The sequence below is a fragment of the Podarcis melisellensis genome, assembly GCF_964234715.1.
Source record: "Podarcis melisellensis genome assembly, chromosome: Z".
Taxonomy (NCBI): domain Eukaryota; kingdom Metazoa; phylum Chordata; class Lepidosauria; order Squamata; family Lacertidae; genus Podarcis; species Podarcis melisellensis.
In genome coordinates, this window is record NC_138547.1 from 10,137,017 (window position 1) to 10,342,740 (window position 205,724).

Genomic DNA, 205,724 nt, shown 5'->3' on the forward strand with positions numbered 1-205,724 from the left:
TCAGCAAGGCTGAGAGGGAGTCTTGTCATCTGGGCAGCCCCCATACACACTGCCCGTGCTTGTGCCCTATAGAGGTCACTTTGGTGCTGCTAATGCAGCAGCTTGGCTTCTCCCCAGAAGTGTAAACCATGATCTCTCAAGACCGCTGGATGCCAACAGTCTTTCCTTTAAGACACATGAACTTAGGAAGCTGCCTTAATCAGAGCACGGGTCCACTAGCTGAGTATTGTCTGCATGACTGGTAGTGGCTCTCCAGGATTTCAGATGAGGGGTACCCCCAGCCCTTCCGAGACATGCCAGACACTGAGCCTGGGAACTTTCACTAGCTACCACTGCCCTTTCCCTTGCTCCTGCTCCTCACTACTAGGTTTTGAAGCCTTTACTGCCCAGAGTCAGTAGTACTGATTTACTTTGCCTGTGCCCATTGAATGCCAGCCTACCTTACAGGGCTGTTGTAAGGGCTGTGCCAGCCTACCTTACAGGGCTGTTGTAAGTATTGCCAAGCTAATGTATGCAAAGCACATTGAACAGTTGAGATATGTTCTGTGAATGCTAAGTGTTGCTGTTGCTCTTAGTTAGGTACCTTGAGAATCACACCCAGAACCACTTCCATGTGTCTTGGGAAAATGTCAGTTGTAAATGCTCAGTCTACACAATTGGTGCTTCTTATTGTCTCCACCCCCATTCGCTCAGGAGGCTTTGCGGGGCTACCGCTGAAGCCAGGAGAGCAAGCGGGATCGGTGCGCACCGATCCCGCTTGCCCTCCTGGCTTCAGCGAAAGCAAGCCTATTGGCTTTCCTCCCGCAAGAGCCGCACGCTTCAAAGTGTTGGTGCTCACCTTTAAAGCCCTAAACAGCCTTGGTCCTGTATACCTAAAGGAGCGTCTCTATCCCCATTGTCCGGCCCAGACACTGAGATCCAGCGCCGAGGGCCTTCTGGCGGTTCCCGCATTGCGAGAAGTGAGGTTACAGAGAACCAGACAAAGGGCCTTCTCGGTAGTGGCACCCAGTCTGTGGAATGCACTCCCTTCAGATGTGAAGGAAATAAGCAGCTATCCTATCTTTAAAAGAAATCTGAAGGCAGCCCTGTTTAGGGAAGTTTTTAATATTTAATGCTGTACTGTTTTTAACACTTGATTGGAAGCCGCTCAGAGTGGCTGAGGAAACTCAGCCAGATGGGCGGGGTATAAATAATAAATTATTATTATTAGGGTAAAGCCAACTGCCCATCATGAGTTTATGGAGGATCAGAAGGGCCATTAATGAGCAAACGTAATCTGGAAATCTTTTTATTTCACCACCCACCAACTTTGATATTATTTTGGTCTTTTGAAGACTAGAAATTATGTATGAGAAGTTAGCAATGATACCCCGCAAGGGGGAGATGGTTATGTGACTTCTTCAATAGTTACATTTTTTTAAAAAAAGGGTCGTGTCTGTATCACACTTGTGCAAGGAGTCTCTTCAAGCATTTCCAGTTGGGTTGGTGGAGGGGAAGGAAGTACCGTATCTGCCTTGGGTGCTTAATTGTATTGTTTTAAAACCAACCATTAGTTGTGTGATTATAGATCACCTTGGGATTTATGTGAAAGGCAATTATTTATTTATTTATTAAACCCGTGCAAAAATGCAGCAACTTGTGGAGGGTGACTAGCAGGCAGAAAACCTCAAGCGATCAAACATGCAGTTCTTACTGCAGGCAGACCCATGCAATCAGTCATGCAGATCTGCAGCAGGAAGTGGATGCTTTGGTCATTCTTTATTTATTGCAGCACACTGAAAGTTCTCTTGCAAGACACTAGTATGCAGGGGTGCCAACTTGAATAAAATATTTGGGAGCTAGGTAAGCCCCGCCCTGCATAATCTGTCTGAAGATGCAGTGCATGCACACCATTTGAATGGCAATACCCATCAACTTGAGAGGGGCTGCCACCCTCAAATATTTTATTGGGGGGGCTGAAGGGACCTCAGCCCCTAGGAGTTGGTTCCTATGCTAGTGTGGGCCACCAGCTCAATTTGTGAATAGGGACTGTGGAGCCTCACACACAGAGCTGTGCTGCCTCATTCATCTCACATTAGTCACACAGCAAGCAGATTAGCCACTACAAATTAAGACACACAACAGTATGATCTGCCAGGAGGGAAGTTTCCTGGTAAAAACCTGAAGTGCATACAGTTTTCTACTTCACAGTGCCCAAATGGAATGCGGTCAACCATTTAATAGTCCACTGGGGTTTTTTTCTGGTTCCACAAAGCTAGATAGGAAACCAACCAATTCATTTCCAGAAGGGTAATCTTGGTTTAATAGCCAATTAAAAAAAAAAAAAACACTCAGAGAGAAATAAGTGGCTTGCCACACTTTAGCCTTCAAAGACTAGTATTAGGCGTTTTGGGAGGGCAATCTTTTCAAATTTACTTGTTTCCATATAAACAAATCTGACCAAAGAAGCTTGGAGCACTTGCTGGGTTATTGGCCCTGATCTAGAAACCATAGTTTGTAGACCATGCAGCAAGGATGGGAAAACTTTGGTTCTCCCATGTAATTGATGGAATCCATCTCCCATAAGTCCCTGATCATTACCTATGCTGGGTGGGGTGCTGGGAATTGGGATCTGGAGAACCAAATCTTCTCCATCCCTGTCTTACAGGATTAGATCTCAACCAGGAGCTCAGTCCAAAAGCAAGATCCACTGGGATAAGTGAGTTTGGATTGTTGGCGGTTCTTGGGCTTTCCTGACTGAGCCCCAACTCAGCCAGGGCTACACTGGTGCAAATCACTTACCTCAGCTGAACTGAAGATAGGCTGGTGCAAGCCACTCACCCTGGCTTATCCAGCTGAACTTAAACCAGTGTAAGTCCCCCTGAAAGAGGCATTCTGGGGGTATAGCAGGGGCAGGACAGGGCAAGAGACCTACACCAATTGCCATTAAGCTCACTCATATAATCTAGCACCTTGGTGGAACTTAGCCAACAAAAAGGTACCTTAAGTAGGGCATAAATGACACCAGCTTTCTATAATTAGGGTTGCTCTGCTGCTTAGCTGAGGTTAGATCCATTGAAATCAAGGAGACAAGATCGTTACGATTTAAGTCCCATTTATTTTCTACACACTAACAATGACTTAGAATGTCTCCATACAGCTGCTGCAATGCATATTCCTAGCAACAACAACAAAAGAGCAAAATACAAAATATGAATGGTGATAACTTTTGAATGCAGAAGGAAAACATGTGGAATAGAGATGGACTCTTGGTGAATTATTAGGATAATTATTAGGATTGTTAGGCTCACCCACATTTTCTCTTGTCCCACTGCTTTCCCCTGAGAAACTGCTCTTTAGCACTCAGTCGGAACAAATGGCAAACCTTGTTTTCTCCAGATTGTCGTTTGCTCTGATTTAGTGGTAAAAAGCAGCTTTTCCCTATGTAAGGAGCAGGGCAAGGGGAGAACCACTCAGACCTATGCTGTCCAAGCATGAGACAAGCAGATGTGTGGACAAGTCCCATGTTGGGCAATGCATTATGTATTGGATATTATACATTGTCCACAGCACTGAAGCATGCAACACCTTCCCCCCCACCCACTTATATTAAGCTCATTGTATTATAAACACACAAAAACTGGATTCTCAGATACTTCCTAGAAAAATAAGTGCTATTTTATAGGTAGACAGATACAGCTCTCCTTGTTCAAAAGGCTGGGAAGAACCATAGGAAAAAACATGTCCCAGGAAGCTTTGATCAGTCTGAAGACTGTTCACAAAAGTTTTTTAGTAGTTTAACAACCATTGAGAAAGAGATCTTCCACAAAATCCTCCATTGATTCTACAAAGTCGTGGCACAAAGCACAAGATGAGTCAGTAGGCCACCATTCAATCCAGGTCATGGCATCTAATGGATACTGGTATCTACAAAAAAGGGAGAAGGAAAGGGGCATTTTAAAGTATGTGAAATAGTGGAAGGAATGCAAACTGCTAAAGTAAATTTAATGGATCTGGCCAATGATGTGTGTCTTACAGTTTACACTACTGCAAGATGCACTACATGGGACTGTCTTTGAAGAGTGTTCAGATACTCAGCAGGTGCAAAAAAATCATTCTGTTTTAATGCTTAATTTGTTCTAGCAATTTCATTAGTTTCCAAGGGTGGTCATACACCATGTAGGGGGCCTTCTTTGCATCAAAAGGCAGTCTAAAAATATTATCATAACTAACTAAATAAATACCTGCCTGTCTATTTTCTACTGTAGGTAGTGCTCAGGGCACAGTGCTAAAACTGTACTATACATTATTGAAGGAGAGATGTCCATTGAACATTTAACTTTATACATTTTAAAGGCTGTCACCAATTAAGTTCTACTCAGAGAAGACCCATTGAAATGAATGGTTGCTCTCTCCACCTCCTCTCTTCACCCCAGTCTACCAAAAAAACAACAACCCAACTTTCAACTGCTCCCTGAAATACTTTGGGCTGTGGCCAACTGAACTGTACTGTACTGAACTGTAGACCTTTTGAAAATAATAGAAATAGTCTGACATTGGGTTCAACTCTTTCTCTTGCAATGCAGAGGTGAAGAATGCATTTGGGTAATATCCAAAATAACACTATTACCACCTCACCTCTTCCCCATCATCCCAAATATTGCTGCTACAATCCTAATGTGTAGAATGGAGTATCCTGTTCAGGTTTCTAAGCAGCTAACCCTGTTCTCTTCCTGAATACTCCATTCCCCACCCCCTCTTCATTGGGCTATTTATTGGGATCCCTACTTAGGTTTCTCCCCACCCCCACCTACATAAGATACCCTCAACTTTTCTCTAAATTAAAAAAGCCCCGAACGTACTCTTTATATATCATGCACTGTAAATCCAAGCTTACTTACTTGGCATTGGCACCATCTCCTATCTTCAAGGCCTCTTTCCCCATGATCAGGTAATTCTCTCCTGGATTAAGCTGAACATCAACACATGAATTCTTTTTAATAAAGATGACTTCTGAGTTCTTCTGAGCAAAAGCCTCCCCTGGAGTAAAAATAGGAGGTTAGAAGGAGCCCAAAGGCCAGCTAGTAGTTCTGTCATTTCTGCAAGACAGAATCACAAAGATAAAATTTATATTTGTTGTTCTGCCCATGTTTGCCTCTGACCCTGCCCAACACTGGCATGCAGCCCTCAGAAGGCTGCCCAGATGGGAAGGTGGTGCTTGGGCTGAAAAATGTTTCCCATGTGGCTTCATGCTCTCCTCATGGAACACTTTGGGGGGGTGTCTTCCTGAGATTAGTAAAGGTAAAAGGACCCCTGACCATTAAGTCCAGTCGCGGATGACTCTGGAGTTGCGGTGCTCATCTCGCTTTACTGGCCGAGGGAGTACAGCTTCCAGGTCAGCATGAATGACTAAGCCGCTTCTGGCGAACCAGAGCAGCGCACAGAAATGTCGGTTACCTTCCCGCTGGAGCGGTACCTATTTATCTGCTTGCACTTTGATGTGCTTTCGAACTGCTAGGTTGGCAGGAGAAGGGACCCAGTAACGGGAGGTCACCCCGGCGAGGGGATTTGAACTGCCGACCTTCTGATAGGCAAGCCCTAGGCTCTATGGTTTAGTCCACAGTGCCACCCATGTTCCTGAGATTACTGGATGACAACTCCCACAATTCCTTTGGCTAGTTAAACAATCTATGGCCTTTTAAACGGTGGTAGGGTGTTGTTACTATGCCATGTGGTTTTGTGTTTTTATATTGTAAACCACTCTGTGGTCCTTGGATGAAGGGCGGTATAGAAATTTAATCAATCAAATAAAAAAACAAATCTGGCCATTGGCTTGATGCGGGTTGGGACTCCCAACAGTAACTGGAAAGCCACAGGGTTCGCTGCTCCCGTTGTATCTTAATGGAATCATTTCAGCTCATGATAACAAATGCTCTCACCTCTTTTATAGAGATCTAGGACAGTTGCAGTGTATTTAACAAAGCTTCCTTCTGGCTTGGAGGACAGGATATTCACTTTATAGACTACAGAGGAGAAATAATAATAATAAAAAACGAGTAACAACAACAATGCTGGACAAAGGTTCATTCTTGAGTTTGTTCATTAAAAGTGACGGTAAGAGTCTCTGCATTTTCTCTGAGCAGAGGTGGAAGGCTGCTATCACCAATTCCCACCATCAATAGCAGACAGCATGTTTTCATCTGTGACATCCTGGTGATGGAAGTCCAGTTAAGTCATTTTTGTTCCCCTGGGAATTTTAATTTTAAATAATTGTTTGTATTTTAAAATGTTGTATTTAAAGTTTTGTATTTAAAGTCACAAGAGGACTACCTCCAATGTGGGCTGAGGAGGATTCAGTTGTTCAGCTCCACTCCACTGCCACAGGACCAGGCTCTGATGCATAGTAGGAAAAGGTCAAAGGGCAACACCAGGACTCCCCCATGGACATCTTGAGGGCTTCCCTTTGGGGCATCTGGTTGCCACTGTGAGAACGAACTAGATGGGATCTTTAAACTGACCCAGTAGGGCCCTTTTTATAGTCTGAAGACCAGCCTTAGGGCAGGAAATGCCCCCTAAATAATCCTGGCACCTTGTTGCTTATATTCCTGAACCAGATTTGAGCACAACGTTTGCTGTGGGGGTCTTTTGTAAGTTGTCTGAGAGCCTCCTGGGGATATAAAGCAGGATATAAGTATTCTAAATAAAAATTTAAAAGGGCTGGAAGGTTGCTGAATTTTAAACACTAGACATTAAATTTTCACTATTGGTTTAGTTGGTATTTGGGCAATTTGCTTACAGGATTTAATTTGCTTTATTGCATATCTTATTGGGATTTTTTTAAAAAAATTAATTAAGATTTCCCCATATTACAGTAAAATAACAACTACAAAAATCAAATAAATAGAATATGGAGTCCTCTCTTAAAAGTAATTATTGGTTAACTCCCAGGTCACCCTTAACTACAGAGTGATTTAGTAGTCAGACTATCTGTCTCACTGTTATCAATCACTAAATAATTATCTTCTGTCAGCAGGAGCTAACAGAGAGACAGCCGAATCACTATTCCTCTCTCCTGGAAGTCCAGGCATCTTATTGTTTTAATTGGAATTACAAACTGTTCTGAGTTTAATATTACACCGGGTGACATATATAAATATAAAATTAAAGATCATCTCCAGAGGGTGGAAAGTTTGGGCATTTGCTAGAATACCAAGAACGACAGAGGAGCCTGAAGCCCTAAGAGTGCAACCATTTCTATATTTTTCAGCGTATCCAAGATAATCAAATGCAATACAAGAAAATGTGTACTTTTAATACCCTGCCTTTTTCACATGGGAGAGAGGCTGCACCTGAGGGTCCCAAAATCACTCGCCAGTAAGATTATACAATATCTGAACCTGATTTCCATGTTGCATGCTTGCCAGAACACAGTAAAATGGAGGCAGCCAATATGTTGCCCTCAAGATACTAGACTACAGCTGGCAACAGCCCTGGAGAACTGAACATGCTCATAATTTGCTCTTAAACATTCTCAGCCACAATCTGAGGCCACTGTATCATACTATAGTACCCATCTCCAAACCGCAGTGTTGCTCCTTTACATTCCCCCCCCCCATCTTTGATGGGGGGGGTGCTCTGAGCATCATTAGGCCCTAACTGAGAGATAAAATAATTCAGTTGATAATTATTCTTATCTTGCTAGACCAGGCTGGAAGGTCTCCTAGATCAAGCTGACCCAGACACTACCACCTAGAATCTTACACCAGCTCTGGAGTGCAAGATATACTTTTCCATGGGTCTTGAAGCTTGGAAAGGATGCTGAACCTCTTCTGAGCATGCTAAGACTGGTCAGGTCTCTTCAAACAGAGGTTGGATCAGTCAGGACCATGGACAGTTCCCAGTGGGCCCTACTAGCTCAAGGATTCACTCCTGTTGGGGATGTTGTCTGGCAGAGAGCTGGAGCTACATGGAGCCTTCAGCCTTTGAGTAAAGTAAGAAGGCCCACATCCTCAGACTGGGAGATCACAAGGGGAAGTGCTGAAGGGTACTGTGTCTCTTTGTGACACAGCCTGTACCTCTTCTGCTTCATGGCACCATGATTACACAAACATAAGAAGATCAGGTTGTAGGCCCATCTAGACCACAATCCTATTCTCCCCTAGTCCACAACCCTGTTCTCACAGTGGATGACATGATGGCAAGCACACAAGTCTCAACGGGAAACACACAATCAGGACTTGATTGCAACAGAATTCTCCCTACTTGTACTTCCCAGCAACCCATATTGCCTCCGACTCTTGAGGGAGAATATATCCATCATGGCTTGGAGACATTGATGGCCTTCTCCTCCATGAATTTGTCTAATCCTGTATTCCAGCTTCCTGGACAGCTTTTAAAACACTGCCCTGCTGGTCAGATTCTAACTGTCATCAAGTCAGCTGTCTGAGGGACGATCTGCCCTGTGCTCCTGGCTTGGTCATTAGCACCAGTTCTGTTCCTGGATCTGATGGAGGAAGGGTGCTTTCAGGGAAGAGACTGCTCTTTATCAAGGCCAAGATCACAATAACCACCACTGACACTGGCTGTAACTTTAATAACTATAACTTGGAAGAACTTGTGCTTGTGCTTGCTTTCCCCTCCTCCCTCCCACTCCTTTCTCCTTGTGTGTCGTGTCTTTTTAGACTGTGAGCCTGACAGGAGGGGCTACCTTCATACTATTTTTAAAGGGCACAGCCTGACTCCCTCCTTTGGCAATCTTCACAGAACTCTAGCCCAATGGTTGCCATCAATTTGATTTGAATTAATTTTATAATGAAATGATTTTAGAATGTTGTATTATTTTATTGTTGTTAGCCGCCCTGAGCCAGGCTTTGGCTGGGGAGGGCGGGATATAAATAAATTATTATTATTATTATTATTATTATTATTATTATTATTATTATTATTAAGCCTTTCTGAAACCTTTCTGAGTTAAAAGGCAGAGGAAAAATGCTGAAAGTAAATATGGGGGGTGGGGACGAATAGCATGCACCAACCCTCAAAATCTTACCATATGCAATGTCCTTCTGGCATGCCACTTCATTCCGAGAATTGAAACTTATAGACCCATCCAGTCTTTTCTGCATGCGACCACATTCCGCTATATTTGAGCAAAACAGAGAAACAGCACAAGCAGAAACTTTTTGCCTTGTTCCAACTTCCTTCCCCCCGCCCTAATATCTGCTTAAGTTGTTCCAGTTCAGCGAACCAAAGAATCCTTTAATTCTTCCTACAAAGCAAAGGGCAGGGGACTCAAAAAACAGCCCAATAAGGCTGAGCGACCTCAGCAGCCATGGAATTCTGAATTACTGTTGTGGGAGGGGAACAGAATGGAATGGCTTGACGGTTGGTGTGGCTGGCTGGAACATTTTGTTGTAGCTCACACTTATAAATTCCTATTAACAGCAGGAAACACTTTCACACTAAGGCCTTCAATGCAATGGGTCACACTACACGATCCTGTAATATATTAGCAATTTAAACGCTGGCAGCAATGTCACTTGGGAAGTGAGTTCCACTGAAGTCAGTAGGAATTTACTTGCATGTAGAGTGAGGGGGAGATTTGATTCCATTCTTATTTAAAGCCAAATTTATCAAATTTGCACTTTCCAAAACAATATGAGAACCAAAACACGACCACTCTCAAAATGTGCACTTATCTGAAATTTGCTATGCTGTTCTACATCCAAACAATATTTTTATGTATTAGAGGAACATGTGCACAAATATGAATATATTAGTGAAAACAACATACAAAAGGCATTCTGCAAGCCAGTTCTCCTAATATATTAGTCAAAACTGATTACAAAAAGAATTGTTTATTGGAAGAAATGTTGAAGAAATTTTATTAGGGTTTTTTTTAAAGGAAAATTTGCAAATTGCTATAGAAATGTGGAGAACTGAATTGAAGATTGGATAAATCAAGCAAAGAGAAATAAAGCTGGCAAATTATTCCATCCCCATTTGCAGGAAAACATTTTTACCTTCCATACATTTGCACTCTGCCCCTTCACAGAGTCTTACGAGTGAGTCTTCTCCATAAGGATCGTAAAATACAGAGCACTGTTTATCTGTGGGAAATCAAAGTTTCAGAAAGACAGAGAGTGGTGGGTGTCAAAGTCCCACGAGCCAAGATGTAAACAAGAATACAGAGCAATTCTACTGAGAAACTCAGAAAGAATTCGGAGCCCTAATGAGGACCAAGTAAGATGTTAAATTATGGACCTGACTGCAATTAGCACACGTGTCTTTTGTTATGTAAACAGCAGCAGATGAAAAGCCTGAGCAGCTTTGGAATAGTGTGGTGTGGCTAGGGGGAGTTTTTCTCTCACCTCTTCAAAGCTACTGTTTGCATTTCAGGGGAAACTCCTCTTGACACCAAAGGGAGTTGCTTCCCACGAAAAGCAAACAACTACAGAGAGGAGATTTTTGTTGCGATCATGACAAAGAGGGAAAGAATTCAACTCCCCCACCCCACAGCTCCTTGGCCACTCCGACTTCTTCATAGCAACTCTTTCCATAACCAAGAACCCTGTGTAATTAATTGCATTCATGCAATTAATGTAATGTCACATTTGGTCCTGGAAATCACACCACTCTGACTGGTGCATGACTGGCTTCAGACATGACAGAGGTGTGGCTCACGTGCCCTTGGGCTGGTCCTCTGATGGTCTTACCCAGTGGAGGCAGCACTGGTGTAAGCAGCACCAGGTGGCTAGGGGCAACCCCCATTCCCGGTAATATCCTCTATATAGTGCTGCTCCAGGGTATTGTGGGAAATTAAAATGGCAGCTAAGCCCAGTCACCTGGTGCTGCTTGGAGGGCTGGGCCAGGCAAATTTATTTCCGGGAGGGCTCAGGGCAGGGATCAATGATGGACCCTCCTGAGATGCCAGAGTCCTGGCAGCTGCTCAAGGATGCAAGCACTAGCGCAAGTCCAACTGTGAAGATCAAGTGGGGAAAGGGAACAGAGGGAAGCTGCCTTATCCCCTGTCAAACCACTGCTCCATCTAGCCCAGCACTGTCAACACTCAATGGCAGTGGTTTTCCAGATCTTCAGAAAGAGGTCCTTCTAAGACCTGCATGGATTGAAATTTGGACCTCTTGCACCCAAAGCATGCTATATACTGCCATTGCTTAGGGCAGAGTTCTCAAAACTTTTCATGCTGGTGACACACTTTTTAGGCATGCATCATTTCGCGACACAGTAATTCAGTTTTACTAGCAAACCAAACTGTTATGTACTGAGTTGAATAGGATCCAAAATGCAGCAGTCTGATTGGTCCACAGGAGCCACCCAATCCAGCTCCAGGTGAAAGTGAATCCGCAACCTGATTGGCCTACAGAAGAATCCTGGAATTAGCCAATCATGTGGGGCCCATTGTGTAAATAATGTATATAAAGCAGGCATTTTGGGGGAACTTCCATTCCTCGCTACTATAAGCTGAATAAAGAGCATGAAATCCACACTCGACTCCAAGTATATTTCACAAACTAATCCCTTTCCAGCCCCGGGAGAAGAGCAGGGAGCATTCGCACGACACACCTACACACTGCAGCCAACACACTAATGTGTCGTGACACACAGTTTGGAAAGCTCTGGCTTAGAGGAACTGTCTCCTTACCAGGGGTGTGATATTCATACACTGTGAAGCTTCCTGGGCTTGCCATTCCAACACGGAATACTTCTGTTACTCGGAACCCAATGCACAGAAATTCATTTGCTGGAATCTTATTGGAAACAGAATGCAAGTTAGGATGGATTGACTTGAGGAATTTCCCCACAACCATGGGGCCTATTTTCCCCCAATCTCCTTGCATTGTAAGTCCAGAGAGCCCGAGTTCATTCATGTCATGGGGAAGAAATATAAATTTAGCCCCAGGAAAAAAAATTCAATGAAATCTACTTGTGGTGTATGGCAAAAAGGTGGCACCATGCAGGGCAATGTACCCGCCCCCCACTAATTCCACACGAACATCCTCCCTGCAAGCACAGGGCAGTATCCAAATCACTCTTTCCATTAGTATAAGGATTTCCATTCTTACAATGAAACCCCATTACAGCGCCCTCCCCAAATCTGCTCTGAATGGTTAGTGCTGAGGTAAGCAATGGCTTGGTATGTTGTCCAAACCCAGGTTCATGGTTCAGCCAAGGTTTGTCTTATGATTTATGGCATGTGGTTTGTATGGGACAGCTAAACTGCAACCTCAGGAAACTGCCTTATATAGAGTCAGATAGCTGGTCCATCTAGTCTAATACTGCCCACACTGCCTGAGAGTGGAACCCCTGGAAATCAGGCACACGTGTTTCTGAGCCCTATCTGGAGACACCAGTGATAGAACCTGGACCTTCTGCATCATCATCATCATCTTACTGACCCAGAGACTGACCCAGAAACTCCAGCGGGTGCAGAATACCACGGCGAGACTCCTTACGGGGTCCTCGCTGCAAGATCACATTCACCTGGTGCTATACCAGCTGCACTGGCTCCCGGTGGGGTACAGGATCAGGTTTAAGGTGCTGGTTTTAACCTTTAAAGCCCTATACGGCCTAGGACCCTCGTACCTACGGGACCGCCTCTCCTGGTATGCCCCACAGAGGAACTTACAGTCTTCAAACAAAAACATCCTGAAGGTCCCAGGCCACAGAGAGGTTAGGCTGGCCTTAAGTAGAGCCAGGGCTTTCTCGGCTGTGGCTCCAATCTGGTGGAACGCTCTGCCACAAGAGACTAGGGCCCTGTGGGACTTGACATCTTTCTGCAGGGCCTGCAAGACAGAGCTGTTCCACCAGGTCTTTGACTCCCTCCTTTGGCAATCTTCACAGAACTTTAGCCTAATGGTTGCCATCAATTTGAATTGAATTAATTTTATAATGAAATGATTTTAGAATGTTGTACTATTTTATTGTTGTTAGCCGCCCTGAGCCCGGCTTCGGCTGGGGAGAGCGGGATATAAATAAAAATAATTATAATTATTAACATATTATTATTATTATTATTATTACTTTTATTTGTACCCCACCCACCTGACTGGATTGCCCCCACCACTCTGGGTGGTTCTGCCACTGAGCTATGGACCTTCCCATGGCTCAGCATAATAGTGCAAGCAGCAAAATGACCAGGGAGAAGCAAAGTGGCCAGGATCTTCTCTTCTAGAGCCTACACATTTTGCACTAAGCCATGGTCTGACTTATGTGCAAATCAGGCAGAGCTAAGCACCTCTCCCACTGCCACTGCAATTTGGAACACAAACTGCAACTGTATTTGAGTAAAAGGTGGAAAATATTGGGATATCTGGTCATAGCCAGCTTGCATCACATTGTAGTCTGGCCTCAAGTATCTCAGTCCTTGGCACATTTTTAATTTATTTTTAAAGTTTCTAGCCATTGGTTTTCACTGGTTAGGAAAGATGCCTCAGTACCCTGAAAAACTCATTCCTCTATTCCCCTTTTTTGATATCAGAAAGAATGCTCTATGCAGATTTGGAAACCTGGCATAACAGATCATAATTAATTATTAATAATACACTGCATGATGGTTATGATTATGATGATGATTTTTATTTATACCCCGCCCTCCCCAGCCAAGGCCGGGCTCAGAGCGGCTTACAAGCAATAATAAAAACAAATTGAATGATTACAACTTAAAAACAAAATTAAAATACAACATTAAAATATGGAAACATTAAAATATTAAAATGTAGCCTCATCACAGGAGGAGAAGGAAAGGAAAAAAGAAAGAAAGGGAGGGAGGGAATCAAATTGGCTCCAAGCCAAAGGCCAGGCGGAACAACTCTGTCTTACAGGCCCTGCAGAAAGAAATCAGATCCTGCAGGGCCCTGGTCTCATGAGGCAGAGCGTTCCACCAGGCCGGAGCCAGAGTTGAAAAGGCCCTGGCTCTGGTTGAAGCCAATCTAACTTCCTTAGGGCCCGGGACCACTAGAGTGTTGCTATTTATGGACCTTGAGGCTCTCCGTGGGGCATACCGGGAGAGGCCGTCCCGTAGTTCCGAGGGTCCTAGGCCGTGAAGGGCTTTAAAGGTCAAAAGCAGCACCTTAAACCTGACCATGTACTCCACCGGGAGCCAGTGCAGTTTGAAAAGCATTGGGTGAATATGCTCCCATGGCAGACACCCCGTGAGGCGCCTCGCTGCAGCATTCTGCACCCTCTGGAGTTTCTGGGACAGCTTCAAGGGCAGCACCGTGTAGAGCAAATTACAGTAGTCAAGCCTGGAGATGACTGTCGCATGGATCACTGTGGCCAGGTCGGGGCGGGAAAGGTAACATAACAATGATAAATAATAATAATAATAATAAAGTTACATAACAATGATGTACGTCAATCCTACCCTTCCTCCCAAGCAACAAACACCAGACTGGTAAAACAATGTTGCGTGTCAAGACCCCAAGGCCTTCCCCTTATGTTGAATAATAACATGTGGACACTGTATATTGGGTTAATGGGCAAAATTTAGGCCACAACTTTATTGGTTGCAGAATGTGAGTGGTATTGGCTTAGGCACTGGAATTGAACCGACTATATCTGACTCCTGCACGTCATGCAGGAAGTCTCACAAGGGTTAACCACCAGTAGGGGGAGCCCTGTTGATGTACATCAGGGACGTCCAACAGGTCGATCATGATCTACTGTTAGATCCCCGGGAGGTCTTGGTAGATCGTGGTCCCTTTCCTTAGCATTGGTAAAATAGAATCTGGCCCTGCCCTCCATTGTTGCATGAGCTGCAGAACGGAAGATGGAGTTTACTCAGCGAGTAAGCTCTTTCTCCGTCCTTGAGCTTAGGCTTGAATTCACAAAAATCTGTGTCTTCCTCCTACCTAAAAAAGCTCAACAACTTTGACCTGAACCCCAAAAAAGGGGGTAGATCACTGCCAGTTTTTAATTCTGTGAGTAGATCGCAGTCTCTTGGTAGTTGTCCAACCCTGATGTACATCAACTGGGAGCTCCCCCCATGGTCACTGGAAGGTTGTGCCATGGCCCTAGCCTCCACTGGGGCTTCGGACAGGAACCACAACCCCCGGCTTCCTTTGACGGAATACCCTTGAAAATGAAGGGGCAGGTGATGGCCATACCTCCCCTCCCCCAAACCAGGTTTTTACCAATGCTTAACCACCAAACCTTACAAAGGTTGTGATGATTGCTACGAGGTGGGCGAAAACCAAATTGCCAGTTCCAATTTGCCAAGTGGAAAAATTCCTACCAGGCCCCTCAACAGTGACCAACTGAGGTCCATAGCAAGGCCAATATGATGAAAAGAGGGTGGGAGATCCGCGGAAGCCAGAACCAGAAGGGGGGATCCCCTGGCAGTGCGGCTGCTTAAAAGGGGTAAGCCATGCCTCCCAGCCAACCGGATTGGCTGACCGGGAGCCGTGACGCAGCCGGGGCTCCCTAATGACGAGGGGGCTTAGCCCAGCCCCCGCTGAGTGCGGAGGTCGCGTGGCCTGCCTGCAATACCACCCACTGGGAAGTGGACTGGCCTTATCCAAAAAAACCTTATGTTTTTGCCCAAATCAGTGTCCCCCTACACCAGTTGCACAACTTGGTGGATAATTCTGAGATACTGGTTGATTATTAGAATTAGGAGAAGATCCAGCCCTGGCACAGAAGAACTGGAAAATGACTATAACCGATGAAACATTTTATTTTAATGAAAAGGACAGAGAAGCCATAGAGAACCTACCGAGTCTATTTGCACCAGAACATGTCCATTGGTTATCTCATAGCTTGCAATCAACTGGTCCATGTTATTCGCAAGCTGAGCAGGGAGAGGGAGAGAGAGAGAATTCAGCAACTAGTCTTGGTTGTGACCACAATAACAACTATATTAACATATGCAGTGCCTTCTTTCTAGGGAAAAACGGTTCCAGTACTCACTGGCAGCGCCTGCACCCGCCCCGCCACAACCATCATGAGCTCTGCTAGAGAGGCAACCAAGGCACATGCGGCCAGCAGCCAGGGCAGGGCAGTCTGTCACATGCTGTGTCTCCCACCCTCACACTCCTCGAGGAGTGGGACATTTGTACTCCAGCCAGCCCTGGGGCGCAGGGGCAGCAACTGGACCCTGGCAGGAAAAGGTGTCGGTAGTGCATACTGGAGCATACTACCAGGGAAAAAAGCACAGAATCTATAGCAGAAAACCGTAAAAATAGGATATGATGGTGCGAGTGGAATTGGGTTGCATGTTTTCATGAAATGGCTGTCATGTTAAACTGGTAATCTAACCTGAACTGGGCTGGTTTCAGCTTGAGGGAGGCCTTGTCAAGAGGTTGCCTGATGGACCGCCTCTTACACTGGAGGATCCCCAGACTTGGGGTTACCTGGTGGCAATGGAAAGTGACAACATGCCGCCATTTTAAATTTTTCACAATGCCCTAGGACAACATGGTGCATAGGACTGCAGAGCTACCAGCCACGATGGCCATGTTCTCCCTCCAGAGTCAGAGTTGCCAGGAATCACAAGTGGGGGGAGAGCTCAGGTCCTGCTTGGGGACTTTCCACTGGGACATCTGGTTGGCTGTTGTGAGGACAGAGTGCTGGACCAGATGGGCCTTGGGCCTGATCCAGCAGAGCTGTTCTGACATTGTTATTTATTTAACAGGGGTGACCACCTTACTTACAATAGATAAGTCTTCTGTGTTTGCTTCCAATCCACTGATAAGAGATATATCCATCACAGCATGGGAGGAGGCAGACTGAGGTTCTCCTCTGAGAGGCTTGTACCTACACAGGGTGAAAGCAGAACAAGACCCTGATTCCATAAAGAGAACAACCTTCTCCCACTCTGGTTCCAACATGCATCCTCTACCTATTCATTACTAATATGCCTCTGAATACCAGCTATCCCTTCCATTGAATACACCCACTTAAACACGCCCAGCTTTCATGCCAGAATCAGATACTTACCCCTCTTCTTTCATTCTGAATAGAGAAGCACATAGATGACAGGTGTATGTGCAGGGGCAAAGGGAGTATACCCGCGCTATGTTGTGGTCCTGTCTTTTTCTCTGCTCTTTTAGTTGTGGCAGGTATTATGTCATCCTCCCCATGGCAGCCATTTTGTGACTGCTGCCATAACACTCTCTAAAATTCCAAATGCGCCCACTCACTCAAAAAAGTTTGTGGCCCCCTGACTTAGATGATTTGGGATGTATCCAACTAAGTTTCTACTTAGAGAAGGCCTATTGAAATGGACCCAAATCAGTCATGACCATTAATTTCAACAAGTTCACTCCATGTAGGACTAACAGTGGATGTAACCCTTGGGATGTAATGATCTCTGCTACATCCTCTCTGGTTTAATGGTTACGCTGACTTAAAAAATATGCTGCATTTGGGAGACACACATACTTATCCTGCTGAGCTGGTTCTTGACAGGTGTGCCAAGGTCCAACACTGGGCACATTAATGGATGTATCTCCAACTCATGGAGGGTGGCAGAAAGCCCTAAAGGTTCCCCAGACTAGAACAAATCTATGAATTCAAAAATCAGTGGTGTTGTATCCAAACAAGTTCTAGACTAGAGGCCATGAAATGAATGGAACGAAGTTAGTCATGCCAATTGATTTCAATCTGTGTAGACTTATATGGATGTAGCATAGTAAAAATATATCTAAATGGAAAATGAAAACCAGAATAAGCAATCATATAAGATCAGAAGGTCGGCGGTTCGAATCCCTGCGATGGGGTGGGCTCCAGTTGCTGGGTGCCTGCTCCTGCCGACCTAGCAGTTCAAAAGCACATCAAAGTGCAAGTAGATAAATAGGTACTGCTCCAGCAGGAAAGTAAACAGTGTTTCCGTGTGCTGCTCTGGTTCGCCAGAAGTGGCTTAGTCATGCTGGCGACATGACCCGGAAGTTGTACGCCGGCTCCCTCGGCCAATAAAGTGAGATGGGCACCGCAACCCCAGAGTCGGCCATGACTGGACCTAATGGTCAAGGGTCCCTTTACCTTTGCTGAAAAAGAATGGATCGATCTAATATCCCTAACCCTTCTGTAATAGCTATTCTGACCACCAACATTATAATTAATCCATCTTTTCATCTCTTCAACTCCTGTTTAACTGCCTGTCTTTTTCAACAGACCCCCACCCCACCCACTGCAAAAGTCATGCATTCTGGGCTCCACTCACTATTTCATCACACACCACAGCTGCCAATCATTCTTCCATGTGTTCTCCTTTGACATGGAGACTAGTAGTAGGACCAGTCCTCAGCCACCCCCCAACTTCATGCCTTCTTATATACAAACATACATACATGCACACATACATTTTATTTGTATGCCACCTTTCCATAGTTCAAACCATGCTCAAGGCAGCTTACAACATGGGGGGGGGGCGGAATTATGTAATTACAAATGTAACAAAAGTAGCCATAAGCAATAAATAAAACAGCAAAAAGTACACAGCCACATCAAACATTTTCACATAAACCATAACCTCTAAAATAAAGATACAAAAATGTAATATCAATAACAGCAACAGCCCCCTTCCACAAGAAAACCCCCAGCCCAAGAGTCTGTTCGGCAGCCTCAGCCTTTGTAGCTGGAGTCAGGCAGGGCCCCTCCCTCCCAGGCAAGGTGGGAAAAGGCCTGCAAGGAAAGGATCAGATCTTCCAGGACTCACAGCCAAGATGTATAACCAGTTCAGAGGGTCGCACTGCCTGTTAGCCTCTTCCTTTCTAGCCTCAGTGTTGCCCTTGCAAAACTCAGAGGTACATAAGCAAATCCAAAATGAGACACTTGTTTCCCAACCACCCTACCCTGGCATTTCTGACAACTGGCACACTGAGTGACAGGCTCTCTCTTGCCTCATCTGGACTTACTTTGCACAGGCCGTCAAGTGCTTTGCTTCATCCAAGTAGCTGGAGGAAGAGCTCCTCCCATCGATATTCATTTCTGCAAATGCAACAGCAGGATGTGTTTACGCAGGCTTGTCAAAACCATTGTCCAGTACACAGATTCCTAAATGGTTACAACAACCCTGAGTCCTGGTTCTGTACACTCAACTGGAGGAAACTAATTACTTCCAAAGTCTGAGCTTTTTAAAAACAACAACAACAACAACACATTGGCTCCCAGTACGTTTCTGAGCACAGTTCAAAGTGTTGGTTCCACCCCCATCATTCTGCCAAGACACTGAGGTCCAGCGCTGAGGGCCAAGTTACAGGGAACCAGGCAGAAGGCCTTCTCGGTAGTGGCACCCGCCCTGTGGAACGCCCTCCCACCAAACTTTTAGAAGACATCTGAAGGCAACCCTGTTTAGGGAAGCTTTTAATGTTTAACAGACTATTGTATTTTAATAATTTGTTGGAAGCCGCCCAGAGTGGCTGGAGAAACCCAGCTAGATGGGCGGGGTAATAATAATAATAATAATAATAATAATAATAATAATAATAATAATAACAACAACAACAACAACAACAACAACATACAGCCCTGCAGTTCAAACCAGGATTTCAGAATGTGCTCATCACTCAGGCAGGTGTGGGGAAACCCCTTACATCCTGAGAGCCACATTCCTATCTGGACAACATTTTGGGGGCCACATGGCAGCGCTAGGTGGCAGGCCAAGGAAAAAGTGAGTGGAACAACAAATATAAAATTTTACTTTTGCACATTAGGGTATGTTCTACACATATTCACACACCTTCATTCAGGCAAGCAGAAAGTGTTATCAGAATTCAAGGACACCTTCAAACCTGGCATAAACACTCACAGAATATAATCATAGAATTGTAGTGTTGGGAGGGACCCCGAGGGTTATGGAGTCCAACCCCCTCAATAAAGGTGTGACGTGGAGAGAATCTCAAGGGCCAGGCTGAGAGGCCTGCTGGGCTGCATTTGGCCCTGGGACCTTAGGTTTCCTAGTCTTGATTTATGGCATTTGAACACAAATACACTCCTCCAATGCAGAGTTGAGGACACCAAATCCCATTTTAAAAAGGAAGTGCTATAGGAATGTTATTTCCCACACATACACTGTGATGGGACGATGAGCTGCTTGTGCGTAAAATGCAAGTCCCTCAGAGTTTGATCAGGTTTTCAAACCTCTGCCTGTGACGGAGCCCCTCCAGCATGGCTGCGTCAATCACTAGTAGAATCCGAAAGTGGCTGCTTTCGGAATCGTTTCCAACATAAAAGCTCTTTAACGGAAACACGTCGTCTGGCCTCTCGGCGTGACAGTTTCCGGCGAGGTGTGGGTGTCCCTATAGGAGGTCCTGAGACCTCCCCACTGTTTTCGCTGGAAGCGTCTCTGAGCCATCCCTCCGACTCACTTTCCCTTGGAGTTCTTGCTCGCCCTCTACTGGTTCCCTCTTCCGCTGCTACTCCTCTCTCAACCTCAGTGAGCCTTTGCGCCCCCGGCGCTTTAGATGGCAGTTCCCTGACATCCACCTCCCCTCCAGGGCCCCCTTCACCCCCTCCCGTCTCCTCCCCTACTGGCGGTGAGGAGGTAAAACCCCTGAAAGAACCTCCTTCGTCTTCCGACGTCGCGAACACTTCCCTCCACTTGTTGCTGTTCCTACTCTCTCGGTAATCTTCGTCATCGGAGTCCACTCCCTCTTCCAACTCCGACTCCGCGAACCCTTCCATTTCCTCTTCCTCATCGGTGGTGCCGAAATACTCCCTCCTAAACCTTGCTATCGGCTGAGGTTTCCTCGGGAACCTTTGGTGGAACGTTTCTGTTAAAACCTCGTCATTGACTTCCTCTGCATTCACCCAGGTGTTTTCTGACTCCGGTTCCCCTTCCCACGCCACCAAATACTCCACCTGATTTCCCTTCCACCTGGAATCGAGGATTTCCGCTACATGGTTGTGGCGTTCCCTCTCTTCCAAGGCTGGTCCCCTGACGTACTCCCCTTCACGTCCCCCCCTGTATGGTGACAGTAACGACCTGTGGAACACTGGGTGCAATTTCATGTGGTTGGGTAATCGGAGTTTGAAAGCTACCGGGTTGACCTGCTGAATGACCTCAAAGGGTCCCAATCTTCTGGGCCTCAATTTCTTACAACCCCCTTTGAACGGCAACCCTTGGGTTGACAACCACACTTGATCCCCCACCCTTATGGTTTCACCTTCCCTTCTGTTCTTGTCTGCCTGCTTCTTATATTGTGCCTTAGCCCTTTCTAAGTTGAGCTGGAGCTGATGATGGATCGCTTCCATCTCTTCTACAAAATGTTCAGCCGCTGGGACGCTCCATCTCTCCCCTCCTTCCCCTGGAAATGCCCTGGGGTGACACCCGTAATTAGCCAAAAAGGGACTCATCCCTGTGGACACATTCTCCGCATTATTGTAGGCAAATTCTGCCAACGCCAACTTTTCGACCCAATCGTTCTCTCTGTCATTGACATAACACCTCAGATATTGTTGAAGAATGCCATTTGCTCTTTCCGCCGGCCCGTTGGTTTCAGGGTGCCGGGCAGTTGAAAAATTGACTTCCACGTGCAGCAAGCTCATGAGCTTCCTCCAGAACCTGGAAGTAAATTGTTTGCCGCGATCTGAGATCACCCTCAAGGGAGCCCCGTGCAACCTAAAGATGTGTTCTACAAACAACTTCGCGGTTTCTTCCGCTGTGACTGCATGTGAGCATGCTACAAAGTGGCACATCTTAGTTAACAGGTCTACTACTACCATGATGGCTGTTTTCCCCTTGGACTTTGGCAGATCCGTCATAAAATCTATTGATATCGCTTCCCAAGGCCGTTCTGGTGTGGGTAATGGTTCTAATAACCCTGCCGGCGCCCTTCTTTCCCCTTTGGCTCGCTGACATTGGTCACACCCTCTTACATACTCCCTTACATCTTCCCTCACCTTAGGCCACCAAAATTCCCTGGTAACCAACCACATGGTCTTGTGTTGTCCAAAATGTCCCGCCGTGGGGCTATCATGCAACTGCTTGAGTACTCTCCCCCTCAATTCACCTTCGGGTATATACAGTGCCCCTTTGTAATACAATGCCCCATTTCTTTCCTCAAAACCTCCGGGGCTCTCGCCCTCCCCCCTGAGACCTCTGAGCTTATCCTGGGCATATTCATCATTTTCCGTTTCCTCTACCAGTTCTCGTTGCCCCACCAGCGCCGCCCCACACACCCAGCGGTCCTCAGGGATGACATGTCTCTCTCCGATCACCCCCTCCCCTTCCCAATACTCTGGTTTGCGTGAGAGCGCGTCCGCCCTGACGTTTTCTGGGCCTGGCACATAACAAATTTCAAAGTTGAATTTGGAGAATTCCTGTGCCCATCTCACTTGTCGTTGGTTGAGCACTCGAGCTGTTCTCCAATACTCTAAATTCTTGTGGTCGGTGCACACTTGCACCTTGTGTTGTGCCCCAATTAATAAATGTCTCCACCTCCGGAATGCTTCGTGAATGGCAAGTAGTTCCCTGTCATACACCGTGTAATTCCTCTCGGATTTATTCAGCTTCCGCGAGAAGAAGGCACACGGTCTCCACTCCGACGCACTCCTCCCCGGTTGAAGAAGGACCGCCCCTACCGCCCGGTCGGATGCATCGGTTTCCACTCTCATGGGTTTTCGTAAATCCACATGCAGAAGTTGTTCTTCCGAGGCGAAAGCCCTTTTCAGTTCTTCAAAGGCTCGATCCGCCTCTACCGTCCAAACAAATTTCTTCTTGCTGCTGAGGCAGTCGGTGATGGGCGCCGTCAAGTGGGCAAAGTTCTTGATGAACTTCCGATAAAAGTTCCCAAACCCCAAGAATCTTTGCACGTCCTTCTTGGTCTTCGGTGTCTTCCATTCCAGTACCGCTTGGACCTTGCCTGGATCCATGGCCAATCCCTTGTCTGACAAGCGGTACCCCAGGAATTCCACCTCCTTGGTATGAAACTGGCACTTCTCCAGTTTCACCCACAGCTGGTTGGCTTGCAGCCTGCCCAACACTTCTCGAACGTCCCTCACATGCTGTTCCTCATCTTCCGAATACACCAACACGTCGTCTAAAAAGGCCACACAATTCTTGTAGAGCAAAGGTCCCAGAACGTGGTTTATAAAAGCTTGAAAACACGCGGAGCCCCCTTGTAGACCGAAGGGCATAATGAGGTATTCAAAGGCTCCCAAAGGGGTAAACATGGTGGTCTTCCATTCATCTCCCTTCCTTATGCGTATCAGATTGTACGCCCCCCGCAGGTCCAGCTTTGTAAAAATCTTTCCCTTCCTTACTCTGGTCAAAATGTCATCAATTCGGGGCATAGGGAAAGCCAGGGGCTCCGACACTGCATTGAGGGCCCTAAAGTCACACACCAGTCTCGGTTTGTCTGTGTTCTTTTTGTCCACAAAAAACACTGGGCTGCCCCCCACCGCTCGGGACTCTCTGATGAAACCTCGCTTCAGGTTTTTGTCAATGAACTCCCTCAGCTCCTGCATCTCCCTGTCTGACATGGCGTACAGTTTGCCTACTGGGAGTTGGGCCCCAGGGAGTAGGTTGATTTGACAGTCAAAGGGTCTATGCGGTGGCAGTTTGTCTGCTTCCCTTTCGCTGAATACGTTGCTCAGATCTGCGTATTGCGGGGGCACCTTCCCTTTGTCCATTACTTCCATCCCGGCTAGGGTGACTCTGTCCCCTCCCGAAACCTTCCCCTCCTTGCAGTGTTCTAGGCAATGCGCTGACCCAAAGGAGACCACCCTCTGATGCCAGCCCACTAGCGGATCGTGTAGCGCCAGCCAGCTCATCCCCAAAATGATGGGCGCTCCTCCCAGGATGGCCACATTAAACGCTATCTGTTCGGTGTGCCTTGCCACCCTCATTATCATCGGGACAGTCTGTTGGCTAACTTCTCCCCCCAACAGCTCTCTGCCGTCAATCGTAGTCACCTGCAAGGGGTTACTTAAAGGGATGGTTTGTATCTGGTGCTCAGCTGCAAACTCCTTACTCATGAAATTACAGGAGCTGCCTGAATCCAAAAGCGCCTTGATCTTTAGTGGGTGTCCGTTTGGCAGTTCTAGTAACACCTCTATCACTAAAGCGGGTCTGGGAGGTTCCGGCATGGGCACTTTCACTGCTCTTTGGCCTGGCTGCTGTGCCCCGACGGTGGCAGCCAGGCGTTGGCTTTTACTTGCTCCTTGCCTTCCTCTTCCTTTCCCCCAACAGCTCCTGCCATCCCTTGCCATTCCTTTCTTTGTGGGCAGACTCTGGCAACGTGCCCTGGCTGTTGGCAGAGATAACATCTCTTGGCGCTCCTTCCCTCCTTCTTCCGCCCTTCACTGGGATTTGAAACTGCGCGCGCCCGCGCTGTTCCAACTTCCATCGGCTCTGCCGGCGGGAAAGGTGGCTCTGGAATGTCTGGAATGCGGAACTCCCTCCAACGGTCTCCTTTCCCTTCCCGCTTTTCCAAAGCCCTCGCCTCCTGGCGCGCTCCTATGCTCAACGCAGATTTGGTTAACTGATCCATAGACTCCGCCCTGGGCCCCCGGGAAAGCTCATCTTTGACGGTTGAAGAAAGCCCCTCTTCGAAAAGCATTTGGATGGGCTCCGCCGATAGGTCCCACCCCAATTTATGAATCAGCATAGTAAATTCAGTCCAGTACTCACGGACAGATCTGCTTCCTTGCTGGCAAGCCATTAACTGCCTTCGCACCACCCCCTGCTCAATATCGCTGGAAAACATCAGGTCCATGGCACGAAAAAACTTCCTCGTGTCCTTTAGGATCTCATTATTCGCTGCCATCAGGGGTCTAACCCAATCTTTCGCCCCGGATTCGAGATGGCCAATCACAAAAGCCACTCGCGATTCCTCGTCGGGGAAGTCATCAAACTGCAAGTTTAGAGCGTATTGCATCTCTGTTCTAAAGGCATGATAGTTCCTGGGATCCCCCCCGAATTTCTGCACCAATCCTGGCACCTTTCTGGCGAGCGGGGTGGTTTTCTCCTTTCCCTTTTCTGCATCCTGAGCCCTCCTCTCCTCAAGCCTCGCCGTTTGCAGCGCCAACTGGATCTCCAACGCCCTGTACCTTTCTTCCAGGCTTGGACCCCCTCCAGCTGCTCCTGCTCCTCCGGTTCCGGCTGGGTTGCTCATGATGCTTTTCCCTGCGAAAGCTGGCTTTCGGTGACTTTCGGATTGCTGTGATGGGACGATGAGCTGCTTGTGCGTAAAATGCAAGTCCCTCAGAGTTTGATCAGGTTTTCAAACCTCTGCCTGTGACGGAGCCCCTCCAGCATGGCTGCGTCAATCACTAGTAGAATCCGAAAGTGGCTGCTTTCGGAATCGTTTCCAACATAAAAGCTCTTTAACGGAAACACGTCGTCTGGCCTCTCGGCGTGACAGTTTCCGGCGAGGTGTGGGTGTCCCTATAGGAGGTCCTGAGACCTCCCCACTGTTTTCGCTGGAAGCGTCTCTGAGCCATCCCTCCGACTCACTTTCCCTTGGAGTTCTTGCTCGCCCTCTACTGGTTCCCTCTTCCGCTGCTACTCCTCTCTCAACCTCAGTGAGCCTTTGCGCCCCCGGCGCTTTAGATGGCAGTTCCCTGACATACACACACACCCTAAATTTCAAATTAGGGTCAGGAGACCACTGGCAAATTAGGAATAGGCTTCTATGCCGTCAACAGATTGGTAGAAGTTGAGATAGGTACAGCTCCTGGAACAGGAGAGGTGTGCAGAGATCAGAGAAAGGTGAGCAGATGGGTGTCAGAATTACCATATTTTGGACTCCTTGAGAAATTCACCCAGCTGAATGGGACACAGCTGTGGGCAGCCTGAGGAAGCACCTTCCGTCTTGGTGCCTGCCCATAAAAGCAAACCTAGAGGGAGAGACTAGGGTAATGTCTCCCGTCTCTTCATTAATTATTTTATTTCCCCCATACCTTCATTTATTTATGATGCTTATAGACAAAAGTTGTCCGGGTGGCTTATGATAAAAGCATAATCCAAAACACTTTAAAACAGAAATTATTACTTTCTCACCAGATGGTGACTTGATAGCAATCTTCAGCTCAAAGTTACAAATATCTTCAGAGGTGCTGATCTTATAATATACGCTCCTCACCTGTACAAGTCCAGATTAAAAACAAAACAGAACTCAAGTTACATTTTAAGAGAGTTTGAACTCACCAGCCAAGAATCTATCCATACATAATTTGTGTGAAAATCTCAGACCCAATGAAGAGTGAACTTCTAAGGCAATCTATTCATGGAAGCGAGTCTTACCTAAATAAATTCAGTTCATTTACAGTATTTAGGTCCAATAGTTTGCTCTCTGGAGCCCACTTTCTATAGGTGTTTCCAGACTCTCATTGTTTTTAGATGGGGTTCAAATAAATTAACAGCAAATTCACGTTTTACAATTATAGTTGAGTGAGAGGCCTTCCATCACAAACCTACTTCCTCCAAAATATCAGACTTTTTTCAACAAGACATTGGGAAATGCACTGGGAAAGTTGGGATTATACATGATTTGGCACATGGTAATCTAACCTCCCCCACCCAAAACAAATCAGAGCACATGTTCATTAAATAGCCAATTCTCCCTGCAAACTAATCAGGATGAGTCCTCAGCAAACAGGTCATCTGGAAGTGACCCAAAATGTTAATTCACGTACATTCACTGTTGCTAAGCCGGTGTTGCTGCCTGTGCGAACCTCTAAGTCATCATTCAAAGGAGCCTGGATACGTAAAAAAAATTGCAGAAAGTGATGTTAGTGTAAATTAGATCCTCATTAAGTGTGTGGGCTTAAAAAAAAAGTCCTTGTGATAATTCATCAGGAAATTTTAATGCAAATTACTTCTAACAGACACATATTTGTATGTGGTCCTGCCTAATATCCACACATTTTTGCAAAGCGGTTTTCCTAAATAAAATAACATACAAAAATGCATTGAACTAATATATGACATTTTTATGCATACTTGACCCCAGTACATGCATTTGGCAAATTAGGTAGGCTTGCCTTTAAATGCAAACCAAACCAAATTTCTCCCCCAGTCCTAGTGCTTCTGTTTTAGCCACAGCAGCAGCAATGCACTATTTTAACATTGGAAATAGAAGGGTTGGTGATTCAAAAGGCATTTCAAAGCCATTTTTAAAAAGATTAAAATCCAGCCAAACATCTACAGTGGTACCTTGGGTTACATACGCTTCAGGTTACATACGCTTCAGGTTACATTCGCTTCAGGTTACAGACTCTGCTAACCCAGAAATAGTACCTCGGGTTAAGAACTTTGCTTCAGGATGAGAACAGAAATCCTGCAGTGGCAGGGGGTCCATTAGCTAAAGTGGTGCTTCAGGTTAAGAACAGTTTCAGGTTAAAAACGGACCTCCGGAACGAATTAAGTACTTAACCCGAGGTACCACTATATTACAGTCAGCCAACCATTAAAGAAAGTACAAATTGCAGTACTGTGTCCAACTAAATTCTACTCAGAGCAGACCAACTGAAATCATTGTAGCCGAATTAGTAATGCCCATCAGTTTCAATGGGTGCTTTGAGCAGGATTAACATTTTTATTTATTTCATAAAATTTATATGCTACTTGGTTGTAAAAAAAACCCAAGAACAGCAAACAAACTCAAAGAGGTTTACAAAAAGATTAAAAAAAACCTTGAGAGAAATTTACAACCCTACTTAAAAACATACAAAAGTTAAAATACTAAAACAGATTTAAATTACCTCAACTATCTAAGCCTCTGGGTAGGCTTGTCTAAAGAAGTATGTTGCAGGGAATTCTAAAGTGCAGGTGGTGCCATTCAAAACAATCAAGGTCTTATAAATGTAGAACGGGTATAATGTGGCACATGTAGAAGTGTCAATTCTGACTTCCAGTTTGGCTTGCCATGGTGGAGGGTGTTGATTACATCTGAGCCATTTCGGATATTTTGAGGATGAGATGGGAGTAATCATCCTTCCAACCACCCCCCCCCCCCGGGACGTGCGGGCAGCTTCACCTGCAGATTGCCCAACACCTGCCTCCAATATGAGGGGGCAGGTGGCACTGGGTGGAAAACGTGTCTCTTTGGCAACTCTCCAAAGTCGCCACATGAGCGAATGAACACCTGTTTTTAAGATGATAATTCGAACTTAATTAAAGGCCATGCTCTTAGCAAGGGGAGATAAACTGCTCTGCTAACTGATCAGCCACTGAGGAGTTAAAGGATTCTTAATCTTAATTATGGACTGGTATGTCGGAACAGAAAGGGGGTGTCAAGAGTAGAAGATGGGAACTGAGGTTTCTAACCAAAGTACAGGCTTATCTTTTCTGGTATGAGATGAAACGGAGAGGTTTAGACATATGCCTGAAATAATTGGCAGAAAACCAGATTTCCACCATTTTGGGACGTGTTGCAGGGATAATTACAGGTACGATAAAGAATCAAAAGCGAAAGACACAGATGAAAATAATCACCCACACAGAAACATGTCGTTTTGATATAACTCGCTTGCTGGATGAACTCAGAGGCTGTGAAAACGAACGAAGGATTGACATTGGATTGATTTATGGGAACCACGTGGACTAATTAAGAAAGCAGTGCAAATGAGAGATGATTGCAATCCTCCGACCTAATAGCCTGGGAATTAATTAATTTGGAAAACTTAATAAATATTATTTTTTTAAAAAAGAAGAAGTGGTGAAATGGGCACATGAGGGATGATATGATCTTGTAAGTATACTGATTCCAAGTTGTTAAGGACTGTATATGCTAATAGTAACACCTTGAACATAGCCTGGTAGCAAATTGGCAGCCTGTGCAGATCTCTGAGCACAGGTGTTATACACTGACAAGGCCTCACTCCTGTCAACAATCACGTGCAACATTCTGCACTAACTCCAGATCAAGCGCGAGGGAAGCTCCGCGCAGAGCACATTGCAGCAGTCCAGTTTTGAAGTAGCCAACACATAAACTACAATAGTACCTCGGGTTACATACACTTCAGGTTACATTCGCTTCAGGTTACAGACTCCGCTAACCCAGAAATTGTACCTCGGGTTAAGAACTTTGCTTCAGGATGAGAACAGAAATCGTGCTCTGGCGGTGCAGCAGCAGTGGGAGGCCCCATTAGCTAAAGTGGTGCTTCAGGTTAAGAACAGTTTCAGATTAAGAACGGACCTCCGGAACGAATTAAGTTCTTAACCTGAGGTACCACTGTACTGTGGCAAGCGTTTTCCCAGTCCAGGAATGCCTGTAGCTTATGAACTAGTTGCAGTAGGTTAAAGGCACTTCTAGCCACTGAGGCTACCAAGTCTCCAGTGACAGAGCTGGATCCAGAAGCACAGCAAACAGCAAACCTGCTCCATCAAGGGGAGTGCAACCCCATCCAGGTAGGCAATGGATCAATTTCTCAGACATGGGAGCCACTCACTTGCAGCAAAGATCACATCAAGAGTGTGCCCTGCCTGGTGAACTGGCCCAACAGCAGCCTCCGCATGGATATTGAATACAACCCATTAAAAATACTAAATCATAGCCTCAGAAGAACAAAGGGAACAAAGTTAAGAGTTAACAGTTATAGCAGGCAGCAGGTCTAAGAAATATTACAACATTCAGATATGCTTCCGCCTGTTCAGTAATGGATCTATTAGACCCTTTCAAGGAAGGCACTCAAAAGGGTCCCTAAGGATCAATGATTCCATCATAATGCTGTAAGAAATCCATCGTTTAGTGTGGCAGCACTCATCCTTTGGAACTCCCTGCCAATTGACACCAGGCAAGCACCTTCCCTATACTCTTTTGCTAAAACCTGCTAAAAACATTTTTGTTTAGACAAGCCTAACCAGATATGAAGAATGTTTACAAGTATTTTAATCTGTTGTGATTTTTTAGCATCACTGATTTTAATTGTTATTTGAAAGTTTTAAATAGCTGTTTTTAAACAGCCATTTATTATTATGATCTAATAACAATAGGCAATGTTATTGTTTTATTTGTAAATTGCTCTAGGTTTTTCTTTACAATTAAGTGGTTTATAAATTTTATAAATTTTATGAAATAAATAAATATTCCATAGTCAGGACTTAAGATGACTGCTCATTGGAATTGCAGGTTACTATAGAAAATAACATCTAACTATTAACCAGTGGAGAACACATGTTATGGCGTTTTCTAAAAGGAAGGCTAGCTATTCCTGGACCACAGATTACCACAGGTTGGTTCTTGCAAGTACCTTGGGTCCTGGTTTCTTGTTATTTATAATTCATACACTTACTTCCACAGACCTGCCAACATAATTGTTTTTTGTAAGCCTGTACTGATGAAAATCCCCATGGTTCTTGTAGGCCACTTTGATGTTCATGAACAGTGTCATCCGCTTAACGAGGATGGAATATTCGGTCAGGGCCTCAAGAGCAGTGATTGTGTCCTGTCAAATACAGCAAGGGGTTAGGAATTAGGAGCTGAACCATAGCCAGGTTTTATTTAACTAAGACATTTATGTCCTGCCTTTCCAAATATTCTCGCGGCGACATACAATTAAAAACAGCACAGTGCTACCATACTAACAAGGAGGAAACAGCAACACAATGTGAAAAATCAGCAAAACTATAAAGGCAATAAAAACACTTATTGTTCATTAAAAGCTTGGGAGCACAAGGCATTTTTAGCCAGACAATTGCATGGGCTAAAAGGAAAGCTTTGGGCCAGTCCAGGCAGGTGGTGGAGTTTCACGGGAGCAGTCTGCAATATGTCACTGATGTAAGTATTGTGCACTAGCCATGGATTTATACTGGACTGTCCATACATTCTTCCCCTTTTTTAGTAGTTCTGTGATGCTGTCCCAACATTGCTACATTATTACTGCTTATAGAATAATTCTGGCACTAAAGTGTAACAAAAGCAGAACATAATAAACTGCAACAGGAAGGAGGATTTTACTAGGAAGCTGAGGGATAGTAAGTAACTAACTAAATTTTTATTTATACCCTTCCCTCCCTGGCCAAGACCGGGCTCAGGGCGGCTAGCATCAAATATCAAATATATTAAAACACAATCAAACAATTGATTAAAATACAGCTTAAAAATTAGAATCAGGATAAAATTAAATGATTGCCCACGAATTACAACCATAGGGGTCGGGAACCTCAAGTATTAATCAGGGCCAGCTATCCATGTTGGTCCCACATGAGCCAATAAAAGAACCAAAGAGGTAACTTACAGGGTCCCATTTAGGGGGGTCAAACTGGGCCTGGACCAAAGGCCAGGTGGAACAACTCCATCTTGCAGGCCCTGTGGAAGGATGTCAAGTCCCACAGGGCCCTGGTCTCCTGTGATAGAGCGTTCCACCAGGCTGGGGCCAAAGCCACAAAGGCCTTGGCCTGGGTTGAGGTCAGTTTAACCTCCTTGAGGCCTGGGACCTCCAAGATATTATTATTTGTGGACCGTAAGGTCCTCCGCGGGGCATACGAGGAGAGGCGGTCCTGATGATGGGGGGTGATAGGGAGCAAAACAGGTACAAAACACTATGTCCGCTTCAAAAAGTAGGATATTTTATAATCCATCAGGCTAATTGTACATCTGGCTCAGGTGTAGGAGCAGATCAACAGGGTCACAGGGGGAGAAGGGTCTTTCCCACACCTCACATCTTTTCTTTTCTTTTTAAGAACAAGTTGTAGATACCATACACAACATGCATACGCAACGAAACCAACCATAAGGGTGTTTGGCAAGGGACATTTGGAATGCTACTCATATATTATCTCAGCAGTGCTTACAACAATCCTGAAAGTAGGTCACCATGACTGAATTTGGGGCTGAATTTGGGAGATCGCTTTGGCTTGCCCAAACTTGCAAGGTGATCTTTGCGGGCTCCCCACATTCAAGTCCAGTACTAGTGTCTAAGGTAGGGGTAGGGAATGTGTAGCCTTCCAGATGTTGCTGGGCTTGGATGCGGGCAGCCTGGGATCAACCCTGGGCAGAAGAAGAGTTTTCATCCCTATCTAGCATGGCCAAAGCTTAGGGAAGATGGGAGTTGGAGCAATGTCTGGAGAACCATAAGTTTCCCCATCTCTGGCTGAAAAGATTCAGGTAGGTAGCCATGTTGGTCTTTCACAGTATGAAAAAATTGTCCAGTAGCACCTTAGAGACCAACTAAGTTTGTTCTGGGTATAAGCTTTCATGTGCATGCACACTTCTTCTGATACTTTTCGTGTGCATGCACACAAAAGCTTATACTAAGAACAAACTTAGTTGGTCTCTAAGGTGCTAAGGAACTCTGTGGTCTAAACCACAGAGCCTAGGGCTTGCCGATCAGAAGGTTGGCGGTTCGAATCCCCACAATGGGGTGAGCTCCTGTTGTTCGGTCCCAGCTCCTGCCCACCCAGCAGTTCGAAAGCATGTCAAAGTGCAAGTAGATAAATAGGTACCACTCTGGCGGGAAGGTAAATGGCATTTCCGTGCGCTGCTCTGGTTCACCAGAAGCAGCTTAGTCATGCTGGCCACATGACCCGGAGGCTGTCTGCGGACAAACACTGTCTCCCTCGGCCTATAGAGCTAGATGAGCACTGCAACCCCAGAATCATCCACAACCCCAGAATCGTCCGCAACTGGACGTAACAGGGGTATCTTTACCTTTACCTAAGGTGCTACTGGACAATTTTTTCATTTTTTATATATATTCTGGCTGAAAAGTAATGGAGCGCACCACAGCCTTGGCACTGCTACTGAAAATACATATGAACATAAGATGAGTCTGCTGGGTCATCTGGTCCAGCCTCTGATTTTCACAGTGGCCAACCAAATGCCTGTGGGAAACCTGCAAGCAGGACTTGAGCACAACAGCGCTCTCCTTTTACTGTGGTTTCCAGCAACTGATATTCAGGAACATTATTGCATCTAACCATGGAAGCAGAGCACAATCATCATGTTTAGTAGCCACTGATAGCTTTCTCCTTCAAGAATTTGTCTAATCTTCTTTTAAAGCCATCTACACTGGTGGCCATCACTGCCTCCAGTGGGAGTGGGTTCCATAGTTTAACTATGCTCTGTGCAAAGATGGACTTTCTTCACCAACCAATTGTGCTTCTGAAGGCAAAAAGGCTTGTTGCAAGGCCTCCAACGACATTCATAAATGGTTTGCAGACTCATGGAAGAAGACAGTTCTTTGAATAATGACCACCCTGTGTTGGGGGATATATTTATTATTTATTGCAGAGAAGTACCTGTGTGGAGTAAAATCCACCGCCATATCTCTGTTGTTCCGACAACCACCTGATGATTGGAGTAGCGTAGTTTTGGTCTCCTTGCATTACAGCGGCAAGCAAGGCATAAGCTGTAGTTTCAACCATCCTGGCAGTGTCCTCTGACGGAGCGTTTGGATCTAATTTGTTGAGGGTTTCTTTCCAATAGCGATACATAGGTGGGCCTGCTATTAAAGGAAGGCTAATGAAGATAAGTCACAGCGGGGAGGGGCAGAGTAAGGGACGGTGCCAGAAAAAAAATCACCTGGATGTATGTACATATGTATTACAGTAAACCAGTAACTTATCCAGGGGTAACATTCTAGGGATTATTCCTAAAGCCAAATTATGTATAGCTAAAACCCATTGGGTTCAATGACAGGGGGGGATGGATTACCAAAGTCATTTTTCCTGGAATCCCACTCCCTTGCCACCCCTTTTTAATGTTTACTGCCCATCCACCCCAAGCTGAATGTGCAGAAGTTAAATGTGTGCAAGTTGCTGGCTTACTGTATTTACATTTATAGACTGCATTCCATACAGAGCAAGGATTACACACCTCCGTCATTGGTGCTGTGCAATGCCAGGTCCATAGGCAACAAAACCGCCACCATGCGTGACTTTTTTGTCTCGCAAGGGATTGACCTGGCTTGCGTGACGGAGACCTGGGTACGGGAAGGCGAAGTAGTCTCCCTACATGAGATAACACCCCCAGGTTTCTCTGTCCTCCATCAATCACGGACTGTGGGTCGGGGGGGAGGAGTAGCGTTGTTATTCCGGGAGGATTGCTCTTTCAGAGCTCTGCCATCACCAGCGATTTCCAGCATTGAATGTGTTGGTCTCGTGTGGGGCACCAAGGAGAGCTTGGCTGTCTGGCTGGTGTACCGACCACCCAGCGCACCTGCAGCCACCCTGTCAGACCTGCTGGAGGTGGTGGCAGGCTGGGCCTTGGAGTTCCCAAACCTACTGGTTTTGGGAGACTTCAACGTCCATGCCGATGCCGCTCCCTCCTCACAGGCTCTGGATCTAGTGACTTCCGTGGCCACACGCTGGATCTGATCTTTGGGGCTGGCATAGATGTGATCATGCTCCCTGCTGTGGAAGTGCCATGGTCTGATCACTACGCTCTGAAAGCCAAGATAGACTTCCCGCTCCTCCCCGGCTCGGGTGGAGAACCGATTTGGGCTCGTCCACGAAAACTGATGGATCCTGATAGATTCCGACAAGCCTTGCGGAACCCTGCTCCTCCTGGAGACTCATTAGATGACCTTGTTGAGGACTGGAATAACCGGCTCTTGGCAGCCATTGATGAGATCGCGCCTAAGCGCCCTCTGCGACCCCATCGAAACTGGGCCCCTTGGTTTACTGAGGAGCTCCGGAAAATGAAGCGGGATCTCAGACGGCTAGAGCGAGTATGGCGACGGACTCGTGACGGAGCCTCAAGAACATCTTATAGGACACTTATGAAAGCCTATGAGATGGCTATGAAAGCTGCTAAGAAATCTTACTTTGCAGCTTCCATTGCATCCGCTAGCTCTAGCCCGACACAACTTTTTAAAATAATTAGGTCAATAACGTCCTTAGGAGGACAACCAAATTTAAGCACAAATTCGACCCACAGCTGTGAGGCATTCACGAGTTTTTTTGCGGAGAAAGTCCTGTTGCTCCGCCGTGACCTCCCTGCCAATTTAGATACAGTGACTGAACTGGAGGCCCCTCAACTCACTTCAGGTCCAGTGTTGGACCATTTCGATCGGATACTCCCTACTGATGTGGATAGATTCCTCCAAGTTGGTAGGCCCACCACCTGCCTCCTTGATCCGTGCCCGTCTTGGCTGATTAGGGAGTGTCCAGATGTTGCGCAGACCCCCCTGGTTGAAATTATCAATTTGTCCCTTGACACGGGGACATTCCCAGGGGAACTGAAGGAAGCAGTGGTGTGTCCACTCTTAAAAAAAACTTAATTAGATCCCTTAGACCTATCCAATTACCGCCCAGTTTCAAATCTTCCATACCTGGGTAAGGTAATTGAGAGAGCGGTTGCTGAACAGCTTGGTAGGTTTCTGGAGGAAACATCGGCATTAGATCCATTTCAGTCCGGTTTCCGCCCTGGTTTTGGGACGGAGACGGCTCTGGTTGCCCTAACAGATGATCTCCGTAGACAACTGGATCGAGGCGGGTCAGGACTGCTGATCCTTTTAGATTTGTCAGCAGCCTTTGACATGGTCGATCATGATCTTCTGGACCACCGCCTCGCAGACGTGGGGATACAGGGCATAGCCCGTAACTGGTTGTGCTCTTTTATCTCTGGTCGGTGACAGAGGGTGGCACTAGGGAGGGAAATGTCGTCGCGCCACTCCTTGGTGTGTGGAGTGCCACAGGGCGCAATTCTCTCCCCAATGCTTTTTAACATCTTTATGCGCCCCCTTGCCCAGATCATCCGGAGCTTTGGGCTGGGCTGTCACCAATATGCTGATGACACTCAGCTCTATCTGCTGATGGATGGCCACACTGACTCGGCCCCGAACACACTGACCAGATGTTTGGAAGCTGTGGCTGGATGGTTTCGTGGGAGCCGATTGAAACTAAATCCTTCGAAGACAGAGGTCCTATGGCTAGGTCAGGATGGCATGGGGATGAGGGACCAACTCCCTTCTCTTGCGGGGGCCCAATTAGTGCCATTGCCTTCCGTTAAGAGTTTGGGTGTAATCCTTGACGCCTCCCTTTCCATGGAGGCGCAAGTTAAGCAACAGCCAAGGCGACATTTTTCCACCTTCGCCGCATCAAGCAGTTGGTCCCTTACCTTTCCCGCCCCGACCTGGCCACAGTGATCCATGCGACGGTCATCTCCAGGCTTGACTACTGTAATTCGCTCTATGCGGGGCTGCCCTTGAAGCTGTCCCAGAAACTCCAGCGGGTACAGAATGCTGCAGCGAGGCGCCTCACGGGGTCTCTGCCATGGGAGCATATTCACCCAGTGCTTTTCAAGCTGCACTGGCTCCCGGTGGAGTACAGGGTCAGATTTAAGGTGCTGATTTTGACCTTTAAAGCCCTTCACGGCCTAGGACCCTCGTACCTACGGGACCGCCTCTCCTGGTATGCCCCACGGAGAGCCTCAAGGTCCATAAATAACAACACCCTAGTGGTCCCAGGCCCTAAGGAAGTTAGATTGGCTTCAACCAGAGCCAGGGCCTTTTCAACTCTGGCTCCGGCCTGGTGGAACGCTCTGCCTCATGAGACCAGGGCCCTGCAGGATCTGATTTCTTTCCGCAGGGCCTGTAAGACAGAGTTGTTCCACCTGGCCTTTGGCTTGGAGCCAATTTGATTCCCTCCCTCTCTTTTTTCCCCTTTCTTTTCCTTCTCCTCCTGCGATGAGGCTACATTTTAATATTTTAATGTTCCATTATTTTAATGTTGTATTTTATTTTTGTTTTTAAGTTGTAATCATTCATCTTGTTTTTATTATTGCTTGTAAGCCGCTCTGAGCCCGGCCTTGGCTGGGGAGGGCGGGGTATAAATAAAAAATTATTATTATTATTATTATTATTATTATTATTATTATTATTATTATACAGACATAGGAAGCTGCTTTATACCATTTGATCCATTTTAATCCAGTATTGTTTGCACTGACTAGCAAGGGTTCTCTGGGGTTTCAGGGAGGGCATATTCCCAGCCCTTGCTAGAGATGGCGGGGACTGAACCTGGGACCTTCTGCATGTAAAGCAACATTGAAAACCATGTACCGTGGTACCTCTGGATGCGAACGGAGCCTTGTTTGCATCTAGAGCAGAATGCAACAGGCATCTGCGCATGCGCGGGACGGCATTTTGAGTGTCTGCGCATGCGCGAGCGAAACCCGGAAGTAACATGTTCCGTTACTTCCGGGTTGCCGCGGAGCGCAACCCGAAAATGCTCAACCTGAAGCAACTTCAACCCGAGGTATGACTGTAAAACAAATTACAATCACAAGAATACGCATCTCGAGTGTCAAAGGACAGAGTGAAAAGAGGTACACCTTCAGCATTAGATGAAAACTGTATAGTGAGGGTGCCAGACACACCCCTGTGGTGTGTTCAATAACTTAGGGGCTGCCACAGAAAAAGTCTCCTCTCCTTGGTAATCATTTTCCATACTTCTGAAGGTGCTGGAACCACCAAGAGGGCACCCTCTGCTGCTCTCAACACCCAAGGAGTCTGTAGAGAAGGAAGCTGCCTTTCAGATATTTGATTGAGATCAGAATCATTTAAGGGCTTTAAAGACTAATGTGAGCACCGTGAATTAGGCTCGGAAACCAGCTGACAACCAACATAGCTGTTTTAAAATGGGTTATATGAGATTTAAATGAAACCCCAGCAAGTAACTCTAGGCTGCTGCATTTTTCACCAGCTGAAGTCTAGTGCCACCATCACTACGGGAAATCGCTATAAGTTGGGGAAATGGACATTCCTTGAGTTTTTACCTTTCACAAGGGCTTCCCTCTTCAGTGCAAGGTAGGCTGCACGTGTGCCAGGCTGTCTGGATCTTGTCAGAGTGAGTGCATAAGTAACTATTGCCAAGGAAAATGTGCTTTGTACAGAATGAAAATTTTGTAGCAAGTAATCTTTAGCTTTGTTTTTTGCATCTTCAATTCTCTGTGAAGACAAGAACCAAATGTTCTTATTTTATTTTATTTTTTCCTTGCTTCGGGTTACATTTGTACCACGCGCTTCCTCCACGAAGGAGGCAGCAGCATACATGATTCTCCACCACCCTCATCTTATCATCACAACCACTCTGTGGGGCAGGTAAGGCTAAGCAATAGTGACTGGCCCAGTGAGCGTTGTGAATAATACTCTAACCATGACATAACAAGACATTTTACTGGGAATGTGCCTAGTGCTTTTCTGTTCTGCTACGAAACCTCAGCACCAAACTAACCAGGACATGAACTAGCCAAAGCTGAGCACTTTAAGGAACACAAGAAGCTGCTTTAGACTAAGTCAGACCATTGGTCCAACAAGCTCAGTATGATCTGTACACTGATTGGCTGTGGCTCTCCAGAGTTCCAGGCAGGGGGCATTACCAGTCTTACCTGGAGATGCCAAGGATTGAACATAGAGCCTTATGAATGCAAAAACAGACCACTGAGTTACGACCCTTCCTCAATGGCCTTTGGTCTATGTAGCTCAGTATCTACAATATATAGCAGTAGTTCTCTGGGGTTTCTCAGCCCTGTCTACCGACATCAAGAAATGAACCTTGGGCCTTTTGCATGTAAAATTGATGCTCTACCAAGCTATGGCCCTTCCCCAGTCCTTCCTTTAAAAATCCTGCTGATCTCTACAAGGGCGAACGAAGGTGCCGCGACACCCAGGGCGGGGCGTTGCTATGTAGGGTGCATGTGCGGCATAGCTATGTACGACGCATGTGCCATATGTAGCGACACCGCACATGTGCTGTACATAGGGGTCTGCTGGCGATGCTGCTCCAGCACCATACAGATGGTGCTGGCATCCTCTGCTCGCAGCTGAGATCCCACCGCCATCCGTACGACGCTCGAGCGGCGCCGGCAGCAAACCGCTATATGTAGCGCATGTGCAGCACCGTTATGTACAGCGCATGCATGCAACGCCACACATGCGCTGTGCATAGCGGTTTGCCACTGGCGCCGGGATCCTCTGGTCACAGCTGCAGCTGCAAACAGAGGATCCTCCACATGCGGCTGATGCGGCGCAGTGGCTGCTCACACCGCCGCGAGCCTCCGTGGGGTCCCTTCTTGTCACCCCCTCAGACATGGCATCCAGGGTGCACACACACCCCCCACCCCCGTTGCGACGCCCCTGGATCTCTAGCATTCTTGGAATCTGACTGTTGGCTTGGAGTACAAAAATGCAGTCTGTGGGAAGAAGGAAGTAATCACATTACACGCACCTGCAATGGGCAGATATGAATAGATTTTTCAAATCCAATCAGAGAGAAAGCAGTGAGATACAAAGTCTTTTCTTTCTGTTCCTTAGGTAGTGCACCCTTTTAAAAAGCAACATATACAAACATGCAGTCAGACAGATGATGCTGCTGATAGTAATAATAACAATAATGATTACCCACCCTTTATCAGCAGGTCCCAAGGCAGATTGCAACTATTTAACATTCAGAAGTTAAAACAGATTACCAACGGGGGAGTAGGCCAGGCCTTGAAAACACAGACCTCTGGTGTCAAAGGTATTGTGTGTAGTCAATGGTCTTTATGATATATCTCACAAAAGCAACACACAAGACAAATCTGAGCGTAAATTAAAACAAAGCCATTTTCAGAACTGCAAATAATTAAAACTTAAAATTGCAATTGTTTTGTTGAAAGAAATCCCCATGGCAGGTGACAGTGTTCTGGGTCAAAAAAGTAGTACAAAACTTAATTGCTGCTCCTCCATATATTGCTGCCCTATAGGTAGAGATGAGATGGAAATTCAATTTATTTCACAATTAAAGATGAATCCATCCAATTTGCACTTTCTGAGACAATATGAGAACTGAAACACAGCCATCATCCAAAATTCAGACTTATCTGAATTTGTAATGCAGTTCTCTAACCAATATGTACAAAAATGTATATATTACGAGAAAGTGTTCATAAAAATGCATATATTGGTGAAAATAATTTAAAAATGCAAAGATACAAAAATTCATTGCATTAGCCAAAACTGCATACAAAAATCTGCTTGGAGTGAGATTTGCACCAAAATGCTGAGAAATTTTCAAGAGTCTTTTGTAAAACAATAAATAAATAGCAAATCGCTGCAAAAATATGAAAAACCAAGTTTACAGTTAGAAAAATGAGAAACTGAAGAAACAAATTGACAAGTTTGTTTATCTCTATTCCCTCTCTCTGTCTAATGGTGGGGTCAGCCCTACAGTGGATGAGTTGTGCTAACAAGAAAGGCCTCACCTAAATCATAACTTTCTGTCAGTTGTTAGTTAGAAAATGAATTCCTAAAAAAAAAAAAAAAAAGGTTCCTTACCTGTAGTTTTACAGGTTGGTAGCTTGAAATCTCCCTGAAAGATCCATCTGCCATTTGACAGTTGTCAATCATCCACGTCAGAGAATTGCACACAGAGTTCTTATCAACAGCCACATATTGGCTCACTTGTCCCAAAATCCTTAAGGCAAAAGCTGTCAGCCTGCCCCATCAACAAAATAACACAAATATATTTCCTGAGGAAAATCTGAGCTGGCTGCTAATTTTGAAATTAACTCCTACCCACAGCCTGCACACACACATTTGGGTTCTGCAATTCTGAGCAAACAAATAAAGTATTCCATGGCAAGTACCGTATTTAAGGTTAATTTTCTGACTAAGCATCAAACTTTATGACTGCTGTATTTATACTGTGCTGCTCTATGGCTTTAAACGTTTCACTCATTCACTAAGGCAGCAATCCGATATGCAGTTACCAGGGAGCAAGTCCAGAGAACCCAGCAGATCTTACTTCTTGGTAGAAGATTGTCTAGGATTGCACTGTAAATGTGTGACCTTTCCAGCCCATGGACTTATAACCACAGCTGCTGTGAATCACTCTTTTGCTTATACCAGGAGCTCCAGAGGTAGGAAGTGTGTGATTTTGCCTCAACTTTTGGTGAGATCTTAAGGTAGAAAGATGGCAGCAGATGGCAAAGTGCTGCTGCTACCTGTGAACAAACTAGCAAGAAGTGCTTGATGTTGCTTGGGAATTCTAAGAAGCCAACAGCAACCCTGAGTGACAATTGATGCAGCTCTGGAAGATTGTGTCTGCCACCTTGAAGCAAAATGGTGCCCAATAGTATCCAAACATAGATGGAAGCCTGCTCATTGATCTCAGGAACCCTCTTGCAAAATGTTTTACAATATCTTGAGAGATGTCTAACTCAGTGCAGATTTGAAAAGTTGAGTCTGCCATCTTGATTCAAAATGGGATCGTACGGTATCCCAACACAAACAGAAACCTGCTCCTCAACCTTAGAACCCATTGTGTCAAATTGTGTTACTATATAATAAGAACTATATTTGTTAATATATATGGAGAACTCACCAGGCACTGGGCTCTCCGTTCTGCCACATACTGTATGAGAAATCTTTCTTCTGGAATGACAGGATGCTGACAAGTCCTATAAAGTACATAAAGCAGCATATTCAACGTTTATTCCACTCATGCCACTACTTCAAACATTAGGAGATCATTCACATTGACTATTATCTCCAGAAAGAGCAAACAACATCTCGATAATGCCAAAGTTCCCTGCAATTATGCCAATCATAAGCCTCTAGCTAAATTATCATCACAAGGTACGTTGTTTTGGTGATCATGCAAGGACTTCAGGTCTACCTTACCTTGAAAGAGCACAAGGGAATACTAATTTACCTTCTTTCATCTTCCTCCTCAGGTTAACTTTTGGAGTGATAGTCTCTGGGCCAAGTATGTCCCAGCTGTCTGTCCTTTCCAGGTAGTCATATGCATAAAAGACCGGCACAACATTCATAAGCTCAGTTTCTGCACTCCCCTTTGGGAGGTTGACAAGAAGATTTAGCCCTTCTGGGCTGACAGCTACATTAATCACTTCACCTAGAAGAATTCCTGCAAAAGAAAAATGGTACCATGAAATCCTCTCCTTTTTGTTGGTGGGCAGATGGAGGTTGTGCATGCTGCTGAGTTGGTATAAAATACGGGGCCTTTATGGAGGTGAGACCCAGATACTGGAACACCCTCCTAGGAGAGCTCTACTGTTAGCTACTTCTCACAAGGCAGTTAACACTCACTTTGTTCCTATTCTCTGAGTAACAGGTTAGGTTACACCAAGGGTGGGGAACCTCAGGCCCAGGGGCCAAATGTGGCCCTCCAGATCTCTATCTTGCCCTTGGAACTCTTGCCAGACCATACTCTCCTCTTCCCAAGCCACATGCCTCACTGGCCCTGGTTTGAACCCATAATGTTTTTGCCTGGCTGGAACATGTCCTTAAACTCTCGCTTCCTAGGGTAGAGGAAAGAGAGGCATATGTGAATGTGTGTGGAGACTAACCTGCTGTACAATGTTAAAATTTACATTTGTTGCTCCACTCACTTTTGTCTCTAGGCCCGCTCAACACTAGCCAGGGGCCCTCAGAAGGTTGCCCACATGGAAATGTGGCACTCAGGCGGCAAAGGGTACCCTGTCCCCTAGGTTAGATACCAGATACAGAGCCTTCATAGTGGTGGCCCAGTTTCTGTGGACTTTCTTTCCCCAGGAAATGTATATGACCCTATCATGTATGTGTGTGTGTGTGTGTGTGTTTGTTTGTTCGTTTGTTCATTGTATTTATACACTGCTTTTTCTGCCAAGGCACCAAACTGAAACACACAAACAAAGTTGAATGGGCAGGGAGGGAGCAGGTTCTGTTGTTGTTGTTGTTTATGCCTTCCTCACTTGTGCTCTTCTTCCTCAAGACTGTCAACCTTTTAAAAGCAGTTTTTGTTTCAATCCACGTTTAATTCATGTCCCCGCTGAGATGTGCTTTTTAACTGCTCTTTTTGAAATATTATAGTATTAACTCTGTCGTCTGCTGCATCGTGACAGGTAAAAGATTGTTTTAAAATCCTTTAATTAATAAATGCAAATAAATATTTCAACAAGCATTGCTGTTGAGCAGATTATTATTTGTCTGGTGTTCCTTGTGCATTTTACTTCTTACTCTCAGGGTTGCCCTTGTAAAACTCAGCAGGGAGGAGGAAGGGGAGGAAACTAGAATTAGTTGGCTCTGCTTGTCATTGGCTCTGGCACCACCTACTGTTGGGGCCCTTGCCTTACTCCCTACTTGTCTAAATGCCACCACAGTTACAACTTATAAGCGGCTTCAATCATCACAATAGAGAAGCAGGATTTGTAAACAGAGGGCTTCAGAAAAGATAGGAACATAAGACAAGGCTTGCCAGATCATGCCACCAATCCAGTATTCTGATGGGACTAGTGGCCAGCCAGATGCTTATGAAAAGTCCACAACCAGGGCATGGTGATGTATGTATGGATTAGTGATATATGGAAGTGATAGTGATTTATGGAAGTGATAGTGATGTATGGAAGTAAGAGCTGGACCATAAAGAAGGCTGATCACCGAAGAATTGATGCTTTTGAATTCTGGTGCTGGAGGAGACTCTTGAGAGTCCCATGGACTGCAAGAAGATCAAACCTATCCATTCTGAAGGAAATCAGCCCTGAGTGCTCACTGGAAGGCCAGATCCTGAAGCTGAGGCTCCAATACTTTGGCCACCTCATGAGAAGAAAAGACTCCCTGGAAAAGACCCTGATGTTGGGAAAGATGGAGGGCACAAGGAGAAGGGGACAACAGAGGACGAGATGGTTGGACAGTGTTCTCGAAGCTACCAGCATGAGTTTGACCAAACTGCGGGAGGTAGTGGAAGACAGGAGTGCCTGGCGTGCTCTGGTCCATGGGGTCACGAAGAGTCAGACACGACTAAACGACTAAAGAACAGGGCATGAGGGCAAGAGACATCTCTCAATCATATACCCCAGCAACTGGAATTGTCAGAGGCATCCTGCCACTGATCCCAATATGAGTAGAACGCCACCATTATCAGCAGCCACCAATAAGCTTATCCTCCATTACAAATAAATGACTTGAATGACAAGGCTAAAAATGCTTGTAATATTTAGAGGCATAAAAGCAGCAAGAAAACGTGATTAAAATAACTGCGCTCCACCCACTCCATTTTACCTTTTATATTCAGAGTCCTCTCAACTTTTGTCTTAGGGACCATGTTTGAAGGTATCCTGTAACGAAATACTTGCTCTCTTTCCACTGTCCCTGTTGTTGAAAATATATGTGGAGAAACCATGGAAATTTATTGTGTTACATATGCCATTACTAGAGCTAAAAAATAACAATTGTGTACTACGTTAGCCTTATTTATTTCACTTTTCCATCCTGCCTTTCAAAGGTATACAAAGGTATACAAAGGATCAGACCTAGATCTTCAACAACGTCGTGTGCCTGCAGACTAGGGTTGGGGGAGTAATTTTGTTTGATTCACATTTAAAGCCAAATCTACATAAATCAGACTTCCTGAAACAATTACATCAGGGATGTCCAACAGGTACATATATTGTGATCTACTAGCTCAACAACTTTTGTAGATCACTGCCAGTTTTTTTTTATAGTGGGAGTAGATCTCAGTCTCTTGAAAGTTGGACATGCCTGAATTCACATTCATGTGAACTTTTCAATGCAGTTTGCCAACCAAGCAATGTGTACGGAAAATGCATATACTGTACTAAGTAAAGTGCACCTAGTCATGAAAACAAATTGCTCCACAAAAATGTATGTGTTAGGGTAAGACTGCATACAAAACGTGTACATTAGGAGAAACACACACTAAAATTCTGATGAATTTTCATAAGGACTTCTATAAAATTGCAAAATGACATGGAAATGTGGAGAAGTGAACTTTAGATTACAAAACTGGCAAATTCACCCACCCTTACTTCAGACTGTGCTCATATCTGATGTCAATGCTATAATGATGTTAACTTACATGGGAATGAGCTCCATTTAATTCAATGGGTCTCACTTCTGCACAGACATAGTTAGGATTGGGACTGGTTTATAAGGAAAGGATCACAGCAGAGTTTGGGAGGCAGGAGGCGCGCTATGCAATGACTTAAAAATAATAATAACCCACATGCTAGTTCCCTTTGTAAAATACCAGCAGGGTCCTGCCTGGCATTGCTCATGAAGTCTAAGAAACCAAATAAAATATAAATCACTGCAGTTTTGAAATCAATGCATTTTTTAAAGTTTCATCCTGCTGCCTTGATTTAAAATGGCATCCAATTGTATCTGAATATAGACAAAAACCCACTCCTTAATCTAAGGAACATTCATGTAAAATTTTGTTATATATGAAGAGGTGCCCAAATGCCGAGTGAACCTTCCAAAATAAATAGTGTAATCCATACAGTGCAATCCTTTACATGTCTACTCCTTAGGAGACTCTTCTGAGATCAAAGGTACTTATTCCCAGGTATGTGTTTATAGAACACATGCCCAAGTGACTGTCCTAACAGCAAATCACATGAGCATGATAATGCTTATCTGAAGGAGAAAGAATGGATCAGGAAAACTGAATGGAAGGGAGGGGGGAAAGGGTAATTTGCCATACCATAAACACCCTGTGGGTCCAGCGTGTGACCTTCGTGAATTTCCTTTCTTATCCCTTCAGGCTAAAACCAAAGAATAGGGAGATAACATTATGCAGGCCTGTCAAGCAACATTTGCTTATTCATTCCCCCACCCCAAGAATCTCTAGCAAAAACTAGTTTTTAAAAATATATCACAGTTGTACATGCAACACACGCGAAACACCCCAACAACTTTATTTGGGGACTGAAGTCCCTGCTAGTGCTGGTTACAGTTCATTTAAAACTGAATCAACAGAGTGAAATATTAAATTACAACTAGCGACAGAAGTTACAAATGTTCCCTGCAAAAGGGGACTGAGAAGCCACCAGGAGGAAAGGATATGGCAATCAGGCACCCTCCATCATTCCAGGTACAGGTATAGGTAAAGGGTAAAGGGTAGAGGGACCCCTGACCATTAGGTCCAGTCATGACTGACTCTGGGGTTTTGGCGCTCATCTTGCTTTATTGGCCGAGCGAGCCAGCATACAGCTTCCAGATCATGTGGCCAGCATGACTAAGCCGCTTCTGGCGAACCATGGAAATGCTGTTTACCTTCCTGCCAGAGCAGTACCTATTGACATGCTTTCGAACTGCTAGGTTGGCAGGAGGAGGGACCAAGCAACAGGAGCTCACCCCGTCGCGGGGATTCGAACCGGTGACCTTCTGATCGGCAAGTCCTAGACTCTGTGGTTTAACCCACAGCGCCATCCGTGTCCCACAGGTACAGCTCAGTTTTTTCCTCCACCTACCAATGCCCTCCCACTAAGGTTACCAGAAGGAGAGGAAGCAACAGCCTTTCCACTGTCCTCAGACCCAGCTATGTGACTTGCATTCTGTTGAATTTTGCAACTAATAACTTGTCGTCCTGGATTTGCTTTCCCCTCCTCATCCCTCGTCCCTTTAATATGTTGTGAGAGGGATTAAAATCACGAGTGCTTTATAAACAATCATTCACTTCTGATTTGCAGGGGTGGGAAGGCTTTTCAAGAAAAATAGCTTGATCTTACCACAACTCTCAATGTTCTCACAAGGACTTCATTGACAGAATCACCCTTCAGTGTAAAGTTGATGGTGTGGAGGCCTGTCTCCAGAGGGAGAATCTTGAATGTTGCTAAGGCAACTGATGATCCCTGGAGATCCCGACGCCTGCAAATGGTTTCTTGGATACCGTGCTGTCCAGTGCTCGTGCCTCCGAAAAGGCAAATGCCTTCACCCACAGATACCTTAGTGCAGTACTAAAGCATGTGTCAAAAAGGGTTAGAAGAGGTTTCCATCAGCTGACTCAGTAACATGTAGCTTATAAGCATGTGCAAAGAGGTATTTTCTTTCGTTTGCCCTGAATCTTCCAACATTAAGCTCCATTGGATGTTGCCTAGTTCTAGAGTTATGACAGTTCTAGTGTCCGCACCTCCTTTCTGATTCAGAATGGAAAAGGAAGGTGGGTGCCCAGTAACATGAGGTATGACTGTATTAAATTCAGTTCTCCACATTTCTGCAGAAAACTTTTTTTAAAAAAAACCTAATGCAAATTACTCAGCATTTTAGTGCAAATTTCTCCTTCATAAGCACTTTTTTGTAAGCAGTTTTGACTAATAAGAGAAATTGCTTGCAAAAAATGCATTTTTACGTGTTATTTTCATTAATATATTCATTTTAATGCACACTTTAAATTTTTATGTGCAGTTTTTAACAAAACATTGGTTGGAGAACCGTATCATAAAATTGATATAAGTGTGAATTTCAAAGGATGGCTATGCTTGGGTTCTGATATTGTTTTGGAAAGTGTGAATCTGATAGATGATAGATAGATAGATAGATATAGATAGATAGATATAGATTTTAAAGTGAACTGAATCCAACATTTTCCCCCATCCCTAACTGTTAGCAACATTTTCTGTCAGAGCCTTACCCTGGTTCTGGAACCTTTGTAATTGTAAACAGATCCTCTCAATTCTATCTGTTCTCCACGGACAACAGAGTAGGGAACATGCACATCTATGAAGACGTTTTTCATTACCTGCACCTGAAGTGCATCAGCAACACAGATACCTGTGTGAAAATCAAACAGGCAAACAAACAACACCATTTGTAAGTAGTATTTAGTATTTAGTAATTAATTAACCAGTCAGTATTTAATAGCATTTACTAATGCTTTTTTAAAACTACTGATGCACTTTATACATATGGGTGAGCAATATGGTTAGTGCTAACAGAATTAATAGCTTAACATGTTTATTGAAATACCATTAAAATGCTTTTGGGGAAGGAAGGGCTTTTTGTTTTAAATCTGCAGACTGATGTAGGAAATGGAACAGAATGGAATTATGAGTCAAACACATGGAAGTTTATCCATTTCTTATGATGATGGTTAACATCGTGGATGTTTTTAATGCTTTGATGCTTTGTTTTGTTTTTTTAATTATGTATGGGTTTTATCATTGATGTTACAAACAACTTAGAAGGCCATATTGGCATGTAAGCAGTATATAAAACCCATTTTCTGATCTTAATGCCCTTACCAGGCAGTGCAGGGGAAGACGGGTTTAAAGTTGTTCAAGTTGGCAGCCATCTTGTGCCAAAATAGTCCTTGCTTTAACTATGCACAATACAAAGAAAGACTTCCCTTTTTCATCCTGAATCTCCCGCCATATTCTCTCTCTCTCTCTCTCTCTCTCTCTCTCTCTCTCTCTCACACACACACACACACACACACACACACACACCTCTCCTAGGAGACATCCCAATTCTCCTCTGTGTATTGGACAAGTTGGTTAAGCAAAGCTGGAATCCCAGAGGTCCCCAATTGTCTCATTTTTCATATAAAATTTCACTCGCTCACTAAGAAGGGCTACAACAAAATGAGACATTTTATACATACCTTTGTCTGAAATGCTAACTCCTTGTATTTCCCAGGTGGTGATAGAATCTGGCAATGTCACAGGAAGAGCCTTTGAACTGCATTTATTAGGAGGGTGGAAGGCAAACACATCAAAAAAATGTAGCTAACAAGCATCAGCCAAATTTTTTTAAAAAATATACTATAAAAATGGATTCTCTTATAGCAAAAATGTGTATATTAGAAATTTGCACTAAAATGCTGGTGACTTTTCAGCAGGTTTTTTTAAAAAAAATAAAAAAATAAAATCACAGATTATGGTAGAAATCCAAAGAACTGAAAAATGAGGAACTAAGAGAATCACAGATCTGTCCATCCTTACTTGAATAGCTGGGGACTGTGAGACCTCCAGGTATAGGGCGGTATATAAATTCAATAAATAATAAAAATTGAACCTGGGACCTTCTGCATGTAAGTCGTATGCACTGAGACAGTGCTCAATCCACTATAAAGAAGCTACCAGACAACTATCAGACCCAGACTGATCCATCTAGTTCAGTCCTGTCTATACTGGCTGGCAGCAGTTCTCCTGGATTTAGCTGTGAAAATGTTCTCAGTAGATACTTCAGCTCATTCAAGAAAGCAGTTTCATTCTAGGCCACTGCTAAAGTCAAAATGACCGAGTCTCTCCCAGAGTACTGTACCTGTGAACTGGGTGAACCTCCCAAAGCCAGCTTTCAGGAAAATAGCTTCGGATCTCTGGATCCAAATTCAACATGGCATCAAGGGCTGGAAAATATTTTTAAAGGAATTTCAGAAAACTAGAAAAGTCAGCCAGTAGTCAGGAACTGCTAGGACCAGCACAGGGATGTGGAACCTATAGTCCTTATAGACGCTGTTGGACTCCAGCTTGCATCAGCCCTAGTCACCATGGCCAATGATCAAGGGTGACATGCTCATTTGTATGGATCAGTTTCCATATAGTGTGTACAGTGGTACCTTGGGTAAGAACTTAATTCGTTCTGGAGGTCCGTTCTTAACTTGAAACTGTTCTTAACCTGAAGCACCACTTTAGCTAATGGGGCCTCCTGCTGCTGCCGCACAGCTGGAGCACAATTTCTGTTCTCATCCTGAAGCAAAGTTCTTAACCCAAGGTACTATTTCTGGGTTAACGGAGTCTGTAACCTGAAGCGGACGTAAACTGAAGCGTATGTAACCTGAGGTACCACTGTATTGCATTTTCTCTCCTGCCCCCCCTACCCCGCCCCTTTTTGGCAGTAGAGGCTAGTTTTTAATAGGTGCACCTTGGCTATAGGTTGTGGAAGACCTTTCAGGCCTTTTCTACCTATCTAGGAGAACAGCGCCCTGGCTAACTCCAGCTACAAAAGCTGAGGCTGCTGAGCAGACTCTTGAGCTGAGGGAAGGTTTAGTCCAGTGTTTCCCAACCTTGTGCCTCCAGCTGTTTTTGAACTACAATTCCCATCATCCCTGACCACTGGTCTTGCTAGCTAGGGATGATGGGAGTTGTAGGCCAAAAACATCTGGAGGCACAAGGTTGGGAAACACTGGTTTAGTCAGTGGGTGTTGGGTTTTTTTTGGGGGGGGTTGCTAATGTTGTTGATGTTAAATGTGGAAATTGTTCAATTTGATTGTGTTCTTTTTGACGTTTTGTTGTGTATGACTACTTCTGTTATGTTCGTTATGTAATTTTTTATATTTTGTGAGCCACCTTGAGCATTGAGTTTTAACTTTGGAAAGGCAGAATAGAAATAAAACGATTGACTGGTTGATTGCCATTACAGCAAATACTATTTACGTACTAAACATTTATAACTATAGTAGGAAATTTGCACGTTTAGGAGAATCTAATGGGAAATCTTGAGGAAATTTTGTAGTTCCATCAGCATCTCCACACTGTCAACATTTTGCAATAAGGATTAGATCAAAACTTTAGGGGTTGTATCCAACTAAGGTTTACCCTAAGTGGACACATTGAAATGAATGGACCTAAGTTCATCATGCTTGTTAAATTCAGTAGTACTACTTGGAGGACTAGCTCCGGCTAGAACCCTGTGTTTATATAGTTAAAGTAACAATTTGCTTAATAATGAAGAATTGCAATTGGGGAAGTGCATTAAAAAGTGTGATATGAATGAATGTCTCACTGGAAGATGTGTAAACACCCCAAAAGCAAATCAGGATGAAGGCAGTATGAATGCTCATTGCCATACAATCTTCCCATGAACAAATCGGTAAAGACAGGATATAATCTGTTATGAGTTTGGGGAAGGTTGGGGAACCAGTCAAGAATGTTCATCTGTGGATGAAGACTAGATGGTCACTTTAGTACTCCACTTTAAAGGAATGAGCTGGGCTGCAATTAGCTGCCTCTAAGTGAGAAATAATCAAAGGTGTAACAAGTGGGACCAGGCTAAGGAGTTGCATGTGAGTGAGCTGGAAGAGATTGATGCTGCAGGAACTGGGGATAGAGACATGACTTGCTCTGTGTGGGATCTAGAGCTGTGACGAATGGAAAAGCAATATATATCGGATTGTTGATACAGTGAGCCCCTCCATCCTATGCCCAAGGTGTGTGTGTGTGTGTGAATCAAACTGTATATCCTAAAGACTCCACAGTCTCTGTTGACCTTCTTAACAGAGGAACCGAGCCCTGGATAAGCGTACAACCCCATATCCACTGCTTAGGGTGGCATGCAACATCTAACATCCACACAAGTTTTCTGCAAGCAGATCAGGATGACTGCTTGAGCATCAGACCCCAATTTGGTTGGCTGACCAAAACATCTGTTCGTTCTATTCATCTCCTTTGTTTAAAATCCCCTGTGAAACAGCAGCATGCCTCCAAATGGCGTCATGTGGTAATGTTACCTTTTCTCGCCAGTATTAAAACCTTGTGAGTTTCATTCCGCCGCAGGTTTTCTGCAGTTTCGCAGCAGCGCTTAAAAGCTGCTATGCAAAGGCGACTACCAGACTTAATGCGGTTGGCTCTCTCTGCACAAGTTTGCATGATGGGATACAGTTCTGCTCCAGTTCTACAGCAGTTCTGAAGGTCTTGTCTTTTAAAGTAGGTTACTGAAATGACAATACATAATGCTAGTCTCTTTCTCATGGCATAGTAAAATCAGTACCAGTTTCAGGTTTGGGGCATCTCCCTGTTAGGGATGTGGATAAAATTTATTATGGGAGTCCCCTTTCCCCATTTTCATTTCTTTTTGAATCTGTGTACTGCCTTCCTACATTGCTGTTAGGGATGGAGGGAATCTGTATGCATTTAAAGCTAAATCTTATCAAATTCAGACTTTCTGAAACAAGATGTGCAAAGAAACACAAGCTGGCCTTTGAAATCATCTGAGTTTTGCAATGCAATACCCCAATGAAAAAATGCTTACAAGAATGCATATATTAGATAGAAGTGTGCATAAAAATGAAAATATAAGTGAAAAATAACATACAGAAATGCATTATATTAGGGGATATTGCTTCCAAGAATGATGGATTTAAAAGAGGATTTTTTAATATTCCCAAATCCCCTATAGAATGTGAAGAACTGAATTTAAGATTGAAAAGCCAAAACTGATGGATCCTTCCATCCCTAATTTACAAGGCAGTTTACAAGTCATTGTGAAAAACATGACTATAAAAATAAATACAACAGTTCCTCAACAGGGAGAAATTTAATTTTGTTTGCATTTTTATGAGAAACTTCCTAATTTATGCTTCTCAAATCAATTATGAGCTGAAAAGCAGCTTTCCTTTGCAATTCATACTTCATCAAAGTTTGTGATGCAGTTCTCCAACCAAATAATGTATATAAAAATGCATATAATAGAGAAATTGTGTGCAGTAAACACATATATAAGTGGAAACAACATTAAAAGTCATTAGCAGGGAAAATGGATTTCAAAAGTGTGCATATTAGTTAAAGCTTTACACAAAATTTTGTATAATGGGAGAAATGTTCACTAATATTTCCATGAGGATTTTTTTAAATTGCAGATTGATGCAGAAATGTAGAGAACTGAATATAAGTTTGGAAAAATGAGAAACCAAGAGAAAATGAAATAGACAGATCTATCTGTCCCTGTCCTCTGGGCAAAGTGTTAAGCTTGGCTCCCATCTGTGGCAGCCACTCTCTATCTTAAGTTACCCATAATGCAATGCCCTAGCCCTTAGATCTATTAAATTATAGATATGATTAACAAAACCAAATATATTTCCCACAAATCGCTTGGATCCCCTCTTCAACACAAAAAATATGCTATTGAGTAAAACATCTGGCATATGCTGTACCCATTTTGTCAATTTCCTCTTCAATGGTGGACCGTGAGGATCTTACAACAGATTGACAAGCTTCATCTGTGGAAACAAATTGAAGATAAAACCAGTGGCAATGGAGAGAAACGTGATTTTATAAAGCTGGCAGAGAAATGAAAAAGCTTTGACACCCCAGATATTTAGGGAGGACTTGCGAAAAGGTGTCACTTTGTGGTTAAAAGGGATGAGTGGCACCTGTTTCTGTTGAATCATCAGCATTTGCATTGGTCAGGAAGGTGAGTCCAGCCCTTCGAAACACGTCCACATTGCTTTGTCCGCCACCAGCACCACAACCAAGGTCACTTGTTTCCAACTGCAAAAGTGCCTATGGGGGGAGGAAAAGGACAAGAGGGGAGGACTATTTTCAGCTTATATTATCAGGGGTAAGAAACCTGTGAGCCTCCAAATGCCACTCCCACCTTCCCTGACCATTGGTCATGCTGGCTAGGGATAATGGGAGTGAGAGGGCCTAGGAAACACCATATACAGTGGTACCTCTGGTTACATACTTAATTCGTTCCGGAGGTCCGTTCTTAACCTGTTCTTAACTTGAAGCACCACTTTAGCTAATGGGGCCTCCCGCTGTGGCTGCGCTGCCGAAGCCTGATTTCTGTTCTCATCCTGAAGCAAAGTTCTTAATACAAGCTACTATTTCTGGGTTAGCCTGTAACCTGAACCGTATGTAACCTGTAATTTAAAACCACTGTACCACTGTAATTTAAAACAAGGATGAGGAACCTGTGACCTTCCACATGTCACTGGACTACAACTCACATCATCTACTACCATTGGACTTCAACTTACACCTGCCCCAGCCAGCATGGCCAATGGTCAGAGATAATGAGAGTTGGAGTCAAACAATATTACATTCTGTATATTTAAATGAACCTATTCAAATATTATATATTCGTTGTCAATATTTGCATGCTGTAAATATGAAACATAGATGTAGGGAAATTCATGCCAAGGAGCCAAATGTGACCCTCTCCCGAAGTCAGATTACTCACTGGCCCTGCTTTGCACCCTCCTCGAGTGTTTTTGCCTGGCCAGAATGTGTCCTTGAGCTCTGGGAATACTCCTTATTTGTCTAGCTAGAGAGAGGTATGTGAATGTGTGTAGTAACTACACTACTGCATGAAATTAACATTTATATTCACAGTTCTGCCCACCATGGGCATGTGTGCCCCCGGAGGGTGGCCCGTGAGGGATTGAGGCCCTTGGGCTGAGAAAGGTTCCCTGCCCCTGGTGTAACACAATGCAAACAGTTTTTTGTTTTGTTTTGTTTGGAGCACAAGTACGCAACTCTTTCCATGGGCCTTGTCTTCGATCTTGTGATGCCGTAGATTGCCACATCCATAGATGACAAAGCAACCAAAGAGTCAAACTGGGTTTTCAAAGAAAGCAAAATGGAATCTCCTGGGCTGTGTGACCTTTCACTTGTTGACAATTTAACCTATATAGGAGAAGAGAGGGAAAAAGAGGATTCACTAAAGGAAATCCATTATTTCAATGGTACCTAACTGGGTCCCAGTTTTCTCTAAAGTATGTGCATATTTTTTTTAAAAAATACACACACACACAATGGAGAAATTCACACTCCTCTAAGGTTTGAAATTCAGTTTTTCCCCCAGGTAGCAAACCTTGAGTCCTAGTTCTGGGAGAAAGGCAATACATACATACATACATACATACATACATACATACATACATACATAACTGGGGTTCAGCATACATATAAATCCATATATTAGATGGAGGTGGGGAATTAAAAATGCATTATTATTTTTTGCAAGATTACTTTGAAAAAATGTGCTTTTAGGCAATGTTGCTTTAGAAAAAGGTGTTCGCATAAAATTTTTCATGAGGACAATTTTAATCTTTTTTAAAGATGCAATGAAATAAATTGCAAAGTGATGTGGGGAAGTGTTGGGAGGAACCAAACTGATCAGTGTCACCAACCCCTTTCGTGTTACTCACCTCAAGGCTGTTTCCACATTTCTGTTCTACATTTAACCAGACTGAATCAGCTACCAACTCTGCAGCTCCCTCTCCTGTAACTATGTAGTAGACAAGTAGGCGGGCTGAAGGGACCATTTCCTTCGTTAGCTGAAATCTTAGACTTTGATAAGTGGAGTCTTTAACTCTCTCCTGAGTCCCGTGGGCTTTTATTTTCCCTTTGGATAAGATCTAAAGGAAAGGAGGAAAGGAACTAAGTTAAAAACAATGGGCTTTGGATGAGAGAGAGAGAGAGAGAGAGAGAGAGAGAGAGAGAGAGAGAGCTCCAGGGAAGGCTGGGAGAGAACCCTGCTTGAAACATGGAGAGCTGCTTCCAATCAGTGCAGACGATACTGGGCTTGGCCCTGACTCAGCCACTGGCAGAGGAAGAGGAATGTGGGGGGAGCACACCACCCCCAGCAGCATGATCCCGGTGGGGTGACATCGCGGCTGCCCCCCCACCTGCACTGGGCACCACACCCCCGCAGGTGATGTGCCATGCTCCCAGGACATGCGCCACACCTCTGTAGGTGGCATGTCACGCCCCCGGGACGTGTGCCAGCCCCGCCCCCGCTTGCTCCCCCTGCCCCGGTGATGGAGCATGAAGCTCTGCCACTGGATTCAGCATAAGGCAGCTTCCTACAAAACTGACATTGAGAATCAACAACGTGCTTTGCTTGATGAAACCCTAAAAATGCCAGAGTAATTGGCAGTGAAATTGAAGAGGGCAATTTCAAAGAGTTAGCAGATTGTAATATGCTCTAGAGCTACAATGATTAAGGTGTCGTATCTTTCTGGGACATATCATTGCAGGAGGTGATTTACAGGACAACATGTTGTGTGGCAAGTCTATTGGGTTGTATCCTGTGTTAGTCCTACTCAGAGTAGACCCATGGAAATTATTTGGCCTAAGTTAATCATGGTCCTTAACTTCAACAAATCCACTCTCAGTAAGACTGGTACTGGATACAACCCCCTATCCACTGCTTAGAAGAAGCTCTTTGCACTTCTCTTCTCGTTCAGAATGGAAGGGTAGGCGGGTGTCCAATCCTAGCAGCAAATGAGATGTTGGCATGTTTAAGTGGGGATGGGGGAGAGGTTTCAACATAGGAGAAAATGAGCCAGTGCAGACCTGAGCAGGAACAGTGAAAGGTCTCATGCACATTATGAGTGACTGAGACCCTTTGTGGGCGCCATAGGAGGTATATGTAAGCAACACTGGCACCTCTGCTTTAGTATACATAACACTGAAGAAAGCATAGTGAGAGACAGACTTAAATACTTGTGAATTTGCTGGTCTTTTGTGTCGCCCAAAATCTCCTGGCTGAGGTGGCCGCTTCATGGCATGCAATGGCAGGATGAGACCTGGAAGTTTGAGGGACAATTCAATGCAATTAAAGACAATACATTAAGAGGCAAGTGGGTTGTTGTTTTCTATGCGTACCACATAGCTATAGTGATGTATTTTATCAAGATAGTGGCTTGATGGGTGTATGTTGATGTGAAGGGTATCACCCACACGTAGCAATTGGTGGTTTGAAGCCCAGTCGATGTACAGGTAACTTCCACTGAGGGAAGCATATGATTTTGCCTCGTAGCTTTCACTGGCCTGATTTTCTTCTGGTAAACTGGTATCTGCGGTTTTTATCTGAAAATGATGGGAAACAAAATGAATTTAAGACCACAGGGGCAATAAGAGTCTAAAAAAGTACAAGTCAGCAAGCAGGAAGGTCTAGAAAATATCAGTCGCTCAGAATATGAGCATTGCATGCAGCAGGTCCCTGGTTCAAACCCCAGCAACTCCTTGTAGGGCTTAGAGTTCCGGCTACATGAAACCCTGATGAGTCCCTGCCAGTCCGTGTAGGCAATGTTGAGCTAGATGAACCAATGGTCTGACTCAGCATAGTGCAGCTTCCTTTGTTCCGATAACCTCCTATCAGCTGAGAGTCCACTTATTTTGTCATGACTGCCATTCCTTCCCCCACGCTCTGGGAACCTCAGGGTGCCTTGAGAGCCACTGACAAGTCAGTACTGACAATATCGAACAAGGTAGATCAATGATCAATATAACAGATGAATCAATTAAATGTTGTAGTTCAAGTCTTAACATTAAACACATCTCATTTTCCCAACACCTCTTGCTGTCAAGTTTCTAAATATGGTTTAAGACAGGCACTCCCCCTCCATTGGGGGGGCACACACAGCATACTTTTTAATAGTATTTTTTGTTGTAATGCACTGTGTTTAAATATAAAATCCAGTTTTCAAGGTCACCCATCTGAACTAGAAAGCGGGGCGGGGAATGTTCCAAATGCGCTGCACACAGGCCAAAATATACATTCTCAAAGTACAGCCTGTACAAGAACGGAAACCCGAAAAGAATTTAACTCACTCGAAACTCCAGCACTTTGCAGTCAGAAGGAATATTAACCACAAATAAAGCTGTCCCGTCGTTCTGGCTTGTTTGCCTTCTCCCAGATTCTGCACCTTCTTGAACTAACACGTTCTCTTCCATTTGCTCATTGAAAGCAGTAGCCGTGAAGACAATGGGTATGTTTCTAGCAGGGGCATCTGCCGTATCCTTCACCTGCACCTATTAGCACAGAAACAAAATCATTTCACTATAATACAATCTTCTTTTAAAGCAGGGAGGGGAAACCTCTTTTCAACCTGAGGGCCACCTTCCATGGGCCATGGGCCAGCTAGGGGCAAAAGTGAACAGAGCAACAGGTGTAATTTTTACCTTTGCACTGTTGAGTAGTTTACAACACATGCTATCCTAAAATTCTCCAAAAAAAACTCACAAGTTAGCTGTTCTACATACACTTGCTAGAAAACTTGATACTGATTAGGATCCAGTCAATGTCTAAATCTCAGATAAAGATTTTTGTGTGAGAGAGAAAGCTTCTATCCACAGAATCATAGCACTGTAGGGTTGGAAAGGGATCCTAAGGATCATCTAGCCCAACCCCTGCAATGCAGGAATATGCAGCTGTCCCATATGGGGAACAAACCTGCAACCTTGGAGTCATCAGCACCACGCTCTAACCAACTGAGCTATCCTTGAGATTTTCTAGGTTGTGCCCATGTATTAAGACAAGCCACCCGAAAGCTATCTGGAATTAATTACTTTCGCTTCAGGCAAAAGGAGTCTTACAAAATTAAGACTTGGTGTTATGCCCTCAGTGTTTCCGAATGGCGTTTATAAGGAATTGCCTTTGGGGCACCATTTCTTTGTGTGTCGTTCTGCTCGCTACATCACTCAGTGTCCTCTACATAAATATCTGTCTGAGTGAGCTGCTCTGGTTCGCCAGAAGCGGCTTAGTCATGCTGGCCACATGACCCGGAAGCTGTATACCGGCTCCCTTGGCCAGTATAGCGAGATGAGCGCCGCAACCCCGGAGTTGTCCGCAACTGGACCTAATGGTCAGGGGTCCCTTTACCTTTACAATAGCCGCAGCCAGGAGTGGGGATCATAACATCAAGTGATTTTGTGTGCACTCTGCTATTGGACAAGGAAAATTATGTTACCTTGCATGCATCTCTATTTGATTTAGCTGCCAGTAAAGTAAGAGCCAAATTTGTGGCTTTGCTGTGAATGTTATGGCTTACAGCTAAACAAATAAAATTGTTAATACTCTTACTACTGCTGAACTCTACCGTCTGTACAGGTAAACAACAAGGAATGAAGCACAGCCAGATAAGGTGTGACCTGGGGAGAATCTGAGGGCCAGTTAGTGAGGCTTAGAGGCCTACATTCTCTTCCCTCTCTCTCTCTCTCTCTCTCTCTCTCTCTCACACACACACACACACACACACACACACAGGCCTGAGGCACATCACCCACGTTTTAAACCATTTTCTTGTACAAAATATCAGTATTCTTTTATTATTAGAAATCAGAGACAGGTAACTGTTACCACATATACAAGAGCAATCAAGGGATTCCAAGTTCAGTTGTAAATCTGAGCTGAAACCCTCTACAGTTTTTCACAGGCAATGACAGCAGTGTCTAAAATAACATCCATTTTCAATTATTTTTTGGCATATTTATTGTTGTGAACCACCATGAGACCTATGGATATAGGGTGGTATACAAATTTAGTAAATAATAATAAAATAATAATGGTTGAGTAAATGTTTGCTTATTTATGTATATTGCCTTCACTTTCGGTTGCCATCACTTGCCCTCAGTCCTGCTATCACATAGCCAAATATGATTGGCTATGTGGTGCTGTGATGCCATCCTGTTCACTGTCGTGGGATTCCTGACTGAATGGGACCAACCCATGTGACCAGGAAGCACGAAGAAACAGCATCAAGGGAAAATCTGCCAAAGGAGCAGCAGCCAGATGAAACACTGGCACCAAACAGAACCGGGTGGGGAGAGAGATGACAAATATTTGCACAAACTAAGTGGATTTATTTGGGAACATTTCTTCCTCACTATCACACCAAGTAATAACGTTCTACCATATAACGTTCTCCAATTTGGAAAAGAGGGATAAATTTTATTTAGTTCACTTTTAAAGGAAAATGTGCCAAACCTGCACTTTATAAAATAACACTATGCCAGCCTGCATTCGTTCCTCATTTAATCTGGCTTTACCCATTCTCATTCATTTGTTCATTCATTCAAAGCATTTATACTGTTCACTTCGGCTGGAAAACTTCCCAGAGTGGCTTACAAATTGATTAAAAAAACAAACAGTCCCTGCCCTCTTACTTAAAATCTAAAAAGACATGGCAGGTGGTGGGGAGGGAAGAGGAAAACAAGGAAATTAATTTTTCTGGGGGAAATCTAATTAAGTTGTGTTTGTTTGATCCTGTTACCGGTGATCAGCTGGCAATCTCTGAACAATCAATTTACATCTTTAAGCCCCCTTATCTGGACACAGACTAATATTCTTTCTTTTGAAGGAGTAGATGCTGCATGGGAGCAGGGATCTCATGATGTTGTTATTAGCGTAGTATGGTAATTCCGCTTACTGTGCATTTCCTTTAGTCATGTTAACCAACCTTAATATAGAAGGGGAGTCCAGGCTTCACAAAAAGAGGAGTAGCAACCAAATTGAGTTTGTAAGGTGACAGAACATAATGGACACTGAAAAGTTCACTGTCTTCGCTATGGCCACCTGGCAAAAAAAATAGATGTTTCTTGTGAGAAAAGGACTGAATAATAAAAAAAACACCAGTGTCATGTTAGCCATCCTGAGTTTCTTTCAGAAATAAGCTTTGTTTAGAACAAAATAAATAACTATTCTAGTATGAATTTTGGCAAATAAATGAACGTTCATGGTTGGTTTGTTGGTTTGTTTAAGAAATATTGCTTTTATTGATAATTTAAATATTTCTTGTAAACAACTTAGAGGTTTTACTACAAGTAAAGTTGTATATATCAAGTGGTCTATATTAACAAATGCAATAAATAGATAGTAAATTTATATCATGGTTCCCCCTTACTCTTCTTTAAACAAAAATGCTCCAAATATTGCAGCCTTTCTTCAGAGGCAAGTTGCTCCACCCCCTTGCTAATTTTGGTTGCCTTTTTTCTGAAACTTTTCCAACTCTACACTATCCTTTTTGACATGAGGAGACCAGAACTGAACATGGTATTCCAAGTGTGGTCACACCCAGTGCTCCCCCCCAAAAAAAATGTTTAGGGATACTCTCATTTTCCTGCTCATATTGAAATACTGCCCCTCAATGAGGCCAAACTTAGATTCACAAAATGTTTAGGGGTATGCGTACCCCTGCGTCTCCCTAGAAAAAAAGCATTGGTCACACAATATGACATAAGTGGGGCCAGAGATTGTGTGTGTGTGTGTGTGTGTGAATGTGAGATAATTACCTGTGGATTCCAGCACTGAAGCGGCAATATAAAGTATTGCGCCATCAAGCTCTTGGAGACTGCCGTAACCTAGTTCACCAACAGCTACTTTGCTGTTAAAATTGCACTCTGCTAATCCATTCTCCATCTGATGATCAAGATACATAACAGTATCAGAAACTATCGAGGCACAGAGACAGTTTTATTCATTTTATTTACAAAAAAATTCTATACCACCTTTCATCCAATGATTTCAAAGAGGTTTTAAAAAAATACAGTTATGTTTCATCTGCACTATACATTTAAAGTAGTATCATACCACTCTAAACAATCATGGCTTCCCCCCACAGAATCCTGGGAATTGTAGTTTGCTAAAAAAAATGCTGAGAGTTGCTGAGAGAACTCCTTTCCCCCTCATCTATATACAATTCTCAGGGTGCTTTTACTGTACAACCCTCTTTCCAGGGAACTCTGGGAACTGTAGCCTTGTAAGGTGAATAGATCCACTAATTTCAGGGAGTCCAATCTGAATATAACTTAGTTGAATGCAGCATATACTGCCAATCCTGGCCCAATGACATTGGCTGCCAATCACTTTCTGGGCACAATTCCAAGTGCTGGTTTTGACCTACAAAGCCTTAAAAGACTCAGGACCACAATACCTCCAGGCCTGCCTCTCCCCTTACAAACTGACCTGGACCTCGCAATCACCACCTGAGGCCCTTCTTCATGTGCCTTCGCTGTGAGAGACCTGAGGGGTGGCAACACAAGAAAGCGCCTCTTCTGCAGTGGCTCCTTGCCTGTGAAATGCTCTCAACAGGGAGGCTTGCCTGGCCCCTTCATTATATATTGTTAGACACTAGGCAAAAACATTCCTATTCTCCCAGGCTTTTAGCTAATTAAACAATCTATGGCCTTTTAAACGGGGTGAGGGTATTGTTTTTGTTTGCTGTTGTTATTATTATTATTTTTCCTATATTGTAAACCGCCCTGTGATCCTCGGATGAAGGGCGGTATAGAAATTTTATCCATGGCATAAAGCAATACAGCCAACCAATTAGACTTGGATAGCAACCTGCAACACAGTGTCAACATAAGCCATTTCACACTATTGCGATGATACCCATTTCTAGCACCAAAGTGTTCATCAGTGGGATGGCTGCCTGATTCACTTTTGAAATCAGGACACTAAAAAGAACAAAAATAACTTCATTCGTTGACCTAGTTTTTGGGACAAATGCTTCTGAATCCTGAAAGGAGCACCAAAATATTTGGCAGTTGTTTGCCGAATTACAAATCCTGGCAACTCTGAAGTACGTTTCTCATTTTTAGCTGATCTGAAGAATGAAAAATTCTAAAGAACACCAACGTTTTCTTGCCTGGAAAATATATTGGCATCTGCCCAAGTAATAGCAAATATTTCAAACTGAGTTCCCAGAAGCAGCTGGAAATGGAAGCAGTTCAAAGACATGCACTCTCACCCACTCAGGGGAGGACCTGGCTGGAAGCCGGGTCTGCATCATCTTAAATCCAAGTAACTGATGTTTAAGTGGCTTGTGGACTGGGCTGTTAGTTAAAATGTGGAAACGGTTGGCTTCCAAGTCAAACCATTTATATATTTTTAAAGAGTGAAGATTTGGGATGGGGGGAGATATTCAGTTGGGTTTACATTTTAATTAACACTGAAACAATGCACAAACCAAAATGGTTTTGTTTTGTTTCTTAATTCTCTAATTCAAAAGTGTCCAGATTGCATATATGTACATAAATGTGTATTGTTAGTAAAAAATATCCACATTAAAAATGCATGTATTGTATATTATATATATATATATATATATATATATATATATATATATATATATATGTGAAAATAACACACACACAAATGCACATATTACTGAAAAGAACATTGGGAGAGACTTTGCAGTTGGTTCCAAGTTGTCTGTTCCTGATATGAGACAATCTTCCTCATAAACATTTCTAGATGCCAATGGTGGCTGGTGCCTTCTAGGGACTGGTAGAGCATAAGGCAGGGAGCCCAGCAGCAGCTGGCACCAGAGCTAGTAACAGGCAGATACAACAAATTATGTTTCCCCTCCATCTACGTTCCTGCTGAGTCCTGCAAGGGCAACTTTGAACCTAAAGAGGACGAAGCTGAGAGGCAATGCCACCTCCTGGACTGCTTGTCAGTAAGAAGCCAGACTGAGACTGGTGGAGAAGTGCCCCCCTCGCCCTGATGGATGAGGTACCACTTGTCTGTTTCAAGAGAGTGCACCTCTGGGGATGAAGTCAAACTGCACAGGAATTCCCCAGGAATCGAGTTGGCAGTGTATAGTCATACCTTGGGTTACAGACGCTTCAGGTTCCGTTTTTTCAGGTTATGGACATGACAAAACCCGGACATACTGGAACGGGTTACTTCCGGGTTTTGACAGCCGTGCATGCACAGAAGCGCTAAATTGTGCTTTGTGCATGCGCAGAAGAGCTAAATGGCGGTTTGCGCGTGCACAGAAGAGCCAAATCGCAATCCGCGCATGCACAGACGCAGCTCTGCGGGTTGCGAACGCTGCTGGTTGCGAAAGTGCATCCTGCATGGATCATGTTCGCAACCCGAATGTCCATTGTATATAGAACTCCTAGGCTGCTCAGATAACAAGACTCCCCTCTCAGCCTCATCCTACATCAAGAGTGATGTACTTTTGAAGCATGGATGTAGGAAAAGCTCAAGTTCAAGCAGGCAAAATATACTGGTGAGCTGTCTACTGTGAACCTCTTATATGTGTTAGAATTGGTAGCTTTTCCATGCACACATGCAGAAGTGGCAACCAGAAAATGACAACAACAACAAAAATCCCCTCACACAGTTTCATGTTCACTATAGGAAAATTCAAGTGCACTTCCATCATTCACAGCTGACAGCAAACCAGAACTATGTTTGCTCAAACAAAGTGCATTTCTGTAACCACCCTGTGATCTCTGATTGAGGGTAGTACTGAAATTTACATGATGATGATGAAGATGCACCTCTGGAACAACAAATCCAGAGTTTTTGCTGGGAAATGCACTAAAAAGCATAGGATGAATGAATAATTAGCAGGAAGATGTTTAAATGCTACACAAGCAAATCAGGACAAAAGCGCAATAAAGTCCAGATATCATCGAACCACCACATAAATTTTGTGCAAGCAAATCAGGATGGATGCTCAATAAATAGGTCCTCTGGGAGAGCCCTTAAATGTGCTCTTTCAGGTATAAAAATGAAAAGCATTAACTGTGAATACAAATATTAATTATTATAGATTTGGGGACACACACCCCAAATCCTAGAAATTAATAAATGGTAGGATTTTGATTATTTGGAGTGTTGAAGGGAAACTTGCAGGCCAGTGGGAAAATACAGGCTAAGCTTTCTTTCCAAGCCAGGGCCTCACCTGGGATTGAGGCATTAAAATGACGAAATGTCATGTTAGCCCATCTGAGAGCCTGACCGTGGGAAGACAGGGGTTGCCGTGGTGACAGGATGTGGGTTCACAGTGACAGGAAGAGTCTTTTAGAACAAGGTGTGCTAGGAAGAAGATGGGGAAGAAGAAAGACTGGAAGAGATGCCTTTGACTCCACGTCTGCACTGCCGTAGGAGACAAGCCTTGCTTGAAAGGACCATGCTGTAAGATCTGGACTTTTTAATAAATTGCTGGTCCGAATGTGTTTTGTTTTGTTTTAAAATGTTACATGGTCCTGCTAGAGTACGGCTTACTTTCATGGAAAATCAACAAGGCATCAACTGATGTGGCCTGGCTTCTCAAGCCAAGATAAAACCGTTCTGTGATGAGGTACTGTCTGCTCAATTTCAGTCCAAAGTAGCCTGTGGTTTGTTCATGTTTTCCTTATACCCTTGATAGTACTAGTTTAAAATTGGAATGCTGACACTCAGTAACTGTCAGGGTAAACCTGGAGACAGATCTAAACCTCAGAAGCTACACTGGGAACTGTGACAGGAGGCCTGATGTAATTATTTTTGATCCAACCTTACCTCAATGCGTTGCAATGCTCTGGGAAGCATCTTTTTTTCAGCTCCTTGAATTATTCCAAAACGGACATAAACTTGAGCATTAGCCAATCTCTTGTTGTAAAAATATCTTGAAAATAACAGCAAAGTAGAAATATTATTATTATCACAACTATTACTATTGCTGCTGCTACTACTACTATTATTATTTCAATTTAGTACCCACCCTTTATCATAACACCACAGGGTGAGATACTACAATTTAAAAGACATTATTAAAAACAGTTCAAAACAAAACCACTCCAACAGTTATTGACACTGTTTCACAGAAAACTATGAGCTAAACTTATAGTAGTAACTGATTTATTTCAGACAAGAAGGGTTTTGTTTCTTTGTTTAAAAATGTATCACAATGAGGTAAAGAATGAAATTTCAGAAGCACTGGGTTCTGTCACATTAGTCCTACTTGGAGTAGGCTCACTGAAATTAACTGACAATAGTAATTTAGGTTGATTAATTTCAGTGGGTCTACTCTGAGTAGAACTTAGTTAGATTAACATGTATTTTGAGCTATAATTTTAGCTTCAATATATGTTTTAACGATTCATTATAGTTCTATTTTGGGGCTTTTAAGCTCTTTAACTTTGATTTTTATTGACAATTTTAATGTATATTTTATATTGTATGTAAACAACTAAGAGGTTTTATATTGTATCCATTGCTAGTCCTAATCAAAAAGGACCCACTGAAATTAATGCTCGTTACTAACTTAGATCTAGAAATTTCAATGTGTCCACTCAAAGTAGAAGTTAGATGAACATAACCTTTTCTTTACAATTACGTGGTATATACCGGTACATTTTGTTAGATAAACAACTTCAACCAATTATAGCAGAAAACAAGAGTACAAACAATTAAGAGGAAGAAAACCATGTTTTACATTCCAGAATCCACTACAGCTTTGCAGAGGATACAAGACAAGACTCTCACATTGCAAATCCCCCCCCCCATTAAAAATAATTGCTTTTAAAAAGCAAACCCAAAGACAAACAAGAAGGATGCGATATGCACAAGCCCGCCTTACCTCGCTTTAATAATGATCCTGAATTGTTCAAATTGCTGAGAGCTTATAAAATTCTTTTCTGGTTCTATCATGACAGAGAAGCTTGGCAATGCTTGAAATGTGAAGTGGAAGAAAGCTCAGTTAAACCCTTTTACTTTTAAGTACTGTATAAAAGAGATCAAATCTATTTCTGCAGAACATTCCCTGCTAGGGCTAGCACCTGTTTTCACCAGACCTCCGTCCAGAGTTTGGAGGCATGTGCTTAGACCAGCTCCTTGCTTAAGAACAGGAAAGGGGGAGAAATTTGATTCAGTTCAAATTTAGAAGCAAACTTGCCTGATTCTCACTTTTTGAAACAATATGTGAATCGAAGAACAATCACCCATCAAAAACTGGCACTACTCTGAATTTTGCAACACAGTTCTCAAATTAAGTAATGCATACAAAGATGCATATATTAAGGTAAAGTATGCATATTATTAATGCAGTCATTAGTGAACATAACATACAAAAATATGGGGAGCTGCTTTTCAAATATCTGGATATCAGGCAAATCTGCTTATAAAAATGTGCATATTAGGAGAGATAGCACCCAGTGGGTGCTATCATGTCCTAATGGGTGCTATCATGTCCTCTCTCAGTTCTCTCCATGCTGATAACCAGCTGGAAGTTTTCCTTGCATAATTGTAGAACATGCTTCCAATGAGCTTATTATTAATTAGATTTCTTACTCACCCAGGGCTGGTTACAGCAATTAAAAAATACATAATGAAAACAGTTTGAAACACATTATAGTCAAGGGGATAAGGTGGGTGCTAATCTATATATTTGTATATCTATATGGTGTTAAAGGCCAGGGTGAAGATGTCTGACTTCAGCATAAAACAGAAACTACATAACAAGGGTGCCAAATACACCTCTGTGGGGAGGGAATTCTATGCCTTAGGGGCTGTCACAGAGAAGGCCCTATTTTGGGCCATCAACCTCCATACTTCTGAGGGCAGCAGAACTACCAAGATGGCTCCCTCTGCTGATCTTAACACCTGAGAGGGATTGTAAGGTAGGACGTTATCTCTCAGATATTTGGGGCACAAGTCATTTAGTACTTTAAACAGATAATTAGGTATGGTAGCCCTCAACTGCCTAACCATTCATGAAATTAATCCACTGATGAAATTCATTAAATTTATATCCCACTCTTCCCGCCCCCACCCCCCGCCAAAGGAGCCTAGGGCAGCAAACCACGAGCAACAAAACAATACAATTAAAAACAAAACAAAACATTTACAAACATCTAAGGACATCTAAAAACAGTTAACAAATAAATATGTCCATCTTACTCATTACCATTCAAAGAATATTATAATATACCTCCCCCAAAAAGAGAATTAGTGAATTGGCTTTATAGTATCTATATAAATATCCACATTACCATATTCTTTAACTTGAAACCCTGTTTTGGCAGAGGTTGTGAAATCCTTTTGATACTTGGCTTTTATTGTCCAATAACCAAATCTATGGGGAGAAAGAGAAATTTAAAAAAATAAAAATGGGGAAAGGGAGCCTTAAAGCCACACACTGAACTTCTTGGCTGAGCAGGAATTTGGACCCAGTTTCCCTGGTCAAGCCTCTAACCACTAAAGTTGTGCCCATGAGCTAGGCTAGGGCATCTTTCTTTTTCTTTATCTTTTTCTTTTCCTTTTCCTTTTTGCAGAAAAGTGTCCTCTGTGCTGTTTTAGACTTCAACACCTTTTTCTCTGTATCTTAGTTCCTCCTGCTCTGCAAAACTGCACAGACAGAGGGTGACCTACAGAAACGAAGATGTTAATTTCGCTTTATTTCCTTTCAGTAACGTTTTACAAATGTTTGTGGTTTCAGATCGGTTCCAAGAAATTGGGGGAATTGTTACTGTGGAGTTCCTTCCAGTCTTGCCTCTAAGCAAATAGCTTTACAAAGTTTTACCAAGCAGAGCTCTGCTGCGCGTGCAGTAGCCAGGGTGTTTCTCCTGCCATGCCCCTATGTGCCAAAACTCCAACAAACTATATGTTTCCCTGTCTTGTGGCAAAATCCCAACTCCATTCCCTATTATATTTGAAGGCAAACCACTGCTTAATGCAGCAAGAAGTGACAGAAAGTAGACAAGGAAGGTGAAATAGAGAGAGAGAGAGAGAGAGAGAGAGAGAGAGAGAGAGAGAGAGAGAGAGAGAGAGAGAGAGAGAGAGACTATAGTCTCAAAACAGAATGACTTGCTGACTGGCAAAATGTTAATTTTGCTTAATTCCCTTCCAGTATTGTTTGAGGTTACAAATAGCTCGCAATTGATTGGGCTGAACACTATGCAACTGTGATGTTTCATGCTGGTTTGTATCAAACCAATTAGCATTACAAAGCTCAACTATGGCATGTAATACGCAATATTTTTCTTATAGTTGTAAATTATAGTGCTTTTGTTTTTTGCTTTTTCTATTGAATAAACCGCTGTTAACTGTGCGTGCCATTGTAATGGATTGCTTTGAAGTCGTTTCTGCACCAAGTAATTTTTAGCCTCCAATTCCCCCCCCCCCGAACCCATCCCGTATTTTGCCTGACCTGTCCTTTATTTTGCCCAACCAAAAGTGGCAACCCTACCATGGGCCCTACGGCGCCCTTGTCATACCCTTCAACATTTCTCTGATGAAAATAGGGAAGTCCTACCATACCCTTCAACATTTCTCTGATTAAAATTAGGACATCCTAAGGAAAAGCAGGGCATTCTGGGATCAAATCAGAAACTGGGATGATGGCTTCTGTAAATCCATGACTGTCCCTGAAAAATAGGAACATTTGGAGGGTCTGCCTTGAGGTCTTCACCTTGCACTCACAAAACCTGATTCACCACACACAGAGAGACACAGCTCCTTTGAGATGGTGAAAGTTATTTTTTTTAATCCTTTGAAATTTACACAGAGCTTAAGAAGGAAATTAGAAGGGTGACTCTCTTGCCCACTTCCTCTTTCAACTCTGTGTGCTTTTCAGCACTGGGATTAATTCTACAGGACCTGGCTTGTGCATTGATTGCTTGGAAAACGTAGTCTGTGTGCATGTATTTCATTTCTTTTTGTTTTGGGGAAGGGCAATGGCAGGCAGAATGGGGGAGCAAAAAGTTTGCCAGGGGGGTGGCACCCACACCACTCGCCCCAAAATCTAAATGTGCTGTGGGACCTAAAAACCTCAGCAACCCTGATCTAGTCACTGAACCACATTGGTGTTGTTAAGTGTGAGAGAGTTCTTTGGAGACCTCAATCCCCTCTCAAAGCTGGGAACAGATTGATAGTTAAATCACTCTGAGTATTGTAGCTGTTTGATGGGGATAGTGGTCTCAGCACCCTGAATAAACTACAGTTCCCAGGATTTTGTGGGGGGAGGCAATGACTGTGTCATGTGCTTTGAAACTGCTTTAAATGTATAGATGAATGTATAGATGAGGTCTGTGTGTGTTAGTATCTCTCCTTTGGAAATCGTTCCCATTCATACCCTCCAACATTTCTCCAATGAAAATAGGGACATCCCATTCCAGAATAATAATTTTACTATTTATACCCCACACATTTTACTGGGTTGCCCCAGCCACTCTGGGCAGCTTCCAACATATATAAAAGAATAACAAAACATTAAACTTTTTTTAAAAAAAACACAAAACCTCCCTATACAGAATTGCCTTCAGACGGCTCAGGGGTCAGATAACTCCATACCCTCCAACATTTCTCCAATGAAAATAGGGACATCCTAAGGAAAAGCGGGACATTCCGGGATCAAGTCAGAAATCAGGACAGCTTCTCTAAATCAGAGACGCCCCTGGAAAATAGGGACACTTGGGAAGGTCTGCACAATGAAGCTTACAACAATTCTATGATTCTATGACTGCAGTCAGTCAAGTCTGAGCCACCACACTGAAACAGTGCAATGTAGCATGCGATTAGAGAGGGCTGGCGGACAGCATTAAAAAAACAGAGCTGTCATCTTTTCCTTAAGGAAGAAACCAGTTTATTTGCTCCTTGCTTTCAAACACCAAATGAATTTCCAGCACCCCCTAGAGGGCTAAAGGGAAACATGTTTTGCACCCTTTCAAATACAGTGGTACCTCAGGTTACATACGCTTCAGGTTTCATATGCTTCAGGTTACAGACTCCTCTAACCCAGAAATAGTACCTCGAGTTAAGAACTTTGCTTCAGAATGAGAACAGAAATCGTGCTCTGGTGGCGCGGCGGCAGCAGGAGGCCCCATTAGCTAAATTGGGGCTTCAGGTTAAGAACAGACCTCTGGGACAAATTAAGTACTTAACCCGAGGTACCACTGCACATCGAGAGTGCTGCACATCCCCTTTATTGTATCTTTAAGGGATTTTGTAAGGGCCAAACGAGATGTGATGTGATGTTAACTGCACAGGTGACATTAAAATGCATGGTTTTTAAAAAAATCTAAACAGCAATCAAGGTGGAGCTGGAGTTCCAGGAAGACCACAGTGGTCAGGGAAGAAGAATCAAAGTACAGTGGTACCTCAGGTTAAGTACTTAATTTGTTCCAGAGGTCCGCACTTAACCTGAAACTGTTTTTAACCTGAAGCACCACTTTAGCTAATGGGGCTTCCTGCTGCCACTGCGCCACTGCTGCACGATTTCTGTTCTCATCCTAAAGCAAAGTTCTTAACCTGAAGCACTATTTCTGGGTTAGCAGAGTCTGTAACCTGAAGCGTATGTAACCTGAAGCATATGTAACCTGAGGTACCACTGTATTTTCCTCACAGCTGTAGTTCCAACCAAAGTCCCTCCCCTTAAAACTGTTCTGTGGGACTGGTAGGGTGGAAAGCAGGTAGAAAGGGGGGGGGGCAAAAGTAGGTATTGCTAGAGCCAATGTGTCAACTAATTCTAGTTTTGTCTCCATCCTCCTCCATGTGGAATTCCTCAAGGGATATCACTAAGGAGGAGGGAGCTGACAGACAATGCTGTTCTCTGGATTGCTTGACAGTAAAGCGAGATGAGCGCCACAACCCCAGAGCTGTCCGTGACTGGACCTAACGGTCAGGGGTCCCTTTACCTTTACTTTTAAGGTAAACAGGTAAGGCAGGGTAAGGGCAGGTAGACTGATGTTCCCATTCCCCTAATGGAACAATCTCCACTGAAGCTGCTATTTATGCATTGTTAAACTATGGAAGGGCCACCAAACAAGATGGCTTCTAAAAAGAGTTAAACGAATTCATAAGAGGAGAGGCCTATCAGTGGCGACTAGCCATGATATCTATGCTCTCAGTGGTTTTCAACTAGTGTGTCGTAGCACCCTGGGGCACCTTGAATGATGGTCAGGTGTGCTGCGAGCAACACGGATCTCCATCCCTCTTTCCTTCCCTCCCTCCTCTGATGCCCTCTTGCTTCTCTGTCTCCCAGATGCTTACAGTGGCTCTAGCAACAAGCTCCCCAGGCAAATGGTGCCTCTGGGGCTGGCCAGGGGGTGCTGGTTGCCAGGAGCTGAGGTGGCCTCAGAATAAAGTGGGTCAGTGTGAGGAGGCACCTCTCTTTGGGGCAGGGGGCATGGCTCAGAGACCAGGAGCAGCTGCGGGAGCTGCCCAGAAGACTGGCAAGAAGAAGGGAGGAGGCTGAGGGAACACTCCCCAAGGGAGGGTGTTCAGAAAGGAATGAGGGGGTGCCAGCTCTGCAGGCAAGGGGTGACATAACAGGGCATCTGAGGCTCAGGCATGTTTCCCCATATGGTGCGTCACAGAAAGAATGTAGCTGGTCAAGGGAGCCATGGACTCAAAAAGGTTGGAAACCTCTGCTCTGTAAACACCACAGCTGAAGGCAGCTTCTGAATATCATTTCTTGAAACCAGAGGAGGGGAAAGTGTTCTTGTGCTTGGGTCCTGCTTCCTGGTTTCCCCATAGGTACCTGGTTTACCACTGAGAGAACAGGACACTGGACAGAAACCCCTCGCAGTGCAAAGAATGGCTCAGGGGAGATTTTGCTGGGACTTTGTTGGGAGAAATGGCCCAATTCCCCTGCCCCACAATTGCATTTCCACTGTTGCTCATCATCACACCACAAGCGGATTTTTATAGCCAGGAAACTAAATTTATTCAGCCTATACCACAGAGAAGCCTAGCAGCAGACATCATGGTGGGGCTGAAATCCTTATCTAACACAGAGGCAGATTTAGGGAAGAGCTCCCGTTGCTCGGTCCCTGCTCCTGCCAACCTAGCAGTTCGAAAGCATGTCAAAGTGCAAGTAGATAAATAGGTACCACTCTGGCGGGAAGCTAAACGGCGTTTCCGTGCGCTGCTCTGGTTCGCCAGAAGCGGCTTAGTCGCGCTGGCCACATGACCCAGAAGCTGTACACCGGCTCCCTCGGCCAATAAAGCGAGATGAGCGCCGCAACCCCAGAGTTGGCCACGACGGGTCCTAATGGTCAGGGGGTAGTTACCTTTAACCAGTTCTGCCTCGCTGGGTACAGAGCCTGGGGGTGGGTGGGTACTACAACTATGATGTAGTGAATTGAGCAGAATGCAAGAGGCAATGGAACATCGGATTCTGGACTCGCAGAGGGTGCTGCTGAGATTTGAAAGAACAAAGTCCACCCCTGCCTGACAGTCCAGCAGGTGGATCACTGTCTCTTACTGGGAGCCCTTGAAGGCAGCCCTGTATCAGGATGTTGTTAATGTTTGATGTTTTACTATGATTTATATATGCTGTAAGCTGCCCCGAGTGGCTGGGGAAACCCAGCCAGATGGGCGGAGTATAAATAATAAAATTATTAATCATAATAATTTTGGGATGGGATGGAGTAAGGCAGTCAGGAGGGTTTTAGGGTGCAGAAGTATCAACTGGAGTGCTGGATGGGCTCAGCCATCGTGTTTGCACCATGCTGAGCTTGTCACCACCTCACCCCTCACCCTCCCAGAAATGAGCAGCAACTCACCTGTCAGGTGGTCAGATAAGTGCCTCTGCCCCATCATATCAACCACTAGTGGAGTCAAGCCTTCTTCCTTTCCCTTCCACTCAATATTTGGTCTCCAGTTTTGAGAGGTTTTATCTAATGAATGGATTTGTAAAATGATACTGAAACCCCCACCCCACCCTCCACCCTGTCAAGGCTCCAAAATTATTTGACAGTAGTGACAAATATTCGCTGCACCATGGGATAAGTCCTGATCAATCCACTATATTCAGGCTATATAAAAAAGATTTTAAAGCTGACTGAGCACACATCCCTCATACTAAATGAAGGAAAGGTTTCATTCAACCCATAACATTTAAAATATGAACAGATCTACTTAGGATATGGTGGGATTTTGAAGTCAGGGAAAGATAAAATCCCAGTGACGTCCTCTTCTTCGATAATATCCACTTCTACTCCATCAGGATCCTTTAAAGAAAATAAAAACAGCTTTTACAGCTATGGCACAATGTTAATTATCCAAATGAGTAAGATAGTATATATGTCTTAGGATAATCAAGTATAGAAATCCACAAAGGATGTATGCTCTTTTGAATCTTTTTATATATCTTTTAAATGAATTATCTCCAACTTAGGATATTTTTGAACTGGACAAGGCTATCACACCCACACCATATGTTTAAACTACCTGTAATGAACTTGAAAGCACATGGCTTCCCACAAAGGAATCTGGGAACTGTAACTTACCTATTACAAGAGCTGCAGCTCCCAGCACCCTTAACAAACTACAGTTCCCAAGATGCTTTGGGGTGAGCCTTGTGCTTTCAATGCAAGGTGTGACTGTAATGAAGCAACGAAAGAGCACAATTATATTCCATGAAGAGCTTGAGCATTCCCCTAGCTGCTCAGTGAATGCTGCTATTTCAAGTTCTTGGCGGAAATGATTATTCCAGGCCACATAAGGACACCTGGTGTTCCTTACTATTCCTGGTGCTCTTTGACTGCTTTGAAAGGCAAAGTGTGGCAGTGCCTGTACTTTGGAAACTCACTGCCTATTGAAATCAAGCAGGCACCTTCCCCATACACTTGTTGGTGCCTGCTAAAATCACTCCCATACTCCACATGGCATAATGATGAAGCTGAGCCCCGCCTCAATTCGAAACAGAATAATTTTTCACATGCACACAGGATAATGTGAGGAAATATTTTTTCACATGCACTATGGCATAACTGCTTGTTTTCTAATTGCTTGTAACAATCATACACCTACATATATGCTTTAGAGTTCAATATGAGTCAATAAACTCCTTTGATTAGTCAAGTAATTAGTTCCATAATCTTAATTAGTTCCATAATATAAATATTAATAAAAGCTTACAAATACTTCAAGAGAACCGGTTTCACCATCTTCTTCGTTTTCATCTTTTCTCATCTGCCCCTTTTAAAAATAAGCTGCCTAGCTCCTTAATAAATCTCATAAGCACAAGTGCACAAAAGCTAATTTCACACTGCAAAAATTAATATTTTTTGACACGGCACAAAAATGTGTCTAGCTGCATGTTAGACTCACCACAAATGTTAAGGTGGCAGATCTTCGTGCTGGCTTCAGTTCTTCATTCAAAGAATAGACCCTGACCTTCACTGTAATGTAAAAATGCTTATTTAACTTACTTTATTTATAAGGAAATCTTTCCCTCACTTTCAGTCCCATTAGGGCTTCCCAAGGCAGCTACCAATGAATAGAATCACAAGCACATGAAAATCATCAACCAATAGCAAAAGAAACACACACAGCAACAGCAGCAGTGCAATGGCAATCAACAACAACCAATGTTAACTATAATTAATCACCAGACAGATTACACTCATGGGGAGTGGGAAGTCAGGATGCACACTTAGGCATCACCTAAGTAGCAGGATGTCACCATGCATAAACTTTGCATTTCTGTGTGTGGATTCTACTTTTTATTTATATCTTGCCTTTTTCCCAAGATGAGATTCAAGGCAACTTCCAAAATTTAAAAACATCAATTAAAAAAAGAAAGAAAGAAAGAAAGTTAAAAGCAATAGTTAAAATACATCAAAACATATTTAGAACCAGCAACTATCTCAATAGGAAGGTTTCCCCCTGCTGGTGGAAGGATAATAAGGAGGAAATGCCCACAATAGGGGACTGTTAGCAGACCTTGTAGCTTGGATGAATTATATTGGAATAATCACTTGCAGTTTCTGGAGTTCAAAGGATATATTCATGTTGGAACGACTTACAGGATGAGAGGAGATGCAAGAGAGAAAGTAGCTGACATCTTGTCTCAATAAGTTGGAAGAAACAACAAAATAGCTAAGCTTGTAGGAGTGGAGTTAACTTCGACAGAGATCATTGGCTAGATCACTGGACAAACAGTGTCTTGTGTGGTTTAAAGTAACACATGCAGTAACTACAAACTCGAGAAGGAAATTTACAATATTTGCTTTTCTGCAACAGAGACCTACTACTACTGCACTATTATTGTGCTATTGTGTCAATGACACATAGCAGAACACACACAAGAAGTTTGGAAGACCACGAGTTGAATTATTAATTGATTCAGTGCTATAGGTTAAAAATGATTGGGACTTTTAAATAAAACAAGATCAGGATAATGTGAATTGCCACCAAAAGGAAAGCTGCAGGGGCGCCGACTTATAAAAAATATTGGGGGGGCGGGGGCCCATACCGACTTATAAAAAATATTGGGGGGCCTAAGACCTCCAAACCGCTGCTGCTGGGGAACGAAAGGGGCGAGCCCCGGGCTGCCCCGACCTTAAGTGAACCTGTGAGGGCCCGCCCTTTGCGGCAGCCGATTAGCTGCCGCCGTGGGCGGTGAATATTAATGAGCTAGGGGGAATCCCCGCTTCTCGCGGGGCTGACGCCAGCCCCGCGAGATTGTTGATGGGTCGAGAGCCCGCAACCCCACCCCCTCTCTAGATCGGGAGTGGCTTTGTTTTAACTCATTCCTGAATGTATTTTAAAAGGTAACTATCGTCAAACAAGGAAAATAAAAAATACCAACATAATTTTGTGATTTTACAAAGCATAATATAACTAATAATTTTCTTAAATTATTGGGGGCAGAGCCCCCCCAAACGAATTTTTGAGGGGGCTCGGGCCCCCTCAGGCCCCATGGAGTCGGCGCCTATGGAAAGCTGACTTTACCTGACTGATCCGGGGTGTAAACAGGTTTGTCAGTCTGAATAAAGAGAAAACCATTCTCATATGTAATAGGCATTTTCTTCTCTCTTGTAAAGTGTGGAGAAATGGCTTCCAAATACACATGCCCAATTGAATTCTTTGGGTCTCTGCTTGACAAATCTTTTGGCTGAATCTAGAAATGTGATAGAGAATAGTTTTAAAAACATACATGCCAGAGTAACCCATGAGAGGAAAACAGTGGCAGATAGCATTTTGTGGTTGCAAGGGTATTGCCCTGCATATGTTAAGTCATGATTTATGTATTTAAACATTTTTAAATGTTTTTGGGCAAAGCCTTCACACGAACATAAGGAAACTATATTATATACACATGCAAGCACATGTAATCAAAAATACAAACAAAAATAATTAAAAGAGTACAAGAGAGCTAGTATGGACTTATGATTAGGTTGATGTACTAGGTGTTAAATAGTGGGTAGACATAGCAAACGACAGTGATTTCTCCAGAGCAGCTCTTTATTTGTAAGCTGGAACAGAACTGAACAGCAAACAGCTCAGCCGGCCTGCTTTTATATGCAGCTGGCTGTCAACATTGTAGCAACAACAACCCAGGGTTTCCCGCCTAAAATAAGTGGCGTGGACCTGAGTGAAAACTATATACACGATACTCCTGGTGGCCAGGGTGAGAACTTCAATACATAACACCAGGACCTAGGAGACCAGGGTTCAAATTCCCACTCAGCTATGAATCTATGGGATGGGCCACCTCTGCAATGGTGGGCATGACCAGAGGCAAAAGTGGATGGAGCAATGGATGTATTTTTGTACAGTAGGTGGCTTTCTATGCACAAATAACCCTTCTTTGTCCTCCAACCAGGCAAGCAAGTGGCATTATTAGAGTTCAAAGGCACATTCAAGCCAGACAAAAACGCTTTAAAGTACAAAGCAGGGCCAGTGGTGGGTAAGGTCTGTGGTGAGTTCTGAAGGCCACATAGAGAGGCCTGGAGGGCCTGAAGTTCCCCAACATTGTTATAAACCAAGCACATACATGTATCAGAAATGCTGTACCACATACCGTTAAGGTTACAGCTCCTTGAAACTTATTGGCAGGTGTTAACTGAACACGACCAGAGGCAAAAATAGTTTGCTTATCTGGGAAGCTTTTCACAGATATTGTGACTGGAAACTCTTGTTCATATCCAAAGGCTTGAATCACCACCATCTCAGAGGCCCCAACGCGGAACATTTTGGGTGAAGAAACGACGTAACTGTAAGAGAAAGGGGCATCATTTTTTATTTTATTTTTATGGATTCCAAGGAAAGCTAATAAAGTACTGTCTGAAAAAATGGGGGTGGGGTAGGTTTATTAAGCACTTAAATGACAGTCAACAGCAGGGGGCCCATGTACTCCGTTTATATAAGGATAAACTCTGCTCAGTTTCCATATGTAAAACAAACTGACCAAACCCTATAAAAACACCTTCTTTTTTCTCAGAACCTCCTCTTCCTGTTCTTTTCCAGGCAGGTAATACTTCACCACATCCTTGTGAATACCCCTCAAGTACTTTTTTCTTCTTCTGCATCTATTCGTTACTGAATTGGGGTAGATAAGAAATTCTGGCTCCCCTAGAGAAACCCGAACTGACAGAGTGGTGACTTTAGAGCAAGCAGGGCACAGGCCTTCCATCCCAAAGGCTGCCAGCCACCATTGCTAATAGAGGCGCAGTTATGCAGGCAAGTTGAAAAGGTGGCAATCCTAGTTATACGTATTCACTTCTGCACTGAGTTTATTCACATCTCACTTTATAGCAGCTGAGAAAATACTCTCAAAATAAAAACCACGCTCACAACTGCTACAGGAAATCTGCTCCACAACTGAGCTATTTAAGGTGGCTCAGGTTGCGCCTTCCCAACCGCTATTCTGATCCTAAACAACAAAGGGCATTAGGCTGGATCCATAGCAAGGAGATCACCGTAAAGGTTCTTCGGGGATGGCACGCCAACCCTAAGCTGTAGCTCAGAAGAGAGGGCGGACTGCCACTTAGGGCTGATCCAGACTGCCTTTTGTGCTGGACTTTAAAGCTCTGTATCCAAGCTTCCCCGCTTTCCCCAGGCAAAACTGTTTTACTGCTGAATGGTGAAGTGAGTTTTCCCGGGGAAAGTTGCAGGACAAAAGAAAAACCACTGAGACACAGACCTGTGCCTGGGAAATGTGGTGGGAAAAGTCGGGTGAAACCCAAACCATCAGTGGTGCTGAGTTGCCCCCTAGAGTTGGCATGCCTGCACAACATGATAGTGAACCACCTCCCTTTATCTTTAATGTTTCTTATCGCTCTGTTCTCTCCCCCTTCCTTCCTTTCTTTTTTCCTTTTGTTTTCTTTTCCCCTTTCTCTCTCTCCTCTCATGTCTTTTCAATTCTATTTGTTCTAGATATTATTTTATTGTATTGTGAAAACTTTAATAAAAATAATTATGAAAAAAGAAAGGAATGCACATTTTTAAACTTACCAAACATGTAGTCTTTTTTTTTCTCTATGCTAGGGGAATAGGGAACCTTTGGAACTCAATTTGAAGTGCATATTTTAAAGGTCTTACAGCCTATATTTCCATACTTTGCTTTGCTGCATATTTTGTGATTTCAGATCTCTGCTGGGGTTCTCTCACCAAAATGTACTTGCACCAAACTTGAATATCCACAACCAGAAAGAAATATTGGAAATAAGGTGCCTCATATCCTTTGCAGGGCTGAATTCCTGCCCAAAATCACATGGCCATTGTTTCCATGAGGGTTGTCAGATAAGTCAGCATATTGCAATCAGCATATCGTCTTCCTGATCTTACCCTGGCTGGCTGGCTGCCACTGTGTATCTGACCTTATCCTCTTTATTATTCTTTCTTACCTGGCTTTTGGCATGAAAGGAGCCCTCAAGGTGAATTACACAAATCACGTAAACAACACCGTCAGCCCGTAATCATTTAAATAAATAAGACAAACAGAACCAGTCTGACAGCAATATTAAAATGTCACAGGGGGGTCGAAAGAGTATCTGAAAACACAGCTGAAAATACAAGCGCATAGAGTCCTGTGCAGGTTTCCCCTGCCTGAGGTTTGTTAAAAGGAAGAGGAGCATAACTGTGAAGGCTGACTGAAGCAACTCCCCCCACCCCACCCAAAGAAAGGAGAACATATTGTGCAGATGGGTTCTTAACTATTTTCCCTCCAGCTACTGTTTTTCCCAGCCCTAGATGTGGTAGAGATGGGGAACTTCAGGCCTTAGAGATGGGTGTGGCCCCTCCAGACCACTCTATCTGGCCCTTGCGACACTATCCAGGCCATGTCTTCTCCCTAGGCCATCACTGGCATTGCTCCATGCATTTAATTGACTTCAGCTGCAACAATGCCTTTGTGGTTCAGTATGCACCATACCTTTAAAAGCACATACACCCCACCCCCCCCAAAAAAAGAATCCTGTGAACCATTGTTTGTTATGGGTGCAGGAAACTGTAGCTTTGAATGGGGTAAAGTACACTTCCCATGGGGGTTTTCGGGGGGGCGGTGCTTTAAAGATATGGCGTTGGCACAGCCTAGTTTGCTTGCCTGCGTGAAGATCTGAGTTTCATCTTGCTGGAATGTAGCCTGGAATGTAGGGAGGGATTGAATCACCCCTGGAGGATCAGGGTTGTAGTCTGAGGCTGCTCCTGGATTCCACCTGCCACTCAATTCTCAAATTGGTTCTGTGGTTAAGAGTGCTTATGCCCAGGGTCAGTTGTCCATACTCCTGTGAACTCCCACTTGGACTATGTAGTGCTGCCCTTAAAGATGGTCCAGAGACTGCAGCTACTGCAGAATGCAGATGCTATATTGATAGGTGGAGCAGCCTTATGGGACCACGTGACACTGTCCTGAATGCACTGCACTGGCTGCACATGAGCTACCAGGCACAATGCAAGGTGTTAGTTAAAGGTAAAGGTACCCTGACCATTACATCCAGTCGTGGACGACTCTGGGGTTGTGCGCTCATCTTACTCTATAGGCTGAGGGAGCTGGCATTTGTCCGCAGACAGCTTCCGGGTCATGTGGCCAGCATGACTAAGCCGCTTCTGGCGAACCAGAGCAGCATATGGAAATGCCATTTACCTTACCGCCGGAGCAGTACCTATTTATCTACTTGCACTTTGACGTGCTTTCGAAGTGCTAGGTGGGCAGGAGCTGGGACCAAGCAATGGGAGCTCTAAAACCCTAATTGGCTTGGGACCCAAATACTTAAAAGGGTGACTTCCCCTCTACCAACTATCTCAAATCCTACAATTTGTAGGTGTGGCCTTATTGATGGAGCTGCCTGGTGGTCCTGATCCCTGACAGGGCCTTTTCTGTGGTGCCCCCTAGTTTGTAGACTGCTCTCTCTGATGAAGTGCATATGTCTCCATCATTAATAACTTTCAGGAGGAGTTTGAAAACATTGCTATTTACCCAGGCAATTGCAGACCAAATAATCCTGGTCCTGGAAACACTATGTCGGAGAATGTTTGTTACTGTAAACTGCTTTTAGATGTTTTAAATTATAATTGTTTTTAAAATGTTTTAACTGTTTTTAAATATTGTTCCCTTTGTTTTAAGTTGTGTATGTGTTTGCCAGCCTAGCTTCTTTTGGGAGGAAGGGTAGAATACAAATTAATTAATTAATAATTAAATAAAACAAACAAACAATAGTATAAACATAAGCATTGCATATATTACTCCATCCACTTTTCTGCCTCTGACACCCAGAAGGTTGCTCATGAGGATATGTGGCCCTGTGTGGGGAAAAGGATTCTCCTGTGTGGGGAATCTCCTGATATGTGGCCCTGTGTGGGGAAAAAACAAGACGCTATAGTTGTTCCCCTGCTGGGAGGGGAAGCATCTTGAGAGGGAGAGGGAGGTCTGATGGGAAAGCAGCTGAAGAGAAAACAAGCAAGGAGTAAACTATACAGGACTCAGAACTGCATATAATTTGAGCGTCACATCTCCAAATGCCTTTTTGTACCATGACAGGCTAGTTGGTGGGCATATTTGGCCAAGGAGCTCAGGAATGAGGGTGCTACCACTCAAAAGGTGCTGCTTACCTGAGGCAGGGTCTCAGGTGATGCCAGCAGGAGCAGCGGAGACTAGTCCATAAGGACAAATGGGGTACTGCCGCACTACCTTCAGCCTGTTCTCAGCCAGCCCCCATCTGCCTGCCTTGTTGCTTTCAACCATTGGCTCTGACCACCTAAAGGTAAAGGGACCCCTGACCATTAGGTCCAGTCGTGACCGACTCTGGGGTTGCAGTGCTCATCTCGCTTTATTGGCCGAGGAAGCCGGCGTACAGCTTCCAAGTCATGTGGCCAGCATGACTAAGCCGCTTCTGGTGAACCAGAGCAGCGCACGGAAACGCCGTTTACCTTCCCGCTAGAGTGGTACCTATTTAGCTACTTGCACTTTGATGTGCTTTCGAACTGCTAGGTGGGCAGGAGCAGGGACCGAGCAACTGGAGCTCACCCCGTCGTGGAGATTCGAACCGCCGACTTTCTGATCAGCAAGTCCTAGGCTCTGTGGTTTAACCCACAGCGCCACCCGCGTCTGGCCACCTACTGTTGACCTTATACTATCAGTACAAAGCTATGGAAGAAGAGGCTTTTTGAAGTGCAAAGGGTCCATATTACCTAAGGCTTCCAAAATCAAAAGCACCACTTTTGCATCAGCAATAGTAAATGGAATTCAGCAATACTCTTGGAGAATTCTTTGCAATCTTGTCATAGTTAGCAACCCTACAGCCCCATTCTGCATCTGCCCCATTTTAACACAACAACAGACACAAGCAACCCTTACTTACGTTTGCTCCTGAGTCAAACCTCTTCCACAAAAGGCCAGAAATAAGAAAATACCAAGAAGATTCATGTTTGCCCTGAGCAGCTGAGGTTGATGGGGGGAGACAAGCCTTTTGGTCTTCTGGTTGCCTGCAAGTCTGTAAATGGAATTTGCTAGCAAAATTTCTCTAAGTTAATCATTCATCAGATCTCTGGTATCTGAAGAGGATTTTCATTTCATCACAGAAAAATTCCCCTTCTCTATTCCAGAAAAAAATTAAGTTGGCTGGGTCAAACAGGAGCACCTAATTCGGAGATTTCATTTCTGTGTGTCTTTAATCTTGTGCATACAGAGGAAGATATTGTCGAGGGAGACACTCCTTCCTTCCCAGAGAATACAAACCTTTTAGGAAGTAATGCAAGACCTTCCTCTTTTGAAAGGTTTGCAGAGATTGGCTGGAACAAGATGCTTAATTTTGGTTTATCTTTTCTATGTCTAGCTTGATGTTGAGGCAACTGCGTTTTTTAAAAGTTAGAAAATATGTCTCAGGATAAACTCGCTGTATAAATAAAGATAAATAAAGATTACACGATTATTGAACTGTCTAATAGTTGTCAACTGTGTTTTTTAAAAGTTAGAAAATATGTCTCAGGATAAACTCACTGTATAAATAAAGATTACACAATTATTGAACTGTCTAATAGTACCACACTAAACATATGTTTTTAAAAACACTAAACATGTTTTTTAAAAAACAACAACAACACAGTTGCTTAACATCTTTTATTCATTGTTATTTTATGTATATGCCTTTTTAGAATTTGCTTGTTTATTTAAAACTAGGAAAGCCACTTTGATAACCTCCTTATTTCATTTCTCAATCCATCAAAAGGAGAAGTGGGGCTTTAAGCCTGCAGATCAAATGCAGCCCTCCACACTTAGCTATCAGGCCCCTGGAACTGTTTCCAGCCACAACCACTTTCATCAGGCCACATCACCTCACCACACCCTGTTCCAGACCCTTCTTAATTGCTTTTGCCTGGCTGGAATGTGTCTTTGAAGTGTCATTCAACCTCTTACTTGACTGTATGCTGGTGAGTATGTGTAGAAACTTGTGGCTTCAGCATGGCTGGAAAATACCCTACCAAATAAAGATAAGAATCATATCCATTGTTCTGCTCGCTTTTACATCTAGCCTCACCCACTTTTGTTTCCGATCTCATTCAGCACTGACATGTACGTATCCAGAAGGTTGCCTGCAGTGAGAGAATGTGGTCTCTGGGATTAAAAAGATTCTTTAAAGGTAAAGGAGCCCCTGACCATTAGGTCTAGTCGCGGATGACTCTGGGGTTGCGACGCTCATCTCACTTTACTGGGCGAGGGAGTCAGCGTACAGCTTCCAGGTCATGTGGCCAGCATGACTAAGCTGCTTCTGGCAAACCAGAGCAGCACATGGAAATGCTGTTTACCTTCCCGCCAGAGAGGTACCTATTTATCTACTTGCATTTTGATATGCTTTCGAACTGCTAGGTTAGCAGGAGCAGAGACCAAACAACGGGAGCTCACCCCGTCGCAGGGATTTGGACCGCCAACCTTCTGATCGGCAAGTCCTAGGCTCTGTGGTGTAACCAACAGTGCCACCCGCGTCCAAAAATATTCCTTTGTTTAGTCGTTTAGTCGTATCCAACTCTTTGTGACCCAATGGACCAGAGCACGCCAGGCAATCCTGTCTTCCACTGCCTCCCGCAGTTTGATCAAAAAAAGATTCCTTACTACTGCCTATATATTGATGCTGGAACCTTACTTCCAGTAAAACCTAGAGCCATTATTGCCACACTGTGTGCAGTATCTAGGACACACTAACATGCCAGGCTGTGTACACAACATACAGTTAGAGCATGTGATTCCCCCTAAAGAATCCTGGGAACTGTAGTTTGTTAAGGATGCTGCGAATGGTAACTCCATGAGAGGTAAAGTGCAGTTCCCAGGATTCTTTGGGGGAGCCATGTGCTTTAAACGTATGTCGTCTGAGCATCTAAATAAAGCTTGTGAATAAACTCTGGAGTGAGTTTTTGTTTGAAAGAACCATGGACTGTGATATGAGCTGAACAGAGGGACCCTTTCCCTTAATTCTAAGATCGTATGGCCATTACCCACCCACCCCAGCAGCAATTTTACACTTGCCTTCATTTTGTGGATGTTAGACTTTTAGTGTAAGAACAAAGTTGGTATTGTAAGCTTGCTGTCTTCCGCTTTTTTAAATATAGCATAACTGTGTAGACATGTGCCTCTGTAGATGTCTGTCTTTGATTTGTGCACGCTAAGTGGAATGTCCTAGGAAAACAGATGTTATGCAAGATTTTGCAAGTTTAAACAAATACTTTAACCAGCGTTTACAGGAAAGACTGTTTGCAAAAGAAATCATTGACCAATGAAATCATACCCATACCCTTCACACTTAGCAGGTCACTCCTCCCTCCCATGTGAAAAGTAAGAAAGTTATCCCTTGTCATGTGCAAAGAGGGGAGTCATCCTAGTTTTCTTGGGGCTCCCTCACAGGTTAGAAAAATATTATGTGGAAGAAAGAAAATCCAAACACATGGGACACCATACTCAGGAATGGGAGATTTATTGTAAACAATACTGTATTTGATAATATACTGCTACAAAGTGCAACAAAATGTTGCAGCATGGAACCACAACAAAAAGTTGTGTGAAATCCTTCAGGCCCATTTTCAGCATACTGCATTCCAGAAACCAGACGTAGCTTGTGAGGTGAGCAAAAACAGTGGCATCCTCCCACCACCAGCACTGCTGCACACAATGCGGATCTCCTTCACTGTTGCTGTGATTATTGCCCTGTTGTTCAATATAGTCTAAGTGTAGGCTCTGAAAGGCCTTTTAAAAAAATTTAACCTCAAGCTTCTTTATTTATTTATTTTTATTTAATTTTACAAGAAAAGAAAAAGAAACAAAAAACAATACATAACACTGTAAACACATTTATATACATGTTTTCCAAAATGCAAACTAAAAAAGAAAATACTTTTCATAACCAATAATATTACCAAATTCATGCCTGAAACATTACAATATATCAATCTTAGTTAAAATATTATAAAAGGCCTTCATGTGGCAACCACATTGCTGAAGTTAAACCAGTGGCGTAGCGTGGGGGGTGCAGGGGGGGCCGGCCGCACCGGGCGCAACATCTGGGGGTTAGGGTTAGGGGGCGCAAATCCACGGGTTAGGGGGTGCAAATTACTTGTCTTGCCCCGGGTGCTGATAACCCACGCTACGCCACTGAGTTAAACAGGTCTCAGCCTGCTCAGTGCCTAGATGGAGTAGCCTGATGTATGCACCCTTGTAAGTAATAAATAATAACTATATATGCTTACTTACTAATCAGTATTATCACAGAACCTAATTACTTGTTACAGCAATTAATTTCTGTTGCTGATCATTAATGCATAGATTAAAAAATAGGGAACTCTCTCCACATGAGCCAACCTGGTCCCTGCAATCATCCATCTGAGGCCCTTCTTCATCTGCCCCATAGGATGTTCAGAGTGTGAAAGTACAAGATCTGGCCTTTTCAGTGAGGCACACTTGGTGCCGTCTTAATCCGTCTTTAGGCACCAGGTAAATACTTTTATTTTCCCATGGCCCTTAACTTTGGCCCATAATTTGAAGGGTAGCATGGTTCTGCCTTTGTTCGGCATAGCTATGTTTTTTTATATTTTTATGGGATGTTCTTACTGGCTTTAAAGGAAATGTAGTAGTGTACTGAAATTTCAGGACATTTTAGAATTTCCAACATCTCCTCTCTTGCCCATCCTTTAGCCTTTCACTATAAATTAGACCCTTAGGCACTGCCCCTTACTTCAGAATGAGTATTTATAGTTCATCACAAGCTGAACATGAGATTGCAGAGTGATGAGACTGCAAAAAAAGATGAATGTTTACCACATTTCTCGGGATTTTCTAGGTACTGAAAATATACACAAGATATAAAACTACTAGAATAGTGTTTACAGTAGCCTTCTATTTTTCAGAGCCATGCTGACAGAAACAATAAATCATGCTATCAACTGAGATTAATACAGTGGTACCTCGGGTTAAGAACTTAATTCGTTCTGGAGGTCCGTTCTTAACCTGAAACTGTTCTTAACCTGAAGCACCACTTTAGCTAATGGAGCCTCCTGCTGCCGCAGTGCCACCGGAACACAATTTCTGTTCTCATCCTGAAGCAAAGTTCTTAACCCAAGGTACTATTTCTGGGTTAGCGGAGTCTGTAACCTGAACCGTATGTAACCCGAGGTAGAACAGCTTGCTCTATGGTATTAACCCCTTCGTGCATTAATTAGACTTTTGCATGTTGGTTATACAAGGCTGGCTATCCCACAATATGAACCTGCCAAGGTTTTGAGATCTTCAAGGAGGCCCTTCTCCCAGCCCCAGCACCCTCACAGGCATGCTTGGGAGCGCGAGGGCCTTCTTGGTGGTTGCTCCCAGACTTTGAAACACCCTTCCTAGAAAAGTTGGATGGGCTCCCTCCTTGTTGTCATTCTGCTGGCAACTGAACATTTTCCTGTTCCAACAGGCTTTGGGAACTGACTGTTTTTGATTAAAGGACTGTGTGCACTACTTTTTTATTGTCATTATTTTCATTGTTTTAATAGTTGTTATTCATGCATATACGGTAGTTTATTTCTATAACTGTTTATTTTATTTTACAATTGTTTTGAAATACCTGCCCAACTCGATGGGCAATGTGTTCATTTGTTAAAACTACTAATTTTATGAAACAATGCATTTCTAGAAATGAAAAAAATTCTGTTATGGAAAACCTTCATCCTACATCACTGATTATTTAAGTTACTTTGAACTTGTTAAAAAAGCAGCCTAAGACATGGCAGCCCTGTATTCGGAAATTTTAAATGTCTGTTTTTTCCCCCATTTTGTTTATATGTGATGTAAGCAGCGCAGAGTGGCGAGGGAAATCCAGCCAGATGGGCGGGGTATAAATAATAAAATTATTATTTTTATTTTCTATATTTTTAGTGGTTCTTATTTTAATGTGTACTCTGCCTTGAGTCTCTGTCAGGTAAAAAGATGTGGTGTTTATGTGTTATAAGAGAGTGAGAGAGAGAACATGTTCTGTACAACACTTTTCCCAAACAGAGGGTCTGCATTTTGCAAGCTGCCTTTGGAGGCTTCGCCCTGAAAGGCCTTTTATACGTGTGTTGAAATAAATACAAATAAACAAAACAACAGTACCAGTCTATACACAAGCCTCCTCTGAGGTAACTCCCATTGAGTTAAATGGGGCTTACTCCAAAGTAGGTGGATCCAACATTGCAGCCTGAGGCTATAACCTTAGGCTCACTTAACTTTAAGTCCCATTTAACTCAATAGGACTCGCCTCTAGATGGGGCTAGTTAGTTGTAAGAGCCATAGTAAGAGACGCGGAAACAGTAGGTGGGGACATTGACAATAAAAGGCGGGAAAGCGCCCAACGACCTAAATCTGGGCGAAGAACAGTTAAAAAGAGAAAGCCAGGGGGCGTGGTGGGGGCGTGGTCACTGCGGGAAGCCCCGCCCCCGCGCTTCAACCCTCTCTCTCCTTTTCAAGCCGTCAAAGATGGCGTCGCCGGGCTGTTAAAAGGATCCGCTTGTCAGCGTGAGGCAAATCCTCACCGGCGAGCGCTTAGCCGCCGCCTTCCTGTTTAATTTCCATCAAGTTTCAAAACTGGAGGGAAGAAGGAAAGGGGAAGACGGTCGAGAAGACATTTCTATAAAAGCGAGCCGGGCCACGAGCGAGCCCGGCAGCGGCTCCCCCGCAAGCCCCGGAATGTTAGCCGTGACGGTGAGGCACGGGCCCGCGCCCTGAGGGGTTGCCATGGCGACGGGAGTAATCAAAGCTGCGCCCTCAGGGAACGCAGGCGGGAATTGGCCGTTGGGCGGCTGCCGTTGAGTGCCTTCATCCCTTCAGCGCATCCAAGGGGGAAAGGAGGAGTCGGGACGCCCTTACTCTCTTTGGGGAGGTGTGTGGGGTGTCGGACCTCAGGGCCCCCACACAGGTTAAGGGAAGGAGGAAGGATTAGTTTATTTTTTCTCTCTCTCTCTTTCTAGATATTTGATTATTTGGCTTTCTGTTGACTTTTAGAAGTAAGTGGATGGGATGTTTTTTTAAAATGTGTTTCTCTTTCCTCATGGTTTTAATGTATCTAAGTGGGCTTTATTGTCTGTCTGGTTGTAAGTGGTTTAGGGTTGCCGTGGGCAGGATCATTATACTGTAAATCGCCCTGTGCTCAATTAATTAATCAATAATAATGAACGGGGAACTTTGATAAATAATAAATAAATAATTTCTATCCCACACACTTTCAGCATAAATTTATGTTTTAACAGGGTGAATGGTAAGAGTAGTTTCAGGGGGGTGGGGCCAGAGGAAGAAAAGGAATGAAATAAGCTCTGACCTTTCCTTTTTAAACAGAAAGAAGCTCTGGTTGTGTGCACTTGTCACATATGCGATGACAAGTATTACTACGAGTGTTCATTTGTTAAGGTTTCGTTTTTATTTTAAGTGTAAGTAAAGGTAAAGGGACCCCTGACCATTAGGTCCAGTCGTGGCCGACTCTGGGGTTGCGGCGCTCATCTCGCTTTATTGGCCGAGGCAGCTGGCGTACAGCTTCCAGGTCATGTGGCCAGCATGACTAAGCCGCTTTGGCGAACCAGAGCAGCGCACGGAAATGCCATTTACCTTTCCGCCGGAGCGGTACCTATTTATCTACTTGCACTTTGACGTGCTTTTGAACTGCTAGGTTGGCAGGAGCAGGGACCGAGCAACGGGAGCTCATCCCGTTGTGGGGATTCAAACCGCGCCACCCGCGTCCCTTCTGTTTTAAGTGTACCTGGTTATAATTGTTTTATCTGTAAATTGCCTTGAGATGGTGATTTATAAGATGATTAATAAATCAATAATAATAGTTCCTACTGAGAAAACAGACCTACTGAAAATAATGAGCATAACTTACTTAGATCTGTTATTTTCAATGGGTGTCCTCAGTGTAGAACTTAGCTGAATACAACCAAATCCTTTAAAATAAAGCACACTACATGTCTTCCAGGGTCGTACCTTGGAAGTCAAACGGAACTTCAAAATGTTCAGAAACCAAAGCGCGGCTTCCGATTGGCTGCAGGAAACTCCTGCAGCCAATTTGAAGCTGCGGAAGCCCTGTCGGACATTTGGGTTCCAAAGAATGTTTGCAAACCGGAACACTCACAGGTTTGCAGCATTTGGGAGCCAAAACGTCCAAGTACCAGTGAGTTCAGGAGCCAAGGTATGACTGTAGTAAGAAAGAGAGAAGTGCAATTTAAAAATAATGTTCATAATAAAAAATACTTGCATTACATGTCAGTCTTCTTTTAAAAAAATAATCATAATAATTTCATTGCATATCAGTGCAATTTAAATATGATTATCCTATACCACTGTTTCTATGTCCTGCTTAATAAATAAATAAATGACGGTGATTAATAATAATAATAATAATAATAATAATAATAATAGAAAAATATTATTATGACCTTCCTTTTTCAAAAATCCTTTAAAGTAGAGATTTTTATCCCAGTCTGTGTCTGTCTTGGATTTGAAATTGTTTTTACTGTTGATTTATTATTGGTGTTTTTATTGTTATTTTCTTCAAGGTGTTTCATGGGAAGCTATTCATAAATGAATTGCAATAATAATGCACACTAATGTAGCAAATTAAAACAACAAATTCAAGCAACAGCAGCCCTATTTTCTACCCAACTTTCTTGGTAATCCAGAAAAGATGAGGAACCCCACTCACAGGGGAGAATGAACTAAAGCTCCCGCTGAACTGAGTCAGGTTTACCTGAGTATAGCACAGTTAAGAATCTCCAATGCAATCTACAGTGCATGTCTATTCAGGAGTAAGAACCATGGAGTGCAAGGAATTTATTGTCAATATACGAGTATAGGATTGCAAGCCTTTCATGACAGACGTTTCATTGGTGAACAGACAGCATGCTAAGAGCTCGAGGCTGGTGTCTAGTTCCCAGTTTCTTATGTAAAAAATTTAAATAGAGCAGCATGATTAAAAGAAGCAGTTCTTTTTAAGGATAGTAAATAACCTGCCTCAATAAGGTACTTGTTCTGCACACCAATATAATCACAGGGCTACCCTATTTCATACATCACAATGACCAGAAGCAACAGCATTTTCTCTGTTTAAAAGTGCCACACATGAATGAAAAACTGGGGATTTCCCACCCCAGAATAAGTGAAAACATGCACTACAAGAGGGAAACTGCCCTGTATGAAGCACAATAACATCATGTCCAGTGCAACACTGTTTTGATACAAGATGCTGTTAAACATAGCACCCCTATGCTAATAATACACATATAAATGAATAAAGAACTGGAGGTGTGCAGCCCCAAATAAGCTTTGGGCCACTGCAAATCCTACTCACACACACTCCAAAAAAAGCTTCCTCTAGGAAATGCCTTTTGTATCACATGTGGCCCAATGCTTCTTGAAGAATGATTGGGATAAAGATGTAATAAATAATCTGCCCTTCTTTCAAGTGCCACATTGTTGGGGGAGGCTGTTCATGTTTCCCAGCTTCTTCAACCTCTCTGCTTTGAGTGTTTCATGTCTTCCATATTTTGGAGACAATCTACTTCTAGGAGTGTGTGGGATTGTGATATACAATATGGTGATTGTTGTCCAACATCATATGGATATGAAAACAAAGTTCTGTATGAAGTTACATTGGCTTGTTTTATAAAGCATCATCAAAAAGACAGCTCTTAAAAAAATAAGCTACTCTGAGTGATGTGTCTTTTAATGATACTTTCAGTAAACAAGGATAAAGAGCAGTATCAAACGAGTTTGAAGTATTTAACCACCAACCACAATGTTAAATAGCTAGGACAGAAAAAGTGAAGATGAAAGAAAGATAATATGTGGGCAGATTAAACAAATAAATGAAGCCGTTTGCAGGATATGTAGGATTATGAGTATTAAAATCTAGGTGAAATAAATTAGAGCATGTATGACAAAAGGGTTCTTGTCAACCGAGCTCTACTCAGCAGGGCTTTTTTTTTCAGCCGGAAGTTGCCAGAACACAGTTCTTGCACCTCTCAGGTGAGCACCTTTGCCATTCTAAGAGAACAAGGGAAGTGTTCATTGTAAGTTCCAGCATCTCTCTTTCTAGAAAAGTAGCACTGCTACTCAGAGTAAACCCATTGAAATTAATGCATCTAAGTTGCTTTTGTCCATTATTTTCAATAGTTCTACACTGAGTGGGATTAGCATTGGCTAAAACCCAAGAAATTACTTTTTTTGAATTTTATTTTTCATCTCAGCCTCACAATGTTAGTTTTGTTAGTTATACAAGTGTTTAAGAAGCTAGTTAAAATAATAAATGTGCTATTCTTACCTTATAAAGAACCCATTGTTTCCAAGTGTTCAAGAGAGATTAAAAGATAATTCAGTCTTTGCCTGCAGACTCACAATCTAATAGACATGTATGAAAAAGAATGGGTAGGGGAAAGGAAAGAAGCAAATTTAGGCACCAGTTCTTGATGTTCTTGTTCTCTCAGCATTAATACTATATTTCAGGCATGTCCAACAGATCAATAGTGATCTACTGGTTGATCCCGGGGTGTTCCTGGTCAATCTATGGAGTTGGACGTCCCTGCTATATTTGATCTGGAAAACTGAGCCTCCCTGCCTTTACATTCACACAAATAAGAAGCCTTTGGCAGAGACCAATTGGCTGTGCACACTCAGGGCAACTGGGAGTTGGAGCTGAGTGTTATTTCTGCCAGAGAGGACAGAAGCAAGCTCTGTGCCGCTTCTCCTTCTGCAGCCAATGAATTGGGCCACATTCATTTCTCTTTTGCCATGATGTGCTTCCTAGGAGAGGGGACACGGGTGGCACTTATGTCTAAACCACTGAACATCTTGGGCTTGCTGATCAGAAGGTTGGTAGTTCAAATCTGCACGACAGGGTGAGCTCCTGTTGCTCTGTCCCAGCTTCTGCCAACCTAGCAGTTCAAAAGCATACCAGTGCAAGTAGATAAATGCAGTAGGTACCTCTGCCATGGGAAGGGAAACAGCATTTCTGTATACTCTGGCTTCCGTCATGGTGTTCTGTTTCACCAGAAGTGGTTTAGTCATGCTGGCCACATGACCCAGAAAGCAGTCTGTGGACAAACACTGGCTTCCTTGGTCTGAAGTGAGATGAGCGCCACACCCCATAGTCGCCTTTGACTGAACCTAACCGTCCAGAGGTCATTTACCTTTTGCCTTACCTGCTTCCTAGGAGACAAGAGGTATGGTCTTCCCTGGCCATTGGATCCCTGACTGGTGGCAGAGGTTAAAGTGTACTTTCCTTTCCTTCTGCAGACTCAGAATGTTAGCAGAGAATGTTAGGGAGCAGAGAATGTTAGGGAGAAGTAGCTTAGCGTAGCAGTTTAATAAACAGTGGCCTTAGTTTTAAGTTAGCTTTGGGCAATATGACTGGTTGCTTTGAAGAGCCTACAGCAGAGACCATATGAGTCATCAAAAGGTGCATGCCTTATATATCAAGTGAACTAAAATTAATGTTGTGATCTGCTTTTTGTTACTGTCCAAATGAGATGGCAGATAGTAGATGTGCTTTAGCAACAGAAACAGCTTGAACTGCATTTAGGTATTCTTGGGAAGGCAATGTGTTATGTAACACAGGGTATTACATATAATACACACAGAGGGACACACATGCTGGGCACAAAACACTCTTAGGTGTAGACTTCCACCCTACAAAAGTCAGTTTTAGTTGTTTGTTCTGTGGTGTATATATATGTGTGTGTGTGTGTGTGTGTTTACCATTTGTCATCTGTTTGCCTCCCATTTTGCTGAAACAGTTAAGGAGAAAACAGGCCTGATGTTTGCCATTCATGTTTATAACTGTAATAGGCAGGCAACTGACAATACTCTTCCTCAAGAAAGTAGTTGTAGGTGGAGGAATCTCTAAGGTAGTTTGCTTCTTTGGCTGGTTTTCTTATCCTACAACTCTAACAGAAACTGTTCATATAAGCTAAAGTGTTTCTGCACTAGTGGGGGTGGGGTGGGAAACCACAGCTTCCTGAAAGCAAACTGAGGACGTGGTAAGTAAGCAAAGATAGAAGGCATGAAATTTGAGTTAGCTCTGGCTGCCTACTAGGCAAGTTGTCCTGAGGGATGTGTGCACTAGTGGCTTTCCTTATTATTTTTTGGTTTATCCTCATTTTTAAAGTTCATTTTGTAAGTCACTTTGAGTTTCACTTTTTGAAAGAACAGTTAAAAATAAGGATGAAGAATGAGAGTTGTAAAAGCTCTGAAAGAAAGTTTCTTTAATATTCATTTAACATAACCAATAATTAAGATCTGTAGTTTACATTTGAGCAGCTATATGAATATTTTTATGCCCTTGGAAACGATTTAAAGAGGATCTTGTGTTTGTCTGCTTGTAGCTTTTCACCTAATACTATGCAGCATTCTGTGCAGTAAGGAAAGGCCAGCCACAAAGAGCACCACTTAGAAATAGACTGTTGTCTTCATCTCGAACTCGGAGTCCAATGTCTACTGTGAGTTCAAGCAGCAGGTCACCATCTCCGTTGAGCAGACGAGGTATTCCAGCTACTTATCTGACAAAGGGGAAAAGGCATCAAGGAAATGCACCTGAAGAAAGTGATACAGGAATTCCCTCTGAATCTTCAATTGGACAAGGTATAGTAGTTAATAGCATTTTAAACTATACATTTTTGACATTTGGATCTAGACATATGCCCGGATTTTATTTTATTTTGGTGGGGGAACAATAGAATATGGCTTTTGAACTAGCTTTTATTTCTTGATTGTTTGATAACTATGTATTCCACTATAGAGCACGGTATTTCCAGGCACCTCAACAAATTATAAAAATAAAAACAGTAATACCAAGATAAAATTTCATATAATAATAACACAGGAAAAAAAGAGTTAAAGACAGGAAATAACACAATGCCTTGTTTCACCTGGCATGAAAATGACATCAACAGAAGGTACCAGGTGATGCTCCCTAGGAAGAGCATTCCAGAAACTAATATCTATTTAGAGCATTTTGTAGATAATAAGAGCACAACATGTTCTCAGGCAGGTGCAGCTGAGTGTGTTTAGAGGTGCCAGAGGGCCCACTAGAGAGTTCTTTTGTTCAGAACCGGAGGTCCTTCTCCATGTGCCCCATCCAAAAGAAGGTCAGAGGTTGGTGACACAGGAGAGGAGCTTTTCAGTTGTCCCAGCACACCTTGCCCAAAACTACGGCATGTTTTAATGTGGCAGCAAAAAGTTGTTGAAGTCAGCACCAGGCAGGGCACACTGAGAAGAACATGGTTGGTGGAAGGACCCTGAGTGAGTGACTGGGAGAAGAAAGGAAAGAGGTGGGAGGATCCACCGCTTTCTGTGTGAGACAAGAGTTAAGAGCTACCTTTGAGAGAGGACTTTCTCTATTTTTGTTTTTGCTAGATTAGTTTCTTTTATCTTGCTGTATTATTTGGAACTCTGTCTCTACTCTCCACATTAATGGATGGTGGAGAAGTTCGCATGGTGCTTATAGAGAGGAGCAATGCTGGGTAGTTGGACTTGCCATGGTGGAGAACTTAGCTGCACCCATGTGGGTGGTAAGCTGCAGGCAGCAGTTTTCCCACCTGCAATAATTCACAGAAAGCTCTGAAAGGGGGCATTCTAGGCCAAAGACAAAGACTGGCAGCTTTGGAACATAGGATCTGGGTATGTTCATGTTGGGATAAGTGTTCTGTCAGGGTATGCCTGCTTGGTTTCAGTTGGGAGTGAAATCTAAGCATTAGGCCAAAAGGTTTCATGGAAAAGTAATTTTTAAGAATGCCTTTAAAGTAAGAGATGTTCAGGAAGAGAATTCAGGAGAAGAAGTGAGGGGAAATGGAAGGAACCATAAAAAATAGAAAAAGAATTATTGAAAGATAATACCCTTCTTTGAAAAGACAATTACTGAACTTTTAAAACAGGGATGGAGAACCTGTGACCCTCCAGATGTTTTGCCCTGCAGCTACTATCACCCCTGACTTTTGACCATACTAGCTGGGGCTAGTAGGAATCGGAGTCTAATGATATCTGGAGGGCTACATGTTAGGCACTCCTATTGTAAAGAGACATGATAATGGAAAACGAAGGGGACAAATGGCAAGTTTGATGGTCAATAAACATAGACCATTATGAGGTTCATGATGGAAGTGTCAGTATCCAAAGTTATTAGCTCAGTGATAGAAACAACTCACTAATAGGTTTGCTTTGTCATACTACATATTTTATGAACATGCTAAAAGCACTTTTTAATGCAATCAGATATTTTGTCCTTTATGATAAAACTTTCAGTTGAATGATTTTCTTTCTATTATTGTATTGTCACACACAGCAACACCTTATTGTTCATTTCAGATGACAACTGTATCAGTCCAGGTATCAGATACATAACTGAGACTCTTATCAAGAAGCTGTCCAAACAGGAAAATCTGGCACGCGTAACTACTCTAAATCTTTCCCTTGCCAAAGATGGGGGAAAGAAGTTTAAGGTATAATGTTTATTATTATTTTTCCTCTCACCTTTCCCCCTGATGGGACTCAGGGGAATGTCACACTTGTGTCTATTCACCTAGAACAAAAAAAATTGCTGCATATAGAGCTACCACTGCACATTCCAATTTGCCTACAAAAACTACCCATAGAGTCCTTGACTTTATATCATGCCCTTTAAAAAGTATACAGTCGAATTTTTTATACTATATATTGCTGGTACTCCCTGTTCCAATGACTTGCTTCTGGGGCTATTTATCAAGGCAAATTATCCAGACCAGAAGATGTGAATTCCCTAGCTTAGAGGTTTTATCTAAAAGCAATAACCTTTCTACAGCCCAAGCAAGGGTGGAAAACCAGGCTCTCTAGAATTTATATCGAGTAGTCAATGCAGAGCATTCATACAAATTGCAAATCACAGAGGCTGATGTTCTACACCTTTATTTCCTTCTGTGCCTGAAGAGAGTAGTGTAAACAAAAAGACTCCTAGTGAGTTCACTTGGCTGGATCCCATTCTGAGAGGGCAGGAGGCTCCCCAAATAAGTCCTGACACCATTTTAATAAACTAAATACAATAGCATATTTCACATTTCATTGTAGACCAGCCCCAGCCAGCATGGCCAATGGTAAGGTATAATGGGAACATCTAAAGGAGGTACCATGTTGGCTATCTCTGCAGTAAACCATAGTTAATGGTTTACCCTGAATATTGTTTCCCATTAGCACATGGAGAAAACAAAATAAACCCGTGACTTAGCATTATGTCCCTGATTAAAGGACCCCAGTCAGTAAACCAAGAACAAACCATGGCTCCAGTTCCTGATTTTGGGGGTAGTGTAACAAAGCATCATCCCTGATTTGAATGTAAAGCTACACCAGCAATTTGTTTCCTTCTAGCATGAGTTGGAAAGAGCAAAAATTCAAGATCAGCACATTCACAGCAAACCATTGACTATAGTTTACCAGGAAGTGTAAATAAGACAATTGGAAGAAAAAAATAAAACGTGGTGTCCTGTTGAAGAGAATTAGGCACAGCTTAAAATAACTTTAATTCAATTGAGTTCATTTGCTTAAAATGATGAGTAACCACATGGGTGTAGCCAAAGGTTTGTAGGGGAGGGAAGGTGCCCCTGCCCCAATTCAAATAAGTAAATAAAAATATTCAACTAACCAACCAATTGCATCACAAATAACTTGGTTCTGTGCCCCCCCAACATAAAGTCTGCCGCCCTAAAATAAATCGTGGCTATGCCCAAAGGTAAGCAGAAAACCTAGTAATCATGTCTTTCTTTGCAATTTCTTTCTCAGTATCAGACTGAGATAAAGCTGGTTTTTTACAACCGTTTTACATCTCTGAATTTGGCCACTTGAGAAGCTGCCTCCAAATATTTAAGATGCTCAGAATAAGTTTTTAAATGCCTCTTGGGTGAAACTTAAAAAAAAATCAAAATCAGTTGGTACAATTACACTTGATTATAAATCTCAGTTGATAGCATGATTAATTGTTTGTCAGCATGGCTCTGAAAAATAGAAGGCTACTGTTTTATCTCACTGTCAACACTATTCTAGTAGTTTTATATCTTGTGTATATTTTCAGTACCTAGAAAATCTCGAGAAGTGTGGTAAACTCGAGGTCCTCAATCTCAGTAACAATCTGATTGAGAAGATTGAAAAACTAGACAAACTTTTAAAGCTACGTGACCTCAATCTATCATTCAACAAAATATGGTAAGCAAGATTATAGCAAAATACTGTTTTCTTAGTATGGTGCATTAAAAGATTTATTGTTGCAAAATGTTGCTACATTGGGATTGTGAACCATGAAACAGGAACAGCTTCCACCAAAGAGAGAACTAAAAATAACCCAGGCTGTAGGAGTCTGTAGCTCTAGTGCTTTTGTTTTGGTGCTGGTACTTTTTTAGCAAAGCAGCTTTCATAATTTGATGCAGAAATGGCATCAAGGTATTAAAATCCTTCATGATTGTAGAGGTAGAACATGGGAAGCTGTCTTATACCACATTCTATACCACATTGGTTGTGTTCCTGCTCACTCTGGATATGTAAGTTATACCTTGGAAGTCGTACAGAATCCATTCTGGAAGTCCATTCGACTTCCAAAACATTAAAAAACCAAAGCATAGCTTCCGATGTGTTATTGTGGGGTCCAAAGTCCCCATGGCCCCTAGGAATTGGCTCCTTTAGTGGTCAGTGGACTAGGCTAGTCCCCTAAATGTTCCCCTGGTGCCTCCTTCCCAAAGTCTGGGAAACTTCTGCCCAGCTTAAGGAGGCACAATGCTCCGACGGGTCCAGGATCCCTTTTGTTACCTTCCCAAAACCTGTGAATCTTCTGCTTGGCTTAGGGAGGGAGGCGCAGTGCTCACATACATGATGTCCGCCCCACAATTACTCTCTCAAGCTGGCACCTCTGACCTTACTGTTGCCATACAGAAAATTTTGCTGCATGCCACTGCTTTGAAATACCCAGCCAGATGGGCAGGGTATAAATAATAAATTGTTTGTTTGTTTGTAGGTCAGAGCGAGAACATAGATTTGCAGACCAGGTATTACCAAGTGTCTGTATTTAAAATGACAGGCTGCAATCCTAACCCCATTTACCTAGGTGTAAGCATCATGGAATATGATAGGACTTTGGATGACACCAGTTTTCACTGTCAGGCTGCAACACTTCAGAATAGATATGTCTAGGATTGCACAGTTAACTCTGTGAAGTTAAGTTTCCTAAACCTGAATGCTACCATTTAACTATCTTTTTGGATCAGGCTGCCCATTGATTTCTACACACTACATTTGATGTAACTTCCTCACTTGGTGAAACAGCTTTTCTATGATGAAATGTGGATTAGAGCAATGAGTTGTGTGGGTTTTTAAAAAAAAAACAACACCAAGGCATAACAACGCAGGCATGATAAACCTTTTCAAACGAAAGCAGAGAAGGGCACAAGCAATCTCCCTCCTACCATATGGTGATTAGAATGGTATAGTTTTTGGAGCGTAAAATAGAACCTTTCCAAACAGTCAATAGTATTTACAATAATATTTTAATGAAGTTTTGCTTAACATTCCTGAAAATCCTCAACAATATTGCAACAGTTTTCTGATTTCAGAAATTTTATTTACTGGCATAGTATCTTGATAGCTATTGTCTGTCTTCCCTAAATATATGTTTTATTCTATATTTGTTTTAAAATGGCAAAATGAAAACATTTATGCAAACACCAAACCAGGTATCAAGCCAAAAAGCTGCATATAGTTTTGGAGGAACTCAATTTACATGAAATAATCATTTATCAAACATCTATTGTAATTGCATCTTATTCTTTCTTGTGCTTGCTGTAAATTTAATTCCTCAAAGCTTTTTGGCTTGGAGTCTCATTTTCTGCTTGTAGGCTAAACAAAACATACTTTACAGATGCAGAGCACTAGGATTCCATGACTCCAAACCCAAAGGTTTAGGAAGAAATAGTAAAATATTCAACAGGTCTCCAGTGTTTGTGGCTAAGCCTTTTTTAAAAATATGAAGCCGGATGTGAGCATGTATGAGAGTTGTTCCTGGTTTTGGAAATCATGGTTTGAAAATGTTCCCTGTGTCCTAGGAGAAGCTTAAAGGTATACAGATGTTGTTCATCTTATAATATATAACTTCAATATTTCTCTCTGTTCACCAGTAAAATAGAAGGTATTGAACATCTACAGAATTTACAGAAGCTGAACCTCACTGGGAATGAGATTGAGCACATCCCAGCATGGGTAGGGAAGAAACTCAGGTCCTTGCGCATCCTGAATTTGAGAAAAAACAAAATATCATCAGTAAGTGATTTCAACTTAGAGCGATGCTTGCAGAACACTCCTTGTTTTTGGATTTTAGTTGTTGTCTGCTTACTTCTTTCTTTAAGCCTTTTCCTTAAGATAACACTCATAATCATTTGAAAATCGCTGTCTTTGTAGAAGATTGATAATAACCATGTGTACCAGTTAGCTAGATTTAATTATTATTTCTTTACTTTTAAAGAATGAGCCTTCCAAGCACCTGTGAATGCTTTCATCTGGTGACAAATCACAGAAATACATGATTTTAAAGGAAGATAAGAAGTAGGGTACATTTCTCATGTGAGGAAATGTAAAGAGGGCTAGAAAATGAGAGACAATCATAGTTCCAACAATTTTTCCATAAAGCCAAGAGCAAGTGTCATTGTGAGGATCTCCCCCCAGAGATTCCCACTGTATGATGATTAGAATTATATGTTGACATATGCTAAGGCAGTAGTTTGCAAAACTATTTTCCAGAAGGCCTTTGGAGTCTTTCAGGAGTTCTTCAGTGAGAAGATTAGTAATTCTGGCTGAGTGCCCCTGATAGGCACATGGCTCTCCAGTAGCGCACTCTCCAGCAATGCACAGCTGGAGGAGAGTGGGTGTGTTCTCCATCCAAGTGGAGCAACAATAAGGTTGTATACATCAGTTCCCTGTATGAGCTTAGTGACTGTCCTAGAATTTATCATAGAGTGCTACATGGAGCACTGAGATTCCATGACAGTCACCTTAGAATGCCCCAGCAGACACAATATGCTAAAGGATTCCTGAAGTGTTTTTTTTAACCTGTTGAATGAGGCCTTTTGCCTTCATTCAGGTCCATGTATCACAGATGTTGGGATCCTTTGACCATCAGCCCCAGCAAGCATGGCCAGTGGGTAGGGATGATGGGAGTTGCATTTCAGCAAAATCTGGAGGGTCAAAGGTTCCCCACACCTGATATATTTTCTCTATTTTAACTAGGGCTGAGTCAAAACTATTCAGTTTTGCTTTAAGTTTTGGATGTGCTTCATTGAATTGTTTAAGCTTAAGACCTTCACAAAGTTTCTTGCACCATTAGAAACAGCCCTTGGAGGCATTTTGTACAACACAACAATACTTGTGTTTAGAACTTGGATGAAAACTCGAGAAACAGTTCTGATGGGGGGGGCATATCTCTTCATGGAAATATACGCCCTTGTTGGGAACACATGTTTCAGCACTCAAATGAAATCTCCTAACATTTTGACTCAGGAGCTCTGGTGTTTGTTTTGCCTTTGTGTAACACTGTTAATGCCTTGTTATCACTGACACAGTATGATTTCACTGGTCTGGGTTCAGTTTTAACATAAATAATTGACTTAATATTTTATGTTAGATTATGTGTCTATAAGCAGAAAATGGAATATGTTTCATGCTTCAAATAATATCTAATTCTTGTACCTCCCCTCCTTTCTTTCAGCTCCATGAGGTAGCTAAACTGAAGTCTCTTAAAAACTTGACTTCTCTGTTTCTGGCAGACAATCCTGTTGTAAACCTTCCTCATTATCGTCTGTATACCATATTCCATTTGAGGTCACTGGAAGATCTTGAGGGACAGCCAGTGACAAACCATGACAGAGAAGAAGCTCTTGAGAGGTTTAATTTAGGTAAATATGATAATCATAGTATTATAAAACAACAGTTCTAGCTAATACATGTCTACTCAGAAGTAATTCCTGTTGAGATCTTACATGATGAGGGGCTGGAAGAATAAAGGAAAGCTCTCAGCTGAAAGCTGGGAGGGTCCACCACTTTCTATGTGAGACAGGAATTAAGAGCTACCTGTGAGAGAGGACTCTGCATGTTCATTTTCTTTAGTTTATTTTTTAAACTGTATTGTATGGTTCGCCAGAAGCGGCTTAGTCATGCTGGCCACATGACCCGGAAGCGGAACACCAGCTCCCTCAGCCAGTAAAGTGAGATGAGCACCGCAACCCCAGAGTCGTCCATGACTGGACCTAACAGTCAGGGGTCCATTTAACTTTACCTATTATAAGTACAGTAAAAATGTTTTAAATCTTGCCCAATAAAGGAAAGTGAGAAAGCCATAATAAACATGAGTAACAACAATTACTTGAAACAAAATATTTTTTTCTTCCAGTAGCACCTTAAAGACCAACTAAGTTAGTTCTTGGTATGAGCTTTCGTGTGCATGCACACTTCTTCAGATACACTGAAACAGAAGTTTCCAGACCCTTCTATATAGTGAGAAGGTGGGGAGGGGTATTACTCAGAAGGGTGGTGGGAATGGGTGATTGGCAGATAGCTGTGATGAGCCTGTTGACGACTCTTAACTATATATAGAAGGGTCTGGAAACTTCTGTTTCAGTGTATCTGAAGAAGTGTGCATGCACACGAAAGCTCATACCAAGAACTAACTTAGTTGGTCTTTAAGGTGCTACTGGAAGAAAAAAAAAATTGTTTTGACTATGGCAGACCAACACGGCTACCTATCTGTAACTGGAACAATTACTTGGGAAGCCATGATTGGATGTGACTCTTTTTATTGTCTTCTTGGCAGCACACGTGGGTAGTTTGTAAAGTGACCTAAGATTCAAAATATATAGGCAGTAGATATAATTTTACTTTGGGAGTATCACATCTACGAAAAGCACAAGACATGTTCAGGCATTCACTTGAGCATGTGAATCTGAATCTTTAAATGAAAAGGTGGATCTGAAAACAAATCCTGCCTCCAATGTCCCTACCATGTGTGGCCCTGCCTCATAAGTCCCCAATGTTCTCTATGTTGAGCAGAGACAGTTGTTATTCCACAGTCATACACCATTCAGAAATAGGTTGGCTCTTCCACTTATTCATATAGGCCAGGCTTCCTCAAACTCAGCCCTCCAGATGTTTTGAGACTACAATTCCCATCATCCCTGGTCACTGGTCCTGCTAGCTAGGGATCATGGGAGTTGTAGGCCAAAACATCTGGAGGGCTGAGTTTGAGAAAGCCTACAATAGGCAGAACTTATGCAAATAAGCTATGGAATCTTTGTCCTTCGCAGTTAGAAGGACAACTGCTCTTTTCTGACCTGTCTGCTGTGTGGTGACAGGGCTTCAGAGGAGTTCCAGCTTCCCTGACTTTTTTAAAACAACAAGTGTGAGGGTGGTAGGTATCTTCTCACCTGAACCTAGATTAGATTGGATGGGAAGACCTCTTCCTTCTGTCTATTAAACTGTGAGACTTGGTTTGATTTTATGCCCATCAAGTAATTTGCATGCTTTAACCACATGCATCTTTGGGAAAAGCCACTAGTGTCGTTGGTTTCCTTTTCTGTCAGTGATCAGTAAATGTAGCAAAAGGAGTGTATATGATTTGCTGATTTGCCTTATTCTGCAGAAGAGATAGAAAATCTAGAAAAGGACTTGGAGAAAACTGTGAAAGAGTTGGAAGACCTTAAAACCAAACACTCTGACCTGGGTGAACAACTTCAGCAACAAGATGACCTTAACAAATCATTAAAACAAAAAAATTTCCAACAGAAACAAAGCTGTCATGACCTGGAGAGCGAACTAGAGACAAAAAATGAGCTGGTAAAGCAACCTTGGTTCTTAAAATCCCAGTAGACTGTTGAATATCTCTAGAAATTTCTTATGGCATTGAATGATACTGTTTTATCTGTTTATACTGTTGAATGACACTAGGTTAACATTTATAGTGTGGTAGTACAATTGACTCCAGTAGGACTACAGCAGTACAGTTGTACTTCGGGTTACATATGCTTCAGGTTACAGACTCCACTAACCCAGTTTAGAACTTTGCTTCAGGATGAGAACAGAAATTGTGCTCCGGCAGCGCAGCAGCAGCAGGAGGCCCCATTAGCTAAAGTGGTGCTTCAGGTTAAGAACAGTTTCAGGTTAAGAATGGACCTCCAGAACGAATAAAGTACCTAACCCGAGGTACCACTGCATATCAAGTCGTGGGAATAATCTCATTATTTGGCTTTCTATTTGGTTTATTTGACAATAGCCATCATTATATTATCATTATATTTGTATGTGTTATGTTTAAAATTATTAGAAAGCTAAATGTTTTCTAGCCTTAGTACACAATTTTTGTCTTCAGATAGATGGATTTAAATGTTTTCTGGTTGGGCATTAAGCCATGTGTTCTGTTGTTGCCATAAATCCCATTGTATCTATGGTTTATTTCTAACATTCAATGTGCTTCTGAACAGAGCCCCAACTTTTATTTCTGGATGTAAAATCCACAGGTGGTTTGGTGGATTTTGTCTGCAGAAATGAAAAATTAGGATTGTATTTAAAAACCTTAATGGCTAATTAAGCTTTGAGTTTCTTTATTAAATCATTATTTGTCATGTCTGCAATAATTACTGGGAGTTAGGTCTTCCCTTTTAATTAAGATTCTTCAGAGCTGGGCTTACTGAAAACTGGCTTTGTAAGCTGTGTGTCTTTATGACCACACTGTCATTATCCCACTGAAATGAATGGGAGCTAGATTTTTTCAATGGATTGTATTCAGTAGATAACACACACATCCAATTGAATAAACAGAACAAACAGTTTAATCTTATTAGTATCTTGATCTGGTAACGTATATTTTTCAGCACTGTCTTCTCTTGTCCTTCTGGTGACTGATTTAGTTTGCTCCTCTTTTCATTTAGCCTGTATCTTGGTTTGTTTGATCCATTTCCTTTATTGCTGACTGAGCCTTTATTCTTCACTAAAGGTAGCCTCTGTGTGTATAAGCTTGACTACGCTTTTTTTTGGCTGCAACCCATAGTGCTTCTTTGCATGGTCCTGTTTCGAATTATTCAATAATGTGAAAGCTGTACTTGTTTTATCATTATTTGTTCACCAAAAACACTTCCCTGTGTCAAATATTTTTCTAAATTAGAAGTTGTGCATGGTGTTGGATACTTTGATTTAGAAATCTAATTCTTTTCCTTCTTCCAATCTTTCCTGTTTCTACCCTTTTCTCTCCCCGTCCCTTCAGTTCTTCCTACTGCTACCTATTGGAACCTTGCTGCATGCTCTCCTACAGGTATCCAACAATAAAACAGTCAAAAGAGAGAGAGCACCCACTTCTCTTCCAGATAAACGAAAATAATAGTGTAGTTTCAAATTGGGACTGCTTATGTTTCCATCAGTCTGTTTGGTTCTTCAAATATATTTGTGATTATAGGTAAAGGTACATACAGATTTAGGTGGATCCAATGCATTTATGATTCTTAAGCATTGTTTGTTTTCCATAGTTCATGGTTAGGCACAAATCAGTATATGAAACCAAGGTTTGCGTGAGCTGTGGTTAAGTGTTATAGTTGCACTTGATCAAGTCAAAGTTAAGGCAGTTTCTCCATCACTCATAGTAAGGTCTCCCAGGTGGCTCTGGAGTATGCATGAACTCTGGGGCAGGATGAGCTGCATTTGACTGTTAACCAGGCTTAGGCTACAAACCATGGTTTGTGCTTACCATCATCAAGTATTATATCTGCAGAAGGCAGTAGTCCCAATACAACTTACATGCAAAAATTAACTGGAAAAATATGACCAAGACAGCATTTTTATTTTTGTTGTGTTCTGCTAGCTTCTAAAAGTAAAAGAGGGGGGGAAATGCTAACAGAGTAAGTGCCTCATTCTATTCAGTTCAGAAAAATGGAAATAATGAGGCTAGAGCACTTTGTGCCCTATTTTTATTTTAGTATCAGATTTATCAATATTTGAATACTACAGTAAAGTGAATGACTGGTTAATTCTTTTTTATTTTGAGTGTACATGTATTTTCAGCATTGTGCATGACATACCATTTGCAGATACCTTAACGTGATTTGCATTAGATAGTAAATTGTTGTGATGCAGCAAATCTTGCATACAACTATTGCCAGCCGCTCCATAGCAGACAAGCCACTCCATAGCTGACAATTTGAAAAGACTCGAAGTGCATGCTGGGACTGGCTTGCTTTGTCACGGCCGGTGTGTTTGTGTGTGTGTGTTTTGTTTAACTATCTGTATAAATGCAACATCTAAAGCAAATGCATTTTGTTATGCAAGTCTGACTAGTGTACCCTGTATTTTTACTATCTAAAGATATTTGTGTTGTGTCATTCATGCATGGATCATATAGCGACCCATGACACTGGCATTCCATTTAAATATATTTGTTTATAAGACACAATTTGTTAACCTTTTGTTTGTTTTGTTTGTTTGTTTGTTAGCTAAAGCAGAAGACGGTGGAATTAACCCGAGCCTGTCAGAAACAATATGAGCTGGAGCAAGAACTGGCTTTTTATAAGATTGATGCCAAGTTTGAACCATTAGGTTATTATCCAATAGAGGTAATTATTTGAAAATAGTTTTTTCAGTTTTAGAGAGCCTGCTTGATCCCAAACTTGTGCTGCACATCTGAATCAAAGTACAAAATCAGAACTGACACTCTGTTCCCCTCCTCAACTCTAAACTGATGGTGAGGATGGTAGAGGAGCATATCTCCAGTTGCACTAAACTGCCAAGGCACTCCAGTCTGGCTGAATTTGTACTATTATGGCCTATTTCAGGATGTTGAACTTGATGATGTACCGGGTGAAAGTCCTTACATTGGGAAATCTAGATACAAAAGGAACATGTACGCTGTAGAAGGCTATATCCCTAGCAAGGCTCAGAAGATGCAGATGGGAAATCTGGAAGAAGCAGAAGAACAAAAGATTCAGAAGCTGAAACTGAATATTCTTCAGTCACTAGATGCACAACTAGAAGAAAAAGAGCGAAAGGTTAAAGGAGGTACTTCCAACCTCCCCTCCCCTTGCAAAGTTAAATGTAGAAAACCTTTCACTCTGTGTGTATTGTCTTCCATCTGATATTCTTGATTTCTGCTGAATGTTAAATCTGACAGTTAAATTACTGACTCAACAGCATCTGAGTATCAGTCTAGTGAGGTGAGGGCTGAGGTGACATTTGAATACAATACTTCCCAGTTTACACTCCTAGCCATTACAGTAGGTTTCAGTAGGCCAAAGGAATGGGTTTTACCAAAGCAGCTTCAGATCTCCTTCAAAGTGGAGCAGTTCAGCAGTTTTAAGCCCTGAACCTAATGGTCTAAAGAGGGGTGGCCATATGTGTTACATCAGTGTTATGTTAAAGCAAAATCCAAACAAGTTTGCCAACCCCGATGAAAAGGAAATGCTCTGTGCATGTTCCACAGTTTAAAGCCAAATCATGGCACCATCATGACTACAGAAATAAAATGTGGCTTGCTTCTGCCACCCCAATTGTAAACACTTCTACTTGGGAATAAGAATCATTTGGTTATGGAAAAGGATAACATGTTTATCTAGTAACAATAATTAACCATGTGCAACCATGTACAAGTTTAGTCGGTTATCTCTTGATTATAAAACATTTTACAATATAATAAGAAAACATGCTGTAGCAACCAGAAGCAGGCCAGGTACAGTACTGGACCTGTTTGCCACTGTCCTCCTCATCTGCTGTTCTCTGGGTGGTTATTTGGGGCCCTAGATTTAGTCCCAAGACCCAGGTCTAGTCTGCACTATTATTCAGTCACTTGAATGCAACTCCATTCAAACTGGCTCACGATTGACCTTTTCCCTAACACCTTCCTAATTTTTTACCTGCTAGATCTCATTCAGTAAATCTATGTAAGCATATACATAAAAAACTACATATAATGCAATCCCAGCCTGCTCAGAAGCAAGCTCCATTGCCTTCAATTGAATTTATTTCCAAATCAGTGTATATAGCACTATAGCCTAAAAGACTTGCAGCATTGACAAACTTTCCTGTGCACTTCCCTGGATTGTGACTGCTGTTTTCTACCCTTCTGGAGACATTCACCATAACTGCAACATATGTCCATGTTGGCACTGGATAGCTGCAATTGGCATGTCTTTATCATTTGTTTCTCATTTTCCCAGCCCAAGAAAAATTAACAGAATTGCTAGGTGAAGTAGCCAATGCAGAGCACCGTGTTTTAAAAGCAACAGAGGAGCTTAAACTAGTCCAAGATGTTGTGGCTCAGAAAAAGGTATGTATATAAGCCTCTACTCCCCTGATAGGTTCTCCCCTAGAGCATTCTGTACATATTTATAGGCACAAGGTGAAAACATTTCTCTGTAACTATGGCATTTTAAATGTGTTTGTGGGAGGGGGTATTGATTCATTTTTGTTTCATTCTGTATATTGTGTTCTCAGTTTGTATTTTTATGTTGTATACACATTAATGCAGTATACAAATTTAATAAACAACAATGTGGCAATAAACTGAAACAATTGAAAAGACCTGTTTATTTTTTTGTGCATAATTGCCAAATTTCAAGCATTCCAATCTAATGCTTTGGGGCTGCACAGTAAAGCTGCATACCTTATTCCAACACTTGGCCATATGTAGCACTAAGGAAAAAGGCAGGTTTTCATAGATGATAACTTTTCCCTGTGAAATGCAGTGATAGACTGATAGCCCTGTGGATGTTTACTTGAGATTCATTGGGACTAACTTCTACATAAGCATTTATAGAATTGGGCCCACACTGCAGAATTCAAGTTCACAAGGAAAATCACTGAATCATATTTTTAAACCATACAGCTTGTGTAGTCTCTGAATCCTTTGTATCTCAATCTTAGTTAGGTGTGTTTTCTGTTTGTTCAAATCTAGATGTCAGACGTGGAAAAGGATTGTCTTAGGCAAGAGCTAAGCAACAAGATACTTCTCCTAAATCAACTACGAGAAGAAGCTCTAGAACTAGAGAAACAGATGGAAAGGCAGCAGGAAGACATGGCCAAAAAAGAGAAGGAGTTAGGAGAACTGCAGCGTTTTATAGATTCTCTAGATCCTGAAGACCCAAGACATGTAAGTTTTACATATACATATATACATGAATTCAATATATATAGTATTAATAGGAAATGCCAATTAAATTATTGAATAAATATCTAGTTAGCAGGAATAAAATTAGAATCTAATTTTGTTTGAGTAATAGAGTAAATGACACTGTGCCCACAGGATTGTAGGAAAAGAGTTCTGCTAAATTTCAGTGGAGTATCTTTGCCCATTAAAATATATTTTTTCTAAAGAATTGTTTCAAAAATATTTAATAAACATATACAGTGTTTGACATTTAACTAGCACATTGCTGAAACATCATCAGAAAAGTTCATAGGTTCAGATGCAATTCCCTAGGTTCTTTTCTTCATATAATGAAACAAGCTTCATTTATGAAAAGAAAATATATGCATTCGTGGGGTGGTGAATATGTATTAGTACTGCATCTTGGGGTGATATTATTATTAATTTGATCATTTTATGTTTTTATTTATTTTATATGGTACAGAAGATACATTTTGAGAAAATAATTGCTACCACAGTAAGCAATAAGCAACATGTCCCAATAAAATTACTAACTTTGGTCGTGTTATGTAATAAAGTTGAATTAGATTACTCTAAGAGATTATGCCATATTTTCCCATGCGTATTGGGTGGATTCCTGCCATAGTCTGAACAATTTATATATTAAATAAACATTTGCCCTATGTTATAAAAGGAATAGGAATTGTGTTTGCCCTTTGCTGCTCTGTCCTAACATGTTAATTTCTTAGCCAATATTATTGTCCATATTCTGGTGTACCAAGAATCAATGTTAAGCCCAGTGCCAGTTTTCCAACAGCCAGGGCAATTATTAATTTGATATTGGAACTCTGGGGTCCTGGTCACGACATTTTCAAGTAATAAATGGATTGGAAGCAAGCTACAGTACTTCAAGGTCTGCTTTTTTCTCTATCTGGTATGGAGAGCCTCTGGCCCACTGGGCTTTTTTCATCCACACCCAGTCTTCCTGAGACATGCTTGCTTCTTCCATACTATTCTGCAGAAATCTAGCCGTGCAGGAATACATCTCTTCCTACATGGTCACTTTGTTTTATTTTGGGTGTGTGACAGGAGTTTCCCTTTCTCTGTGCACAGCAAGCGAATGCAGAAAGAGATTTCCTGCCTAGTCCGCTTGCTATGTTTCATCTCTAGGCATTGAGATAGGAGAAACAGTCATACCTCGAGTTAAATATGCTTCAGGTTGAGCATTTTCAGGTTACACTCTGCAGCGACCCAGAAGTAACGGAACGCATTACTTCCGGGTTTCGCTGCTCGCGCATGCGCAGACACTCAAAATGACATCACACGCATGCACAGAAGCGGCGAATCGCAACCCGTGCAGACGCACAGTCATGGGTTGCATTCTACTCAGGATGCGAACAGGGCTCCAGAACGGATCCCGTTCGTATCTAGAGGTACCCCTGTACTTTTTTCCCAGGCCTTCCTTCTCCAGAAGGAATGTTTGGGTGGCCTCAGGGACCTATTCTACATTGTTCTTTTAAAAGCATGGCTGCAGTCTTTCAGATCAAGTGACAGATAAAAAATACCATGTGAGAACATTCCAGATAATGGACTATGCATGCTCAAGGTGGTCAAACAGCCATCCTCAGTCTGCATGGCAAACTGCTTTTGAAACTGAGTATGGAGATTTGCTATTCCAAAAAAAAGTCAAAATGTTCCACAAGGTTCACCTAATAGCACTTTGTATTCTAGCCATTATCCTTTTTAAATCATTGTGGGAAGCTGCCTTATACTGAGAAAGTCCACTGTGCCATATAACTCAATACTGTCTACATTGACTGGCGGCAGTTCTCCAGGGTTTCAGGCAGGGGCCATTTCCAGCCCTACCTGAACATGCTGGTGATTCACCCTGGAAGCTTCTGCATTCAAAGCAGATGCTCAGCCACTGAGCTATAGTCCTCCCTCTATCCTGGTGCTTATATTACCCTCACATGACATTTCAATCCATATTCACACACAAATATGATTCATTTGTGCCCTTGTCTTAAGAAGCAACCATGTGGCATGACCCTAAGCATGTTTATGCTAAGTAAGCCAACCAAGCTCATTATTATTTGTTATTAAACATATTTTTTGAGCTATTGCAGATCCTAGGCTAAGTTTTAACCTCACATTGGTTAGAAATATTTTAGCAAGACAGAAACAAGGAGAAGTAACATATTTCCTTCTCTCCGCAAGGCAGCATGTGATGCAGACACACCCTAAGAGAAAAATTGTCATTCCTTCTAAAACAATGTAGATTGACTGGTTTCTTAATCTCAAGATGACTCATATTTTAAAGTTGCCTTTAACTATTTTGGGTGTGGACAGCTTTGTTTAATTGATCACACAGAATAAGGAATGCAAACTGGACCTACATTTATTGGTGTAACTGTATAAGCTTCTTGGTGTGACAAAGCTCTAATTAGGCAGGCCAGACCATTCCATTGTACCAAGAGAGCAGTTCTGCATAATTAAGGCTGCAATTCAGTGCACACTTTGGACTACAGTAGTTACACCAAGCTTAGTTGGGCTTGCTTCTAGCTAAACATGCAAACAACTGGGCTACAAGAATCTGATACAAAGTTACCCCCATAAATATTAGTTTCATTTTAAAAATGCATTCCTTTTAATAAATCAAACAATTTTATGTTGGCACAAACAAACTATAAATGTTAAGAGATCCATATTTTGCAAAAAGAAAAAAAGTTTTGCAAAACAAAAGTTAGTATAGCTTTTCATGCTTTCCAGTTATGTGGATATACTTGAAGTCTCATTCATATCTGGCTTATTTTTGAAGCTCAGAGGCTGATTATAAAAAGAAATTGTGAAATCAACAGTCCAAGACCTCGGTCTCTCCAATAATAGCTTTCCGTGTGTTTCAGGGAGGCTTTCTAAATGAAAGGAAACTGCTTTATTTAAGCTCAGCCTCTTGGAGAGTGGAGCTGCCTGTTACAAGCTGTAGAGTTGATTGGCTGCCTGCACTGCTTCCTGTGTTGTGATTTGAAGCAAACAGGACGCAGCCCAGCTAGCTGTAACAAGTAGGGATTGGAGCGCATGTTACCACTGTGCAGGCCTGACAAAGAGCTCTCACAGCTCCTGGGGCTTAGTTTCCCCCTTTCAAACCACATCCTAACCAAAGTGCAACTGTCAAACAGAAAAGTTTGGTGTACGAGACTAGATAGAGATTAAGAGAAACCGTGTTTGAGCTGAGCAACTTTTTTAGTACTGCTCGTCTTTCACAATGAATTCCAACTTTTAAGTGGGGCTTTCAACACAGGATTTGAAAAGAAGAAAAGACAAAGCAAACGCTGTAAGTGCCTCCCTCTCCCCTCTCTCAAAATACCATTGAGGAATCTCAACAGCAGCATACAATTTTAGAAGATAACATTGCTAAGTTATAGATACTTTTAAAACAGGACAAACTTGACTTGGCTTATTATGCATATTTGGACATTTGCCTCTTTTGTTATCTGCTCAGAAAATTAAATGAAGATTTGGTATGGGGATAGTCTGATAAAGTGAAACTTTTGCTTCAGCCATTTTGCATTACCTCAGTATTTAGGAAAGCATGCTTTTTCCTGGGATTTTAACTAATAAGGTTTTTGTTTTAAGTGTAATTGGTGGAGTTGTGCATTTATTTTAAAAGTACCATTGGATAGTTGGGTTGCATTTTTGTATTAACTATTTTTTTGTGGGGGCTGTTTCTGTACTCTTTATGCCAATTAGCACTCTGCTATTTTTGGTTCATAAAAAATATGTACCATGTTGGATGCATGTTGGATGCCTAAAACCATGAATGGAAGTAGATTTGACACTGTAAGATTTGACACTGTGTTCCTAAGCCAAGCAAACACTATCAAGCTTATAACCAAACTTGTCATTGTAACAGTTTCATTCAACTGTGGTTAAGTATGTTACTTAAGAGAACTGGTACACATAGCTGTGTTCAGCTTGAATAAATGTGCTATTGACAAATAAAATAAAATCTGGGTTGTAGATTTTGGGGGGAGAAGTATACAAATAATATTTTGGCATGAAACTGAAATTATTGGCTTATATTTTAATACAGAAGATCTAGTATCCAATTTCTTTAGCACTCATTGGAGAGAGACATATGAGGTTAGTCTGACTGGGTTGAGAAGGGTTTACAGAATGGTCTGTGTAACTTAAGGGGAGAATGGTAGTGTATAAGAAGCACTGGGCTGCAGCTACAGCACCCGTGGGTTGAGTTGTATCATTCTGTAAGGCAGAATACAAGTTACATTATACCCTGATGTCATCACACTGTACACTTCCCTATTTGGAGGTAGAGAGACACTTAGCACAGTGACATTGGGAGTGAAGGTTAGAATTACACTTTTTGCAGAAAGAAAGCAGAGAATTCAACATAGGTTGTCATTTTATGCCCCTTCATTGTTGGACATTCTTCTAGGGATCAGGAATCATATTAGCAGACTAGGTGGTGGTGGTGGGAGTTTTCTTCTTCAATTTTACAAGATACTTTGTGCACCATCTCCTAATTACCATGCTTAATCTGAGGGCACAGTTGAATGAAGCTGTCACAATGTTATGTTTTATTATTAGTGCTCAACTTTACAAGGAATGCATGAGTCTCATATTGGTTAGGCATTCAGTATATATTGGGCATGCTGTGTTGCCCCCAACATTGCAGGGGCCTGTCATGTGTGTAAAACATCATACATGTGCCACCCCCCCAACCCATCCAGGCCAACTCAGCGTGCCACGCACCCCTTCACCACATCCCTAGCAGAGGACAAGCCAGCACGAAGATACTTCTCATTGGCAATCTCCCACTCTCGCAATCTCCACCAGAGCACTTTCCTGGAAGGTGGCCTGGTGATCATCAAAGGGATGGGCCAGTGATTCCTGCTGGTGCATCCCTTTGAGGATCATAGTGGATTTAAAAAAAAAAATTGAGGGAGTGCTGCTTGAAATTTTTAGGGAGCCCTGCCCCCATGCCCCCTCCACAGATGGCACCAGTGGTATGTATAGAGGCAAGAGAGAGAGAGAGCAGATTAATAAATTCTATGTAAGCTGCTAGCTACTTTAAGGATTTTGTTTTAAAAAATAGGCTTCAAATCTTAAAAATAAAAGTTCTTTCAGGTAGAAATTCCAGGTGTGCAAAGCCAACTCAACTAATGCAGAAGGAAATAGTTTGGAGAAAGGTGTGAGAAATGATGTGGCCTACCCTGTGGGCTTCTCCCAGAAGGATATACTGCTTATAAATGATTTTTCAACCGTTCAACAAAATAAAATAAAATAAATGATTTTTCAATCATTTTCAAACTTCCTGCAAATTGTTTGCTCCTAAGAATTTATATATGCTGTGGTCAGAATTGTAAGAAACTTGAAGCCCATCTAGCTGAAAGGCCTGTGACTGAAGTAACATTGTCCATTTACATAATTCGGTTAATCATATAGGCAAAGCAACATAGTTCAACGGTAGAGCACATTCTTTGCATGCAGGTCCCAGGTTTCATTCTTGGGCTTTAAAGACCCTATCAGGAACCCTGGAGAGCCCCAGCCAATACTAAATTAACCAGTTGCCTGACTTGGCATAAGATAGCTTTCATTGTTCTGTACTGTGAAGTAGAGATGGGGAAACTTTAGCCTTCCATATGTTGTTGAACTACCAACTCTCATTAGCCCCAATCAATATAGCTAGTGCTCAGAGATGACAGGAGGTGTAGTCCAGCATCATCAGAAAGTTCCCTGTCCCTGCTGTAGAATATTTGTGGCAAGGGTGCAGGAAGATCAGGATTGTTTGGAGTGCTTTGTTTGTTTTTAAACTACTGCCCTGAGATGTCCATTTAACTTCCACTCACAGGCTCATATGAAGGCTCAGAAAGCAAGCAAAGAACAACAACTTGACATGATGAACAAGCATTACAAACATCTTGAAAGTCGCCTGGATGACATGCTGTCTCGGATTGCAAAGGAAACTGAGGAAATTAGGGACCTGGAGCAACAGCTCACAGATGGTAAAAATGTTATTCAAAACAGACTTTAGCTCAGAGTCTTTGGGCTTTTCCATAGTTTACATAGCATATACAGATTTTACACTCTACAGGCAACAGTTCTTAGAAGTACATATGCATGCTTTTAAGTATTTGCTGTAGGAAGTGCTCACTTAATAAATGCAGCAACCATGTTTGTTATTTGAAATGTGGAGCTATCCTTAATACGTGGCATGAGATTAAACTCCATCACCTTGGCTCTCCCTTCTGAGCACACCAATACCAGCCAAATTCTGAAAGCCTCAAAGCAGCATTCTGCCTCTCCTAGCAGGAAACCCATAAATGGCATCCAGGTATCTTTCCAGCTCACTGAAGAGGTTTGTGGGATGACTTTATTTGATGGATTCAAGTGAGGTCACCTACTAGTGTAAGATACCTACTACTGTTGTTTAGTCAAGTAGAATTTTTTTATCCTGACGTTATTTCCCATTTGTAGTATGAGAACTCTTGGTGGAAGTCTCTGGAGATTAGTTCCCTGAAGAACTCTTGTTGATTTTCTCTTAGAGCAGTTAGGAAAGTCAGGAAAAGTGGCACTACCTAGAGAAATGATGAGATCCTGGTCAAGAGAAATGGAACTTTCCATCTAACTTAAAATTTGTGAACTTTTACTGGCTAGGTTTAAAGAAAAAATGTATAGTTTCTGGGGGGAAATGTTGTCGTTGCAATTCCTGGTTATCCAGTGCTGTATTTCTCCCTCCCTCCCTTCCCCACTTTATTTTAATGTTACTGTGCTGATCTAACAGAGTTACAAGCACAGTAAAAATGTACAAGGCTGCCAATCTTACTGGACCAGATTTCTTCTTTAAAACATAAATGTTGGGTAAATGCAAATATGCTGTCACTTCAGATACTGAAATCAAAGTTTGTGTCTCCTATGTAAGTCTATTTTGAGACATGCTCACCTCACCTTCAGATAATCAGGGATAGCTCTCATGACTTTTTGGCGTTCCCTTGCAAACTGAAATACTTCTTTTTTCGTATTTCTTAATTCTTTCTCTACCATTCACAGGCCAAATAGCAGCAAATGATGCACTGAAGAAAGACCTGGAAGGAATTATCATTGGGTTACAGGAATATCTAGAGAGTGTTAAGAGTCAGGCCAAACAAACCAGTGATGAATGCAAGGAGTTGCAGAGGGATAAAGAGGTGTTATTGCAAAGGCTGGAAGAACTCGAGGAGGAGAGAAACCAGCTGGAGATAGTTGCTATGGATGCAGAAAACCTGAGAAAAGTAAGATGCAAGAACTGTTATATTCCAAAAAGTCCTGATGCTTTTCCTCACTGGCAAACATAATTTAGAAACCAGGACAAAAAAATGAGGTTAAGATTGGCAGAACCTTTTTATTTATTTCAACAATTTATATACAGTGGTCCCTCGATTTATGAACTTCTTAATCCATTCTGGAAGTCCGTTCTTAAACCAAAGCCGTTTTTAAACTGAGGCACACTTTCCCCACTGAGGCCTCCCGCTGCCAGTACCCTTCCACCAATCGGCTTCCGTTCGTAGACCGATGTAGAGTTCACTAACCGGAACACCTACTTCCAGTTTGTGGAATTCATAAACCAAATAGTTCGTTAACAGGGCTGTTCGTAGACTGAGGTACCACTGTACTGCTTAACACCATAGTCTCTAAGAGGTGTACAGTGAAGTTACAAAACTGGTATAATGGAGATAAAATCAGTTAAAATTAACCGTAACATCAGGAAAAAATGCCTACTAAATTGAGAAGGTCTTCACTAACCTCTGGAAGTTCAAGAGAAAGGTGGCCTGCTGGATCTCAGCCAGGTGGGATTTCTACTGGGGTGGACCCACAATACTAAATTCCTCAAAGACCTCAGTGATTGGACAGGAATATATGGAATTGATCAGTCTTTAAGGATCAAAGTTGTTATGAGTCTTCTAAATTAATACAGGAATGTTGAACTTGGCCTGGTAGCATATGGGCAGCCAATGCAAGCTTTTAAACACCAGAGTTTTATGCTAGAGTAATGTTTTGCCACACTCATAAGGTTGGTGGGTGAGTGGTTGTCGCCCAGCAGAGGACATTCTCTTTGCTGTTTCCAGATTTGTGGAATCTCCTGACTGAAGTGCATCCAGCATCTTCACTTTACAGCTTTTGTCATGTGCTGGAGATCCATTTCTCTACCCTTGCCTTTGATGGTTGAAAAGTATTTATGACCTACTCAAAAATGTGATTAAATGTGGTCATTTTTTTTTTTTAGTGTAATTGTCTTTGTTTGTTTTAAACTGTATTAATCATTGTATTGTAGTTTCCTGAATCAGAGCAACTGCTGATGCTCTGTAGACCTTGGCATGTTTGACCATCCTACTTGTCATCCTGGCAACACCAGGATGTTTTCTATCACTGGGGGGGAAAGCTTGATCATCCTTCCCATCCCACTTTTCCTCTGCAGACATCCATTTTTCTGTCACATCGCACACTGGGATAATATGCAGAATTGGGAAACCCACATTTGCCAACAATTATGTACATCTTATCCTATGGACTTCAAAATAGTATGTTGGGGAGGTATGCTTCCAGTCCAGCAGCAGGGGTGGCTTAGCTCCCTTCCCCCCACCCCTTGCCCCCGTGGTAGATGTGTAGGGGCACAGTCTCTGTTTAGCAGGGATACATGCTACAACCATGTTAATGGAGAACTGATGAACTCAAAATTATAAAACACACTTTCGGTTCCAGGAAATCGCAGACCTTGAGCAGGCACTTGAAGAACAAAGAGAGCTCAATGAAGCCCTGCATGAGACTCAAAGGGAACATATCACATATGAGGCTGAACTGGAGGCTGAACTGAAAGCCCGAGACATTGAAGCCAATCAGCATGAGGAAGAACTGCAGAGGCTAAAACAACACGGTCAAGTAAGTGGACATTCAGAGAGAAATGTCTCCTTTCCTTATACCTTTCATGTTTCTCCCAATCCATATAGGTTCCAAAACGTGACTTCTTTTTTCTAAAACTTATCTGTAAAGAATCCAGGTTGGTAGTAGTCATAGTGAAATGGAAAGAGCTCTCACATAGGTGGGTGGCTGAGGGACATTTTGTCTGGTTTTCCTTGCTGCCGCAGTCCTGCCAGCTCTTCCAGTGGATTAAACTGATTGGACTCTGACTTTTTAACACAGTAGGGAAAGAATACATAGCTCAGTTGGTTAAAGCACTGTGCTGATAATGCCAAGGTTGCAGGTTCAATCCCTGTATGGGACAGCTGCATATTCCTGCATTGCAGGGGCTTGGACTAGGTGATCCTCAGGGTCCCCTCCAGTTCTACAATTCTGTGATTCTAAGACAGGGAGTTGAATTGCTGAAGCATTGTGATTGAGGAAGCTGGGGGACTTTATATTACTCAATTAACAGTTTCCTGCTGTGAGGATTCCTGTTAGGTCTGTGTTACCTTGTCACCTACCAATCAAAAAGCAGCTATTAGTATTGTCAGAAAGATGTTGATGTTCTCAATCTTTCTCCCAATGAACCTTTTTAGTTCCATGAGAAAGAGTTTTGACTCCCTTAAATGTGATTCAACTTGGAGGCTAATCTAGGCGTGTCAAATGCATTGGCCCAAGGGAGGTGTACTAGGGTCATGGGGCTGGCCCAAGCAAAAAGAGTAAAGGGTCCACCCAACCCAACCCATACAGCATCCTAAATTATTGATTAAGGTTCAGGACAGATTTATAGTACTAGGACAATCAAGACATGGTCACAGTTTGTACATTGCCCATGAATACATTTTGAAGTGTGAAAAACTCTTGTGGGCACAACCTACCCCATACTGCAACTACACATGCACATGTATGCACACATTCCCCCCAGCAATTAAGCTTGAAAAAGTGTTTTTATCCCCCCAAGATAGGTGGGGCATGATCTCCTGGGGAGTGCAACTGGAGAGGGAAGGTTTATCTTCCTTTTCTAGGTGCTATCTCAAGGAAGATCTCTCTCACACACTGCTGCGTTTAGGTTTGAAAAATTCTAGGTAGTAACAATTTTTTCAACCCTTATGACAGTTGGTAAGAGGTGACATCAGGGTGACAACTCCCCTGGTAACTGTGACCCTCTGCCTCTGAAATTGTTCCTCTGTTGTAATTAGACTTGAAAGAAGCCTTCTATTAGCTACATTGTGGCTTTTTCAAGCCTAATTGCAGTGGCAAAAGGGATGGTGGTGATGATCCTCAGGCACCCATGAAAACTTTGGTGGACCAATGTATGCCCACAAGTGCTGGGTTGGCAACTCATACAATATCTCATGGTTAATGGCATATTAGGACTGAGCAGCATGTTCATACTAGCATGCTACTCAAGCCTGATATCATTATGCATAAAAGAGGCCAGTCATGACAATAGGGCAAATGGAAATTGAGAAGTTTGCTTGTTTTATGGAGTGTCAATGTCTTCCTTAGAAGAACGAGCTGTCCTTGCAAAATACATATTCTATTCAAATGTTACCTAATTCATTGTTTTTTTGTAGAGGAAAGTGAGAATTTTTTTTCTTTTTTCTTTTTGGGATGGGGTAGCTGGAGCACTCTGCTCTCCAGGCTGAGCTCAGCAAAAAAAGGCAAGCTTTAGAAAATGCCTTGACAAAAGCACAGTTATCAGAAGAGAGAGAACAGGAAAATAATAAACTGCTTTCTCATCTTAAACAGCTACAGGTACAGTATTTTTTTCATATTTTTTTGTTATTCAGAGAGCATGTCTGGCAGTCTGATATATAACCTTCTTCAAAAGGCTCTAGCTGTTGAAAGCCAATCATGCAACCACCTTGTATATTCTTTCTTGTGTGTCTGTTAAAGATTAACAAGAGTTGAATCTTGGAAATCATCCAGAGTTAATAGGGGAAATTATCATGCTTTATTTATTGATTGATTGATTGTTTTCTGTAGCAACTAGTCATTTAGCTCCACAGGTCAGCTATGCTAGTGAAGAAATGCAGTGAAATAAGTGTTATGTTTAGTGTTCTTACATTCTTATACAGTCAATGCAAGAAGAAATCATTGAAAGCATATAATGGTAAACGTCTTTTGTTACAGAAAGATAATAACCTTTTGAAGCAGCAGCTTAAAGATACTCAAAATCAACTGAATCATGCAGTTGACAGCTTAATTCATCCTGAAGAATTCTTGGCTCATGTGAGAGAACTCAAAGAAAATCTACAGACTGGGGCAGAATTCAGGTGAGCTAAATTCAGAGGTTTCATACCTTTATCAGAAGGGGAGATCTAGCTGCAAACACTTGGCTAGTTAATGGCTAGCCAGTTCCCAGCTGTGTATCTGTCAGTGTTTGAAGATAAGCATCACTCTTTCAGATGGAGAACACTCTGCAGAACACCTCTCTTTTTTTGTAGTTGTATGAAATGGCCTTCAGTCTCAAAGTAATATGTTGCTGTCAAAATGGATGGAAAGACTTGAAACTGGGAATCTCAGTCTTCACAAAACATCCAAAAAGTGACAGACCCTTCTCTCACCTATTCTTCACAACCCTTATCTCCCTCCCCCTCACTTTTTCCCCATCTTGAGTTTGCAGATGTGTGTTTGCTGTAGCTGGAAAATAACAGTCTGGGTATGGGAGTCTGAATGGGGTAAGAAGTATCTCTTACCTACCAACTTGCTACTTCTCTTCACATTCTGCTCTGCCACTGCTTTTTAGATGTTTTGGCAAAGATGTCCAACATTTAGTTTAGCCATAAGACACAGGTCTTCAGATGAGCATTGATGGTAAGTCTAGGTAGCAATTCTCCATAACGTATTTTCCTTTTTTGTATAACTGATTATTTCAGGTGCCATAATGCAAAGGATATTTTAGGGAAAAGCTTTGCAGATCTACAGAAAGAGTTTGGTAAGGTCCTTGCTCAATCTCGGCAAGAAAATGAGGCCATCCAGGCCAGAGAGAGAAAGCTTCAGAAGGAGATGACATCCCAGCAAGCTAAGTTGGAAGAGGCACAAGAAAAATACAGGCTGGCCTGTAACAAAGCTGCAGAAGCCAAAGTAAGAGAACCAACCACAGTCATACCTCGGGTTAAAGTAGCTTCAGGTTGAGCATTTTCAGGTTGTGTTCCGCGGTGACCCGGAAGTAACGGAATGGGTTACTTCCGGGTTTTGCCACTCGCGCATGCGCAGACGCTCAAAATGACATCGCGCGCATGCGCAGCAGTGGCGAATCGCGACCCGCACAGACGCAGGTTGTGTTCTGCTTAGGATGCGAACGGGGCTCCAGAACGGATCTCGTTCACATCCAGAGGTACCACTGTATTACCAAAAGGAGAGAGAAAGGAACTTCCAAGGAGATAGCCATTCTGGTCTGTTGCAACAAAGTGTCTTGTTGTATTTCAAAGACAGAGAGGTTTACTGTGGTATAAACTTTCATAAACTAGAGTCTACTTCATCAGGTGTCCACAAAAGTTTTTGCTGTAAAATTCTTAAGGAAAGAATTGCCACAATTACTTCGACAGAAACCTTGTTTAATGGTCAAATACATGTCAATCCTTCATGAATATTTGCATGATTTGTGTCTGTCTTCCTTCAATTTCTCCTCAAAATCAAACTTTTCCATAAAGCTTAATCCAGTATTTACCTTGAGTGGTAACTAAGACTGCAATTATTTGCCATAATTCCTGGGAGTGAACCCCACTGAACTCAGTGAATTTTCTTTTGAGACAACTCCTATAGGATTGTGCCTCCATCCCAATTACCTTGTTTTTCTCTTCTTTGCCTTGCTGTTGAATTTAGATTATATTTCCTTGAGGGCATTTTTTTGATATGGAATCATGAGTGATCATGTGCATTGGTGACCCTGAATTATTATATTGGAAAACTTCAAATTGGTGATGATTTTATGTTGTCTTTTTCATGGTGTGTCTACTATTTGCAGTTTTGGAAAAGGACCAAATGTACCGTATTTTTTGCACCATAACACTCACTTTTTTCCTCCTAGAAAGTAAGGGGAAATGTCTGTGCGTGTTATGGAGGAAATGCCTACGGGTGGCATGCCTACGGATTTTTCTCCTCTAAAAACTACGTGCATGTTATGGTCGGGTGTGTGTTATAGAGCGAAAAATACGGTACTTGTTTGTAAAGGAGGTAAAAAGCAGAGGCTTTTGCAAAAGATTCCACATGCTGCTAATTTTATGCCCTAGGAAAGATTACAACTATCCTCAAGCTCTCATCATCTTCCCTTTGTTTCAACTTCAGATTAAATCTGAGAAGATGCAAAATGAAGCCAGAGTACATCAACTAGAGAATGAAATCCAGCATCTAAGTGAAAAGCTGAAGAATATGGAAGAAATCCAGGGCCTAACAGATCAACAGCTGCAAGAGGCTGATGATGAGAAAGAAAGAATTCTTGCACAACTAGAGTATCTGGAGAATAGGGTAGGGCTACTCCTATTAAAAAGCCTGTGACTAGTAAGGCATGTCCCTCTGCACAACACTTTAAAAAATACTTCACTATTTGCTTATATTTTAATGTGAATGCATACTAACAGAGAAGAAAGCAAGATATACATATATTTGTGTGTGTATGTTGTTTGTTTTGTCACATCTGTTGAATAGTATTTTCCCGCTCTTTCAGAAAAAGGTGGAAGATGCTAAGGCACAAATGCAATTCATTGACATTGATAAAGAGCTGCAGGAGTTAAAGAGAGTGATATCTACTTCAGATAAACAAGCAGCAGCAGATCTCTGTGCAGCCAAAGATCAGCTCAGGTCACTCCGTGGAACTGTATGCAAAATTAATCAAGAACGCAGTGAGGTACATAATTGGTAAAATTGTAAAACTGAATTCAAACTACTTCTCTTGCACCACAAAGTGTGTTTCAGTCTCTATTAGTCATTCTTATCATTAAGGTATACATTTCTGCATGGAAGCAACTTTCTTGATTTCATTTAATAATAAAATATCATGTAGTTGTTATTATTAACAGAGAAGGCTCTGCACCTGACTGTATTGAGAACCTAGAATAAGCATAGTGAAAGAGGAACAGAGAAGGGATGGAACCACTGCTCTGGTCAAAGTATTGATTTCTTATAATCAATACTATCTTGTTTATTACATGTTTTGCTGCTATTTTATTGGGACAGTTTTGTGTTTTAATGTATGATTGTTATTGTAATGTATTGTTTCTTTTTTATTTTCTGTTATACATCATGATTGTACAATTTTGTAAGTCACTTGGAGATTCTTTATGTGACAGGCAACTACTAAATTTATTAAATAGTAATAATAATACAAAACATCAACAGTTGCATCAAATAAGCTAAATAAAACACCTTTTCCTCTTCTGTAGGAACTTCGGGAAGCAGAGAAGTTCTGTATGCTTGCTACTCAAGCTTCTAAAGATCTTGCCAGAGCAGAATCAGAAATAGAATTGTTGCAGAAACTTCTGAAAGAAAAAGAGGAATGGGTAAGTTATCAGTCCCCTTACTGTACACATTGATAAGAAACACGAAATAGAGGCAAGAGTGAAAAATTCCTACATGAATATGACAACTATGAGGCTTAGTGATATGTCTCCCATTGAGTTCTAAAAATTCAAGTCCTGGTCAGATATATTGATTTCAAGGGACAGAAAATCTCAGTGATGTACAAATGTTCAAATGGACTGAGCCAGTAATGATTTAATCTGCCTGGAGAGAGAGAAGTCAGGACATGGCATGTGAGGCCAAGACTTGCTCATTTTAAACCCTTTTTCAGAAAATAGGATCAAAATGGCCTGTAGAATCTTTGTCTACATTTTTTTTTTACATTGTGCACTCTGACGTTACTTTACTCCAATGTACACAAGGGCAAAACATGAGAAAATTTGACTAAGATGCTTTTTAATAGTTTCAGAGTGAAGTGGGAAAAGCTGATGCCGAGACTGCAGCTTCTGCTTTTCAGAAAGAGGAGATTGGTAAATTAAAGCAGCTATTGAAATGCCAAAAAACAGAAATTGACCGACTGCACCGTGTACTAGATCAAGTTCAGACAGGTAATGCTTTCCTTCCATTTTTTCCTGGAGCATGTTTTCAAACTACCGGTAATTCAGATGTCTTCCCATCATTCTCTGTCCAGACATGTGTTGTTCCACCCATTGTCCAGGACCAGCAAGGTCATGTAGTCCTACTTTGTAGACCTGCGCAGGCAGACGAGGTTCCACCCTAATTTTTTTTACTGCCTCTCTAGGTCAGAGCAGCTTTCTCATAATTTGTCTTCCAGTGGGGGGTGGGTAAGTGTTGTCTCTCAGAGTCTTTTAAAGAAACAATTGGGGTCTACCCAACTAAGTTAAACTCAGAATAGACGCATTGAAATTGATGGATCTAAGTCATGCCCATTATTTTCAATGGATCTACTCTGCGTAACACCGGCATTGGATACAGCCCTTGTTTTTCCTTCCTTCTTAAGTTTATTTTCCCTGTTATTTTTTTTGCCCAAGCATGGGGCTGCTAGAGATCGCACATGTCAGCAAAAAGAAAATAGTGTATGAAAGGAAGTCATTTAAACTGCTGAGATGCAGGTTTAAAAGCACTGCTTTGAGTGTCAACCTCCTTACTACTACATCAGCTATTGAGATTCCATCCAGCAAAGGAAGTATTGGTATAAATGGAATGCTGAGCCTGATTTTTTTTTGGGGGGGAGGGGGGTTCTTTAACTGTAGTCCTCACAAATATAATGGACTAAAAATCTAAATTCTTCTGCAGGCAATAGGGAAGAAATTGACAGTATATTGGATGAAATTGCTGCACTCAGGCATGCTATATCTCACCAGAATGATGCTATCACCAGCATAATGAATCCACTGCAACGGAGGGGCCATCTGTATTATGTGCCATCATCGCAAGTATGAAAACTAGAGTAGCAAATGATGGAAAGGAATCAGATATGGAGATCTTTCCCCACCTGCTTTAGAAGCACTTAAATTAATTTAGAAAAATCATATTCAGAGATAACTTGTAATTTTCCATTAATATAGTTGGGAAAGGTCATTTTATTCAAAGTCCTTTGCCTCAAGGAGGGCCCCTTAAAAACAGGAATTCTCCAAAGTTAACCATTGAAATATTTTGAGCCTTCTGAATCTGAGGCCTAAACTACACATTTATTTAACAAAATTTATATACTGCCCAGTTGTAAAAAGAAAAGTTTACGTTTTTCTTCAATATGACACTGCAGAGGCCAGTTTGTACAGGAGGATCAGGTGGCCAGCCACTCTCCAAATTCTTGCTTTTTCCCTTTCTCAGCCAATTCCCTCACCCCCTTGGATAGCAGGCATGTGGAAACATGCCACAACATGGAGAAAGAAGAAATGCTGCAGCTTCTGATAGCTGTTTGTGATGAAAATATACAGTGGTGCCCCGCAAGACGAACGCCTCGCAAGACGGAAAACCCGCTAGACGAAAGGGTTTTCCGTTTTGGAGGCGCTTCGCAAGACAAATTTCTTTATGGGCTTGCTTCGCAAGACGAAAATGTCTTGCGAGTTCCTGCGGGTTTTTCCCCCTTCCCCCCCTTTTCCTAAGCTGCTTATCAGCTGATCCGCTGATAAGCCGCTTAACAGCTGATTGCTAAAAGCCGCTAATAGCGCTAATCCGCTAAGCTGTCAATGGGCTTGCTTCGCAAGACGAAAAAACCGCTATATGAAGAGCCTCACGGAACAGATTAATTTCGTCTTGCGAGGCACCACTGTATATGCCTTGCACAAATAACTGAATATAAATCTTTACTTGTCAGGCTGGCAACATTTGAACAACAAGTATTATTTACAAAATCCTCCAGACAGTGTCTGCATGAAGTCCCCACACCTGTCACCTTCACAGTGAAGACAGAACTACGTAGGATAACCAACCAACTTCCAACTGCCAGCTGCCATCTCCTTTCTCCAATACCATCTATTCTTTGTGATATACATCCCCAATGAAATTACATTACAAATACTAACAGTTTGTTGAATAGCTTCAAGTTGAGGATTTTCCATAGCAAAATGGCTGCATTTATATGTTTGTCTCCTCTGCAAATGATAGCAGCTCATTTCCATATTGATGTTTGTTTAATTACAATACACATGGATAATCCCCTGTGAACCAGCAATGCTTAGACATGGACTGCCTTCATTTTATTAATAGAATTCTTCGGTTTTTGTGCAGTGCATTTCCAAACATGTTGCACAAATCAGTAACTTTTTGCTTTGTGTGTGTTACACCTGCTTGGAGTTTAACCCAAGCCACCACTCAAAATGAAATTTCTTAGTCAAATCTCAGTCACGTTAGTTGCCACTTTTAATAGGCTTATATATTTATATAATCACTGCTGTTGTTTGTTTATACATGGATAGTTGCTGCATGCTTTTCTGTTTGTGTCCATGTATATTGATCAAGAAGCATATACTTTCAGGCAGCATAGTGTTGTCCTAGTGTTGGCTATTCATTGTAAATACCGCTTACTAGAACAAAAAAACTTTCTGTGATTTGCAAGACAGTCTAAAATACTCACTTAAAATACCAATCAAAAATGGAAACAAGAGACATTAAAAAATGAAAATATAAAATAAAATCAGTATTTTTTAAGGACTTACATCTACTAAAATAAAAAATGCATGCCTGGGTATGTTTGCTGGAACAGAAATGTTTTTAGCAGATAGTTAGACATGTTTAGCTTGGTGGAAGAGCTAACTTTGGCATTGACCAAACTATTAACTAGCTTATCTAAGTTGCACATAGGATAGTATTTCCTTCCTTCTGCCTTTAGATTTTTTTCACATTTGATGAATGGCCCTTGTTCACCTGTCTTTGCCTTGAACTCTTCCAGTTCCTTATCAAAGAGCACACAGATGGCAGCAGGGACTGTCTCCATGTAATATTTGCCTCAACACAAATTGTTCATTATTCTTTCTTTCACTTTCTTAAAAATGTTTTAAAGACATCCACTCCTGCATCTCAGAGTACCAAGGATTCTGGTGTTGGCCTGCAGTGTCCTATGTTGACCCCAATAAAAAAAGGGCAGAGCAAGAAGGAATGTTCCATGTGTCCTGCTGCCAGAGGGTGCTTGGTGCATGCAGCAGGCAGGAGTGACCTGCAAGACTCTCCTTCCAATGGAGGTAAGTCAGTTGGTTTGTCTTCCCGTGTCTGGCAGTTGTTCTTGTGCTTTTGTTCATGGCTGTCTAGCAAGAAACTGTTCTCTGTTGGTGTAGGAAAGTCACCAGGTTGGCCTTTTCTCCTCTTGCTAGCTGAAGAGGCATGGAGGAAAGCTAAGATAGCTGTCTTCTTAGAACCCCTTTCTGCCTTCCTACTTTGAAGCCTGGCATGGGCAGACCACCCTATTTTTGTAGCCATTCTTAACCAATATCCTGACTGCATAGGAGCAGCTCCATATATATTGCTCTTATGTATTGCTATTCTAGAGATTATTTGTTATAATATTTTATTTTTTGATAAGTATGGCCTATTTAATAGCCCCCCCCCATTTTTCATCATGGCACATAAAAGTATTTCATAAAATTGCAATAAAATTAGACAGGTAAACAACAAAAAATAACATCAAATATATAATCAACTTATTAATTTTATGTATCTTATCATTTTTATCGTGTTTCTGTCCCCATCTTATATTGAGGGCTTTTAAACTATGCCTTTAATCTCTTAATGTGGATTATTTTTGTTGAAACCCAAAATTCAGGGATCCAAGAAAATGGAGAAGTGAAGATTCACAGTGCCTCATCTTTTGTGCCACCCCCTGGCTCCATCATTTACACTCTGCTTCCAGATGGTGCTCCAGCCCCTCCAGCAACAGTGGTGTGTGGCCCACCTTCTCCTGTCTCTGCCAATGGAGGACCACTTGCTGCTACTACAGTTATATATGGTTCATGTCCTGCTGGAGCTCAGCTTGTATATAGCCCTCTTCCTGCTAACTGTTCAATGTCTTTTGGAACACATCACTGCAACATACCTGAGCATCATAACTTGGTAAGATTCTCGGCTCATTTGAAATTAGAGTAAGCATTTTGCCTTCCCATTTTCAGCAATGGGAGGGAATTAACTGTGTCACCCCCAGAGCTGGTTTCTGAGATGTGATTGAGAAATGAAGATGTTTAGGACGTGTTCTTCAATATTTTCCACCTCTCTGCTGGTAAAATGACTACACCAGTGGAGTTTCTGTAGGTGGGGGCCAAGTGTCATCCTGTTGAGATACCTACATTTTCACTGGCAGAGCAGCACTTACACTAGCGACTAGAAGTTCCTTGGGCCCCTTAGTCAGCAAACTGGTGAGGCTAAGATTTTTCCCTTAGCCAGGAGTTTATAATTTTTTAAGACCAACTGATTTCAGCTTTATAAAGAAGACTCTTTTTCTTACTGAGTCTTTCAAACAGGAGATTTCCAAACTTCATGTTGGTGACACACTTTTTAGACAAAGAATCATTTCGCAACACAGTAATTCAGTTCTACTAGCGAACCGGAGATTCCAGACCCAGGTGGAGCAGTCACACAACACACCTACACACTGCTGCCGACACACTAACGTGTCATGACACACAGTTTGAAAAGCTCTGATGTGTAGTAATGTACTTTGCACATATTGGGAGAGAAGTACCAGCTGATAACACATGTTGCCAGCAGTGCATCTTTTTGTGTAGAAGTAAATTGTGAGTATATTCTTAGAAATAAGTATTTACCAATACTGTAGGTAATTCCAGGAAACTGAATCAATATAAAACTAGGGGTTTATTCTTTCTCTTTGGAAGTCTATATATATCCATTTTGTTTTATATATCTGCAATTGCCGTATTTTATGTAAAATACACTAAACCTCAAGAACGGGTACAAATGGTTACCTGCAGCACAGTTTTCCAGGCATTATTATTTCTATTTCACTTTCATGTAGTGAACACTATAATAACTGATGCTGAGATTCATATCTAAATATACAGTGCACAGAGCCATGGCCAATTGTGACTTCCCAGGTTGTCTCTGCCATGTGCTTCCACATCCTTTCAGACATGTATCTTCATTTCAGATCTTTCTCTGGTCTGATTCACACATAATGCTTAATAATAATTAATAAAACTTAGATGAAGCTGAGGCATCTGGCAGATGTTCACTTAAATTTTGGTTTAACACATCACAGAATAGTTAAAAGCACCAGCAAAAGCCTCTAGAGCAGTCTGATTTTTTGCAACTCACAGCTTTATAGCTTTTCATCAGGGACAGTCCTTTATAAACCTAGGTTAATAAGCAATCTTTAACCTTTGTTAATAAAACCATAGTTAAGCTGCTGGGCTGGGTTCACACATGACACTAAGCTGCAGTTTAATATACCATAGTTTAATAAACCATGGTTTAGCATTCTGTGTCAATCAGACCACTGTTCAATGCACATCATGCAGTGAACATGCTGGAAGCATCATGTCAGCAAGTGAAGCTCCCTTATATAATCAGCAAGAGTAACCGTTTAATTGCACTGTTTATATTCATCTGTTGCAGGAGAACGAAATCTCAAGGCTAAAAGACAGCATAGAAAACTTAAAGTCTCAACCCAAAAGCAGTTGTCCTAGATCCTCTCATCGTGAACATGATCAAGAGATGGATGAATTGCATCGGGGCATTCAAGATCTGTTGAATGAAAGAGAAGAGCTGGAGTACCAAGTAGCAGAGCTGCGTAGAATAGCCCAGAAACGGAATAAGCGAAAGTGAGGATGCTGTATTAAATCTTTAACAAGTCTCCTAAGTATTTTTCCCTCTTTGCTCTCCACTCAACAGTGCCACAGAAGCCTGTCGTGTATGCGCTTTCAGCAGGAAGAATCTAAAAACTCCCTGTAGGACGTTGCTTTCTTCCAAATCAAATTGTCCAGTTCAGTATTGCTTACTTTGACTGGCAGTGACTTTCTGGGATCTCAGGAAGAAGAAATCTCCCATCACATGCATAGTGTTCTTTTCTTCTTGCAACTCAGCCCAACTCCTCCACTTCTGTGTACAGTATATTGGGGGTGAAAGTTGAATGGCCACCTGCTTACCATGACACAGTCCTATTTTGGTTCAAACAAGTCATCCACCCCCTGCCCAGTTGAACTTGCCTGCCCATCTTTTATTTTACTTTGCCCACAGATTTCTTCCAGTGTGAGATCCTTTACCCATAGGGTAGTTGCTCCCCCCCTTTTTTTTAGAGCTGTGGAGAAAGTAATAGTATAGGGTTGCAGTATTGGGGGAAACAGTGCTTGAGTTCCCAAGGGTCAGCCACTTTTTGTTATTGTTTTTAGAAAGCTATATAGGGAGATCAGCTAAAATTGAGAGAAATACAGGGAGTGGGACTTGGGTTTTTGTTTGGATCACCTTCCTTAAGAGAATCTAGAATTTTAAAAAGCTATTGATGGCTATTCACTTTCTGCATTAACTTCTTAATCCTCTTGTGTTTTAGAGACTTCATTGATGGGCATCTGAGTGGCCTGATTTCAGAACTGGAGTTAGAGAAATCTCTCCAGCACCATGAAAACATTGTGGATGAAATAGAATGCATAGGAAAGACTCTCCTAAAACGACAGGCAGAACTCAGGGAGGCCGACAGACTTCTTGCTGAAGCTGAAACTGAACTTGAAAATACTCGGGGCAAAGTAAGGATTTTTATTACTTTGTTTCAGGAAGATGCAGAGAAACTTTGAATTACAAAGGAGATCTTAGAACTCCCCACATCTCTACACTTTGGCTACAAGTAGAATAGTAGTATATGAAATAGGAGGTATTTTTTTCTAATGCTTTTTCTTTCTCTAGACCAAAGAGACTATTCAGAAATACAACAGTGCTAAGCAGCATTTGTCTCGGATGGAGAAAGAAGCTGAAGAGCTTGAACGGCGGGCTCAGGTGATGGCTCTGAAGCTTGTAAATGCAGATCAGCAACTAAGGTAAACCAGAAATGTTAACATCACATTATTTGGTCCTATATAGCAAGGGTGGTCATGCTGTGGTTTAGGGGGCACTTGTGGCTTCTGGGCAGATGCACCACACATGACTGAAGAAAGATAGAAGCTACACACTTGTTTATGGTTTCACTGGATCCCCTCATTCACCACAGCGACTATGTAACAGCTACTCGGTGAAAGGGACTAGAGTGACAGGCAGACAAAGATACCCTGGTTTCTGGATCAGCTGGGAGCCTGTTACAAATGACACGATTGTTTTAATTTTTTTAATAATGCAGCTGCTTTGGTAAGAGTCATCAATATTTCATTAATAATAATAATAATAATAATAATAATATCTTTATTGTCATTGCCCCCTCTCAGGGACAACGAAATTACTTGAACGAAATTTCATTAATAGTGTTGGTTTGTTTTCATGGTATTCTTAGTCATTTTATTATATGCCTCATCTGGAGCTTATTTGAGCCAGCATCCTATATACTAATAGCAAACTCAGCCTCAAAGTGTGGATCCTTATGTAGGACAAATAGAACAATTGTCTCATAACAGGGATATATTAGCAGGCTAAAGCTGGGATGGGGGGGGGGGGAATACACCCCTCCAACAGCCCGGTAAAAGTTGAGCATGTTCAATAAAGTTAATGGAAGTTGATGAGAAAGTTCCGGTTCTGCATGCATACATGTCTCACCACATCATCTGTCTTCGAGACACAAGCTGGGGCCAAAGCAGCTAGGTAGGGTGTACTCACTTTAAAGTGATCGGTGTATTGTGGGTGTTGGCTGCATGAGGATTATGAAGTTTTGTTCTTTTGTCTTAGATTCTAGAACTTTGAACTTTGATGGCCCATGATTTAAAAATAAAAACCCTATAAGAATTTGGACCTATCATTGCAATGCTATTCAAAAGCAATCAGCACTAGAAAGAGGTTTTTTTTAATGCCTTTCAGATTGCTTCGGGCAGATGCAAAGGACCTAGAAGACCACAAGATAGAACAAGAAGGGATTCTGAAGGAAATCAACAAAGTTATATCTGCAAAAGATTCTGAATTTCAATCCTTGAGCCAGAAGATTGAAATATTGACTGAAAGGCAAGTTAAATTGGTTTGGTTTCAAACTCAAGTATGTGAAAGATCAATTTTTCTGGTTAATTAAGGCAGTCCATAAGAGTTTTTGTTTTTAATTCACTTCAAAAAAAATCCTCTTGCTACTTTATACTGCAACAAATGCTCATAATATGATACTCCAAAAAGAGCCACACATAAACAAACAAATACATTTGTCACTACCTCTGAAATATGCCTACACTTGGAACAGTCTCCACCTCTCTACAAGTCCTCACTGTTCAAACTTGGTGTTGTGAAAGACTAGATTCTAGTCCTAGAAAGGGGGTGGCAGAAAGAGAAATAAAAGGGATGACCCTGCCCATTGGTGACATATGCCACCCCAAAAGTAAATGAGGCCTTCAGTAGAATACAGGGTTCCCCATTCCTGAACTAGAGCTTTGTTCTTCATTTGAGCCTCACACCAGGCCCACCTATTTAGATATTCCTATCCTCTCTCCTCTTTAAATTTGTCAGCTGCTCTCAGTGGCTACCAGTACACCAGGCCCTAGAAATTCTCTCCTGACAGCAGTGTGCTTCAATGGGCATGTGGCATCAGCAAGAGAGGCTGATTGGATGCTGAGATGAACTGAACCAGTGACAGTTCCATGTGGCTGACTAGCTCAGCAATTCAGATGATCAGCACCAGACCACAGCGTATTTTCATTTCCTCAAAAAAACTTTTTTTTGCTTCTAAACATTTCTAGCCTTCAGAAGCTGCAAGCAGATATACAAGTTGCAGAAGGTAATGAAGATCACCACCTCCAAATTCTTAAAGAAGCAGAGAATATTCTTCGGAGCAAAAAGAGTGATCTAGTCAGGCTGAAGGATCAGGTGAGTAGAATTGGTAGTACAGCAAATCCTTCCTCACTTTGAAATGCAAGTGGCCCAAGATGCCAGGCCCAAGGGTAGCTTTCATGAGAAGGGCAGAAGTCATTTTTACTGACCAAAGAGAATGAAATATATCAATCTTATTAGCTCACTTATTGTTTTTTTAAAATAAAGCATCTACAGTTACTAAGTACTGTAGAAACCTTTAAATGATCACAGGCTTTGCTATCAGGTTTTCAACCTAAAGGCAAACACAAGATACGTTGGCGAGGAAAGTGAATGAAGGTCATTCGAAAGCAGCCATAGTGAACAAATGTGTCTTATGGAGGTGCTCAAATGCAAGCATGAAGAGAGCTAGATGTGAAATGGAATAGGAAAAGGGAATAGAAAGTCATAACTAGAAAATTGGTACTTGCAGAGTGAAAGAGGATCACATAGGAAAAGAAGATAGTTGTACAATGAGGCATTTGAGAACTCATATTTTAGTCTAGGGTGATCTCACAGTAAATCAGTAGAAAAGAAAAAAGATACATCAACTAAATATAAATATATTTATGTTATAAAATGTACATGAGAGGGCCTGTTTGTTTGTTGCTTGCCAACAGCAGACTTCACACTCATAGGGCCCCTGCACCTGTTTCCCCTGCTGGAGCTCAGCATTTCTTTTTTTTTTTAATCTGTGACCCCTTTTAGCTAACATAAAACAACCCCCTCCCTTCAAACCTGGCTCCTCAAAAATAAAGGGGTCAAAATGTTGTGACTATTAATTAGAAAGAAAATTCATGGCTTAATAATGAAAAAAAAAAGTTTTTAAAAAGTGCACTGTGCATGATAAACTGCTGTGCACAGTAGATCATCCGGTGCAGTGCTTGCAAGATCATGCCAAATGTGCAACTGTGATGGCATGCAGATCATGTAATAAGCTGCATGCAGTCTTCTCACCTTCTGAATTCTTTTGTATTTTAATGTGCTTTGTTGTTTTTTACTAATAGTGTGTGTGTGTGTGTGTGTGTGTGTGTGTGTGTGTGTGTGAAAATCCCACCCTGAGATGTTCATATGCCCCCTTGGGGGTATATCCCCCTGCTGAGAAACACTGCTTATAGGTGGTAGTGATTGTGGTGGTGGTGATGATAAGTATTTACGTAGTACTTTAGGGTGTTCCCAAAATATAAAAATAATGTACAGTATTATCTCAGTAATCCTTATAACAATCCTATAGACTTACTGTTTAATCTCTTTATTGAAGTTAGGAAGGGAGCAGGGAGGGGGGTTAGGGATTTACAGACAGAATCATGGACTGCCTGAGACTACCTTGTGAGTCCACAACCAGGAGTGAACTTCAAAACAAAATCCCCTTAGCCCAATAGCTCAGCCATCACACTCAATCAGCTCTTGAGAGTAGCAAGTGTCCTCTGCTCAAAGAATCTCAGAGGTCACATAGGGAGTGCATTGTCCCAAAGTGTGACCAATAAAGACCTACATTGTGTTTTTCCCTCCCCCTCTCCTCATTTTTGTAGACTGCAGCTGAACAGCAGGAGCTGCTAATTTTGGACAGACTGCTTGGTCAAAAAAATAAAGAGCTCCTCCTTCTCCAAGAGAGCATTGCCCAGAAAAATGCTGCCCTAACAGAAGCTCTTGGGCATGGTGAAGCTGAAGTGGCTGAAAAACGGCGACAAATAAAGGTTTTCTAGTCTCTTGTTTATTTTGAAGCCAATTTGGATTTTTCTTGGATACTGTTTCCTTTTGAAGGTTTATATTGAAACTATTCCATTGTCTTAAGTCACAAAAATTGTGAATGAATGTCCAGCTGATAGTTACAACAATTTGAATTTTGTAAGTAAGATTATTAGGGGTTGTATCCAATGCTAGTTTTACTCAAGAGTAGACCCATTGAAAGTACTGTGCATAAATTACCAGTAGTCATTTTTTATTTTCAGTGGGTTTACTCTTGAGTAGAATTAGCATTGGCTATCATGCTAAGGTTGCAGTCCTGTTCACACTGACCTGGAAGTAAGTTCCATTGAACCTAATGGGTCTTGCACAGTACTCCACTAGGGGTGGAGGAGAAATTCAATTCTGATCTCACTTATAGGCGAATCTACCTAATTCACTCTTCTTAAAATGTTATGCAAACTGTAACGCAGCCATTATTTGAAAATCACACTTCTCTGAATTTTGCAATACAGTTCCATGGCCTAATAGTTTATAAAACAATGCATATACTAGGGCAAAGTGTACATAAAATCATTACTGTCAGGGAAATAGCATTGCAAAATGTGTATATCCGGGAAAATTACATACAAACATGTATATTAAGAGAAAGTCATTAGAATGCTAATGAATTTACATGAGGACTTTTTTAAAAAATTGGAAACTGGTGTAGAATATGGAGAATAGAACTTAAGATTGGAAAACTGAGAGAAACCAAAATTGACAGATTCACCCATCCCTAAACGGTACTGTCTGTAGAAGCATAATTTTTAAGCATGGCAATTTTTGTTCTTTTGCTTAGGAAGTAAAGTCTTTTCTAGAGGATCTGAGTGTTCAGAAAGGAGAACTCAATGCCCAACTAAGTGAGAAAAGATCCCAACTTTCTCTAGTAACTCAGGATATCCAAAAAGAGGAGGAGAAATTGCAAGACGTCCTGGGGCAAATAATGAAGCATAAGACAGGTTTGGCTTAAAATGATTGCTATTTTCTTCACAATATACCCTTATTTGCAAAAACAACCAGGTGACAAAATCGTGGGTTGCTGTTCCAATGATTAAGCTAATTGCTTGGAACAACTAAGAAGAGAGACCAAAATCAGTTGGCTTAAACATAGGTTTCTTGCTTCTTAGGTTATTTGATTGGGGATAGTTTAAAACTTTGAAATAAAGATGAATGTTGTTTCAAAGCTATTCCCAAGACTAGTTTTGCATGAGAATGCATTGGACAGCACTAACACCGTGTGAGGAATGTTTAGCTGACAGTTCTGCATGGTTAACAGGGCTACTTGAAGTCTCTTCTCTAGCAGCCTCTGGCTAGTTGCACATATCTTAGTTTTTGACAGGGGACGTGGGACAGATCCCGTCTTCAGACCCCACACCTGCTGGAAGGCTACAACTTTTGCAAGATCTCTGTTCCTCTATATAAATATTGCAAATGAGGATCAAATCTAGACAGAATGTGATTTCATAGGTTGTGTAAATTCACAATGAAAAAATTATGTATAAAGCTCCCCTCCACCAATTCAGGGCTTAAGCTTGTCTGGCCCAGTATGGTAAGGAGCTTAAGCCTCCAGAAGTTGTTGGGCTCCAGCTCCCTTCTCCCATCAACTACAGCCAGCATGGTGAAGTCAGGGGTGATTGGAGCTGGATATCAGCAACTTCTGGAGGGTTGCAGGTTCCCAGCCCCAGTTCCAATAGGGGGGGTCTTCACCAGCATTATTATCTGAGGGTTTTTTATTGTTGATGTTTAAACTGGAGATAGTAGAAACTGATCCTGGGGGGCTGTGTATGATTCAGTTGGCTTATTTGAAACTTACCTAGTTTTGTTTCTCCTGTCAAATTATTAGAACTCAGGCATGTTCTTGAAATGTTGTGCCTCAAAAATGATGAACTAGAAGGCCTAAAACTCCAGCAAAGCCAAAAAGTTAATGAATTGGAAAAAATGCAAGTTGCAGTCCTGGAGGTAAGTGAGGGTTCATTTTGCCATGATTCATACGAGAGAGAAAACATTTTACAGAGCAGCTTGCAGGCATCTCTTATCTCAGCAAGATCTATGTTCACACATTACCTTTATAAGTTCTATCCCATAGGTAAGCTATATGGAAATGACATAGGAAGTGTGGTTTCTCAAACTTACTCAAAGTATCAGTAGGGCAGTCAGAGTGCAGGTTTATGAAAACTTTCATAAGTATGTATCCTAAAACAAAGGAGCTGGAATAATAGTGTACATAAAGCTATGTCCTACTAGGCACAAGGCAAGCATGGCAAATAGGAGCACTGCTCCACTGTTTCATTTGTGTTTAATTTCTAGAAGAAACTTGAGTTGGAGACTCTCCAGCAAGCATCTCAGCAGCAGTGCAGGGAAGTGGAACGTCAAAGGCAACTTCTTGAGAGGGCTCAACAAGACACTGAGAGGCTTAGTTCCCAGCTCCATTCTCTGCAAAACAGTATCAAGGCACTGAGCACTGAGAAGCAAAAGCTGGAAGAAAACTGTGAGAGTCTAGAGGAGAAATTGTCGCAAACCAAAAGGTGAAGGGGAAATGTTGCTTAGAAAAAATATATTGTGGTATTATGAAGGAGATTCTCTTTTTGGATAATTCCGTGATTTTGTGGCATGATTTTTGTTCTCTGGATTGGGTAAAGGAGGCGTCCACTAATGGGTTAAGTCTTTTTCCATCCAGCAATTTTGTAGACTATCCACTTCCTTCTGGTCACTCCCCAGTTTCCATTTGTGGCCTAGCCTGTAGGCAGAAATCTGATGGGGGGAAATGAAAACTTTTCACTTGAGGAAAATAAGTATAAAGAAGATAGAGGGGAGCATGACACTTGGAAAGAATCTGGCATGAACATGCAAGCATCAGGTTAGGCTTGAAAAGCTTGGATGGGAACTGTGTGGGAATAAGTGAGAGGTAGACCAGTGCTTCTTTCATTCCAGAGAATGTACTTCTTTTCTCTGATAAGCTGAAACATGTGCATAGGAAGGCAATATGATCTAAGGTCTAGAAGCCAAGCCTTATGAGGAACGGTGGAAGGAGCTGGGTATGGTTAGCCTGGAAAAGAGAGTGAGACCAGATATGATATCCATTTTCAAATATCTCAAGGGCTGCCAAATGGAAGATGGAACAAACTTGTTTTCTCCTACTCTAGAGGGTAGGACTCAAACCAATGGCTTAAAGTTTACAAGGAAGGAGATTCCAACTAAACACCAGAAAAAACTTTCTAACAGTAAGAGCTGTTTGACAATGGAACAGTCTTCCTCGGGAGGTTGTGGTCTCTCCTTTCTTGGAGGTTTTTAAGCAGAGGTTGGATGGCCATCTGTCATGGATGCTTTAGCTGTGATTCCTGCATTGCAGGAGGTTGGAGTAGATGACCCTTGGGGTCCCTTCCAACTCTATGATTCTGTGTTTCATGGGGCCACTAGTGTTTATTTTAAAAAAAGCATGCAGTAGCCAATCACCAGATTGCTATATACCAGGGACAGGGAACCTGTGTACTGGAAACTAGTAGTATAAACTTTATTAATATGCTCTAAAATAGCTGTTATGGCTCAAAAGTCCTGGTCAACTTGAGATCTTTTTGGTGATGACCGCTCTGTATTCCCACTTTAATGTTTGCAAGGAAATTTAAACTTGTCAGAAATATCAACATGAACCCAGAATAAAAGTTTATCTTATCCCATTTTACAGATCCTTGGCTTCTGCTGAAGATAACAATAAAGCCACTCTCACCAGCATAGAGAAAATGGACTTAGAGGTCCAAAAACTGCAGCTTGATATTAACCAACTACAAAAGCACAAAATGCTTTTGAATGGCAACATTACTGACTTACAGAAGCATATTCATGGTAAATAATAGCTTCCCGGATTCCAACAAAATAGTCATCCTTTTAAAATATATGCCTAATGTATGGAATTTCTTTCCATATCCAGTATTTGCACCTTCCTAGATTATTGTATTTTCTTTCAACGAGCTGTAAAATGTATTTTCTGTAGAAAAAAAGGAGGAACTGAATATTTTGAAGACTGAACTGAATGATTCCAGGCAGCATCTTCAACTATTGGAACAGGTTGGTTTGTAGCATTGGAATATAACGACAAGAAGCCTACAACTGTATTGAAAGAGGAAGCCTTTATCAAAAAACAACCCAATCCTCTCTGTGCTTAACTTGGGTTTATTTCCCATTATGTTGGAAGCTGCCAAAAAATGGCTTGGGAAACCCAGTCATATTGGTGGGGCAAAAGTAATAAATAATAGGTGGTGGTTCAAAGGGATTCATCTTCCAAATAAACACACATGGTCTGAGAGAAGGCATCTACAAATATGCCATTTTGAGAGTTGTGACTGCAGTTTTTCACGTATGGTGTGAGCCTAGCCTCATGCATGACATCATTGCTTGGCAGCAGTGGTCATTTTATAGGTACCTGAAGTCTCACGGCTGAAACATGTTGGAGTGCAACATTTATTTGCATGTGTTTCCTTTTTTGTGTTTTGTTTTCTGGATTTTCTTGCTGTGAAATGACAGGATGTGAAAAATGCCACAAAGCAAAAAGAGGAGCTACTTCAAGAACAAGCAGCTCTGAAAGACACCATAACAGAATCTTCAAGAAAGTGCAGGGAATGCCAGGAAATACAGAAGAGGAAGGAGAACGAGCTGCAGAAGCTTTGCAAGGAAATAGAAGAGCATGAACTACAACTGAGCAAACAGGAGATGGTATGTGTTGCTCTCTCATGAATGATCTGCTCAGCTTGTTTTCTTCATTTTAAAAGAATCCAAACTGACTAGTTCTAGAATATAAGGGTAACTCATCTTTAAGACACCAGCTCTAAGTAAATCCATTTATAGAGTGGGAGCCCAATTAGAAAACGTATATTCTGATCTCGAGGAGCATAAACTGCTGCCTTGTGCTTAATCTGAACTATAATCCATATTTTGAGTGGCAGCAGCTCTATGAGATCTAAGTAGGAATCTTTCCCAGTCCTTTTGATTAGAGGGGCCAGAAATCAACTTGTCACCTTTTGCATATAAAGCATGTGTTCTTTCACTGAGCTGTGACCTTTCCCCAGTTACTTCCTAAATTTAAATACAGTAATCAAAGTGTTTATCTGAGGATGATGGATGATAATCCCATATTCCATACTGGGAGGAGCAGGCAAGAGGATCCCCTGGTCCTCTTGTCGTCTCTTGAGTGCTTGCCTTTTCTTGGCCTTGTGCGTTTCCTATTGTGCATTTTGTGAGCTGCTGTTTTTTCACCCACCGTACCTCAGCCCAAAAGAACTGTTTTGACCTCCCTTCCAGCCGAAGTCCACCCACATCCTCCACCTGGTTGTGATGCTCTGTGATAATAGCAAGAAAGAGCTATGTCTTCATCAAGTAGAGTCTTTATGGAGTGGTTGGGCAGGGGACATCCTTCCCTGGCCCCAATTAACCCTGAGATACTGTGTTAGAATTTAAAATACCTTGCATAAAATGTATCAAGCTCCACTTTGAAAAAGGGAAATTTTCAGCTCAGAGCTTTTATATGACTAAAGAGACAGAAAGAAGAGCAGCTGCCTTTGAAGGTCAATCCCCACCCCTGCACCCCACCCCTTGCAATTGAAGGTTCACTCTTGACGTGTTGTCCTTGGCCAGGTCCTTCATCACCTCAGGGAGGACATACAACGTGAAGAAAAGAAGCTGGAGAAATGCGCAGCTGAACTGAAGGATCAGAAACAGCTGTTGGAACAAGGACTAGCAGAGCAGCAATACCAGCTGGAACAAGCAATTGCTAAAGTTCAAGGAAAAGAAGAACAGATCCAGAAGCTTCAAAAGGAGGAGTCATGGTGCAGAGCTCTTGAAGAAACAGTCAGCAAAACCCGTACGTTGAGATAAAGGCTGCAAAGGCCACTGGTGCATTTATATAAATTTACTTTTTTTATTAAAAAAAAAAGTATATGAAGAAGTCCTAATATAAACTCTGTAGTATTATGGCCTCATTGTGGATGTGGAACTCTCAGATTGAGATACACACTGAACTGTACAATCCCTGGATAGTCATAGTCTCAAAAGAACCTTGTGAGATAGGTTCAAATGCTTCTCTAACCTCCTTAGCGAAAGGGAAGGATGTACATGTAATAATTAAAATTGCAGACAGTATGTAATATTTTAAAATTGCAAAAGTACTTCTTCACTATATAGAGAACTGAAATTTGGTATATGCTTTTCTGGTGACATAGGCTGAATGAATCTTCTTAATTCCAGGACATCAGCTCTCTGAAAAAGAACTGAAGTTGCAAGAAAAAAATGGTGAGGTTTTATCCCTCCAAAGGGAGCTAGAACTCTCAAAAGCCAAGGAGACAGTGCTCCATGATCAGATTCAAACTGAGAGGGAAAAGGCTGAAAAGCAAATAGAAGGACTGAAGGAAGCCATCAAGATGCAGAAGGCCCAACTTGAGAGAGCACTTCATGTAAGTGATTTTGTTGTAATAAAAAATGTGATAGTTGGTTGAACTTGATTCCCACTGAAATCAATGGGACTCGGCTGCTTCATTTCAATGGAATATAAATTCAACCAGTTTAGGCTGCAATCTAAATCTCCTTTACACCAGATTGAGGGAAGGGGGTGTATTGGAAGGAGGTACCCCAGTGAGGGACTGAACAAGCCTAGGATTCACTAGATCCTAAGCTGGCCCCACTGTTGCTACGTTGTAGGCCTCCTCTTTATAAAAAAACTTGTGATGTAGGTCAGTATTATTATTATTATTATTATTATTATTTTATTTTATTTCTACCCCACCCATCTGGCTGGGTTTCCCCAGCCACTCATTACTGTTGGGGAGGGGAGAGTTCACCCAAAGCCATCTTCTGACTCCTTGGCAAGGTTAAAGCTAAGCTGTTCACAGGTCACTCTATTAGCTGCTTCAATCACATGTGCATAATTTAATGTCATTTGCCATGGGTTGGGCCCTGTCAAAGCACTGTTACCTGGATGGTAATTATCATGCCAAGTTTTTGTTTCACAAGAGCATAACTGTTCATCTGAAGGGAAACAAAATATAAAACTGTGAACATGCGCACCCACCAATTTTTATTTTAGGAACAAAAACAGGAAAACCACTGTTTGCAAAAAGAAGTTGCCTCCATAGAGCAAGTGGCACAAGACAACCACCTGCGAGCAAAGCAGCTTATGAGGGACCTTAGCCAGATCCAAGTGGAGTACATGCAGCTCAAATCACAGGTAGGACTTGGATCCAACAAACTGCCTCTCTATGATGCGCTACATCCTGCAGAAAGGTGGGCAATTCCACCTTCCTCTGCATTTTTTATTTTTTTTTTAATATAATTTTTATTAGGTTTATAATATACAAAATTCAAATTGCAAATACATGTTTCCATAAATCTAATGGACTCCCCCCATCTTCCGAGCACTGCATTCTCTGTAAATCCAAAACCTCAGCAATTTGTTGACTTATTTTAAACATAATAATATATCTTCCATTTTATCGTGATATCTGGTCTCTAAACATTTCAATCCAAATCCATTAATTTTTAGTTTCAACACAATAAAATTATTTCATTACACCACTTCTGTCTTGTTGTGCCTTATTTACCAATTCAAAAATTTACCGATACTGAAGCTGTACTTTCCTAGAAAGGAGCATTTTTTAACATTCATACAACTTATAATGCTTTTTCAAATAGTCCTTAAATTTTTCCCAAACTTCCTCCGTTTCTTCTTCTCCCGAGTCTCGAATTCTGCCAGTCATTTCAGCCAGTTCCATATAGTCCATCAGCTGCGTCTGCCATTCTTCCAGTGTGGGTAGATTTTGTGTCTTCCAGTGCTTTGCCATCAAGATCCTTGCTGCTGTAGTAGCGTACATAAAGAAAGTTCTATCTTTCTTGGCCACCCTCTGGTCTACCATGCCCAGGAGGAAGGCCTCCGGTTTCTTGGGTACGGTAAATCTAAGCACCTTTTTTAGTTCATTATGTATCATCTCCCAGAAGGCCTTCACCTTCGGGCAGGTCCACCAGAGGTGTAGAAATGTCCCTTCCTCTTCTTTACACTTCCAACATTTATTATCAGACAGGTGATATATCTTTGCAAGCTTGACTGGGGTCATGTACCACCGGTATGTCATTTTCATAATATTTTCCTTCAAGGCACTACATGCCGTGAATTTCATTCCGGTGTTCCATAACCTTTCCCAGTCTTCAAACATAATGTTATGCCCCAAGTCCTGCGCCCACTTTATCATGGAGGATTTAACAATCTCATCCTGTGTATTCCATTTAAGCAGCAAGTTGTACATTCTCGAAATTAGCTTAGATTTTGGCTCAAGCAACTCTGTCTCTAGTTTCGATTTTTCCTCCTGGAAACCCACTTTTTTGTCCGCTTTAAAAACTTCCTGAATTTGAGCATAATGCAACCAATCTCGCACCTTGTTTTTTAACTTTTCCATACTCTGCAACCTCCATTTATCTCCAATTTTTTCAATTATTTCCCAATATTTAGGCCAGTGGGCCTCCATATTGAGTCTTTTACGTGCTTTGGCCTCCATCGGTGAGAGCCACCTCGGAGTTTTACTCTCCAATAAGTCTTTATATTTTGACCAGACCATAAAAATTGCCCTTCTGACAATATGGTTTTTGAACAATTTATGAACTTTAACCTTGTCATACCACAAATATGCATGCCACCCAAAAGCATTATCAAATCCCTCCAGGTCGAGGACATCGGTGTTCTCCAACAAAATCCAATCCTTCAACCAGCAGAGGGCTGCAGATTCATAATATAACTTCAAGTCCGGCAGGGCAAACCCCCCTCTTTCTTTCGCATCTGTTAGTATTTTAAACTTTATTCGGGGCTTTTTGCCCTGCCAGACAAATTTAGATATATCCCTCTGCCATTTTCCAAAACATTCCACCTTATCCACGATCTGGAGGGCCTGAAACAAAAATAGCATTTTCGGCAATACATTCATCTTTATAGCAGCTATTCTGCCCAACAAGGAAAGTTTCAGTCTTGACCATGTTTCCAAGTCTCTTTTGATCTCTGACCAACATTTCTCATAATTGTCCTTAAACAAATTCAAATTTTTGGAGGTCAGGTGCACCCCTAAGTACTTTACTTTTTTAACCACATTTAGTTCTGTTTCTTTTCTGAACTCCTCTATTTCAGTAGTTGTCAAGTTTTTTGCTAAAACTTTAGTTTTTTGTTTATTCAGCTTGAATCCCGCCACCCGACCAAAGTCAGAAATTAATTCTAACGCTCTTTTAGTACTAGAGGCTGGCTCCTGTAATGTTAATACCAAGTCATCTGCAAATGCTTTCAGTTTACATTGTTTCTCTCCGACCACAATTCCCTGTGCCAACCGGTCATTTCTAATCATGTTCAATAGCACCTCCAGGACTGAAATAAACAACAGAGGAGATAGAGGGCACCCCTGTCGTGTCCCTTTTTCAATTTTGAACTCCTCTGTCACCACGTTGTTTACTATCAATTTAGCTTTTTGTTCTGAATAAATTGCTTCTATTCCATTTTCAAACCCCCGCCCTACTCCCATCCTTTCCAAATTTTTCTTCATAAACATCCAAGAAATGTTGTCAAAGGCTTTCTCCGCATCAATAAAGATCAACACCGCTCTTGTATTTGAGTTAATCTGTAAAAATTCCAAAATGTCAATGATGTTTCTTGTGTTGTCAAATAAATGTCTGCCAGGGAGGAAGCCTGCTTGGTCCTTATGAATCACTTCATTTAATACTTTCTTAAACCTGCTTGCCAAAATGTCTGCAAAGATTTTGTAATCCACATTTAGGAGTGAGATAGGACGGTAGTTTTTAAGTTGAGTTTTTTCAGTTTCTGATTTTGGTATCAACGTGATGAAAGCTTCTTTCCACGTTTCCGGTGCCTTCCTCCCCTCCATAATCTGATTACAAACTTCCAACAATGGTTGTATCAATGAATCCTTCAATGCCTTGTAATATTTGGAAGTAAGTCCATCATTCCTCTGCATTTTTTACACCAAATACAAAAGAATAGGGATCATCAGTAGGGTCGATGACCATTTCATGTGGGGCTTCCATTCCTGGCCCTTGTGCATGTCAGCAGAGCGCGTGTAAGTGTGCCCTGCACTGCCCACGTCACCCTTTTAGTGACATGTTTTGTGACATTTTCAGTCACTTCTGGGTTTGGCACTGTGCGCACATGTGCAATCACATGTCTTTTGAACATCCGTTAATCAGTCGTTGCCTATATATCTATAGTGCAGAAAAAGTGGATGGAGAGTTTTCCTTGCTGTTTCCCATAAACATTAAAACCCAGGATTATCCAATGAAATTATCCAGGATTATCCATTCAGGGTGAGCAAGAGGGGAAGACTTCACAAAATGCAGAATTAATTTATGGAATTTGTTGCCATAATATGTGTTTATGACTATAGAATTAGATAGCCTTTGATAGACCTCACCTTCTCCAGGAAAAAGCTATCAGCCATCCATGTTCAGAAGCAGCAAATCGCTGAGAACAAACAACACAGGACATCTGTTTACTTTCATGCTCCGCTTGGGGATTTCCTATGGGAAGGAAGCAGGTTGCTGGACTAGATGGAATTTGATCCAGCTAAGATCATTTTGAATGCTTCCATAGGAACAGTTTCAAGGCAGGCTTGACTTCTAACACTGCTCACTTTATAACTCAAGAGCAATGGCTTCTTTTACACATACAGAGGTTTGATTCCAAGGGTTCTGTGTATACACGAAAACACACATACTCAAACCCTTGAAGCCACACCCTCATGCGCATCCCTAACCTTCCAAAGAACTTTTAAATTCTCTCTTCCTTTACCTGAGAAGGCCCACTCAGCACACTGGCTCTGAGATGCTCTCACAAGATCTTGCAAGGCCATCAGAGTGCCTGCAAGACCTTGTACAACCATCCCAAGGCTTCCGGAGCCAGCACGCTGAAAGGCGTTGCCTAGTAAGCAAGGCAGAGAGCTTAAAAGCTGTTCTTGCATGCATTTAATTTGCACAATTTCAACCAGCCAGCCTTCAAACATGTAAGATTAAAATAGTACAAGTTACATGAGCATAAGAAATAATTGTAATGTAGCTACAAAATCTGTGGCTCCAAGCAGTAGGAGAATTAAGCCTGGGCTCAAATATTTTCTGTTGGCTTACGCTCAGGTTGGATTATGTGCCATCTTTTATCATGCCCAAAGAAATCAAACTCCTCATAAGGAGGAAATCGTCATCACCAACAGTACAAGCTGGAATTGTGTACAGCAGTAGGTCTTGCCTATATTTTTAATACTTAAAGGTGGTTGTATAGAAGTGGCTAAGGTGGTCTTTGTAATTTGATAAATTAGTTTTCATTTATCCAATTTTGCACCCACATGATTAAATAGCTAAGTTTTGACTACTATGTCATCCAGCCATTAACATAGGTTGTTCAGTTACTCAGCAGATTCCATACAATCACTTGTGGGGCTATTGCCACAAACACAACCAAGCCAAGTCACATGGAGATGGCAGTTACAGGATGCAGCTGTTGCAATTTTTGAGATAATTGAGGCCTGAAGAAAGACAAATTGCACCTATGATGTTACCATTACCTTAAAAAGGTAAATGTAAAGATACCCCTGACGGTTAGGTCCAGTCGCGGACAATTCTGGGGTTGCGGTGCTCATCTCGCTCTATAGGCCGAGGGAGCTGGCGTTTGTCCACAGACAGCTTCCGGGTCATGTGGCCAGCATAACTAAGCCGCCTCTGGCAAACCAGAGCAGCTCACGGAAACGCCATTTACCTTCCCACTGTAGCAGTACTGATTTATCTACTTGCACTTTGACGTGCTTTCGAAATGCTAGGTGGGCAGGAGCTGGGACCGAGTAACGGGAGCTCAGCCTGTCACGGGGATTCAAACCACTGACCTTCTGATTGTCTGATCGGCAAGGCCTAAGTTCTGTGGTTTAGATCACAGTGCCATGCGCTTCCCTTTACCATTACCTTATTCTCACATAAGCAGCAGTTCCTCCAATGCTAGCCAGATTAGGAGCCCCACCAGTGACCCTATTCATTTCTGCCACTGATCACATAGGGCCTGCTGGGTGTCTGCATTGGGTCTGGTTTGCTAATTGGCTGTTAATCCTTAGCATCCTCTCTGAAATCCTTCTGTCTCACCCTTGTGTCCCATTGCTTAGATGAAGAGTCAAGAGAATTTAGAGAAACAACACAAAGAGATGAAAGGGACAGTGAAGTCACTTAAGCTGGAAGTGAAAGACAAAATGAGAACCGGTTTGAAGGATCTGAGTCAATCCCCTCCAAAGCTTTTGGGAGAGCTGGAGACTACTTTTGAGATTGAAAGAAGACCTCAGAGTGACTTGGAAAGTCTGAAGGAAAATTATCCTTTCACAAATAATGAGGGAAGAATGCTGTGCTTTGATGAAAAGCTGGACCTTTCCAAAGTCCACATCACGGTAAACACAACCCTACTAAAATCAGTGTTAAAAAAATCAGAGCTGCTTCAGACCATCAATTTTGCATGCAAGCAAGAATCATTCTTCCTGTATTGTGCGTCTTATGAATCTCAGTTTGAAGCAACCAACTCCTGCATCTTCCCTGCTGTGGTACACCTGCATTGGAAACACAAACATAGGAAGCTTTCCCCCACACTCAGGCTCCTAGACTTTGATCAGTGCCACTTACAGTCCTAGTTTCTATTTCTTTAAAAATAAAAAACTAGAGGTCTAAAACCCGTTTTAAATAGATAAATAAATCCTGAACTCCTTGAGCTGCTGGAACTTGCAAGTAGGGTTCTGTAGTTATGTAGAGTAGCTGCAGCTGCATGGTGTTCATAGCCCTGCTAGTTTATGATGTCACTGTCCTATGTTCATTATATGATGATTACCAACCTGCAAATCCTACCTTAATCTTTTTATCAGGCCACTTGTTTCAATCTGTTCTCTTTTCCCTCAAGGATGAACAATGGCGTGGAAAAGCACGCCGAGAACAGCTGCAGCACCATGAGGATCGGCTCAAGGTACCACAACAGTTCATGTACTAGGTTCTCAGCCTTTGAGTAGGGGAGGGGGCTAATATTTCCAGTTATTGTGGGAGGTCAGTTTTCCTTGATAGTATGCACACCTTTTCCCCGCAATGGGGTGTGCTCCCGTTGTTCGGTCCCAGCTGCTGCCCACTTAGCAGTTTGAAAGCACGTCAAAGTGCAAGTAGATAAATAGGTACTGCTCCGGCGGGAAGGTAAACGGCGTTTCTGTGCACTGCTCTGGTTTCGCCAGAAATGGCTTAGTCATGCTCGCCACATGACCCAGAAAAACTGTCTGCGGATAAACATCGGCTCCCTTGACCTGTAAAGTGAGATGAGTCGTCTGCAACTGGACCTAACGGTCAGGGATACCTTTACCTTTATGCACCCCTATATTGATATAGCACAGAATTATCTAATAAACCAGTTAACTCAGTGTGTTCTTTAAGGCTCAGCTTCGTCAGTGCATGTCAAAGCAAGTGGAGGTGTTAATTAAAGGAAAACAGCAGACTGAGGGCACCCTCCATAGCCTGAAGAGGCAAGTTGATGCATTGGATGAACTAGTTAGCAGTACTTCAACAGACTCGCAGTTTCCATCCTTGAACTCCTCAGGGTTAACTGACTCTCTGCACGAAGAGTCAGTTCTCACAATGAACCAGGTAGGTTTCCACATTGATTTGGATTTACTGCTTCTGTGTAGGGGAGATCCTTTCTATTTTCATTTATTTTAAAGTATACCCTGCCTTTTGATCAAGTGATGATCAGTGGCTTACACCAGAAAAAAATAGCCAATGGTTCTTGTTCCTCTGCTGGGGGCAGGGTCCAGAGTGTCCTCCTTTCCCTCCTTACCCCTCCCAGAACAGCTGTTGAAGCAGTTCTTTCTGGCTGGAGGCAACTAGTAGAAAACTTTCTCCCTATGTCTTGTGTTTGCTTGAATATCAGAAATTAATTCTCTGTGGTCTGAATATACATTGGCTTTTCACATGCATATTTTCTAAAAATTTTGGAGCTTAATTGTATGTTGGTTTTTAACAGGATTTTGTGATAGCTTTGTGTTAAAATGTGTGTCCCTCCATGCATAACCTGATACTTCAACATTTCATCTCAGGATAAAGTAATAGGATTTGAAAAAGAAGAATCAAAATTACAAAAAGTATTATTACAAAACTCAAAAAAATATATATCCAAAATGTATAATTTATTATTAGAATGGGAATTAAAGGATGAAGAAGTAAAAGAAGTTATGATCAAATGGGCATGTGATATAGGATATGTAATTCGGCTGGACCAATGGGAGAAATTATGGAAATATGACATCAAATTCACGGCATGTTATACAATAAGAGAATTTTTTTTGAAAATGGTATACCAATGGTACTTAACTCCAGTAAAATTGGCTAAAATTTACAAATTAAAATCGAATACCTGATGGAGATGTAAAAAAGAAATAGGAACAATGTTTCACATGTGGTGGGAATGCCGACCTATTAAACAATTCTGGAATGAAATCTATGAAGAACTCAAAAAGATTTTAAAATATCTTTTAGTAAAAAACCGCAGGCATTCCTTTTAGGTTTAATTACAAATGATATCCCCGAAAATCAAATGAAAGTATTCCTTTATGCAACAGCTGCCAGGATGCTTATAGCTAAAAACTGGAAAGGCAGAAAAATTCCATCAGTGAAAGATTGGCAAATTAAATTTTGTGAATACATAAATCTGGCAAGACTCACAGCTTACATAAGGGGACAGTCGGACCAGAAATTATTAAAAGAATGGGGTTGTGCTAAAGAGTATATGAAAAAACATTGTTCTGGAGTTAGTATATTGGTATGTAATGAATGATGCTTTACAGGGTTAAAGAATAAGAAAAATGGTGTAAAAAAGCACAAAGATGGAAGTAATCTAATTAGACACAACAATACAGTAAGAGTAAATTTTTTGAGGTCTTAGAACAAAGGAAGGAAGTCAATTTGTGTTTATGTATGTAATGATATGGTTTTGTTCTGTAGATGTGTGCTTTTTTGTTTTTGTTTAGTTTTGTTTTGTTTCCTTTGCCCTTTTTTTCCTTTTCTGGTTTTTTTTTATATGTTCCAGGGATTTTTGTCTGTATAGTACTATTTTGGATTCAATGTTTGTAATTTTTGTTATGATTCTGCACTGAAAATAAAAAAATTCAAAAAAAAAATCATCTCACTGAGGCTGTTTCTCCCAAACTACACCCACCTGTCCCCCATCTGATGTCAGCTGTGGGGCAGGTGGAGATGTGGCTAGATAGACTGTGGAACTGATCCCTGCAGAAAGCAGTCCTGTCAGTCTTATGCGCAGCACTTGGAGATCATTGAGCACAGGACTTGCAAAGTGCTTTCCAAATGCCCTGACAATCACCTGGCTGCTGGGCGCTGGGAAAGCACTGCACAAGGGACATCCCAACCATCTATCAAAGTTGCCCCATAAGGGCTGATAAGGATCTGGCCCACTGAGCCAAGCAGGCTTTTCACTCTTGATTCACTGAAAGCAGGGGTGTGTGTCTTGAAAATTTAGCTGCTCCTCTTCTACTCCTCTTTTATTCAAAGCAGATATGTTCTTTTTCTCCTATTTGTGTTTCTGCTCAGTTTTTTGTTTAGCATTTCTTTAAATTCCTTAGTATCCTTTCTCTCCTATTTGTTTCTACGTAACCACTCTAGTTTGTATTTTGCTTTTTTTTTCTTACCTCTTTGCTGTTGGCTCTTCTTGCCCTCTGTCCCTGTTTTGTGAGATGGCTGCAACGACCAAAGCTAAAATAAAATGCACTGTAAAATGCATGTTACAGTGGTTAAGAAAAAGCCTCCCAGATGGCTGCCTTGGAATAAACTGCCATGGATCTCTTTCAAGTCCTTTTAGTAGACACTCCAGTAACAGGCTTTCTCTGCAGAGCCAATTGCCTAAACTATAACAGGTTTGATTCTAGTTATATCCTTTTACTGAACCACCTTGTTAGCAGTTTATATTTTGTAAGGGTTTTGGAAAACTTCGGCACAGGAGGAAGGGACTGGGAGATGTACTACTCTGAGCAATGAATTTATTCACTTTGAATGTTCTGACCTGCTTATCTTGAATAAAAGTTTTGTGTATCCTTTCTCTTTATATTTTACCAAATATTTTAGCCTGCTGTAAGTCTTACAATAATATAATCAAAATAATAATCATAGGGATTATGCTGCTATTATCCATATCCCAGAAGCAAGAAAAGTCAATGGCTCTTGCAATGTGTTGCCTTCTCAGTTTTTTTGCTCATTGAATGGGGATATCTTTTCTAGTTTTCTAGATCTCCTTCCAGGACAACAACAGGTATTTCAACACAATCTCCAGGTATTCATCAGTACAAGGCATAATCCCAGCAGGTAAGAGTCGTGGGGTGATAACAGTGGAATGTGTGGAATTGATCAATAAATGTTAAAATTTAGACTGAAATATAAATACAATTTCTAGGGCAGGGTGACTGTGGCCCTGCAAATGTTGGACTCCAACTCTCATCAGCCCCAGCCAGCATAGCCATTGGTCAGGGGTGATGGGAACTGAAGTCCAGCAACTCCTGGAGGGCCACAGGTTAGCCACCTCATTCAAGGGAGTATGTAGTTCTTATTTCTAAGTATGACATTTTTTTGAAAGTCTAGCATCTGTGTAACCAGCCTTCCTCCATGTAACTCGGGGGTCATGCTCATGATTTATGGCACTTATGCTTACAGTTTTTAATTGCTAATGACAGCCTTCCCCATCCTGGTGCCCTCGATATGTTTTGTACAATTCTGTGTTGCCCCAGGTTGGGGTAGGGTAACCTGTGGAGAGCAGTGCATGAGGTTCTTCTACATCTTCTGTAGGGCATTCCAGAACCTTAAGTGGGATCCAAGCCTGTTACCTGTTCTGGAGCAGGAAAAGCTCAGAAAAGCAGGGGGAGGGGGAGACACCACTCCAGGGTCACATCTTGCCACAGGAAAATGAGGGGAGGACATAATTGCCCTCATCTAACTATTCCTCCATAGTACCATAGATTTGCAGTCTCCTGCGTGTTGTTCTTACAAACACATAATTAAGATTACACCCCCATTGAGTGATGGGCAGAACTCCTTAAAGTGTCCAAGTCATGGAATTCTGCCCATGGCGTCCTAGCAGCAGTTTTACCTTCAAGCAATGGCACATCAGCCCTGAGTAAAGAGCACTTGGGTTGGACCAGGTGGAGGACTTATCCCACCTAATCTGAGGTGTTAGTGGAAGCAATGCCAGAGAGCTGTCAGAGAACCTGGAGACATTGTCAGTCTCTCAGGCCTATCTCCCCCCTAGATTTTATCTCCAGCATTGTTGGTCAAGCCCACATACAGACCACAATTTAATTATAACACCTCTGCCCTGGATGAGGTCACACCAGCAGTTCCCAATGGAGTAAAGGTCTGCCTAAGCCTATAACAGTACCCTTCGCAGAGTTTGACAGGGTGCGTAATGTTGAATGAACCAACCCTCCAAAAGGTAAAGCATTTCTGGGTGGCATAATCCCCACTGCTCCCTAGTGGACCATTATCATCTCTTTAGACCTCATGTTTCTAGAGTGGCCTCCTTGCTGTAGTGATCCTTACTTCTCCCTGCTGCACATTGTGTTGGATTCATTATTTTTCTATAGTCATAAAGACTTTGTGGTGGGTTGCCTTGCTTTTCTAGTACTGTACATTGTGGGGGAAGCTAGGTAGCCCCTTCCACGGGAGAGCATCAGTTGGATTAAACCCTATCTTGTCACCAGAGGGAGGTGCTCTTGCCAGCCTTCTGGACTGCCCTTCCTAGATGCAGAGAAAAATTAATTCATGGTAAGCAGCTCCCCTTTTCCTAGCTCTGCTAGCAGTTAGGAAGGTAACAGCTTACCCAGAACCTGAGGCAACACAGTACCTCAGTTTACTTCCAGCCAGACCAGCATCACCTTTCATGCTTTAGAAATGACTTCAAGCTAAAAAGTTAACTAAAAATCCTTTGTTAATCATCAGTAAATTAGTATGATTGTAACCTTGCCATTTGTGGCAAGCATATTTTACAGTAATCACTGAAGTTTTTTATTATTATTATTATAGGCAAGCAGTGAAATACAGCTGTATTGGTGCAGCCCGTGCCAATAGCCTGGCTTTGAAGGCATCAGAAGACTACCTCATTGGTTTCCAAGTCCCTGTTAACATTCCTAAAGACATTTTAGTTGTGAGCTCAGGTGTTTTTATTATGTATGCACACTTACTTGATTTTTTTTTCCTATGGAGCACTTCTGCAATGCAAGCTAGAGTGTAGCATTTGCAGTATTGAAAGTTACAGCCATTGATGTATGCATCCTTTTGTTTGGTGGGGTAGGGGTGCGTGAATTTATTTATATGTGGGTGAATGGGCATAAGTTTTTTAAGCATTTTTAGTGAAAATTTGTATTCTGTTGATTTTTTAAAAAATAAATAAATATCCCCCCCCCCAATACACCTTGCATTTTCTTCTGCTTTCTGTAAACATAAATATTTATTGATTGGTTGTTCCACCAGGTTCCTATGCATATCTAGGATGTTACAAGGCAGGGATGAGGAACCTCAGGCCAAAAAGCAAAGTACAGCCGCCTTAGGCTGCTTTATGTATCTAGTCCTTGGCTATATACCCTTCTGTGTCATGCATTCTTTGCCTGCATGGTGTGTTTGTGTAGAAATATCAACCTGTGCACAGCTGGAATGTTGCCTACTTTACAAATGCAATGGATGTGACTTTTTGAAACTAGCTCCACCCAGGTTGCCTGTAAGGGATCAAGGCTCTCTGAAAAATGTTGCCCACCTAAGGGATTTGAATGTGTCCTAGATTTTGCAGCAATGACTGCTTCCATATTTCCACCAGAAGCAAATTTACTCCCCACTATGAAGGAGGTATTTAAAGTATGGGGGTTGTCTCCATCTACCTACTTAGAAGATGGCAGGGTCATGTGACTTAACTTTTATACAGACTGGCTGTCTCACCTCACTTCCCCTCCTCACCCCCCTAACAGAGCTTTTTCTCAGTTTACACACATAAGTTTTGTCTCAGCTCTTAATTCTGTTGCAGTTTACCTCAAATAGTACTTTATTCTAATTCCTGCTTAAACTCTTAAAATAAAAAGTAACTTTCTCCTCTATTTCTCTCTCTTTCCACTCCCATTCTGTGATCAAGGACTGCAGTGCCACAGCAAATGGCTGTTGTCCATTTGAGCTACTGTGGAAAACTAGCATAAACTTTATTAACATAGCAGAAGCTGACGTTTGTTCACTAGGGGTTGTTCTAAGTAGACTCATTGGAAGTAACATGACGTTGCTTAGGTTTACTAATTTCAGTGGTGTCTGCCATTTGAATAAAAGGGTGGAATACAAAACAACCCTTAGCTATTTTTTACTGGTCTGAATGTTGAGATCCACCACGCATACTTGAAATTTAAGCAATGCTGCACTTACAAAAATGAAGTGAGCCCCCTTTACCTAACAATAATAAAACATGTGCTTTTCAAGATCAGTTTTTCTTCCATCAAACTGATTATGCAACTTCACAATTCTTCAGTGATATTCTCCAATGAACTTTAATGATTAAGACTGACAAGATCCAAGAGCAAGTAGAACCAGAAAGTTTAAAAGCAAAGCTCAAGAGGGAGAACTGTACTTTCCACCATTCCAAATCTAGGGCTAGGTAATGCTGCATTGGGTGGGATTTTCAACACCATTCCACCATGTGTGAGGATTGCCCCTGTTAAAATGGGAACTTGATTTTTTTCTAACAGTTTCCTCTATTTGGAGAGCCTACCTTTCAGCCAAGATTAATCCACAGAAATGTACATTAGTGATAAATGAGTATTTTCTAGCAGCCTTTCTGGTTGTTGCCTGTTTATAGCAATAAGGTTTTAGGCTCTTCCCTACAGGAGGTTTAGATAAAAAAGATCTGCAACTAGACTTGAGGACTGGTTGATGGTGAAGCAGCACATCTGTTGGTCTTAACATTCCGTGCTTTAAGTGTTCTGCAAAAGGATTTAAAGTCTAAAGGCAAGCATGCTGATTGTGCTTCAGCTACATAGGTATGTAGCAGCTCACCTAGAATGATGGTGGGGGTTTTTGCTTTCACACTACCATAAATATTCATAGAGAGCAGGCTAGGGAGGATTAAGTTTGATACATTATACAATAAAGCCATCTATCACCTTCTGTGACAAATATTACCCGGGTCTAGAACCTTCACACATGGAATAATATAGCAAAACTACAACAACTGTGGTCTAGGGGGTTCATATAAAAAGGGATACTTGCTTCATGTGACTCACAATCTACACCCTCTTGAGTGCACATCTTCAAAGAACGACCACTGTCATGTATCTAGATACAGGTACTTTATTTACAAATATTTAGATAATAGCATTGTTACAATAAATGAGTACAGCAGCCCAAATAAGTCCTGTCACAGAAACAAAGACCTACTGTAACTTATAATTTGGAGGATATAAGGGGGGGGGGTATTGCACCACCAACAAGCTGCAGAAAGTGATTGCCTTTGCCCAAACTTAAAATTGTATATCAACTGGTCATGGTCCCCGGGCAAAAACCCCACATGGTGCAATCCAAGCTGCATCTTTTGTAATACCCATCTATTTTAAGAATCTTAGGTTGGGGGAGAGAAACCTATCCAGAGCCAAACAAAAAGGAAACACACAAAGGGACAGTGTACACATTATCCAAACACTTAAATCATCTGCACATTCCAGTTTTGGCTTTTATTTAACATTGACTGTACAGTATGCTGGTTATCACCCTTTGCTTTTACATAGTTGAACACGGCCTTGCTTAGTGTCTTTACAGGGCTAAAAAAAAACAAAAAAAACCTGTGCTATATTTGAAGCATTGCAGTCAATATAGTGAAACATAGTGAAACATAGTGAAGCCCAATCAAGCCTAACCCATTTGTTGCCCTCTTTTTCTTTTAAATAGCAGGTTGTTATGGAAGAGTTACAGTAAAGTTGAGATTGTTTACATATGTGGTGGCTTCAACCCAAGTAGACAGACAGGTCTGCATATACACAATTGTTCTGAATTACTTCTCTCAAAGTTCTTTGCAACCACAGCGTGGAGGAAGAACTGAGGAGCAGCAGAAATTAAGCCTATGTCAACTGTAGTGTCAAATGCCACGGTATGGTTCAAAATCCCTAGAGTGTAAAATGCTTGACAGTCCAGTTGAGAATATATCTTTTCATAAAAGTGTAAGATGTCCAACAGCCCATCCTTCCTATACAATAAGGCAGGAAATGAAGCTGGATTAATGCAAAAAGTCTTCCCAAAGAGAGAGGAAAAGTATATTAGCACACCAGCAATTGCACAAGACCAGGAATATTAAACAAAAGCAGCAATAGGCTGACGACAGTGCCAAGATAGGACAGATACTATTACACTGGGGTAGGTGTTCTTTTGCACTGTGTCAGGAACCAGCTTCCTAAGCGCAACCTCCAAATGCCAACACCACGGAATCAAGCCAATGGTCAGTGAACTGCAGTTACTAAAGCTGGGGGTGATGTGGTCATTATTAGGTTGAACTGTACAGACCAATATATTACCTATGCTAGTGCCAGTAAATCAGTTTGTTTTTATTTCATTAAGATCATATACACAGAATGTACTTTTTTAAAGTGTTAGCTCTGTTCCTTCAAAATTTATACATATTTACGTTCTGTTAACAAGGGCCACAAAAGGTAAAAATGGTAAGGAGAAGGAAGAGGTGGGTGGCATCAAGCTACAGAGCACAAGCACAAGATAGATACTTGCCATGTGGGAGGCCAAGATGGATGAAGGCTAACGCTCCTGCAATGAGTGCCCCCATGCCGCCACCACCACCACTACCACCAACTGCATAATAGGGAATCCTTCCCACTAAAAAAGGAATCTTATGCAGGATCCCACTCTAATCATGTAGGTTGTTTCACAGCAAATCAACTTTTTTTGTTACTAAAAAGGACAGATCCAGACCACTTGCAGACTGCGAGGAAAGGCTGAAGCTAGTAAAGTTAAATTTTACAAGAGACAAAGCCCTGCAGAAAGAGAAAGAATAATAATAAAAATCATGAGGTCCAACCATCAGTGCTCTGTTTTGTAAATCATGTATTGGTGACACCTATTCACAAGGACTGGGGTGGGGGGAGACTTCTAGATTTACCATGCAGGGAGAGGGTATGACTCTACTTGCCTTTGATAACCTGATTACATCTAAGTTTCTCTTATTTATTTTTTAGCAGTTTAGTGCTGTGTTAAACTGTTGCCTCAGGAGTTTTAATTAAACCCAGTAAGATGGACAGAGGAAACTGAAGCAGCCAAAAGCACTGCTCCTAACAGAGGTGAAAGGTCAGAAACAGAGCTGAGAAGTGAGGTCACTAGCAGCCACAGCCTTCTCTCTGCGGCTGGGGTTCACTGGTTAGTCGGCCACCCTGTGGAGCTGAAGGCTTATGTTGTACACCAGATTCTGCAGCGTTTAGATCCAGGCTCCCGTCTTGGATGTTCTGATAGATTTTCTTGGCAGCCTCTAGGAATGCATCCTCAACATTCTCTCCTCTGATAAAAGGGAAAGCAGCAATATTAACTTAGAGTGTATATAGAAAGCCTGTTGCACAAGAATTTCACATACCCACCATTAACTATCCAGGAGCAATGTAGCACAGAGCTTCTACCCTTTTTTCCATTCATATTTCATAGGTATTAAGGTTGCACAACCCATCTATTTTAGCCGCCACCACTATGGAAACATCAACAGAACATCTTGCAATGGCCATTTTCTTTGCTTCAGATATTCTGCATCAGCAGCCCTAGTGTCTTCATAGCACACATCAGGATGGTGTGGATTCCTGCACGCCTTCCTGCCATATGTCCCAACTAATCCCGGATTACTCTTCTCACTTTTACATGGGGCAAGGAAAGCAGATGCAAGAGGATTCTCAGTTGGTACACCCCACTTCAGATTAATGGAGCCAACTGAGGATGCCCTGCCTGAAGGACCCCAAACTCCTGTAGCCAATGTTGCCTTTCGCATCTGTTCCATGGAGCACTTCAATTCCACCACGCACTACCTTGCTTTAGAGCAAGAATTTCTAGTTCACAGGGCAGAAATTCCTGAAAAGTTCATGAGTCTAAGATCCCAAAACATCAAATGATTGATAAATTATGTTTAACTTGAAGGAGCAAATTGCAGTGAAACTATGGCTCACACACTCCTTCCCTCCTCTCCTCTGGCACAGCCACAGGGAGATTTGAAAGCCTCCTTTTTAAAAAGTAAACCTCAGTTTTAGCACAGCACCCAAACTCTAAACTGCAATTAAGATTAACTATTCCGTTTGAAACAAACATGGGTTGAAGATGGTTTGTTTCAATAAAGTGCAGTTAAAATAAAGCAACAGTTTGCTTGATACAAAGACAAACAACAGTTAAAAAACTGAAGCAAAAACTTCCACTCTCTTCCTCGAGGCCATGCCAAAAGAGGAATGTGTGAGCCCAAAGCTCACTCTAGCTCCTTCCCATCATGATAAACCATGGTTTTTTGTGACATCTGAACACAGCTGTTATATTATCTTTTTTGAATTGCTGTGGTTGGCGTTGGGGTTGGGGTTAGGCCAGTGTGGACATTCTCAGTCAAACCCCTGAACATGCCAGAATTTCTTCTTACCGTCAACAAGGAACAGAAATCAGATTCCTCTTGTTTCCCCAACACCAAAGCCACCTTATGGGGCTTAGCTAAGCTTCTATGCCCTCACTATAATGTATATTAGTACAGTGGTACCTCGGGTTAAGTACTTAATTCATTCTAGAGGTCCATACTTAACCTGAAACTGTTCTTAACCTGAAGCGCCACTTTAGCTAATGGGGCCTTCCGCTGCACCATCAGAGCACGATTTCTGTTCTCATCCTGAAGCAAAGTTCTTAACCCAAGGTACTATTTCTGGGTTAGCGGAGCCTGTAATCTGAAGCGTATGTAACCTGAAGCGTATGTAACCCGAGGTACCACTGTATTCTAATGAGCAAAAGTCAGACATGTGACACTGATGAACACAGCAACTAATGTGAGGAAGTAAACAGTTAATTAACAACTGAGTGAAGAATTACACTGGACAAAGGGGTAAGCAATACCTAATGCTTTTCCAGGAAAAGATCACGTAGTGACAGCAAGATTGGGAAGGTATCAAGGGGGTATATTGCTCAAGCTACAGAGACTAAAAATCAAAGTACCCCTCAAAGCAGATTATGGATGAATCCACATAAGCAATTTCGGTTTCAAGAAATCAAGACTCAGTACTTACGTTTTAGCACTCGCTTCAAGAAACAGCAATCCTGTTTAGAAACAAAATACAACTTTAGCATAGGCAGGAATAGCAAGTGCCCCATACCAAACCTCACAATTAAGAGTCCCCAAAGAACTCCAGAGTCAGTAGTTTACATAACCAGATCTGTTAGTGAGACAACTCAGGCCCTGAAGCGCTGAGTTCTCCCCGCTCCCCAAAACAGCTTCTGGGAGTTATCATGGCCTAGAATCCAACCTATACACTCACAGCACTGGAGTAGCAACACCCACCATTCTCTTCAGCAAACTGTTTGGCTTCTTCATATGTCACATCCCTCTGCGCTTCCAGATCCGCTTTATTTCCTATAAGGATTATCACCTGCATCCGGAATAAGGCACAAAAAGATTGCTGATAAACTGGCAGTCCCTGTTGAAGGCAAGAGGTCAACAGCTGCATACTAGTCCTACTCCCTAGGCTCCAGCATCCTGCAGCTGCCACTTTAGCCCTCCTGAGTAGACATGCCTGAGTAGAGCTGGTAAAGATAATCCTTTTATGCAAGGCTATACAGATCAGGAAAACCAAAATCAAATGCTGCCAGAACTTCAAGTGTGAATGTTAAGTGACACTTCAACTTCTTATTACTGCAGGGCCATTCAGATTCAAGAAAGGCTATTATGCAATAAAATAGTCACATTAATGAGGAAGTGAACCTGGCTAGCTAGAACTAACTTCTGTGGAGAACAGAACCAAATCAGGAACAGATGTATTCAAATCACTTGATGCTACACAGGGTGGAAAGAAACCAACTTCAACTGCAGGTATAGGGTGGTATTTAGCCTCAAAAAAAAAAAAAAAAAACCAAACCAAACCAAATCCTATGTGTCTTTCTGGGGGGGGGGGGGGAATGATTTAAATCAAGTCTTACTGACTACAGTAGTGATTTAAATTGATTTGATTTAAATCATATCCACCCTGGTTGGCTCTTTCCAACTATTTTTCTTCCCTTTTCTCCTTAATGACTCTTGCCATTACCTTCACATTGTACTCCTTCTGGCAGCAATTATGTTCATTTATAATTTTGGGGAAATTATACTTCATAAGATGACAACCAGCAGCAGCTTATGCAACAGGGTGGCAATTTAGCCTTGTGTTCTGATTCCATGCTTTGGGACAAGGCCTTTTAATCAAAGCCACGACCTTCGCTTTAACAATTTAATCACTGGTAGCAAATTTAAAGCCAGTTGAGTGTGGATGAGTGTTAATGGCACCCTTGATTTCAAACCAACCCCATTTTGATGTGCTGATGTAATGGGAAATAAAAAATAAAAGGTAGCTTTTCCTTTTGGCAAGTAATGTAGTAGTTTAAGTGGTAACTTTGTGTCTTTATGAACAAATTGCTACTTATCACACTCTCAACATCTCCCAAAGATATCAAAATAGGTCATATTTGTTTGATTTTAAATGTAAACAACGAAAAGGCAGATGTTCAAAGGGTGTTTGACAGCCCTACATTTAATGCAACCATTTTTAAACAGCCAAACTCACAGTATTTGGATTAGTTAGGTTCCTTGCATCTGTCAGCCAGCTGCTTAGATGGTTATACGTGCTTCTTCTGCAGAAACAGAAAGGGCAAAACTAAGTACTTATAGGGTCACACCAGCATAATATGTCAGTTTATTTCCTATTACACTTTGAGGATGGTACTGGACACAACAGGAACATGTTACTTCCAATTTAGGCAATTGAATTGAGCTGTTAACAGAGATTCTTGCTTGTTTTTCATTTCCCTGATTTTCAAGGGGAAATCTGTTAAGACAAAATGTTGCAAAAATCTCCTCTTAAAGAGCTATTGTCTGGAGGGTGGGGTCGGGGAGAACACTGATCTTGTGTGTCTGGGGAACATACACATATGCCCAAGATACAGAAAGGTGAAGTATTGTTTGCTAGGGTTTACAATGATCTGAAAAACCATTCTCTTCTTTTGTAGGACTAACCAATGTGCCTCATTCCCAAGCCTGCTCTGTATCTTTTCCAAAATTAGAATAGTTAAACTTAGTTTAGAAACCTCTGGTTTCAATTCACCCTACTGTAAAGGCAGTAAAATATCAATCCCATAACTAGACTCCATAATTTATTTATTTATTAGCCCAACACAGAGTTGACAAATACTCCCAACTTCTTGCACTTAGCAACAGGCTTCATGTCCTATTTAAAATAGACTAAAATAGGACTAAAATAGTCATATTTTTTCCGTGGGGCATTCTTCACTCAGTTCAGTTCCATGACGCCATACAGGAAGCTAGATGCACAGGAGATAGCGATGTATTCCCAAAAACAGATGCTCCTGATGAGCCAATGTGTCTCTGTCCCACTTACTAGCAAAGAATCTTTGGCAAGCTACCAAAGCCCAGAAACTCAACAACCCCAGATACTTGACTTTTAAGAATATTGCTCTTCCTTCTCTAGACTGTTGTTCCTGGGCATGGCCAAAAAAGAGAGAAGTGTTTACAGGTATTACATAACATTAAGGGCTAAGAAAGGAGCAGCTGTTAAAGCCGCAACCTTGGCTAAAGTTCCTCTTAAAATCAAGACAATGACTTGACACATATATCATCCTGAAAAGATCTAATTAGGTTTGTTTTTCTAAAAAGTGACCATGCTTTTAAAATCTGTTTTGAGTCACGTGCCCCTTGCAGAAATATCAGCAAAAACAAACAAACAAACAAATCCTTGGTGCATTATGTTGATAAAGTCGGCAGAAAAGGCCATTCCACCACCAGCACCTTTCTCCTGCAGTACTAGAACTTGGGGTCACCTAAAGCAACAAACAGTAGATTCCAGCAGACAAGAGAATAAATACCCTACTTTGTGCATAGCTAACCTCTGGAATTCACTTCCATAAAATGTAGTGACTGCTGCTAGTTTTGAAATGAATTAGCTAAATTTATGGAAGCAGGTCTTTCACAGTTGAGATGGCACTTTCATGTCCAGAGCCGAAATTCCTGGGATTTTGGGGAATATTGCTGGGGCAATAATGACAGAGGGCCACTGTATTCATGACCTGCCTGCGGGCTTCCCAGAGACATTAATGGCTGATTAGCCATTTTTTGAGAGCAAAGATATTGATGAGAAGGAGCCCCCAACTGATCCAGGAGTGTCATTCTTGTCCTATTAAGAGCTAGGAAAGTAGTGAGTTTAACCTCAGCAGCTGCTGTATGACTGCTGTAGGTAACATAAGAGTGTACTAAGGGTGTCTATAGCACAAGAAGGCCTCTTACCTAGTAATATCGTAGACCATAAGAGCGCCTGCTGCTCCTCTGTAGTAGCTCCGTGTGACAGCCCTGAATCTCTCCTGTCCTGCTGTATCCCAGATCTGCAGCTTAATTTTTTGGCCACTAACTTCAATTATTCTTGTACCAAACTCAACACCAATTGTATGGGGACAATCTGCCATAACTGTTGCCAAAAAGGAGAGAGAGAGACAGAGAGAGAGTCAGGCGACCAGTACTTCCATTTAGAGCTCTCAATAGCAACACTGAGCATGTGCATGTAAAACTGAAAACCTGCTTAATATTAACTTCGGATTTCATCTCACCCATCCCAATAAAAAGAAAAAGGAAATCTAACTGCTATAAAGTTCTGTACTTCATTAACAAAATTATTATCTTTTTTCTATATAACACTATCCCATCCCCAAGCTGTTCAGGTTCATTTTCTCATCAGGAATGAGAAAGAGACAACTGTCCTGCCAAAAACCACACTAGCTCTTGACCTCCGTTATCTGTTTTGTTCTTAAACAAATTTAAGGTATGCCTTGTTTTTAAAAATTCTGGTCAAAGATAGAAAGATAGCTGGACTTTAAGGGCTTTGGTAACTTACAGTCCAGTTAAAACCTATGCCTAAGCTGCGAAAAGTAATAGTGGACCTAACTGCTGACCAGGCAGTCAATCTTAAGTAAATTAGCACAAGGAACATAAGTGAGTCATGTGGCCTCAAGGGAATGTAGAAGAAGCTTTGTCAACCCATGATGCTCTTCCAACCCCAGTTAAGACAGAGACTGAAAATAGTGTCCAACTGTAATAGTGGCACATTGAACAATTTTGCTAAGTGTCTTTGCCTCAGCCGTGCTGGACCACTCTCACAAATAGAGCCAGGCAGATCAAAGACACACAAAAAAGCCCAAATCAACTTGTGCAAGGAGGAGAGAGAAGAGGCATGCTGTGGATTACCATCTAAAATCACTTGAAGGTCAATATGTGAAGAGACTTACATTTCTTTTCTGTAAACTGGTGGAGCAAGCAAGACTTTCCTACACCCATGTCCCCTACGGGACAGGGCGGAGGGAGGGGGGAGAAAAGAAAGAAACAAGTCTTAGTAACAAGCCATGTACTATTATCACTGTGCTTGAAACTTAGTATCACAGAAGAGGACTGTGCAATAATGTGTCATTCACACAGGGCCGGCCCAAAACATTTTGGCACCTGGGGATCACCTAAACATGCATTCTCCCGACTGCCTTACTAGGACATTTTCCACATTGGTATAGCGCATTTGTACAACACCAAGCACTCACCAGCCCTCAGGCAGCATGATCAATGGTCAGTGGTCAGGGATGATACGACACTGAACAGCCAGTGTGATATAGTGGCCAGAGTGATGGACTAGGTCCTGGGAGAGCAGAATTCAAACCGCCACTCAGACATGAAGCTCAATGGGTGGCCTTGAGCCTGTCTCTCTCTCTTCTCTCCGTCTCCTCCTCCCCCACCCCTAAACCTACTTCACAGGACAGTTGTGAGGATTATATGAGGAAGAGGAGAATCCGTGTACACTACCCTGAGCTCATGGGATAAAAAGGTGAAGCATAAATCCAATAAATACTGTACTGAATGCACCATCAAATCTCGTGTGCGTCCTAAATGTAATTTGGCAAAAAAAAAAAGTGTGCATTAGACTCAAGTAAATATTGCCCAGCCCTACTGACCAACAAAACTATCTTGACTTGCAGGGAGGGGGTGCCTCCTTTTTTACAGCCCCCATCCTGCCACCCCTGTGACCCAGAGGCTTCTTCACCGCCTGGGCACGCTGAGGACTAGCCATGTGGCTCTCTCCCGCCGGCCACCTTACCTGCCCAGAAGCCCACTTCCTCTTCCTCCTCCTCTGCTTCTCCATCACCAACCACAGCCTGGACCCCTCAGGAAACCACACAGCAAAGTCACCCTGCCCTGCCCAGTGGGATTCACTGCAGCCTCCTGCGCAACAGCGTCCACCTCCGCTTCCCTCCGACAGAGGAAGCTGCCAGGCTGACTCAGTTGATCCCGCAGCAGGGCCCTGGAGTGTGGCAGCGCAAAACAGGAGAGCAGGCATGCACCAAGAAAACAGGCCCCACAGTGCCAGCTTGCCTTTCTCTCTCTCGCAGTGTGGAAGTGCTGGGCCCTGCCTGTGTAGAAGAGCTGAGGCAGGTGGGAACCACGCTTTGGCTCGCCTCGCTGACAAAAAGGGTATGGGGGGGCTTTTCCCTTGTGGCGTTTTTACTGAGGGAGAGAGGGGTTTGCTTATTATTCCCCCTCTGCCTTGCTTTAGGGTGCTCAATAGAAACCTCCCCAGGAGCTGAGGAAAACAATAACAGTTATTTCCCATCCCCACACACTAACTCAGTGGGTTACACAGCCCACTTAATTGCGGAGAAAGTCCCAGATCTACTTCTGAGTAGGTAAATTAGGATCAGCATTATGCACTGTTGTATTTACTTGAGTCTAATGCACCATCGAATCTAATGCACACCCTAATTTTCGCAATGTAATTTGGCAAATGTATGCTTTAGACTCAAGTAAATACGTAGCCCAGCAACATTTGAAATGTGCAATCCAATGGAGGCAGCAACCAAGGCAAAATTTAAGGGAATGGGCTGGAGGGGTGGGCAGAGGAAAGTCAAGAGAAATGGGTGGGTAAGGAAGGAGGAGGAGGAGGAAGAGGAGGCGGCAAGGAGGAAGACACTGCTCCACAAGGTGGGTCCTCATAGTCGCTGTGTAATGCAGCGGCAATAACGGAGCAGTAGCTTGCTGATCTCCAGGTGCTCAGTGAACAGGCTAGCTGCTCTCATACATAAGTTATGAAAGTAGCAAGCCTGTTTGCCACGGCCATCCAGAAAAGGGTGGCACTTGGAAGAGGAAGAGGATGAAGAGAAGCCCCTGCCTTGCTGCCACTTTACACAGCAACTATGGCAACCCCACCATGTAAAAAGCAGCAGCAGGGCAGTGGCTGTGGCTGTGACTCTTCAAAACCACTTCTCTCAAGTGCCATCCAAGGCAGGTGCCTCACCTCACATTATTGAAGGGCCAGCTCTGTGTTCTACAGTCTACTGGTGAATAATCTCTGTGCACCAGTTGCTTGTAACACTTAACGAGTAAGAATTATAAAAGTAAATTTAAAAAAAAGAAAAGAAACTGAAAGCACTGCTGCAGCACTGCAACAACCAGCACTAGAACTATTAACCTCAGCATCTAGGGCAAATGTTTCTCCCCTCCATTCCTTCCACGTTTTATAAGACAGAGGATGTTTTTTATTATCCTGCACTTCCTCCAAAGAGTTCAAGGTTATGAACACTCATCCATTTTCATCCTGACTGCCACTCTGCAGTCAGAGTTGAGTGGAAGAGGGAGAAACCCAGAGTCACACAGCGAGCTTACAATCAGGCAGGGAGCTGAACCTAGGCCTAAGACTGGCTTGTTAAACGTTAATACAAAATCAGCTACTTTAAGAATAGCAGCGAGTAGTCCAACAACTAGTACACAGACACTTTAGTTCTCCCCCTCACTCAGAAATAACCTAAGCCATGTCTAGCATGAGGAATGCGCAAAATATTTAAGGTTTGGGGTAAACAGCACATAAGCCATGTTGCACGTTTCGGGCCCAATGACATATACAATGTCAACTATAAACTCTCCCCTGCTTTAAAACACCATGAGACTATTTGTAGGCCAGTGGGTCATTGTGTGCCAAGCACTGAGCAAATCACAGCACAACAGCCGCCACAACTAAATGAAGTGAAATGGCCTGGAGCAACCATCTCAGTCTCCACTTCATGACTATCAAGCATGAAGTTCTACAGGTGCTTTTACAGGTGCACAGTGAGAAAAAGCTTTGTGCAACAGGAATTCCTTGCCCAACATGGCATATCCCCAAATGAAGTTTACAGTGAGCTTTGCAGAGGCTGCATTGCCAGCAGTCCTGCTTCTGCAGGCTAAGCCCCTCAGAGCAGTTTAAAACAACCAACCACAGCCATGAACTTAGTATTGCTTAACTCTGTAGCTTTGAAGGCGGCTGTCATTAACTGAAATACACTGGGCATTTCATAGTTAACTGGTTGCCAGCTAATTTCAGGGCCCAATTCAAGGTGCTCACATTGGTGTTTAAATGACTTAGGCCGCAAACGCCTGAAAGACCAACCCCTTTCCTCTAGAACCTCTTGGGTGTTAAGCTAGCAAGAGGGCCTTCTTGGTAGCTCTACCACCCTCAGAAAGTGTGGGGAGTAGTGGCCCAGGGCAGGCTTTTTCTGTGGCTGCCCCTAAATTGAGGAATTTCCTCCAAGTAAAAGCACATCCAGCACCATCATGATACAGGTTCTGCCATATGCTGGCAGATGTCTTTACCCTGGCGTTTGACATCAGAGATATTTTTAGGACTTGTCCTATTTTTCTAATTCAAAATTGTTATAACCAATTATAATAATCTATTTTTACATTGTTGTAACCCGCCCTGATGGTGAAGGATCAGTAAGAAATCAAATCAATAATAGCAATATATGTATTATCATTGTTTCTTGTCCTGGAATCCAATGCGGGTTGGAAATTTTATTCACAAATGCTTTGTTTCACAAGGACTATTTCCATTTGAACTATTTGATTTCCACCACCCACCCCGTGAAGCTGAGACTTCGTTCTTCCTTCAATCAGCAGGACAGTGATAACAAGAGCAAATCAACAATTCAAAACAATTTTTAAAGGAAATACAAAGGTAATAAAAATTTCAACAATCCAGTAAGTATTACAACAGATATTTCAAAGTAAAAAATACAAAATTCATGCAAGGGGGACAATTTTTAAAGCAACAAAAGAAGACTGAGCTGCTTCTATTTTTAAACAAAGGTTGCAAACTACAGTTTTCTTATCTGTAGTTCTAAACAGATATAGCACTTCTTTTCATACTCCTTAGCTGCTCTTTTGGAAAGGAAGTACATAGAGATTACTGGCCTATCAGAACACCAAAGCATGCTAACAGCAGTTCAACCCTCTAACAAAAACTTACCCACCAAGTAAAACAAATGATACATACAAAGACCTGGTTTATATTTATACTTACCAATAATGATGTACTTAAAGATGTAGGAATAGTTGTAAGGTGCGGTTGCCATGGTGGCACTAGAAAAAAAAGAGAGAGGATGTTATCACACACTACACCAGTGGTTCCCAATTAGCTAATTACCCCCTATTTTTCAAAAGTCAAGCCACAGACAATCTACTTTTGAAGATTTTGATAACTCTATGGTAGTTACCTCTGCAAAGCAGTGTTTTGAACAAAATGTAGGGTAGCCCCTAATAAGAAAAAGATTTTAGTAATACTAAAAAACAGACTAGGGCCAAGCAATGTCTGGTTTTCATTATCATTATATATCAGCAGATAACATCACAATATTCCGAAATATCACAATGTCTGAAATTGGAGATCAGGCACAGGGATGAGAGAAGGAGAAGTCATGGGGATCGGGTGGTAGAGCTCGGGAATAGCAGCTTTTCAACATTGTGGTGTATCGCCAGCCAAACATCACAGTTTGGCGATACACCACAATGCTGAAAAAACAATATGCATTAGCCTCTACCTGCAAGACATCGGGTGAAACTTCCTCAGCTCTCACCTCAAGAGCTGAGGTAGTTTCACCCAGGCTCATGGTCTGGAACAATGCAGCTTGTTTGCGCTGCTCAGCTGGGGGGAGGGAATGCCCCCCCCAGCTGAGACAGCCCTGGAGCTTCGGGGCTCCTTTAACTGCTCACTGCAGAGAACGGCAACTGTGCTCCCCTCAGCTGAGCAGTTTCACAGAGCTGCCAACTTGCGAGCGGGCTGGGGGCTCCTTAAATGCGTGACTGAGACAAGGGCAGCTGAACATTCCTCAGTCTAGTAGTTTAGAGATGCAGAGGGAGGAACAAGCTGTATTGATGCCTCACCAATACAGCTTTGTTTCACCCTCTCCATCATATGAGTGGGATGGAGGGTTCACTCAGCGATCTATTGCTGGTAAAACCGCTGCTGCTCCTAGGTCCCTCTGCTAGCAGCGCCTCCTGGAGGAAGGAACTTTGGGCTCCCTCCAGCGGATGCTGCTAGCAGAGGGACTCAGGAGCAGCAGCAGTTTCAGCAGCGATATACCATTGAGTAAAGCCAACATCGCAGTCTGCTCCTCATACCGGTCCTGGGCAAGGCACAATGACTTTTGCCACAGAGCCAGGCTCTGATGAAGGAGCCTGCAGTGGGGTGCCTGTTTGCGCTCCCTCTCAACATTGTGCCTGGAACCAGGGACTCCACAGATCCTCCACACTGCATCTCTGTGATCAGCTGCCCTGTTTTCCCTCAGCGTGGTGGAAGGCAGATCAGATCAGCAGCGTTATCGGCTGAGACCCTCGTGTAATATGGGCAGTGCCTTGAAATCAGTTGCTCTGCTCTCCCTCGTGCAAGAAGCGATATATTGCTGTGTATTGCCAGATCAAAATCACTACTGCGGTGTGATTTCAAAACAGATTTTGGTCAATATATTGCAAAATCACACAGTGGTAAAACAGACCATAAAATTTGTGATATTACCATGCAAAAATGACAAAAAAATTAGTTGGGAGAGAGGCAAGGGATATGGCCACGGGCCCCTTGGATGTATTCCGCAGACCACCAGGGGTCCCCGGACCCCTAATTGTGAACCACTGCACTAAGCCATTACCACCAATTCCCAAATTACAGTGGTACCTCGGGTTAAGTACTTAATTTGTTCTGAAGGTCTGTTCTTAACCTTAAACTGTTCTTAACCTGAAGCACCACTTTAGCTAATGGGGCCTCCAGCTGCCGCTGCACCGCCAGAGCACAATTTCTGTTCTCATCCTGAAGCGAAGTTCTTAACCCGAGGTACTATTTCTGAGTTAGCGGAGTCTGTAACATGAAGCATATGTAACCCGAGGTACCACTGTATATGTTTAATAGTGCAGCAGACTTAAGGTAAAGAACTACAAAATCTCAAGATAACCGAATCCAGTTCCGCTCACATATGTTCCTAGATAAAGTTTCAAACACAGACTACAAGAGTTTGAACTTAAAAGTCATTTTTACTCCTAAAATGCTGAAATATTTTTCTCTGATTACCATACTCATAGCCTTCCATAAATGTTATCACAATTAGAGGAATGGGGGAATTTTGGCCATCCAGATGTCATTGGACTATAAAAGTCCCATAATTCCTGACCACTGTCAATGCAGTGTGGGGTTGATGGAACACGAAGTCCAACAACATCTATAGCATCCCAGGTTCCCATCCCTGCTCAAATCCAGCAAAAATAATCCGCAAGTGGTAGTGATGGAGAGCATATTGTTGTTGTTGTTTAGTCATTTAGTCGTGTCCGACTCTTCGTGACCCCATGGACCAGAGCACGCCAGGCACCGCCAGGCATATTAACTTCTTGCAAAACCCAAAGTTGCAAGGGACACTTGGGATCCACAGTTGTGAGGTAACCCCTTTGGGGGAAAAAACACTAACAGTGCAGCACTTCTTTATTCTGAACAGTTAAAGCTTCTGAACAATCAGTAACAGCCCCAGCAATACTATAGCACTCAACGCTTTGAAGACCCAGGCGGCACAGAAGGTAACAAGGACATGAGCAGTCACTCACCACAGCCTGCTAGCATCTGCCTATCAGAGACAGGATGAACAGTCACATCCAAGCTGGAATGATATTTTGCAGACAAAATGGTAGACATTTTCTCTGTCACCACTGCTCCATCTTCCATTTCCAAGAAGCAAACCTCAGGTCAACCATAGTGATGGCACAGACTTCCACCACCACTGTTCTTTCCAAACAAAAGGTGTTCTGCACATTATTTTTAAAAGAGTTGATCCACAGCATAGATGCTGCACTCTACATTTTACTCCAGTCTAGATTCTACTCTGCACATTTAGTATTTGGCCTGTATCAACTGTAGCAGCCTTGCAAATAATCCATAACATTTACTAGCTTGACTATCTAAATATCTCTACGGTAGGCACTTACAAACTACATGAGAGATCAACTTTTTCAAAAGCTTCTCACAGTCCAGCCACATGGAAGCAACTTTTAACACCACAGGCAACCAAATAAACAGCTATTTTACAAGGCACTATATCCCTTAACAGTAGCCAACTAAAAGTATAATAGCTGCCTATAGACTTTTTTAGACTGCTAACAGAGTCACACAGCTTCACTACCAAGATAGCTACAGACCTAACATAGCTGCCCCAACATACCTTTTACTCATGGGTGGCCAAACATCTTCTGGCTTTGCTTAGCCTATTACAAACTTCTCTTCATTGAAGTATTCCCTAGTCTCCTTATAGAGAGGAAAGGAACACCTGAGAATTCATTATTTTAAACACCCACAGAAAGGTTACTTGAATCAGAGAACTTACTGGATGCTCTTTCTAACTGGTTCTTTTTGTAAACTGAATTTATTTATCTACTTAGCTACAAATAGCCTCTCTGTACAAAATTTATATGTAAGGATTCCTTCAAAAAGCCATAGTAGATTTTCAAGACTAACTAGACTATCGCAGTGTAGCAACCAAGGAGTTGTATCCAACTAAGTACTACTACTCACTTGTCCCTCACATACAGATGGATGAGGGAACTATTTCCACAAAGAATCAAGAGCTAGCATAAATGAGATTGTAAAGTGGGCTCTACAATTTGAATCAAACAATTCTAATCAAAAGTGGTCATCTTAATACAGTGAACAGAGTAGCCAGGCACATCTTTGCACTCCACTCTTGAAACATTCTCTTCAGCCTGAAATGACACTTCAATGTAAAACAGATTTGCCCCATGACCAGCCACCTGTGAAATTTAATGTAATCTTTTTTTACAGAATTCATGTAGTGAGCAAGAAGAGAAATGCTGGTGCTTCTGAAACATCAATGTACCCCACATACATCATTGCTTAAATAGATGATCTGAAATCCAGGAGAGGTAGAAAATAAAAACCAAGCCACATTTAAGATTCCCTAAGTGAGATTCTTCCTATACAAGGAATTTTACTGCCCATTTTATACTGCACTTATTTATAATTGCACGTCTAACTGCACTTCTACCAAGAGTGAAGCTACACAACTCATGCAGGGTACCAGAACAGCTTGCAAATCTCACATCTATTCTGTAATGAAGTCAGATCACAATAGCTGCTCTTGGGAAGCAGGGCTGTGTGTCTTGGTGTTTGGTAGCTTAAAAGAGCCAACCAGGAATGCCTGGGAAATTGTTGGTGGCCACTTCTTACATTTTAGGAAGTCCACACCATAGTTTTCAAATGAAAACCATTGCAGATTCTTAAAGACAGCCTCGTTGCTAGAGAAGCACAAGTTCAACCAGCCTTGATACTATAGCCTTGATACTGATTGAAGAGAAACATCAAACTGCATCCCACCTTCATGTGACTCACAAATAGCAACAGTTCATTAACTAATAAGGAGATCTGCATACCTGTAGAGTGGTACCTCGGGTTAAGAACTTAATTCATTCCAGAGGTCCGTACTTAACCTGAAACTGTTCTTAACCTGAAGCACCACTTTAGCTAATGGGGTCTCCTGCTGCCGCTGCGCCGACAACATGCGATTTCTGTTCTCATCCTGAAGCAAAGTTCTTAACCTGAGGTAACATTTCTGGGTTAGCAGAGTCTGTAACCTGAAGCGTATGTAACCTGAAGCGTATGTAACCTGAGGTACCACTGTACATTGGTGTGAACAGAGGCAAACCCCGTAATTGCCATTTACTTTTCCCCACTACAAATCTGAGAAAGCAGATAGTGCATGCAGTTTGTAGTAATGTGTAATGTTTGTATGTAAGTGTGGAACACCCGTTTCTCCAGGCTGCTTCTCTCCTGGGCCACTTAAAGCTCAGGAACTTGAGATGCTCCACAGGGCTGCATCCTCCCTGTCCATAACTCCGGCAAAAGCCATCAGATTTCCTTTGTTGCCTTAATTATCTTTGCCAATCATGTTTCCCTTGGCTAGCTACAGCCATTGTTGCAAGGCTTCAAGCCAAGCATTTGTTGGGTGTTGCTTTGTGTCATCTTGGGAAGGAGAATATACAATTCTATTTTATAAAATACAAGGACTCAAATGGGTGGCATCCAACTAAGTTCTATGTAGAGGAGACCTATTGAAATTAATGGACTTGAGTCAGTCTTCTTGATTAATTTGAGAGGGGCTACTCTAACAATGTATGCTAACACTAGACCCAATACAAATATTGAGGTTTTGGACCAAGAGTGCAAATCAAAGGCATAGTTGAAACTACATTCTAATGAAATCTAAGGGTTGAACTTTAAACGCATGTGATTAGCACAGGATTATACAACAGGCCACCTTATGCTTTCATTCCTTATTGATATAGCATACGCAGAACTGGTAAAGATACCTAGCCTCTAGGAGTCTGCGCCAAGCTTCCAAATGCCTAAGATTTCTCCCTAGGCCTGCTCCAACAATAATTCAGAGCACCACAAATATTTAACAAGTGTAAGCTTTCAACGGCCACTGACCTAGTCACCTGTATGAATACAGCATGACTCAGGTGACCATGTGGGGATGCTACATCAAAGTTGGGTTTATTTACCTATTTATTTTATAAAGTGCTTTGAAGTTTCATTACAATCAAGCAGTATACAAGTATTATGAAATAAATACATATTTTAGGCCACAACTATACTTATTGTGTTTCTAAGCTTACTGTCTATCCACTGTGGAACTTAAAGGAGCAGAGTTCCCAGGCAGTCTCCCACCCAGGCACTGACCCAGAAGTACCAGGTTTCTGGAAGGTAGCTGGAACAAATTCCTTTATCTAGCCAGAGTAGGAGGGAAAATTGAGTACTTTCTATTTTTACAGATTTGCTTGCCAAATAAGAGGACATCCCATGTTTGGACAAGTAATGTGAGGAAAAGCAACTGCTAGAGATAATTCCAAAAGTAAGCTATTGTCTACTTTCTTCACATCATCTACAAGACATCTCCAAGTTGTAGAAAAGCACTTCTCACCCACAGAGTTAAGTGGGAAGCTAAGATTCTCCACAGCTTTGATTCAAATTTATTATGACACAAGCCAAATGCATGAAAGCTTTTTTCCCAATGTAATGCTTCCATTGTTTCATAGAATCAAAGAATTGTAGAGCTGGAAGGTACCCTGAGGATCATCTAGTTCAGTCCCCTGCAATGCAGGAATATGCAGCAATGTAGGAATATGCAGCTGTCCCATATGGGGATCGAACCTGCAACCTTGGTGTTATCAGCGCCACACTCTAACCAACTGAGCTATCCAGACTATATTATGCCTGGATATGATGGAGGGCAACAGAGCAGGCAAGGGGCAAAGAATGGAGCAGCACAGCTCAGGGGGACTGGGGAAGAAGCTCATGGGAGGGTCAACAGACAGAAGGATTGGGAGTGTAGTTCAGAAGGTCCCATGTTCAATCTCTGGCAGCATCTTCACTTAAAACTGGGGTTGCCAACCTGGTGCCCATGAAGACCTCTGTTGGGGGCTCCAGGCTTGGAGCTTTCATTTAAAAAAAAAGCACCTAACCCACTTAGAAAGTTATAAAACAAAATGTGCAGGCATCCTTCTAATAAATTTCTGTAAAATGAGCCAGCCTGGCTGTTCCCACTTGTCAGTGATTTTAGCCAATGAGTGAAATCAGAGAAGGCTGGTGAAGAACAGGAATTATCCTGCCCAGGGACAGTGGAGTTTAAGTTTAAAGTGCATCCTATCTCCCCATCTTCAATGTATTCAAAAATCCTATCTTATAATGAGCAAGGAAATACTAGTCCATAGAGAGCTCAAATAGTGATATTTTAAAGCTTACAGCATATCGTCCACCAGATTCCTTGCAGAAGTTACCATATTCACCAACACCTTTATTTCAAAAAGCTACTTCAGCTTTGTTAACTCGTTCTTCCTCCAGCACACAATGTCATGAGAGCTTTTCCCACAGTGAACACACCCAGATACTGCAGACTTTCCAACTGCACCTACCTGCCAGGCCTCCTGGTAAAACAGTAGCAGAGCAGACCAGGAAGAGAACTCAGAAAATTCCACTATTTTTACTACCAACTTTCCCTGTGAGAAGTATTCTGAAAGACTTTCATTCAAGACCGTGAAACTGAAACCATGCATGAGCATCAAGAGCATTTACCCAATACTTAATAAAGGACTTAATAAAGGCTGCACAAGTTAGTGACTAATTGCTATGACTATGACAAATGCAAAGTGTTTAGAATTAAGGCTAGGATAGGACAGCCAGATTCCAAACCTCTGGAAGAACAGATGTTTTTCAAGGTGCCTTTTGCCTAGAAAAAGTGCAAACCTTTCAATGCAAGTCTATCCTGCAATGCAACCTACCTATATATACTGCAAGGATTCATTCAGGTCTCCTGCTGCCTCTCTGTCTCTGAAAAGCCACCCAGAGCTTGCAAGTGCAGGCTGTATCCAGGCAGTTTTCCGACATGAAAGGGATCCCAAGGTACATCTTGTCCAACCTCCTGCAGTGCAGGAATCCTGCCCAGTTGCCCCTGCCTAGGCTTGAACCACCAACCTTCTGGTTAACAGCCAGAAACAGGGCAGAAACTTTTTTTGCTTAAACTGCTCTAAAGAACCATGCCCATTGATACTATGGTGCACAATCTTTTACCCTTCAAATGTTTCAATATATATGTTCAATAGTAGCCATTAGCAGTCCCTTAACATGTTAAAAACAATTTTGAATGTTTAGATACTTGCCATCTCAAAACCGCCAAGTCAGGGATGAGGAACCTCAGGTCCACCCCCATTGTTCTGCACGGACACTGAGGTCCAGCGCCGAGGGCCTTTTGACGGGTCCCTCACTGCGAGATGCAAAGTTACAGGGAACCAGGCAGAGGGCCTTCTCGGTAGTGGCACCTGCCCTGTGGAACACCCTCCCATCAGACGTCAAACAAATAAACAATTATCTGACTTTCAGAAGACATCGGAAGGCAGCCCTGTTTAGGGAAGCTTTTAATATTTGATGAATTATTGTATTTTAATATTTTAATATTTTGCTGGAAGTTGCCCAGTGTGGTTGGGGAAACCCAGCCAGATGGACAGGGTATAAATAACAATGTTGTTGTTGTTGTTGTTAAATGCAGTCCTCTAGTCCAGGCATGTCCAACAGGTAGATTGTGATCTACTGGTAGATCACTGGACGTCTGTGGTAGATCACTGGCTCCCCCCAAAGAAGCTGAACAACTGTGGCTCCCCTTAAAAAAGCTCGAAATTTTACCTCCTCCCTGAAAAAAATCAGCAACTTTGTGACCCAACCCAAAATAATTACCCCATTATTTTGGGTTGGGTCACAAAGTTGCTGATTTTTTTCAGGGAGGAGGTAAAATTTCGAGCTTTTTTAAGGGGAGCCACAGTTGTTCAGCTTCTTTGGGGGGAGCCAGTGATCTACCACAGACGTCCAGTGATCTACCAGTAGATCACTGCCAGTTTTTAACTTTGTGAGTAGATCGCAGGCTCTTGGGAGTTGGCCACCCCTGGATCTAGTCTCTCTACCTGGCCAAACTCCCTCCCAGCCACACCCACTTTCCCAAGACAACATCCCTCACTGCTCCCTGTTTGCTGCACTCTCCTTGAGTATTTTTGCCCCGGTGGAGTGTGTCCCTGAACTCTGATCAGGCCTTTTCCTTGCCTGAATGAAGGATAGAGAGGGAGTGACAATGTGAACTAGCCTTCTGTACAAAAGTAAAATTTACATTTGTTGCTCTGCCCACCTCTACCTCTGGCCCCACCCGCCACTGACATTTGGCCTCTGGAAAGTTGCCCAGAAGGGAATGTGGACCTTTGGCTGAAATGCATATAAAATATACTATCTATCGTATACAAAGTAAGTCAGTTTTTGTATAATGTTGAATTAACAAAACATTGCCCCAGGGCTAGGATTACCATACTGAACACTAGGTTAAGGTTGTTTGAAAACAAGACCCAATTCCACTAAGTATTTAAACTGTAGTGGGTGCTTTGTATGCAAATAGCTACACTCCACTCTTGGGCCAACTGAGCTACCCTCAAATATACAATCACATTTTATGACAACATAAAATGAAATACCTATTTTAGAACATAAGCAAATCTGCCACCTTAATAAGGCACTTCAGAGATTTAGGATCAGATAAGCCTGCTAAAGAATATGTTGACACCAGGGATTAGATGCTGACCAGCTATGCAGAGTGCCAAGGGAGTTTAAGTGCTGTGCCACACATACACACAAAGTATTTAGCTTAGCAGAAATAGTCCAATTTGCACATATCTATTTTATGCTACTGATACTATTTCACAGGGAAGAACAAATAACAATGCTTGGTCATAAGCTCATCTCCCCTGTAGGGGGGGGGTCAAAGGTAGAACTAGTACTATACTAAGTTCTGTGTCCAACAGAAGGCAAGAGTCTTCCTCTGGACCACTGGTAACCTTGTTCTGGCCCAGCTTTCTGACACTGATAGGATGGTCAAGCTAGGCACTTTTTAGAAAGAATCTTTTTTTTTAAAAAAAAAAAAGGCAAAACTGAGATGACATGGATGCACATTTCTCCAGTACACTCAGTGGAGACTCCACGCAGCAAAATTCCATTCCTCTTTTTTTGCATGCACTAATGACTACATTTCCTAGCATATTCCTTTCTGCAGAGGATCTTGAGGTGCCTAATCACCCTCCACATACCACTTTCTGCATTCTCTGAGGATTCCTTACAACTATTATTCCCCTACCCCTCCAACAGAGTAAGAGGCAGCCTTGCCTAAGGCCACCTGCTGAGTTTATGGCTGGTCTGGGAACTTCCTATCTTCTATCTCATGCTCTCAAGCCATGGTGCTACATCAGCCCAGGGAAATAGGAACTCAGAACAAATTAATATCTACCTCACATTATGCTCCCATACACATAACTCATCTTTTCCCAGTCCCTTCACATAACATTCATTTTTAGAAATTAAGAGAGTAAAGTATGGGTAACGGAAGTAAGAAAGCTGACCAGAACATCTCCAGTTTGCTGCCCTTCCCCCTTCCCTACTTCTGGTTTCTAGATCCCCATGTTTTATTCAGTTTCTCTCTGCTGGAGAGCACTAGCTCCAAGCGAAACTCAGTTTGATACCTGCAGCAGAAACAATAGCTGTGTTCAAACCTGAAAACAGGATTTTGAATTAGACCTGAATAAATTCCATAAAGAGGACTTCTTGCAATCCTACTGTGAAGCACAATTGTGTTCAGCTTAAAAAGCATTTAGAAATCCTTGGAGAAAAAGGTGCTTTTTAAAAAATACACTAAACTTGGGCTCTTATTTCTGAATCACTTTTGAGTCTGCAAGTATTCTGCAAGGATTCTGTCCCAAACTCCCCCAGAATAGTTCAGTCGTGTTTCTACTATTGCTCTTCTATAGTCTACATCTCCAGGTCTATGCTTCACTTCAATGCTAGTGATTACATGCTAGTAATACTTAGTTCATCCACTACCAAGAATAGCAGGAGCTGTAATTAGAGGAATGATGTCTGAATGATGTGGTGCACTTTTCAGCAATATCTAGTAGATCTGGGTGATGTATTGATACATTGCTTGAAACCGGCTTGAAGTTAAAATCACAAGAGCAATTTCAGAATTTCCAACCAGGCAAAGTATCATGAATCCCTGGGCCTGCTCGCAGCCAGCATAGTGCACTTCAATCAGGGTGCATGATGCTCACCCACTCCCTCCAACCCTCCCTTTGCAGCCCTGCCACCTGCCTCGGGAGTGGCGCTTTCCTGCCAGCCAGCCCCTTCGTTTATTTCTCTGGCTGTATGAGTGGTAGCAAGCTGCCTACTCCCTCCATTCCTTCTCATGCCATGCAGAATGGTGGCTTCCAATAGCGACCACTTGTACAGCAAGAGGATGTTGTCAGGGCAAGCCACAGCTAGCAGTTCCAGGGAGGCTGGCGGCTTCACACTGCCATGGCATGTGGTGCCTCAGCTGATGTGCACTGCCTTAGGCAGTACCACCCACCTGCCCTTGCCAGGAAGAAGATGATGCACACAGTGATGCTAATTATCTCCATGACCAGCAACTGCCTTCTTCCTCCCCACCTCCTTTCCAACATCATAATATACCACCATATCACAAAGTTTAGCTGGCGATCTATTACAATGTTGGAAAGCAGGTATCGTCCAGCTCTCGTATTTAGTTTAAATGCTACACTAAACATGATTTTATGAGCAGCCAATAGCACTTTTGACTTTTCTTTAGACAAATCCTCTCCCAATCTATCCCATGAAACAAACAGTACCGACTGCCTGAGAAAGAACAATGCTTATCAGGGGCTTCTGCTTTCATCCCTATGCTCATCACTCAGATATTTTGAACTACAACTCCCATCAGCTCCAGGCAGCACAGACTAGGTGGGTTTGATGTAAGTTCAGCTCTAAACAACTGGCCAGTGCCAGGCTGGCTTATCAGCGCCAATCATCTACTCAGAAATAATTAAGGCCTCCATCAGAGCAGCCACCACCACCAGGTCTGAAACAGCATAAGCTACTTACAAGTAGTCAAAATGAATGGGTAGGGTTTTTGCCAACATGGAAGCAATGCTTAATATAGCCCTATATTCTACGTAAGAGTGTTGCTACATGCTAGTGGAGCACAGGACAATGGTAATTAGGGTTACCTCAATGTTGTGATTTTACCATCTCTGCTGTAGTTTCCCCCCAAAGAAAGGAAATTTAGTATGTAGCACTTGGGCAGTTAGTTTCAAGGCTCATGTTACCACGGAGACCATAAGGGCAGTGTTAGAAACTGGGATAGGAAAGCTAGGTGTCATGTGACTCCTGAGACCTATGTTGTGGGCACGAAAACAAAATGTCTATGCACCTTTTTTCTTTTCTTTTTGCTGCCATGATACCATACCAGGTGATTTGCTCAGCAGTGTGGCAGACAGACAGACAGACAGACAGAGACTGATCAAATCAGGTGGTCTGCGGAGTAGTGTGGAAATCAATGAGGTGCAACAGGGAATTTTAGGCACAGAGATCACCTCTGGAACTCCATGCCACAGGGGAGTACAAGACTTAACTGAGCTTAGGCAGGGAGCAGACAGCCTCCAAGGGGAAGGCAGCTCCCAACCAACAAAGCTCACAACAGATGCTGAGCCAGAGCAGCACCCTTAATTCTGCCCTCCAAATGTTACTCTGTTGCCCCCCCACAGCTCAAATATGAGGTTAGAGGGACCACTGAACAAGGGTTTAAAGAGCTATTTCAACCCATCTGCCCCCAACCCTTTAACTCCTGCATAAATGTTAGATGGCCTTTGGCCAGATCCAGCCGTGATTTTTTTAATTTTTTTATTGAAAGGGGCCAGCAAAAATGTAATTAAAGTAAAGGAAACATAGGGAGCTGCCCGAGTTCATACCACTGATCGATCGATCAATCAATCAATCCCAGTATCGTCTGCATAGGCTGGCAGCAGCTCTCCAGGGTTTCAGGAAGGGGAGCTTCCCTGCCCCCACCTGAAAACACCACTGGGGATTGAACCTTGGACCTTTTGCATGCAAAACAGATGCTCTGCTGCTGAACCAAAGCAGCAGCAAGAAGAACCACTATGCATTCCAGATTCAGAGTGGGGGCCCATTAACCCAGCAGCATCAAGGCCTAGAAAAGGGGCTTCTCTCTCTCTCTCTCTCTCTCTCTCTCTCTCTCTCTCTCTCTCTCTCTCTCTCTCACACACACACACACACACACACACACACACACACGTCAATATCACATGATTGCAGGCTCAAAAGCAGCTGCCACCCCAGTAGCTCCCCACAGAAATCAAGTCGATCACCCCATAGAAAACTCTGATTATGGGAAGAGGGGGAACACGGAGGATAATCTGGAATCTAAGTTTGGGGGGGGGAGCTCTCAAAATGCAACCCATCACTCCTCAGCTATGATGTACTACAAGCATTAAATGCCACACCTGCCCACCCCCCCAAGGTTCTCCTATAGAGACAGCAGTAGGCTGTGTATGCTCCAAAGACTCTTTTTGGGGTGGGGCAGGGGAGAAGAGAATACAGTGGTACCTCAGGTTACAGACGCTTCAGGTTACAGACTCCGCTAACCCATAAATAGTACCTCAGGTTAAGAACTTTGCTTCAGGATGAGAACAGAAATTGCGCGGGGGCAGTGGAAAGCCCCATTAGCTAAAGTGGTACCTCAGGTTAAGAACAGTTTCAGGTTAAGAACGGACCTCCAGTAGGCATGGTTAGGATTAGAGCAGTGACCCTACCCTTCCCTCTATTTCTCTATCTTCCCCCCCATCCTTCGCTATACCACCTGTATATTCTTTTACTGGAGAAGGGTTTGGGGTAGGGGTCCATCAAGGCTTCTTCTGGGGGAGGGAAGGGTACAATTTGGGTGGAAGAAGAAACCAAAGTCTTCACTCTCACCTAAACATGCCATCCCTTTCATTCCCCCCCCAAAAAAATTAGCCACAACTGTGAGTGGAAGGGGAAACCCAGGCAAACTTCAATTGTCGCTAATGTTACCATGGGGAGCACATTCATGTGAGCTAAAGCACTAAAAGATCTATGAGTAAGTTAAATAAGCTCTCCCCCTCCCAGTATAATGTATTGCTGAAATAAGTTTAAAATTTTCCAAGGAGAATGCAGTATCTCCTTTGCTGCAAACTGTCAAGGAAAAAAGAATGAAGTAGCAGTGTTAGAAAGCTAGGAGCTAAATGGCACCTTAAACCTAGGTTATGGGCACACCAATAGAATGTCTAGACATACTTTTTATAACAAGAATACAAAGCTGGAAATGAATGAACTGCAGCTAAAATCTTACATTCATTTTTCATATGGTCTAGTCCTCATTTGAAGGCTGCAAAAAACAAAGCCATGCTTCCCCTGACAGCCCACCTAATATTCTTAAGAGGGTCTCTTTTCCAGTCTTCAGAGTGGCTGGAAGTGGGAAGGCAGAAAAAGGTCCTCCTTTTTCTCGGAGTTTTGAATGCTGGAAGCAGGTACCAGTAATCATTTAAAATGGGATACCCTCTCATAGACATAATACTAGAATGTACAACTGCTGGATCACTTACATTGGTACATTGGTTCTCAAACTTAATCCGTTCCGGAAGTCCGTTCCAAAAACAAGGTGTACTTTCCCATAGAAAGTAATGCAAAATGGATTAATCTCTTCTTGACTCTTAAAAACAACCCCTAAAGCAGCAATTTAACCTGAATTTTACAATCTAACGAGACTGTTGATCCATAAAATGAAAGCAATAATCAATGCATTGTATTATAAAATAAAAATTAACTTTTTTCCTTACCTGCACTGATGATAGTCATTGTTTGGATGAGGAGCTTTTATTCATTTTGACAGTCACATACAGTGGTACCTCGCAAGACGGAATTAATTCGTTCTGCAAGTTTTTTCGTCTTGCGAAGCACGGATTCCCATAGGAATGCATTGAAAATCAAACTTGGAAGACGTTTTTGTCTTGCGAAGCAAGCCCATAGGGAAATTCGTCTTGCGAAGCAACTCAAAAAACGAAAAACTCTTTCATCTTGCGAGTTTTTCGTATTACGAGGCATTCGTCTTGCGAGGTACCACTGTAATCAATTAATCAGTAGCTGAACTGGGTTCCACACAGTCACAAAAACAAATTAACCAAAAAGCCTCAAAAACAAAAATGCAAAATAAATAGCAAAAACAAATCAAACAATCTGTTCCGGAAGTCTGTTCAACTTCCGAAATGTTCAAAAACCAAGGCACACTTCTGAGTGGTGCAGGCGCCCCAGAAACAATAGCCGACAGCCGCATCGGACATTCAACTTCCGGAAAACATTTAAAAACCAGAACTCTTACTTCCGGGTTTTTGGTGTTTGGGAACCAAGGCATTTGAGAACCAAGGTACCACTATATAGCTATGATAAACCAGCAACTTCAAAGTCTGCTCTTATGTCATCCTCAATTTCTACTCAGACATTTCCCCAAGAGCAAACTTCAGCTATTAAGCACAAGATCCTGTTCCATCACCTGATTTGAATTCATCAATTTTGCACTGAAGAGCATGTGCACTATACCACAGCGAAGTCAGTGTTTTATTGTTACACATGACAGCCTGCTGTATTTATGAATGACACCAACTGAGGCTAGCCCGTATTGGGAGTATCATATGACACTTGGTTTTGTTAACTTTTTGCAGCAGTCACTCACAAGACAAATAAACACCAACTCTGAAGATTATCAGAATAACTTGGTAGAGGAAAAATCTTCAAAAGCATCTTCTGTTCCATACATACACCTTTTTACTTCTGAGTTGCATTCATAAGCACTAAATGAGGAGCTCCCAAACTTGTTTCCCCCATGGACCTCTTGAATATGGCCAAGGGTATTAGCAGACCATTTAATGATTTTTTTTATGTACATTGTAAGAATTTTAATGTGTTGTGCTAGATGCTGTATAATTTTCAATTGTTTTTTTGTTGATTTTTATTTCTTATATTGCATTTTATTGTATGACAACTGAAATTCCGCAGAATTTAAATTGTAACACAAAAAATACAATATAAGAAATAACAGAAGCAATAAAAATAAAATTGAAAATCACTATGAACATTCACAGACCACCTGAATGAAGCTCATAAGCCACAATCTGGGAACATTAGCATTAATTGATCTTAGCGCCTTTATTCTGTTTCATACATAAGATTGTCTTTTAAACAGTAGTACAAAGCAATCCTAGATAGTGGTCATCCTTTAATTACCAACATTAACACTATCCCTCTTCAGAGGAGCCACCCTCAGTTAATAGGCTAAATCAATACTTTTGTTTCCAGGTCAGTTATTAACAAATACTGCTAAACAAAGCAAATACTGACTGAATGTGTTAACAAAGGCCTCAAACATGTCCAATTTTTGATCCCAGTTAACACTACTGGGGATTCTTACCTTACCAAATAGGACTGAAACTCACTGATTTCAAGGCGATTTTATTATGACCACAGCCTAACAATGTGCAAAAACTGTAGTCGTGACAGTTATAATTACAGTGGTACATCTGGTTGCGAACAGGATCCGTTCTGGAGGCCCATTCGCAACATGAAAAGAGCGCAACCTGAAGCGCCGTATCTGCGCAGGTATGTGGTGCGATTTGGCCCTTGTGCGCGTGCGCAAGCAGCGAAACCCAGAAGTAACCCTTTCCGGTACTTCCGCGTTGCCATGGGACATAACCTGAAAGAATGTAACATGAAGCAAACGTAACATGAGGTGTGACTGTACTGTACTGAGGAAATTTGGGGAGCATATCCATGACCTAAGGTGATTTTTAACTATTACCTGGTGCTGTATCCTTATGGCTGCTAATAAATACACAATGTCATTTATTTATTTATTTTTGGCTACTTTAGGTTGTCAGGATATAATTATTATTGCAACAGGAACAAGCTTAGGTTCCTGCACTTCCCCCTCTAGCACAGCTACAATGAATAATCTGGAAGCTTTCACTTCCATTTTATTTTAATTAAGCGCAGCTTAGCATTTGTCTCCCAAATGCAACCAGCTTAACTATGATTTTTAACAAGCCAACACCAAAGCGTTGTTTATGAAACTCGCTTGTAGTTCCAACAAATCACAGTTAAGATTAACCACTGTTTAGAGTTTGGACTCTAAACTATGGTTAATCAAAAACGTAAGTGAAAGCTCCTCCCTCCAGCTGCAGCAGGAACGCACAAACCCTTTCACTGTTTACCATGAAATCCAAATGAAGTCATTAACTCCTGGAGAAGAGAACATAAGACAGGTAAACTGCAGCCCTTCAAGACTTTGTAGGATTGCAACTCCTACTATCTTTGACAAGTGGTTGAAAGGAGCTGTGTATATTCTGAATATATATGATACACAAATCAGAGCTGTTGAAGGAAAGTGAATTAAGATTCCCACAGCATGCAAGAATGTTTTGACTGACTTACACCTCAGGAAAGAATACATTCATCTGTTGCATTCTGTTTGGCATAAGATTCTGGCAACATGTGCACACATCACAGACACTGTTCTCTTTGAGACTGTAAAACCTGTGTCCGCATTAAACCACCTTGGGAGAGGAGAGGATCATAAGTTAGATGGAGGAGATTCCTTTTGTAGAAACTAGCATGTTGGGAGAAAAGCTGGGTTCATCCTGACGTTTTTCACTGGGAAAGGGAGAGAGAATAAGTGCACGTGAAGGAGCATTCCAGCATATGAACCTTCAACCTGTGTGATGGAAGTGGCACAGGACGATACATACTTTTACATTAAACTGCAGCTTAGGGTGTGGCCAATGTGTAACTTCAGAAATTTCAAGCAGCAAGTATTACTTGAAATAATGTTCCCCTGTACAGTGGTACCTCGCATTAAGACCTTAATTTGTTCTGGAGGTCTGTTCTTAACCCGAAGCACTTTAGCTAATGGGGCCTCTCGCTGCCACCGCGCTGCTGCTGCGCGATTTCTGTTCTCATCCTGAAGCAAAGTTCTTAATTCGAGGAACTATTTCTGAGTTAGCGGAGTCTGTAACCTGAAGCATATGTAACCTGAAGCGTATGTAACCCGAGGTACCACTGTACTCTTAAATCAACTTGCAGCTCTATTCTTATTCAAGTCCTACCAAGCTCAATGCAGCGTTCGAAACTCCCATTGTTCCAGGCGCATTTTGCGACGAGACTTTCATGAACACGAGCAGTTTCTGAGTTCTGGGTGCAGTACTGTGCCTAAGATTTCAGATTAAAATTGCCACTGTTACTCAGAAGTAAATCCCTACCAAGTTCAATGGGGCTTCCTCCCAAGTAAAACATTTAATTTGAAATATACTAGTCAGTTAGTTATGATGGTTTAAGTAGTGAATGTTAAAGTGTTATCTACAGGACCCGTAAGTCTTAGGTTTGCGAACTGGACACTCAAGGTGGATGTCTCTGCCATCAGTTATATAGGCATTTAATATGTGACTAGCCCAAGGTCACCCAGCAGCTGCATGTGGAGGAGCAGAGAGGTAATCCCGGTTCCCCAGATTACGAGTCCATCGCTCTTAACCACTACACCACACTGGCTCTTCATATAAGATATATTTATATGAAGGAAAGGGGGTACAGAGAGAATCCAGGGTTTGTCTGCAGAGTGGAAGGAAAGGAGGACCTTTTCTGCTTCCCCACTTCTAGCCACTCATTCATTTTTAGCTTTGTATTCTTGTTATATAAAAAGTATGCCTAGACATTCTGTTGTTGCACCCATAATCTAGGTTTAAGGTGCCATTTAGCTCCTAGCTTTCATATCTCAGTTTCTAACACTGGATCAATGTAATTTATTCCCAACTGTGCTTTAAAAAGCAGTTTTAGATAAGAACTCTGTATAAAAGCATGACCGTTGCATAAGTATGCCTGTAGTAACAGCACCACTGTCCTTTTAGAAAGTTTATGATCCAAATAAATGTTATGAATGTTAAATGTTATGAATCCACAACACATACATCAGTATAGGAAAAAATATGAACTCTCTAGCACTGGCCACATTTGTACATAATGCTAAGCCATGGTTCACTAAAGCCTTAGTTAATAACACAAGTTAACCACGGGTTGTCCCACAGATGATTGAACAAGACATGGCTTACCTCTGCTCTTACCTCATGCCTTTAGCTAGGTGAGCATCTAGTGTGCAATGAGCAAAAAAATCCTGCTGTTCACACCTAACACCAGGTTTGTAAGCCAATAATAAAGGCTTCAAATTCTAGTTAATTGGCAGACCATTGCTAAGCCATGGTTTAATAAATCAGAGCTTAATAAACTATGGCTTAGTGTTGTGTGAAAATCAAGATGCTCATTACCAACTAAATTAAAATACATGCAGTCACTTCCATTTCTAAGCACAGACATCAAGATGGAGGCACAGCAATTGAATCTGACAAGGTTTCCCCAAAATGTAGAGTTTAAGGCAGATATCCAATGGAAAGGCAGATACAGTACAGGGGAAAGCTATTCTCACACATACATGCAGTCACACTCCAGGATGCACACACATCTAGGATGCACAGATGACAATTCTCATTTGATTCTTTTTCGTGTCTGTTGAAGTTCCTGAAACTAACTCAAAGGATTTCACATAAGCATGAGTTCTTAGAATCTGAGTTCAATGAGATTTCTTTTGAGTATTTCATTAGAAAGCTGCCATTTCAGTGGAAAGAAAAAACAACTGCATGTAAGCAGGGTAAATGCGGATGCCTTAGCAACCATAAATCAAACTTTTTGGAGAGTTCCCTTCTATGAAGCTTTCTAAAAGACCCTGCTGATAAGAGTGAAAAATATATTCCAGGATTTCCCCTTGCCACATTAAACTCTTTTTCTAACTATACAAAGCCATAAAACAAAACTTTGCTCTCTCTAATATGAAATAATAATTCCTTTTCATTATTAGCAATCGACTGCCATGTCAATTTCAACTTAAAGTGTACATATTAAAGGCTTACTTACATTCACCCTGAATGCTCATAGGAAAAAGTGAGTGTATAAACAAGCACAGCCTATCCCTCATTAAGGATCTACTGTTTACATACAGTATGAGAGAGGGAGGAATGCACCCAGTTCATCCTACACATTAAGAAACAGAAGCACTTAATCTGCTATTTCTCTTACTGAGGAAGTACTACTACAGTTAGTTATATAGTAAGGATTGCACAACCTAAACTGTGAAAATTAGAGCGCTAGTAAATGATGCACATATTGCCACTTGGTACCCTTTTAAGTTCAGATCCAAATTTTACAGTTCAATTCTATGCAAATCTATTTCAATTAAGTTCATTTGGGCTTACTCCCAGGTGAGTGGGTATAGGGCTGCAGCCCAACTACGCTATCTCAGACATTTTCTATTTGTTATTCAAGCCACAGATAAAATGCACATTCTTCACTGTATTGTATGCCACCATAATACAACTAGCACATAATGAGCACTTTTACAGAGCTATAAATTGTGTGCATGTGTGCATGGACACACACGGTGTCTAGATAACAAACAAGGGAAATTTGCATGATGTTCCCCTGCGTAATAGATTCCCAGTGCATATAACTGTACAAATGTGCAAATTAAAGGCACACAAGCTTTTCTCATCATCACAGAGCCTATCACCATGTATTAAAACATCATGCATGAAACACACACGCATTCACATAGAATGCAATGTCTGCAATGCCTGTCTTACGCATTTGCATAACAGGCCTTTCCACAATGCCTTTTCAAGCAGACTGGTCATAAATGGTGATGTGCCTCAGACACACCCTGACACTTACAGGTGCATATAACAAAATTGTTATAGAAATAAGCACCTATCATTAATCTGCATACAAATCAGATACACATCTATTGGATTTGTGTCATATTATCCCCCTAGACTTAGAGATGGGCTGACCTCAAGACCCACATAAAGAGTTCAAATAAGAAGTTTGCCATATATGGGTGAACAACCTTTTTTCTATCAAGGGCTCAGAAGTAATCAAAAGAGCCTGTACACTGGCAACTGGTAAACCCAGAGCCAAAATGGGCCACATCAAAAAGAAAATATTGGTGGGGGTACTCCTTTCTCTCTCTCTTTCTGCCACCCACTTTCCCTATATTTTTTCCTCCTTGCGCCCTGCAAGAAATTAGGCCTATATAAGCTACACGCATACATATTCCACCCTCTAGCAGGGCAGTTACACTTAACAATACACCTAGATTCCATGGGAATAAAGACCACCCACCAATACACCCGGAGTGAGCACCACACTCCCTAGTAGCAGCATTATTCACTCTACAAGGCACTTATCAATATTTGAGACACAGGGCTCAACAACTTAGAATCTGTGTAGTGCAAGAAGCAAATACCACACAGAGGAGCATCTATTAAAGCCAGGAGTAGCCATGTTAGGCTGCAACCCTTACTTTTGTTCACGGGGTGTGGGGAGACAAGGCTCATCCAGCCCAGTGGGATATGCATCTTTCAATACTTAGATGTGGAGAAAATGGATAAAAGAGGAAGTCTTTCTCCCTCTCTCATAAAATACTAGAACTTAAGTATTGGGAAAGCCCAGACAGAGCAGAACAAAATCATTTCTTCACACAGCCCAGAGCTGAACTATGGAATTCTCACCTCAAGAGGTAGTGGTGGCCTCTTGAGTTGGCTTTAAAAGAGGATTAGGCACATTTATGAAAGGTAGGATTATCAATGGCTATGTTCCTTCCCTACTCTTGGGAGCAAGTACGCTTCTGAACACCAGTTGCTGGGGGTGACAAGAAGGAATGAGGGCTGTTGCACTCGGACCCTGCTTGTAGCCTTCCCAGAAGCATCCCCTTAGCCCCTGTGAGAAAGAGAGGCTGGGCTACATAGGCCTCCCTTGGCCTCATCCAGCAGGGCTCTTCCTCACATCCTCCCCCTGACTCAGGCCCATCGAGCTCAAGCTGGCAATTGAAGTCAACGATGCTGAAGCCCCGCAGGATTATGGTGGGGCTTGCTCTGAACAGGACCAAGTCCGGATCCAGCCCACCTTATCCGGGAGGGCAACACCTGTGCAAGAGCAACACCCGAATAAACATGCACAGGTAGGGGCGGGGGCCAAAACGGGAAGGGATCGGGGTGGGAGTCTTTCAATCCCACCCCGCCAAGTTAAGAGAGAGGAAAAGGGCACACCTCCAAGGGAGGCAAACGTGAGCGGCGGTTTTGCACGGGCGGAGGCCTCCCCTTTTCCTCTGGAGCTGGGTGTGGTGGGCCCACCTGCAAAGCGGTGAGCAGGGAGGGGAGGCCTGGGCACCCGCAGGCCTCTAACACGCAATACAAAGAAGGAGGAGGCCTAGCCGCCCTCAAGACTCACCGCAGACCCTTCCCTCAAAAGCCCCCCTTCACCACCACCCAGCCAAGAGAGGGAGGGGTCAAGTGCCCCCCCCACCCAGGCTCCGGTTGCCAGGCAACCCCGCGCGAGGCCTTGAAACCCGGCTAGGCCTCGACAAACCTACCTGGGTCCGAGGGACTGGTGACTGGGCAGCTTGGTTCCGGCTGTGGCGGCAGCAACAAGGGAGGTCTCCTCCCCTTCTCGTTCCGGGTTCGAGACTCGGTCTGGCGCCGGCCCCACCACCGCCTTACGCGTGCTCTGGGTATTGTGGGTGGGGAGGTGGGGGCCTGTGTCTGCGCGCGCGCAGCGAGCTCCTCTCCTTTCTTTCTTTTTTCCCCCACCCCCACTCGTCCCTCGCTGCTGTTACTGCCACTCGCCACCGCCCCTCCTCTGCTCCTTTCAATCCGCTCGCACAACACACTCTGTCCAAGATGGCGGCCACCCCTTACACGGGGTTTCCCCGCCCACTACTGACGGAGGGAGGCGGGAGGAGGGGAGGGGGGCGGTGAGAAGAAGAGCCGCAACGTCGTGTCGCAAAAAAACCGGCCACACACACACACGCAGAGAAAATCGCCTCACTCCAAGCAGGGGAGGGGAGGAGGCGGAAAGAATACAGGCGAGCGGCTGATGCCAACCCAGAAAATAAAAATGAGAAACAAAAAAAAAAGAGAGAGTTCCGTTGACAGTGATAACCAGGAAAGGAACCAATCATCGAAGTAGCCGGGGGAGAAGAGGCGGAGCGGGAAAAGGGCAATGCTAGGGGTGTGGTTTTTTGTGGGGGGAGAAAGAAAAATTGACCTTCGGGGAGGCGCGACGGGTGCGCGTGCGCACAGCCAAGTGCCTGCGCGCACGCAAAAAAAAAAATGATAGGAGAGTCTCGGTGTTTCCTTTGGGAGGATTTTTCTTTCATTGTTTGGGAGCATGCGCTCTTGCGAACGACGCGCGAAGTGGGCGGGCGCGTCTTAGACCTTGTTTTTAAAGAGCTGAATCGGCTCCGCTTTAGAGCTCGTTGGCTCCTCTCGCTGGTCAAGGCCTCATCCCGACCCCTCAGCCTCCGCAAACACACACGCCCCAAAATCCTCCTCCTCTACTGTGGGGGATGATTGTTTGCACTACTTACGCACGAACGTTGACACATTTCTACTCACGCACTGAACTTGGAGGCCCAGTAGGCAGGAATTCAACGGGTGAAGCTTTCCTGAGTGCCAGCTTTACAAGTTGAATTTCGGCCTTTAGCAAGCTCCTAGCAGTTCAATATTTTTTTGGTCCCGCTTAAGGTAAACGTTAAAACGCACATGCGTTTTCAACCAGAGGTTATTTCCCCATTAATTGTTAATAATTTTATAAAGAAACGAGAAGAGGACTATAAAGCAGCATACCAATACAAAGTATAAGATCAAAAGGTGACCCGAGGCAGTAAAACAACTGCAGCAATGCTTGTAACCACTCCAGCAACACAGCTTCAATCACAGGAATGCTGTAAAAATTACGAAATCACATATTCAGTGAACAGGAGTTCATTGCAGGGAAACAAATCAGATTACAGTACAGGCATCATGTGCAGACGTCCCCGCCCTCACTGGTCTGCACATCAGCCTAAGAATGCTGCTTTTTTAAAAAAAATCGATTTTTTTATTGAAAGTTTTCAACACAGAATACAAAAAGCCAAACTAAGCTAAATTAAAATAAAGCAAAGAGACAATAAGAGAAATATGATGATGAAGTAGAAATTAATACAAAGCCCTCTATCAAGCCTGTGTCTTAACCTTTATTACACACAAGAAGGGTGAGCCCTCACAGCCCCCACTTGGGAGCTTCCCCCTTTTCTCCCCAGCCTCCCACCTTCAAAGATCCTCTCTACCCTTTCCCTCACGCAGGGCCCTTTATCTTCCATCCATTACCTTCTTGTGTGTATCTTCATTAATCCAAAATAGGAAACATCAAAGAAGAAAACATAAATATAGAGTTAGCAGAAGAAAACAAGAATTAGAAGTCATAGAAGAGAGATAAGAAATAAGAAGGGCTTCCCATTCTCCATCTACCAATTATGTACATAAAAATTATTCAAAGTACAGTGGTACCTTGGTTTAAGAACAGTCCGGTTTAAGAACTCCACAAAATCAGAAATAGTGTCCCGGTTTGAGAACTTTACCTCGGTCTAAGAACAGAATCCAAACGGTGGAAGGGCACCGGTGGCAGGAGGCCTCTTTAGGGAAAGCACACCTTGGTTTAAGAACGGTTTTGGTTTAAGAATGGACTTCCGGAACGGATTAAGTTCGTAAACCAAGGTACCACTGTATTCAATATATACACTCCAGGATAACATCTAGCTGTGTTCCAATATAATATCCAACTATTTCTCAATCTGCTCAGCAGTGTTTTCCCATTCTTCAGTCCCAGTCATCACAAGTTTGTTCTTTTTTTTCCACCCCAAAAAGTCCAAAAGGAGCCTGTTAATTAGTGCTTTTTCATCCTCCAGCAGTCTTTGTTTTCTGGGTGCTAATTAACTGGCAGATAGAAAATCCATTTCATACTTGCTTCCAGTCTCAAAAATAATTAAAAGAAGGAGCTTTTGCTGACCTGGTGCCTTGAATTAAGGGCTATTATGTGGTGCATGGACCCAACAAAGGGTCCATGAATATTCCTCCATTCCCTCCTCAAAAAAAAAAAGTTCACATAGAAAGCTATCTCTCAAAGTGAAGTAAGTTGACCTAGCCACTCCACGACCTGCTAATTTTCTATGTGCAAGGGAGAAGGGGGTGCCACAAATTTCTCATAATGTATTGTTTGGGTTTCAGGCTATAGCTGGATACTGAATAAGCATGGAAACCAAAAAGCTCAAATCATATTAAAAATAATTTGGAGTCTGTTACCAGCAAGGTGATGGTGTCCTCTAAATCCAACTGCCAGGGATTAAACTATATATAAAATGACCAGGCTGGAGTCGGGGGTGACATAGAGGGAGAGAGACAGAGGAAGCTGTCTTATATTGAGTCAGAGCATTGGCCCATGTAGTTCAGTATTGTTTACACTGACTGGTAGAAGCTCTTCAGGGTCGGAATAGAATCCTGAAGCTCCCTTCAAAAAGAGTATGTTGTGGTGATGGACCGACCATCCTGATAAAAAAAACCTGAAGAATGACAACTCTATCTAACTCAAAATTTATCTTATAGCATATGGCAAATGTTTATTGAATACATAAATTGTTCAGACTGTGGCAGGAATCTACCCAGTACTCATAGGAAAATGCGGCTTGATCTCTTAGAGGAATCGAATGAAACTTGTAACACATGGTATGATAAAAGTCTGTAGTTTTATCAGGAAAAATTGTTTGTTGTTTACTGTGGTAACAATTGTTTTCTCAAAATTTACCTTCTGTTCCATTAAAATAAATAAAATCGGCATTTTAAAAGGTGGGGGTGGGAATAGTGACCAGCAGTGAGTTATCAGAGACAAGTTCCAGAAAACAATGGGCACAATTGCAATAATCTTGACTAAGCAGTGAAGCAATTCAATTATGTTAGACTCTAGTCTTAAATAACCTCCTTACCAGCACTCGTTTTGATGGTGTTGCAGGAATTTATGTATAGGTTGGGGGGGTTGCCCCTCCAGCAGATATCATGCACATGCAGCCCACTACCAAAATCAACACAATCACTTTTGTGACTTTTGTGATTTGTCCCCACAAAACACTTCATCACAGTTTCTTCCTATCTATTCAAAAGGCCTTTGCTGCATGATACCAAATGTAACAATTCACTGATAAATGTATCTATGTACTGGCTCACAGGGAAAATTTAAGAAATTCATATAGACATGTGAGCTCAGCTACTCAGCTGAGTGATAATCCCTGGCATCCTGATACCTGAGTCCCAGACAGGTAGCCATTCCAGAAATAACAAACCCAGATGAAGACAAAAGGGTGTGATTAACTTGGCTGGGAAATGGGAAAATGTAAATATCTCTTTTGTTACACTTGATGGGTGTTTGGTGGAGGGCAAGTAGAACCATGGGGCAGGGTCCAGGATGCTCAGATTACTGCCACCAGACCTCCCCTTTCATGGTGTAACCATGATGTATGAATGATGTAGTTTGGGGGCGGGTGTAACATGGGGATAAGCAGCTAATAAAAGTTTGGGTTCTCTTTTGAACGGGGCTTCCATCTTGTTCCACCTTGTGGCAGGTGGGAGTCCTGTCGCGACAGTCTTCAATAAAGACCAAGCCTACTTGTTGCTGTTTTGCTCTGGTATTCCTGGCTGGTGTCCTTGGGTTGTTGTTTTTTTTGTCCAAGGGAGCCCTCAGATTTCTCCGTTAACAATGGTAATGTGCATGACGTTAGATACAGTAAAGGTAAAGGTAAAGGGACTCCTGACCATTAGGTCCAGTCGTGGCCAACTATGGGGTTGCGGCACTCATCTCTCTTTATTGGCCGAGGGAGCCGGCATACAGCTTCCGGGTCATGTGGCCAGCATGACTAAGCCACTTTTGGTGAACCCGAGCAGCTCACGAAAACACTGTTTACCTTCCCGCTCTTGCACTTTGACGTGCTTTCGAACTGCTAGGTTGGCAGGAGCAGGGACCAAGCAACGGGAGTTCACCCCGTCGTGGGGATTCGAACCGCCGACCTTCTGATCGGCAAGTCCTAGGCTCTGTGGTTGTTGTTTTTTTATAAAATATTTATTAAGGTTTTCAATATAGATACATAGATAACTCACAATACACCATATGTCATAACATATTTTCACAACTTCTTTGGACTTCCTCACGTCACCCGCTCCCATTTTCATCTTTAAGAAATTTTTGCCAGCAATTTATCATCTTATTTGCATTTTATATCCCACAAACTTAATTTATAATCTAATAGTTCTCCAAATGGTTCATATTTTCTCAGTCTCACTTGTATTCCTAATTCTATCTAGTTTAAGGTAAAGGTAAAGGTACCCCTGCCCGTACGGGCCAGTCTTGACAGACTCTGGGGTTGTGCGCCCATCTCACTTAAGAGGCCAGGGGCCAGCGCTGTCCGGAGACACTTCCGGGTCACGTGGCCAGCGTGACATCGCTGCTCTGGCGAGCCAGAGCCGCACACGGAAACGCCGTTTACCTTCCCGCTGGTAAGCGGTCCTTATTTATCTACTTGTACCCGGAGGTGCTTTCGAACTGCTAGGTTGGCAGGCGCTGGGACCGAGCAGCGGGAGCGCACCCCGCCGCAGGGATTCGAACCGCCGACCTTTCGATCGGCAAGTCCTAGGCGCTGAGGCTTTAACCCACAGTGCCACCTGCGTCCACCACTATCTAGTTTAGTGGTGCTCAATTATTTATGATTTAGCAACCTGCTTAACATTCAACCAAATTACAATGTTTTTGTAAATAAATCTTAAATTTCTTCCAGTCTTCTTCCGTCCTCTCCTCTCCCAGGTCTCGGATTCTGCCGGTCAACTCGGCCAGTTCCATGTAGTCTATCAGTTGCATCTGCCAGTCTTCCAGTGTGGGAAAATCTTGACTTTTCCAGTGCTTCGCTAGGAGTATCCTTGCTGCTGTTGTTGCATACATAAAAAATGTTCGGTCCTTCTTTACCACCCCTTGGCCAACAATACCCAGAAGGAAGGCCTCTGGTTTCTTAGTGAAGGTATACTTAAATACCTTTTTCAGTTCATTATATATCATTTCCCAGAAAGCCTTCACTTTAGGGCATGTCCACCAGAGGTGGAAGAATGTTCCTTCACTTTCTTTACATTTCCAGCATTTGTTATCAGACAGGTGGTATATTTTTGCAAGTTTGACTGGGGTCATGTACCATCTATAAATCATTTTCATTACATTTTCTTTCAGAGCATTACATGCAGTAAACTTCAACCCATTAGTCCACAACCTTTCCCAGTCCTCAAACATAATGTTATGCCCAATGTCCTGTGCCCACCTTATCATAGCTGATTTAACCATTTCATCTTGAGTGTTCCATTTTAGCAGCAAGTTATGCATTTTAGAAAGTACCTTAGTCTTCGGTTCTAACCTTCTGTTTCCAATTTCGATTTCTCCACCTGGAACCCTAACTTCTTGTCATTTTAAAAAACTTCTTTAATCTGAGCGTAATGTAACCAGTCTCGCACTTTATCCTTCATTTTCTCCAAACTCTGCAATTTCCAATTGTCTCCATCTTTTTCTAGTATTTCCCAATATTTTGGCCAGTTGGCCTCCATATTGGGTCTTTTTTGGGCCTTAGCCTCCAATGGTGATAGCCACCTTGGAGTTTTGTTTTCCAATAAGTCTTTATATTTTGTCCAGACATTAAACACTGCTTTTCTGACAATATGGTTCTTAAAGGCCTTATTGATCTTAACCTTGTCATACCATAAGTATGCATGCCATCCAAACGCATTGTTAAAACCTTCCAAATCCAATACATCAGTGTCTTCAAGAAGTAGCCAATCTTTTAGCCAGCAAAAAGCTGCGGCCTCATAATACAACTTTAAGTCTGGCAGGGCAAAGCCCCCTCTATCTTTCGCATCAGTTAATATCTTAAACTTAATTCTGGGCTTTTTGCCCTGCCAGACAAATCTCTCTGCCACTTCCGGAAGCACTCCGTCTTGTCCACAATCTGTAGTGTTTGAAATAAAAACAGCATTTTTGGCAATACATTCATCTTGATCGCAGCAATTCGGCCTAACAAAGAAAGTTTACTTTTTTAACCACATTTAGTTCTGTCTCTCTCTGAAACCGTTCTGACTCTGTATCTGTCAAGTTCTTTCCCAATACCTTAGTTTTCTGTTTGTTTAGTTTAAATCCTGCCACCCGACCAAAGTCTTGGATCAATTGTAATACTCTTTTCGTACTAGATTCTGGCTCCTGCAGGGTCAAAACTAGGTCATCTGCAAAAGCTTTAAGTTTATATTGTTTCTCTCCGACCTGAATTCCTTCCACCAACCGGTCCCCTCTAATCATATTCAGGAGCACCTCCAGAACAGAAATAAATAGCAAAGGGGAAATAGGGCAGCCTTGTCGTGTTCCTTTTTCAATTTTAAACTCTTCAGTAACCACATTGTTAACTATCAATTTAGCTTTTTGTTCTGAATATATCACCTCAATCCCATTCTCAAAGCCCAATCCCACTTCCATTTCTTTTAAATTACCCTTCATAAATTTCCAGGACCTAGGCTCTGTGGTTTAACCCACAGTGCCACCTGCATCCCAGATACAGTACTGTACTTCAAAATGTGGCACACAAGCCCTGCTGTGTTTGTGGGCCCTCTTGCTGATTCTGCTAGGTGTGGGTCAGGATGTCTGCCTCAAAATCCTTTCCCACTAAACAAAGATCTAAACCTGGGCCTTCCTCCTTTCTTCATCAACCCAATCCAACTCCAACACACTATCCACTGCACCACACAGAAACACTCACAAAAATTAGCTCCTAAATCAGCTCACGACGGAGCAACACAACATAATGTGTTGGCAGATATGATAGAACATCATCAGGGAATCACAAGCTGGTAGGAAGAGCATGTGGGGTGATTAATATATGAGCCACATGTGCCCAAACATCATATGAGAAAATGAGGCAATTGTGTGATCACCATCAGTTGTATTGTGGTTGAATTGATTCTGGCAATATATATATATCTGTCACTGCTAGAGGGCAGCCAAGCACCACAGCAGAAAGCCTGGAGAAGAAATTGTATCAGCTTCGACAGAGTGAAAAATAAAATAAAAGCTGGGCATTAGGGAAAGCAAGAGGTTCAACTGGCAAGTTTTAGAATTAAATTATGCCAAGCTAAACAAAAGTGTGCAGCAACAAAAGTTGCAGCCTTTGGTCACGGTGGCACATGGCAAGCACATTATGGGATTATATTTCAATCACTGGGCCAGTTTCTAAATAAACAGAAGCAAAAGCAGGCCTGTAGCTGGAGGTAGGGATGTTTAATGAAACAAAGAATCATTGCAGAACAGAAATGCAGGCCACTAAATATATTTACAACCTGTGGTTGAAAAATGAAGTTTTTTATTCATGTAAATGAAATATACGGTACTCGGAATCGAGAGTGGATTTCATTCTCTTTATTCAGCTCATAGTGGTGAGGAGGAATGGAAGTTCCCCCACAATATCTGCTTTATATACATTATTTACACAATGGGCCCCACGTGATTGGCTAACTCCGGGATTCTCCTGCAGGCCAATCTAGTTGTGAATTCACTTCCACCTGGAGCTGGATTGGGTGGCTCCTGCGGACCAATCATACTGCTGCATTCTGAATCCTATTGTTCTAGGACCAATCAGACTGCTGCATTTTGGATCCTGTTCAACTCAGTACATAATAGTAAAATTAAAAGTACAAACAAGAAAAAACGCAATCAAAATTACAAAACATAGCAATGCAGAGTTGTATTTCCCCAGTGCTTTTTGGGGGGGGCGCATACCCCTAAACATTTTGTGAATCTAAGTTTGGCCTCATTGAGGGGCAGTATTTCAATATGAGTAGGAAAATGAGAGTATCCCTAAACATTTTTTTTAGAAAAAACTCTGTATTTTCCAATAGAGAGAGAGAGCATATAATGTAGAAAAGTAAGAGCAGAAAAAACACATCATGAAAGCCAAACTTTGGTTGAGGAAAAGTTTTGTACAGTATGTCTGAATTTGGCACGTGAAGAAATGAAATCCCACCGAATGGCGTAGAGATTGGGAAGCCTTATACTGCAATCCTAAGCATTTTTACTTAGAACTATGCCCTACTGAGCTCAATAGGATTTCCTGTCTGGTAGGTTCCTGATTTTTCTCAGTTTCCGTTGTTGTTTCCTGCCTTTTTCCCTGACAGGGACTCAAGGCAGTTTACAGCTAAATTTTTATTTAATTCCATTTATCTGTTGAATGTGTTCTACATGATCCCTTCCCTCACACATTTTTTTCTTTGCAACAACCCTGTGAGGTAGGTTAAGCTGAGAGGTTGTAATTGGCTCAAAGTGGCAGATGTATACATGTATATGACATCTATGTATGTGGCGAGATCAAATGTGGGAGAAGCTTCCTGGTGTAGAATAGAACGTCTCTATTTTCATTGGGATGGTGACAGCAGCCACAAAATTAAAAGACGCCTGCTTTTGGGGAGAAAAGCAATGACAAACCTAGACAGCATCTTAAAAAGCAGAGACATCACCTTGCCAACAAAGGTCCATATAGTTAAAGCTATGGTTTTCCCAGTAGTGGTATATGGAAGTGAGAGCTGGACCATAAAGAAGGCTGATCGCTGAAGAATTGATGCTTGTGAATTATGGTGCTGGAGGAGACTCTTGAGAGCCCCATGTACTGCAAGAAGATCAAACCTCTCCATTCTGAAGGAAATCAGCCCTGAGTGCTCCCTGGAAGGACAGATCCTGAAGCTGAGGCTCTAAGACTTTAGCCACCTCATGAGAAGAGAAGACTCCCTGGAAAAGACCGTGATGTTGGGAAAGATGGAGGGCACAAAGAGAAGGGGACAACAGAGGACAAGATGGTTGGACAGTGTTCTTGAAGCTACAAACATGAGTTTGACCAAACTGTGGGAGGCAGTGGAAGACAGGAGTGCCTGGCGTGCTCTGGTCCCTGGGGTCGCAAAGAGTCGGACACGACTAGACAACAAACAACAACAACAACAATTTTCATTAGAGAACAGTTGGAGGATATGCAATTGCTGGAGATATTGAACAGGAGAGTGCGATTGTGTTCATCCTCTGCCGACTGGCATGCTGAGAGCAGGCTGCTAGACTGGATGGGCCATTGGCCTTATCCAGCAGGACTCTTCTTAAGCTCTTACACTGCATAAAAGTTTTTATTGCTCTTAATCTTGCCAAGGTGAAACAAAGACAGCTTTCAAAGGTATTCTGTCTTGATAAGAACATATCCTTTGTCTCAAAAAGCACTGGACTGATGCAGCCTCTATTGTGTTCCTTAGGGCATGGCTTCAGCCTTTAGTCTATCAGTTTTTGTTTTTATGAGACACATACACACCTTCAAAAGACTAGGAGGAGGAGGAAGGCTGAGCCTTCTGCAAACACAGCACAGTGGAAAATATCTCCGCTAGGTTGAACAGGATTAAAATCCTGAACAGATTTACAAGAGTGGAACAGAAAAGGCCAGTGGAATGGTTCCATGCAACCAGATTCAATGCATGTTTTCTTGGAAGTAAGCTCCACACTGCAGTCAATTCCATTCCTCATGTTCTCAATCTTAAATTCAGTTTGCATTTTTGCAGCAATTTGCAAGTTTCTTCTTAAAAATTTGCATCAGAATTAACTAGCATTTTCATGTAAACACATTTTTATATGCACATTTGACTAATCTACATTTTTTGCAAACATTTTCTCCCAATACAATGCATATTTATATGCTATTTTCACTAATATATGCATTCCTATGCAATTTTCTCTTAATATGCCTCTTTATATGTACTGTACTTTGCAAAATTTGGGAAAATGCATAGTTTGAAGGAAAGCCATGTCAGTTCACACATTGATTTGAGAAGTACAAATCAGGTAGTTACTCATTAAAATGCAAACAAAATCAAATTTCTCCTCCATCTGGATGCAGAGGAGAGATGGGAGGGACCGCTTGGGGAACTCCCAGGGGAAGAAGGGTCAGAGCTGGGGATGGGACAACAATGGCTTTTGTAATTCCAGGACTGTCCCTGGAAAATAGTCCCCAGTGCATATGAGCCACCACTGAGTGCCTGAGGCAACTATGAGGAAGTGGTGTATATATATGTGATGAAAGAGCTAGACATGTGGAAAATTCTTTTAAACACACAGAAAATGTTAGGCCCTCATCAAACCACTTCCCTCTCCTTCAATTGCTGCTGATGGGTTTCTTGGGGCTTTCAACTCCACTGCATAAGTCTTGTGGTTTCTAGAAACCTTCACCTGTTGCTAATCTTTGTTTCTGTTTGTTTCCTTGCTTGAGATGCAACTCAAATCTTTCCACCTCTCTCCAATGTCGTTTTTACTAACCCTGACAATTACCATGGTGGGGGGGACCCCATCGCTTAAATAGGATGCACAAGTGAGTTTCAGCAATACTAACAAATTCAAACCCAGGCCTGTTATGGCATCATCATGTTTTTAGCTGTTTGTGGCAATAGACTATGCTGTTGATTTAAATTGTTGCTTAGGCTTGAATCAGGATAGTAGTTTCCCATCCTAAATATTGACTCTAATACCTTGGAGGTTTTTAACAGAGGTTGGATGGCCATCAGTCATGGATGCTTTGGTAGCGATTCTTGCATTTGCAAAGATTTGGACTAGATGACTCTAAAGGTCTCTTGTAATAGTGCACTAGAAAGAAGAAACAATAATTCAAAGGACTTGGGTGTGTTGTTATTCACTCACTAAACAAAGCCCTCTCCCATTTCCATAGAGTTTACTTGGGTTTAAACTATACTTAAAGCCTGAATTTTCTATCTAAGTCAGCTCAGAGCCCTATCAGGAACCCCCCTTAGCTCCACTGTGATTTGAAGGACCACTCCTCACTTTTCTGGCTCACAGACCAAAGAATGGGTGCGAGACTGTTGCCTTCCTGGCATAGGGTTCTGAAGATGGGAGCTTAACTCTTGTAGAAGGCGCAGATCTCAAATCAATGTCTTTGTGTTCCGCTTGCTCCAAGATCACATGTAAAAGTAAAGGGACCCCTGACCATTAGGTCCAGTCGTGGCCGATTCTGGGGTTGCGGTGCTCATCTCGCTTTATTGGCCGAGGGAGCGGGCGTACAGCTTCCGGGTCATGTGGCCAGCATGACTAAGCCACTTCTGGTGAACCAGAGCAGCGCACGGAAAGGCTGTTTACCTTCCCGCCGGAGTGGTACCTATTTATCTACTTGCACTTTGACGTGCTTTCGAACTGCTAGGTTGGCAGGAGCAGGGACAAAGCAACGGGAGCTCACCCCATCACAGAGATTCAAACTGCTGACCTTCTGATCAGCAAGTCCTAGGCTCTGTGGTTTAATCCACAGTGCCACCCACGTCCAATAGATCACATGTACTCCTCCCCTATTTTTATTTCTTTTCGTGTGAAACTGTCACAAATTGTTGCACTCACTCTCCATACTTTTGGCATAGTTAGGGATCCCTTTTTCTCTATAATCAAGGTGTGTGTTGATGTAAACAAAATCTGATCCTTTTCCCTTATCCAAGTGTATCCAAGAGCCCATATAGTGTCCTTAAGTGGGTTCCCTATCGGTAGGTGAAAATAACAGAGACCAGCCAGAGAATATTGAATAGTAAGCCTGATCTTTATTAAAGCTGTTGCAACAGGGTCCTCACTCACCACATGCAGGAGGGAGGAGGAACCCAGAACAATGGTGTGCAAGCCCTTATATAGACTTTTGAAATTGCCCACCCTGTAGCTCATGACCATCCCCAAAAACATCATACATACATCACAGAAGGAGGTGGTCTAGAACAGAAATCGTCTGCCAGGATACCTGACGATGGCCAGGGATTGCTCACTTGGGCAGCCTGGCCATCTTTTGTGTTGGTAAATGTCAGAGACTGCCTCCAGGTCCCAGCTCACAGAAGACCAACGCTAGCCAGCGGAACTGTACAAAGTCTTTATTGAAGTTTAGTTCCCATTTTCAAACCCTAGCGTGCATCTCTACGTCTAGACCCTAGACCAGCAAAGCCTCATCTGAGTCTCCGCCCCCTGTACACCAGTTCAACACTCTAGCCTTACTCCACCTTCTGCGTTTCTCCTTCCGCCTCTGGGTCCTACTACCCCCCTGGGTGCCTTCCTTCCTGGACGCTTCGGATGCGGACCCCTCGGACTCCTCCCCCTCTCTTCGGCGGGCTTTGGGACCCGGCTCCCTCTCCGGGCTGCTTATGGCGCCACCCTCTTGTACATTTGAACTTGGCGCGCGCGCGCTGCCCCTGACCTTCCTTTTGACCGTTTCCTCGCTCTCTGATGCAGGCGTGGCTAACCCTGACTCCTGTCCTTCCGCTGACGGAGAGCTGCCTGCTCCCGATGCCTGGGGCTCCTCCCCCCTACTGCTCTCCGGTGGGGAAGCTGGTCCCGATTTCCAGCTGCTGCTCTCTGAGCCCTCTCTGGCCCCTCCCTCCTGGGGTGTTCCCCTTGGCAACCCCCTTGCTCTGATCACGGGAGCCCCTTTCTGTGAATCCTCTGATTCGCTGGAGAGACTTAGAGACCTCGGACGGCTATCATCGCTGACTTCTCCCTCGGATTCCTCTCCCTCGGTCTCTAATTCCTCCCTTCCCTGTCCCTCTGCTCCTGAACCCCTGACATCCATCCCCCCCTCGAAGCCCCCCCTTCCCCCCTCCCCTCCTTCCGGTGTGGGTACTGGGTGCTCCGTCGTAGCGGGGGTGCGTGCAGGATACAGTTCGTCCCCCATGTACTCGTCGACATCTCTCTCCTCTGCTTTCATCTCTCTGTCTCCGTGCTCGAACCCCACGTCTTCCCCCAACACGTCCATGTCCGTCTCGCCCCCCTCCCCCTCTTCGGGTGATCCCAGCCAAGGACCACTCAGCCACTTCCTGCGCCACTGCTCCTCTGGTCGATCGTCCCACCAATAAGAGCTGTCTGAGGCAGACCCCGGTGGCGAACCCACCCGGGAGCTCGGGACTGGGGCCTGTTCTTCGTCCGAGTCGAACCCCTGGAATGTGCTGGCCGAAAGAGTGGTTGTGAAGAGCCAGTCGTCGAAATACTCGGCTGGCATGGGCCTGTGTGGGAAGAGGGCATGAAACTCCTCTTTGAGCAGAGGCTCCTCCAAAGCATAGTCCGGAACCCAGCTGTTCGCAGTGGCCGGGGTACCCTCTCTGGCTAGGAGATATTCTACTCCTTCTTCCCCCCATCTCGAGTCTAAAATCTCTGTGACCTCGTTGATGTGCCCCCTCCTTGGCAACCCCCCCTGTCTGGGCCCTTCTCTGGGCGGGTCCGGTGCTGTGTCTGGCTCCTGAAATCTATGAGGTGCTTTGTAGGGCGTGAGCACTGATCTATGGAACACCGGATGCATCCTGGAACCCTCCGGAAGCGCTAACCGGAAGGCCACTGGATTGACCTGTGCCTGGACTTGGTAAGGTCCTAGCTGCTTATGTCCTAGCTTCTTCTTCGCTAACGATCTGGTCGGCACTGCTTGCGCTGCTAACCAGACCCAGTCTCCCACCTGTATGTCTTCCCCAACTCTTCTGTGTCTGTCTGCCTGCACTTTGTATGCGTGTTTTGCGAGTTCTAACTGCCTCCTGAGCTGTTCGTGGACTTCCTGCAACTCCGACGCTAAGGCTTCCGCTGCCTGTGGCTCCCCCTCCCCCACTCTCTCTAAACTCGGGAAGGTTCTGGGATGCCTCCCGTTGTTGGCAAAGAACGGCGTCACCCCCGTCGACACGTGCTTCGTATTGTTGTAAGCGAACTCAGCGAGTGGCAGGTAGTCCACCCATGTCGTGGGCTGCTGATTGGCGTAGCATCTCAGGTACTGCTGCATGATGGCGTTGACCCTCTCCGCTTGTCCGTTGGTCTGTGGGTGTCTCGCCGACGCCAAATTGACTTTGACGTTCAGAATGCCCATCAGCTTCTGCCAGAAGTTCGAGATGAACTGTCGCCCCCGGTCGGAGAGAATAGATCGTGGCAGACCGTGAACCTTGAACAGTTTGGCGGTCTGCTCTGCCGTGGCTACCTTCGCACACGGAATGAAGTGTGCCATTTTAGTAAACATGTCCACCACCACTAGCACTGCTGTCTTTCCCCTCGAACTGGGCAGATCCGTGACGAAGTCCAGGGCCACCCTCTCCCACGGTTCAGCCGGTGTTTGCAGCGGTTCCAGCAATCCCGCCGGCGGTTTGTGAACTGACTTGGCCCTTTGGCAGGTGTCACATCTCGCGACGTAATCCGCGACTTCCCCCCGCATCTTGGGCCACCAAAAGTCTCTGGCTACTAGTTCGACAGTCTTTTCTTTGCCAAAGTGCCCGGCTGTGGGAGCGTCGTGTAGCTGCTGCAGAACCCTTGCGCGGAGGTCGTCTCCCGGCACGTAGAGTGCTCCCTTGTGGAGGAGCAACCCATCGCGTATCTGGAACTCGTCGGCCCTCGCTGTGCCCCTGTGCACCTCCTCCATCCTGGCCTGTGCGAAGGGGTCTTCCCGCAGCGCTCGACGGACGGCCTCCAGGTCCACGGTTGCCGACGCGCATGCCCACGCTTCCGGTGCGAAAATGTGCTTGGCCGCCGGCGGTGCCGCCTCCTCCAGGTATTGCGGCTTTCTGGACAAAGCATCCGCCATCACGTTGTTGTCGCCCGGAATGTACTCTATCTTAAAGTCGAAGTCCGCGAAGAACTCCGCCCATCTAATGTGTCGCTGGTTGAGGAACCTAGCCGTGCGCCAGTACTCCAGATTCTTGTGGTCCGTGTGGACCTGCACTGTGTGTCTGGCTCCGATAAGGAAGTGCCGCCATGCCTTGAACGCTGCATGGATGGCTAGCAACTCCCTGTCCCAGATGGTATAATTCTGCTCCGACTTGCTGAGCTTCCTCGAGTAGAAGGCGCACGGCCTCCAGTCCCCCTGCTGGTCTTGTTGCAACAGGACAGCTCCCACGGCTCTGTCTGAGGTGTCTGTCTCCACCCTCATGGGTCTGCTGGGATTCACATGCAGCAGCTGCTCCTCTGACGCGAAGAGCCGCTTGAGTCTCTGAAAGGACTGCTCCGCTTGCTCCGTCCAGATGAATTTCTTCTTCTTGGAGCTGAGCGTGTCGGTGATGGCCGCTGTCTGCATGGCAAATCCCTTGATGAACTTGCGGTAAAAGTTGGCAAAGCCGACAAACCGCTGGACTTCCTTCCGATTGCGTGGGCTTTTCCAGTCCAAAACTGCGCTAACCTTGGCGCTGTCCATGGCGAGCCCCTTGTCTGACAGCTTGTAGCCCAGGAAATCCACCTCCGTCACGTCGAACTGGCACTTCTCCAGCTTGGCGTACAGCCTGTGCTCCTTCAGTCTCTGCAGAACTTCCCTGACATCCCTCTCGTGCGCCTCGCGCGATTCTGAAAAAATCAGGATGTCGTCCAGGAAGCATACGCACTTCTTGTAAAGGAGCCCCGCCAGCACATGATGCATAAAGGCTTGGAAAGTGTGAGAGCCATTTTGCAATCCGAAGGGCATAACTCTGTATTCGTAGGTGCCCAGTGGCGTGAACATGGCCGTCTTCCACTCGTCGCCCTCGCGCATGCGAATCAGGTTGTACGCCCCACGTAGATCCAACTTGGTGAAAACGCGTCCTTTCCGCACCGTCGCGAGCAGGTCGTCTATCTTGGGCATGGGGAAAGCTGAGGGCTTGGTTTTCGAGTTTAAGATCCTGAAATCCACCACCAGCCTCCGTTGGGGCGTGTCCCGCTTCTTCACAAAGAATACTGGACTGCCTCCCACCGCTTTCGACTCCCGGATGAACCCACGCTGCAAATTGTGATCTATGAACTCCCTGAGTTCCTGCAGTTCATCCTCAGACATGGAGTACAGTTTCCCCGTTGGCAGCGTCGCCCCCGGCAGGAGGTCAATCTTGCAATCATAGGGTCTGTGAGGAGGTAGCTTGTCCGCCTCCTTCTCGCAGAAAACCTCCAAAAACTCCGCATACTTGTGGGGTACTGCTTGCAGCGTGCCCAACTGTAACTGCGGGTCCTCCTCTTCCTCCTCTGGGCTGGGTATGATGCAGTGTTCTGCACAGTAGGAGGATCCAAACGTTAGTTGGCGCTGGTACCAAGCCAACGCTGGGCTGTGCCTGTGCAGCCAACTCATGCCTAATACTACAGGCGTGTCTGACAGTTGGGTGACATTGAAGCTGATGACCTCCCGGTGATTCCCAATTTGCATCACCATCGGCGGCGTCTGCTGCACCACCTGCCCCCCTAGCAGTTCCCTGCCATCCACCGTGACAACCTTCAGGGGCAGCGTGGCTGGCAGTAAAGCTATGTTGTGTCGTTGAATGAACTCCAGTCCTATAAAGTCTGCATTACTGCCAGAGTCAATTGTGATAGGCACTTCTAAGGTGAGTCCATTGGGCAGCTGGAGCGATGCGGTGAGCTGCACCACTGGTTTGGGCGGGAGGGGGTCTGTGGGCTGCAAAATCTCCGGGGACTTCTTCACTGACTTGTCTGGCTGGGCCCCAGTGCCTCCTATTCCAGCCAGACTTCGTCGTTTCCCTGCTGTGGTTCTCTCTGCTGAGTTGTTTCCAATACTGTCACTGAGGCTGCAGTTTGCTTGCGGAGCCTCTGGGGACACTCTTTCGCCAGATGCTCCTCACTCTCACATATATAGCACTTCCTGTTCCTTCTAGGCAGCTTCGGTTTTACTGCTCCCGGTGTTAAGGCTCTATTAGCTGAGAGAGCCCTAGCACCTCCAATCTCCATCTGCTCTTCGCCCCCTCCCTGTGGAGGCGTGGACTGCGCACGCGCTGTCTCTCTAGACAAGAGGGGGGGCACCCTCCCTGGTGTGCGTCCCCAACGTCCTTCTTCTTTGCTCCATGGCCGTTCTTCCTGCCTCACCCCAATCGACAGCGCTCTTTCCACCACTTGCTGAGTGGTTGTGGGTCTCTCTCCCCGTGCCATCTCATCTTTGATCTGTGGGCTCAATCCCTCCAAAAAAAGGTCTCTAACTGGCGGAGAATCCTTATCCCAATTCAGCGCGTTGACCAATGCAAAAAACCTGGAATGATACTGCCTGACGCTGGCTTTCCCTTGTCTTAGCCCAAATATGTCCTTTCTGGCAATATCAATGTCTATGTTTGATAAGAAACAGGAATCCATCGCCTTAATGAATGCATCTGCGCTTTGGAGCGCTGGATCCTTGTCCCTCCACAGATTTCGCAGCCATGCTTTCGCGTCCCCATGCAAATGGGACAGGATGAACCCCACTTTCTCTTGCTCATCTCTAAAGTCTCTCTCCAACAGCTGCAGCGCAAACAGCACGTCTGCTCGGAAATTGGGGTACTGCTGCAAATTCCCATCAAAATGAGATACAATGCTGGCTCCTCTTTTCCCCAACCCAATCCCCTCGGATCTGGGT

At 42.7% G+C, this 205,724-nt stretch overlaps 3 protein-coding genes and 1 long non-coding RNA gene across 8 annotated transcripts; 2 read left to right on the plus strand and 2 right to left on the minus strand.

Annotated features, from left to right (window-relative positions):
- Positions 1–3,077: 3,077 nt before the first annotated feature.
- C5 (complement C5) lies at positions 3,078–81,712 on the minus strand. 2 transcript variants are annotated; one of them, XM_081896276.1, is made up of 41 exons: positions 81,369–81,712; positions 76,592–76,784; positions 75,520–75,688; positions 73,894–73,964; positions 72,700–72,791; positions 66,831–66,913; positions 65,420–65,510; positions 64,360–64,465; positions 60,348–60,474; positions 59,516–59,631; positions 56,889–57,089; positions 55,941–56,144; positions 54,479–54,688; positions 53,805–53,954; positions 52,697–52,826; positions 52,478–52,543; positions 51,056–51,259; positions 48,871–48,955; positions 48,209–48,285; positions 47,240–47,379; positions 46,338–46,565; positions 45,311–45,371; positions 43,867–43,956; positions 41,522–41,734; positions 41,192–41,267; positions 40,144–40,303; positions 39,056–39,151; positions 37,605–37,776; positions 33,125–33,327; positions 30,178–30,330; positions 26,578–26,640; positions 25,943–26,024; positions 18,855–18,927; positions 16,650–16,752; positions 15,713–15,787; positions 11,642–11,747; positions 10,002–10,088; positions 9,029–9,118; positions 5,919–6,002; positions 4,881–5,019; positions 3,078–3,906 (listed from the first exon to the last, which is right to left on the minus strand). In XM_081896276.1, exons 1-41 carry the CDS (start codon positions 81,431–81,433, stop codon positions 3,777–3,779), a joined length of 5,064 nt encoding a protein of 1,687 aa, XP_081752402.1. In that variant the 5' UTR covers positions 81,434–81,712; the 3' UTR covers positions 3,078–3,776. The 2 variants fall into 2 exon arrangements, with proteins under 2 accessions (XP_081752402.1, XP_081752401.1); XM_081896275.1 differs by having other exon boundaries at positions 33,125–33,330; positions 81,369–81,711.
- Positions 81,713–84,418: 2,706 nt separating this feature from the next.
- LOC309361630 lies at positions 84,419–85,075 on the plus strand. Its single transcript, XR_014164568.1, has 2 exons — positions 84,419–84,504; positions 84,660–85,075. It is a non-coding gene; the product is annotated as an uncharacterized lncRNA (long non-coding RNA).
- Positions 85,076–86,971: 1,896 nt separating this feature from the next.
- Positions 86,972–151,724, plus strand: CNTRL (centriolin). 4 transcript variants are annotated; one of them, XM_081896257.1, is made up of 45 exons: positions 86,972–87,211; positions 87,478–87,513; positions 92,878–93,133; positions 94,856–94,989; positions 96,588–96,718; positions 98,677–98,818; positions 100,260–100,446; positions 102,186–102,379; positions 105,022–105,141; positions 105,361–105,583; positions 106,738–106,847; positions 107,475–107,669; positions 113,536–113,689; positions 114,735–114,955; positions 116,424–116,600; positions 118,245–118,379; positions 118,758–118,900; positions 119,504–119,711; positions 120,915–121,094; positions 121,294–121,473; positions 122,009–122,125; positions 122,548–122,692; positions 123,402–123,541; positions 125,611–125,788; positions 126,367–126,653; positions 128,169–128,374; positions 129,100–129,292; positions 129,450–129,580; positions 130,545–130,685; positions 131,405–131,531; positions 133,046–133,210; positions 134,041–134,200; positions 135,085–135,200; positions 135,549–135,766; positions 136,924–137,081; positions 137,230–137,303; positions 137,760–137,948; positions 138,867–139,092; positions 139,476–139,681; positions 140,311–140,451; positions 145,409–145,684; positions 146,185–146,247; positions 146,700–146,909; positions 149,550–149,633; positions 151,344–151,724. In XM_081896257.1, the coding sequence occupies exons 3-44, from the start codon at positions 92,983–92,985 to the stop codon at positions 149,622–149,624; spliced, it is 6,927 nt and encodes a 2,308-aa protein (XP_081752383.1). In that variant the 5' UTR covers positions 86,972–87,211; positions 87,478–87,513; positions 92,878–92,982; the 3' UTR covers positions 149,625–149,633; positions 151,344–151,724. The 4 variants fall into 4 exon arrangements, with proteins under 4 accessions (XP_081752383.1, XP_081752382.1, XP_081752381.1 ...); XM_081896256.1 differs by lacking the exon at positions 87,478–87,513; XM_081896255.1 differs by lacking the exon at positions 86,972–87,211 and having other exon boundaries at positions 87,326–87,513.
- Positions 151,725–153,620: 1,896 nt separating this feature from the next.
- Positions 153,621–188,168, minus strand: RAB14 (RAB14, member RAS oncogene family). The gene is made up of 8 exons (XM_081896647.1): positions 187,851–188,168; positions 165,917–165,975; positions 161,829–161,882; positions 160,837–161,014; positions 159,104–159,170; positions 157,849–157,936; positions 157,577–157,607; positions 153,621–155,840 (listed from the first exon to the last, which is right to left on the minus strand). Exons 2-8 carry the CDS (start codon positions 165,966–165,968, stop codon positions 155,663–155,665), a joined length of 648 nt encoding a protein of 215 aa, XP_081752773.1. The 5' UTR covers positions 165,969–165,975; positions 187,851–188,168; the 3' UTR covers positions 153,621–155,662.
- Positions 188,169–205,724: the final 17,556 nt, after the last annotated feature.

Bases quoted from the DNA above. Each gene is read 5' to 3' on its own strand.
- C5 (XM_081896275.1), bottom strand. From the start codon at position 81,433: ATGAATCTTCTTGGTATTTTCTTATTTCTGGCCTTTTGTGGAAGAGGT. The intron at 41,268-41,521 runs GTAAATTAGTAT...TGTACTTTATAG, and splicing joins GAGGAGGAAGATGAAAGAAG to GACTTGTCAGCATCCTGTCA. The intron at 40,304-41,191 runs GTGAGTTCTCCA...TTGATGGGGCAG, and splicing joins AACGGAGAGCCCAGTGCCTG to GCTGACAGCTTTTGCCTTAA.
- CNTRL (XM_081896257.1), top strand. From the start codon at position 92,983: ATGTCTACTGTGAGTTCAAGCAGCAGGTCACCATCTCCGTTGAGCAGA. The intron at 106,848-107,474 runs GTATGTATATAA...GTTCAAATCTAG, and splicing joins ATGTTGTGGCTCAGAAAAAG to ATGTCAGACGTGGAAAAGGA. The intron at 131,532-133,045 runs GTGAGTAGAATT...TCATTTTTGTAG, and splicing joins TAGTCAGGCTGAAGGATCAG to ACTGCAGCTGAACAGCAGGA.
- RAB14 (XM_081896647.1), bottom strand. From the start codon at position 165,968: ATGGCAACCGCACCTTACAACTATTCCTACATCTTTAAGTACATCATT. The intron at 157,608-157,848 runs GTGGGTGTTGCT...GTTTCTAAACAG, and splicing joins ACAGTTTGCTGAAGAGAATG to GATTGCTGTTTCTTGAAGCG. The intron at 155,841-157,576 runs GTAAGTACTGAG...CCCTTTTATCAG, and splicing joins CTTGAAGCGAGTGCTAAAAC to AGGAGAGAATGTTGAGGATG.